This window comes from Pseudophryne corroboree, chromosome 2 (genome assembly GCF_028390025.1).
Source record: "Pseudophryne corroboree isolate aPseCor3 chromosome 2, aPseCor3.hap2, whole genome shotgun sequence".
Taxonomy (NCBI): Eukaryota; Metazoa; Chordata; class Amphibia; order Anura; family Myobatrachidae; genus Pseudophryne; species Pseudophryne corroboree.
In genome coordinates, this window is record NC_086445.1 from 178295303 (window position 1) to 178583660 (window position 288358).

Sequence of the window (288358 nt, forward strand, 5' to 3'; positions counted from 1 at the left end):
CCCCCACAGTGTTTGTTCCCATATTGTGAGTCACAGTGGCGGTTCTTGCCACGGGCAAGCAGGACTTTTGCCCGGGGCGCCGCCTTCCGGAGGGCGCTGGCGCCATCCGGAGGGCGCCGCACTGTGGCAAGATCCGCCACTGCTGCCCGCTGTGTCCCCCGTCATCCTCCGCTGCCCGCTGCCGTCCCCGTCCTCGGCGCCTCCTGTGAAGGGAACTAGACGCTATGCGTCTAGTTTCCCTTCGTGGAGAGTAACTGCTGAGCGGTGCGCGATGACGTCATCGCGCACCGCACAGCAAAGGTCCTCTCCACGAAGGGAACTAGACGCATAGCGTCTAGTTTCTCTTCGTGGAGAGGACCTTTTGCTGTGCGGTGCGCGATGACGTCATCGCGCACCGCTCAGCATTCAAGCGGCGCTTTCAATGTACAGGGGGCGTGACTCACCACGCCCCTTGTATTAGGCCACGCCCCTTTCCTGCCCGGGGCGCTCTGCGCCCTTGAACCGGCCCTGGTGAGTCATATGTGTACCAAGTTTAGTGTAAATTGCACCAGGCATTCCCGAGTTATGCTGTCTGCTGAAATACTCTGTGCTGCTGCCTCACCTGCTAGGGGTGTCTTACCACCACAGTGTTTGTTCCCAGATTGTAAGTCATACGTGTACCAAGTTTGTTGTAAATTGCTGCAGGTATTCCAGAGTTATGCTGAAACATATATATACACATACATACATACATACATACATACATACATACACACACACACACATCCATTTTTGGCGATTTCCGTGGATGGGCAGTGACATTTGTAAAACCAGTTCTTAGCAAGCACCTGGGACCTAAGGATAAGCTACCTGCCAGGTTTCAAGATTGTAGGCCTTGTGGTTTAAGAGATTTCATGATGAGTCAATCAGTGAGTCAATCTCCTTTTTTTATTATTATTTATATAGATAGAGGGCGGGATGTATTAACCTTGCGGTGTACATCCTGCGACACATCACCAGGCATTGCACAGATACTAATCGCATATGTACTTACATATGCAATTAGTATAGCAAAGGACAGCTCTTCCGATATGAGCAGTCCGTGATGCGCCCCCATCCCTGGACTTCCGGGTCTATGTCCCTGGAGTCCATCTGCTCATGCGCAGAAGGACGTGTCATCCGCGGGAAATTAAAGGAATTATTCTTATGCTGATTAAATCCTTTTTGTTAAGGAATTTTAAAAGGAAACCTCAGTACCAGAGGAGAGTTAAAGGTGTGTATTAAAAGTACTTCCTGGGCTATCCTATATACACAATTCCTTATAGTGTAGTGTTTCCGCATTGTGTTAACCACCTACGCTATAACTTCAGTTTTTTTGAGGCTCATAGGAAAAACAAAGAGCGCCACCTATCAAGGAATTTCCTTTGGAGTAATATACTTTAGAGGACGGTGATTTTCTTTTTTCTTTCTTTGGTGTCTCCACTTCGATCTGTTTGTGAGAGCTGTTAATAACTTATTGTATTGTACACCAGTGGTGGATTTAGCGGGGATGGGGGGGGAGGGGCGTTCAGGGCGATTGCCTTCCCTACACCTGCCTGTGGCCCACACAAGTCACCGCTGGCAGCGCCGGGTCCTCTTCCATCGCGATCGCCTCCATTGGTGACACGCAACTTGCGTTCCACCTGGCGGAAGTGCCACGATTGCTCCCTCCCCATCATATTCCACAAGCTGGAAGTAGAAGTGACACTGTGTGTTCGCTTTACCGGTAACACCGCACGCTGGTGGTAAAGCACTGCTTATGGTCGCTGACACAGTGCGACCACCACCAGCAGCACCACAGCGGGACCCCCGCCGCCTGGAACCGGACGCTGGAGAAGATACTAGTCCAGAATGTTGAACAGATTGTGAGAGACCCTGAGAAGGAGAAGGTGGGATTGGTGCAGGGGTACTGTGGTGTGAATGAGCACTGCTGGGGAAGGACAGGAATGTTGGGTTTTGGATTGACACAGTGCTGGGTAGCTGGAGATTTTAATGTTATGTAACCTTTAAAAAAACATCCTTTTTACCAAAACAAAGCCTACGTAGGAAAGTACTAAATGCCAGTCAGGTTAGTCCCCCTTCTCTGTGTAATACAGAAGCAACTACTGTAGGTGTAAGCTCTACGGCTCATAACAGTTTCACTCAAGATGCAGACACATCTCTGCTTATTCTGGTGTTATGCTACACTTGGATTTATCACTGCCAGGGTGCTTGTCTTCATTGACCTACAGTATGGAGCATGCCTTTTAAATAGGTTTACCATACTATCCCATTAAAACAGGATGCTCATGGATTATACAGGTTCTGTGGCTGATCAAAACCAGGTGAAATGCAGGCTTGAAGTTAGCTAGCCATTGAACCTGTGTAATTTAGAAGTGTTTCATTTTATAGAGATAGTATGGCAAGCCTACCGTTAAAGGACAACACAAAACTCTAATGAAGCCTATCGCCAGAGTGTTAGTCCAGGTACACACTAGAGCGATGTGTACCCGGACAAGGGGGCTAATTCAGTAAGGATAGCAAAGTCTGCTAATCAGCAGAATTTTCTATCCTTTTCCTAGCATGCTGGGGGCCACCCATCGCTGGGCAAGCCCGCCCAGCATGCTGACCAGAACCTCACCCCCCCCTTTAACAGGCAGAAATTGTGAGTGATCGCAATTTCTGCTTGTTAGCAGAAATACTGGAAGCCTCCTGCCGGCGCAGCTTAGCTGCTCCCGCAGGAGACCCACCGCCTTCTCCCTGATCACTGCGGCTGCATGTGACGTCATGCAGCCGACGTGATCACGCCCACGACATGCCCCGTTCGTCCGACTCCACCCCCATTCACGCCGCACCGCCCCCGCAGCGCTCCATCTCCTCCCTGGAAATGGAGCGGTGCCCACCCCGCGACCTCCTCTGCATGATTGACAAACTGGCTACACAGGGGCCTGTGATGGTGGATTCCAGTGGGGACGAATTAATACTCTGTTAGGAGGAGGATGTACACAGTGAAAGGGGTGAGGAATCAGAGGATGAGGATGAGGTCGACATCTTGCCTCTGTAAAGCCAGTTTGTGCAAGGAGAGATTGATTGTTCTTTTTTGATAGGGGCCCAAACAAACCAGCAATTTCAGCCACAGTCGTGTGGCAGACCCTGTCGCTGAAATGATTGGTTTGTTAAAGTGTGCATGTTCTGTTTATACAACATAAGGGTGGGTGGGAGGGCCCAAGAACAATTCCATCTTTCACCTCTTTTTCTTTGCATCATGTGCTGTTTGGGGCCTAGTTTTTTTAAGTGCCATCCTGTCTGCCACTGCAGTGCCACTCCTAGATGGGCCAGGTGTTTGTGCCACACACTTGTGTCACTTAGCTTAGTCATACAGCTACCTCATTGCACCACTTTTTCTTCTTTGCATCATGTGCTGTTTGGGGCCTAGTTTTTAAATCTGCCATCCTGTCTGCCATCCTGTCTGCCACTGCAGTGCCGCTCCTAGATGGGCCAGGTGTTTGTGCTGCACACTTGTGTCGCTTAGCTTAGTCATCCAGCCACCTCGGTGCAACCTTTTGGCCTACAAACAATATTGTGAGATGTGAGGTGTTCAGAATAGACTGGAAATGAGCAGAAATGAATGTTATTGAGGTTAATAATACCGTAGGAGCAAAATTATCCCCAAATTCTGTTTTTATGTTTTGTTTTTTTAAATCATCCAGATCCAAAACCAAAACACGAAAAGGGTGGTTTTGGCAAAACCAATCCAAAACCAAAACACGAGCGGGGAATAAGAACCAAAACACAAAACACGAAAAGTGCCCGCTGCACATCTCAAATTTTTTTGACAATAAATATTCTTGTTTGTTTTTTTCCAATATTTATAGAAAACAGGAGGTGCATAACTACGTGGGAGGAGCTATGAGTAGGGTGGAGGAGTCATCTTTTTTAAACAACCCCTTCCCGCCCAAAAAATAAAGTCAAGATTCACCACTGTTGTACACATATTGAAGCCCACATATGCATTCAATGATGCAAATACAGTTTTTGGTGCAGCAGGTAATGAACTCATTTATAGTGAACTCTTGTTTAAGATATACCAATATTTTAAAAGAGTACCCTTGATGGCTTTATATTGGTAATCAAAAGGGGTAATAAAAGGTAATAAAGGTTTCTCCATTTTACGCTTCTTATACTGGACTGGCTGAGCTGGATGGCTTTAGTGTGGCATACCTTTACATTCTAATAACACTTATCACTTACTAATTTCTTTAACACTATTTCTCCATTTTAATTACAGTACATCTCATTTTTGTATCACTTCCTTTATAGCTTTGGCTTCCTAACACTAATTTATTAACGCTATAGTTTTTTCACTGGTATGCTGCACTGGGCTTTCTGGCTTATGCTTATTTGTTGGGGTGCCACACCCTGCACCTAGATATAGCGCTAGGGACCACAAATATACAGAGAGGCCTTGACGCGGCTTTGGGGCATATTCATACATTTGTGCAAATATATGTAACTGAAATCTCTGAATTCCAATATTGTGTGGGATTTAAATCTGGTTACTGTTATCATTCAGGGTGCTGGGGGAAACAAAATGCCTTTTTTTTCTTGCTTAGAAATACCCCTCCCTTTCAAGAACCTGAATGATATCACTAAGCTAATTGAGCATCTGCCACTATATACGCTTCTTATACCCTAAGAAGTCTTCTTGTGGGAAAGTACTAATTTCATGAATAATCAAATGAATATTATCAGCATCATAACTATTGTTTACAATTTTTTGTTAATAATCTTAGCATGATCACAAAAAAAATCTCCCCATTGGTGCAATTGCACCAAATTCTCTGTATTTGTCCCTTAGGGATATTCTCAAGACATTTCGGGGTGATGGTTGCTGCTAGTACCAATATATGAATTGCTGTAAATGGGCTTAGAATAAGTTTATTACCTTCTTTGTGTATAGTAAGGTCTAAAAAGCTCACTTTTTCTTGGCTCTTATTGAAAGTTAAGAACTATATTGTAATCATTATTATTGAGACTCGCACAGAAGCTTTTGAGATCTTTTTCACTACCAATCTAAATGAAGAAAATATCATCTATGAACCGAATCCATATAAGAATACTGACCCAAATTTATCAAGCCTCGTGGAGTGATACATTGCATGGTACCAAGCAGCTCCAAACTGTCATTTTTTAAACATAGTCTGTAACATGGCAGTTAGGAGCTGTTTGGTTGGTTGGTATTTTATCACCTTGTAATTTATCACTCTCCAAGGCTTGATAAATCTGGGCCATAGTCTAAGGAAGGAATGTTATTCCAGATGCACAGATCCTCCCACCAGCCCATGAATAAATTAGCATATGAAGGTGCAAAGTGACTGCCCTTAGGTATACCCCTCTCCTGTCAGACAAACAACACATAAAAGTATAAAGCAACAAAATGGAGGATTAAGTGCCGTTTTGTTCCATGCCATCACAGTATTCAAACACAGAGATAAAACAGCTGTCACCCTGATGTAAAGGAATAAATGTATGTTCTCCTACTTGAATCTTTAATTAAAGAACTTTATTTCCAATAATATATATATATATATATATATATATGTACATGCCTATCAGTTATCAGGTAAAACTCGTGTTATACTATATAGTTACATTATAAAAGAAAAGTGTGGTAATAAATATTTTTATTTCAATTCAATTATAAACCCTAGGATTGATATGTATAACTATTGCTGTAATGGTGGGCGAGATATTGTGAGGTAAAACTGTGTTTATTTGGTACATACGCTGACCAGTAGTGTATAGGCTGGTAAAACCTGTATGTAAATATAAATTTCATGTATGTATATAGGACACTAAGGGAGTAGGGAGCACTATACACATATCCTGGATGCTGTGGCTATAAAACGTTCTGGGAGCTGCACGCTCCCTCAGCTGCTGTCAATCATCTTGACAACATGACTCTTCGGGGTGGGTGAGGGTGTGATGGTACTGATCCCTTCACAGTGAGCAGTATAGGTCATGTGACCTAGGTCTGCGGTGGATAAGAGCGGTCAGAGCTAGCTCACAGCAGACTGGTGTTCCCCATCGATTGCTTACCTCCAGTCTGCACCACGCTGCCCAGAGCTGTAATCAGAGAGCTGTATGCGTGCAGTCGGGCTTCACAGATTGTGGTGCCAGTAATGGCATTTCCGGTGCCACTGTGCTGGGGACAGGAGGTGGGAATTGGAGGTGACACTGGGTCACTGGCAGCTGAAGGGAAGCCAAAAAGAAGCATCGCTGGATGATCATGGGTGAATGAGAGGCAGGTGGAGCCAGAGCTGAGTTAAACGCCCAACTCCCCAACCGACCACTAATACCTGAGCCTGGCTAAGGAGAAATAGCAGCTGGTTGGTGAGACCTGCATAACCCCACCACACCATTTACACATAGTTCATACCCTCCAACTGTACCTTTTTAATAGGTACAGTACCTTTTTTTTATGGTCTGTACCTATTTTTGGCTCTCCAAACTTCCATTGAAAGTATAGGCCACGCCCCCTTTACCCATGACCACGCCCCTTTTTCTAATTTGTACCGATTTTTGTGTGTAAAATGGAGGGTATGATAGTTCACGGACTAGGAAAAGTGCTGGCAGTTGTTAACCCTTTCCCTGCTGTCAGTCTATCTACTTTATTCATGTCAGGCAGCTCATCTAGCATGCAGATAGAAAGACTGGTGAATAAATCTCCACTAGTATTATAAACTTAGTCCCTAGCTGGGCATCTCGCATAATTGCAGCTTCCCAGCTATGGAAGTGACCAAAGCATCCAGTACAAGGGAGGCTAGTCCAAAGTGTGGAGACATTAATACAGCTAACTTCACCGCACTCTTCCACTGGTGATACATGAACCAGAGTATCTATTAACAACGTGGATAGGACATAGGGATTTGGTGGTTCTGCAAGGTGTATTCCTTCAGCCATTATAGCAAAGCTGAGACTGAACTACCTATCTGGAGCTAGTTTATGGTACTACTACATTAAGGGGGTCATTCTGACCTGATCGCTCGTGGCAGTTCTTCACAGCGCAGCGATCAGGTCAGAACTGCACATGCGCTGGTGCCACAGTGCACCAGCGCATGGCTGACAGCCGAAGGCTGTCATTGCCTAGCGATCGCCTCTACCTGATTGACATTAAAGGCAGTCGCTGGATGGGAGGGAGCGGCATGGTGGCATTTGGTCGCCATTTTGTGAGCGCAGTCCAGCCAATGCAACTGCTGCGTGACGTTACAAGCAACCGCTGCGAGCCGGGCAGCGACGAGTAGCTCCCAGCCAGCACGCAAAAGCTGCGCTGGCCAGGAGCTACTCCTGAAGTGCAAAAGCATTGCCGCTGTGCGATGCTTTTGCACTTCTGTGACGGGGCAGGGACTGACATGCGGGGAGGGCTAGCCCTGTGCTGGGCGTCCCCACGCATGTCTGTGTTCCTTATTGTAGCTGTGCTAAATTTAGCACAGCTATGATCAAGTCGAAATCACCCCCTAAATTCTGGACATACAGGACTATTCGGGCTTCTTAATAGAGGAGGAGGCTCATGTCCAACCTCCTCCATCGGGGCCCCCTCCTCTGCAGCCGGCGCCCATCAGCGTAATAGAGTCTGAGCACTAGAGGGTGCACAGAGTCTATTGTGCATGCGCAAATCTCTGGGGAAATGGTGCGGCAGCCATTTTCCCATAGATTTTCTTACTGCACATGCGCAAATCTCAGGAAAAATGACCACAGCGCCATTTAATGGAGATTTGAGGAGAGATGCTACTGCCGCTGGGGTACTACGGAGAGGTGAGTATTTCAAAAATGGGTGCAGGGTGTTCGGTGGGGGCCCCCCTAAACCCCATTATAGATACACCACTGATTGTAAGGTACTACAGCCCAGCTAGTGACTACAAATATAGGTATTTTTTATATGCATATTGGAACTTTTGTAAAGCACCTTAATAGAGCCCCTCGAGTGAGAGCTACTAGTAAAAGAGAGGGAGAGGTAACTAATTCAATCTCTATCCAGGAAACTAGAGCTACATATCACTAGTGACAGAGAGAGAAAAGCATGGACTTAATTAAGGGGATGAAGTCCATGCTGAGGACGAAACGCGTTGGGTCTATTTTGGTGTACCTTGGAATGCCACCTCGACAGATAAGCTTTTAATTATTGATTTCTTGTACGTGTGCTACTTACTAGTGTCTGCTATGATACATTTGTTTATTTTTTAATTTAATTAAATCTATTTTAAAAGAAACTTGCGTTTAGTGCTGAAAAGAAAAGAACTCTATTCCGGGATTTCCTTCCCAGACCACATGCAGTTTTTTTTTTAAATTAATAGATGTTTTTAAACAAATATGCAGCTTTAAAGCAGTGCACACAATGTTTTTCTTCTTTTCCTCTTTTATGTGTACAATGGTAAACTGATGGTCATGTGACCAAAGACACAGAAAAATAAGTTAGGTTTTATCCCAAAATATTTAATAACTTCAGCACTAGTTGCACTTTTTGCAAAACCACTTGATTTACTATTTGCACTAATCAGGCAGTTGAAGCATACACTCCAATCTACACACACACACACACACACACACACACACACACACACACACACACACACATATATCAAGCTTTACAAATAGAAATCACAACTGTTCTTTAGAATTTAGATTGTGCATTGTATTGTTTGGTGTGCTTGTCAGTAATATGTATTGTAACTACTTTGTTGTCATTACAATGGTTAAATGTTAACATCAATAGACTAGGCACTAGAAAGGTTTGTGTCATTGCAAAATAAAACTATATCTTCTCGAGCAGTATTCCAAGTGTAAAGGGCCCTACACTCTTGGTAATAACGATGATAGATATGAACGATGTCGTTCAAAAATGAACAATACATTTTTCATATCGTTTAGTGTACTGTATATGCATCAACGATGCGTGGTCCCCGCAGTCGTTCATCTTTTATCTATCCTCATGTATACATGCAAGTCTAATTGGATGATATACATGTATATACTGTCATATCATCCAAATTGGCCATCCATATCATCCAGTGTGTAGGCAAAAATTGTTGATGAAAAAATCGGTCAATGATAATATCATTGGTCGTCAAAATCACTGTAATCGCAAAGTGTGTAGGGTCCTCAAGTGGTTCTGGTTACAGCAACTGTTTATTCACACTACATTATATTCAGGGTGTTTGTTTCATTTTAAATCATCCTTAAATTAGGACTTTCCCAAGTAGGTGCAAAAGCAGTTAGGGAATTCATTTATACTTGGGTTGAGGCACATTTCTTATATATAAATGAATATCCAACTTATACCTTCTAATTGAGGAGTGGATTACATATAGTAAGTGTCTGAATCACTATACATCACCAATTGTTCTTCTTTGTTATATTTATGATGATATGAGAGTCAATGATGTCACTTGAAAAGCAATTTATTGCAGAAAAAGGGAATGCATCACAATAGCATTTAGCAAAGTGTTTTCTTTAAGTACTGAAACTGCGAGCAAAGACATTGCATAAAGACAGGGTTAAATGTCATGAAGTGTTGGGAAAGTAGACTACACTTCCCATTTAACAATGGTGACCATGGTTATAATGGTGCTTGGAAACGTGGCTTTTTGAACTGAATCCTGCTTTATGGTGATGATGTTCACTTGCAGCATGGGACATTTCTCTTGCATGGTGTTTTCCCCCAGTGCTGGAGTGCAGAACAGCTAAGAAGGAAAGAAACAATTGCATGAATAGTGTGACGTATCTGAATCACCATAAGATAAATATGATTAATTTTCTTAAATTCGAAGGATTATTGTGAAATTGGCCAACTTAAAGGTGATTAACCTTCCAGCTGGGGAATCCGGCAGTGATCAGATGCAAGGAACAGATCTAAACTTTTAGCAGTCCACTTCTAATCACTGTAATAATATAAAATCAGACAGCAGAACTCTGGGGTCACTATAATACAGTCATCAGTCAGGATCCTCTACCTACCTCCTTGGCCTCTAGACATATTCAGGTAGTGTATGGCCACAGACAACCTTCTAGGCCCCATGCTTAACATGCTCCCTTCTGGATCTACCACTGACCCTAGGATGCCTTTATGTTAAGTGCATAGTAAATACAGGAATTTGACTGGGGGTGCACAATCATGTTTAGTGATAAAAAACAACAATGTTCTACCCCCACATTTAGATAGGAGAACATAAATATATAATGGCTAGTGTATTCTTAGTATTGTTAGTAAACAAATATGCTTTAGATTGCTTTCTTTTATTAAACTTCCTATCAGCTGATGCCAGCCTACATTTCTACACTAGATGAACAAAGAAACACATATCCACAATAAGAACAGACATATTGTATTGGCGGGAAAAGCATCATCATTATTTAATTATTTATTAAAATGATGTAAAAAGTATGGTTTTGATAAAAGATCCACCCTACCCACAGTGTTGCCATTTTGCTAACAATACAAAGTGTAATTGGTAGCCAACTGCCAGCCTATTACCAACAACTCAAGGCTTAAGGTAGGTACACACTAGTGATGAGCGGATTCGGTTTTACTCGGTTTTACTCGGTTTTACTCGGTTCTCAAAACGGCATCTTATTGGCTCACGGATGTCACGTGTTTTGGATAGCCAATAAGATGCCGTTTTGAGAACCGAGTAAAACCGAGTAAAACCGAGTAAAACCGAACCTCGCTCATCACTAGTACACACTAGAACAATATTGTTCCGATTCATCATTTCCAGGCAAATCACAATGATAAATCAGGTATATCAGTAAGCGTGTATGCACATGTTATATCTGCCCTGCCGCCCCAGCAGTGCACATGGTTTTGCCCATCTGCTAACAAATTTGCTGCTACGATCAGGTCTGAATTAGGCCCAATAAGTGAGCAAGAGATGTTTCAACCAGGAAAATAGTATTATAAACCAGAAACTCAGAGCCAAAACTCCAACACTTATCTGTAATAGGACTACACAAAATCAGACTTTGGGCGGTATTCAAATGATATATCATGCCCAATCTCTTTTCTAAAGTGATCCCCATTATTGCGTATATCGCGCCCATAGTAATCAGGTTTAGCTGCGTGAAGGGTTAGGGCACCTCGCTACCGCCCTTTATGTTAAAATTTTTAATCTTTGCTCTTAAATGTATTCTGACAATAATATTATGAAATAAAATGCCTTCTATCTTCCTTCTTGATTTATATTAGAATTCTGAAAGGCTATCTATTAAAGTACATATTTTGCAGTACCAGTGAAGAATGATTGGTTTCTATACATTATATTAAAAAGGCAAATGGTAAAACTTATTAAAATTGTAATTTAGCAAGCAATGGATTCTTGTCAGAAAATGCAATGTAACCCCAATTTTTTTAAAGGAAAAAATAAAATAAATATTCTTAAATTGTTTCTAATTTATCTACTGGCTAGATTAGATTTGATTTAATTTAATTTAATTAACACATATCAATTCATTAATTGCTCACGTTGCCCTCTTCATTGTTTTTACAAAAAAGCTTGGCAGGCAGAACGAACTTTGAGTTTTATTGTTCCCTTTAGAATATAAGATCTCATGAGCAGGGCCCTATTCCCTAATGTGCCTTTCGTTCTTTTACTTAAAACCATCTTATACTCCATACTCCCCTTGACGGCACCAAATCCCTTGCTTTTCTGCCACAATAATACTTATTTCAGTGTTGTCTGCGGATGCAACTACTGTATGTTTATATACCCTGTACTTGTCCTATATTGTCTTGAATTATAAATCACTGTTTTCTTGTTTTGCAGAACCATTGTGGTGCCATATAAATAAAGGATAATAATAATAATAATAAGGTATGCGGTCAATTTGCTGGCTGTCGGGATCCCGAAGGTCAGGATACCAATGCCAGTTCCAGACACCCGGTGAAATGTCAGCGGTCGAAATGCTACCAACTGCTAGGAATCCTCACTTGGGTGGTAGTTCACATCACCAACCAAAGGGGAATAGATTAGTATGGCAACCAACGGTCACCACTGGGCCCGATGAGTGGTGAACACAGCGAGCCCATGAGGGGACATGCTGCACTCACCACCGGTATTCCAGCTGTTAGGATTCCGGCGTTGTTCTGCGGACCGTCAGTATCCCGGCTGGGATATCATACTGAACAGAATAATAATAATAATAATAATAACAATAATAACAACATGTATTTTCTAAATATCTTATTACAATGTCATCACCAATTGTTTAGTATTGTGACAAATCAGTAACAGATTTTCAAAATATTTATATATTCAGTTTGTTCCAAACATTCCTTCTTTATAGCAGAATATATATTTACTTACAAATGTTAACAGGGCTTTCTGCAGATAACCTAAAATAAAGAATATATATATGTTATTTATACATAATATTAGACACAATACATGATTAAATAAAGGTTTGCGCGTTAAAATTGAAAACAACTTACAATTTATTTAGAAATTACTGATAATTCTAATCTATGGTATATTTTTATGATACAATTTATGTTAGTTTGTTCTTTGGCAACAGTGATGGCATTTTAAAGTAAGCGCCACTGAAATTTATGGTAGAAAACAGCCCTGGGCTGCTGGATAGGGATTAGAATGGGGCATGAAAGTGCATCAGAAAAGAAGGACAGTTGTATAAACTAAGAAGGTATGGAAGAGGGACATTGTATTGTGGATAAGAAGGCTGGGAATTGCATTGGAGAGAATTAGATTTTATGGATTGTCTTTTTAAATCTACTTGTTGGATGTAGATACAAGTGTCTCTCTCTCTCTCTCTCTCTCTCTCTATCTATATATATATATATATATAGAAACAGTATATAGCAGTTTAAGAAAGGAGGGAGCCCATGTGCAGACTCCTTGCAGACCCTCTCCTCTGGGCAGTACAGTAGACTCTGAGTCTACTGTGCATACCCGGGTCTCCGGGAACATGGCATTCATGCCTTGTTCCTGGAGACTTCTCTACTGCACATGCGCAAATCACCAGAAATATGTCCCCTGCCTCATTTTCCTAATGATATGTGCTGCTGCTGCAGCACTGACTCCGGACTTCGGATAGGTAAGTATTTAAACATGGGTGCAGGGTGTGCCGTGTGGACACAGCACACCCTGCACCCATTATAGATCCACTAATGGTGTATATACTGTTATGTTTTGTGGGTAAATATGTGTTTATGTACACATCTACTTGTAGATGTAAGAAATAAGGTGTCATGAAACAGGTGGGTCTACGATTTTATGGAAGCATAATCGGAGAGTGTCAGAATTAAAAGATTGAAAACACCTGTAATAATACCATATAGAGATTGTATTAGGATGTCTGCTCACCTGCACTCTTCTCCCTCCAGCATCTTCCTGTAGGTGGCGATCTCAATATCCAGAGCTAGTTTTACATTCATCAGTTCCTGGTAATCACGCAGTTGGCGAGCCATGTCCTGCTTGGCCTTCTGTAGAGCAGCCTCCGGATCAGACAGTTTATTCTTTGCATCTCTGACTGCCGCTTCTCCACGTTCCTCTGCCTCATTTATAGCAGCTTCCAATGCAGCCCGCTAGTAACATGATAGAAACATATTTATTTTTATTGTAAACAGTACAGTATATGTGTTGTGCTATTATAACTTCCATACACATATTTTTCTAGGATTACAAATCAGAATGAAATTTATAGAAAGACAACTCCCCCAAAAAACTAACAGTTTGATTAAGTTGTAATTATGTAAATTAAACCATAATTGCAACATTTCACTTATAATATCCACCCAATTCAGTGAGTGCCTTGCTGTTGGAGTAGAGGTCCCTGAAATTGATTAAAAATTGTTCTTAAAATGGTGAAGTTAGTCAATTTGCAATAAATTCTTGAACTTTAGACTAAAAAATATCAAGTTGATTTTGAGCAAGATTGGCAGATTTAATCATGTTTGGCTTGTTCAAGCTTAAATTGCTGCATTGTATAATAGTATATCTTACATTTTTCTATGTACAATGCAAATTTATTTGTGAAACAATATTGTTTTTGTTTGAATTAAAAACATTAAAGATGATGTAAAATGAAGCAATTTATACCTGTAGATGCAGTAAATTCAGCATTTTACTTTTCATTTTAATATCTGTGAGCTGCTGGTGCGAACCCTGAACTCACACTTGAAGTTTGAACTTCAAACTCATGTTAACAGATTTTATGAAATACACTGATCAAAAAAAATATATATTTAAATATTTGCAAGATTGGTGTGATTAAAAGTTAAAGGTCATCAAAATTGTGGTGGTTCTGTTAGAACCTGCTAAAGCAGTATTTTATCAGTCAGGCAGCATGCTATACATGGACAATATTTTAGCAAGATTGGAAACCTAAATTGAAATGGACTCCAGTCACGATGGACAATGTACCTGGGATTTAGCACATTCAATCTCTCCTTTAATTCTTTGAATAGTTTGGTTGAGTTTGGTAATCTCATTTCTGCTATCCTGCAAATTATTTCCATTTCTTCCAGCTGCCATTCGCAAGTCTTCAAACTGCAAGCAAAAGTACAACACTATTAAATTACACATTCATACTCTAGTTTTGGTATACTATGACATGTGTATAATAACAGCTACAGAATCTGCTTGCTTGCCACACTCACCTTTGACTGGTACATAGCCTCAGCCTCAGCTCTGCTCCTGTTAGCAATCTCTTCGTATTGAGCTCTGACCTCAGAGATGATGCCATCCATGTCCAGGTTTCGACTGTTGTCCATAGATACAATGACGGAAGTGTCTGAGATCTGCGCTTGGAGCTGACCAATCTCCTGCAGCATCAGAGAAAATTGTAACAATTCTGCCAACACTTGCTTTTTAAAAATATATCAATATCACAATAACCTAATACAGATATAGGATATCTTATCTGGAAACTTCAAAGTTTATGAACCAGAAAGAAAAAAGTACATTTTGCTGGCGTTTGATGCTATCGGTATACACAAAGTCATGATTTCCAAGTTGCCCTTTGTACAGTCATTGTGTTTGTTGATAGATTGTGGTTTACTTTTTATGTAATTTGATATATTTTACAAAAATTCTAGCAATTAAATTTTTGCCGAAAACCATAAATCATCATTCCTATCAAATTTCTGATCTTTGCAATTGCTCTAATTTGCAATATGAACATCTTAACCTGTAGTCTGTAGTAACACTACTAATAAAAATAATGATGATAATGATAACAATTTTATATATATATATATATATATATATATACAGTATTTAAAATGTAAAAAAAATAGCTTAAGCCTAGACATAACGGTAACATTAAATAAAGCATGCATGCTTCAATGAAACATATGCTCAATAGTTGCATATGTGTGTGTGTGTGTGTGTGTGTGTGTGTGTGTGTGTGTGTGTGTGTGTGTGTCTGTATGTATTCTATAATTTTACTTCGCGTACTGGCTATAATAACCAGTGCACAAATTTCTCACAGAAGCTGGTACTCACTGAGTGATATCTCAATCTATTCCTAATAATGGAAAACTCTAGATTCTCTGAGCTTTGAATAATGGCAACAATTAATACTTAAAAATCTAATTATCTTATAATAATGATGTAGACCTAAAGGATTTTTTGAAAGCAAATGATGCATGTTTGTATCTAAATATTATGAGACTCAATAAAAAAGTAATCATTTGTTAAAAGACAAAGATGGAAAAGAAATGAATTTACCGCATCATACAGCGTCCTCAAGAAGTTGATCTCATCAGTCAGGGAGTCAGCTCTTGTTCGCAGCTCAACTTTGTTCATAAAAACTGCATCGACTTCCTACAGAATATGATTAATTTACAAAGCCTTTTATTTGAAAAGTAAGACTTGTGTTTCATAAATATAATTACTGAAATATAAAATTTCATATAATGTATATGTTTTGTGAGAGATTTTTTTCTTAATGGCCAATTTTTATTTATGGATTAAAATAAAATAATAGATTTACAAATATTTGAAAAGTAAAAGTAACATTTGTGTTGGATTAAAAATAATGTTTTAAATTAAGTCAGTTTACCAATTATGTAGGATATTTATGTAATATGAATGCCAATCATGGAAATAAATGAATATATATCACTTACTCTCTTTAGTCTACCAAATTCATTCTCTGCAGCAATACGTCTGTTTAATTCCTCTTCATACCTAGCAAATTATTTAATATTACATTTCATTCAGAAATATAACATAGAGTAATATAGAGAGCAAACTACAATGGCTAGGGATTTACACAGGGTGATTCAAAAGTTGCAGTACACCCTTTTGTTTAAAAAACTGTGCAGGTCATCAAAAACTGAATACTCCACTAAGGTATGGGTGAGGTAAGCTATCTTTTAGGGTATGTATGGAACATGGGCGCCATCTTGGAATTGGCCATCTTGAATCTAAGTCAGTTTTTTCAAATAGAAAGGGAGTCTTGTAACATGTCAAAGAACATCAGAATTTTCTGAAAAGTTTATTGCTGTAGACAGATTTTAAATATCAGTTATGGATAAATAGTTACAACACTTTTTTTGTTGCAGGTAACTGAAGATGGCTTTGATCATTTTGATGTCTGGAGAATGAAGTTTCCATGTCATAGCTGCAGATTTTAACAACTTGCACCCAGAAAGACCAGTAGCAATTTTTGGATGACCACTCTGTGACTTGTCAGCCACAGTCCCAGTTTCTCTGAATTTTGAAAATAGGCACCTGACAGTGTTATATGAAATTTCTGGGTGCCGGTTGTTAAAATCTGCAGCTATGATATGGAAACTTTGTTCTCCAGACATCAAAATGACCTCAATGCTCTCCTCTTTTGACAAAGCCAGCTTCAGTTACCTGCAACAAAAAAAGTATTGTAACTTTTGAACCATAACTGCTACTTCAAATCTGTTTGAAGCAATAAACTTTTCAGCATATTCTGATGTTGTTTGACATGTTACACAACCCCCTTTCCATTTGAAAAAACTGACTTAGATTCAAGATGGTCAATTTCAAGATGGCGCCCATGTTCGGTACATACCCTAAAAGATAACCCACCTCACCCATACCTTACTGGAGTATTCAGTTTTCCCATTTCCTCCACAGTTTATGAAACAATAGGGTGTACTACGACTTTTGAATCACCCTGTATATGCAGAGTAACCAATTATCTTATTAATCAAATATGAATTCATTTCTCACTGTTCATGCAGTATATAAAATGGTGCAAACTACTTTCTTCACTTTTTCCACCTGTAATAATAATGCAGCGGAATATGCTGCACTATATAAGAAACTGTTGTTAATAATAATAATAATAATAATAATAATAACAACCTTACCAACCTGTCATTTTTACTAAACATTACATTTCATTGGTGTTTTCTTGCTATTTTAATTTTGCATGTAACATTTTGTATGTGGTTTTAGTGTTATGAACAAAGATTGTGTAAAGTAGACATTAATTGTTTAACTAATGTCTAATGTACTGTACAAAAAATACTATAAACAAAAATAATAATCTAATCAATAATGATAGGAAAATCTTAAATGATAAAGCCTAAAAAATAACTGTAGCATATATAGAATTTTGCAAAGTGGCAGAAACAAATTTGAGATTACTAGAAGTTAAAATGTTTTCTTCTTTAGTGGTACAGTTTTGGTTTACTTTTGCACTAATGCTAAAGAAAATGCATGCTACTTAAGATTTAAAGACTATAAAAAATGAATGTGTGTTTTAATTTATTACATGTCTAACTATTTTATTATGGTTACAATAAACTACAGTAAATTTCTGTAAGTGTTATAAGAAACAAGCTAACTTGAACATACTACAGATAAATATGATCAATAAATAATCTAATGATTGGTACTAAACAGTAATTTTTCAAATGTGAATCACAAAGTCATAAATATCATACGACTTGAGTTCATGTCCATGTTAAAGAGGTTGTTAACTTTATGTTCACTTTCATTATTTGTCGATTAATGAATTTGACAACAACTGAGCAAGAAGAAAATAAAAGGAATTTTGAAGACCAGAGTCCAGTTTACGTACAGTCAAGGAATCATTGCATTCTATATGTTGAAATGCACCACTTCCCTTTTATTCATATCCTGGGATTTAAAGATCCACAGTTGAGTGATAACAAGTGGGAAGTATAGCTGATTTATTTTCTTTAATGGAACAATAAATGAAAACAATTGTTTACTCTAAGTTGCACAGTTAAATGGATAATAGCAGCCTCACAAAACCTAGGGAAAAAAACACCAACTTCCCAAAAAAAATACAATATTGATACAAATAGGTACAGTATATCAATTAGGGCTATTTCCCATAAAAAAAGTGTTCTAAAACAACCCACTTCCCTTTAAGAAATTGGGGATGTGAATAATTGATTTCACAATTTGTTTTAAAATAAAGTGCATATGCAACACCTAAAAACATTAACAACATTAAAAACATACATACAGGTAAATGCGTGGACCAAAAGTGCAAGTGCAGGTTTAGATACAGTATGCAATCTATTAACAATATCTCTCACCATTTCTTAAGGCTGCAGTGGGCTTAGCTTAGTTAAAACTTAATTTTAAATAAATTGTGAAATCAATTATTCACGTCACCAGTTTCTTAAAGGGAAAAGGGGCTTTTTTAGAACACATTTTTTATGGGAAATAGCACCAATTCATATACCTATTTGTATCAATATTGTAATTTAAGGGAACAATTTAACCCAGTGGTAAAAAGATCAGGTCAAATATTATAATAGTATTTATTATAAAATGACAAACAGGCCACTTTTCTTTAAATAACAAAACAACCCCCCCCCACCCCCCCCAGATATAGCTTTCAGTAACATGTGAATTCAATACCGTCTTCTTAGTTCTTCTGCAGTTCCCTCCACACTGTTCCTTTCTGCATCCAGACGAGCACTCTCACACTTCAGGTTCTCCAGCTGTCTGCTGAGGTTGTTGATAAAAGCATCAAACAGAGGTTCTATCTGACATCTAGCTGTTTTCTGATCTTGTAAGACTGCCCACTTGGTCTCCAGCATCTTGTTCTGCTGTTCCAAAAATCTTACCTAAACAAAGCAGAATATAAAGGATGATATGAAAAATAAAACATACTCTATATTCATACTGTATATTTACTATGTATGATATAGTATGCTCATGTTCAACACTTTAGGGGGAAATAAATTATGCCTGAAAAAAATTGGTAATTATGCCTTAATGATTTACTATTGTATCTAAAACTAACTTTATCAGTCCTCTCTCATAAGTGTAACATAAGGAACCCTTATTAATTTAGCAGCCTTCTTCTGCACCATGCCTAAAATGAAAAGTGAGGTGTCGGCATTGCTTTCTAAAGAGGCAAAATAATACTTTTATCTCCTTTCCTGCATTATTCTATTCCATTTTTCATTATAACCGTATTTGTTTTCATTTTATTCTTTTGTTATATTTCCTCAAAGGAATACATTGGTAAGTGTGTTTACTTTAAATCATAATGTTCTGTGTCTTTTATCAAAACTTCTTCTCAGTCTATGGGAGGGATGTACTAAAAGGCATCGTCGCCCATTGCTACCATTCGTACCGATACTAATCGCATATGTACTTACATATGCGATTAGCATTGCGAAGGACAGCTCTTCCGATAAGAGCTGTCCTCCACGATCCTTGGCGGCTGCCTGACTTCCTGGTTTCAGCTCCGGGAGGGACGGGGTTGGCTGCGGGGCATGCTGGGAGGGATCTGATCGGATCCCTCACACCAGCACTGCGGAGAGAAGCCTATAGGTATTTGCTCGTGATCCCCATCGCGGCACTGGCCCAGCGGCTGGGGTTAGTACATTTGAAAAATGCAGTAAACGGGGGTTACCGTATTTTCCATTTAGTACATAATGCCCTATGTGTTGAAGTGACTATAATTAGCTCTCCTATTTACTAAATTAAATGTTTTTCATTCTGTCAACATGAGTTACTTTCATGCACCTTAAATGTAATAATCCCAAGTCTTCCTTAAATTGAAGCCTGTAATAAACACTGCATTGTTTGAGAGTATTAGGTACAACCCGTGTTTCTATTATTAAGTGACCCATGCAATTGTTCTGCAGCATTTTTAACAACTTTTGCCACTATGTTGGGTGAACTTTGAAACATTTTCAACTTTTTAACTTCAAACCAAATGATATACCTTAAAATGATAGTTTTTCATACCTGTAGTAAGGATTGCTATTTCTATGAGTGACCTTGTGAAATATTCCTACACAGCATCATAAAATGTCCCATCAAGAACGTCATCCTTTAATAGTACTAATATATCTCCTATCACAGAGACATATATACTATTACCACATTTTCTGTTCAGACTATTATGATGAAATATAGTATTGCCATAAGGATTAACAAGTAAGTCGTGTCATGATAAGATTTAAAACATATGGATTGACTGGATTAATATTTCCAAGATTGCAACTATAGCAGCCATGATTGATGCAAGCAAAATACAGTCTTTGGAAGAGGCCACTGAAAAGGACTGTGGAAAAGGACTTACTGTAGCAAAACAACACAGTTGACTAGAAAGTAAAATAAGACCAGAATGCTATTCTGACAAACATCCCAAAAAAAAAAATATATATATATATATATATTTTTTTTTTTTTTTTATAAGCTGAGCAGTATAATGCCAAGCCCTATACAGGACTACTGTACCTTGTCAATGTAGGAGGCAAACTTGTTGTTAAGACCTTTTATCTGATTCTTCTCCTCTGTCCTCACTCTTTGGATACTTGGGTCAATCTCCAAATTGAGGGGTGCTAGGAGACCTTTGTTCACAGTAACAGGGGTGATTCCTCCAGAACAGGATGATCCCGCTAATCCTTGGACAGTTCCACGAATTCCAAACCCAGACCCATGTCCACTTTTCCCTGAATGAAAACTTCCCATTGAAATCTTATGTCCCTTTGATCCAATATTATGTGCACTTGAACTAGTAAAGCAGTGCTGGGTCTTGTGACCATGTCCACCATGTTTAGTAGTGTGTGAGAAGATGTTGTGTGAGCCGGAATGTTTAGGCAAAGCCACAGAACAGGAACTGAAGTGCTTGTGTCCAGTAGATGCGTGCATGGCGTGATGAGACATGGTGGATCTTCTCACAGACGTGATCTACAGAGGATGAGGAGAACAGTCTGCTCAGAGGATTCTAGTAAGCTGCTGCCTTGGAACTCTTACCTGTTGCTTTTATACCTGAACTGGGTGTTACCACTTTCATTATGCTGTGTTAGTCTTTGAATCGTTGCTTGGTAGCTTAATTTATTTTACATTTATAGAGAATATATGAGAACACACCTGCTTCATCAAAGTTAAAGTTGAATATGTATCATTTGTAATAAAACAATGTCATTTTTGTGGTTTAATCATACTTTCATGGTGATATCATATTCATTGTTTCAACTGTATAAAGTGCATATGTGTATAAAACTATGTTTGTGGTTACATACTTGTATTTATGTGCATTAGCAGCTGTAGAAATTACATAGTGATTTAGGTGGGGTGCTTTTGTGATCACAGTATGTACAGTAAAATGTTTTTTGATACTAAACTCACTCTCTTCTCCTTGTAGAATTTGTATACTGTATGTATGCACAGATATATTTAGCAATTTCAAAATCCAGAGTTACAGTACATATTTGACATTAATCAGTTAATGGTAATCTCTCAGCTGGCCAGCTCGGCGACTGGGACCTTTGCATATTTTTGCACAGCAGCTGCACACTGAATTGCAGCAGCGAAGGCATTTGCATCCATCTCTGTATCTGGGCCTCTGGCAGCAGTTTGCACATTCTCAAACTGCAATGATTAGTAGGTGAGTATGTTATCAGTACATTGGCTTGTGTGTAATATCTGCCTGCTTGCCAAACTCTCTGTTGACTGGTACATAGCCTCAGCTCTGCTCCTATTAGCAATCTTCTAGTATCTGCTCTGACTTCAGAGATGATGCCATCCATGTCCAGATCTCGGGTGTTGTCCATAGACACAATGGGCCTGATTCATAGGTGGATGCCATAGGGATGTCAGCAGCTGATGTTTTCAGTCTACGGCTACACATGCATCCAAGTCAGAGATGCAGAACAGAATCAGATGCATGGTGTGCGGAATTCAGTGGACATTCCTGGGAGGTAAGGGGGGTGGGGTGGCTAACAGACATTGGCATGTCTCAAGTGTATTGCTGACAGCCGCTGCATCTAAAGATGCAGAACTCACATCGGGGGCCAAGTTCAGATGGAGAAACTGCGCCTGCCATAGGCTAGGTGCAATTGCTGATGGTGCCGCTGATGGTGCACCAATGGTGTGACTAAGTACGCACCAAGACAGATTAGCATCACAGGCAGTGGATGACTCAATAGGAAGACCATTGGCCATGGAATTATCATTAAGATACTGAAGTAGTGAGAAATGCAGCAGCTTCTGTGCCCAACTCAGTATCACCTCCAAGAACTGTACAAAGCAAAGGAACAGATAATGAAACAAAACAATTGCAAGTTGTGCATTCATTTCTCTGTTAAAGTGGTGTAGCACATAGCACATTTTTGGTGTGTGTTGGAGCTTCCTTGTTCTATTTAAAAAAGTCACCTACTGCAGACGTTCTGAGGTATGAACAACTCTGAGGGTCATTCAGACCCTGCTGTTAATCCGGCTAGCTGTGCAGTTTGCATGCGAAGCGGCTGCATGGCCACACACATTGTGGATGCATCCCCGATGGATGCGACCGCAATGTGATTGATAGCGGCAGGCGTTTTTGGGGTGGCGGCGCAGTGTTGGGGGGTGGGGCGGATCGTTTTTGGGATGGCTGCATGACATCACATGCAGCTGCTCCGAAAGAAAATGCCCACTGACTACCTGACTACCTGACAGGCCTGGTGTCAACCTTAGAACCGACGTGTTAGCAATTAGATTGCAAACGCATCGGGAGGCAGCCTTACGCATGCTGGGTGGCCTTTCCCTGTGCTGGGTGTCCCACAGCATGTGTATTCAGCCATCTGCGTTCATCTCTGAATAACCCCCTCTATCCGCTGATAAGCTGTAACTCATTTATTTTGCAATAAAATATTAAATGTGTGTATCTGTAAAAGTGCATCTGTACAAAATAACCATGTTTATTCGTCCCTATAAATATGAAAATAATTCCATATGTGAGGCGCCCAGATGAAAAAAAAAATGTGACAACAATAAGTAAGTCACATACATTATTACTGCATCCTATAGAGTCCTCACACTGATCTCATCAGTCAGGGAGTCGGCTCCTGTCTGCAGCTCAACTGTGATCATAAAAGCTGTCAACCTCCTATAGGTTAGAGCGCATTTACAGTGAGAATTAGGAGTTATGTTAAAATAGTTTACTATAATGAATGTAATAAAACACTCCATGTAATGTATATGGATATGGCGCAGCGGATGGCTGCCTCAGTGCTGCTGCACTCCATACAAGGATTCATTGTTTTATGTGTGTTCTTGGTGTGCCCAGTGCCCACCCTGATCCATTATTCTGGAGCGGAGCTGCGGCTGATTTTGATGTCTGCCCCCCGATTGGATGTGGTGGGTCTGCTGGCTGGTGGAGCAGCGGCGCTGTCGTTACTGTGTAGGGACGGGAAGCGTGGAGGAGATGTGGCTGCAGCAGGTCCTGACAGTGGTAGCGGTGCAGCGGCTTCCTGGAGGTGTGGTCTGGACACGGCTCTGCGTCCTTTATGGCCGTGAGGAGATGCAGATGGAGAGAGCCACCAGAAGGACCGTAGCAAGAACACTAACCGGCGTCTCTTCTGGCCGGGTGGCAAGGGCGTAGCTACAATTGGTGCAGGAGGTGCAGCTGCTTCGGGGCCCAGGCAGCCTCAGGGGCCCGGACCTCCTCCTGCACCAGGTTGTTGAGACCCATTGCTTTTATTTCTCAGCAGTCTGCTGCTGCTCTGGCGGCCATCTCCATCTCTCAGTCCTAACTGATGCTGGTAGAAAGCGTGGCTGAGCCTGCAGGGACATCCCGCGTCCACGCCTCCTCCTAGCATCAGTAAGGAGAGACGAGACGGAGTCGGCCGGGGAGGAGAATCGGAGGCAATACTGCGACCCTCCTGGCTGCGAGGAGAGGAGGCTGGGGAGAAGCTCCAAGTGGCCTGCTGTAGAAAGGAGACCGAGTGCAAATTAGGGATGGACATTGGAAACCAACCATCACATGATGGCTAGGCTTCCGCCATTGAAACTTTCGATGCGATGGTTACTAACCATGCATCAAAAGTATTTGATGGTGAAAACTATTTATATGACTTGCGCAGGCGTTAAAATCCTCCAGCGCGGTTTGCAGGAGGCGGGATTGGGGGCAGGATCAGGGGCGGGTTCAGAGGCGGGATTGGGGGTGGGGCCAGTACTCCTCTACACTCATCAATGAGGACGACCTGCTCAGTGATACTAGCCTACAATGCAGGCTGCGTGTGGTCTATATATAATGTTCCAGCACTGGGAGTACTCTCTGTATATACTACTACATCACTGGGCATTGTGTGTGTATAATATAATATACGCACACAATGCCCAGCGATGAAGTAGCATATACAGAGAGTACTCCCAGTGCTTTTGGAGCAGTGTGTATAAATATGGAGTTGCAGTAACACTGGGAGTGCACACATTGTGTGTTATCAGTAGAAATGTGCACCTGACATTTTTCGGGTTTTGTGTTTTGGTTTAGGATTCGGTACCGCGGCCGTGTTTTGGATTCGGACGCGTTTTGGCAAAACCTCCCTGAAATTTTTTTGTCGGATTCGGGTGTGTTTTGGATTCGGGTGTTTTTTTTCTAAAAAACCCCTCAAAAACAGCTTAAATCATAGAATTTGGGGGTAATTTTAATCCCATAGTATTATTAACCTCAATAACCATAATTTCCACTCATTTCCAGTCTATTCTGAACGGGTGTCGTATGGTATGCCGGCGCTTGGGCTCCCGGTGACCAGCATACCGGCGCCGGGAGCCCGACCGCCAGCATACCGACAGCGTGGCGAGCGCAAAGGAGCCCCTTGCGGGCACGGTGGCGCGCTACGCGCGCCACACTATTTTATTCTCCCTCCAGGGGGGTCGTGGACCCCCACGAGGGAGAATAGTTGTTGGTATGCCGGGTGTCGGGATTCCGGCGCCGGTATACTGTGCGCCGGGATCCCGACATTCGGCATACAGAAGACCACCCTTCTGAACACCTCACACCTCACAATATTATTTTTAGTCCTAAAATTTGCACCGAGGTCGCTGGATGACTAAGCTAAGCGACCCAAGTGGCCGGCACTAACACCTGGCCCATCTAGGAGTGGCACTGCAGTGTTAGACAGGATGGCACTTAAAAAAATTAGCCCCAAACATCACATGATACAGAGATAAATATAAATAAAGAGGTGCAAGATGGAATTGTCCTTGGGCCCTCCCACCCAACCTTATGTTGTATAAACAGGACATGCACACTTTAACAAACCCATCATTTCACTGACAGGGTTTGCCACACAACTGTGGCTGAAATGACTGGTTGGTTTGGGCCCCCACCAAAAAAAGAAGCAATCAATCTCTCCTTGCACAAACTGGCTCTACAGAGGCAAGATGTCCACCTCCTCCTCATCGTCCGATTCCTCAACCCTTTCACTGTGTACATCCCTTTCCTCACAGATTATTAATTCGTTCCCACTGGAAACCACCATCTCAAGTCCCTGTGTACTTTCTGGAGGCAATTGCTGGTGAATGTCTCCACCGAGGAATCTCCTACATAATAGCCCAGACTCTGTGCCTGGGCCTCTAACGCTTGGCGGAGTCACAGAGCTGGGCGGAGTCAGCAGCATCTGCGGGGGGAGACACCATGTCCTGTGCCAGCACCAGAGGCAAGTAAAAAATGCCCCCTGGCACAGTATAGAGGGGTGGCCATGGCCACCAGTAGCACCACACACAGCTCCAGCCAGCAGCAGGGAGGGTAACACAGGCTATGCGGAGGGGACTTCCAAGCACCGCTGGACGCAACTTCCTGGCCCCTTTACACCCACACCCCACACTGAGGAATCCCTCCCTTATGCACCCCCAACACTTTCCCTACCGCATCTAGCCAGTGGGGGTTCGCGCAGGACGGCAGCAGGGGACGAGCAGGTACAGCGGGACGGAGCACCACACTCACCAATCCACAGCGCCGCACATACATAGCGCTGCACATGCCGCCTCGCACCGCTCCGGCCACACCACTATGCCGCCCCCCTCACAGCCAGCCCGCAACTCCGGGAACACGCGTGCCACCAGCCCCATTCACATCCCCGGCGCCAGGCATACACTGTGGAGGCCAGACCAAGTGCACCTGCCCGGAGCCAGGACGGGACACTGCTCCAGCTACTGTGCTGCTGAGCGGGATCTCCCTCCCGCAGCAGCCAAACGACTAGGTCACTGCACAGGCAGGGAGTACCCACTACCCACATCTGCTACAGCCATACACCCCAGAGGCACACCTCCACTTTTCCACACACCAACCCACCCTCTTCTCCTTCACACACACGAACACTCCCCCCCCCCACACACACACACCCTTCCCCATCCCTGCACATCCTACACCCCACCCCAACACCTCATGAACCCCTAACCCTCACACCACTACAACAAACACAACCCACGCACACCCACAACTCCTCCAAACAAACCTCTCGCAGCACGTGCAACACCCACAAGCCCATCCCACAACCGAACTAGGCCCATACCTCCCACCCAGCGGACGGCGATCCTATTAGCGAGGAGAAGACATGCAATAAGCCAGATACCGCAGTGGCAGAGGTTAGTACATCCCACCCCCTGAGTCCCCCCTCCCCCCACATCCGCACTATCCCAACCCGCAATGCCACCAGACTCTATGGCACCACCGCACCCAACAGCATCTAAATATCCCCTCCCTCACCCGCAACACCTCTGCAACCCATCCCCATTCGCTCCCCCTCTGCACCCTCCCCTCCCCCACCTGCAGCACCTCTTGACCCCATCCCCATCCGCGCCCCCTCTGCAAGCACCCCTCCCCCACCCACAGCACCCCCACCCACAGCACCCCCGCCCCTCCCCCACCTTCGGTGACTACCAACACCCTCCCCCACCCACGGCAACCCCGCAATCGTCCCTCCGCATCTCCCACGCACCCGCCACTTCCCCAACCACAGCACCTACTAGGTGATTCATCAGGCCTTGCGTGAAATGTTCATGCCGTCACAAGGGGCTACGGTCCCTTAACCATCCCACACCCTTTGTCCCTGCAATATTTAACAACACACAAAATTATGATTGGAGGTAATACTCCATATAATAAAAATATTGCACGCTCCAAGGGCGTGTAACGGTTAAAGGGGTGTAGCCCCTTGCGACGGTGTGAAGAGCGCCCGTAGGGCGCGATGAATCACCTAGTTGATTATAATTCATTTTGATGAACATCATCTTCTCCACATTTTCTGAAAGTAACCTCGTACGCCGATTGCTGACAAGGTGACCGGCTGCACTAAACACTCTTTCGGAGTACACACTAGAGGGGGGGAAACTTAGGTAAAATAAAGGCAGTTTGTGCAAGGGCCTCCAAATTGCCCCTTTTTCCTGCAAGTATACGTACGGACAGTCTGACATGCCTACTTGGATGCGGTCACTCATATAATCCTCCACCATTCTTTCAATGGTGACAGAATCATATGCAGTGACAGTAGACGACATGTCAGTAATCGTTGGCAGGTCCTTCAGTCCGGACCAGATGTCAGCACTCGCTCCATACTGCTCTGCATCACCGCCAGAGGGTGGGCTCGGAATTCTTAGCCTTTTCCTCGCAGCCCCAGTTGCGGGAGAATGTGAAGGAGGAGCTGTTGGCGGGTCACGTTCCACTTGACTTGACAACTTTCTCACCAGCAGGTCTTTCAACATCTGCAGACTTGTGTCTGCCGGAAAGAGAGATACAACGTAGGCTTTAAACCTAGGATCGAGCACGGTGGCCAAAATGTAGTGCTCTGATTTCAACAGATTAACCACCCGTGAATCCTGGTTAAGTGAATTATGGGCTCCATCCACAAGTCCCACATGCCTAGCGGAATCACTCCGTTTTAGCTCCTCCTTCAATTTCTCCAGCTTCTTCTGCAAAAGCCTGATGAGGGGAATGACCTGACTCAGGCTGGCAGTGTCTGAACTGACTTCACGTGTGGCAAGTTCAAAGGGTTGCAGAACCTTGCACAACGTTGAAATCATTCTCCACTGCGCTTGAGTCAGGTGCATTCCCCCTCCTTTGCATATATCGTAGGTAGACGCATAGGCTTGAATGGCCTTTTGCTGCTCCTCCATCCTCTGAAGCATATAGAGGGTTGAATTCCACCTCGTTGCCACCTCTTGCTTCAGCTGATGGCGGGGCAGGTTCAAGAGTGTTTGCTGGTGCTCCTGTCTTCTGCATGCGGTGGCTGAATGCCGAAAGTGGCACGCAATTCTTCGGGCCACCGACAGCATCTCTTGCACGCCCCTGTCATTTTTTTTTAAATTCTGCACCACCAAATTCAATGTATGTGCAAAACATGGGACGTGCTGGAAATTGCCCACATGTAATGCACGCACAATATTGGTGGCGTTGTCCCAGCATCAACAACAGCAGCGCCAGCAGCGGTAGGCGTTACACTCAAGGATGCATCGGAGGAATCCCAGGCAGGAGAGGACTCGTCAGACTTGCCAGTGACAAGGCCTGCAGGACTATTGGCTTTCCTGTCTAAGGAGGAAATTGACACTGAGGGAGTTGGTGGTGTGATTTGCAGGAGCTTGGTTACAAGAGGAAGGGATTTAGTTGTCAGTGGACTGCTTCCGCTGTCACCCAAAGTTTTGAACTTGTCAATGACTTCTGATGAATGCGCTCCAGGTGACATATAAGGGAGGATGTTCCTAGGTGGTTAACATCCTTACCCCTACTTATTAAAGCTTGACAAAGGCAACACACAGCTTGACACCTGTTGTCCGCATTTGTGTTGAAATAATTCCACACCGAAGAGGTGATTTTTTTTGTAATTTGACCAGGCATGTTAATGGCCATATTCGTTCCACGGACAACAGGTGTCTCCCTGGGTGCCTGACTTAAACAAACCACCTCACCATCAGAATCCTCCTTGTCAATTTCCTCCTCAGCGCCAGCAACACCCATATCCTCATCCTGGTGTACTTCAACAGTGACATCTTCAATTTGACTATCAGGAACTTGACTGTGGGTGCTCCTTCCAGCACATGCAGGGGGCGTGCAAATGGTGGAAGGCACCACCTCTTCCTGTCCTGTGTTGGGTAGGTCAGGCATCGCAACCGACACAATTGAACTCTCCTTGGGGATTTGTGATTTAGAAGAACGTACAGTTCTTTGCTGTGTTTTTGCCAGCTTAAGTCTTTTCATTTTTCTAGCGGGAGGATGAGTGCTTCCATCCTTATGTGAATCTGAACCACTAGCCATGAACATAGGCCAGGGCCTCAGCCGTTCCTTGCCACTCCGTGTTGTAAATGGCATATTGCCAAGTTTACACTTCTCATCAGACCCTTTTAATTTTGATTTTTGGGTCATTTTACGGAACTTTTGTTTTTTGGATTTAGCATGCTCTCTACTATGACATTGGGCATCGGCCTTGGCAGATGACGTTGATGCCATGACTAGTGGCAGCAGCTTCAGCATGAGGTGGAAGTGGATCTTGATCTTTCCCTATTTTACCATCCACATTTTTGTTCTCCATATTTTAATGTGTGGAATTATAATCCAGTAATATATCAATAGCAATGGCCTACTGTACTGTACTATATATATATACTGTTGGTCACCAAAATGCTGCAGTGTAATACTAGAAGCTATAGAAAAGTATATATATTATTGTATATATCAGTACAGAGCGGTGTAACTGTGACCCATGTGTCCTGACAAGCAGTATAGAAGCTATAGAAAAGTATATATATTATTGTATATATCAGTACAGAGCAGTGTAACTGTGACACATGTGTCCTGACAAGCAGTATAGAAGCTATAGAAAATAAGAAAAGTATATATATTATTGCATATATCAGTACAGAGCGGTGTAACTGTGACACATGTGTCCTGACAAGCAGTATAGAAGCTATAGAAAAGTATATATATTACTGTATATCAGTACAGAGCGGTGTAACTGTGACCATGTGTCCTGACAAGCAGTATAGAAGCTATAGAAAAGTATATATATTATTGTATATATCATTACAGAGCAGTGTAACTATGACCATGTGTCCTGACAAACAGTATAGAAGCTATAGAAAAGTATATATATTATTGTATATATCAGTACAGAGCGGTGTAACTGTGACCCATGTGTCCTGACAAGCAGTATAGAAGCTATAGAAAAGTATTTAAATTATTGTATATATCAGTACAGAGCGGTGTAACTGTGACCATGTGTCCTGACAAGCAGTATAGAAGCTATAGAAAAGTATATATATTATTGTATATATCAGTACAGAGCGGTGTAACTGTGACACATGTGTCCTGACAAACAGTATAGAAGCTATAGAAAAGTATATATATTATTGTATATATCATTACAGAGCGGTGTAACTGTGACACATGTGTCCTGACAAACAGTATAGAAGCTATAGAAAAGTATATATATTATTGTATATATCATTACAGAGCGGTGTAACTGTGACACATGTGTCCTGACAAACAGTATAGAAGCTATAGAAAAGTATATATATTATTGTATATATCAGTACAGAGCGGTGTAACTGTGACCCATGTGTGTCCTGACAAGCAGTATAGAGGCTATAGAAAAGTATATATAATATTACTGTATATCAGTACAGAGCGGTGTAACTGTGACACATGTGTCCTGACAAGCAGTATAGAAGCTATAGAAAAGTATATATATTATTGTATATATCAGTACAGAGCGGTGTAACTGTGACCCATGTGTGTCCTGACAAGCAGTATAGAGGCTATAGAAAAGTATATATAATATTACTGTATATCAGTACAGAGCGGTGTAACTGTGACACATGTGTCCTGACAAACAGTATAGAAGCTATAGAAAAGTATATATATTATTGTATATATCAGTACAGAGCGGTGTAACTGTGACCCATGTGTGTCCTGACAAGCAGTATAGAGGCTATAGAAAAGTATATATAATATTACTGTATATCAGTACAGAGCGGTGTAACTGTGACACATGTGTTCTGACAAGCAGTATAGAAGCTATAGAAAAGTATTTAAATTATTGTATATATCAGTACAGAGCGGTGTAACTGTGACACATGTGTCCTGACAAGCACTATAGAGCTATAGAAAAGTATATATATTATTGAATATATCAGTACAGAGCGGTGTAACTGTGACCATGTGTCCTGACAAGCAGTATAGAAGCTATAGAAAAGTGTATATTATTATATACTGGTGGTCCCCAGTCCCCACAATGCAGCACACTTATCAGATATTTGCAGCACACTGAGCACATATTTGGAGCGTTTTCAGGCAGAGAACGTAGATATTTTCAGCACACTGAGCACAGATTATTTGCAGCACCTGAGCACAGATATTTTCAGCACACTGAGCACAGATTACGGAGCTTTTCAGGGAGAGAACGCAGCCATGTCCTCTCCATTCAATCTCCAAAGCATGAGTGAAAATGGCAGCGACGCGCGGCTCCTTATATAGAATACGAAGCTTGCGAGAATCCGACAGCGGGATGATGACATTCGGGTGCGTTCTGGTTAACCGAGCAAGGCGGGAGGATCCGAGGCTGCCTCGGAACCGTGTAAAATAGGTGAAGTTCGGGGGGGTTCGGATCCCGAGGAACCGAACCCGCTCATCTCTAGTTATCAGTCACACTCACACTGCATGCCCTGAGCTCGATGTATCAGACTGTGGCAATTGCTGTGTGTGTGAGTGACTGGCTGCTGTAGCAGGGAGAGGACTGTGCTCCGATTGGCTCTCTGAGCCAATCAGAGCTAACAATGTGCACTGCTCCCTAGCAGCAACCAAGAGAGGGGAGGGAGTAAGAGGACTGAGCTGGCTCATGTGTGTGAGGCAGAGAGTCAGCCTCCAATGAGCCCAGGAAGATTCCCTGATGAGGACACAGCAGCCATGGGAAGCATACTATTAGGATTTTTTTTTTTAAATCCACCATCGGAACACCATTGAATGGTCACCATTCAATGGTGGCAAACATTGAAAGGTCACCATCGAAAGAAAAGCATCAATGTTTCTGAAACATCGACCATCAATGTCCATCCTTAGTGCAAATCCACAGCCCCTCTCTCAGTGGAGATGAAGACCGATTAAGGTAGCCCCGGCTGCTGCTGTTACTGTTATGTCCACCCCCGCTGACATTGGGACCGGGTATTCTGTTGTTGTGCCTGGGAGGATTAATATGACTGGTGCTGCTGTATCTGGCAGTCAGAACAACCAGGCTGGGGAAAATCTTCAGGAGGGGATAAGAGGTCCTTGCTGGTTGGGCCGGAGGGGTCTACATCTACTGCTGCTGGGGCCCCCAGGAGAAGGTGCAGGGCCAAGCGGGCTGGTGCCCTGGTGAGGTGGAGGAGAAGGGGGCATCGTTCAGCTGTTCCAGCTATACAGCTGTTTAATGTCCGCTCCCTTGTTAATAAGATGGGCAAACTGACTTTGCTGATAGGTTGTGCCAAGACTGATATTAAAAAGACCTCTGTTCTGTGTTTCACTGACACCTGGTTGTGGGAGCATTTTGTGGATGAACTTGTGTCCTTACCGTATTTTTGTATATTTAGTGCTGATCGTTCTGTGTTGCTGCCTGGGAAGGTCAAGGTGGGGGGGTATTTGCTTTCATGTTAATGAGGATTGGTGTTCGGATATCACAGTTTTAGGCAAATCATGCAGTCCACATTTCATTTTTTTTTTCTATTAATAGTAAGCCCTTTTACTCTCCCTGGGAGTTTGCATCATTTATTTTGGTTGGTGTTTTATATTCCTCCAAAGGCTTGTGTAGAAAAGGCCCTTTCACATTTATCTGCTCATATCTTAGAAATTGAGCTCAAATATCCAGACTCATTGCCCATTGTTCTAAGATATTTCAATAGGGCTAATTTGAGTCACAACTTGCCCAAATATAGGCAACATGTTTAATGTCCAACTAGGGATGCATGTACTTTGGATCATTGCCAGTGCCGTAACTAGGCATTTTAGCGCTGTGTGCAAGAAACGACAGTGGCGCCCCCCCCCCCATGTAAGACAGGGGCAGTGCGCGCCGTAGGCGCACAAAAAATGTAGAGGGGCGTGGCTTCATGGGGAAGGGGCGTGGCCACAAAATAATAGCAATTCATACTACGGTGCACAGTAGTCTACATTATTCAAATTACGCTGCACAGTAGCGCCACTACACCAGGTAGAGCACCTTTTATACATTACAGCAGACAGCGTCCCCCTTTTGACACATTACAGCAGACAGTCCCCCTTTTTACACATTACGGCAGACGGTGTCCCCCTTTATACACATTGCGGCAGCCAGGCCCCCTTTTTACACATTACGGGAGCCAGTCCCCCTTTTTACACATTGCGGCAGCCAGGCCCCCTTTTTACACATTACGGCAGACAGTCCCCCTTTTTACACATTGCGGCAGCCAGTCCCCCTTTTTACACATTGCAGCAGCCAGTCCCCCTTTTTACACATTGCGGCAGACAGTCCCCCTTTTTACACAATGCGGCAGCCAGTCCCCCTTTTTACACATTGCGGCAGCCAGTCCCCCTTTTTACACAATGCGGCAGCCAGTCCCCCTTTTTACACAATGCGGCAGCCAGGACCCCTTTTTACACAATGCGGCAGCCAGGACCCCTTTTTACACATTATGGCAGACGGTGTCCCCCTAAAAGAGAGAGAGAGAGAGAGAGAGAGAGAGAGACTTACCTGACAGGCTCCTCGTGCTGGCAGCTCCCTCGGTGCAGGCAGTGAGATGAGAAGGAAGAGGAGGGAGGGGGAGCAGGGAGCCGCAGCAGCGCTATTTGATTGGTAGTAAGCGCCGCTGCAGCATCCCCCTCTTCTTCTGTATTGGCTGCCTGGCGCTGCTGTGGATGCTGGGATGAAGGAACCGCATCCCAGCATCCATAGCAGCGCCAGGCAGCCAATACAGAAGGAGAGGGGGATGCTGCAGCGGCGCTTACTACCAATCAAATAGCGCTGCTGCGGCTCCCTGCTCCCCCTCCCTCCTCCTCCTTCTCTCCGCTGCTCGTGCTTGGCGCTTCTGTCTTCCCCTCCACAGCGCGGCGGCGGCGCACACAGCAGAGGCGGCATGTAATGAGTCAATTTGACTCATTACATGCCGCTGGCCGTTGCGCCCTCAGGGCAACTGCGTTGTGTGCCAAGCCCCCTTGGCACACACGTAGTTACGGCCCTGATCATTGCTATACGGTCCTGAATGACGCCTATCGGACAATTCCAAGGGCAGCATTAGGTCTTTCTGACCATTGCTTGGTCCAATTTCTCCCTACGTATATCCAAAAATTGCGATCAGTTAAACCAGTGGTTAGGACAGTCCAGAAATGGACAAATAAGGCAAAGGAAGAACTTCAGGCATGTTTTGAGTGCACGGACTGGTCTTTTTTCGAAGCTGTAGTCACGGATTTGAATGATTGGACTGACACTGTGACATCCTATATTAGCTTCTGCGAGAGTTTGTGTGTTCCGACAAAATCTATCCATTTTTTAAACAACAATAAGTCATGGTTCAACTCTAAACTTAGGCAGTTGCGTTGCGCCTAAGAGGAGGCTTATAGAAGTGGGGATAGGGAGCAGTATAGGCAAGCTAAAAATATGTTGATCAGGGATATAAAGTCTGCCAAGAAGTGTTTCACTGACAAGTTAGTGAACAACTTTGAAGCAAATGACCCAATATCGGTATGGGGAGATCTGCAGGTTATTGCTAATTTTAAAATAAACATCTAGCCGAGCGGTCAAGAGCCGAAAATTGGTTGACGAGCTCAATTCTTTTTATTATAGGTTTGAAAGGCCTTAGTGTTTTGACACTCCCCCAATAAATGTATTGTCGGACGCAAGTAGCCAACATGATAGTCTAATGGTGGATGAGGGTGAGGTGGCAAAGCTATTTGGTTGCTTAAAGCCCAGGAAGGCTATGGGACCAGATGGTATATCCCTGCGTGTGTTGAAGACTTGTGCTGAGCAGTTGACATCCATTTTCTCGAGGATTTTTAATAAATCCCTGGAACCATGTTTAGTTCCTTTATGCCTCAAACGTTCAATTGTTGTCCCAGTACCTAAAAAATCTGCCATTTCTGGCTTGAATAACTACAGGCCTATAGCCCTCACCTCTGTGGTGATGAAAACGTTTGAATGTTTAGTGCTGAACCATTTGGAATAGACAGCAGGTCCTTGCCTAGATCCCCTGCAGTTTGTTTACCGCGCAAGTAGGTCTGTGAAAGATGCAATTAACATGGGGCTCCACTTTATCCTTCAAAATACTGACCTCCCTAGGACCTATGCGCAGGTCCTGTTCATTGATTTTAGTTCAGCATTTAATACAATTGTCCCTGGGATACTGTTCCCCAAGTTGTTAAGCTGTGGGGTTCCGTTGTCCACCTGTGAATGGATTATTGACTTTCTGACAGAAAGTGAACAGTGTGTGAAAGCAGGGGAAGTTATGTCTAGCGTACAAAAGATTAGTACTAGCGCCCCTCAAGGACGCGTACTATCCCCTATGCTGTTCTCACTATATACTAATGATTGCTGCGCTGAGGAGGATTCCTTGATGTTTTTGAAATTTGCGGACTACACCACTGTTGTTGGATTAATTAGGGATGGTGATGATTCAGCATACAGGAGGGAGTTGGATCGGTTGGCCTTGTGGTGCCGAAGGAACAACCTGAATTTGAATCCACTTAAAACTGTAGAGATGGTGGTGGAGGAACCAAACCCCTGCAATTCCACTTAATATAGCTGGAAATAGTGTGTCCATGGTTAACTCCCTCAAGTTCCTGGGGTCGTTTATATCACGGGACCTCAAGTGGGGGATCTACATTGACGCAGTAGTTAAAAAGCTCAGCAAAGGCTGTTCTTTTTACGTCATTTGAAATAAATTAATGTACCTCGTGAATTACTGATCCTGTTTTATTCGGCTGTAATTGAGTCTGTGCTGTGCTCCTCAGTGTTGGTTTGGTTTAGTCCAGTGACTGAATGTGACAAAGCAAGGCTTCAAAGAATTGTTAGAACAGCAAAAATAATTATTGGGGAGGGTTTGCCTTCTGTTCAAGAACTGTATATATTTCGGGTAAAGAAATGAGCCAGTAACATTGTAATGGACCAGGTGCATCCTGGATGGTCGTCAGGTAGGCAATATCGAATGCTCCCTGTTAAAGCAGGTGGACATAGAAATAGTTTTTTTCCACAGGCTATTCACTTGCTAAATAATTGCTGACTTAGGTGCCCCTCTTCCTTTTAAATTGGGTAGTCTTTTAGAATGTTCTAAAAATGATATCGCACTTTGTATTTATCTATCTTTATGTGGTATATTTGTTTGTGATTTCTGTATGAAGGAATGCCTCTTTTGTTGTGCTGCAGTTGACCGGAAACAAATTCTGGGTATGCGCAAGTATACCTGGCCAACAAAACTTTATTCTATTCTATTGTACAAGGTGTAAACATTAATATGAATGGATTTTTTTACCAATCCTTCAAATACATTAAAATTTAAAGCACATTTTTCACTCTGTATATATCATTGTGTGCTGTGGTTTTCTCCTTTGTTTGTTTACCTTTGCCCCCTACCCCCCCCCCCCCCCTCCGGCGGTATGCTGGTCGCCGGGAGCCCGACCGCCGGCATACCATACTACACCCGTTCCTGCAACCCTGTACTTTTATGGATTGCATGTACAAACACCAGCTGGTGGTCTGCTACAATCCTGCTCTGTTACAAGCTTTGCTTTTTGTTGCTATGACCAGTATAACACAGTGAGTACATATATATATATATATATATATATATACAGTGTATGTATGTATGTATATATATATATATATACATACATATATACATACAGCAAGAAAGTGCGTGTACTGATGTGTCCTCATAGACCTTTCCTTTTTTTGTGTCAAATGGCACAATATACTCAGTATGACTGAGATGCTCTATCATGGGTAGTGATTGGATGGATTCACATATTTTTTCGTATCATAGGAATTTGTATCAAGTAGCAGATTAAAGTAGCATACTGTATTTTAAGAAAAAGTCACATGGTGTGGCTAAGTCAGAGTCCATGGCACGCCAAATGGGGCACGTGGCTTGATTTTAGGAAAGGTATAAGTGGACACATCTGTATGTCTGTCTGTTTTTCCTATATACTGTATATGGCCAGAGTTTTGTACCTGGCTCCATCAAATTTGGCATGGTGGTGTACAGTAGCTTGACCAGGATTAGATTGTTGCCTAGGTTTGAACTTCCTCAGGGTCATGGAGGTCTACATGGAGGATACCAACTAGAATATGGAGTCTTTGAATTAAAATTTTAATTTAAGCAACTTCGCTCAGGATGTCTTCCAGTGCCGAAAACTGCACTGATCTGAAGACACATAATGATATGTACCAGTGGGGGGGGGCAAGCAGAGCGCCAACAGAGGAGCAGTTAGTCGGAAGATCAACTGTTACACAACACCTGCACTGAGTTACTAGCCATGGGCCCTCATTCCGTGTTGATCGCTCACTAGCTGCTTTTAGCAGCAGTGCAAACGCTAAGCCGCCACCTTCTGGGAGTGTATCAAAGCTTAGCAGAAGTGCGAACAAAAGATTAGCAGAACTGCACAGGAAAAATTTCATGCCGTTTCTGAGTAGCTCCAGACCTACTCCTATCTTGCGATGACTGCAGTCTGTTTAGTTCCTGTTTTGACGTCACAAACACGCCCTGCGTTCGGCCAGCCACTCCCCCGTTTCTCCAGCCACTCCTGCATTTTGGCCTGACACGCCTGCATTTTTTAGCACACTCCCTGAAAACGCTGAGTTTCCGCCCAGAAACACCCACTTCCTGTCAATCATACTACGAACACTCGAGCGACTGAAAAACGTAACTCGAGCTTGGGTAAAACTACAAAGTTTTGTGTGAAAGTACTCAGTCCATGCGCGCTGCGTACCATGCGCATGCGAAGAATTGCCGCTTTTTCACTTGATCACTGCGCAGCGAAAAACGGCAGCGAGCGATCAACTCGGAATGAGGGCCATGGTCTCCAATGTTGGTCTGCAGATATGTCTGCTCGGCAAAGATATCTGTTCTGCAGTGATTTCTGAAACCCCAGTGATTTTGGAAGCTAAACTGATTTCTGTTCTATCAATCAGTCTGCTTCTGATCAACTCCGTTCCAAATAGTCAGAGAATACAACTGCCTGCACTGTTATTTACTCCTGATTTGCACTGTTATCCAAGTGTGTTCCTTCTCAAGGCTTTCGCCCTTTATTATACCACATTCAAACTAAGTTTACTTTTCACATCTCAGCCTTCAAAAGTGTGGTCGTTTTCAGGACCATTCACTGTTAAAGCACAACTACACACTAAGGGGGTAATTCCAAGTTGATCGCAGCAGGAATTTAGTTAGCAATTAGGCAAAACCATGTGCACTGCAGGGGAGGCAGATTTAACATGTGCAGAGAGAGTTAGATTTGGGTGTGGTGTGTTCAATCTGCAATCTAATTTGCAGTGTAAAAATAAAGCAGCCAGTATTTACCCTGCACAGAAATAAAATAACCCACCCAAATCTAAGTCTCTCTGCACATGTTAAATCTGCCTCCCCTGCAGTGCACATGGTTTTGCCCAATTGCTAACTAAATTCCTGCTGCGATCAACTTGGAATTACCCCCTAAGTTTCAGAAAAGCCATGCACCAAACAAATGTCACAGTCTGGGTCACAGCTCCTCAGCTACTAGAAGTAAAAGAGTGGCAAGACATGAGGAGACTTCAGTGGAAGTACAAGCATGCTTGGCAGCTCAACAAGAGAGGCAAGCAGCCACTCAAGAGACAGAGAATCACTGCAAGTTTTGCTCGCCAATTTGCTGATGCTGCTATACATGCAGCATCCAGCACTTGATTGAACTCTCCAAGACTTGAGAGGCAACATTAAGGGCCTTATTCAGACCTGATCGCATCAGCAAAATTGTTCTCTAATGGGCAAAACCATATGCACTGCAGGTGGGGCACATATAGCATGTGCAGAGAGAGTAAAATGTGTGTGAGTTATTTTGTTTCTGTGCAGGGTAAATACTGGCTGCTTTATTTTTACTTTGCAATTTAGATTTCAGTTTGAATACACCCCACCCAAATCTAACTCTCTCTGCACATGTTATATCTGCCCCACCTGCATTGCACATGGTTTTGCCCATTAGAAAATAATTTTGCTGCTGTGATCAGGTCTGAATTAGGCCCTACGTCCGTGGGTGGAACCACATAATTGTTTTCAGGAGACTTTCAGAAAACATGCGAGTTAGGCTGCTTAGTGACATCAGTGCTGCAACATTTTCTAAATGTTACAATTAGGTAAAGGCAGACATCCTGTTGAATCAAGTGGACAGGTTACTCTTCCTGCAGACTTAAGGAACGTTGTGAAAACAGTACACGAATTACAATTAAGTGTTTATCCAAACATAAGATATGTCCTCATCTATTGTTGCTATCCTAGCGCTGCCATATACCACATCCCCTGGCTCTCCATTGTTTAGCTACTAGTAGCACTAATATGTGTATGCATGCTCCAGTATGCGGTTAAAATACCGCCTATCAGGATCCGGCTGTCCCAATTCCAATGCCATCATCCCGACAGGGGTACTATACCGCTGCCAGAATACCGGCAAAGTAGGTGATTCCCCCTCTGTGGGTGTCCACGACACCCATAGAGGGAGAATAGAACCTGTGGCGAGCTAAGCTTGCCACCAAGCCCACAGTATGGCAAGCGCAGTGAGCCCACAATTGGCTTAATTTGCTCGCCCCCTGCCGGCATTCTGGCACACAGGATTCTGATGTCGGTATACTGACATTCGGCATCCCGTGCGCTGGCATCCCATACCAATCCCCACACTCCTGCTACTGCTGCCATGCAGGATCCAATAATAACTGGGTACTGGGAACATTGCTACACACTTTCCCCACTGAATTACTTCTGCTGGCTCCCCTGAGTAGTTGTGAATAGCAGAAGCATCGGCCCCCTACTACCTGCGCCGCCTACAAAGAGGTTGTGTTTTCTGGGAAGCAGGGCCATGCGTACGCACACTACAGCTGATATATATATATATATATATATATATATATATATGCCAGAACTCACAGCCTGTGATGAAATAACTAAATGGATACATCTGTATGTTAACACTACAAAGATCATAATTGGCTATGTGAACATGCTATTCTTTCACCAAAGAATGAAATAGTAAACAAAATCAATGACAATGTTTCAAGAACTAAAGGTGAATTTGTCAGCTATAGATTAGTTGAAACTGTCACTGACCAAGACCAAGTTGTGTATTATCCAACTGATTTTCTGAACTGCCAGGAACCACCAGAGATGCCTTTGCACAAATTATTTTAGAAAGTCGGTGCACCAATCATGCTATTTAGAAACCTGGATGCTCCAAGGCTTTGCAATGGTGCAAAAATGTGCATATAAACTTTCAAAGCCCATGTCATTGAAGCCATTATCATGACAGAATGTGGTAAAGGAGAGGATGTGTTCATTCCTCGCAACCCTATCATACCAACGGATATGCCATTAGAATTCAAGAGATTGCAATTTCCAATCTGGCTTTGTCTTTCAATGACCATCAGTAAGGCCCAAGGACAATCTCCGAAGGTAGCAAAGTCCTTGCTGTTCCCACAGGCAGTTGTATGTGGCATGTTCAAAAGCAGGGGCTTCCAACAGCCTTTTCATTCTGGCTCCTAATGGAAAAACAAACATTGTTTATACATCAGTGTTGTGATAATAGTGTCTAAATACGCTGTAGAAATGGTTAGATAGGTACTTTTCTAGTCTAAAACCATGTTAGCAAACAGTGGGGTCCTTTTCAGGATCAATGGAATGGGGTTATAGGCAAGGACAATGTAAGAAAGCTGAAGGCTGCAGATGCACTTCAAGGTCCATTCTTCAACCCGGGCAATGCCGGGTATCCCAGCTACTCCTCAATAAACCCTGTCACTGGTAAAGCCACTGGACTGTTAACTGTGTTAAGACACATTCCGCTGGTGTGTAAAACCGCTGCCATACCACCACATGTACACACATATTTCCAACAGGTTATGGGTCCAGAACACGAGTATCAAATATAAAACTCCAGACATGGGCCAATATTTACTAAAAAATCGAGTTTGCCCGATTTGTGTTTTTTTTTCTAAGTCCCAATCCGGGAATTCACTAAGCACCAATCTCGGCAGTGTTTGGACTATTCGTAATGGTTTGAATGACAACGTTCACAAATACGAATGAATAGACCATCGGTCAAACGCGGCTGTTATTTCATAGAATACGGGCATTCACTATTCATTCGTATTTGGGTGTTAGTTTCTGAGTGCTCAAGTGCGGGTCTGTTTTTTTTCGATTCGTCAAAAAAAGCAGCAATAAAATAGACCTGCTTTTTCCAGTCGAGTTTGGATAACCATGCACGGATCAGTGAGATCTGTGCATGGTTATCTATGGGAAAGGGTCTGTTTAGTGTAAAAACGGAAAAAAAAATTGCGTGGGGTCCCCCCTCCTAAGCATAACCAGCCTCGGGCTCCTTGAGCCGGTCCTGGTTGAAAAAATATGGGGGGGAAAATGACAGGGGTTCCCCCATATTTAATCAACCAGCACCGGGCTCTGCGCCTGGTCCTGGTTCCAAAAATATGGGGGACAAAAAGCGTAGGGGTCCCCCGTATTTCTGAAACCAGCACCGGGTTCCACTAGCTGGGGAGATAATGCCACAGCCGGGGGACACTTTGATATCGGTCCCTGCGGCCGTGCCATTAAAACCCCAACTAGTCACCCCTGGCCGGGGTACCCTGGAGGAGTGGGGACCCCTTCAATCAAGGGGTCCCCCCCTCCAGCCACCCAAGGGCCAGGGGTGAAGCCTGTAGTGTCTGTCAGGCAGCACACGGCAGTGATACAATGTAGCGCCTATGCGCTCCATTGTAGCCAATGGTGGGAACTTTGCGGTCAGCGGTGAGGTTACTTTCGGTCAACCGCTGACCGCAAAGTTCCCACCATTGGATACAATGGAGCGCATAGGCGCTACATTGTATCACTGCCGTGTGCTGCCTGACAGACACTACAGGAGCACACAGTCAATCAGGAGGGTGCCACGACATGGCGCTCCCTGATTGGCTGAAGGGACCCTCTTTGACAGGAGTCAGGGGTGGGTCCTGGCAGTCGGGGAAAGGGGTCCCATGTGTAAATATGGGACCCCTTTCAGTGCGTGGTCGGGTTTCCGCTTTATTTTTTTGCCAAGTACTTGGATTATTCAAAGGTCGGATTCTTCACTGGATTATGTGAGTATAATTTTTTTCACAGGTACCCCGAGGATTCTACATGGAGAAGAGGACCGAGCCTCGTTGGAACATAGGTAAGTATGTGTGTATGTTGGTGTGCATGTATGTAATAAAGTTGTACTGTCACGGTGTGTGTGTCCTGTTTTTATTGGGGTATGTTTTTAGTAGTAGTACTACAGGTACCAGCGGGCCCGGTTTTCCACCGCATGCTGGTACTTGTGGTTCTCCAAGTACCAGCTTGCGGGGGAGGCTTGCTGGGACTTGTAGTACTGCTACTAAAAACAATATTCACAATTTCACACAAGGCTATCAGTCCCCCATCCGCCGCCCTTGGATGGGGGGGGACAGCCTCGGGCTTCACCCCTGGCCCTTGGGTGGCTGGAGGGGGGGGACCCCTTGATAGAAGGGGTCCCCACTCCTCCAGGGTACCCCGGCCAGGGGTGACTAGTTGGGGTTTTAATGGCACGGCCGCAGGGACCGATATCAAAGTGTCCCCCGGCTGTGGCATTATCTCCCCAGCTAGTGGAGCCCGGTGCTGGTTTCAGAAATACGGGGGACCCCTACGCTTTTTGTCCCCCGTATTTTTGGAACCAGGACCAGGCGCAGAGCCCGGTGCTGGTTGATTAAATATGGGGGAACCGAGGCTGGTTGTGCTTAGAAGGGGGGACCCCACGCAATTTTTTTCAGATTTTTTTTAGACTTTAATCAACTTTTTAAGGTACACAATGAAGCCCTGAATGGATCTCACAGATCCGTCCGGGATTCCTTGTGTTTTGTCAGGCAGTGTTTTACTCATCACTCCCGTAAAACACTGCCTGATATTACGAATCACATCGACATCGGAAAAAACGATTGTGTAAAACTCGGCAGCTTAGTGAATGATTGTATCAGGATTCAAAAAGTAGCAGTAAAATGCACCCGATAACATTCGAGTTCAAACACCCTTCAAAACAGCCAAAACACGAATCTTTGTAAACAGGGCCGGCTCCAGGCCTACTAGCACCCTGAGCGAGAAAATGTAAAAGCGCCCCCGAACCCCTTTCACGGGAAAGTGGGCGTGGCCTCCTGGGGAAAGTGGGTGTGGCCTCGTAACTTCATATTATCAAACTATAAATAAATATATTTTTTCACACTCCCTCTATGCACACAATTAGCAGCCTTACGCTGAACAGCCACAGTAGTGTTCCTTACACACAATGTCTCCAGTGTAGTGCCAGATACACATAATGTGCAGTGCCAGCTACACATGACATGCCCCGCAGCAGTGCCAGCAACACATGACATGCCCCGCAGCAGTGCCAGCTACACATGACATGCCCCGCAGCAGTGCCAGCTACACATGACATGCCCCGCAGCAGTGCCAGCTACACATGACATGCCCCGCAGCAGTGCCAGCTACACATGACATGCCCCGCAGCAGTGTCAGCTACACATGATATGCCCCACAACAGTGCCAGCTACACACAATAGGCCCCCCAGCAGTGCCAGCTACACATGATTGTGTTCACGTTTTAGGGCAGGGTGCTGATCACAAGGAGGGCACATTTTTAAATAAGGAGGGCAAAATGATGTACATACTGTAATGCTTGGTGCTCCTCCACCCCCATGCAGAAGCAGGGAGGGGCGTTGCTTCGTGGGGAAGGTGCATGACCACAGAATAGTGGCAATTCGTATTGCACCACATAGTAGTGCAGCTAATACACATTGCACCAGGTAGAACCTCCTATACACTTTGCGCCAGGCAGAGCACGTTAGGCACTTTGCGCCAGGCAGAGCACGTTAGACACTTTGCGCCAGGCAGAGCACGTTAGACACTTTGCGCCAGGCAGAGCACGTTAGACACTTTGCGCCAGGCAGAGCATGTTAGACACTTTGCACCAGGCAGCGCACGTTAGACACTTTGCGCCAGGCAGCGCACGTTAGACACTTTGCCTAGCCACAGACGCCTAGTAGATACACTACATGATATGCCCCCCAGCAGTGCCAGCTACACGTGACATGCCTCCCAGCAGTGCCAGCTACACGTGACATACCCCCCAGCAGTGCCAGCTACACGTGACATGCCCCCCAGCAGTGCCAGATACATAAATGGCCACACAGTGCAGATATGCCCCCAGTGCCAGATACATAAATGCCCCCACAAAGCCAGATACATAAGTGCCCCCACAGTGCCAGATACATAAGTGCCCCCACAGTGCCAGATACATAAGTGCCCCCACAGTGCCAGATACATAAGTGCCCCCACAGTGCCAGATAAATCAGTGACCCCACAGTGCTAGATACATAAGTGCCAGATACATAAATGCCCCCAGTGCCACAAAATATAAATGCCCCCACAGTGCCAGATATGCCCCCACAGTGCCAGATACATAAATGCCCCCGTGCCACAAAACATAAAAGCCCCCACAGTGCAGATATGCCCCCACAGTGCCAGATACATAAATGCCCCCAGTGCCAGAAACATAAATGCCCCCACAGTGCCAGAAACATAAATGCCCCCAGTGCCAGAAACATAAATGCCTTCCACAGTGCCAGAAACATAAATGCCCCCAGTGCCAGAAACATAAATGCCCCCACAGTGCAGATATGCCCCCACAGTGCCAGATACATAAATGCTCCCAATGCAGATATGCCCCTACAGTGCCAGATACATAAATGCCCCCCGTGCCACAAAACATAAATACCCCCACAATGCAGATATGCCCCCACAGTGCCAGAAACATAAATGCCCCCACAGTGCAGATATGCCCCCACAGTGCCAGAAACATAAATGCCCCCACAGTGCAGATATGCCCCCACAGTGCCAGAAACATAAATGCCCCCACAGTGCAGATATGCCCCCACAGTGCCAGAAACATAAACGCCCTCACAGTGCAGCTATGACCCCACAGTGCCAGATTTTCACTTACATGTCACTGCGGTGCTGGGAGCCGGGAAGGGGAGTACTGCTGTGGGCGCGGGCGGGTGGGCGGACAGATGAACACTTCTGTATGCACGCTATGCGCGCTGCGTGGCGCCGGCGTCTAACGTCAGACGCCGGTGCCGCACAGCGCGCTGCATAGCGCGCACACAAGCAGCCGGGACACTGATTGAAGGCTGGCTCCAGGCAGGAATATGGCGGCCGCAGCTTGCGGCGCCCTATAAGAGTGGCGCCCCGCGCGGCCGCTCTAGTCGAACATGCCTGGAGCCGGCCCTGTTTGTAAATATACCCCATGCAGTGTAAAGTTTTCAAGAAGTCCAAAAAAGCACACAGGTGACTTTAGTATTACAGATAACCTCCAAAGATATTGTTGATATTGTATATTGGGGGTCATTCCGAGTTGTTCGCTCGCAAGCTGCTTTTAGCAGCTTTGCACACGCTAAGCCGCCGCCTACTGGGAGTGAATCTTTGCTTCTTAAAATTGCGAACGAAAGATTCGCAATGTTGCGATAAGACATCTCTGTGCAGTTTCTGAGTAACTCCAAACTTACTCGGCATCTGCGATCAGTTCAGTGCTTGTCGTTCCTGGTTTGACGTCACAAACACACCCAGCGTTCGCCCAGACACTCCTCCGTTTCTCCAGCCACTCCCGCGTTTTTCCCAGAAACGGTAGCGTTTTTTCACACACAGCCATAAAACGTCCAGTTTCCGCCCAGAAACACCCACTTCCTGTCAATCACATTACGATCACCAGAACGAAGAAAAAGCCGTGAGTAAAATTCCTAACTGCATAGCAAATTTACTTGGCGCAGTCGCAGTGCGAACATTGCGCATGCGCACTAAGCGGAAAATCGCTGCGATGCGAAGAAATTTACAGAGCGAACAACTCGGAATGACCCCCATTGATTTGGGCATAACAAGGCATTTCAGCTGCAATGAAGAATGGTTCACCAAGTTAACTGAGTGTGACCCTATCACAATCAAAGTGATTGGCAATCAAGTGCTAACAGCTACAAAAGTTGGAATAATTAAAACTTGCTTAAAGAAGGAATAAGAACAAAAGTCATAGAAATCCAAAATTTGTTTTGTTTACCAGAGATGGGAACAAATCTTATCACCATCAGTGTACTAGAACAAGGGCCGCAGAGTACATTTTGCTAAAGAAAAGTGCACTGTGAGAAACAGAAGTGGGACAGTTTTTGATACGAGCACAAGGTGTGAGCAATTGTATTTCCTTAATATACAGCACTGCTATGCAATGATGACAACTGAATTACAGTTATTGGAAGTCTGGAATAGAAGATTTGGTCACCTGGATATGACCATGTTCAAAAGCTGCAGAGTATGATGATTACAGTAATGTCATACCGCTTTTCCACTAGCTCTAAAAACACGGGTAAATGCGCGGGGGCGCGCATTTACCCGTGTTTGTTCCTAGTGGAAACGGCCCCTCTGCAAATTCCCGGATCAAGTGATCTGGAAATCCTACCCAGGTAGCTTGCCGGGTTGAACACGTGTTCAACCCGGTAAGCTGTGTAGTGTAATCAGAAACCGCGTCGAGGCGACACGGCTCCCATTCACAGTGAATGGAAGGGCGGCGCTGGAAGATCATGTGATCTCCCAGTGCCACCCCTGACGCGTCAGCAGCAGTGTCACAAACCCGTCAATATGCCGGGTTGGTGGAGCTAGTGTAGAAGAGGCTATAGCACGGGTCGCAGCCGTGTCAGGCTCCCGGCTGCGACCTGTGCTATAAGTGGAAAAGGGGTATTAGTGACTAACACAGAGAAACATGTGTGTGAAAGCTTTATATTACGGAAACAGAAGTTGTTAGCTGTTTACAAAGTCAACAAGCAGAGCTACAAAACCACTTGAGATAGCACATTTACAAGTGTGTGGTCCAATGGAAGTAAAGTCTGTCAGTGGATACAGATACTATGATGTTTTATAGATGACATCACAAGAATGACACACGTGTACTTTATCAGAAAAAATCTGAAGTGGCAGAAAAAGGATTGACGATTACTAGAGAATTATAGAAAACTAGCTGTTCTACCCATTCTTCACACGGGAGTTTCTGATTTTCATGGTTGTAAATGAGTGTTAAAAATTTGGTAAATCTATAGAGTTGTAAATTTGAGACGTCTTAATGTCAGCAGCTATAGCAGACAAAGTTAAAACTGACAGGACCGTTTTTGTAGTTTATTAAATTCTACCCACTGGAGGTACAATCCAAATTTTGATATGATTGTCTGTTTGGGCGTTATCGTTCACGCAATGCAAGCCACGCATCCGTAACGGCGTCAATATGTCAACCCCCTGTTAATTCCCTTAGGGGTGGTTTATTAAAATTCTGATTACGTAGTTTTCCTATTTCCCATCTGAAGAATGCCTATGTTAAATTTCAGCTTTCTAACGTATCGGAAAGTAAGAGAATTAGTGATGAGTCAGTCAGTCAGTGAGTGAGTGAGTGAGCGCTTTCGCATTTATATATATAGATCAAAAAGGTTGCAGACTCAAGAACCTGAAGTGTGATAATGGTGATGAATAGCAGTAGAGAAGTGTAATAATTCTAGAGAAAATATGGAATAGAGTATCAACTTACCATTGCCTGAGCCGGCTCAGTTCTCTAAGAAATTCCAGGATCTAAGGGAATACAGGCAGCGGCTCAGATATTCCCACCTCGCTTGTATTCAAAAATTATGCGTCGGTTTTGGATCATCTCTCGGGTTTTGGATTCAATATAAGTGCCTGCAGCAGTGACTAGGCGCCATTTCACAGCAGACGATGGACAGGTGAGGCGGTTACTAGAGATGAGCGGGTTCGGTTTCTTTGAATCCGAACCCGCACGAACTTCACTTTTTTTTTCACGGGTCCGAGCGACTCGGATCTTCCCGCCTTGCTCGGTTAACCCGAGCGCGCCCGAACGTCATCATGACGCTGTCGGATTCTCGCGAGGCTCGGATTCTATCGCGAGACTCGGATTCTATATAAGGAGCCGCGCGTCGCCGCCATTTTCACACGTGCATTGAGATTGATAGGGAGAGGACGTGGCTGGCGTCCTCTCCATTTAGATTAGATTTAGAAGAGAGAGAGAGAGAGAGATTGCTGTGATACTGTAGATTAGAAGAGAGTGCAGAGTGCAGACAGAGTTTAGTGACTGACGACCACAGTGACCAGTGACCACCAGAGACAGTGCAGTTGTTTGTTTTATTTAATATATCCGTTCTCTGCCTGAAAAAAACGATACACAGTCACACAGTGACTCAGTCTGTGTGCACTGCTCAGCCCAGTGTGCTGCACATCAATGTATTGTATATAAAGCTTATAATTGTGGGGGAGACTGGGGAGCACTGCAGGTTGTTATAGCAGGAGCCAGGAGTACATGATAAATAATATTATATTAAAATTAAACAGTGCACACTTTTGCTGCAGGAGTGCCACTGCCAGTGTGACTAGTGGTGACCAGTGCCTGACCACCAGTATATTAGTAGTATTGTATACTATCTCTTTATCAACCAGTCTATATTAGCAGCAGACACAGTACAGTGCGGTAGTTCACGGCTGTGGCTACCTCTGTGTCGGCACTCGGCAGGCAGTCCGTCCATCCATAATTGTATTATATACCACCTAACCGTGTTTTTTTTTTTCTTTCTTTATACCGTCGTCATAGTCATACTAGTTGTTACGAGTATACTACTATCTCTTTATCAACCAGTGTACAGTGCGGTAGTTCACGGCTGTGGCTACCTCTGTGTCGGAACTCGGCAGGCAGTCCGTCCATCCATAATTGTATTATAATATATACCACCTAACCGTGGTTTTTTTTTCGTTCTTTATACCGTCGTCATACTAGTTGTTACGAGTATACTACTATCTCTTTATCAACCAGTGTACAGTGCGGTAGTTCACGGCTGTGGCTACCTCTGTGTCGGAACTCGGCAGGCAGTCCGTCCATCCATAATTGTATTATAATATATACCACCTAACCGTGGTTTTTTTTTCGTTCTTTATACCGTCGTCATACTAGTTGTTACGAGTATACTACTATCTCTTTATCAACCAGTGTACAGTGCGGTAGTTCACGGCTGTGGCTACCTCTGTGTCGGCACTCGGCAGGCAGTCCGTCCAACCATAATTGTATTATATACCACCTAACCGTGGTTTTTTTTTCATTCTTTATACCGTCGTCATACTAGTTGTTACGAGTATACTACTATCTCTTTATCAACCAGTGTACAGTGCGGTAGTTCACGGCTGTGGCTACCTCTGTGTCGGCACTCGGCAGGCAGTCCGTCCAACCATAATTGTATTATATACCACCTAACCGTGGTTTTTTTTTCATTCTTTATACCGTCGTCATACTAGTTGTTACGAGTATACTACTATCTCTTTATCAACCAGTGTACAGTGCGGTAGTTCACGGCTGTGGCTACCTCTGTGTCGGCACTCGGCAGCCCGTCCATAATTGTATATACCAGTGACCTAACCGTGGTTTTTTTTTCTTTCTTTATACATACATACTAGTTACGAGTATACTATCTCTTTATCAACCAGTCTATATATTAGCAGCAGACACAGTACAGTGCGGTAGTTCACGGCTGTGGCTACCTCTGTGTCGGCACTCGGCAGCCCGTCCATAATTGTATATACCACCTAACCGTGGTTTTTTTTTCTTTCTTTATACATACATACTAGTTACGAGTATACTATCTCTTTATCAACCAGTCTATATATTAGCAGCAGACACAGTACAGTGCGGTAGTTCACGGCTGTGGCTACCTCTGTGTCGGCACTCGGCAGCCCGTCCATAATTGTATATACCAGTGACCTAACCGTGGTTTTTTTTTCTTTCTTTATACATACATACTAGTTACGAGTATACTATCTCTTTATCAACCAGTCTATATATTAGCAGCAGACACAGTACAGTGCGGTAGTTCACGGCTGTGGCTACCTCTGTGTCGGCACTCGGCAGCCCGTCCATAATTGTATATACCAGTGACCTAACCGTGGTTTTTTTTTCTTTCTTTATACATACATACTAGTTACGAGTATACTATCTCTTTATCAACCAGTCTATATATTAGCAGCAGACACAGTACAGTGCGGTAGTTCACGGCTGTGGCTACCTCTGTGTCGGCACTCGGCAGCCCGTCCATAATTGTATATACCAGTGACCTAACCGTGGTTTTTTTTTCTTTCTTTATACATACATACTAGTTACGAGTATACTATCTCTTTATCAACCAGTCTATATATTAGCAGCAGACACAGTACAGTGCGGTAGTTCACGGCTGTGGCTACCTCTGTGTCGGCACTCGGCAGCCCGTCCATAATTGTATACTAGTATCCAATCCATCCATCTGCATTGTTTACCTGAGGTGCCTTTTAGTTGTGCCTATTAAAATATGGAGAACAAAAATGTTGAGGTTCCAAAATTAGGGAAAGATCAAGATCCACTTCCACCTCGTGCTGAAGCTGCTGCCACTAGTCATGGCCGAGACGATGAAATGCCAGCAACGTCGTCTGCCAAGGCCGATGCCCAATGGCATAGTACAGAGCATGTCAAAACCAAAACACCAAATATCAGTAAAAAAAGGACTCCAAAACCTAAAATAAAATTGTCGGAGGAGAAGCGTAAACTTGCCAATATGCCATTTACCACACGGAGTGGCAAGGAACGGCTGAGGCCCTGGCCTATGTTCATGGCTAGTGGTTCAGCTTCACATGAGGATGGAAGAACTCAGCCTCTCGCTAGAAAACTGAAAAGACTCAAGCTGGCAAAAGCACCGCAAAGAACTGTGCGTTCTTTGAAATCCCAAATCCACAAGGAGAGTCCAATTGTGTCGGTTGCGATGCCTGACCTTCCCAACACTGGACGTGAAGAGCATGCGCCTTCCACCATTTGCACGCCCCCTGCAAGTGCTGGAAGGAGCACCCGCAGTCCAGTTCCTGATAGTCAGATTGAAGATGTCAGTGTTGAAGTACACCAGGATGAGGAGGATATGGGTGTTGCTGGCGCTGGGGAGGAAATTGACCAGGAGGATTCTGATGGTGAGGTGGTTTGTTTAAGTCAGGCACCCGGGGAGACACCTGTTGTCCGTGGGAGGAATATGGCCGTTGACATGCCAGGTGAAAATACCAAAAAAATCAGCTCTTCGGTGTGGAGGTATTTCACCAGAAATGCGGACAACAGGTGTCAAGCCGTGTGTTCCCTTTGTCAAGCTGTAATAAGTAGGGGTAAGGACGTTAACCACCTCGGAACATCCTCCCTTATACGTCACCTGCAGCGCATTCATAATAAGTCAGTGACAAGTTCAAAAACTTTGGGTGACAGCGGAAGCAGTCCACTGACCAGTAAATCCCTTCCTCTTGTAACCAAGCTCACGCAAACCACCCCACCAACTCCCTCAGTGTCAATTTCCTCCTTCCCCAGGAATGCCAATAGTCCTGCAGGCCATGTCACTGGCAAGTCTGACGAGTCCTCTCCTGCCTGGGATTCCTCCGATGCATCCTTGCGTGTAACGCCTACTGCTGCTGGCGCTGCTGTTGTTGCCGCTGGGAGTCGATGGTCATCCCAGAGGGGAAGTCGTAAGCCCACTTGTACTACTTCCAGTAAGCAATTGACTGTTCAACAGTCCTTTGCGAGGAAGATGAAATATCACAGCAGTCATCCTACTGCAAAGCGGATAACTGAGTCCTTGACAACTATGTTGGTGTTAGACGTGCGTCCGGTATCCGCCGTTAGTTCACAGGGAACTAGACAATTTATTGAGGCAGTGTGCCCCCGTTACCAAATACCATCTAGGTTCCACTTCTCTAGGCAGGCGATACCGAGAATGTACACGGACGTCAGAAAAAGACTCACCAGTCTCCTAAAAAATGCAGTTGTACCCAATGTCCACTTAACCACGGACATGTGGACAAGTGGAGCAGGGCAGGGTCAGGACTATATGACTGTGACAGCCCACTGGGTAGATGTATGGACTCCCGCCGCAAGAACAGCAGCGGCGGCACCAGTAGCAGCATCTCGCAAACGCCAACTCTTTCCTAGGCAGGCTACGCTTTGTATCACCGCTTTCCAGAATACGCACACAGCTGAAAACCTCTTACGACAACTGAGGAAGATCATCGCGGAATGGCTTACCCCAATTGGACTCTCCTGTGGATTTGTGGCATCGGACAACGCCAGCAATATTGTGTGTGCATTAAATATGGGCAAATTCCAGCACGTCCCATGTTTTGCACATACCTTGAATTTGGTGGTGCAGAATTTTTTAAAAAACGACAGGGGCGTGCAAGAGATGCTGTCGGTGGCCAGAAAAATTGCGGGACACTTTCGGCGTACAGGCACCACGTACAGAAGACTGGAGCACCACCAAAAACTACTGAACCTGCCCTGCCATCATCTGAAGCAAGAAGTGGTAACGAGGGGGAATTCAACCCTCTATATGCTTCAGAGGTTGGAGGAGCAGCAAAAGGCCATTCAAGCCTATACAATTGAGCACGATATAGGAGATGGAATGCACCTGTCTCAAGTGCAGTGGAGAATGATTTCAACGTTGTGCAAGGTTCTGATGCCCTTTGAACTTGCCACACGTGAAGTCAGTTCAGACACTGCCAGCCTGAGTCAGGTCATTCCCCTCATCAGGCTTTTGCAGAAGAAGCTGGAGGCATTGAAGAAGGAGCTAAAAGGGAGCGATTCCGCTAGGCATGTGGGACTTGTGGATGCAGCCCTTAATTCGCTTAACAAGGATTCACGGGTGGTCAATCTGTTGAAATCAGAGCACTACATTTTGGCCACCGTGCTCGATCCTAGATTTAAAGCCTACCTTTGATCTCTCTTTCCGGCAGACACAGGTCTGCTGGGGTTGAAAGACCTGCTGGTGACAAAATTGTCAAGTCAAGCGGAACGCGACCTGTCAACATCTCCTCCTTCACATTCTCCCGCAACTGGGGGTGCGAGGAAAAGGCTCAGAATTCCGAACCCACCCGCTGGCGGTGATGCAGGGCAGTCTGGAGCGACTGCTGATGCTGACATCTGGTCCGGACTGAAGGACCTGACAACGATTACGGACATGTCGTCTACTGTCACTGCATATGATTCTCTCAACATTGATAGAATGGTGGAGGATTATATGAGTGACCGCATCCAAGTAGGCACGTCACACAGTCCGTACTTATACTGGCAGGAAAAAGAGGCAATTTGGAGGCCCTTGCACAAACTGGCTTTATTCTACCTAAGTTGCCCTCCCACAAGTGTGTACTCCGAAAGAGTGTTTAGTGCCGCCGCTCACCTTGTCAGCAATCGGCGTACGAGGTTACATCCAGAAAATGTGGAGAAGATGATGTTCATTAAAATGAATTATAATCAATTCCTCCGCGGAGACATTGACCAGCAGCAATTGCCTCCACAAAGTACACAGGGAGCTGAGATGGTGGATTCCAGTGGGGACGAATTGATAATCTGTGAGGAGGGGGATGTACACGGTGATATATCGGAGGGTGAAGATGAGGTGGACATCTTGCCTCTGTAGAGCCAGTTTGTGCAAGGAGAGATTAATTGCTTCTTTTTTGGGGGGGGTCCAAACCAACCCGTCATATCAGTCACAGTCGTGTGGCAGACCCTGTCACTGAAATGATGGGTTGGTTAAAGTGTGCATGTCCTGTTTTGTTTATACAACATAAGGGTGGGTGGGAGGGCCCAAGGATAATTCCATCTTGCACCTCTTTTTTCTTTTCTTTTTCTTTGCATCATGTGCTGATTGGGGAGGGTTTTTTGGAAGGGACATCCTGCGTGACACTGCAGTGCCACTCCTAAATGGGCCCGGTGTTTGTGTCGGCCACTAGGGTCGCTAATCTTACTCACACAGTCAGCTACCTCATTGCGCCTCTTTTTTTCTTTGCGTCATGTGCTGTTTGGGGAGGGTTTTTTGGAAGGGACATCCTGCGTGACACTGCAGTGCCACTCCTAGATGGGCCCGGTGTTTGTGTCGGCCACTAGGGTCGCTAATCTTACTCACACAGCTACCTCATTGCGCCTCTTTTTTTCTTTGCGTCATGTGCTGTTTGGGGAGGGTTTTTTGGAAGGGCCATCCTGCGTGACACTGCAGTGCCACTCCTAGATGGGCCCGGTGTTTGTGTCGGCCACTAGGGTCGCTAATCTTACTCACACAGCTACCTCATTGCGCCTCTTTTTTTCTTTGCGTCATGTGCTGTTTGGGGAGGGTTTTTTGGAAGGGACATCCTGCGTGACACTGCAGTGCCACTCCTAGATGGGCCCGGTGTTTGTGTCGGCCACTAGGGTCGCTTATCTTACTCACACAGCGACCTCGGTGCAAATTTTTGGACTAAAAATAATATTGTGAGGTGTGAGGTATTCAGAATAGACTGAAAATGAGTGTAAATTATGGTTTTTGAGGTTAATAATACTTTGGGATCAAAATGACCCCCAAATTCTATGATTTAAGCTGTTTTTTAGTGTTTTTGGAAAAAAACACCCGAATCCAAAACACACCCGAATCCGACAAAAATAATTCGGTGAGGTTTTGCCAAAACGCGTTCGAACCCAAAACACGGCCGCGGAACCGAACCCAAAACCAAAACACAAAACCCGAAAAATTTCAGGCGCTCATCTCTAGCGGTTACTGTGACGGAGATGCTGCATTGATGGAGACTGGAACCGGAAGTGACGATTAGTGAGCATACGTGCGTGCACACATGGAATGGTGTTGAACGGAGTGGACGAGCTGACTGTAAGGTGCCGTGAGCTGGGAGCAGGGGAGCAAGGTGCCAGACGGAGGGGCAGTGCGGCGTTCCTGAGCGGGAAGCGGGCATCCCGCAGCCTGAGTCGAGGCAACTGCTAGCCGCAAAGTGAGGGAGCTGAGGCAAGATGCAGGGGATGGAGGTGAAAGGGGTCTGAGAACTTAGGGCCGGTCTGAGCAAGTGGAAACGAGGTCTGCCTGCAACGGAAGAGGAGCAGTGAGACTGGCAGAAGTGCTCACCAGCAAGTGGGACGGAGGTGCAGGGAGCAGATGAGTATTAGCTTTCCCTACTTTATTGTATAACTGATTGTTGTCCTTTTGTCCATTACTGTATTTCATTGTAATTAATTTGTCCTTTATTTATTTATTGTCCTTAATATATTGTCCTTTATATATATATTTCTGCTGTGGGGTACACTGGGCTCCACAAGGATTAACATCGGGGTGTAGAGTAGGATCTTGATCCGAGGCACCAACAGGCTCAAAGCTTTGACTGTTCCCAAGATGCACAGCGCCACCTCCTCTATAACCCCGACTCTGTGCACAGGAGCTCAGTTTGTAAGTTGGTGCCATGCAGTAAGCAGGCAATCAACAGGGGGGCTGCCTTTTGCAGCCCATTTATTGCTTTATTTGAAGAAGGAGAACAGAATGACAGACATGGGAATGGAGAGAGTTAAACCTCCTGTGATGGGTGTGGACCAAAATGGCATGACAGGTTACAGCCAATTATAGGTAGGGGAGGGATCAGTATATATAGGGGATGCATAGGGCATTAAGGGTCACTTTTAGTTTGCCTTCCCGCCCTCCCACCCCATTTTTGGATTGATTAGGCACGGAGGTTTTTGTGGCTTTAGGTTGCTAGTATTGGTTTTCTCGTTGGCTATTTGTTTGGCGGAAAAGAACGGCAGGTTCTAGTTTGGCTTTTTAGTCACAGTTTTTACAGTGTTGGTGTGGTTTAGGTGCACTCACCTCCATTGACTTTTAAGGCCGCTAGATCACCCGACAGGGGGCAGTGTCATCACCCATCAGGGTGGGCAGTCAGCGTGGAGGTCTGAGTTGGGTACCTATGTATGGTTTTTGCGGTAGATTAGGATTATTTTGGTTTTAATGTCTTTAAAGTTATCTTCAGTGGGTTTTTAGCCGTTCTTTTTTTTCTGCCACCATATTCGGTTTATATTATATGCTAATTTAATATTTTCTTTTACAGGTTTTGCTAGTGGTTAGGGTTACAATAAATAGCTAACAATTTTTCTGCCAAATTCAAGTCTCCGTGTCTTTATTCTTATTATAAGGGTATAGGATGTTTTACTGTTAGAATGGAGGTACACATCAGCCATTAGGAGGTTTAAAGAAGAAAAGAATACTTTTAAGACTTCAAGGGCTGCAGCGTTTGATGTCAGATAGACATTTTTTGCTGCCGCTCCATCACCCCGGCAGCGCTGTATACTTTCGCGCCCTGGTTGCCGGGTAACTACAGATGAGGCTCTGGTGTATTTCCTGTCAGTCACACACCCGCGGCTGTCCTCCAGGATCGCGTGGCCGCGGATAAAGGGGGAGGTAAGGGGTCTCTTTGTCAGCTGTTTACCGTGATCCAGCGCGGCCGTGGGAGGCGGGCCACGCGCGCGCTGGTGTAGTTACTGTTACTGGGCAGCCGCTCCACTAGCCACCAGGGACACTTGGCACAGGTGGAGGTTTTTACCTCTATAAAACCCCGTTTTTTTATGGCCCGCAAGTGCCCGGTGGGGATGCCAGCAGGGGGAGAAGGCCTCGCCTATAGCTCCTCCCCCAGCCCCAGGGCACCATTTCTGTGAATGTTCCCACCCTGGAGCTGCATATCTCTCCCTTATTCCCTGTCAGTCGCCATCACAAACGGAGCTGAGCTGTTCCTGGGACTGCTGGGGCAAATCCTCCTCTGTAAAGCCACCGGATTGCCAGCACTGTGCATTTTACAGGACACTTAAGTATTCTACCTGTCATTGGGACATTGTTAGTTAAGAAAGAGTGCATACATTCAGGGTTGTGTGGGTACAAACACCCTGTGATTTACATCCAGTGTTATTGTGCTTCGTTATATCTATTGTTGACACATATAGCTATACTGAGTATTACTTTGTATTGCTAGTCCAGTGCAGTTTTATGGTGCATAATTTCTGCATGGTACGCTTGTGACTATATATTTGTGTGCGCATGTAGCTGCTGCGTGGCTGCCTTATTGGGTATTTCACTCAGCGTGCTACTCCTATATTCCATAACCTGTGGGGGCAAAGTGTATCAGGTTTTCTGTATAATATAGGATTTTTTTCACAAGATATACTTGCTGTGTATTTTTACTTGTGATTTATAGTCACTATATATATATATATATATATATATATCTTGGATTCCCGGTAATTGTGCTGCCACAATCACACTTCACGGGGAGTTCCTGCTAGGTATATCGCTGCTACGAACCAGGTTGCCCAATATTGTGCTTAATATTATGTCAGCTACAAGAGGCAAAGGAGCTGGGGCTTCTCCCACATTACACGGGGATGATGCTGCAGACATTTTGGTGGAGAATTTGGCAGCAGAGAGTTCAGGTTCAGGGGGTTCCTTACCCCCCAGTGGGTCCGTAGCACCGGGGGCAACAAATGACCCACCTTGGGCTACCTTTTCCATGCTATTAAACTCCCTTGTAACTAAATTGGCGCCCCCTGTGGGACCACCTGTGCCAATGCAGCAGTTTATGGTCCCTGCTATTAATCCGCCATGGGCAGATCAAATCTCTACTCAGTTACAGCATTTGAACCAGTCACTGACTAAATCTAAGTGTCACTCTCGCCCGCCTAAGACTAAGTCATCTTCTAAATGGGCCATTACCTCCTCCCAATACACTGCTATCCCGGACACGTCCTCTGAGGAGGATGGTGCATATACTGATCCCACAGACACTGACTCTGATGTTTCTGATGGGGAAGAGAAGTCATTGGTGGATGTCCCTGATCTGATTGAGGCAATTAGGCTCATTCTTCAGGTGTCTGATGATCCTGAGCCTGAAGCTGTCTCTAAAAAGCCGGATAGGTTTAAACGTAAGAAGGTGGTTAAACAGGTTTTACCTCATTCTGAACACCTTGCTGACATACGTCAGGAATCCTGGGAAAATCCGGGGACAAAATTCACACCAAATAAGAGACTGTTGGCTCGCTATCCTTTCCCTCCTGAGCTATGTAAGAATTGGGAAACTCCTCCGCCTTTAGATTCTCATGTGGCGTGCATGGTAGTTTCCTCTGCTCTGCCAGTAACTACCGTCACCTCTCTGAAGGAACCGACGGATAGACATGTGGAGGGTTGTTTGAAAGCAATTTACACCCTAACGGGGGCTGTGCATAGGCCAACCATTTCAGCAACATAGGTTGCTGAAGCTGTTGAGGCGTGGACTCAGGAGCTTGAGGCGGAGCTGCCTTCCAACGCATCCGAGCATGCTCGACAATGTCTCTCTTATATTACCACGGCTTCTCTGTACCTTAAGGAGGCGGCCTCCGATGCCAGGGTGCTGGCGGTCAAGGCTGCTACTACATCCATCTTGGCCAGACGTATCCTTTGGTTGAGATCGTGGTCGGTGGATATGGATTCCAAGAAAACCCTGGAGGTGCTTCCTTTGAAGTGAGACATTCTCTTTGGAGAAGACCTCAATAAGATTGTGGCTGTTCTGGTACGGCTAAAACAGCTTGCCTACATAGTACGGCTCCTTCCATGCAGAAGGCTAAAAGTACTTTCCCTCTGCCCTTTCGCCCTCCAGTTAAAGCAAAAGGTCAGCCGTACCCAAAGCAAGCTCGTGCTTCCAGACCTGCAAAGCCCAGACCGAAGCGTGCCTGGGCTGCCCATCAGCCTGCTTCCAAAACTGACAAGCCTGCTGCATGACAGGGCGGGCCTCCCTCTGGGGTATCCCAGGGTGGGGGGCCGACTTCTAGGTTTTTCCCAGGAATGGTTGAAGACCGCTTCAGATACCTGGGTAAGGGAAGTCGTCACTTGAGGTTACGCCGTACCCTTCAAGAATCGTCCCCCTCATCGATTTTGCCTGACAGATGTGCCTCTGGACTCGGCAAAAGCAAACACTTTGCACTCGGTGGTACATTCCCTCCTGACCACAGGAGTGGTAGTGCAGGTGCCTCTAGCTCAGAGAGGCAAGATGTACTATTCACCGCTGTTTCTAGTTCTGAAACCGAATGGGTCCTCACGGCCCACTCTCAATCTGAAGTCCTTGAACAAGCATGTGCGGGTCTCCAAGTTTCGTATGGAAACTCTGCGCTCTTTTGTTCAGGCCTTGGAGCCTGGGGACTTTATGGTCTCCCTGGACATACAGGATGATTACCTGAATATTCCTATTGCAGTGTCTCATCAGCAGTACCTGAGGTTTGCGGTGGGCAACCTTCACTACCAATTTCAGGCGTTACCCTTTGGTTTGACAACAGCTCCCTGAGTTTTCACCAAAGTTCATGACTGTCCGCTGTCAAGTGGTCAGGATCCTACCGTACTTGGACGATTTGTTGATCCTGGCAAATTCCCCAGAACTTCTCCTGTGTCATCTCAATCTAATGGTCCAGTGCATAAAAGCCCACAGGTGGCTGATCAACTTGAAGAAATCCTCCCTGGTTCCTGCTCGGAGCATGTTACATCTGGGGGCGTTATTGAACACTTACAACCAACGGTTGTTCCTGTCTCAGGAGAAAGTCCTGAAGCTTCAGGACAGGATTCGATGCTTCCTATCTCATCCTCAAGTGTCGATACATTCGGCAATGCAAATGCTAGGTCTCATGGTGTCGGCTTTCGACATGGTGGAGTATGCTCAATTCCAATCTCGCCCTCTGCAGAAGTTAATTCTGACCAAGTGGGATGGCCTGCCTCAACGGATCAGATCTCACATGATCTCCCTGTCTCCGGAGGTCCGCCTGTCGCTGAGCTGGTGGCTTCAGGACCAACGATTGAGCAGGGGCCGTCCCTTCTGGATATCCAACTAGATCCTCCTGACGACAAAAGCCAGTCTGAGAGGTTGGGATGCGGTGTTGGAACAACACTCTCTTCAGGGTCGGTGGACCAAGGAGGAGTCTCTACTCCCGATTAATATTCTGGAACTGCAGGCAGTGTTCAATGCGTTGACAATGGCCCAGCATCTACTACAGAACAGACCTGTTCAAGTACAATCGGACAACGTCACCATGGTGGCATACATAAATCATCAAGGTGGCAATCGAAGCCGCATGGCAATGAGGGAAGTATCATGGATTCTTCAGTGGGCAGAACGCCATCTGCCGGCCATATCTGCAGTATTCATTCCTAAACTGGGAAGCGGACTTTCTCAGTCATCAGGACATACACGCTGGAGAATGGAGACTCCATCCAGAGGTTTTTCAACTTCTCGTGGACAAGTGGGGCATTCCAGATGTGGACCTGATGGCGTCTTGACACAATCACAAGGTTCCGGTCTTCGGAGCAAGGACAAGGGATCCTCAAGCAGCGTTCGTGGATACTCTGTCAATTCCTTGGAACTTTCAGCTGCTGTATGTGTTCCCGCCGGTGTCACTCCTGCCCAGAGTGTTACAGAAGTTCAAGCAAGGAGGAAACCTACTTCTGATCGCTCCAGCGTGGCCCAGACGGCACTGGTTCTCCGATCTACAGGACCTCTCTCTAGATCATTCCCTTCTACTTCCACAACGACCAGACCTACTCGTTCAGGGCCCTTGTGTTTACCAGGACTTGGCCCGTCTGGCTTTCACGGCATGGCTCTTGAAGCTTCTGTCCTGAGAGCCAAGGGTTTTTCTGAGGCAGTCGTTCAAACTATGTTGAAGGCCCGTAAGCTGGCTTCTGCTCGGATTTACCATAGGGTCTGGAATGCTTACTTTACTTGGTGTGCGTCTCACAATCATGACGTTTTCAAGTTTAGCACGGCCAAACTGTTGTCCTTCCTACAACAGAGCCTGGACTTAGGCCTGCGTCTGGCCTCCCTCAAGGTTCACATTTCTGCCTTGTCGGTTTGGTTTCAGAGAAAGATTGCTGCCTTTCTGGATGTTCATACATTCACTCAGGGCGTGTTGCGGATTCAGCCTCCTTATGTACTGCCTGTGGCCCCTTGGGATCTGTCGGTGGTGCTGGAGGCCTTGCAAGAGTCTCTGTTTGTGGGATCTGTCGGTGGTGCCGCCCGGTCACGATGAAAAATCAAATGGGGGGACTTACAGGATAAGGCACCAAAATCCGATACCCTTCTAGCTGAAGCAATAGCCAGAAAAAATAGCAGAGGCAAGAGGTTCAAACAGAGACTCTTGCAAGGCCTCCAGCACCACCGACAGATCCCAGAGGCCTTGCAAGAGTCTCTGTTTGAACCTCTTGCCTCTGTTGACCTTAAAGTGCTATTTTTTCTGGCTATTGCTTCAGCTAGAAGGGTATCGGACTTGGGTGCCTTATCCTGTAAGTCCCCCCATTTGATTTTTCATCGTGACCGGGCGGTTCCTAGAACGCGACTGGGTTATTTACCCAAGGTGGTGTCTTCATTCCACCTTAACCAGGAGATTGTGGTTCCTGCCTTTAATTCTCCTGAGTTGTCTTCCAAAGAGCGGTCTTTGGATGTGGTACGGGATCTCCGTATCTATGTAAAGAGAACATCCTCCATTAGAAATCTGATTCTCTGTTTGTACTGTTTGGTTTTCACAAACATGGCTGGCCTGCTTCCAAGCAGACTGTGGCCAGATGGATTAGAATGGTGATTGCACATGCTTATGTACAGGCTGGTCATCCAGCTCCTGCTACCATCAAAGCCCATTCTACTCGGTCGGTTGGACCTTCTTGGGCGGCCCACCGTGGTGCGACCTTTGAACAATTGTGCAAGGTGGCTATGTGGTCCTCAGGGAACACGTTTATAAGGTTCTATGCCTTTGATACTTCCTCCTCCCAGGATGCTTCCTTTGGACGCCGGGTTCTTGTGCCCGCTACAGTGCATCCCCTCCCATAAGGAACTGCTTTAGGACATCCCCGATGTTAATCCTTGTGGAGCCCAGTGTACCCCGCAGCAGAAAATTAGATTTATGGTAAGAACTTACCGTTGTTAAATCTCTTTCTGCGAGGTACACTGGGCTCCACAAGGCGCCCACCCTGACGCACTTAGCTTCTTTGGGTTGGTGTGGCATAACCAATGACACACTCTCCGGCGGTGAGTGTGTGGTGTAATTGGCTACGAGCGATTGTCATCTCTGGTCCCTGCTACTGCATTGGGCTGGTTAACGAAACTGAACCCCTGTGCACGGAGGCGGGGTTATAGAGGAGACGACGCTGTGCATCTTGGAAACAGTGAAAGCTTTGAGCCTGTTGTTGCCTCAGATCAAGATCCTACTCTACACCCGATGTTACTCCTTGTGGAGCCCAGTGTACATCACAGAAAGAAATTTAACAACGGTAAATTCTTACCATAAATCTCGTTATTGTCCTTTATATATTGTCCTTTATATATATATATATATATATATATATACAATAGTCCAAAGACCGGCACTCCCTCCGTTTAAATAGCTGCCCCGGTGCCCCCAGAGTAAATGCTGATACAGAGGACAAAAACTGCGGCACTCAGGGTCTTTTGCTTGGAAAGATTTGTATTTAAGAATTCAGTTACATGACGCACCCGCGCCCAACCAACGTTTCGGGGATTCCAACCCCTTTGTCAAGGTGTAGGTGAAAGAAAAGAAAAGAAATAAGATCATACTCACCCTATTTAAGGACAGAGACCCGCCACACACCGTGCAGAACAGTTCCCGCTTCTCCGTCCACGCTTGTCCGATGGCGCCGGAAGATGACGTGGGGTGGTGCACTCGGGCGCGTCATTGTAATTCCGTCGCCCGGCAACCTGCTGTGTTGCCGGCCTGTTGCCTAGCAACCCTCGCATCGCGACATCGGGACGGAGGCCCGGGAGCTGCAAACGAAAAAAGAGAAAACACAATACCACAAACTGTAATCACCATGAAAAGAGTGCTGCTGCATGCTAAATACAGAAGGATGTTCCAGTGGCCCTGGGTACTTAGTAAGCCCATACTGTAGAGGGAAAATAAGACCCGTCTATGTGTTAAAAAATATGTACAATTAGAGTGAAATAAATGCATGGATCACCCGCAAGGAAAGGGGGCAGATATAGAATACCTGTGACAGGCTGGGATGGAAATCAGGTACCCGAACCACACTGTGCCCCCTGGTGGAAGGAAGAGAAGTATAGGCCACATGCAATGTAAGTATTACATAACCAGGGACAGAGTCCCACATGCCTTACAATACAATATAATATTTAGGCCACAGGCATACAGTACGGACTGTATAGCCCCAAGCTGGCTGGCCTCATCACTAGATGGACCGCCTGCCATGCTGGGCCCGATTCCAATCTTCTCCCACCAAGGTGATAGATCCCTCCATGTGTCGTCTTCCATGCCCCTAAGGACCAGTGTCCCCTTCTCATTCAGCCAAGATGCTCCAGGCAATTCTCTCGTTAAGTCCTGCTGGGGAAATGGAATTGAGTCTAAAGATCCAGGATGCCTCCTTACGTACAAGTTGGCCATCTCGATCACCACCCCGTAGGCTCTTTGGGACATGATCGATGATAATGTGTTTAAGGTCCTTCAGAGTGTGCTTGGCATCATGGAAGTGTCGGGCCACCGGTTGATCAGACGGGGTGCCCGCCAACGCAGCCTTAATAGCAAACATATGCAGCGCCATACGCTCCCGTAGGGTCCTGATCGTCTTTCCCATGTAACACAAGCCACATGGGCATACGATTAGGTAAACGATATACGTGGATGTGCAAGTCAAGACGTGATGGATGGAGACCTTCCTTCCAGTTAGAGGCATTGTAAAGGCTGGCCCCGTGATCATGTGGCTGCACGTGGTACAGCCTAAACACTTGTAACACCCCGGCTTCTTTGTCAAGAAGGATCCGCCCCCTTGGGCACCAGTGGATTTGGACCGGCCCGTAATGTCTGCATGGACCACCCAGTCTCTGATGTTGCGGCCCCGCCTGTAGCACATCATTGGCGAGGTATGTTTAAAGGGGAGACTCGGGTCCGTGGAGACGATTGGCCATAAGGCCCTATTGGCCCTGTTCAAAATGGGGCTGGAGGTGTCAAACGTGGTGGTCCAGATGATTCTATTCTCTGAAGCTCTAACAGAGGGACGTAGCAGTTTCTCCCTGGGTAACAACAGAACCTCTCTCTTAATGCGGTCTAGTGACGTCTTCTCGTAGCCTCTGTCCGCGAATTTAGAGACCATACTGTTCAATTCGCGCTCAAGCATCTCGGGTTGGCTATTAATGCGTGCTACCCTCATCATCTGGGACCTAGGCAGGCCCTGTTTTAATGGACGTGGATGGTGACTATTTGCTCGTAGGAGGGTGTTTTTATCTGTGGGTTTACTGTACACGCTGGTTCGCAAGCTTCCATCTGTGATGGTCACAAGCACATCCAGATAATTGATAGAGGTCAGCGACCACTGGGACGTGATTCTGATAGGGGATGGTCTGCTGTTGATAGAATCCAGAAGCTTTCCAAGTGCCAGCTCCCCCCCGTCCATACAATAAATATATCGTCGATATATCTAGTATAGAGCGCGATGTGCCCAGAGATATCCCGGTCCTTAAAGAACATGGATGCTTCTTCTTTGAGCATATATATATTGGCGTAGGAGGGGGCCACATTGCTCCCCATTGCACAGCCGGTTCTTTGCTGATAGAATTGCCCATCGAAGATAAAGTAGTTCCTGGTCAATGTAAGCTCCAGCAGGGCCATAAACAGATCGATATTTACAACGGACATGTTTTCCTCAATTAGAAACAGTCTCATTGCTGCCAACCCTTCTTTGTGCGGTATGCTGGTATACAAGCTACAAATGTCTATTGTACACAGGATGGCCCCCTCTGGAACCTTTCCAAATGACTCCAACAGGATCAAAAAGGAAGTGGTATCCTTCAAACATCTGGCTTGCTTATGAACCAGGGGTTGAATTATGCAGTCTAGGAACTGCGACACTGGTTGATAAAGTGATTGTCGAGCGGAGATGATGGGGCGTCCTGGTGGCCTGATAGGGTCCTTATGTATTTTGGGCACCGTGAAGAAGATGGGTACTACTGGAAAGTCCTGTGTAAGAGCCTTACAGACCCTGTCAGAAATAAGCCCCCGTAGCTTCGCATTGCCCAGGATGCCATCCAGTTCCTGTTTGTAGGTGGTTGTTGGATCTGCTTCTAGGACCATGTAAGTTTTTAGATCTGATAGCTGTGCCTCTATCTCTGCCCGATAGTATAATAAATCAAGAACAACCACTCCGCCCCCCTTGTCGGCGGGGCGAATAATAATGTCGGTGTAAGATCCTAGATTCTTGAGTGCCCGCCATTCCTGCTTAGACAGGTTATGGTGCACCTGGTTGGTGGCCCTTGTGTATTTGTCCATGGATTCATCAACCAGCCGTAAGAAGGATTTAATGGAGGCATTTGAAGATTGTGGATCAAAAGACGACATACTTCTCTTATTCAGAAAAGGCTGTAAAGTCACGGGAGTATTTGACTGCGGACCAGGGTGCATTGAAAAATATTCTTGCCGTCGCAACTTCCTCGCGAATTGGTATAGATCAATTTTCCAATTCATCTCATTGTGTCGGTTGGTGGGGACGAATGAGAGCCCATTGCTGAGGACACTTAGTTCAAGAGGGGTTAAAACACGGGCCGAGAGGTTAAAGATTAAGTTTTGTTTTTCACTGCCCGATCTATGGAGTCTCGTGTTCTGCCCACCCCGACGGGTGGTCGGCCTCTTCCTCTGGTTGTACTTGTGCCTGTTACCCCTAAAGGGGTTGCTGAGTGATCTTGTGAGCCATCAGATTCAACCATCGCGAAGTCACTGTCACTGTTGGATGAGGCTCCACGCCCTGTACGGTTCTCCCTCCGGCGGCGCCAGCCTTGTTTAGATTTGGGTTGCGACGGATATGTGCCTCCAGTGGGACCTCCCATTAGCCAGCGGTGTACTCTGTTGTTCTCATAGTCTTCCTGCACAATGTCCAGTTTGTTCTTTTTAAACTTCAGGAGATCCCTGCGATAGGTGTCACATTGAGTGCGTAATTTGCGTAGCCAGTCGTGGGATTCATCTAGTTGTAAGGAGGGTAGGTGTGTTGTCTCGAAGGTCGTAATTTTATCCTTGACCAACCTCAGTTCTCTACCTGCCTCCTCGATCACCAGCAGCATGAGGTCCAAGCTGCACTTATTTGTGATCCCAACCCATTTTTTGCAAAAATCGGGGTTGAACCTGCCAATGGTGGGGGCATTCCTGATTCTGAACCCTCGCGGAATCATACACTCTCTGTGATACTCGGAGAGGGAAATCCCATGCAGCAAGAAGTCTATTTCCCTTCGTTTGAGTTTGTACAGTTGTTGGTAAAGGTCCTCCTGGCTATAATGCTGGTCGGACACCGTCAGCCTCTCTTTGAACCTTAGTCTATCCGCATCATCGTCGGTGAACCCGTACAGGTCGCCTCTGTTAATGTTCAAATGCACAAAACCCTTTGAACTCTCAGTAGTTGATGTGGACGTACCTGGATCCATATCTGAAATAGTGCAGCCGTAAACGCCTTAGCAGTGAAAACACACGTGTCCAGCTGCAGTGTCACTGAAAGCCCCTTCAGCTATGGTGTCGCTGGGAGACTTTTCAGTTGTGCACCTGATGCGAAAATGGTGCACTGCTGCAGCGGTGTTCGGCAATTCCTCTGTCACCCGGTGAATTATTAATGTCGATATATGCAAAAGACGTTGAATCCAGGGGTGCCTTGACTCATGCAGGAGGCGTCCGGAGAACGGCTCCTAATGGATATACAATAGTCCAAAGACCGGCACTCCCTCCGTTTAAATAGCTGCCCCGGTGCCCCCAGAGTAAATGCTGATACAGAGGACAAAAACTGCGGCACTCAGGGTCTTTTGCTTGGAAAGATTTGTATTTAAGAATTCAGTTACATGACGCACCCGCGCCCCACCAACGTTTCGGGGATTCCAACCCCTTTGTCAAGGTGTAGGTGAAAGAAAAGAAAAGAAATAAGACCATACTCACCCTATTTAAGGACAGAGACCCGCCACACACCGTGCAGAGCAGTTCCCGCTTCTCCGTCCACGCTTGTCCGATGGCGCCGGAAGATGACGTGGGGTGGCGCACTCGGGCGCGTCATTGTAATTCCGTCGCCCGGCAACCTGCTGTGTTGCCGGCCTGTTGCCTAGCAACCCTCGCATCGCGACATCGGGACGGAGGCCCGGGAGCTGCAATAGAAAAAAGAGAAAACACAATACCACAAACTGTAATCACCATGAAAAGAGTGCTGCTGCATGCTAAATACAGAAAGTTGTTCCAGTGGCCCTGGGTACTTAATAAGCCCATACTGTAGAGGGAAAATAAGACCCGTCTATGTGTTAAAAAATATGTACAATTAGAGTGAAATAAATGCATGGATCACCCGCAAGGAAAGGGGGCAGATATAGAATACCTGTGACAGGCTGGGATGGAAATCAGGTACCCGAACCACACTGTGCCCCCTGGTGGAAGGAAGAGAAGTATAGGCCACATGCAATGTAAGTATTACATAACCAGGGACAGAGTCCCACATGCCTTACAATACAATATAATTGTATAATACAATATAATATTTAGGCCACAGGCATACAGTACGGACTGTATTACAGTTTGTGGTATTGTGTTTTCTCTTTTTTCTATTGCAGCTCCCGGGCCTCCGTCCCGATGTCGCGATGCGAGGGTTGCTAGGCAACAGGCCGGCAACACAGCAGGTTGCCGGGCGACGGAATTACAATGACGCGCCCGAGTGCGCCACCCCACGTCATCTTCCGGCGCCATCGGACAAGCGTGGACGGAGAAGCGGGAACTGCTCTGCACGGTGTGTGGCGGGTCTCTGTCCTTAAATAGGGTGAGTATGGTCTTATTTCTTTTCTTTTCTTTCACCTACACCTTGACAAAGGGGTTGGAATCCCCGAAACGTTGGTGGGGCGCGGGTGCGTCATGTAACTGAATTCTTAAATACAAATCTTTCCAAGCAAAAGACCCTGAGTGCTGCAGTTTTTGTCCTCTGTATCAGCATTTACTCTGGGGGCACTGGGGCAGCTATTTAAACGGAGGGAGTGCCGGTCTTTGGACTATTGTATATCCATTAGGGGCCGTTCTCCGGACGCCTCCTGCATGAGTCAAGGCACCCCTGGATTCAACGTCTTTTGCATATATCGACATTAATAATTCACCGGGTGACAGAGGAATTGCCGAACACCGCTGCAGCAGTGCACCATTTTCGCATCAGGTGCACAACTGAAAAGTCTCCCAGCGACACCATAGCTGAAGGGGCTTTCAGTGACACTGCAGCTGGACACGTGCGTTTTCACTGCTAAGGCGTTTACGGCTGCACTATTTCAGATATGGATCCAGGTACGTCCACATCAACTACTGAGAGTTCAAAGGGTTTTGTGCATTTGAACATTAACAGAGGCGACCTGTACGGGTTCACCGACGATGATGCGGATAGACTAAGGTTCAAAGAGAGGCTGACGGTGTCCGACCAGCATTATAGCCAGGAGGACCTTTACCAACAACTGTACAAACTCAAACGAAGGGAAATAGACTTCTTGCTGCATGGGATTTCCCTCTCCGAGTATCACAGAGAGTGTATGATTCCGCGAGGGTTCAGAATCAGGAATGCCCCCACCATTGGCAGGTTCAACCCCGATTTTTGCAAAAAATGGGTTGGGATCACAAATAAGTGCAGCTTGGACCTCATGCTGCTGGTGATCGAGGAGGCAGGTAGAGAACTGAGGTTGGTCAAGGATAAAATTACGACCTTCGAGACAACACACCTACCCTCCTTACAACTAGATGAATCCCACGACTGGCTACGCAAATTACGCACTCAATGTGACACCTATCGCAGGGATCTCCTGAAGTTTAAAAAGAACAAACTGGACATTGTGCAGGAAGACTATGAGAACAACAGAGTACACCGCTGGCTAATGGGAGGTCCCACTGGAGGCACATATCCGTCGCAACCCAAATCTAAACAAGGCTGGCGCCGCCGGAGGGAGAACCGTACAGGGCGTGGAGCCTCATCCAACAGCGACAGTGACTTTGCGATGGTTGAATCTGATGGCTCACAAGATCACTCAGCAACCCCTTTAGGGGCAACAGGCACAAGTACAACCAGAGGAAGAGGCCGACCACCCGTCGGGGTGGGCAGAACACGAGACTCCATAGATCGGGCAGTGAAAAACAAAACTTAATCTTTAACCTCTCGGCCCGTGTTTTAACCCCTCTTGAACTAAGTGTCCTCAGCAATGGGCTCTCATTCGTCCCCACCAACCGACACAATGAGATGAATTGGAAAATTGATCTATACCAATTCGCGAGGAAGTTGCGACGGCAAGAATATTTTTCAATGCACCCTGGTCCGCAGTCAAATACTCCCGTGACTTTACAGCCTTTTCTGAATAAGAGAAGTATGTCGTCTTTTGATCCACAATCTTCAAATGCCTCCATTAAATCCTTCTTACGGCTGGTTGATGAATCCATGGACAAATACACAAGGGCCACCAACCAGGTGCACCATAACCTGTCTAAGCAGGAATGGCGGGCACTCAAGAATCTAGGATCTTACACCGACATTATTATTCGCCCCGCCGACAAGGGGGGCGGAGTGGTTGTTCTTGATTTATTATACTATCGGGCAGAGATAGAGGCACAGCTATCAGATCCAAAAACTTACATGGTCCTAGAAGCAGATCCAACAACCACCTACAAACAGGAACTGGATGGCATCCTGGGCAATGCGAAGCTACGGGGGCTTATTTCTGACAGGGTCTGTAAGGCTCTTACACAGGACTTTCCAGTAGTACCCATCTTCTTCACGGTGCCCAAAATACATAAGGACCCTATCAGGCCACCAGGACGCCCCATCATCTCCGCTCGACAATCACTTTATCAACCAGTGTCGCAGTTCCTAGACTGCATAATTCAACCCCTGGTTCATAAGCAAGCCAGATGTTTGAAGGATACCACTTCCTTTTTGATCCTGTTGGAGTCATTTGGAAAGGTTCCAGAGGGGGCCATCCTGTGTACAATAGACATTTGTAGCTTGTATACCAGCATACCGCACAAAGAAGGGTTGGCAGCAATGAGACTGTTTCTAATTGAGGAAAACATGTCCGTTGTAAATATCGATCTGTTTATGGCCCTGCTGGAGCATACATTGACCAGGAACTACGTTATCTTCGATGGGCAATTCTATCAGCAAAGAACCGGCGGTGCAATGGGGAGCAATGTGGCCCCCTCCTACGCCAATATATATATGCTCAAAGAAGAAGCATCCATGTTCTTTAAGGACCGGGATATCTCTGGGCACATCGCGCTCTATACTAGATATATCGACGATATATTTATTGTATGGACAGGGGGGGAGCTGGCACTTGGAAAGCTTCTGGATTCTATCAACAGCAGACCATCCCCTATCAGAATCACGTCCCAGTGGTCGCTGACCTCTATCAATTATCTGGATGTGCTTGTGACCATCACAGATGGAAGCTTGCGAACCAGCGTGTGCAGTAAACCCACAGATAAAAACACCCTCCTACGAGCAAATAGTCACCATCCACGTCCATTAAAACAGGGCCTGCCTAGGTCCCAGATGATGAGGGTAGCACGCATTAATAGCCAACCCGAGATGCTTGAGCGCGAATTGAACAGTATGGTCTCTAAATTCGCGGACAGAGGCTACGAGAAGACGTCACTAGACCGCATTAAGAGAGAGGTTCTGTTGTTACCCAGGGAGAAACTGCTACGTCCCTCTGTTAGAGCTTCAGAGAATAGAATCATCTGGACCACCACGTTTGACACCTCCAGCCCCATTTTGAACAGGGCCAATAGGGCCTTATGGCCAATCGTCTCCACGGACCCGAGTCTCCCCTTTAAACATACCTCGCCAATGATGTGCTACAGGCGGGGCCGCAACATCAGAGACTGGGTGGTCCATGCAGACATTACGGGCCGGTCCAAATCCACTGGTGCCCAAGGGGGCGGATCCTTCTTGACAAAGAAGCCGGGGTGTTACAAGTGTTTAGGCTGTACCACGTGCAGCCACATGATCACGGGGCCAGCCTTTACAATGCCTCTAACTGGAAGGAAGGTCTCCATCCATCACGTCTTGACTTGCACATCCACGTATATCGTTTACCTAATCGTATGCCCATGTGGCTTGTGTTACGTGGGAAAGACGATCAGGACCCTACGGGAGCGTATGGCGCTGCATCGGTCTGCTATTAAGGCTGCGTTGGCGGGCACCCCGTCTGATCAACCGGTGGCCCGACACTTCCACGATGCCAAGCACACTCTGAAGGACCTTAAACACATTATCATCGATCATGTCCCAAAGAGCCTACGGGGTGGTGATCGAGATGGCCAACTTGTACGTAAGGAGGCATCCTGGATCTTTAGACTCAATTCCATTTCCCCAGCAGGACTTAACAAGAGAATTGCCTGGAGCATCTTTGGCTGAATGAGAAGGGGACACTGGTCCTTAGGGGCATGGAAGACGACACATGGAGGGATCTATCACCTTGGTGGGAGAAGATTGGAATCGGGCCCAGCATGGCAGGCAGTCCATCTAGTGATGAGGCCAGCCAGCTTGGGGCTATACAGTCCGTACTGTATGCCTGTGGCCTAAATATTATATTGTATTGTAAGGCATGTGGGACTCTGTCCCTGGTTATGTAATACTTACATTGCATGTGGCCTATACTTCTCTTCCTTCCACCAGGGGGCACAGTGTGGTTCGGGTACCTGATTTCCATCCCAGCCTGTCACAGGTATTCTATATCTGCCCCCTTTCCTTGCGGGTGATCCATGCATTTATTTCACTCTAATTGTACATATTTTTTAACACATAGACGGGTCTTATTTTCCCTCTACAGTATAGGCTTATTAAGTACCACTGGAACATCTTTCTGTATTTAGCATGCAGCAGCACTCTTTTCATGGTGATTACAGTTTGTGGTATTGTGTTTTCTCTTTTTTCTATTGCAGCTCCCGGGCCTCCGTCCCGATGTCGCGATGCGAGGGTTGCTAGGCAACAGGCCGGCAACACAGCAGGTTGCCGGGCGACGGAATTACAATGACGCGCCCGAGTGCGCCACCCCACGTCATCTTCCGGCGCCATCGGACAAACGTGGACGGAGAAGCGGGAACTGCTCTGCACGGTGTGTGGCGGGTCTCTGTCCTTAAATAGGGTGAGTATGGTCTTATTTCTTTTCTTTTCTTTCACCTACACCTTGACAAAGGGGTTGGAATCCCCGAAACGTTGGTGGGGCGCGGGTGCGTCATGTAACTGAATTCTTAAATACAAATCTTTCCAAGCAAAAGACCCTGAGTGCCGCAGTTTTTGTCCTCTATATATATATATATATATATATATATATATATATATATATTTAAAAAAAAAATATATATATATATATACATTGTTCTTTTTGATTTTCTGAAGGTAACAGGGAGTTAGCACTTATTAAAAATGGGTGGGGCAGCGTTTGAGAATCTCACTTAGTGTGTGTAGTGCATGATGTATGCGCACCTGGAACAACAGTCTGAGTGTGGGTACTTCTGTGTGAGATGTAAGCGAACGGCTGCCCTTGAAGCACAGGTAACTGATCTAGAGCGGACCGTTATGCGACTGAGGAGTATTCACAATCTCGAGCAAGGTTTAGAAAGATCGGTGGAGGAGTTGCAGGGGGAACACTGGTAGACGAGGCTGATCAGGTAGACAGCTGAGTCATGGTTAGAAGGAAGAGGGGAAGGGCGAGATAGGACATCTCCAATCTGCCAAACCCCAACAAATTTGCCCGACTGGTTGAGGATTCTGAGGATGGCAGTAAGGAAATGATGGAGCTGGAGGAGACTGTTCCCTCTAGCAACGGGAGGAGCAGTCCCTCCGGTACAGATGGGAAAAGAGATAATGAGGTACGTAGACAGATTGTGGTGGTAGGGGATTCAATTATCATACAGACAGGTAAATCTGCTCTCGGGACTATGATCGCCGTACAGTCTGTTGTCTCCTGGGTGCTCGGGTACGGCACATTGCGGACCGGGTAGATGGAGGTCTTGGTACATGTTGGCACCAACAACAAAGTTAGTGGTAGGTGGGATGTCCTTAAGAAAGACTATAGGGATTTAGGCAAGAAACTTAAGGCATCTAGGGTAATATTCTCCGAAATATTACCAGTGCTATGCACTAGCCCAGGGAGACAGAGGGAGATTAGGGAGGTAAATGTGTTGCTTAGAGACTGGTGTAGGATGGAGGGGGTTGTGTTCTTGGAACACTGGGTGGACTTCTCAGTCAGGCACCATCTTTTTTTGTCACGATGGATTGCACCTGAATGAGGAGGGGGCTGCTGTGCTGGGGGACAGGATGGTTAGAAGGTTGGAGGAGCTTTTAAACTAGGAGCCTGGAGGTAGTGTTTAGCTCATAGGTCTGCAAACTCGGTCCTCATTACCCCACACAGTGCATGTTTTGCAGGTCTCCTCACAGAATCACAAGTGAAATAATTAACTCCACCTGCGGAACTTTTAAAATGTGTCTGTGAGTAATTAATACACCTGTGCACCTGCTGGGTTACCTGCAAAACATGCACTGTGTGGGGTAATGAGGACCGAGTTTGCAGACCTATGGTTTAGCTAGAAGCTAAGGGTCAAACAGTGAGAACAGTAAGGATGGGGGTAGTGAACAAAATGGGGGGGTGAAGGGGGGAGGTAAAGATCAACCTGCAAGGATATTTGCATGGGTATTGACACAGGAATTACTGACATAGGTATTGCCCATGGTATTCCCAAATTATTTATTTGGTGAATTTAGCGCTTATGTGTGTGTTGCATATGTGGTGGATACAATGAATCAAGGTAAGAATGAAACAATGTTATTGAGTTTTTTATTTTAAGTTTTCTTTTCATTTGTATTTTGATTTTCACCTTATTTCACCTTATTTTTATTTTATTTTTTCATACATTATTTATTGTTTATTATTTATTATTATTATATCTTTTTTCGTTCTCTTCTACTTATTTTTTTCTTCTCAATTTTTGCTTCTTATTCTTTCTTTATTTAATTTAATCCAACCCCATCTCTTATTCCTCACAGCTTGCCTCTTTGTATCTTCCTGTTGCTACTCAGTAACATTGGGGGTAATTCCAAGTTGATCGCTGCAGGATTTTTTTTAGCAATTAGGCAAAACCATGTGCACTGCAGGGGAGGCAAGTATAACATGTGCAGAAAGAGTTAGATTTGGGTGGGTTATTTTGTTTCTGTGCATGGTAAATACTGGCTGCTTTATTTTTACACTGCAAATTAGATTGCAGATTGAACACACCCCACCCAAATCTAACTCTCTCTGCGCATGTTATATCTGCCTCCCCTGCAGTGCACATGGTTTTGCCCAATTGCTAACAAAACTCCTGCTGTGATCAACTTGGAATTACCCCCATTGTTTCATTTTTACCTTGATTCATTGTATCCACCACATATGCAACACACACACATAAGCGCTAAAATCACCTAATACAGTGCAGCATATTGTTTACATTTACCATTCCCAAATTATTAATTTGTGACGATTATGGTTCAACAGTACGGTATATAGAAAATGATGTCCATAGCATAAGGGAAGATACCTACATCAGGGGGGAGTTAGAAAGACTTAATAGGTCAAATAGTGATAGTAGTAAGGAAGGCTGTACTAAGTATGATCAGTGTCAGACTGGAGCATGAAGGGCCCACCGGGGGTATGCAGTGGTAGGGGCCCATGATTAGAGGTGTGGCCATCCTCCAAAGGGGGTGTGGCCAGCCACCACAGAGGTTTGGCTAACCATTATAGAGTACCTGGTCTGGACTCCTTGATAATTTATATAGTAATTAATGCTAGAGCATGCATGATAATGTGCCAGATTAATGACAGCAATGTACTGTAGAGAATACATCATAATCCTGTGCAGTATAAGGTAACATATGTATAATATATAATTCAAGTGCACAGTCTAGAGCCGTATCTCTAGAGGAGGAGGGGCCCCCAGGCAGTGGGGCCTACCGGTGGTTTCCCCTGTACCCCTATGGGCCAGTCCAAGCCTGAGTATGATGGGGGTGGAAAGGGAGGGAGGAGAATAACAGTCGGTAAGTGTAATTCTAGAAAGGCACTTGTAAATAATGATAAGATACCATAAAAACAAACAGGCAAGGGAAATATTAAGGTAAAATGTATGCTTACAAACGCAAGAAGCCTATCAGGTAAAATGGGGGAATTGTAATGGCTTGTATCAAAGACTCAGTATGATATTATAGGTATTACGGAAACATGGTGGGATGACTCTCACGAATGGATTGCAAATTTGGAGGGATATTCACTTTTCAGGAGGGATAGGGCTACCAAAAGGGGAGGTGGGGTATGTCTCAAAGTAAAACCATCTCTAAAACCAAACTTAATAGATGTTATTTACGAGGGGATTGGAGATAACATGGCGTCGCAATGGGTTGAGATCACAAGTGGGGGCATTGAAGCAAAAAACTAGTCATAGGCACGTGCTACAAATAACCAGATATTAGCATACTGTACATGAGGAGGAACAACTCTTGAAGCAAATTGAAAAGCTGCGGGAATGGGGGACATCCTAGTGATAGGGGTTTTCAACTATCCTGATATAAATTGGAGTAAATATTCATGTGTAAAAGCTAGGAGCAACAGGTTCCTAAACACATTAAAGGATCAATACTTGTCTCAATTAGTTGAGGACCCAACTGGAGGTAAAAATATTCTGGACCTAGTTATTACCAATAATGTGGACATTATATCAAACATTACAGTTGGGGAGACCTTGGGAAACAGTGATCACTATATGATCATATTTGACATCAGTTTCAAGAAAAATAGCTGTAAGGGATCAACTAAAACATTAAACTTTAGTAAAGCTAACTTCAATATGCTGAGACAGGCACTAAACGACATTGACTGGGAAGTTTTGTTTCATGGTAAAGACAGATCGAAAATGTAGGATGCTTTAAAAGGGTTGCTTCAACTTGCTTGATAGCAATATTCGCAAATTCATTCCCATGGGCAGTAAACGCAAGAGTACTAAACACAAACCAATGTGGCTTAATAAGGAGGTCAAAAAAGAAATGGCTAAAAAGAGGCGTGCTTTCAAAGCATTTAAATCTATTGGAGCGGAGGAGTCATTCCAGTATTACAAGGAATGAAATAAAAGATGTAAAAAAGTAATAAAAGCAGCTAAAATTGTAAACGAAAAGCAAAACGCTATAGAGAGTAAATCCAATCTTAAAAAAGTTGTATAAATACGTAAACAGTAAAAGGTTAAAAAAGGAGAACATAGGCCCATTAAAAGATGAACTGGGAGCCTTGATAAATGATGACAAAATAAAAGCGGAAATACTGAACATTTTTTTTCCATCAGTATTCACCAGGGAGCATCAGACAGTGATAGTAGTGCATAACAACAGGGAAGGTAATGATTCTTTGCTAGATGCTTGTTTAAGTGAGGAAGTAGTTCTGGAGAGACTAAGCATAATAAAGATTAATAAATCACCAGGCCCAGATGGTTTTCACCCGAGGGTTATTATGGAGCTTAGGTCACAGATAGCAAGACCCTTATACTTGATTTTCTATAGTTCAATTAGATCAGGCATGGTACTGAAGGATTGGCATATAGCTGAGGTAGTGCCATTATTTAAAAAGGGTTCTGAAAGTCATCCTGGGAACAATAGACCAGTTAGTTTAACCTCTAGTGGGTAAAATATTGGAAGCAATTTTGAGGGATAGCATAGAGGAGTATCTGCGGAATAGTAAGTTTATTAGCAAGAGTCAACATGGATTTGTGAGGGACAGATCATGTCAAACTAACTTAATTAGCTTCTACGAGGAAGTGAGCAATAATCTTGACAAGGAAAAAGCAGTGGATGTGGTCTATTTAGATTTTGCATAAGCCTTCGATACAGTGCCTCACAGGAAACTGATCATCAAATTAAAGGAACTTGGCCTAGGAAATACTATTTGTACATGGATAGGTAATTGGCTGGATAACAGGGTACAACGAGTAGTGGTCAATGGGATGTTCTCCAGCTGGGCACCAGTAGTCAACGGAATACCACAAGGGTCCGTACTTGGCCCGCTACTGTTCAATATGTTTATTAATGATCTAGGAATAGGCCTGGGAACACAGTGTCACTTTTTGCAGCTGATACTAAAGTGTGTAAGGTAATTAATTCAGAAAACGATGTGGAGTCTCTACAGAATGACTTATTTAAACTTGAAACCTGAGCGTCTAAATGGAGAATGAGGTTCAATATAGATAAATGCAAAGTTATGCATTTTGGGATAAAAAAACAAACTTGCATCCTACACACTTAGTGGGAAAAAAATATGGGTAACAGTAGTGGAAAAAGATTTGGGGGTACTCATAGATAATAGGCTTAATAACAGTACACAATGTCAAAATGCAGCAAAGAAGGCAAGTAAAGTCCTTCCGTGCATAAAACGGGGTATGAAGACAAGGGCCGAGGATGTAATCCTGCCGCTGTACAAATCATTGGTACTTCTGCACCTGGAATATTGTGTTCAATTTTGGGCATCATATTATAAAAAAGATATCGGGGAGCTCGAAAGAGTTCAAAGGCGAGCTACTAAACTGATTAAAGGGTTAGAGACACTGGAGTACAAGGAAAGGCTTACTAGGTTAAATATGTATACATTAGAAAAGAGGCAACAAAGAGGATACATTATTAACATCTTCAAATATGTAAAGGATCATTACAATAGCAGGGGATTTGTTTATTAATAGAACTCTGTATAGGACACGTGGGCACTCACTGAGGCAAGAGGAGAGAAAATTACGTACAAATCGTAGGAAAGGGTTCCTCACCGTAAGGGCAATAAAGATTTAGAACACCCTGCTGGAGAAGGTAATAATGGCGGACTCTGTAAATGCATTTAAAAACGGATTGGACAATTTTCTAGCTGAAAAAAGTATCTAAGGCTATAGTAATTGATATATTGACATTAAATATCTGGGAGAGGTACGAAATATAGTTGTCAATTGGTACTAAACCATTACTTCAGCTGGTGCATTATAATGTGCACAGCTTAATACAGAATACAGGTTGAACACGATGGGCATTTTGCCCCTTTTCAACCTCATTAACTATGTTACTATGACTGAGAGCACATCCAGTAGACTTCCAGGGCATTATGTACAGTTAGTAGATCCACTAGACTGCCAGGGAATTGCATTAATCCTTTACTGGTGCACTACGCAGCACAGAGTTCCTCCTAAATAATAAAAGGCAGCATTAGTTATTTTTAATGCCATTAAACATTACATTAACCCTATATTGGTGAGCAGTCACATTGGTGATGTAGCTGCCTGCAGTGCAGCCCAGAGCTCTTAATACATGGGCAGCATTAACCCTTGATGCACACTGGTGTTCTTTTTTTTAACACAGCAGTGCAGCATTAACTCTTTATTGGTACACACTGGTGAGTGCCACCATTACTATAATAAGCACAATGTGTTAAAAATAAATAAATATAGCCCCCCAATTGTTTTTTTTTTTTTACAACTTGTGTGTAGTGTAGGTGCTGTACCCCATTTCATTTGTTCACATAAATATAAGTGTTGTGGCTCAGCAGGCTATACCCTACTGCAATTGTTCACATAAATATAAATACTGTGACTTCGCAGGCCATACCCTACTCTGTTTGTTCACAACTTCATATAAATATAAGTGCTGAGTTCACATGAGTTGTCAGTCATTTGCCCCCCCCCAAAAAAAAATGTTCTTTCATTGCACAACTGGTGTGTGCTGTACCCCACTTTGACTTTATTCACATAAATATAAGCAGCATGACTCCTCACATCATGAGTTGTCATTTGCAAATTTAAAAAAAAAAAATTGTTGTTTTCTTTGTACAACTCGAGTGTGCTATACAGTACCCCATTAGGTCTGCTCACTACTTCACATAATATACGTGCTGTAACTACAGATGGAGCCTCCGTTATCTTGGCTGGCTGAGGCGTTAGTCACGATCTGGCATATGCAGCATACCTGGGCGCAAGGAGGAGAGCCTAGTCATAGGGAGGCACACAGAGCATTTGGCGTTACCTTTGAGATTAATACCTGCGATCATCCACCAGAAGTCGCTTTTTAAAATCACTATTGTGCATGCTTTTGGTCACCATTAAAATACAATACTGAACTACAGCGTAAGAACAACTTTAATGGTGCATCTCATTATACTACAATATGCTACAGTATGTTATACAGTATAAACAGTACAGACGCAAATAGTACAGCATATACAGATGCAAACAAACATGTTACAGGTACAGTATGGTATATTGATGTTAGGGATAGCGTCCAAATCCTGTAGAATTAAGTATAATGGGTAGAGATAAAAGCTCCTCCATAAGTTCCTGGATGCCAAATCACTGTACTCAGCATCTCTGTACAGTATTTTGTATTTGAGTACTAAATAGCATGAACAGCTTGTAATATACTCTGCTGTAAAGGCTACAGTGGCAAGTGTTATCTTTATAAGTATAATAGGGAAAGATAAAAGCTCCTCCATAAGTTCCTGGATGCCAAGTCACCGTCCTTAGTATCTCTGTACAGTATTTTGCATTTGAGTACTAAATAGCACGAACAGCTTGTAACATACAGCGGCAAGTGTTATCTTTCTAAGTATAATGGGGAGAGATAAAAGCTTATCCCTAAGTTCCTGGATGCCAAATCACCATGCTTAGCATCTCTGTACAGTATTTTGCATTTGAGTACTAAATAGCACAAACAGCTTGTAACATAGTCTGCTCTAAAGGCTACAGTGGCAAGTGTTATCTTTGTAAGTATAATGGGGAGAGGTAAAAGCTCCTCCCTAAGTTCCTAGATGCCAAATCACTGTCCTTAGTATTTCTGTACAGTATTTTGCATATGAGTACTAAATAGCACGAACAGCTTGTAACATACTCTGCTCTAAAGGCTACAGCAGCAAGTGTTATCTTTATAAGTATAATGGGGAGAGATAGAAGCTCCTCCCTAAGTTCCTGGATGCCAAATCACCATGCTTAGCATCTTGTACAGTATTTTGCATTTGAGTACTAAATAGCACGAACAGCTTGTAACGTACAGCGGCAAGTGTTATCTTTCCAAGTATAATGGGTAGAGATAAAAGCTCCTCCCTAAGTTCCTGGATGCCAAATCACTGTACTCAGCATCTCTGTACAGTATTTTGTATTTGAGTACTAAATAGCATGAACAGCTTGTAATATACTCTGCTGTAAAGGCAACAGTGGCAAGTGTTATCTTTATAAGTATAATAGGAAAAGATAAAAGCTCCTCCATAAGTTCCTGGATGCCAAGTCACCATCCTTAGTATCTCTGTACAGTATTTTGCATTTGAGTACTAAATAGCACGAACAGCTTGTAACATACAGTGGCAAGTGTTATCTTTCTAAGTATAATGGGGAGAGATAAAAGCTCCTACCTAAGTTTCTGAAATGCCAAATCACCATGCTTAGCATCTCTGTACAGTCTTTTGCATTTGAGTACTAAATAGCACAAACAGCTTGTAACGTACTCTGCTCAAAAGGCTACAGCAGCAAATGTTATCTTTACAGGTATAAAGCAAAGAGATAAAAGCTCCTCCCTAAGTTCCTAGATGTGAAATCACTGTGCTTAGCATCTCTGTACAGTATTTTGCATTTTAGTACTAAATAGCACAAACAGCTTGTACCGTACTCTGCTCTAAAGGCTACAGCAGCAAGTGTTATCTTTATAAGTATGATGGGGAGAGATAAAATATCCTCCCTAAGTTCCTGGATGCCAAATCACTGTGCTTAGCATCTCTGTACAGTATTTTGCATTTGAGTACTAAATAGCACAAACAGCTTGTAACATACTCTGCTCTAAAGGCTACAGCGGCAAGTGTTATCTTTATCAGTGGTTCAAGTAGAAATATTTTCTTAGTGGTACTGAGTGCTTAAAAAGGGGGGTAGTCATGTGATGTGAGGGGCATGGCTACATGCTGCTAGTGGGAGTGGCTACATGACACTAGCGGCATGGCCACACGACAGCACCCTTTTTTTTAATATGGAGGCAAGGCTAAAAATATATAGTAATGCCTCCAGTATAATAGAAATATATAGTGATACCTCCAGTATAATAGAAATATATAGTGATGCCCCCAATTTAATAATAATATATAGTAATACCTCCATTATAACAGAAAAATATAGCCACTGTTGCACTTCCAGTAACCCTGATAAAGTGGAAGGAGCCGTCATGCTACCAAGCACCATGGTCTTGTTGCTTTGTGGCACATTATAGATGTGGTAATGGCAAAGTGTGTGGCAGGTGGTACTGCATACCCACTGCCAAATTCTAAAGGGTACTCCATACCCGAGCATACCCGCATACTTGCACCGCTGATCTTTATAAGTATAATGGGGAGAGGTAAAAGCTCCTCCCTAAGTTCCTGTATGCCAAATCACTGTGCTTAGCATCTCTGTACAGTATTTAGCATTTGAGTACTAAATAGCACGAACAGCTTGTAACGTACAGCGGCAAGTGTTATCTTTCTAAGTATAATGGGGAGAGATAAATGCTCCTCCCTAAGTTCCTGGATGCCAAATCATCGTGCTTAGCATCTCTGTACTGTATTTTGCATTTGAGTACTAAATAGCACAAACAGCTTGTAACGTACTCTGCTCTAAAGGCTACAGAGGCAAGTGTCATCTTTCTAAGTATAAGGGGAGAGATAAAAGCTCCACCCTAAGTTACTGGATGCCAAATCACCATCCTTAGTATCTCTGTACAGTATTTTGCATTTGAGTACTAAATAGAACGAACAGCTTGTAACATACAGCGGCAAGTGTTATCTTTCTAAGTATAATGGGGAGAGGTAAAAGCTCCTCCTTAAGTTCCTGTATGCCAAATCACTGTGCTTAGCATCTCTGTACAGTATTTTGCATTTGAGTACTAAATAGCACGAAGAGCTTGTAACATACAGCGGCAAGTGTTATCTTTCTAAGTATAATGGGGAGAGATAAATGCTCCTCCCTAAGTTCCTGGATGCCAAATCACCATGCTTAACACCTCTACACAGTATTTTGTATTTGATTACTAAATAGCATGAAAAGATTGTAATTTACTCTGCTCTTAAGGCTATAGCAGCAAGTGTTATCTTTATAAGTTTATTGGGGAGAGATAAAATATCCTCCCTAAGTTCCTGGATGCCAAATCACTGTGCTTAGCATCTCTGTACAGTATATTGCATTTGAGTACTAAATAGCACAAACAGCTTGTAATGTACTCTGCTCTAAAGACTACAGTGGCAAGTGTTATCTTTATAAGTATAATGGGGAAAGATAAAAGCTCCTCCCTAAGTTCCTGGATGCCAAATCACCATGCATAGCATCTCTGTACAGTATTTTGCACTGGAGTACTAAATAGCACGAACAGCTTGTAATGTACAATGACAAGTGTTATCTTTCTAAGTATAATGGGGAGAGATAAAAGCTCCTCCCTAAGTTCCTGGATGCCAAATCACCATGCTTAGCATCACTGTACAGTATTTTGCATTTGAGTACTAAATAGCACAAACAGCTTCTAACATACTCTGCTCTAAAGGCTACAGTGGCAAGTGTTATCTTTATAAGTTTATTCAGGAGAGATAAAAGGTCCTCCCTAAGTTCCTGGATGCCAAATCACTGTCCCTTGTACCTCTGTACAGTATTTTGCATATGAGTACTTAATAGCACGAACAGCTTGTAATGTACAGTGTCAAGTGTTATCTTTATAAGTATAATGGGGAGAGATAAAAGCTCCTCCCTAAGTACCTGGATGCCAAATCACTGTGCTTAGCATTTCTGTACAGTATTTTGCATTTCAGTACTAAATAGCACAAACAGTTTGTAATGTACTCTGCTCTAAAGGCTACAGCGGCAAGTGTTATCTTTATAAGTATAATGGGAGAGATGAAAGCTCCTCCCTAATTTCCTGGATGCCAAATCACCGTCTCTGTACAGTATTTTGCATTTGAGTACTAAATAGCATGAACAGCTTGTAACTTACAGCAGCAAGTGTTATCTTTCTATGTATAATGGGGAGAGATAAAGGGGTATATGCAATTCCGGACGAATTGCGCCTTTTTTCGACCGTTTTAGGATTCGACACTACTCGACAGCCGAAACCCTCCACCCGGGACCATAAATTCGACATATTCAATTCATAATGGATTCAACACTCCCCTTGTCGAATAATGGACCAATCGTCGAGCAGTGGGCGTCCTGGATTCGACTTCCCGCCGTTTGGAGCCTTATATAGGGCTTGTTTGCTGTGTGCTCAGCAGCCAGTTTGTGAACCTGCAGAGAGGTGTGTGGAGGTGCAGAGCTAGCAAATTGGTTGTTTTTTGCTGTGATATCGTTTGTACACCCAGCAGGCTTTAATCCAGGATGGACAGGATACCTGTTACCCCGGAGGAGAGTCGTTTTTGGAGCGATTTCTACATTTGTAGGTAAGTACCACATGTGGTATGGCGTTGCATGTATGTGTTTGTGTAGTGGGGGGGTGCCATGAGGTGTACATGTGGCGTTGCTTTGGGGTGTTTGGGGTATGTATATGTGTGCAGGTATGTGTATATAGCTCCTATTTTGATTGCTGCATGGTTTTTTTTGAGTTTTGTGTTTGGGGGTAGTTTTTCACGGTTTTTTTCATAAAATGTTTTTTTGGGTCATACTTTTGCATTGGTGTACCTCCAGCATGTGCAGGAGTGCTTTTTGGCTTGTTTGGGGTGATTTTAGAGCGTGTTGGCATCATCCATGTGGTCGACATGTGCTGTCGTTTGTTTCCAAAACATGTTTTTTTGCTCCTATTTTAGCACTGGTGCATCCCTGCACATGCTGGAGGTACTTTTTGGCTTGTTTGGGGTGACTTTGAGCGTGTTGGTTTCATCCATGTGGTCGACATGTGCTGTCGCTTGTTTGCCAAACACATTTTTTGCTCCTACTTTAGCACTGGTTGACCTCCAGCATGTGCATGGATGCTTTTTGGCTTGTTTGGGGTGATTTTTGAGCGTGTCGGTATCATCCATGTGGTCGACATGTGCTGTCGTTTGTTTCCAAAACATGTTTTTTTGCTCCTATTTTAGCACTGGTGCATCCCTGCACATGCTGGAGGTACTTTTTGGCTTGTTTGGGGTGACTTTGAGCGTGTTGGTATTAGAGATGAGCGGGTTCGGTTTCTCTGAATCCGAACCCGCCAGAACTTCATGTTTTTTTTCACGGGTCCGAGCGACTCGGATCTTCCCGCCTTGCTCGGTTAACCCGAGCGCGCCCGAACGTCATCATGACGCTGTCGGATTCTCGCGAGGCTCGGATTCTATCGCGAGACTCGGATTCTATATAAGGAGCCGCGCGTCGCCGCCATTTTCACACGTGCATTGAGATTGATAGGGAGAGGACGTGGCTGGCGTCCTCTCCATTTAGATTATAAGAGACTGAGAGAGATTTACTGGAGCTGACTAGGAGGAGTACTGTTACTGTAGAAGTGTAGAGACTGAGTGGAGAGAGTTTACTAGTGAGGACAGTGCAGTTTACTTTATAATCCGTTCTCTGCCTGAAAAAAGCGATACACAGCACACAGTGACTCAGTCACATACCATATCTGTGTGCACTGCTCAGGCTCAGGCCAGTGTGCTGCATCATCTATTATCTATATATAATATTATATATATCTGTCTGACTGCTCAGCTCACACAGCTTATAATTGTGGGGGAGACTGGGGAGCACTACTGCAGTGCCAGTTATAGGTTATAGCAGGAGCCAGGAGTACATAATATATTATATAGTGAGTGACCACCAGACACACAGTGCAGTTTATTTAATATATCCGTTCTCTGCCTGAAAAAAGCGATACACACAGTGACTCAGTCAGTCACATACCATATCTGTGTGCACTGCTCAGGCTCAGGCCAGTGTGCTGCATCATCTATATATATTATATATCTGTCTGACTGCTCAGCTCACACAGCTTATAATTGTGGGGGAGACTGGGGAGCACTACTGCAGTGCCAGTTATAGGTTATAGCAGGAGCCAGGAGTACATAATATTATATTAAAATTAAACAGTGCACACTTTTGCTGCAGGAGTGCCACTGCCAGTGTGACTAGTGACCAGTGACCTGACCACCAGTATATATAATATTAGTAGTATACTATCTCTTTATCAACCAGTCTATATTAGCAGCAGACACAGTACAGTGCGGTAGTTCACGGCTGTGGCTACCTCTGTGTCGGCACTCGGCAGCCCGTCCATAATTGTATATACCACCTAACCGTGGTTTTTTTTTCTTTCTTTATACATACATACTAGTTACGAGTATACTATCTCTTTATCAACCAGTCTATATATTAGCAGCAGACACAGTACAGTGCGGTAGTTCACGGCTGTGGCTACCTCTGTGTCGGCACTCGGCAGCCCGTCCATAATTGTATATACCACCTAACCGTGGTTTTTTTTTTCTTTCTTTATACATACATACTAGTTACGAGTATACTATCTCTTTATCAACCAGTCTATATATTAGCAGCAGACACAGTACAGTGCGGTAGTTCACGGCTGTGGCTACCTCTGTGTCGGCACTCGGCAGCCCGTCCATAATTGTATATACCACCTAACCGTGGTTTTTTTTTCTTTCTTTATACATACATACTAGTTACGAGTATACTATCTCTTTATCAACCAGTCTATATATTAGCAGCAGACACAGTACAGTGCGGTAGTTCACGGCTGTGGCTACCTCTGTGTCGGCACTCGGCAGCCCGTCCATAATTGTATATACCACCTAACCGTGTTTTTTTTTTCTTTCTTTATACATACATACTAGTTACGAGTATACTATCTCTTTATCAACCAGTCTATATATTAGCAGCAGACACAGTACAGTGCGGTAGTTCACGGCTGTGGCTACCTCTGTGTCGGCACTCGGCAGCCCGTCCATAATTGTATATACCACCTAACCGTGGTTTTTTTTCTTTCTTTATACATACATACTAGTTACGAGTATACTATCTCTTTATCAACCAGTCTATATATTAGCAGCAGACACAGTACAGTGCGGTAGTTCACGGCTGTGGCTACCTCTGTGTCGGCACTCGGCAGCCCGTCCATAATTGTATATACCACCTAACCGTGGTTTTTTTTTCTTTCTTTATACATACATACTAGTTACGAGTATACTATCTCTTTATCAACCAGTCTATATATTAGCAGCAGACACAGTCCAGTGCGGTAGTTCACGGCTGTGGCTACCTCTGTGTCGGCACTCGGCAGCCCGTCCATAATTGTATACTAGTATCCAATCCATCCATCTCCATTGTTTACCTGAGGTGCCTTTTAGTTGTGCCTATTAAAATATGGAGAACAAAAATGTTGAGGTTCCAAAATTAGGGAAAGATCAAGATCCACTTCCACCTCGTGCTGAAGCTGCTGCCACTAGTCATGGCCGAGACGATGAAATGCCAGCAACGTCGTCTGCCAAGGCCGATGCCCAATGTCATAGTACAGAGCATGTCAAATCCAAAACACCAAATATCAGTAAAAAGCCTCTTTTTTTCTTTGCGTCATGTGCTGTTTGGGGAGGGTTTTTTGGAAGGGACATCCTGCGTGACACTGCAGTGCCACTCCTAGATGGGCCCGGTGTTTGTGTCGGCCACTAGGGTCGCTAATCTTACTCACACAGCTACCTCATTGCGCCTCTTTTTTTCTTTGCGTCATGTGCTGTTTGGGGAGGGTTTTTTGGAAGGGCCATCCTGCGTGACACTGCAGTGCCACTCCTAGATGGGCCCGGTGTTTGTGTCGGCCACTAGGGTCGCTAATCTTACTCACACAGCTACCTCATTGCGCCTCTTTTTTTCTTTGCGTCATGTGCTGTTTGGGGAGGGTTTTTTGGAAGGGCCATCCTGCGTGACACTGCAGTGCCACTCCTAGATGGGCCCGGTGTTTGTGTCGGCCACTAGGGTCGCTAATCTTACTCACACAGCTACCTCATTGCGCCTCTTTTTTTCTTTGCGTCATGTGCTGTTTGGGGAGGGTTTTTTGGAAGGGCCATCCTGCGTGACACTGCAGTGCCACTCCTAGATGGGCCCGGTGTTTGTGTCGGCCACTAGGGTCGCTAATCTTACTCACACAGCTACCTCATTGCGCCTCTTTTTTTCTTTGCGTCATGTGCTGTTTGGGGAGGGTTTTTTGGAAGGGACATCCTGCGTGACACTGCAGTGCCACTCCTAGATGGGCCCGGTGTTTGTGTCGGCCACTAGGGTCGCTTATCTTACTCACACAGCGACCTCGGTGCAAATTTTAGGACTAAAAATAATATTGTGAGGTGTGAGGTATTCAGAATAGACTGAAAATGAGTGTAAATTATGGTTTTTGAGGTTAATAATACTTTGGGATCAAAATGACCACCAAATTCTATGATTTAAGCTGTTTTTTAGTGTTTTTTGAAAAAAACACCCGAATCCAAAACACACCCGAATCCGACAAAAAAAATTCGGTGAGGTTTTGCCAAAACGCGTTCGAACCCAAAACACGGCCGCGGAACCGAACCCAAAACCAAAACACAAAACCCGAAAAATTTCAGGCGCTCATCTCTAGTTGGTATCATCCATGTGGTCGACATGTGCTGTCGGTTGTTTGCCAAACACGTTTTTTTGCTCCTACTTTAGCACTGGTTGACCTCCAGCATGTGCAGGGATGCTTTTTGGCTTGTTTGGGTTGATTTTTGAGCGTGTCGGTATCATCCATGTGGACGACAAGTGCTGTTGTTTGTTTCCAAAACATGTTTTTTGCTCCTATTTTAGCACTGGTTGACCTCCAGCATGTGCAGGGATGCTTGTACGGGGTTTTGGCTTGTTTGGCTGAGGTTTTTTCAATGTTTCAAAAAAAAAAAATTGTGTGTTTGGTCCTGCTTGAGCACTGGGGTCCCAGCAGCATGACGTGTGGTTGCATGTAATTATGTAATGTGTGTTAAATTTGTAAAAATAATTTTTCTTTTTACAACAGAGATGTCCAGGGACAAGCGGCCCCGATCCCCCCCCCCCAACCCCTCAGAAGAATTTTCCCTGCACAGCAATGAGGAGTGGGAGCCGACCCAGGAGGAGGATACGACCGACCAAGCATGCAGTGACCAGCCGCGGTCGTCAAGGGACCAAAGGGAGAAGCAAAAGAAAAAGAAAAGGCCTAGAAAGGTAAATACTGACAACACCTGCAGACACAATAGCATCCAACTTGACACACCCTAGTTTGTGCACTGCCATGCACACCTACAGGTATCTTTGCGCACTGCCAGGGATACTAACACACTCACAGGTACATACCGATCATAATAATTGCATGTTTTTTTTTATCCCTAAAGACAAGAAGCCAGCCAGAGGATCAGTCATAGGAGGTAGCCTCTGGTGAAGATGCAGGACAGAAGAAGCAGCGTGGACCCAGATAAACTGAGGCGGAAAACTGTGCCCTAGTGGATGGCGTCGACAGGTCCTACGACGTTCTGTATGGACCAAGGGCACAGACCACAGCAGCTAAGACCAAGCGAAACATCTGGGATGCCATCGCGAGACAAGTCACTGCAATATCTGGAAACCGCCGCAGCACCAGAAACTGCATGAAGCGGTACAGTGATTGCCGCAGACAGACCAAGAAGAAGATGGGGATTCAGTGCCGACATGAAACAGCTACGGGAGGTGGTCGGGCTCTCAATCTGAAGTGGCTACCCTGGGAGAACGTTATTAAAAGGCGCATGAACCCTGTCATGGTCCAAGGAGTTCGCGGAGGTGTGGACTCCAGCCGTCCTGCTGGCTTTCCCGAGGAGGAAGAACCGCCCAGAAGACGGAAGACGGCGGGAGACAAGCAGTCCAAAAGGAGGCCTGATGGTAAGAATACATTCAGATGAGCTGTACTAAATCTATTTTTTTTGCTAATGTGTTTGTTCTTCTTCCCCAGACACGCCTGCCCAGAGGACATCACCTGCGCGCAGGACATCGCCAGCGCGCAGACCATCACCTGCGCAGCAGGCAGCAGCGCGGACCATCACCTGCGCAGCAAGCATCAGCAGCGTGCAGATCATCACCTGCGCTCCACACATCGTCAGCGCGCAGAAAGTCACCTGCGCGCCAGACATCGGTCAGCGTGCAGACCCTCACCTGCGCGCCAGACATCAGCACGCAGAACGTCACCTGCGCACCAGACACCGTCGGCGACCACACCACCAGCTGGGCGCCAAACTACATCTCCTGCGCGAAGGCCATCATCAGCTCGTCATCTCTCCAGGAGCTCTGGGACTGTGACCGAAGAGCCTCAACAAGACACTACCCTTGTGGACCCATCACCCGAACTGTTTGAGTCAACAGGGTTAACGGACGAGACTTTTCTTGGGTTCGAAGACAGCCGTGCAGACGTATCCAGCCATATCCTTGAAAAGTCTCCAGAATTGAGGACAAGTGAAGCACCTGGAGCAGCGGCACCACCGGATGGAGAAGGTTTTTATTTTTGGTTTTGTTTTTTTTGTTTTTTTTTGGGGTGGCGCCATTTTTGTATAGTTTATTAACTTTTTTTTCTTTTCTTTTGCAAACAGGTGCCACGGACCAGCAGCAGACTTGCGTCGGGGATTGGTTCCTACTTCAGTCCAGATCTCTTACAGGATTCGTCGGACGACGAGGTGGAAGTGCAGCAGCCCGCTGTTTCTACATCCCTGTGTGAGTAATTATCAAATTGTGAACCTTCAAACAAATGTATGAATGTGTATACTAATTTCTAATTTTTCTTTTCAGCTTCACAAATGCAATTTGTGGCAGACGTACAGGAAGGGCAGGATCCCTCAAATGTTCAGAGGGTACACACCCTGGCAGCAGAGATGACTGCCCGCCAGGATAATTACACGAATGTTGTTGAAACCAGACTGGACGCCATTGAGAAGACAATGGAGAAGATGGCAAACGGTCTGGTTGAAATGCAAAAGGCTCTTGCCGACAACACGGCAGAAACGCAAAAGACCAGATGAGAAGATCACAGGGAGACTATGGACATCCTTCAAGTTCTGGCCACATCCATCAACTGGCTGTTGGATAACACATCATGCCTGGCACACAACGTTGACAACATGTCAGAGAGCCAACAACATTTGGCAGCCAGCCACCAGATCATCGCAACCACGCTGCAGATGATGTACAATAAGGTCCCAGAGTCAGCTCATCAACACGCTGGTGAACCACCACATCCGCCATCACAAGCCACACGGACGCCTTCTGCCCTTCCTCCACCACCATCCTGGTATGGACGGTCACAGCTGTACCAAGGATATACAGGGATGTACCCCACCTACCAGATGCCTCCACCACCAACACCGGCCGCATCATCTACACCAGCACGGCCACCGAGGCCAATTCAACGTACTCCTCAGCCGCCCAGGGCATCGACGCCCCATCAGGAGGAAGAAGAGGATCCGGACGGACAACCACCATAAGCCTGGTCATATTGTTTTATTATTTACTCTTTACGTTTTTCATGTTTCCCTTTCTCCCCCTCCCATTAGTTTTTTTTCCCTTACTATTGTTTAATATTTGTGTTGGGCTCCCCCACCCCCGACCGGATACTACCAAGGAGCTTTATATCTAGGCATACATGCGCGGGTATGTATGCGGGCGCGTGTGGTAACTGATGAAAGCTCCTTGTGGTTACATATATGATGGGCCAAAGAGCTATTCTGATACCACTTTTTTTTTTTAAAAACAAACTCCTTTTTGTATTGGTGTAAATTAGGCTTTCACTGTTGTGTGAATTTACTATTCACTAGTGTTTATTTTTGGCTTCTTCATAGGATTGGGTGGAAAATTGAAGTGGACGGCGTAGTTCGTGTTGTGCGTACCAAGTTGAGTAAAGCCATGTTTCAATGTATATATTCAAGAAACTTTGGACCGCCTGCCCTTGGGGAACAACACAGTCCAGCAATAGGTCATGCTGGACTGCGTGGTTCCACAAGTGCAGGCGTGTCAAAGTGCTGACCACTGTCTTGACTCTAGCACTTTGGACCGTCTGACCCTGGGGAACAACACAGTCCAGCAATGGGTCATGCTGGACTGTGTGGTTCCACAAGTGCAGGCGTGTCAAAGTGCTGAACACTGACACCACTCTGCCACTTTGGACCACCTGACCTTGGGGAACAACACAGTCCAGCAATGGGTCATGCTGGACTGTGTGGTTCCACAAGTGCAGCCGTTTCAAAGTGCTGACCACTGTCTTGACTCTGGCACTTTGGACCGTCTGACCCTGGGGAACAACACAGTCCAGCAATGGGTCATGCTGGACTGTGTGGTTCCACAAGTGCAGGCGTGTCAAAGTGCTGAACACTGACACCACTCTGCCACTTTGGACCGCCTGACCTTGGGGAACAACACAGTCCAGCAATGGGTCAAGCTGGACTGTGTGGTTCCACAAGTGCAGCCGTTTCAAAGTGCTGACCACTGTCTTGACTCTGGCACTTTGGACCGTCTGACCCTGGGGAGCAACACAGTCCAGCAATGGGTCATGCTTGACTGTGTGGTTCCACAAGTGCAGCCGTGTCAAAGTGCTGACCACTGTCTTGACTCTGGCACTTTGGACCGCCTGACCTTGGGGAACAACACAGTCCAGCAATGGGTCATGCTGGACTGTGTGGTTCCACAAGTGCAGCCATTTCAAAGTGCTGACCACTGTCTTGACTCTGGCACTTTGGACTGTCTGACCCTGGGGAACAACACAGTCCAGCAATGGGTCATGCTGGACTGTGTGGTTCCACAAATGTTCTTGGGAAAGGAATGAATATGACATAATTAATGTCTTTACTTAATATGGAATTTCTTTTTTTTTCCACAGATCTCTACACAAGAAAAGAATGTAAAGAAGAACAAACACTACTTTTTTTGTTTTTATTACATTTTATGTTTTAATCCAAAATAAAATACAATTTTAATTCTTCAATAAATTTTTAAATTGAGAAGTTTTGTGTGTATATTTTTTCGATTATTAGTTAATAAAATGTAAAATATGGCATTTCAGAGATGCAGTGGTATTGTGGTAGGTCGCCCATGGTACAGCAGGGGAACTGTCGTGTCCCTTGACATCCACTCTGGTTCCTGCACCTTGGGAAGGATACTCCGCAAGACCTGTGGAAGAGAATAGTATGGTGTCATCCAAAGACAAGGTACAAGCAACACTTGGAAACAAGCAGGTTACATCGTCCTTTGTCCCAAATGCAACCCTCCGGTACTTGAGAAACTACACATCCAAGCATGCCCTGACACAGCGTAAGCATTGCTGTGTCAGGGCATGATTGGATATGCAGTTTTGCAAATGCCGGAGGGCCGCAGTTGGGACATGCCTGGCTTACTTAGACAAGAGGGAGTTTTGGGCAATACATCTCACCTGAGGGGGGGTGTCTGCTACATGGCGGAGGTTCAGGTCCACATCACAAGTAGGTCGCCCATGGTACAGCAGGGGAACTGTCCGGTCCCTTCATCCACGCTGGTTCCTGCACCTTGGGAAGGATACTCCGCAAGACCTGTGGAAGAGAATAGTATGGTGTCATCCAAAGACAAGGTACAAGCAACACTTGGAAACAAGCAGGTTACATCGGCCTTTGTCCCAAATGCAACCCTCCGGCACTTGAGAAACTACACATCCAAGCATGCCCTGACACAGCGTAAGTATTGCTGTGTCAGGGCATGATTGGAAATGCAGTTTTGCAAATGCCGGAGGGCCGCAGTTGGGACATGCCTGGCTTCAGAGGCGTAATTAGTGCAGGGTGAGTGGGGCATGTGCCCTGGGCACTGTGGAGACTCGGCAGAGGGGGGGCGCAGCCGTCCAGGTAGTGTATGCGCAGTACTACCCGGCGGCGGTGGTACGCCATCCCTGCTTCAGGGGACTGGGACAGGAACGCAGACTCTCTGAAGGAGGTGGTAATTAAAGCCGCCCAGCCAATAGCAGCAGGAATGGGCGGCGTTTCGTCCAAGGCAGCGTCATTGGGTGGGCGGGGTGTGGGAGGCCATCACAGGTGCGTCTCAGGCTCTGGCTCAAAAGCCCACCTCCCCGGTGTCAAGCTCCGGCTCTCCCCCCCGGCCTCAAGCTCCGGCTCTCCCCCTAGTCTCAGGCTCAGGTTCTCCCCCGGGTCTCAGGCTCCGGCTCTACCCTCCAGTCTCAAGCTCTGGCTCTTCCCCCCGGTCTCAGGCTCCCCTCGCCCCTCAGCAGTCAGGCTCACGGGGTTGCCTAGGCCATGGTGACGGTGTTGCTATGACAACCCGCTGCTGACGGAGAACGTTTCGCCTCCGGAACCAAAGCATCCTTTCCCCGCCGCCATGTTGAGTGTCCCGGCTTCACCTCACAGGTGTGGTATGTGCCGGGAACTACATACAGGATGGCGCTATGTAGTATAACTGTATGTTACCACCCAGGGGTCGTTCAGTGTGAGGTAGGTGCAGGAGGGTATGTAGCCGCCGAGTTGTCAGTCAGTGTGAGGTAGGTGGAGGAAGGTGTGTAGCTGCACAGTGGTCAGTCAGTGTGGGGGGTCGCGGTGCTGCTGCTGTGGTGACCAGTGGAACTGGTAAGAGGACTTTGTTTATTAGACTGTTCCAGCCTGCTGTATCCCCTGCCCCAACATCTCCATCCTCCCCACACATTACACCCTCCTGCCTCCCTCCCCGCACATTACAACCCCTGCCTCCCTCCCCACACATTACACCCCCCTGCCTCCCTCCCCGCACATTACACCCCCCTGTCTCCCTCCCCGCACATTACACCCCCCTGCCTCCCTCCCCACACATTACACCCCCCTGCCTCCCTCCCCACACATTACACCCCCCTGCCTCCCTCCCCACACATTACACCCCCCTGCCTCCCTCCCCACACTTTACACCCCCCTGCCTCCCTCCCCACACATTACACCCCCCTGCCTCCCTCCCCACACATTACACCCTCTGCCTCCCTCCCCTCTCATTACACCCCCCTGCCTCTCTCCCCACACATGTGATTCATAATGTGAATTTTGGCTCATTCAGTGTGCTACAATGTGAATTTCGGCTCATTCAGTGTGCTATAATGTGAATTTCGGCTCATTCAGTGTGCTACAATGTGAATTTCGGCTCATTCAGTGTGCTACAATGTGAATTTCGGCTCATTCTGTGTGCTATAATGTGAATTTCGGCTCATTCTGTGTGCTATAATGTACATTTCGGATCATTCTGTGCTATAATGTGAATTTCGGCTCATTCTGTGTCCTATAATGTGAAATTATAGCACTGAAGAACACACACCCTTTGAGTGGCCACGCCCCCTTTTCCAGGGCGCGCGCGCGCATAATTCCACCCTTCACTTTTCGATGCCCCCACTGCAAAAATTCCACTTCAACCACTGCACCTACATCTATACATACACACCCCGACAACTTCATACACAGTGACACCTATTTGTGCAGGAGAAGATGATGCTAAGGTGCATGTGGAATTGAAAAGAATGTTCCCAGTATGACATGAAACAGCTGGCGTGATATGTTGGCACATCCCATTTTCAGTGTCCACGGCCCCTTCTGATATGTGGCCATGGCCATTTTTTTCAGTGTGCACATACTTTCCTTTGTAGTTTTTTTTTTTTTTGGGGGGGCGCCATTATTAATCTTGCCCTGGGCTCCAAAAACCCTAGTTACGCCTCTGCCTGGCTTACTTAGACAAGAGGGAGTTTTGGGCAATACATCTCACCTGAGGGGGGTGTCTGCTACATGGCAGAGGTTCAGATCCACATCACAAGTAGGTCGCCCATGGTACAGCAGGGGAACTGTCTGGTCCCTTTAAATCCAGGCTGGTTCCTGCAAATCGGGAAGGATACATCACAAGACCTGCGGAAGAGAATTAGGAGGTAATTTGAGAGTGTTTCCTCCACCCTGGGAAAGAACAAAAGGTCCCAGCAACACTGCGCATATACACAGGTTACTCAGACAAGATGAAGTTTTGGCCAATACATCTCACCTGAAAGAGTGACTCTAACATGGCGGTGGTTCAGGTCCACATCACAAGTAGGACATCCATGGTAGAGTGGGGTAAACAGGTCCAATACTGGAGTGGCTTTGCAGAAGTATATCCTGGGTAAAACTGTTGAATTATGGGTACATTCCCCTCAGCAGAGTGAAGAAAAGAATATTCTTTTTAAAAATGTATTAAAAAATATTTGTGGGTCAAAAATTGACAAACCAAGTAGATAATCCCTTCAAATATAAATAGATATGCTATTATCAATCCAAAAAGCTAAAATAAAATATGTTTTAAAATTTTTTAATCAGTTCTCGCCAGCAAAGTGAAGCGGAATAAATTGACGAAATTACTGTCGAAAAGCACTGTTGTCGAATCGACATTCTTCAATTAAATACACTTTTGTCGAAAAGCCGCATTTTGACCATTGCAGACATATCGAATTTTGAAAATGTCGATTTGAAAAAAGTCGAATCTGAAATGGCAGGTATTTTGACGAAAAGTACTGTATTGCATTGTCGAATCCAATTCGACAGGTTTTTTTTTGTCGATAATGCCCCGTTTTTCGACATTTGCGTGCAATTCGACCGCAATTGCATATACCCCAAAAGCTCCTCCCTAAGTTCATGGATGCCAAATCACCATGCTTAGCATCTCTGTACAGTATTTTGCATTTAAATACTAAATAGCACGAACAGCTTGTAACGTACAGCGGCAATTGTTTTCTTTCTAAGTATAATGGGGAGAGATAAAAGCTCCTGCCTAAGTACATGGATGCCAAATCACTGTGCTTAGCATCTCTGTACAGTCTTTTGTATTTGAGTACTAAATAGCATGAACAGCTTGTAACGTACTCTGCTCTAAAGGCTATAGCGGCAAGTGTTATCTTTCTAAGTATAATGGGGACAGATAAAAGCTCCTCCCTAAGTTCCTGGATGCCAATTCACGGTGCTTAGCATCTCTGTACAGTATTTTGTATTTGAGTACTAAATAGCACAAACAGCTTGTAACGTACTCTGCTGTAATGGCTAGAAGTGTGCACAGCACACTTCTATTGAATGTGAAGGTATATTACAATAGATTAAAAAATAATAATAAAGTGAGTGTCAGAAAAAAAATACACTCACACTTTGGGAATCGAACCCAGTACTCTTAGCATGGGAGACAGAAGACTTCACCGATTGCCCACGCCGCTTCATGGAAGATACACGATCTCATGTGTAAAAGTACTGTAAGCAGCGATTCCTTACCATTGGTTATTATTTATGCTGTTAAGGGACTTGAATACTCATATGCTGAACTCGGTATTTAACCACCACCTCCCCCTACCCCCATCCCACTTCCCCCCTGGGAGCCTGCACAGTTCATACAGTAGACGAGAAGGGAGGTCAGGTTATAATAAATGTACAACACAATACTGTACTGTATATGAAAATCAGATAGAGAACTGCAGTTGCTTTGATACAGTAGGTGTGTAAATGGTACAGTAGTAGTAATCCCTTCTCATAAAGTACAACACAGATTCTCTAATGCTAACTATCTACAGTACTGTGTTGCTTGAACAGTTAGTTGTGTCAGAATACACTAATTTATATTAATTGGTATGTCTACAGGTCCTCATTGCTGCTGTGTATTTACCCTGATTTATGTAAAACCTGTGTGCACACTTCTATTGAATGTGAAGGTATATTACAATAGATGAAAAAAAAAATAATAACGTGAGTGTCGGAAAAAAAATATACTTGCACTTTGGGAATCGAACCCGGGACACTCAGCACGGAAGGCAGAAGACTTCACCGCTTGCCCACACTGCTTCATGGAAGACACACAAGCTCATGTGTAAATGTACTGTAAGCAGCGATTCCTTCCCATTGGTGTTTGTTTATGCCGTTAAGGGACTTGGACACACAAATTGCAAAACACAGTATTTAGCCACCACTTCCCCCTTCCCCCTGGGAGCCTGCACAGTTCATACAGTAGACAGGGAGGAAGGTCAGGTTACAATAAATGTACAACACAATACTGTACTGTATATGAAAATCAGATAGAGAACTGCAGTCGCTTTGATAGATGTGTAAATGGTACAGTAGCAGTGATCCTTTCTCATAAAGTACAACACAGATTCTCTAACGCCAATGATCTACAGTACTGTGTTGCTCGAATAGTTAGTTGCATCAGAATAGACTAATTTATATTAATTGTTATGTCTACAGGTACTCATTGCTGCTGTGTATTTTAGATAGCGGAATTAGTTGCTCCTGCAGATTTACCCTGATTTATGTAAAACTTGTGTGCACACTTCTATTGAATGTGGAGGTATATTACAATAGACTTTAAAAAAAAATTATAAAGTGAGTGTCAGAAAAAAATACACTTGCACTTTGGGAATCGAACCTGGGACTCTCAGCATGGGAGGCTGTAGACTTCAACGCTTGCTCATGCCTCTTCATGAAAGATACACAAGCGCATGTGTAAAAGTACTGTAAGCAGAGATTCCTTCCCATTGGTGTTTGTTTATGCAGTTAAGGGACTTGGACGCTCATATTGTACAAAACATACAGTATACTGTACATACTTTAACGTCAGTGAACTACATTATTGCTTCACACATTAGTTGCGTCTGCATACACTATATTAATTTTTACTCTATTGTTTTGTCTACGGGACTTGGATGCTCACATTCAGTAACACGGCAATTGACAAGTGTTTTAATATGTTCGTTTGCATCTGTATAAACTATATATTTATTTAATTTTCATTGACCTTCTCCGTATGACCATTGGTCTGTGTGTACATTAACATTACAGTCGTCACTGACCATTTGCCAAAGCTTGTACTGTAGATCATTCCACCACTATTTGCTCTAAAGTACTGGATTAATGGAGCATTAGCCACCAAGTGGTGGAGATGTGTATTGCATGCTGAGTATGTAGTCGTGCCTCAATGCACCTATCCATGATTAAATGCAGCAACCTAAGCTATCGCATAGGTGCGACTAAACCTCCATTTAGGCAGAGAAACAGCCAAGATAACGGAGGCTCCATCTGTATGTAGTGAGTTGTCATTTGTAAAAAAGTTTGAAAACATAAAATGAATAATTATTTTCTTGTAGAACTGGTGTGTGTTCATCGATATGAAAAATTATCACTTGAGAGAAGAGCAGGAGTAACAACCAAATACTAGCGCTGCAAATGCTACCAATCATGATACAATATCTACTAAAGGTGGCCCAGGGGGCAGAAAGTTTAGGAAAGGGCACCTGAAATCAAAATCTTTCACAATGTTCAAAAAAGGGATAGCGGTGTCACCTTAAAAATTTACAAATAAGCGCCCCCCAAAAAAGAATTCTATTGTAGGTGGGAAATTTAAAAAAATCTGCGGTGTGTGATTGGGTGCAGTGATATCTTTAGAAATTACTGCGTCTTTTTTTTTGCATCTTCAGAGCAAGTCTGATTTTTCCTAAAATCGTTATTTTTAGGAATAGTCACTTGAGACTTGCTCTGGGACCCCAGTGCTCCCTTCCCGGTGGACTAATTAAGCAATTTGAAGTTTCCAATTAGCTTAATTAGTCATTACTCACATTCTGAAGAGGGGTCTTCTTCCAGTGTCGGGAGCCAGTCCTCTGTAGCAACGGTAGAGTATGCAGTGTGTGTGGGTTATGTGTTATTGCTTGCAAATGTGTGTTTGTGTATGTGTGTTGAGAACTACACCTCCCAGCAGCCCTTGCAACTCACAGCACCCCCGGAGCCTCCAAGCAGCCCCCTCCTCAGTGACAAGATGGAGGGGAGACCACCGGGAGCCCAGGAGAGGACATGTACAGGTGAGGTTTTTAAAAAAAAAATGCACAGCAGGGTTTTCAGTACTGAAAACCCTGTGACTATTTTTTTATTGAACACCATGGGTATCGAGAGTGCGCATACCCATGGTAATCCAAAATTGCGTGCAAGGTAAGCAACAGTAGGCTTTTTTCCTCGCTAGACATTGCTCCCATTAGAATTCCCCCCTAAGGCTCAAACTATGTGTTCACAAACCCTGAGGAGAGTCTAGGGGTGTCCATGTTAGTTATGTGTGAGTCTGGCATTTATCACACTGTCCTCATACAGAAGTTTCTTTTGCCTCCTTTCACCATTTCTGCACTATCTGCACATGTGGGGAGTAGTACAAGTAAATATGGCAATGAGGACATAATAGAAATTAAGGATGCTAGTGGGGAAGTAGAACTTGATGAGGGGGTAATTGTGAACTACTACCTGACACTAATGAGGAGGATGAAGATGTTGATGATGTTGTTTGTGTAAGTCAGCCATCAGTGGGAGCAGTTCTTGATCATCATAAAAAGAAAGCCATTGTGATGCCTGGGCATGAACCAAAAAAGCCACCTCTTGGATGTGGGATTATTTTTACCTAAATCCTGACATTTGTGAAGGCATCTGCTCATATAAGATAATCAATCTTCCACCCCAAAATATCCAGTTTCTGCCCCTATCTCCTATCATTATTCCGTCTTGAACATTGCAACCCCTACTAATTAGTCCTTCATTAATCAAACAGATGACTTAATTCCATCTTAAATGTGGCTGCCATGTTGATTTTTATTAAAAACTATTAGTTACTATTACTTACTATCTTGCTAATACTATCCTTCTGTGCCAGTCATTGCACTGTCTATGCTCCTTTCAGGATACAGTACAATCTAAAATCCAATTTATCATTGACAAAGTATTCCACAATGCTGAATCCTCCTGCATCTCTCAATTGCACCATTCCAAGGCCCTCTATTTTGCCACGGACATACTATATGCCTATCTCCCTCCTTTATCACCACCTTTCTGTACTGTCTCCAAGACTTCTCCAAGGCTGCATCAATACTATGGAATGAAGTTTTCTGCCAAACCGTTAACTTTCAAAATTAGAAGCAAGCGTTGAAAACTGATCTATTTCATGCCACTTATCAAATTGCCTTTATACCCTAATCCTTGTCCCCTAGTTTGGTAGATGACCCCATTTTTTTCTCACCTACATCTGTGCTCCACAGCTTACTGTACTTAGAAAACACAAATGGCTGGCCGCTAGTTCAATACAAGCACTTCTTATGTTCATTGTCCTCGTCTACTTTACATAGTAAGCTTTCTGGTACAGGGCCATCTCACCTCTATCACACTATTTGCATTGCATGTGTGAATCATGGAATGTTCATTTGATTCTCCTAATTATACAAGGCTACACACTATGTCAGATCTATATTACTAAAGGTTAATAATGTAAAGAACTGTCAAATCTTGCCAAGATATCTAAGTATTATTATTAATAAAGGGATCACATGCAATTAACACCTGCTATATTCAAAGGTATGCTCTGTTCAGTGCCATAGCAGAGTGCCTCTGTACCAGCACCTTCTGGCTCATGTTATGTCATGGTGTCAAAGAACAAGCATAGGTAGAGAACTTGTAACAAGGGTGCCAGGTGCATTCTAATAACCTGCCCTAAGACCTTCTATGGAGCGGTGTGCCTCTCCAGGGGGCAGTTGAGGCACAAATGTGTCATTGCAGCCTTGTGCAGTGGGAGGCACCACCGGTCACACACACTCATTACAGCTTTGGCTCTATCTTAATCTCAGTCCAATGTATTGTATATGTAGCGAATGTGGTATAATAGATATGCAATGTCTAGATAGAAAGTCATTAGGTTGATGTACATTAGGGCATCAGGTACAAAAGGTTGACAGGTACAAAAGGTCCAAACATAAACGGTCAACAGTTGTTAAGGTCGATAAGTACCAAAGGTTGACATGGGGAGAAGGTTGAAATGACAATGGTTAACACAAAAATGGTCAACACAAGGTTTTTTTAAGGACACATCTTGTATATTCCATGTTATGTGACCACTATCAGTACAAACATGTACCCTTGTGGGCTCACATTATTCACCACACTTCGGGTAAGGTGGCTCCCTCTGCTTCACTCACCATAGGTTACCATTCCCAATAGATGTACACGTGGATAGTAAATCAAGCAAATGTTTGTAAAACGTGAAAAAAAAAAAAAATGTGTTGACCATTTGTGTGTTGAGCATTGTCATGTTGACATTTTGAACCCATTGACTTTATGTACCTGTTGACCTTAAGCATTGTCGACCTTTCATGTGTCAACCTTTTTGTACCTGTAGATCTAATGTATGTCGACCATATGGTGTTGACCTATTGATTGTCTACTTAGACAATTTATCATCCGTATACCAGATTTCTGAGAAGGGAACCCTGACTTCCCTGTATTCACATGTTAACAATTTTTCAGTTTACAGGTTTTCCACCATTGTATGCGATCTTTAGATGCATTGGCAATTTGATATAGTTTGTAGTTATTTTTCTGTACAATTACTCATCTTCACTTTTCGTGCCTGTGCTACTACTCTAAATGTTCATACATTTCTCTGATAATATTTTCTAAAATTTGTTTGAATTTTAAAACTATTTATTTGACATGAATACTGAATTCCACAGACACAGATGTTAGCAAGCAAGAAACATTTATTGACGTGCAAGCATATAAACAGTGATTATTACATGTACAAAGCATATGGCAAGATAGCACTGCACTAAAGCAGTGACAATTCATTACAAAGTGCACAGATTGGACTTTCATCAAGATAACGAGGTCTTGCAAATTGGGATGAGATGGTAGTATTGGGATGGGGGGTTCATTGCCCCCCGCTTCTCCCATTGATCATTTTTAATGTGCAGTCTGAAAAATGCTAATTGCTATTCTGAGACACCCATAAGCTATTGAGCCAGGTGTTGTGGGTCCTTGTACTGTGCAGGTTATCAGCAACTATAGCGGAAACTGGGGCAGATGTATTAAGCCTGGAGAAGTGATAAAGCAGTGATAAGTGGTAGGTGATAATGCACCAGCCAATCAGCTTCTAAATGTCAATTTACATATTGGAGCTGATTGGCTGGTGCGTTATCACCTTGTACTTATCACTGCTTTATCACTTCTCCAGGCTTAATACATCTGCCCCTTTGTTTGAAATCTCTTTTCTGTTCTTTGTCATATTTTAGTCCTTTATGGATCCATCATTCATTCATCATCACAATAATATCATACATATCCCTTGCCACTAGATCATGCCCCTAAGCTCTTATAGTTATACACTTTACTGTAATTCATTCAATGCCAGCATACTGTAGGTTGCTTTGGAGAACAACTGCACATGATACAGTCACTGAAAGCTTATTGTTAGCTAGATAGAATGGAGAATATTAACCTAATCTGAAAGTTAACTTTGATATACAGAAGCAATAATATTTCACTATTGTAGTACGGTATTTTCAAATATTTGTTAAGGTACAAGTAATCCCAACAATAGACTTTGACCAACTCTACAAGAACAATGTTCTATCTATATTTGCATATGCTTCACTTTATACAGATGTATATTATGTTGCATAATTGAGAAATATTTATCTATCACATTACAAATCCAATATTCTCAGAACCCTTCCACCTCCTCCACCTGAACATCAAACCTATCACACAAGACTGCATCAAACCCGGTGCCATTCAATCATGCACATTTCCTATTTTGTGTCCTAAGATTGCTCTAAATATCACGGAGTTTAGATAAATGAACGTAAAGAGTGTATTTGTATTAATCCAAGTGGTGTATGGCTAAGCACACTCCGAGAGACTTCACATCAAGTGCAGGAAAAGGACATATAGCTGATACATCAAGCTGTTCCTGCAGCCTTCAGGCCCCATAAGTTGTCCTAGAGTGTCCTGGGTGCACTGATTGTCCCATTGTACCTACGGTATACATGTACAGTAAGACTGGTAGACTTTGCTAGGCAGGAACTTTGATCCTAAGATGATAAAACACTTTAACTTGTTTTTGTTTAACTTGTGTATAATAATTAGGAAGAATAAGGGCAAGCAATACTATAACTGGCAGTTTTAAGATTAACTGTGGCATACAGTAACTTTGTAGCCAAATAATAGCAATAACAATATTGAATATAAATTGTCACTCTTACTGGGAGGCCAATTCTACTGACATTGCAGGGTCCTTGGACATATAGGCCCCTTCATCTAGGCCATGTTTGTCATTGGGTACAAACCTCTAAATTCACACATTTGGAATGTGCTATCTTGTTAGCCAGCACTATAGATGTTGAGTACATTACTGGAACATTTGTTAGCCGTAAACAAGACAAATGGTAACTCATTTTGCTGATGTTGCAAACTCTTCTTCAGCCAAGGCACTACGGAGCCTATTTATCAAGCCCTACAGCCCTTTAAAAAAAAGCGGAAAAAGCAGTGTCTGCATTATTTTTTAAAGTGGTTATTTACCAAAGTCCAATTCAGGAGATACTGGGGACACCAAATGCATTGGACATACAAATCTCAGCATACAATACTGTACCAAGATCCTCATGCAAAGTATTGGGATACATTAGAAGTGTTTACTATATTTTGTGGACTTACAATATCAGCAAATTTGTTTTATTTTTAATAATAACATGGAATGTTTGCATTCATTTGTTGTGTTTAAAGTGGAAGTGAAGTGAATAACTTTATCTAAGCAGACCTCCAGAACTCAACTGTATTGAATACAAATTAGCATTTTTTGCACAGAATTTTTTAAAGGTTTACATTTGTTTGCGCACAAAATCATCACTGCTAGCAATAAAGCAACACATACATTAAGCTTTCAATATATATGCCTTGTTATCATTTGCTATGGCTTAGCTATTGCTGGCGCTGTAATGACAGCCTTCAGCAGTGATGACCGTGGCCAGAGGGGTGCTTAGCTTTGGAAATGTAGCTGCTTGAACTGAATCCTCCCTTATGGTGGTGAGGAGTTCCATGGCTGGATCCTCCTGATTGGTGATTATGGCCTCCATAGCTGGACCCTCCTGAATTGTGGTGATGACCTCCATGGCTGGATCCTCCTGAATGGTGGTGATGCCCTCCATGGCTGGATCCTCCTGAATGGTGGTGATGCCCTCCATAGCTGGATCCTCCTGAATGGGGTTTACCTCCAGTGCTTGAATGCAGGACAGCTAGGGTAGATAAAGGAAAAATTCTCTTTAAGGAAATATAGAAAGTACAAAGTAGCTTCATATTACAATTTTTCTAATGAGATAGCCTTTATATATTAATCTTTTGCAAGTAAGTATGTAAGCGCCTATAGAAATCATAGTGTATACATCCTGCTTCTATTGCTTGCTGCTAGAGATGTGTGCAGAGCTCCATGCTTTGGTTTTGGTTCTAATGCATCACTATGTTTTGGTTTTGGCAAAATCCCCCTCAAGTGTTTTGGTTTGAATTCAGATTTTGCATTGGTTTTGGATTCCTTTAAAATCACAAAAAAATGGTCAATGGTTTAAAAAACAACAACAATAAAAATCTCTAAAAACAGCTAAAATCATGTAATTTGGACCTGTTTACATTTAATCCAAAACCCGAGTTTAGTTTTGATATCCGAGTTCCAAACTGACAACAGACCTGAGCCAGGATTCGGTTCCACTTGGAATCCCAAAGTGATTCCGAACTGGGATTTGGTAGACTAAGAACCCCCAAGTTCAGGTGTGTTTGTATGTCAGGAAAACCAAACCACACATCTCTACAGTTCCTAATTTAGTAAGATAATTACATTCAGCATTTTCTATGCAACGGGCAGTTAATGAGTTAAACCAACGTCAATGATCTAAATGACAATTGGATGAGTTTACTTACAGACATTGACAGGTCCGTCTGAAGCCAGTCTGGGAAAGAGAAAAGTACAGTCTGTAAGTGTTTTATTCCTGTGTATGAACATTCTTACATTGTAGCATTTACTGTATATTCAGTGTTTACGACATTGTAAAATATAATATACTGTAGTTATGTATTTTGAGTTTTAAACAGTCCAAAATAACCATTTTATCATTATTGATACAGTATGCCTAAAATGTAGCAAATAAAAGAGAAGAAGCCAGATGCATACATACTGTAGATTAAAATAATTGATTACATCATGACAGGTGAAGAATTGCCACTCACTTTATATAGACAGACAGCATCTACTCTAACCATATAAAGTCATGTCAGACAGATACTATACTATATACTCCTCCTATTTATTACAGGCCTAAACACCAGCTTTTCATCCACAAGCCTTCATGTACAGTACAGAAATGGTGTTGCCTGAAACACTAAATACCCCCTTGTCCCGGTGCCCCCCTGCCCTCCTGTCCCATTCCCACCAGCTACACTCTGAGATGCAGTTGTGCTTTATGAGAGGAGGCCCACGTGCTGCTGCCTCCTCCATTCATGCCCCCTCCTCTTTGCCGGCAGTGCTGGAGAGTCTGAGCACTAGAGGGCTTAGACTCAACTGTGCATGCGCAGATCACCGGGGAAATGGCGTGGCGGACATTTTCCCAGTGATTTCTCTACTGCACATGCACAGAACATTGTGAAAATGGGAGCTGCATCATTTTCACGGTGATTCAAGAGCTCTGCTGACTTTGGCGCGGGACTCCGAAGCTGTAAGTATTTAAAAAATGGGTGCAGCATGTGCAGTGGGGGGCCCTTCCAGACTCAGGGGCCCATGTGCACTGCACACACTGCACCCATTATAGATACGCCAGTGCTGAGATGTAACATTCTTATTTCATGTATGCAGCATAACTCCCAACTTCAATAACACAGCTAGTACCCAAAAGGATCAAAAAAGATTCTGAAACAATAATAAAGCAAGTATATGTTTATATATAGCACATGGTCACATACTATAATTGTAAATATACAATATATATATATATATATATATATATATATACTGCATGTTTCATGTTTCTCTCATTTTGTAATATTAATTGGACCAAACTGCAGTTATGATTACAGAAGGCTCAGAATCATCCTCACACATATTTCACTCACCTGGACTCTTCTCCTTCCAGCATTTTCTTATATGTGGCAATCTCTATATCCAGAGCCAGTTTGACATTCATCAGTTCCTGGTAATCCCTCATTTGGCGAGCCATGTCCTGCTTGGCTTTCTGTAGAGCAGCCTCCAGCTCGGCCAGTTTGTTCTTGGCATCTCGGACAGCCGCTTCTCCACGTTCTTCAGCCTCACTTATAGCAGCTTCCAGCGCAGCCCGCTGTGACGGTATACAATACATAAATATAAAACCATGCTAGAGACAATCCTCTCCATTCATACCTGTAACAGCGCTGAGCAAGTAAGAAATACTGAGCCCCTCAAGCATTGTGAGTCCATCTACACTTACAATTGGAGAGACAATGAAGTTCAATAAAGTTGTATTAATGGAGCTATGGGCTAAGGGGCTAATTCAGACCTGATCGGTACTGTGCGTTTTTGCACAGCGGCGATCAGGTCTGAACTGTGCATGCGCTAGCGCCACAGTGTGCCGGCGCATGCCAGACAGCTTACGGCTGTCTTAGCCCTGCGATCATCTCTGCTTGATTAACAGGCAGAGGCGGTCGCTGGGGAGGGCCGGCGGCGTTGGGCCGCCGTTTAGTGGGTGCGGTCCGGGCAATGCGGGTGTGCCCGGACCATGGGGGGGTTGGCCAACGGCAGCGCCTGCTTTATGTCACACGCAACCGCTGCGACCTGGGCAGTGACGAATAGCTCCTGCCAGCGTGCAGGAGCTGCGCTGGCTGGGAGCTACTCTTCCAGTACAGAGGCATCGCCGCCGCGCAATGCTTTTGTACTTGTGCGGAGGGGGGTCGGGTCTAACATGCGGGGCGGACTAGCTCTGTGCACATCTACGATCAGGTCTGAATTAGGCCCTAAACACAGTTAGACATAAGCATAAATAAGTCTGTTTCCAGCCATATTATTTGCATATAGTAAAGAGTGGCTGCAAATGTTCACTGATGATGATGATGATGATGATGATGATGATGATGATGATGACGACGACGACGACTAGAAGTGGAAGTATATACGGTACAATGATTTGTTTGCATCATCCCCTCAGAGTGCTCAGAATGTAACACTTACAGCACCTCCAATACTAAAATTAAGCACAAGGTCTCTGAACTAATTACCTGTGCATGCCTATAGCTAACTGTGTATTACCTGGGATTTAGCGCACTCAATCTCTCCTTTAAGTCTCTGGATTGCTCGGTTGAGCTCAGCAATCTCGTTTTTGCTGTTCTGCAGATCATTACCATTTCTCCCGGCAGCCATGCGCAAGTCCTCAAACTGCATACAGAAACAGAGAACAAAGTAGGTGAATGTAACTGTGTAATTTGTAGTAGTAGCATTCACTAGTCAAAACTAAAGTGCGTGCGAGAGAATATCTTGTTACAAAAACGTGCTGCTCAAAAGAGTATCTAATCAAGGCTTTAGTATTGCTCAGTAAATTGTGGCCAAGTAATCCAGTATTAATTCTATAACTGCATTTAGGATCTTGTGTGACATAAGCCTGTGCATTAACCTAACATTACAAATTACTCAGATGTTACTGATAAGCAGCATCTGTACCTATAGTAGCATTGTCAAAATTGTGCATTTGGTTAGGCTTGCTTCTGTGGAAAGGATCTACATTGGGGTACTAGAGGGGTGTCCGTCTGAGTCTTGTTTCAGTATGTTACCACATTGTACTCTTATGTATTCCCACCAGCTTGAAAGATCAATGACCATATTACATTACTTGCAGCATAGACGTATTTCTTACACTATTTATTTTCATTTAACTTATATACTGAAGATGATTCTGCATTGTTGGGGCCATGAATCTCAATGAGGGATAGAAGGGATGAAATAAAACAGATTTAGGTGGCATACAGATTAAAATTGGGACAAGATTATGATTGTGTATGTTTTATGTTTCTATATGTACAGATTCCATAGCTGAATAGACTAGCATTAGACAAACAGTATGTTATATCATCACAGTTAAGTGGTAATCATCCAGTTATAAAGCACAGACACAAAATAATCCTCTTTATATTAATTGTGTCACTCGTTGAGTGTTGTTTATGTAACAAATGATTTTTTATTCACCTTAATAAAAAAAAAACTATCCAGCAGTAATTCTACTTTCAAGTCTTAACATACTACCCAAAGGTTGCAGCTGCCAGCTATATCTGTGTTCCTGACAATAAGCAGATAAATCGACAGTATGTTCTATCATTTCTCTCTGCATGGTAGACTTACTCTTGACTGGTACATAGCCTCAGCCTCAGCTCTGCTCCTGCTAGCAATGTCCTCATATTGAGCTCTGACCTCAGAGATGATGCCGTCCATGTCTAGATCTCGGCTGTTATCCATGGACACAACCACCGAGGTGTCAGAGATCTGGGCTTGGAGTTGACCAATTTCCTGCAATAGTTAATAAAAAAATATGTGATTTTAAAGTATAATAAAACCTGAAAACACACCAGTTCATTATAGCATACTGTACCTTCCCTAATCACTTTTTTTTTTTAACACACAACCTTTGTCATCCTTTCTATTTTTTTAACATACAACCTTTGTCCTCCTTTCTCATATCGTCTCAGTTCACCTCCCAGTATTACTCCACCAAGCTCTTAGACTGTAAGTTCTCTTCAGCAGGACCCTCAACCTTCTTGGTTCTTCTCACCCTGTACTATCTTTGTCTCCATTGAGCTCCCACTCACAGTCAATAACTCTGATCCTTTCTGTACCACTTCTCTGGGGCACTAAGTCACTGAGTGATACTGTTAGTAACTGTAACAAATTTAGTAGTACCAGGGCCATAACAAGGGGCGTGCAACTTGTGTGACCCTCCAGGGTACAAGGCTAATGCAGCGGCATGGTCACTTCCCCAATGACTTCCATTTAAAGTTTACCTTGAAAGGAACCCTTCTACATACTGTAGCTCTAATGGCGCTACATAGTGCCGTCTGATCCCTGCTAGGGCACTGAGTTATATCAATATCTTTCTTTTGGCACCATGCTACAGACCCATGGTGGCACCATAGAAATAAAAGATAATTATAGAAGGATTATAATAACTAGGAAAAGCTATGCCAAACATAAGCAGATAGACATTCAGGTTATTTTACCGCATCATACAGCGTCCTTAGGAAGTTGATTTCATCCGTCAGGGAGTCAGCCTTAGCCTGCAGCTCAGCTTTGTTGATGAAAGCAGCATCAACATCCTATAATACAATTGGCAGGCAATAATTTGCATATAATCATTGTGGTTGTTTATATTTCATATATGTATGTTTTTTCAGTTCAACTAGAGCACATGGTTCATATGAAAAACTTACTCTCTTCAGAGATACAAATTCATTTTCTGCAGCTGTTCTTCTGTTGACCTCTTCTTCATATCTGTCAAATTAAATTAGCTGTATTTATATTTCATTATTTTATGTAGCTAATTATTCTGAAATGCCATAGAATGTTTTAGGAAAGTAAAAGAGGACGTCTGTGCACGTATAGCAACTTACAGTCATCTGCAAGTGCATATGAGGTGGAATTAAGTTAATTTCTCTAAAGCTTTTGACTATGGTAATTCCTACTGTATATTAAAGATAAGTTTGTCATTTCAAAAGATCAACTGACTTCTGGCAAGGGCAGTTGGAAAATTCTAAGGTTTTCTAAGCAACCACACAATCATAAGTGCTGTATACATACATTGAAGGTTCACTGGTGTACCGCTTGCATCCCCAAGTGAAACCAATCTATAAATACAATACTGCTATGGAGGTTGTTAGGTCCTCTTTAGAGTCCTTCCCTACTCTTGGTCCATAGTGAGCTATGTAATATTTTGTCTACAAGCTCATGTTATGCTCCAAGTTATAATAAGACTAATGCCAGCATTTTGTAAGACATAGGATATCACATATATCAGTGTACACAGAAAATATAACCACACCTTCTCTTCATTTCTTCTACAGTCCCCTCCATGCTGTTCCGTTCTGCATCCAGACGAGCCCTCTCACACTCCAGGTTCTCCAGCTGTCTCCTGAGGTTGCTGATAAAAGCCTCAAACAGAGGTTCTATCTGACACCTGGCTATTTTCTGGTCTTGTAGAAGAGCCCACTTGGTCTCCAACATTTTGTTTTGCTGTTCTAGGAACCTCACCTAATTCAAAATGAAGGCAAAGGTTTAAAGGCAAATTCCAATTACAAATTATGGCCCTCATTCCGAGTTGATCGGTCGCAAGGCGAATTTAGCAGAGTTACACACGCTAAGCCGCCGCCTACTGGGAGTGTATCTTAGCATCTTAAAATTGCGACCGATGTATTCGCAATATTGCGATCACAAACTACTTAGCAGTTTTAGAGTAGCTCCAGACTTACTCTGCCTGTGCGATCAGTTCAGTGCTTGTCGTTCCTGGTTTGACGTCACAAACACACCCAGCGTTCGCCCAACCACTCCCCCGTTTCTCCGGCCACTCCTGCGTTTTTTCCGGAAACTGTAGCGTTTTCAGCCACACGCCCATAAAACGGCCTGTTTCCGCCCAGTAACACCCATTTCCTGTCAATCACATTACGATCGCCGGAGCGATGAAAAAGCCGTGAGTAAAAATACTATCTTCATAGCAAAGATACTTGGCGCAGTCGCAGTGCGAATATTGCGCATGCGCACTAAGCGGAATTTCACTGCGATGCGATGAAAAATACCGAGCGAACGACTCGGAATGAGGGCCTATGTTTTTCATGAAGTGTAGAGAAATATAAAATTATACTTAAAATATGTGCACTGTATACCTGTTTTAGCAATTCCCCCAAAAGTTTAAAAGTTTGAAAGGTGTTCTCTTACTGATTATTTATATATACATGGGAAGCCTGTTTGAGTCAGGTCCACCTTAGTATGAGAAAGGGGTGCAGTACTAGACTGTTGGAGCCTCTATAGGAAATGCCAAATAGAACACAACACAGAAAATAAATCTTAATTCAATGATTTTTTTTGTATATATATATATATATATATATATATATATATATAAAATGACAAATTTTTCCTGATACCAGTTTCCAAATTTCCCTCAAATATTACTGATTCATTAAGTTATTTTTTTTTGCTAGATTTCAAACTGCAAAAGGGATAAAAAACAAAACACTTAAATGAACTAACTATGAGTATCAGGCGTTGGCGAAGATGGAGACATTGACCTTCACATCTACATTTTCCTAAATTCCATCCAACCCATTAATACTTGTACCTAATTTATCAGACCATCAGATCGAGACTTCGAACATAAACTGGAGGATCTTTTATATTATAAATCACTTTTTAATCATTTGTTTACAGATATAGATTGTTTGACACCATGTTAGTAATTTATTATAAACCACAATATTTTACCTTGTCAATGAAGGAGGCAAACTTGTTGTTGAGACCTTTGATCTGATCCTTCTCTTCTGTCCTCATTCTCTGGATGTTTGGGTCACTGTCCAAGTTGAGAGGAGTCAGGAGACCCTGGTTGACAGTAACATTGGTGATTCCTCCAGAACCAGATTGTCCTCCAAAACCATGACTGGAGCCGCCAATACCAAATCCAGATCCATGTCCACTTTTTCCATGAAAACTTCCCACTGATATCTTATGTCCTTTTGATCCAATATTGTGGGCACTCTTACTGCTAAAGCAGTGCTGGGCCTTGTGACCATGACCTGTATGTTTAGTAGAGTGTGAGAAGATGTGGTTTGAGCTGGAGTGCTTAGGTAAAGCCACAGAACAGGAGCTGAAGTGCTTGTGTCCAGTAGATGCGTGGATGGAATGATGAGACATGATGGATCTTCTCACACAGCTGATCTACAGAGTATTTTTTCTCAGTAATGTTCAATCACCTATTCCTGTAGCACTGACAATGGCCTTTTATACTTGTAAGGGGTGTAGTCACAGTAATATAACTGTCATGACTTCATATGATTCCAGCTATGCAGCTTTAGATCCTCCTTGTTTCATAGAAAATAAAACAGCTACCTGCTTATATTATAGCATGTTTTATTAGTGATATCTAAATGTTACTAACAACAATATAATATTCCTACACAAAATAAAAGCCAATTTAAAAAGAAGCTTTTTAGATACGAGAGTCAAGGAATTTGGGTGGAGGAAGTAAGATATACATTGTTTAATATGTAATGAAGTAGATGATAGAAGCAATAAATAGAATAAAAACAACAGATCAAACAAAATAATATATATATAAAAGAAATTCAGAACAAGGACACAAATGATAAATATACTATAGATGCGATAGAAATGAGTGGCAGATAGTAACATCTGTTAGGCAGATAATATTCTGTAGATGTTCTCCTATATCTTCTTCATTTAAACAGGGCTTTTCACTTCTTTATTATATTCAAGAAAGAAGTTACTGTGCAGAAGGCTAAGATTTCTCCAGCAGTTCCCCTGATTAGGGTATAATCGCTTCTCGCATAGGGGTCTATTCATAAAGGAGTGAAAACAGTGGAGAAGTGACTCTGTGGAAATGTTGCCCATAGCAACCAATCAGCTTTTAAGTAACATTTGTCAAGTGCATTCTATAAAATTATACGTAGCATCTTCTCCACTGGGTCATTTCTCCACTCTTCACTGCTTCATGGATAGAACCCACAGAACATACCTCCCATAGGTGAGACCATATATGCTATTATAGCCACCTCTGTGTTACTTCTGAATATCTGTTACCTGTGTACCTGATACCAATAAACCAGCAACCTGGTTATGTATTTTCTGTGTGGCCCAGGCCCAGCGACAGGGGTAGACAAATGGGGACACCTGTACCAGGCCCCAAAGTTCAGGGGGCCCCCAAGGATCAGGAGCACACAAAACTGAGCCACATTACCTAACATTATGTTTTAAACCGTGTGTTCCAGAGTCTGGCCACCTGTAAATGAAGTGAAAAAAACCACTACCTCATCACTTGGTCCGGTCCATATGGTCAGTGTTGTGCTACCCTGTCATGCCGCTGGAGTCGCCGCCAGAGCCAGACATGGACGGCATCCCCTGCATTTGCCCTGGACAGTTACCGCAGGAGAATGCCTTGTATAATGGTCGGGAGGTATTGTATCCCGGGCGGGACACCAGGGGAAGCGGCTGCACACTGGGGCTCCTCTCTGGTTGTTTTCCAGCCACCGCCCGCTGGAAGGTAAACCACCGGCATCACCATGTTTATTCACATACTCCTCTGCAGCCCTATCCCTCCCAAATAATAGCCTCATAACCCAGCTGCCAGCGCTCCCTCCTTCTCGCCTCCACACCGTCCCTGTCAACACACCTGGCCTCACTCCCATGTTGTCCTAACCATGCATATGCACACATGTTCACCACGCAACCCCCCCCCCCCCCCCACCGGCACCCGCGACAACCAAGCAGCATGCCCGTAGCGCAGATGCGGATCCTTTCAGTCCAGGATCCTCACAATGGAGGCAGAGCAGGAGGAGGATCAGGAGGACCGATGCTGCGGATCAGCCCTGCTACTAATGCCAGTAAGAGAGTCTTTCTCTCCAGTGCTGATACTCTGTTCAGCCCAGCAGTGCTGTAGTATTACATTAAATGCCCCCCCCCCAGCGTGATCGCATATAAAGGACCCCTGTATACAGAGGTGTAGCTAGGCACAATGGTGCCCGAAGCAAGGGTATGATTTAGCACCCCTCCCCTGTACTGAATTGGTGCCTAGCCAAAATGTGTGGCATGTTACATTTTAAAAGAAACAATATTTAAAAATCCTAAACTGGTGACAGGGCCGGTTCTAGACCTTGTGGAGCTCAGGGCGAAAGTTTACTTTGGGTGCCCCCCATGTTTAAAATAGGGTCAGTATGTTCCAAAGGCTTGCAACAACAATATAGGGGCATGGCAGTACGGACGGTGCAATGGTTAGCATTACTGCCTCACAGCACTGAGGTCATGGGTTTGATTCCTACCATGGGCCTAACTGTGTGGAGTTTGTATATTCTCCCCGTACTTGTGTGGGTTTCCTCCAGGTACTCCACAATTCAAAAATATACTAGTAGGTTAATTGGCTCCTATCAAAAATGAACCCGTGCGTGTGCGTGTGTGTGTGTGTGTGCGCGTGTGGTAAGGAATATAGATTGTAAGCTCCCATGGGGCAGGGACCGATGTGAATAGCAAAATATTCTCTGTAAGGTGCTGCAGAAATTGTGTACACTATATAAATAACTGGTAATAATAAATAAATAATGGCTTCATTGGGAAGGTGCGTGGCCACAGAATATTACCAATTCACATTATATCGCACAGTAGTGTCCATTATTCACATTACACCATACAGTAGTACCCCTTTACACTTTATGTCACATAGTAGAGCCACTTATACACATTATGCCACACAGTAGAGCCCCTTATACACGTTACACTATGGTTGAGCCTCTTATACACATTACACCATGGTAGAGCCACTATGGAAGTAGCTGTATTTAACTATTTACTTGTTTATTTCAAATAATTTAAAAACACCAAATACTGTATGCCCTGACTGACATGACCTCACAACCCCCCAATTCCTCAATGAAAATAAAGCCCCAAATGTGACCCGTACAGACCTGATAACCCACCCAATATCTGAATGAAAATAATAATAATAATAATAATAATAATAATAATTTTATTTATATAGCGCTCTTTCTCCAACAGGACTCAAGGCGCTTTACAGACATCAAAAACAATGCACATAATACAGAAGATTTAAGTAATACAGCCATAGATAAACCACACGGACATAAAAGAAAATCTTGAGCACACAGAAAGAATAATGCATGATTGGTGTAGGCATTTTGGGTAATAGCTTCCAAGAGTTGTGTATTCCTCCCTCACAAGGTACCAGGTGCGGCATCCATCTTGGGCGCACTGCGTAGGAATACCCAGGGTGGAATAGTCTATCCCTAGAATAGATAACAAAAAATGGGGAGATTGCAGAGCCCTAAAGTTCAGAGTAGGGTTCCCACAAAACCATCAGGTCCATGTATTTTTCCTCCCATCCACAAGTGCACCAGATAAGGCAGCCATGTTGGGTGCACTACGAAGGTTGCACTGTGGGAGATGAGCCATACAAGGGCCAAATGCATGTATGGGAAAACTGACACATGTGTAGGCGTATGCTATACCCTGCATGGAAAGATCCAAATGAAGCACACCCTGCCCACGGAGGAACCATCCGAGGCAGCCATCTGGGGCACACTGTGTAGGTTGCTGCTGGCAGGGTGTGCATAATGCCCCAAAACTGCCCCCACAAATCTGATAATATCTCAATGCCTCAATCAAAATAATGCCCCAAATGTGACCCCCCCCCCCCCCACAGGCCTGAAAACCCCACTATTAATAATAATAATTCACCAAAATTGCCTCCCCCCTGATTTGATAATCCCCCAATGCCTCAGTGAAAATAATACCCTAGATCTGCCATTCAAGACCTGTTTATCCCACTATGCTTCAATGAAAATAATGTCCCAGAATTGCCTAAGGGGCAGAGAGAGAGCAGTGCCACAGCAGAATGAAGGGCAGAGAGAGGTGCTGCAGCAGCCCGAGAGACAGAGTGAGGTGCTGCAGCTTCTAATGCAGAGATAAGTGCTGCAGCAGCAGCTGGTGCAAAGAGAGGTGCTGCATCAATGTAAGGAGAAGGCCTGGGGCAGGGAGAGGTGATGCAGCATCAATGTAAAGAGAAGGGCTGTAGCAGCAGCTGGGGCAGAGAGAGGTGCTGCAGCAGCTTTGGCAGAGAGATGTTCTGCCGAAGCCCATAGGCGTGCGCAGCTAATTTTATTAGGGGGTGCACAGCTGGAGGGGCGTGTCTAGCACCTCTTTTTGGGCGTGTCTCGCACCGCCTTTTGGGCGTGTCTAGCACCACCCAGGGACATGTCGACCACTATTTTACATTCTCTCAGTAAAATCACATGGTGTAATCTAATTTAGTTCCTAATAATACAAGTAGAAATATTACACCACAGAGAAATAAAATGAAACATAATGGTGCGACCAGTAGCCACTACTGACTGTCAGCTACAGCATAATCCTGAGTGCTAGCTGCCGCTGCATCCTATCACTACTTACACTTCCCCAACCTATCTCTGACCTAGTGGTGGAACTAGAAAGTGGTGGGCCTTGGTGCAAAATTCACATTATGCCACTTGGTATGAGCCGAAATTCACATTACGCCACACGGTATTAGCCAAAATTCACATTAAGCCACACAGAATAAGATGAAATTTACATTACGCCACACAGTATGAGCCAAAATTCACATTACGCCACATGGTATAAGCCAAAAGTCACAGTACGCCATACAGTATGAGCCGAAATTCACATTATGTCACACAGTATGATAGAAAATTCATATTACGCCACATGGTATAAGCCAAAAGTCACAGTACGCCATACAGTATGAGCCGAAATTCACATTATGTCACACAGTATGATAGAAAATTCACATTACGCCACACAGTATGAGCTGAAATTCACATTATGCCACTCAGTATGATATAAAATTCACATTAACGCCACACAGTATGAGCCAAAATTTAGATTACGCCGCATGGTATGTGCCAAAATTACGCCACACAGTATGAGCCAAAATTTACATTACGCCACACAGTATGAGATAAAATTCACATTACGCCACACGGTATGAGGCAAAATTCACATTACCCCGCATGTGAATGCGCGGCTGCACCCCGGCCTGATTAGACCCCATAGTACCCCACAAACACATTATATAATACACAGTGCCCCCTAAACACATATGCCACAAAGTGTCCCCACACACACATTATGTGACACATAGTGCCCCTCCAAATACATTATATAATATACATTATACATTACTTGTTGTGGGTGCGCTCGCAGCTGAGCGCTCCTCGTCGCCTGCCACTCCATGCATAGACAACTACTGATGGCCCTTCTCTCTCCTTCACTCCCTCCTTCCCTGCAGTCCTGTTCACATGTGGGTTCCAGTAGCGGGTGCAACTGACAAATGCACCCTCTACTGCCCCTGCAGCGGCGTGTCTCTTCCCCTATCGCCAAGCCTGCTGACCGGGTATAGTGGGCAGGTGTTGAGAGGGGAGTGGGGGTGAGCGGGTGTTGAGAGCGGGGGCGGGCGTGGCGAGCGGGCGGGCGGCCGTAGAGAGCGGGCGGTCTGTGCTGGCTGGTGGGCGGTCTGTGCTAGCAGGCATAGAGTGCGGGCGGGCGTACACAGTCAGGAATAGAACTGCAAGCTCAGCAATGACTCAGCTACAGGCGTGTGTGAGGGGGGTGCCGGACATTAGGGGGTGCCTGTGTGCACCAGGCACCCCCCCTGCGCACACCTATGCCGAAGCCTAGGTAGAAAGAGGTGCTGCAGTAGCTAGTGCATAGAGAGCTGCTGCAACATCTGAAGTAGAGACATGTGCTGCAGCTTCCAGGAAAGAGAGAAGTGCTGCAACAGCGGGGGCAGAGAGTGGTGCTGCAGAACAGAAGTAACCCTGCTGCACAGCTACAAGCAGACAGTGAGCCATATAAAGAGGGCAGCAGAGCTCCGACATGTCGCCTCTGGCCTACTCTGTGCCCTTCCTAGTCACAGAGTCCAAGTCGGTGTGCGCCCCCTCTGCTTCTCCTGCTCTGCGGCTGCCTGTACAGTGGCCTGTGGGAAGGGGGGTGGCGGGCGGCAGTGCATCCTCTAACTTTTTCGGCGCCCAGAGGTCGTGTTCCACTGGAGCCACCCTCGCTAGACCCCTGCCTGTACAGTGTCAGTGTGTGTGTGTGTGTGTGTGTGTGTGTGTGTGTGTGTGTGTGTGTGTGTATGGACCCCTGTATATTGTCAGTGTATATATGTGTGTGTGTGTGTATGGACCCCTGTATAGTGTAAGTGTATGTGTGTGTGTATGGACCCCTGTATAGTGTGCGTGTGTTTGTACTATAGACCCCTGTCTAGTGTGTGTGTGTGTGTGTGTGTGTGTGTGTGGATACCTGTATAGTGTAAGTGTATGTGTGTGTGTATGGACCCCTGTATAGTGTGCGTGTGTGTGTATAGACCCCTGTCTAGTGTGTGTGTATGGACCCCTGTATAGTGTAAGTGTATGTGTGTGTGTATGGACCCCTGTATAGTGTGCATGTGTGTTTATACTATAGACCCCTGTCTAGTGTGTGTATGGACCCCTGTATAGTGTCAGTGAATGTGTACGGACCCTTGTATAGTGTATATGTGTGTGTATGGATCCTTGTATAGTGTCAGTGTATGTGTGTGTATGGACCCCTGTATAGTGTCAATGTGTGTGTGTGTACCCCTGTATAGTGTCAGTGCATGTGTGTGTGTATGGATCCCTGTATAGTGTAAGTGTGTGTGTGTGTGTGTGTGTGTGTGTGTGTGTATGGACCCCTGTATAGTGTCAGTGTATCAGTGATGTGTGGTGAGGTCAGTGGCTAGGGAGTGTATAGTCCCCATGCATCACTAAAACCAGCACCAGGCTGAACCAGCCATGGGGGATAATGCCATGGCAGGGGAGACACTCAGTGTGGGGTCCCCCTGCCATAACATTAAACAGCCCCCCAAGACAGTCAGCCCAGGGCTTGAATTCCTCAGAAAGTGGGGCCCCAAAATGGGGTACCCCCTCCTGAGCAACAACCAGCACTGGACTGATAGCCCAGTGCTATGCTCCGCACCTCTGGTGACGGTGGACGCGGGTTTTATTGTATGCTAATATTGTTCTTACAGGTGGCCTACAGGTCCCAGCAAGCCTGCCTAAGCATGCCGGAACTTACAGGATCACAAGTGCCAGCATGCTCGGACACAGGGGCGGATTGGGATCTACATACAGCACAGTACAGGGAGGGAGCACACACTACATAAAGCACAGTACAGGGAGGGAGCAGGGCCGGATTAACAATGGGGCGGATGGAGCTGCAGCTCCAGGCCCCCCCATCAAAATAGGCCCACTGCATCTACTGTGCTGCAGCTGTAGATAGGAAACATTTTTCCTGCTACAGCAGCCTGCAATTGCCACCCTCCGACCTCCTGCCCTCCGACAGTGGGCTGTAACCTCCCCTCCTCCTGTGGCACCCACGCACAAAGGCCACCGCAGGCACAAACTTCATACACAGGGCAGCGGAGTGGATGGGGTCACTAACCCTCCCTGCGCCGCACAGGCAATGACGTGACACCAGTCAGTGTTTCCACCTCTCTTCCGGAGTCCCGGGTAGCTCCGCCTCCAGCCAGGTGCTGTAACGCTGCATGGTAAGGTTTTCTTCATAAAAATGGGCGTGGCCACGGGGGGTCCGATGTTAGGCCACGCCCCCGGATTTGCTTGGCTCCTGGCGGTAGTCTGTGTGTGGCCTGCCCCTTACTGCTTCCTCTGTGGGGACTTGGAGGTGACAGGTACAGAATACATGTGTGTTTGTGTGTGGGGGGAGGGGACAGGCTGAGTGTATGTGTGGTGACTGGGGGTAACAGGCTGTGTGTGGGGGGGGAGTGACTGGGGGTAACAGGGTGTGTGTGTGTGTGTGTGTGTGTGTGTGTGTGTGTGTGTGTGTGTGTGTGTGTGTGTGTGTGTGTGAGGGGGTGACTGGGGGGTAACTGGTTGTGTGTGTGGGGGGAGTGACTGGGGGTAACAGGCTGTGTGGGGGTGTGTGACTGGGGGGGTAACAGTGTGTGTGTGTGTGGGGGGGGGGAGGGGATGACTGCTGGTAACAGGCTGTGCGTGTGTGTGGGGGGTGACTGGGGTAACAGGCTGTGTGTGTGTGTGTTGGGGGGGTGACTGTGTGTGTGGGGGGTGACTGGGCGTAACAGGCTGCGTGTGTGGGGGTTGACTGGGGGTAACAGGCTGTGTGTGTGTAGGGGTGACTGGGGGTAACAGGCCGTGTGAGTTTGAGGGGAGGGGGGATGACTTTCCAGGGGGGTGGCTGTGTGTGTGTATGTGAGTGTGTGTGTGTGACTAGGGGGAACAGGCTGTGTATGTGCGGGGAGGGGTGTGTGGCTGGGGGGAACAGGCTGTGGGCTGTGTGTGTGGGGAGGGGGGTGACTGGGGTAACAGGCTGTGTGGGGTGACTGGAGGCACTGTCGGAGCCACCCCATGTTGTTTCTGACACTTTTTTTTTTTTTTAAGCAGGGACCTGCGGCAGTGTGGTGCCATGAAGGGGCATGCAGCAGTACTAGCAGGAGGAGGTGGTCCAGCCAATCCAGCCACACTCAGCTTTTCTTCCACTCTCTGACGCTGTTGCCCGACGTCATGATCCAACAAAAAACAGAAGAAGGGACCCACTGCTGCCGGAGAAGAAAGGGGACCCGCTTTTACTGTCACTGATGAGAAGGGGGACCCACTACTGCCTGAGGTACACAGTGCCGTTTCACTGAAGGGAGGGATGCACAGTGTCACTTGTACTGGGGGCAGGGGGACAGAGCTAAGTACACAGGGCCATCTGTACCCCCTCTCTCTCAACCCTCCATCCGTCTCACCTCTCTCTTTTTCTTTCTTTTCCCTCTCTCAACCCTGGTCTCTCTCACCCCCACTGTTTCCCTCTTTCTTTCATTCTGCATCCCCCCCCCTCTTTGTCACCCCCTTCTCTCTCTCTCTCTCTAACTCTCTCTCTCGTTCTCTTTTCTTTCTCTCATTTCTCTGTCTTGCTCTTTCTTTCTCTCTTTCTCTGTCCCCCCTCTCTCTCTATACCCTGCTCCCTCTTCTCCGACCTTCTCCCTCGTTCACACACCCCTGTCTCACTCAACTTTGTCTTGCATCCTCCCCGTCTCTCTCTCTCTCTCCCCTGCTCTCCACCCCATCCCATTCTCTCTCAACCCTCTCTCTTACACTACCTCTCTGTCTCACCTTTTTCTCCCTCATACTTCTCTCTAACCCTCTCTCCCTCGCTTTCTTTTGCTCTCTTTCCCTCTCTCTTACACCCTGCTCCCCCACTCTAACAACCGTCTGTCTCTCTTTCTTTCTCTGTCTTTTTTTCTTTCTCCTCCTCTCAACTCTCTCTTGCGCTGCTTTCTCTACCCTGCTGTCTGTCTCACCTCTCTTTCTCTCCCCTTTCTTTCTCCTCTCTCTCTCTCACCTCTTTCCTCTCCCCCTTCCGTTCTCTCACCCCCTCCTTTGTCTCACCTCTCTCTCTCTCTCTCTCTCTCTCTCTCTACCCCTCTCTCTTTCTTTCTTTCTTTCTTTCTTTCTTTCTTTCTTTCTTTCTTTCTTTTCTCTCCCTCTCATTCTCTCTTCCCTGCCTCCTCTCCCCCGCCCCCCTCTCCCTCCTTCAAACCTCTCACCCACCTATCTCAACCTTCTTTCTTTCTTTCTTTCTTTCCCTTATATCTCATCCTTCCTCTCTGTCTCCACTCTCTTTCATTCTCTTTATTTCTCTCTCTCTCTCTCTCTCTCTCTCTCTCTCCTGCTCTCTCCTTTCACCCCTCCCTCTGTCTCACCTCGCTCTCTTTTTCTCTCTCTCCCTATTTTTCTTTCTCTCTAACCTTCTTTCTACCTATCTCTCTCTTTCTTTTGTTCTCTTCTCCCTCCCCTCTCTTACACCCTGCTCCCCCTCTCTCTCTCAACCCTCTCCCACTCCCCCTCTCACCTCTCTCTCTCTCTTCTCTCTCACCCTGCTTTCTCTACCCTGCTGTCTGTGTCCCTTTCTCTCTACTCCTTTTCTCTCTCCTCCCTTTCTCTCTCCTCTCTCTCACCCCGTTGTCTCTCTATCCCTCTCTTCCCCTTTATGAGGGGTGATGGGTGTTGCTGGCTGCTGCTGTGATCTGTATTGTTGGGTGATGGGTGCGATGCTGGGAGAAGGGTGCTGGTCAGAGGCGGAACTAGCGGGCGATGCTAGGGGCCACCAGCTAGAATCTTGACTTGGGCATCAAACTGGTTAGGGCCGGCTCTGAGTGTGCCGCCTTGTCACCACTGCACCAGGAAGCACTGGCAGCATTGACAGCAGGATTCTCCATGAAGGTGGCCTGGGCCTGGCAGGCTGACTGATCCTCCTGAGGTGAGGTGTGGCGTTTTTTTTCGGTATGGCACTCCCAGTAACAGGTTAAGCTTCACAGATGCCCTCACAGCATAGTATATATGTGTGTATATAAAATATATATATATATATATATATATATATATATATAAAACACACATACATATACACACACACATACATACATACATACATATCTATTTTGATTAGACATACTGGGGGAGATTCAAATGTTTGAAAAGTCGGTTGGGTGTCTGTCTCTTAGATAGGAAAAAACAAACACCCAACTGACTTTTCAAACATTTGAATCTCCCCCACTGTGTCCTTTGACATAGGGGATCATTCCGAGTTGATCGCTCGCTAGCTACTTTTTGCAGCGCTGCGATCAGATAGTCGCCGCCCAAGGGGGAGTGTATTTTCGCTTTGCAAGTGTGTGATCGCATGTGCAGCCGAGCTGCACAAAAAAGTTTTTTGCAGTTTCTGAGTAGCCCAGGACTTACTCAGCCGCTGCGATCACTTCAGCCTGTCTGGTCCCTAAATTGACATCAGACACCCGCCCTGCAAACGATTGGGACACGCCTGCGTTTTTCCTACCACTCCCAGAAAATGGTCAGTTGCCACCCACAAACGCCTTCTTCCTGTCAATCTCCTTGTGATCGGCTGTGCGAATGGATTATTTATACAATCCATCACTCAGCAACAATCCGCTTTGTAACCGTATGACGCACCTGCGCATTGCGGTGAATACGCATGCGCAGTTCTGACCTGAATGCAGCAAAAAATCCTAGCGTGCGATCAGGTCTGAATGACCCCCTTAGTGAGTTGAATCCAATTGTTTCTTGCATGCCCATAATTAATGGCAGCTCGACAGAGCTATTAAATTGTAATGCAAATTAAAGTGAAGTCCGTGGGCACCTATTGCTTATCACTTAGAAGCACTTGGTAAAACTGCGTAAAGTGGCTAAACCAGTCTAAACTATTGGTCATGCTGCCAAAACAGCAGTTTGGGCGCTCCAACAGCCACTTTTTCACAGATTTCTGCTCACCACCTCAAGAGACTGTGAGCAGCAATCATGCAGTCATGGCAATACAATTGAATAGTTCCATTGGGCGCCCATTACTTATGGGCACCCAAAAAATAAATTCCCCCCAGTGACTCTCTCCTCTCTCTAGATAGATAGATAGATAGATAGATAGATAGATAGATAGATAGAGAGAGAGAGAGAGATAAAGATATATAGATAGATTTATTATTTTATTTTCAAACACGCATACACACACGCATATATACATATATTTAAATACAGCACTGGTCACGCACCCATATCCGTAGCCCCCATCACAGCCCTGAGGAAGCACACAACAGGCCCTTCAAAAATTTCAGCTCCAAGCCCATTAAGACCTTAATCTGACACTGGGAGGGAGCACACAATACATAAAGCACAGTACAGGGAGGGAGCACACACTACATACAGCACAGTACAGGGAGGGAGCACACACTACATACAGCACAGTACAGGAAGGGAGCACACACTACATACAGAAAAGTACAAGGAGGGGGAGCACAGAATACATACAGCACAGTACAGGGAGGAAGCACACACTATATACAGCACAGTACAGGGAGGGAGCACACACTACATAAAGCACAGTACAGGGAGGGAGCACACACTACATACAGCACAGTACAGGGAGGGGGGAGCACACACTACATACAGCACAGTACAGGGAGGGGGAGCACACACTACATACAGCACAGTACAGGGAGGAAGCACACACTACATACAGCACAGTACAGGGAGGGAGCACACACTACATACAGCACAGTACAGGGAGGAAGCACACACTACATACAGCACAGTACAGGGAAGGAGCAAACACTACATACAGAACAGTACAAGGAGGGGGAGCACACACTACATACAGCACAGCACAGGGAGGGGGAGCACACACTACATACAGCATAGTACAGGGAGGGAACACACACTACGTACAGCACAGGTAAGGGAGGGATAGCACACACTACATATAGCACAGTGCAGGTAGGGAGCACACACAAGTAGTGAAACACAGACACAGCGGATCAGCACAGCGGAATCTGTCCCAGTGGCCAATCCGCCCCTAATTACATACATAGCCACCACATTTATTACATGAATAGCACCAAATTACATGAGTTGCACCACATTACATGTATAGCACCGCACTACACGTATAGCACTGCATTATACGAATAGCACCACATTACACGTATAGCACCTCATTGCACAAATAGCACCACATTACGGCCCTCATTCCGAGTTGTTCGCTCGGTATTTTTCATCGCATCGCAGTGAAAATCCGCTTAGTACGCATGCGCAATGTTCGCACTGCGACTGCGCCAAGTAACTTTACTATGAAGAAAGTAATTTTACTCACGGCTTTTTCTTCGCTCCGGCGATCGTAATGTGATTGACAGGAAATGGGTGTTACTGGGCGGAAACACAGCGTTTCAGGGGCGTGTGGCTGAAAACGCTACCGTTTCCGGAAAAAACGCAGGAGTGGCCGGGGAAACGGTGGGAGTGCCTGGGCGAACGCTGGGTGTGTTTGTGACGTCAACCAGGAACGACAAGCACTGAAATGATCGCACAGGCAGAGTAAGTATGGAGCTACTCAGAAACTGCTAAGTAGTTAGTAATCGCAATATTGCGAATACATCGGTCGCAATTTTAAGAAGCTAAGATTCACTCCCAGTAGGCGGCGGCTTAGCGTGTGTAACTCTGCTAAATTCGCCTTGCGACCGATCAACTCGGAATGAGGGCCTACATACGTAGCCACCACATTACATACGTAGCCATCGCTTACATAAATAGGCCCATCATCATGGACAGACATTGAGCAGCTATAGGGCTGAAGGACTTTGCATTAGAGATTGTCCCAGGGCTGGCTGTGAGTGCAGCCTGATCAGCTGGCATCCTGAGAACAAGGTACATCCTGCTCCTATCCAGTCACCAAACCATACACTGTGACTGGGGACGCCCTAACCCTTACACCAACATGACAATGCAAATAATGTAATTAAAAATAACCTCTCTGCTGGGTCCCTTTCAGTGCTCAGTTGCCACTCTGGCCAGTTCAGTGAGAGTGCGGGAGCTAAGGTTGCGGCGGGTGTAGTGAACCCGGCTCCGAACATCGCTATGCTGCTGCTCCCAGTCCAGGCTCATTGAAGAGACCTTTGGCCAGAGAGACAATGCTGCTGGGCTGGGAAACTTTCTCCAGGTCCCCTGTTGGAGAACCAGCTTCACCACTTTTCACGGCTAGCGGCACCTGGAACTGCCCGCTGGCCTAACTTCCAGAATGTGTTCCACTGAACTGCAAGTGCTGGAAGCAGTGTGAGCCAGCCTAGCCTGAGTGTGAATCAGCCTGGCTCTAGGGGTACATGGGACCGGCCCATCAGAATCTGTCATGGTGTCCTGGTGGGCCAATCCGCCCCTGCCCGGACATAAAGGGCCCACTGGCACCTATAGTCTGCCTGTAAAGAAAATATTAAAATAAAAACACCACACGTTTTTAAAAAGGAGATTTATGATAAGAACTTACCTTTTTAAATCTCTTTCTGCATGGTACACTGGGTTACCACAGGGATAACATCGGGGTGTAGAGTAGGATCTTGATCCGCGGCACCAACAGGCTAAAAACTTTGACTGTTCCCAAGAGCGCCGCCTCCTCTATAACCCCGCCTCCATGCACAGGAGCTCAGTTTTGTTAACCAGTCCAATGCAGTAGCAGATAAAAGATACGACAACCGTTAGTAGCCACATACACCACATTCTCACGACAGGAGAAGGTATCAGCGGCTAATGCCATACAAACCCAAAGAAGCTAAGTGCGTCAGGGTGGGCGCTCTGTGGAACCCAGTGTACTTCGCAGAAAGAGATTTAACAAAGGTAAATTCTTACCATAAATCTCCTTTTCTGCATCGGGGTACATTGGGTTCCACAGTGATAACATCAGGGATGTCCTAAAGTAGTTCCTCATGGGATGGGAAGCACTGTAGCGGGCACAAGAACCTGGCGTCCAAAGGAAGCATCCTGGGTGGCGGAAGTATCGAAGGCACAGAACCTTATGAACGTGTTCACTGAGGATCACGTAGCTGCCTTGCACAATTGCTCAAGGGTCGCACCACGGCGGGTCGCCAAAGAAGGTCCAACAGACCGAGTAGAATGGGCTTTGATGGTATCAGCAGCTGGAAGACCAGTCTGTACATAAGCTTGTGCAATCACCATTCTAGTCCATCTGGCCAGGGTCTGCTTATTCGCAGGCCAGCCACGTTTGTGAAAAACAAAAAGTACAAATAGAGAATCAGACTTCCTAATGGAGGCTGTACTCTTCACATAGATACAGAGAGTCTGTACCACATCCAAAGACCACCTTAGGTAGATAACCAGGGCGCGTCCTAAGAACCGCCTGGTCACGGTGAAAAATTAGAAAAGGTGACCGACAGGATAAGGCACCCAAGTCTGAAAACCGTCTAGCAGAGGCAACAGCCAGCAGAAACAAGACCTTAAGAGTAAGCCACTTAAGGTCCACAGATTCAAGAGGTTCAAACGGAGACTCTTGCAAGGCCTCCAGAACCACCGACAAATCCAAAGGAGCCACAGGTGGGACATAGGGAGGTTGAATCCATAAAACACCCTGAGTAAATGTATGAACATCAGGCAGAGTCGCAATTTTTCTCTGAAACCATACCGACAAGGCTAAAATATGAACCTTGAGGGAGGCCAGACGAAGGCCTAAGTCCAGACCCTGTTGCAGGAAAGCCAACAGCTTGGCCGTACTAAACTTGTAAGTGTCATGATTGTTAGATGCGCACCAAGTAAAGTAAGAATTCCAGACCCTATGATAAATTCGAGCATAAGCCAGTTTACGGGCCTTCAACATAGTTTGAATGACCAACTCAGAAAATTATTTGGCCCTCAGAACTGAAGCTTCAAAAGCCACGCCGTCAAAGACAGCCGGGCCAAATCCTGGTATATAGAAGGGCCCTGAACGAGGAGGTCGGGATGTTGCGGAAGTAGAAGAGGACATTCTAACGAGAGACCCTGTAGGTCTGAGAACCAATGCCGTCTGGGCCACGCTGGAGCGATCAGAAGCATGATTTCTCCTTCTTGCTTGAACTTCCTTATTACTCTGGGCAGGAGTGACACCGGAGGGAACATGTACGGCAGCCGAAAGATCCATGGAATTGCCAATGCGCCCACGAACGCTGCTTTAGGATCCCTTGTCCTTGCTCCAAAGACCAAAACCTTGTGATTGTGTCGAGACGCCATCAGGTCTACGTCTTGTAGGCCCCACTTGTCCTCTAGGAGTTGAAATACTTCTGGATAGAGGCTCCACTCTCCGGCGTGAACGTCCTGACGACTGAGGAAATCCGCTTCCCAGTTGAGGACCCCCGGAATGAACACTGCCGATATGGCTGGCATATTGCGTTCCACCTACTGAAGAATCCTGGACACTTCCATCATTGAATGCGGCTTCGAGTGCCACCTTGATGATTTATGTATGCCACCGTGGTGGTGTTGTCCGACTGTACTTGTACAGGCCTGTTCTGTATCAGATGCTTGGCCAGGTTCAGAGCATTGAACACCACCCGCAATTCCAGAATGTATATCGGGAGGAGAGACTCCTCCCTGGTCCACCGACCCTGAAGAGAGTGTTGCCCCAACATCGCGCCCCAACCCTTCAGACTGGCATCCGCTGTCGGGAGGACCCAGTTGGAGATCCAGAAGGGACAACCCCTGCTCAATCGTTGGTCCTGTAGCCACCAGCTCAGTGACAGACAAACCTCCGGAGACAAGGAGAACATTTGAGACCTGATCTGGTGAGGCAGGCCATCCCACTTGGCAAGAATCATCTTCTGCAGAGGGCGGGAATGAAATTGAGCGTACTCTACCATGTCGAAAGTCGACACCATGAGGTCTAGTACTTGCATCGCCGAGTGTATCGACACTCGCGGGTGAGAGAGGAAGCATCGAATCCTGTCCTGAAGGTTCAGGGCCTTCTCCTGTGACAAGAACAACCGCTGGTTGTGAGTGTCCAACAATGCTTTGAACAGGGACCAGGGAAGATTTCTTCCAGATGATGAGCCACCCGTGGGCTTACAGAAACTGGACAGTCAGATCCAGATGACGGAGGAGAACGTCTGGGGAATTCGCCAGGATCAACAAGTTGTCCAGATATGGTAGGATCCTGACACCCTGACGGCGGAGCAGGGCCGTCAACACCACCATGAACTTGGTGAAGACTCGCGGAGCCGTGGTCAATCCAAAAGTTAAGGCCCAGAATTGATAATGGAGGTTGCCAATAGCAAACCGCAGGTATTGCTGATGCGACATGGCAATAAGAATATGGAGGTAAGCATCCTGTATATCCAGGGATACCATATAGTCCCCTGACTCCAAAGCCAGAACAATAGAGCGAAGAGTTTCCATACGAAACTTGGAGACCCTCACAAATTTGTTCAAAGACTTGAGGTTGAGAATGGGTAGAGAGGAACCATTCAGTTTCAGGACTAGGAACAGCGGTGAATAGTTCCCCCTGCCTCTCTGATCCAGAGTAGCCGGCACTACCACTCCTGTGTCCAGGAGGGACTGTACCACCAAATGAAGAGTTTTGCCTTTACCTGATCCAAAGGGATGTTTGTCAGGCAAAATTGATGAGGGGGACGTTTCTTGAAGGATATGGCGTATCCGTGGGTGATGACTTCCCTTACCCAGGCGTCTGAAGTGGTCTTCAACCATACTTGGGTAAACCGTAGAAGTCGGCCTTCCACCCTGGGATTCCCCAGGGGGAGACCTGCCCCATCATGCAGCAGGCTTGTCTGATTTGGAAGCAGGCCGACGGGCAGCCCAGGCACATTTAGGTTTGGGCTTATTGGTTTTGGAAGTGCAAGCCTGTTTCGGGTACGCCTGGCCCTTTGCTTTACCTGGAGGTCGAAAGGAATGAAAGGAAGTACTCTTAACCATGGGAGCCGAAGGAGCAGTACTAGGTAGAAGGGCCGTCTTAGTGGAAGCTAAATCAGCAACACTCTTGTTGAGATCTTCAACAAAAAGGATGTTCCCCTTAAAGGGGAGCACCTCCAAGGTTTCAGACCAGGACCGTAACCAGAGAATCCGGCGAGCCAGAACAGACGTAGTAGAAGCCTTGACCGCCAGAACACCGACATCAGAAGCCACCTCTTTAATGTAATGAGAGGCTGTGACAATATACGAAAGACATTGTCTAGCATTATCAGAAAAATTGGACGGCAGCTCTGCTTCCACCTCCTGAGCCCACACTTCAATAGCTTATGCAGCCCAAGTAGTTGCAATAGTGGGCCGATGCACAGCTCCCACAAGGGTATATATAGACTTTAAGCAACCCTCCACACGCTTATCCGTCAGTTCCTTCAGAGAAGTAACGATAGTGACAGGCAGAGCAGAGGACACCACAAGCCGAGCGACTTGCGAATCCACCGGCAGTGGCGTTTCCCAATTTTTACTTAACTCCGCAGCGAGGGGGTAGCGAGCTAGCATCTTCTTGTGAGGTGTGAATTTCTTTCCTGGATTCTCCCAGGATTCCTGACGTATATCAACCAAATGGTCAGAATGAGGCAAAATTAATTTGGTAACCTTTTGACGTTTGAATCTGTCAGGTTTCTTGGAGACAACAACAGGTTCTGGGTCATCATCAATTTGAAGAATCAACCTGATAGCCTCTAATCGGTCAGGTACATCCAACTGTGAAACAGACCTCCATCAGAAGCATCTGGATCAGTGTCTGAGGGGTCAGTATAAACGCCATCCTCATCGGACGAGGTATCTGAAACATGAGTGGATTGTGAGGAAGTAATGGCCCATTTAGAGGACCCCTTGGTCTTAGGCGGGTAAGGGTTAGATTTTTGTTTAGTCAATGAGTGATTCAATTGCTGTAACTGAGTGTACAGGAGATCTGTCCATGGCGGATTAACCGCAGGGACGATATGTGGCTGTAAAGGCACGCGAGGTCCCATAGGTGGCGTAAGTCTAGTTACCAGCATAGTCAGTAAATTATTGAAAGTAGCCCAAGGCGGGTCGTGATGTGCCCCCGTTGCTACAGACTGAGTGGTGGGTAAGGAACCCCCAGAACCTGAACCCTCTGCTGCTATATTTTCCACCTCCTATCTTATGTATACAGTATAGAAATGGTTGCACTCACGGACTCTTCGTCACCCAGAAATGAAGACTCACAGGCGCCCGCAGGCTCCTCCAACATTTTACTGTATAATAACATTTGTCAGGTATATCCTGACAAAGGTTATAATAAAACGAAACATCGGAGTAGCCTGCAGGTGCCTGTGAGTCTTCATTTCTGGGTGACAAAGAGTCCGTGAGTGCCATAATTTCTATACTGTACATTGCATTACTGTTGGAAGGCACCGCCACAGATTACTGAGTGCATACTACCTCAGTCTCTGCCCCCTTGTGCTTGGCTCCACCTCCTCTTTGGAAACCCCTGTTCACAAATCCTGCGTTTGCCCCTGCTGCACTGAAGAGACCAACTTACAAACTGAGCTCCTGTGCATAGAGGCGGGGCTATAGAGGTGGCGGCGATGAGCATCTTGGGAACATTCAAAGCTTTTAGTCTGTTGGTGCCTCGGATCAAGATACTACTATACACCCCGATGTTATCCATGTGGAACCCAGTGTACCCCGCTGCAGAAAAAAAGTTTTATTATTCAGAATCTTCACCTGCTGGCGGCGGCCTTTAAGCTCTTTTTCAAGGCCGCCGCCTCCCCAGGGCTTCCAGCGTCTTCATCTGGTGAGCAGCAGCCTTTAAGCTCTTTTTAATGGCCGCTGCCCATCCAGGACTTCCTTGGCATCTTCTTTCTTCATGATCTCTTCACTGCTCCTCCTCCGCCGTCGGACTGAGGGGGCGGCGAGCCGTGTTTGGCTCATGGCTTTATCTGACCTGGTCGCACAGGATGTGACTAGCTAGATAAACTGTGTTAGCAGCGGCAGGGAAGGAAAACTTCCCTTCCGCTGCTGCTGTCAGAGGAACCGGAAGGTCCCTCTGCCTTCCAGCCCCCAGTGTTGCTGTGCTGCGGATCATTGCTGATCGGTCAGCACGTCAGGATCCCCCAGCGGATGCAGACAATAGCTGGTAAGTGTAAATCATCACCCCCAAGCCACCCCCAGACCCCTTTCCCCCCTGTGTATCTGGCAGCTGTCCGGGCTCTAAAAACTAAAGTCACGATGGTCGTGATGTTACCGATGTTCGATGGTCGTGATGTTTCAATGTAAAAAATATATTATTATTTTTTTTTTTAAATATTTTATTTTTTTAACTAAAATCATTTTGGATAGGGTTAAATTCATGTTCTTCACCTTATTCACTCTTAAAAAACCCCAACAATTTCTGAGCGGTTTTTGGGGAACAAAATCGTCAGTTAAGTGGTTAGCCCTAGTTACCCCTCTGCCCTCTTCCTGTAACCCAATGTCTCTTTGTCACCCACTATCTCCCTGTCACCCTCTATCACCCTATCCCAGTCACCCACTATCTCCTTATCTCCTCTGCCTCCCCAGTCAACCACAAACTATCTCTGTACTCTATCTCCCTGTCACCCTCTCACCATGGCACTCACTATCTCCCTGTCACCCCTGCATCCCCTGTCACCCTCTCCCATACACCTACTATCTCCACTGAGGGGGGGAGGTGGGCACCAGACAGAGTATTGCCTAGGGCATCAAAATAGTTAGGGCCATCTCTGCGAGGTGCACCCGTAGCAGATATGGTAAAAAGTGACAGGACCATTGTTGTAGTTTATTAAATTCTACACACTGGAGGTGCAATCCAAATTTTGATCCGATTGTCCGTTTGGGCTTTATCGTTCACGCAACGCAAGACACGCATTGGTAATGATGTCATTATGTCAACCCCATGTTCATCCCCTTAGGGGAGTTTATTAAAATTCTAATTACAGTGTTTTCCTATTTCCCACCTGAAGAATACTTAGGTTCCTAACATATCGAGAAGTAAGAGAATTAGTGATGAGTCAGTCAGTGAGAGAGTGAGGACTTTCCTTTCGTGCATATACATGTTTCTATATATATATATATATATATATATATACAGTATGTATATATTTCATGTGTGCATAGTGAATATATATATATATATATATATATATATAGAATATAAATATATATAAATATATATATAAACACAATATATATTCCAATATAGGCAAATCAGCGGCACTCAGAGACTTCGAAAAACACAAGTGTATTTCACATCAGAACGGAATCCAACGTTTCGAGGCTTACCAGCCCCTTTGTCAAGGTATATATTAGAGATGAGCGGGTTCGGTTCCTCGGAATCCGAACCCGCCGAACTTCACCCATTTTACACGGGTCCGAGGCAGACTCGGATCCTCCCACCTTGCTCGGTTAACCCGAGCGCGCCCGAACGTCATCATCCCGCTGTCGGATTCTCGCGAGATTCTTATTCTATATAAGGAGCTGCGCGTCGCCGCCATTTTCACTCGTGCATTGGAGATGATAGGGAGAGGACGTGTGCAGCGTTCTCTCAGTTGTGTTCAGTGTGCTGCAAATATCTGTGCTCAGTGTGCTGCAAATATCTGTGCTCAGTGTGCTTGCAAATATCTGTGCTCAGTGTGCTTTATTGTGGGGACTGGGGACCACCAGTATTATATAGTAGGAGGATAGTGCAGAGTTTTGCTGACCAGTGACCGCCAGTATTATACGTTCTCTGCCTGAAAAACGCTCCATATCTGTGCTGCATTGTAGTATATAGTAGGAGGACAGTGCAGAATTTTGCTGACCAGTGACCACCAGTATTATATCAGTACGGTACAGTAGTCCACTGCTCTACCTACCACTGTGTGGTCAAGTATACTATCCATCCATACCTGTGGTGCATTTTAGTTGTTATGCGCAGTAGTAGTAGGACAGTGCATAATTTTGCTGACCACCAGTATATAATATATAGCAGTACGGTACAGTAGTCCACTACTCTACCTACTTCTGTGTCGTCAAGTATACTATCCATCCATACCTGTGGTGCATTTTAGTTGTTGTGCGCAGTAGTAGGATGACAGAGCATAATTTTGCTGACCACCAATATATAATATATAGCAGTACGGTACAGTAGTCCACTGCTCTACCTACCTCTGTGTGGTCAAGTATACTATCCATCCATACCTGTGGTGCATTTTAGTTGTTGTGCGCAGTAGTAGGAGGACAGTGCATAATTTTGCTGACCACCAGTATATAATATATAGCAGTACGGTACAGTAGTCCACTGCTCTACCTACCTCTGTTTCGTCAAGTATACTATCCATCCATACCTGTGGTGCATTTTAGTTGTTGTGCGCAGTAGTAGGAGGACAGTGCATAATTTTGCTGACCACCAGTATATAATATATAGCAGTACGGTACAGTAGTCCACTGCTCTACCTACCTCTGTGTCGTCAAGTATACTATCCATCCATACCTGTGGTGCATTTTAGTTGTTGTGCGCAGTAGTAGGAGGACAGTGCATAATTTTGCTGACCACCAGTATATAATATATAGCAGTACGGTACAGTAGTCCACTGCTCTACCTACCTCTGTGTCGTCAAGTATGATATCCATCCATGGAAGACAGGAAAACACCAAAGAAGCCAATTGCGCAAACACCACAAGTGCAGCCCAGGTCAACTCAAAATGGCTCACCACACCATAACCAATGCATACAATAGAAAAAGAGAGAGACCCTGTGGCGCAGATATGGTAGAAAATACAATACAGTCCCTTTAAATTTCCCTTGCTGGGGATAGAAGATTTCTTCCAAGAATGTCGTCCTTCTCTCCAGGGGTTCACTCCAAGTATTGGCCTCAAAATAGGAGGAAAATATTCTTAGTGTAACACTGTGGGGTCTGGGTGGAATACACTTTAAGATATATGATGTTGCACTCACATTTTATAATAATTAAATATGCCCATCATCCTCCATATGTCTGTTTCTCCTTCTCCGCCAAATGTGTGGCTCAAATAAAGAGAAATATTTAGTGCAACACTGTTGGTTAAAAACTAAAACTGAATTTATTACAGAATTGCACTCACATTAAATAAAACATAACAAAGCATATAGAACCTCCTCAATAGGGTAAGATGATTCTCACGACAGATAGATTCGGAACCAGCCGGTCCAACCGTCAAAGGAAGATATCACCGTTCCCAAGATGTTTCCAGAGGTAAGTCCAAAAGTCCAGAGTCCAAAGAAATCCACCTGCTTTACGCGTTTCGGACTTAGAAGTCCTTCATCAGAAGCATCTTATAAAATGTGAGTGCAACATCATATATCTTAAAGTGTATTCCACCCAGACCCCACAGTGTTACACTAAGAATATTTTCTCTCTCTTTTTCTATTGTATGATATCCATCCATACCTGTGGTGCATTTTAGTTGTTGTGCGCAGTAGTAGGAGGACAGTGCATAATTTTGCTGACCACCAGTAAATAATATATAGCAGTACGGTACAGTAGGCCATTGCTATTGATATATTACTGGCATATAATTCCACACATTAAAAAATGGAGAACAAAAATGTGGAGGGTAAAATAGGGAAAGATCAAGATCCACTTCCACCTCATGCTGAAGCTGCTGCCACTAGTCGCCATCAACGTCGTCTGCCAAGGCCGATGCCCAATGTCATAGTAGAGAGCATGTAAAATCCAAAAAACAAAAGTTCAGTAAAATGACCCAAAAATCTAAATTTAAAGCATCTGAGGAGAAGCGTAAACTTGCCAATATGCCATTTACGACACGGAGTGGCAAGGAACGGCTGAGGCCCTCTCCTATGTTCCTCAAGACTCATCCTCCCACTAGAAAAATGAAAAGACTTAAGCTGGCAAAAGCACAGCAAAGAACTGTGCGTTCTTCTAAATCACAAATCCCCAAGGAGAGTCCAATTGTGTCGGTTGCGATGCCTGACCTTCCCAACACTGGACGGGAAGAGGTGGTGCCTTCCACCATTTGCATACCCCCTGCAAGTGCTGGAAGGAGCACCCGCAGTCCAGTTCCTGATAGTCAAATTGAAGATGCCACTGTTGAAGTACATCAGGATGAGGATATGGGTGTTGCTAGCGCTGAGGAGGAAATTGAAAAGGAGGATTCTGATGGTGAGGTGGTTTGTTTAAGTCAGGCACCCGGGGAGACACCTGTTGTCCGTGGGACGAATATGGCCATTGACATGCCTGGTCAAATTACAAAAGAAAAATCACCTCGTCGGTGTGGAATTATTTTAACAGAAATGCGGACAACATTTGTCAAGCCATGTGTTGCCTTTGTCAGGCTGTAATAAGTAGGGGTAAGGACGTTAACCACCTAGGAACATCCTCCCTTATACGTCACCTGGAGCGCATTCATCAGAAGTCATTGACAAGTTCAAAAACTTTGGGTGACAGCGGAAGCAGTACACTGACAACTAAATCCCTTCCTCTTGTAACCAAGCTCATGCAAACTACACCACCAACTCCCTCAGTGTCAATTTCCTCCTTAGACAGGAACGCCAATAGTCCTGCAGGCCATGTCACTGTCAAGTCTGATGAGTCCTCTCCTGCCTTGGATTCCTCCGATGCATCCTTGAGTGTAACGCCTACTGCTGCTGGCGCTGCTGTTGTTGCTGCTGGGAGTCGATCGTCATCCCAGAGGGGAAGTCGGAAGACCACTTGTACTACTTCCAGTAAGCAATTGACTGTCCAACAGTCCTTTGCGAGGAAGATGAAATATCACAGCAGTCATCCTGCTGCAAAGCGGATAACTCAGGCCTTGGCAGCCTTGGCGTTGTTAAACGTGTTTCCGGTATCCACCATTAATTCACAGGAAACTAGAGATTTGCTTGAGGTACTGTGTCCCCGGTACCAAATACCATCTAGGTTCCATTTCTCTAGGCAGGCGATACCGAGAATGTACACAGACCTCAGAAAAAGAGACACCAGTGTCCTAAAAAATGCAGTTGTACCCAATGTCCACTTAACCACGGACATGTGGACAAGTGGAGCATGGCAGACTAAGGACTATATGACTGTGACAGCCCACTGGGTAGATCTATTGCCTCCCGCAGCAAGAACAGCAGCGGCGGCACCAGTAGCAGCATCTCGCAAATGCCAACTCATTCCTAGGCAGGCTACGCTTTGTATCACCGCTTTCCATAAGAGGCACACAGCTGACAACCTCTTACGGAAACTGAGGAACATCATCGCAGAATGGCTTATCCCAATTGGACTCTCCTGGGGATTTGTGACATCGGACAACGCCACCAATATTGTGCGTGCATTACATCTGGGCAAATTCCAGCACGTCCCATGTTTTGCACATACATTGAATTTGGTGGTGCATAATTATTTAAAAAAACGACAGGGGCGTGCAAGAGATGCTGTCGGTGGCCCGAAGAATTGCGGGCCACTTTCGGCATTCAGCCACCGCGTGCCGAAGACTGGAGCACCAGCAAACACTCCTGAACCTGCCCCGCCATCATCTGAAGCAAGAGGTGGTAACGAGGTGGAATTCAACCCTCTATATGCTTCAGAGGATGGAGGAGCAGCAAAAGGCCATTCAAGCCAATACAGCTACCTATGATATAGGCAAAGGAGGGGGAATGCACCTGACTCAAGCGCAGTGGAGAATGATTTCAACGTTGTGCAAGGTTCTGCAACCCTTTGAACTTGCCACACGTGAAGTCAGTTCAGACACTGCCAGCCTGAGTCAGGTCATTCCCCTCATCAGGCTTTTGCAGAAGAAGCTGGAGACATTGAAGTAGGAGCTAAAACAGAGCGATTCCGCTAGATATGTGGGACTTGTGGATGGAGCCCTTAATTCGCTTAACCAGGATTCACTGGTGGTCAACATGTTGAAATCCAAGCACTACATTTTGGCCACTGTGCTCGATCCTAGATTTTAAAACCTACGTTGGATCTCTCTTTCCGGCAGACACAAGTCTGCAGAGGTTCAAAGACCTGCTGGTGAGAAAGTTGTCAAGTCAAGCGGAACGTGACCCGTCAACAGCGACCCAAGTGGCCGACACAAACACCTGGCCCATCTAGGAGTGGCACTGCAGTGTCAGACAGGATGGCAGATTTAAAAAAATAGTCCCCAAACAGCACATGATGCAAAGAAAAAAAGAGGTGCAATGAGGTAGCTGTGTGGCTTAGCTAAGCGACCCAAGTGGCCGACACAAACACCTGGCCCATCTAGGAGTGGCACTGCAGTGTCAGACAGGATGGCAGATTTAAAAAATAGTCCCCAAACAGCACATGATGCAAAGAAAAAAAGAGGTGCAATGAGGTAGCTGTGTGGCTAAGCTAAACGACCCAAATGGCCGACACAAACTCCTGGCCCATCTAGGAGTGGCACTGCAGTGTCAGACAGGATGGCAGATTTAAAAAATAGTCCCCAAACAGCACATGATGCAAAGAAAAAAAGAGGTGCAATGAGGTAGCTGTGTGACTAAGCTAAGCGACCCAAGTGGCCGACACAAACACCTGGCCCATCTAGGAGTGGCACTGCAGTGTCAGACAGGCTGGCACTTAAAAAAATAGTCCCCAAACAGCACATGATGCAAAGAAAAAAAGAGGTGCAATGAGGTAGCTATGTGGCTAAGCTAAACAACCCAAGTGGCCGACACAAACACCTGGCCCATCTAGGAGTGGCACTGCAGTGTCAGACAGGATGGCAGATTTAAAAAATAGTCCCCAAACAGCACATGATGCAAAGAAAAAAAGAGGTGCAATGAGGTAGCTGTGTGACTAAGCTAAGCGACCCAAGTGGCCGACACAAACACCTGGCCCATCTAGGAGTGGCACTGCAGTGTCAGACACGCTGGCACTTAAAAAAATAGTCCCCAAACAGCACATGATGCAAAGAAAAAAAGAGGTGCACCAAGGTCGTTGGATGGCTAAGCTAAGCGACCCAAGTGGCCGACACAAACACCTGGCCCATCTAGGAGTGGCACTGCAGTTTTCTAGTGAGAGGATGAGTGCTTCCATCCTCATGTGAATCTGAACCACTAGCCATGAACATAGGCCAGGGCCTCAGCCGTTCCTTGCCACTCCGTGTCATAAATGGCATATTTGTAAGTTTACGCTTCTCATCAGATGCTTTTAATTTTGATTTTTGGGTCATTTTACTGAACTTTTGTAGTATACTTGATGACACAGAGGTAGAGCAGTGGACTACTGTACCATACTGCTATATATATATATATACTGGTGGTCACAGCAACATTCTGCACTGTCCCCTCCTACTATATACTGCGCACAACTAAAATGCAGCACAGGTATGGATGCATAGTATACTTGACGACACAGAGGTATGTAGAGCAGTGGACTACTGTCCCGTACTGCTATATATATATAGTGGTGGTCACAGCAACATTCTGCACTGTCCCCTCCTACTATATACTGTGCTCAATTAAAATGCAGCACAGGTATGGATGCATAGTATACTTGACGACACAGAGGTGGGTAGAGCAGTGGACTACTGTACCGTACCGCTATATATATACTGGTGGTCACAGCAACATTCTGCACTGTCCCCTCCTACTACATACTGCGCACAACTAAAATGAAGGCACAGGTATGGATGCATAGTATACTTGATGACACAGAGGTAGGTAGAGCAGTGGACTACTGTATCGTACTGCTATATATATACCGGTGGTCACAGCAACATTCTGCACTGTCCCCTCCTACTATATACTGCGCACAACTAAAATGAAGGCACAGGTATGGATGCATAGTATACTTGACGACACAGAGGTAGGTAGAGCAGTGGACTACTGTACCGTACTGCTATATATATACTGGTGGTCACAGCAACATTCTGCACTGTCCCCTCCTAATCTATACTGCGCACAACTAAAATGCAGCACAGGTATGGATGCATGGTATACTTGACGACACAGAGGTATGGAGAGCAGTGGACTACTGTACCGTACTGCTATATATATACTGGTGGTCACAGCAACATTCTGCACTGTCCCCTCCTACTATATACTGCGTACAACTAAAATGCAGCACAGGTATGGATGCATAGTATACTTGAAAGACACAGAGGTAGGTAGAGCAGTGGACTACTGTACCGTACTGCTATATATATACTGGTGGTCACAGCAACATTCTGCACTGTCCCCTCCTACTCTATACTGCGCACAATTAAAATGCAGCACAGGTATGGATGCATAGTATACTTGATGACACAGAGGTAGGTAGAGCAGTGGACTACTGTACCGTACTGCTATATAATACTGGTGGTCAGCAACATTCTGCACTGTCCTCCTACTATATACTACAATGCAGCACAGATATGGAGCGTTGTTCAGGCAGAGAACGTAGATATTTTCAGCACAGTGAGCACAGATATTTGCAAGCACACTGAGCACAGATATTTGCAGCACACTGAGCAGATATTTGCAGCACACTGAACACAGAAACTGAGAGAACACTGCACGTCCTCTCGCTATCATCTCCAATGCACGAGTGAAAATGGCGGCGACGCGCGGCTCCTTATATAGAATACGAATCTCGCGAGAATCCGACAGCGGGATGATGACGTTCGGGCGCGCTCGGGTTAAATCATAATGAACTTGATGATTTGGCCAGGTACTTAAACCCTAAAGTTCTGGTGAAATGTCAAGGCACAGAACCGTATACTGTATAAGTAGCACTGCACACAGAAGAAGTCCGCATGTTCACTTCCCTCACAGCTCATTATGGAGCTCAACAGATGCCACTGGAGAGCCATGATCTCTTTCATGATTATATTACAGTTCTGACCAACTGCAGTGCAAACTGCTTTTGGGGAGGAAAGACAGTCCTGAATGACTGTGATTGAGTGGTTTACAGAATTTTGGTGTGGGAGATGGATTCCTGGAAGACAAGGAGCTCTGTGGCTGACTTGTGTCTGCCATCACCATGGACAATGTTGCTGCCACGCAGGCCATAGTTGAGATGGATGCCAGGGTGATCGTGGCCTAGTTAGATAAGGAGATAGGCATCTAATTGGGATCCACCTGCTTGATACTCCATGAAAAGCTTGCTCTGAGCAAGGTTTCTGCACGCTGGATGCCCAATCAGCTGACTTGAGAGCAGAATGAGGCCCAGATGACTTGGTGCTGCAACATGCTGGCCAGGGTTAATGGTCATCACTCAAACTCTGTATTGGAAATCATCAGTGTCTATAAATTCTAGATCTACAGTTTCGACCCTGAACCCAAACAACAGTCGACCCAGGGGAACCCAGTTGGAAGTGCCTTGCCACAAGTTCTGATGTGAGTGCAGCAAGGTCAAGCAGATGGTGGCAGTTTTTGTGGCCAAGACTGGTCATGTAGCTACTGTACCACTCATGCAGCAGTGCACCATCACTGGGGACTCGTACGCCAACCGTTGACTGACTCAAGTGCTGGAAGCCATTTCCAGGTGCCATCCAAGAACTCGCACTTGTGGTTTATAAACTGCAGATTCAGTTCCCCGTCAGTTCTGGTCCCGGCCGTTGACAGGCAAGCAGGATGCCGCATCAGACCTACTGCGTTGATTAATGGTACCATGGTTGATAGCAAACTGGGATTCAGAGTAGCAGCAGTATCTTCTGGTCCAGGCTGTTACTAAGCAGCTGGGATGCTGTGCTCGTACGTGCAGCTGCTCAGCTGTGGCTGCATTAAGTAATCATGGGCTGGTCTCTGTGCAGCAGGGTGTCCTGTGCTTCATTTCTGGTGAAAGTTTCTTTCTGGAGCCTTGTTATTTGAGGCCCTGTTCCTGACTGCTGATTTTATGGAATCTCGTTGTTGATGCCCTGACCATGCTGCCAGCCCTATTTCTTTCAGCTAAGTGTCTGTATCTTTGTATATTACTACCAGTGGCTTATATGAAGCAAGATACCTTATCACTGCTGCTTCATTAGTAGTTGCTGTTTGGAACTGTGATCATCTCCCTTGAATGAACTATTGAATACAACTATTGCTGCTTCATTAGTAGTTGCTGTGCTCTCCAAACATACCTCCCTTGCTGTGAATACCTTCTGAGATTGCATTGTGTAGCTTATGCTATGACTTATGTTATCAACATTACTACCTGCATATTACTCCCCAGAAGGATTCTTATTACCATTTGCTCATAGTCTTTGGAGGGGAAGCATTCGATATCCCGGCTGTCGGGATCCCGGCGCTCAGCATACCAGGGCCAGGATACCGACAACTATTCACCATCTTGGGGTGTCCATGACACCCCTGGAGGGAGAATAAATAGCATGGCACACATAGCACACCACCGTGCCCGCAAGGGGCTCTTTTGCACTCGCCCCACTTCCGGCATTCCAGCGGGATCCCAGCTCCGGTATGCGGGGCGCCAGGATCCCGACAGCCGGGATAACATATTAGGCCCCTTTGGAGAATCCTGATATTACTTAAAGTGTGTTAGTATTATCTCTCTGCCATATTGGAGTTATCCTGCATTAATTCTCCAGCTATATCCTGCAATCTCCTGACAGTTATATAAGCCCCTACTGCCTGGAGGTTTTAAGACTTATGAGTAATGGCCTCAACAAATATGTTCTTTATTTTATTGAATAACAGTACTATATGTTGGTTTACTATTATATGTTTGTAACACCACTAATTGTCCCTGCAGAGCCGGCCATAGGCATAGGCAAACTAGGCAATTGCCTATGACATTTGATATGCCTAGGGCATCAGCAGCTTCTGCTGATTAAAATGATATGCAGCATGCCTATATTCTGTGTGTAGCATTTCATATGCAGATACAGCCACAGTCTCACACAGTATATAGGCATGCTGCATATCATTTTAATCAGCAGAAGCTGCTTGTGCATCCTAGCGACATAGCAATGCAAATAAGATGCGTTTTTATAAAAAAAAAAGGTGTGCCCGACTTTAGCATTGAGGCAAGATTTATGAGGACACATCTGTATCCAAGCAGAGGCAGAGATCACAGTGTTAGTGGTAGTGTGAGTGCTGTGTGCATGTGAGTGGGTTGGTTGTGCAGTAGTGTTCAGAATATGTGTAAGGAGCATTATATGTGTCATGTAAAAATGCATTAATAATGTGCAACATATGTGTAAGGGGCACTATGTGTGTCATTATGTGTATAAGGGCATTAATAATGTGCAGCATATCTGTAACAGGGTACTACTGTATGTGTTTCATTATGTTATAGGGGCACTAATAATGTGCAGCAAATGTGTAGGAGCACTATGTGTCATTATGTGTATAAAGGCATTAATGTGTGGCATATGTGTACTGTAAAGGACATTATGTGTAAAAGGGCATTAATAAAGGTTGTCATAATGTGTAAGGCGCATTATGTTTATAAGGACAGTAATAAGGTGTCTCTTATGTGTAAGAGGCATTGCAGTGTGGAATGTTTATAAATGCATTACTAATGTGTGGCATTATGTGTATAATGCCACACAAGGTGCTCAGGTGCTCTACTATGTGGCGTTGCGTATAGAAAGGGCATTACTGTGTCGTCTAATGTGAATAAAGAGCAATAGGGTGTGGTGTAATGTGAATAAGGAGCAATTCAGTGTGATGTAATGTGAATAAGGGTCTCTAATGTGAGGAGTAACGTTTATAAGGTTAAGTGATACTACTGTGGGATGTAATATGAATTATGGACACTATCGCATGATCAAATGTGAATAAAGTTGCAGTACTGTGTGGCGTAATTGGTATTGGGGTTATTGTATGTCCATGCCCCTTGCCAGCAAACACACCCCTTTTTGGGCTGTGCGCCAAATGTGCGAACTGTTCCTATTTACAATATAGGGGGTACAAACACCAAAATAAGGACTGCTATGGGTGAGGGGTGATGGTGCTGGGAAAGAGGTGCAAGGTCAGAGGCGGAATCAGCAGTGGTGCTAGGGGGCACCAGCCAAAATCTTGCCTAGGGCATCATATTGGTTAGGGCCGGCTCTGTGTCCCTGTGTAACTAGCCAATGGCAGTCTGGGGACAGGCTTACACAAGAAGGAGAAATGAAGCTGAGTGCTGTGTCCCGGGTGAAGTGCAGCTGTGGCTGTGAAACACACAGTGCTGCTGATTCACAGTAACAGGTAGCCATGACACACATTACATGTACATTAAATAGGATGACATACCTCCCAACTTTGCAGATGTGGGATTCAGGACCCCTCGGGTGCCCACACTTCTGAAAGGGGGCAGGGCCTTGAGAAAAGAGGCAGGGTTTTGGAGAAAGGGCGGAGCCTCATGGATCCCCCTATCAAGTCACTCTGGGGGCGTGCCCAGTATTCTCACAGTCTCAGCAATGTGTGTGCTCCCCCACAGTGGGACACTGCTGGCCGTGGGTGGGACAGCGGGATAGTCCCAGGAAAATGGGACTATCCCACTGAATCAGGACAATTGGGAGGTATGGGATTATAGTAATTGCCCATTCTCATTATCCCTCTGATAAATTAGAGTGTCATCTTGCTCACCATCAAACTGCTGCAAATCACTGACACAAAATGACAAGGTCAGAATGAAGTGCCTGGTGCAGAAGTGCACGCAGTGACTTGCGCTGCTGTGATCACGTTTGTAGTGTAAGTGTAAAAATATGCTAATGACTCAACCACTGCGAGGTGTACATACTGTAGACACTCACTGCTGGTGTCTCACATCCACAACATCGGTGTACATTGGACCTCTCAGCAAACCAATGCTGTCTCAGACTGAGCCTCTCACCTAATACGCCTGGCCCTCTCCTGCTGTGAACGAAATCACAGTGCACCAGAAAATGGCCATGACACACCTATTTTTTTCTGGTTAACTCCTCCAAATGCTGGCTATCACTCTCTTTGCAAATAAATCCACTGTGTGTCCGCTTTCTCAAGCCCATTGCGCAGTGCAATTCAGTGGCAAAAAATTGCTCTACTGTGTGCAAAATCAACATTGAGTCAGACCCTACATTTTCACCTCTGGCAGTACCATGGGTATTATAGCAAAGGAGGTTTCCCGCGTACAATCTTTGTGGAGCCTCTATAGCAGATATCACACTAACGTATGCACTGAAGACTCTGGCACTGTGCCAGATTGTATTGTAGATTCACAGTGACTTTTCAATAATCCATCATCTTGTTATAAAGTAACTGACATTCAATATAATAAACTAGTTATTGAGTCTTCACAATACACAGGGGCGTAGGGAGGGTAGAACAAGTGGAGCTAGAGCTCCAGGCGCCGCTGGGGACAGAAGGCGCCGGCTCACTGCACAGCTGAGAACCTGGATCTCAGGCAGGGGTAGGAGGAAATGACTAGAAGAGAGGGAAGGGGTGTCCACCACACTGCCTGCATGTTGCAGATCACTGATTGCACAGTGCAGAGAGTCCAGTGCAGTGCGGTGCAGTGTGGTGTGTTGTTAGGGAAGAGGGGAGGTTTGAAGGCTTGTCAGAAGAACTTTCCCGGCTGTCAGGGATCTGCCTTCAGTGATCTGGAACATGCAGGCAATGTGGTGGCCACCCCTTCCCTTTCCTCAGTCCTTTCCTTCTACCCACGGAGTTTCAGCCTGTCAATCACATAGAAGCTCCGCCCCTCCAGGCTGGAACGAGGAGCTGCTCAGCTGCTGGCCTCTTGGTGAGAATTACTGTGTGTATACTGTGTGTTTATGTGTATATGTCTGTGTTTGTGTGTAAATGTGTTTGTGTGTAAATGTATGTGTATATGTCTGGTGCTAATGTGTATACATGTATGTATGTGTGTTTGTGTATAAATATCTTTGTATACAGTATGTGTGAGTATATGTGTGTGTTTATGTATGTCTGTGTGTTTATGTATGTCTGGGTGTATATGTGTATGTCTGTGTGTGTATATTTGTGTGTATACTGTATTTGTGTGTTTATGTATGTCTGTGCCTAAATGTGTGTGACTCTATGTATGTACATATGTATATATGTGTGTGTGGTGGTGGGTGGGGGCGCCGTGACATGACCCTGCTCCGGGTGTCATGTCTCCACGCTACGCCTCTGACAATATAATGAGTGTTTTAATAAGAAGAGGGTTCATAGCCATGCACATGGGGTGTGTCGGATATGCACCCGCACACCTCTTAGGCAGCCTTAACTGCTACCTAAAGTGTTTCCTCCCCATTGTTACCAGCTTCCAGGGAAGTCTCAGCCTCTCTTTCAATCCAAGATGGCCGAAGTGATACTGCTGCATCCGAATAGAGCAGTTTCACATTGGACATCTTGGATTGAAAACAAGACTGCCTCTTCCCTGAGAGTCAGCAGCAGCAGAGAGGACACAACAGCAGTGATTAATGCCCATGCCAGGTGTGTAGTCATTGGTTAACACAGGAACCCCCTAGAGTGAACGCAATCATAGCACATAGCCATAATGCCGGGTGTATGGGAAGGGCTGGGCCAATATGACGTAAGTTGTTGACGTCATCCCCTCCCATACAGCCATAAATCACAACATTATGCCATAAGGGGCTAATGATGCAATATACCCATCCCCACCCCCGTCCAGAGCTGCTGCATCTTTTTTTGGTAAATGTATATATAAATCCAATGTTCTGGGGGAGGGTTGGTGGGGTGGGTAATATATGTGCTGGGGAGGGGGGCAGAGTGGGGGGGGTAGACTGCACACACTGATAACATTTAAAGGCTGACTAATAATACCCGCTTTCCACCTAGAAGCACGGGTCGCAGCTGGGAGCCTGACACGTGTGCTACCCGGCTGCGGCCCGTGCTCAGCCCCCTTTCCCACTGCGCTCACCAACCCGGCATATTGTCGAGTTGGTGACGCTACTGGCGACGCATCAGGGGCGGCGCTGGGAGAGCACATGATCTCCCAGCGCCGCCCTTCCATACAGTGTGAACGGGAGCCGTGTCGCATCGACATGGCTTCCGTTTACACTGCACAGCTTACCGGGTTGAACTCATGTTCAACCCGGTAAGCTACCCGGGTAGGATTCCCGGATCACTTGATCCGTGTTTTTGCAGAGGGACCCTTTTCCACTAACAAAAAACACGGGTAAATGCGCGCCCCCGTGCATTTACCCGTGTTTTTTGAGCAACAGTGTAAGACTGGGGCATGAAGGGCCCACCGGGGGAATGCAGTTATAGGGGCCCATGCTTAGGGGTGTGGCCTGCCTACAAAGGGTGTGTGGCCAGCCTCCACAGAGGCTTGAAATACACAATAGTTTAGTGCAGTGTAATGCAACATATCTAACATGTATAATACAAGTGCACAGTCTGGAACCTGATCCCTAGAGGAAGGAGTGGGCACTCAGGCAGTGGGGCCTACCGGTGGTTTCCCTGGTACCCCTGTGGGCCAGTCCGAGCCTGGATGGCAATAGGTTACCACAAGCAGCTATTAGGAACTACTAATTAGCACTAATAAGTAACTTGAATTTGAAAGCATACATGGGTAATGCCATGAACAGCAAATATGGGCTTTGGATTTATAGAATACAGAATTTGGGTTTGTGAAGAAATAGGCAATGCAGGGCCGCAGAAGAATATGGAGGCCACTTAATTCTTTTGCATTCAGGTTACATTTGAATAATACAAATTATTATTCGTAGTAAATTAATAAAAAAGTAGTTCAATACGCTTAAATTAAACCAAAATTCATGAGAACGTAACCAATTTATTAGGAACTAGCGCTATTGCTGATTTCTTGCAGTATTGGTTGTCAGTGTAATTGCTCTGAGTGCGGTAAGTAACCAATGTTGTAGCTTTAGAATGACACTTTTGAATAAATACTGGAATCCCAACAAAGGTCAGTTCTTGCATTGCAGTTTATTAGAGTGGCCTATGGTACAGTTAGAATATGCTAGACAGGGAAGCTTGTAATAATAAAGGAAATACAGACTTTACACAGTAATGTAGCTTATTACAGCTTTCTCAGATGGTAGACATAGTGTGTGTGCTGTAGTAGCTCATCGTCTCCTTACAGTATATGCTTCCACCTTAGCAGTGATGTCCATGGCTGGAGTGATGCTTGCCTACTGACATGTGGCTGCTGGAGCTGAACCCTCCCTTGTGATGATGGTGGCCACCTGCACTGTGGGACATTCCTCCTGAATGATGCTTTCCCCCGGTGCTGGAGTGCAGGACAGCTGAGAAAGATGGTTAGAAGTTGAACATTGTAATTAAGCAAACATAATAAATAAAGTTAATTAAATAGTTTATTTGCAAAAGATAATATTTTTAATAATAAAGAAACAACTTAACCTGTGCAAATAAATTGAATTCAGCATTTATTTTTTACAGTTTGAGCAAGGGCTGAATCTTTACAACCTTACACTTTGCAAAGAATACAGGGTAGAAACAGAATGGGCACATAAAATATCATAGTTATTAATATACTTACAAATATTAACGGGCCCCTCTGAAGACAGCCTGTAAAGTACAAAATTACAGTTAGAATTTTCTGAATGTTTGATTTATCTATAGATGTGTCCATTTTTATTGCATTTATGTATAGTTTTTGCATTCTTTTCACTTGTTTAAATAGTAAATAATATGCTGTACATGTGTGTATGCTGAACATGTTAGAATACACAATAAAATTCCTATAAAGTGGTTGTGATAGCTTCTCCTTGTGTGTTCCTGCAATGTACACAAGTGGGTCTGGACTGGAATCTGGGACATGTGGGAGCCGCGTCAGTTATTACTCTCTCCTTCCTCTAAGGTTAGGTGTGTAATGGCAAATACCTACATTTCTATTATAGTAGAGTGACATAAACATGATCTGCAGGGGTTTGAAATGATTTACCGCCGCACGGGATGCCGAATGTCAGTATACTGACACTGGCATCCCGAGCGGTAGAATGCCGGCAGCTATGCTTGCCACAGGTTCTATTCTCCCTCTATGGCTGTCGTGGAAACCCATAGAGAATGAATCACCTACCTCGCTGGTATACCAGTGGCAGTACAGTGCCCCCGTTTGGATCCCGGCATCTGTATTGTGACTGCCGGGATCCTGACGAGCGCTATGCTAACCGCATACCGATCTGCGGCAGGATGTAATGGAGTCCGAGATCACTGGTGGTGCTAGCTGATCTCGGATGTTCTTTTAAAGGGACAATCGCTAACAAGACATTGTTTTGCTTTGTAAGTGTTTGTCCCTTTAAAAAAATGTCAGAGATCGGCCGGCATCCCACACCTCAGGCGATCTCTTACTCCATTACATCATGCAGCATATCTTTATTTTGTCATCAAGCTTATGCACTTTCTATTTTGCAAAAATGTACTTTCAACTCATTAAAGCATCATCCCATTGGTATTTTGCCTATTAATAAGTCTTAAGATTAAGTGTAATTATTATCCTTCATTTATATGGTGCCACATGGGGTCCACAGTGCAAAATAAAGCATACAAACGGAAACAGTGCAAACATAACAAGAAAAAGTAGAGAACCCAATCCGGTACTTCCGAGGAGATCCGATACGAACTGAGTCTCGGTTGAAAACTTCTCACTAGTTCAGAATTCGGATTTTAAATCCAATTATCAGATTTTGGATTGCAAAAATTACATGATTTCAGATGTTTTTAGCAATTTTTTTTATCAATGATTATTAATCTTTTATCATTTTTTAACCAAACCAAAACACTTGAGAGTGGTTTTGCAAAAAAAAAAACTAAAAACGATGATGAATTAAAAACAAAATAAAATCATGGGGAAAAAGAAAAAGTGATCTGAGTATCATCAGCATACAGATGACATTTGAGGTCAGAAGAGCTGATGAGTCCTACAATAAGAAGGACATATAAAAGGAGAATAAACTGGAACCAGGAAGGAGACACCTTGGGGGGGATGTAATACGGTGTGAGAATCAGAAAGTGAGAGATTTTGTGAGAGTTCCTTTAAAGTGGCAATTATTTGCATGGCAAAATCAACCTGGTTTTGCCATGTAAATGATCGCCACTTTAAAAGAACAGGAGAACTCTCACAAAATCTCTCACTTTCTGATTCTCACATCCTATTACATTCCTCCACATCTAGTAGTGGGAGAGATGGAGTCATGAGAAGAGAGGACAGCCTACAGATGTTCACATCTATTTGTTACTATGTAGTTATTAATGGCATAAACTATCATTAAGATGTAAGCATGTTTACATGCTACATTAAATCACATGTGGTTTCTCACACCTTTTGCCTATCGTGGTTGTGATACAGTATCTACAACTGAAACTAAATGTTTAGTTTGTGCAGATCTAAATTCACAGAACACTCACCTGCTCTCTTCTCCCTCCAGCATCTTCTTATATGTGGCGATCTCTATATCCAGAGCCAGTTTGACATTCATCAGTTCCTGGTAATCCCTCATTTGGCGAGCCATGTCCTGCTTGGCCTTCTGTAGAGCAGCCTCCAGCTCGGCCAGTTTGTTCTTGGCATCTCGGACAGCCGCTTCTCCACGTTCTTCAGCCTCACTTATAGCTGCTTCCAGTGCAGCACGCTTCAGTCAAAAACACATGGTATATATTACCAGTTTATTATTACCAGTTATTTATATAACGCACACATATTCCGTAGCGCTTTACAGAGAATATTTTGCCCATTCACATCAGTCCCTGCCCCAGTGGATCATACAATCTATATTCCCTATCGCATGTACACATTCACACTAGGGTTAATTTAGTTGGGAGCTAATTAACCTACGAGTATATTTTTGGATTGTGGGAGGAAACCGGAGTACCTGGAGGAAACCCACGCAAGTACGGGAGAATATACAAACTCCGCACAGTTAGGGCCATGATGGGAAATGAACCCATGACCTCATTGCTGTGAGGCAGTAATGCTAACCACTACACCATCCGTACTGCCCGTACTATCCAGATTGAGTAAAAAAAATGCCCTTTCTCACGAAAACACACAGGTTCAGTGAAACCTGTGTGTTTTTGGTAGAAACAGCCCTGTTTTTGCATGGAAACGGGGCTGTTTCTGGGGATTTGGTATCGCCTGCCTGAGGCAGGCGAAACAAAATCCCTGATGAGCGGGACAACCTGCAGGGTCCCATGCCTGCTGCAGCAGCAGCAGGCTGGGACTGCAGGCATCCGGGAGCTGTCCTCGGCGTGGTGACCCCTGGCAGAGAAGCTGGGGCAGCACCGTGACCGCATACCCCATCTCCTCCTCCCCCGGCAGCCGTCACATGACAGGGGAGCAGCCATGTGACCGGGGGAGCCAGAGGAGCAGCGCTGCACTGAGCGCTGTCAGGAGCTGGCACCCCCGATAAGCCACCGCTCGTGCTGGCTTATCGGGGGTAATAGAATAGCCCACAGCGGGACAATTAGCCCCAGTAAATTACCGGGGCTAATTGGATATCCCTCACAGTATGTATACAAATGATCAGTAAATACTAGTTATACTGTACCTGGGATTTGGCACACTCTATCTCTCCTTTAAGTTTTTGAATTGTTCGGGTGAGTTCAGCAATTTCATTTTTGCTGCTCTGCAGATTGTTTCCATTTCTTCCAGCTTCCATGCGCAGGTCCTCAAACTGCAGATGGCAACACAAGAGATTTTGATACTATGAGATAGTTATACAGAGTCTGATTTTCAAACGCATGAGTACATGGTATTAACAATAACAACAGCAGATACTCATTTCTGTATGTATTATTTTTGCTTTTTAAAATGTATTTTCCCATGGAATAGGACTTTGCATTTGTTTTTTTATCATTAAAGACTAATTTCACCTTTTTACTGGAAAGTTTGAAAAGTTATCACCTTTAAACCCCACGCCCCCTATCCCACTCCCAGGAACCCTTTCTCTGCGCTGTTCATGGTTTCAGCAGGTCCCTATAACACATGATCTGCTGCATGATTAGATCACAATCCTCCTGTTCGTGTCTTCATGTCAATTCAGCTGATGTTCTCTCAAGTCTCAGCACCAGCATTGTCAAATGAGATTTTCCTAAAGCTCCTCACGACAAAATTTGGAGGTATAGCCAGCAGAGGAGAGAACTTTTCCCACTATCTACTATAATGCTGGAAAAAGTCTTTAGGTACACGCCCTTCTTCTAACACTCCAATCATAGAGTGAGGTTACAGGTTATCACATATCTCCATGTGTGACTGACTCACCCTTGACTGGTACATGGCCTCAGCCTCAGCTCTGCTCCTGCTAGCAATGTCCTCATATTGAGCTCTGACCTCAGAGATGATGCCGTCCATGTCTAGGTCTCGGCTGTTATCCATGGACACAACCACCGAGGTGTCTGAGATCTGGGCTTGGAGCTGACCAATTTCCTGCATATTAAGAAAAAGTAGTACAGTAAGTGACTACAGTTTAATGCATATAAATATTAAATAAAATAGTGAAGAAAATGTTTTGTATGTTTATTTCCTATGTAAAGCATCAGATATTTACCGCATCATACAGAGTCCTCAAGAAGTTAATCTCATCAGCCAGGGAGTCAGCCTTCGTCTGAAGTTCAGCTTTGTTCAAGAAAGCTGCATCAACATCCTACAGAACAGGTGTGAACAAATTGGACATCAATGTTTAATGTATTTTAAGTTAACATGACATGTTTAAAACACACTTTTTGGGCTTTTAATCATTTACCCTCTTCAGAGTAACAAATTCATTCTCAGCAGCTGTACGTCTGTTGACTTCATCTTCATACCTTTGGAGACACATGTTTACATATGTTGGACAAGTATATGGAAAGCAGATGCATTTTACATATATATATATATATATATATATACATATACAGTATATATATATATATATATATATATATATATATATATATATATTTGTGTCACAATATGGAGATGGGTTTTATACCTTTCATACCTTTTATTATAATATATCATAAAAGTATTAAGTATTAATCTTTAATTTGAACTTCTTATTAAATGGTTGTTATCAGAGACAGTAGTTTGCTACAATAGATACAGGTTTATATTTAATGTTGTAAGGACTCAGAGATTGCACAAAGCAATGGGTGTAGACAAGAGCCGTCACTGTACGTTCCCTTACTGCAATCACTGACAGGTGTACTTAGTTGGTCCTCAAATAGAAAACTATTGATCACTGAGGACTAGACTCTCAGTACTCACAGCAATTATGCCAATTGTTTTATCAACTATTGATGGAGCAAAGTGCATTATTTAGAAATTTATCTTTTCAGTACTGATGTAGGTCACCACTTACTGTACTAACACACCATTGATGTATACAGATGTGTCCACATACACCTATCCTCAAATAGCACCAGCTTTTGCACCTAAGCCACGCCATGTGTCTTGCCACAGTCTTTTTTTATCAAAATAGGCATCTTAGTCACATTGCTAATGCAACACAGTTACAATGATGGTGCATCACACCACACATCATTGTGCTTAATCTGTGAGTTATACCAATTCCTTAATGGCCAAAATGCTAATCCTAAATACTTTGTATACTATAAGCGGCTTGGTATGTTGCTGTCATGCAAATAAGATGCTACAGTTAGCAAAAACTCTGGGAATCACTACCCACAGTGGTCTCATCATGTGTCCAACATCATATGGCACAAAAACAATGGGTATATGAAGACACATTTATATTTAATATAGATTTTTCATATTAATTACTTTATATTTGAGGCCTACAGGTGTTTAAATATAGGTCACATTTTCATAAACTCTGTTAAATAAGCCAAACTAATTGTTACATATCCTTGGTGCGTACAATTAAATATTTTGTGGCAACACTAAAATGTGAGATAAAAGCAGTATTTATAATTGGTTCTGTCATCAGAACTAAGAAAAAAATCTAGTAACAGATGCTAGAAAATATATACTGGACTAGGACGAGATTACAGCTGATGTTGGACATATCACCAATAAAACAATACATCGAGTCTGAAGTCAGTTTTTTTGCCAGAAACACAATCGAGCATATATCAGTGTACATGAGAAAAACAACAGTACCTTCTCTTTAGTTCTTCTACATTTCCCTCCATGCTGTTCCGTTCTGCATCCAGGCGAGATCTCTCACACTCCAAGTTCTCCAGCTGTCTCCTGAGGTTGCTGATAAAAGCCTCAAACAGAGGTTCTATCTGACACCTTGCTAGTTTCTGATCCTGTAGAAGAGACCACTTGGTCTCCAGCATTTTGTTCTGTTGTTCCAGAAATCTCACCTGTTAAAAGAGCAGGAATAAGGGTATGATGGTAGTATGTCTTTACATTTTTTTCCTGTCTGTTACCTATAAATACATATAATGTTTGTGCACTAGGTTAAGTGGCACTTTATTACTATGTGTGCGTGTTGATCTGACCCTTCAGACTTTAACCATATAGCATAATTGCAATGCAGAACCTAAAAACATCATATTTTTGATATCTTGATTTTACAAACTTTGTTACAATGTACCCCATATAGTTTCAATACACCATGTCAAACCAAAGAGGAATATTTGACATTCTGTGGTTACTCTGATTTACTTATTTTTTTCTGTCTGCTGGAATGACAATTTTAAAATGGCTGCCTTAAGGCCTTTTAAAATAATGATCTAAAAAAAGTAATGTCTGTCTACCACTGTGTTTGCGCTATATAGTCTTTAGTATAGGGAATATTCAGTTTGTTTATTAAAATATGATATCATAGTTATTGTGGGGTGTACAGTATATTTTGTTTTTATCTACATCATTGGCAAGTTTGCTTGGAATCTTTCTTACCTTGTCGATAAAAGAGGCAAACTTGTTGTTAAGCCCTTTGATCTGATTCTTCTCATCTGTCCTCATTCTCTGGATGTTTGGGTCCACCTCCAAGTTGAGAGGTGCCAGAAGACCCTGGTTGACAGTAACATGGGTGATTCCTCCAGAACCAGATAGTCCTCCAAAACCATGACTGGAGCCTCCAATACCAAATCCATATCCGTGTCCACTTTTTCCATGAAAACTCCCTACTGATATCTTATGTCCCTTTGATCCAATATTGTGGGCACTCTTACTGCTAAAGCAGTGTTGGGCCTTGTGACCATGTTCTGCATGTTTTGTAGAGTGTGAGAAGATGCTGTGTGAGCTGGAGTGCTTAGGTAAAGCCACAGAACAGGAGCTGAAGTGCTTGTGTCCAGTAGATGCGTGGATGGAATGATGAGACATGATGGATCTTCTCACAAAAGGTGTACGGTGGAGTCTTCTTATTACTGTTCAAGATGATATTCCTGTAGCACTGAAAACGGTTTGGACCTTTTTATACTTGTGTAATGGGTGTAATTGCTACTATAGACACTGTTATTACTGCCTATGATGCTAGCTTGGTGACATCGGTTCCTCCTTCTTTGATTGAACATAAAACAATCACCTACCTGTATTTTCAAAGCTGCAACACTTTTATTAGTAGCTGACTTTTTGCAATAAAACAACAATGATGATAATTAGTAGAAGCAAAATGAGTGGATGTTTTATGTACGTTCTGAAAATAAACTGCACCCCTGTTTTGCTTAAAATTTTTTTATACAAAATGTATCCGAGTGAAGAGGGAAATTAATTGAATTCTTCTTCTTTTGTAATGCAACCATATTGAGAACTGCTGTATGGTGGCAGGCATTTGGGTTTACATAAGGAACATATCTACAAAAAAATAATGTCTTATCTGCTTATAAAACTTTATTATTAAAAAAAGGACAAATTAATAATAATAATAATAATAATAATAATAATGCGCATCCATTATTAAAATAGTAATTATATGTGTCCCCTTTAATACAATAGTAAGAATCTGTGCCCCGTTTATTAGAAAACTAATAATCTGAGCCACCTTTATTAGCATATCAATACGACGTACCATATAAACTAGAAATAGTAAAATCACCGTTTTTACAATATACTATGTACTCCCTTCAGCATAAAAATAATGTAATCTTTGGTATATTTATAAATAAAATCTGTGACACCTTTATTTTATTTTATCACTTTTATTACAGTATAATAATAATAATAATAATAATATCACCCTAATTTTTTGGGATTGTAGTAATCCTATATAATACAGAAAGCATCAGTGGCCACCACATAACACTGATTATTTTTCATGACTTTACAATATCAATCCTTATATTGTAAATGAAAAAAAAAAAGAACAAATTTGCACCTTTGAAAAATCATGTTGCACTGCAGGTATGAAATGGTCGATTTGAAATTATCAGAGAGTTAAAAATTTTGGAGAGGCATGTGCAAGCTGGACACTAATAACCCTTTTAGACCACTAGCTTTGAACACAGGTTATTGCATATGAGCAAACATAACCCGTGTTGCTGTGCGGTCTGAAAGTTCCCAATATTCCACCTCAGGTAGCGAGCAGGGTTGAACACGTGTTCAACCTGGTTAGCTGTGCTGTATGAACGGGGTCGATGCAACCCATTTCCCGTTCACTCTGTGTGGATGGGCGGCACTTGAAGATCAAATGATCTCTAAGCTCCGCCCCCGCCGCATCACTGCTGACATCACCAACTCAGCAATATGCCGGGTTGGGGACAGCGGCGGCGAGGGGCCTGAGATGAGTCGCATGCGGGATGCACTTGCATTGTAAGAGTAAGCAGTCATATAGAGTTAGTTATTGATTCCCCAACTCTGAATCAGCCCTTATATGTACATATTTATATGTATGCATGTTAGTGATGAGCGGGTTCGGTTTCTCGGAAACCGAACCCCCCCGAACTTCAGCCTTTTTACACGGGTCCGAGCCGTGCTCGGATTTTCCCGTGTGGCTCGGGTAAACCGAGCGCGCCCGAACGTCATCATCCCGCTGTCGGATTCTCGCGAGACTCGGATTCTATATAAGCAGCCGCGCGTCGCCGCCATTTTCACACGTGCATTGAGATTGATAGGGAGAGGACGTGGCTGGCGTCCTCTCCGTTATAGTAGAAAAGAGTGACTTATTTATAATTGTGGGGAGGATTGGGGACGGGGAGCAGCTGTTAGGGAGTACAGTGCAGGGTTTTGATTATAATACCACCAGTGAGTTTAATCCGTTGTTTCTCTGCCTGAAAAAAACGCTCCACCATATCTGTGCTCAGTGTGCTGCACTGCTGCATGATATATCTGTGCTGAGTGCACTGCTCACACTGCCTAATTGTGGGGACTGGGGAGCAGTTATAGCAGGAGTACAGTGCACAGTTTTGCTGACAGTGACCACCAGTCCAGTATACGTTTGTCTGCCTGAAAAACACTCCTGTGGTGGCTTTTTTTTTCTTCATACTAGTTTAGCAGTCTGCTGACAGTGTCCACCAGGTCCGTTATTATTATACAGTATATTATATATATATATATAGCAGTACGGTAGGCCACGGCTGTACCTACCTCTGTGTCATCACTCGTCCTCCATAAGTAATATAATACTATACTATCCATCCATCTACATTGTATACCTGTGGTGGCTTTTTTTTCTTCATACTAGTTTAGCAGTCTGCTGACAGTGTCCACCAGGTCCGTTATTATATTATACAGTATATTATATATATATAGCAGTACGGTAGGCCACGGCTGTACCTACCTCTGTGTCGTCAGTCATCGTCCATAAGTAATATAATACTATACTATCCATCCATCTACATTGTATACCTGTGGTGGCTTTTTTTTTCTTCATACTAGTTTAGCAGTCTGCTGACAGTGTCCACCAGGTCCGTTATTATATTATACAGTATATTATATATATATAGCAGTACGGTAGGCCACAGCTGTACCTACCTCTGTGTCGTCACTCGTCCTCCATAAGTAATATAATACTATACTATCCATCCATCTACATTGTATACCTGTGGTGGCTTTTTTTTTTCTTCATACTAGTTTAGCAGTCTGCTGACAGTGTCCACCAGGTCCGTTATTATATTATACAGTATATTATATATATATAGCAGTACGGTAGGCCACGGCTGTACCTACCTCTGTGTCGTCAGTCGTCGTCCATAAGTAATATAATACTATACTATCCATCCATCTACATTGTATACCTGTGGTGGCTTTTTTTTTCTTCATACTATTTTAGCAGTCTGCTGACAGTGTCCACCAGGTCCGTTATTATATTATACAGTATATTATATATATATTTAGCAGTACGGTAGGCCACGGCTGTACCTACCTCTGTGTCGTCAGTCGTCGTCCATAAGTAATATAATACTATACTATCCATCCATCTACATTGTATACCTGTGGTGGCTTTTTTTTTCTTCATACTAGATAAGCAGTCTGCTGACAGTGTCCACCAGGTCCGTTATTATTATACAGTATATTATATATATATATATAGCAGTACGGTAGGCCATGGCTGTACCTACCTCTGTGTCGTCACTCGTCCTCCATAAGTAATATAATACTATACTATCCATCCATCTACATTGTATACCTGTGGTGGCTTTTTTTTTCTTCATACTAGTTTAGCAGTCTGCTGACAGTGTCCACCAGGTCCGTTATTATTATACAGTATATTATATATATATATATATAGCAGTACGGTAGGCCACGGCTGTACCTACCTCTGTGTCGTCAGTCGTCCTCCATAAGTAATATAATACTATACTATCCATCCATCTACATTGTATACCTGTGGTGGCTTTTTTTTTCTTCATACTAGTTTAGCAGTCTGCTGACAGTGTCCACCAGGTCCGTTATTATATTATACAGTATATTATATATATATAGCAGTACGGTAGGCCACGGCTGTACCTACCTCTGTGTCGTCAGTCGTCGTCCATAAGTAATATAATACTATACTATCCATCCATCTACATTGTATACCTGTGGTGGCTTTTAGTTGTGCGCATTAAAATATGGAGAACAAAAATGTGGAGGTTAAAAAAATAGGGAAAGATCAAGATCCACGTCCACCTCGTGCTGAAGCTGCTGCCACTAGTCATGGCCGAGACGATGAAATGCCATCAACGTCGTCTGCCAAGGCCAATGCTCAATGTCATAGTACAGAGCATGTAAAATCCAAAACACAAAAGATCAGTAAAAAAATGACCCAAAAATCAAAATTAAAAGCGTCTGAGGAGAAGCATAAACTTGCCAATATGCCACTTACGACACGGAATGGCAAGGAACGGCTGAGGCCCTGGCCTATGTTCATGGCTAGTGGTTCAGCTTCACATGAGGATGGAAGCACTCATCCTCTCGCTAGAAAAAAGAAAAGACTTAAGGTGGCAAAAGCACAGCAAAGAACTGTGCGTTCTTCGAAATCACAAATCCCCAAGGAGAGTCCAATTGTGTCGGTTGTGATGCCTGACCTTCCCAACACTGGACGGGAAGAGCTTGCGCCTTCCACCATTTGCACGACCCCTACAAGTGCTGGAAGGAGCACTCGCAGTCCAGTTCCTGATAGTCAAATTGAAGATGTCAGTGTTGAAGTACACCAGGATGAGGATATGGGTGTTGCTGGCGCTGGGGAGGAAATTGACAAGGAGGATTCTGATGGTGAGGTGGTTTGTTTGAGTCAGGCACCCGGGGAGACACCTGTTGTCCGTGGGACGAATATGGCCATTGACATGCCTGGTCAAAATACAAAAAAAATCAGCTCTTCGGTGTGGAATTATTTCAACACAAATGCGGACAACAGGTGTCAAGCCGTGTGTTGCCTTTGTCAAGCTGTAATAAGTAGGGGTAAGGACGTTAACCACCTCGGATCATCCTCCCTTATACGTCACCTGCAGCGCATTCATCATAAGTCAGTGACAAGTTCAAAAACTTTGGGCGACAGCGGAAGCAGTCCACTGACCAGTAAATCCCTTCCTCTTGTAACCAAGCTCCCGCAAACCACACCACCAACTCCCTCAGGGTCAATTTCCTCCTTACCCAGGAAAGCCAATAGTCCTGCAGGCCATGTCACTGGCAAGTCTGACGAGTCCTCTACTGCCTGGGATTCCTCCGATGCATCCTTGAGTGTAACGCCTACTGCTGCTGGCGCTGCTGTTGTTGCTGCTGGGAGTCGATCGGCATCCCAGAGGGGAAGTCGGAAGACCACTTGTACTACTTCCAGTAAGCAATTGACTGTCCAACAGTCCTTTGCGAGGAAGATGAAATATCACAGCAGTCATCCTGCTGCAAAGTGGATAACTGATGCCTTGGCAGCCTGGGCGGTGAGAAACGTGGTTCCAGGTATCCATCGTTACTTCAGAGCCAACTATAGACTTGATTGAGGTACTGTGTCCCCGGTACCAAATACAATCTAGGTTCCATTTCTCTAGGCAGGCGATACCGAGAATGTACACAGACCTCAGAAAAAGAGTCACCAGTGTCCTAAAAAATGCAGTTGTACCCAATGTCCACTTAACCACGGACATGTGGACAAGTGGAGCAGGGCAGACTCAGGACTACATGACTGTGACAGCCCACTGGGTAGATGTATTGCCTCCCGCTGCAAGAACAGCAGCGGCGGCACCAGTAGCAGCATCTCGCAAATGCCAACTCGTTCCTAGGCAGGCTACGCTTTGTATCACCGCTTTCCAGAATACGCACATAGCTGGAAACCTCTTACGGCAACTGAGGAAGATCATCGCAGAATGGCTTACCCCAATTGGACTCTCCGGGGGATTTGTGGCATCGGACAACGCCAGCAATAGTGTGCGTGCATTACATCTGGGCAAATTCCAGCACGTCCCATGTTTTGCACATACCTTGAATTTGGTGGTGCAGAATTATTTAAAAAACGACAGGGGCGTGCAAGAGATGCTGTCGGTGGCCAGAAGAATTGCGGGCCACTTTCGGCGTACAGGCACCGCGTACAGAAGACTGGAGCACCACCAAAAACGCCTGAACCTGCCCCGCCATCATCTGAAGCAAGAGGTGGTAACGAGGTGGAATTCAACCCTCTATATGCTTCAGAGGATGGAGGAGCAGCAAAAGGCCATTCAAGCCTATACATCTGCCCACGATATAGGCAAAGGAGGTGGAATGCACCTGTCTCAAGCGCAGTGGAGAATGATTTCAACGTTGTGCAAGGTTCTGCATCCTTTTGAACTTGCCACACGTGAAGTCAGTTCAGACACTGCCAGCCTGAGTCAGGTCATTCCCCTCATCAGGCTTTTGCAGAAGGAGCTGGAGACATTGAAGGAGGAGCTAAAACAGAGCGATTCCGCTAGGCATGTGGGACTTGTGGATGGAGCCCTTCATTCGCTTAACCAGGATTCACGGTTGGTCAATCTGTTGAAATCAGAGCACTACATTTTGGCCACCGTGCTCGATCCTAGATTTAAAACCTACCTTGTATCTCTCTTTCCAGCAGACACAAGTCTGCAGGGGTTCAAAGACCTGCTGGTGAGAAAATTGTCAAGTCAAGCGGAACGTGACCCGTCAACAGCTCCTCCTTCACATTCTTCCGCAACTGGGGGTGCGAGTAAAAGGCTACGAATTCCGAGCCCACCCGCTGGCGGTGATGCAGGGCAGTCTGGAGCGAGTGCTGACATCTGGTCCGGACTGAAGGACCTGCCAACGATTACTGACATGTCGTCTACTGTCACTGCATATGATTCTCTCACCTTTGAAAGAATGGTGGAGGATTATATGAGTGACCGCATCCAAGTAGGCACGTCAGACAGTCCGTACGTATACTGGCAGGAAAAAAAGGCAATTTGGAGGCCCTTGCACAAACTGGCTTTATTCTACCTAAGTTGCCCTCCCTCCAGTGTGTACTCCGAAAGAGTGTTTAGTGCCGCCGCTCACCTTGTCAGCAATCGGCGTACGAGGTTACTTCCAGAAAATGTGGAGAAGATGATGTTCCTTAAAATGAATTATAATCAATTCCTCCGTGGAGACATTCACCAGCAGCAATTGCCTCCAGAAAGTACACGGGGACCTGAGATGGTGGATTCCAGTGGGGACGAATTAATAATCTGTGAGGAGGGGGCTGTACACAGTGAAAGGGGTGATGAATCGGACGATGATGATGAGGTGGACATCTTGCCTCTGTAGAGCCAGTTTGTGCAAGGAGAGATTGATTGCTTCTTTTTTGGTGGGGGCCCAAACCAACCAGTCATTTCAGTCACAGTCGTGTGGCAGGCCCTGTCGCTGAAATGATGGGTTCGTTAAAGTGTGCATGTCCTGTTTATACAACATAAGGGTGGGTGGGAGGGCCCAAGGACAATTCCATCTTGCACCTCTTTTTTCTTTCATTTTTCTTTGCGTCATGTGCTGTTTGGGGAGTATTTTTCTGAAGGGTCATGTGCTGTTTGTGGAGTATTTTTTTGAAGGGCCATCCTGCGTGACACTGCAGTGCCACTCCTAGATGGGCCAGGTGTTTGTGTCGGCCACTAGGGTCGCTTAGCTTAGTCACACAGCTACCTCATTGCGCCTCTTTTTTTCTTAGCGTCATGTGCTGTTTGGGGAGTATTTTTTTGAAGGGCCATCCTGCGTGACACTGCAGTGCCACTCCTAGATGGGCCAGATGTTTGTGTCAGCCACTAGGGTCGCTTAGCTTAGTCACACAGCTACCTCATTGCGCCTCTTTTTTTCTTTGCGTCATGTGCTGTCTGGGGAGTATTTTTTTGAAGGGCCATCCTGTCTGACACTGCAGTGCCACTCCTAGATGGGCCAGGTGTTTGTGTCGGCCACTTGTGTCGCTTAGCTTAGCCATCCAGCGACCTCGGTGCAAATTTTAGGACTAAAAATAATATTGTGAGGTGTTCAGAATAGACTGAAAATGAGTGGAAATTATGGTTATTGAGGTTAATAATACTATGGGCTCAAAATGACCCCCAAATTCTATGATTTAAGCTGTTTTTTAGGGTTTTATGAAAAAAACACCCGAATCCAAAACACACCCGAATCCGACAAAAAAAATTCGGTGAGGTTTTGCCAAAACGCGTTCGAACCCAAAACACGGCCGCGGAACCGAACCCAAAACCAAAACACAAAACCCGAAAAATTGCCGGTGCACATCACTAAATGTATGTATGTATGTATGTATGTATGTATGTATGTATGTATGTACAGATGAAACAAGGCTCAGCTTAGTAACGCGGCAAAGCAATAGTGAAAAAGGGTGCCTGCAAATGCAAATTCGCCTGAACGTGTCCATGGTGAATGATATAAAATTGTCTGGGGGTGTTCCTGCAGTAATGGAAAGAAGGTGGAGCCAGAAGGCTCACTGTTTCACACCTGTCTGGGAGTGTAGCTACCGGGGAACAACTGCTGAGGAACTAGATAGCAGGGTAGTACCTCCTTGTGGTGGCTGGAGACCAGGTTGTAGCAGAGAGCTTTGGATGTGCAGAGAGCAGAGTGGAGCTAATGCTGAACCCTTGGGAGAGCCTCAAAACATAAGCAGATGTAGACTTACTGGACCTGAATGTCCAGAACCGATGGCCAACTACCTTATGCAGGCTGACCGCTGCCTAAAACCATCACAAATCGTAACTGATGGTCATGACGGTCGTTATGGTGATCTGAGGATCCTCACTAATGCTAATAGGAGGCGTCTATCTCCTACAAACACCTCCAGCTGCAGTATAATTTTAATTAGACGGAATTGCACAGCAGCTTCCTTGCAGCTGTGCAATTCCGTGCACTCATGGATAAGGCCCAGTGTTCCTATATGTGTTTGGCATACAGCTAGGTCCTCCTTAAGATAGAATGTAGATTATATGTGTCAGTTTTATGGATGCATCCTCATTTTTCACTAGATGACTGTCAGGGTCATACTATACTAAAGTATACAGTATCACACATTTCCTCTGCTTATCTGACTCATTATGAAAAAAGCTTTTAATACTGTATATGCAAAATAATAGAGATTTTGAATAAAACAAATGAGTAAAAATCATTACAAAAAACAATAACACCATACAATGTAATTATAAAAAAAATTATGACTCTTAAACTTTTTTGCATATGATCAGTTTTACAGTGGCACAGTAGTTAGCACTGCTGTCTCAAGTGATAAGGGTAATGGATTACATAACATACCAACCAGTTCTCTAAATGTGGTTTTCCACTAGGTGCAATGGTGTCCTCCCACAGACCAAAACCACACTGATATATTAATTGTCTGCTGACAAAAAAATTCTTAGTGTGTGTGCATAGTAGATAAATTAGACTGTAAGGGCTGTATTTACTAAAATGGAAAAAATAGAAATGGTCACCAAGGGGGCCATAAAACAATTAACAATGTCAAAATAAATTACAAGTGGAGAAGTTGCCCATATCAACCAAACAGTTTGAATTACAGTACTTTAACATTTATCAAGCACATTCTATAAAATGATAGGTAGAAACAACTTGGTTGCTGTGGGCAACTTCTCCACCGGTTCACTTCTCAGCTCTTTTCATTGATTAATAAATCAACCCCTGTATGTATCAGACATGTGACAGCACGACAAGAGAACATGTCAATTTCTCTAACAGAATGATCCTTGTTTGAAATTGAATATGACAGTAAAATGTCAGATATTTCCTGGGCTGCGATGCTACCCTGATTATGGGGTCTATTTACTAAGCCTTGGTTGGAGATAAAGTGGATGGAGTAAAGTACCAGTCAATCAGCTGGTACTTTATCTCCGTCCACTTTATTTACAGCCAATACTTAGTAAATATACCCCTATGGTTTCACCTGAAGATTCCAGCAGTAGAGTCATGCCAGAGTCCTGCCTTTCGTCTATTTCAAACATGCAGCAGAGTTATGGGATCTACTCATCCTTATTTACTTGAAATTATTCCTGCAAACGTATTGTACTTTATGTGTAAACATCAGTGTTTTACATTTTTTGCTTGGTATATTAATTATTAAACATATGTATTTTAATATATGCTTTAAAAATAATAATAATAATAATAATAATAATAATAATAATACTGTCAGAGGCATCACCAGGTGTGGTGACACATGGTGCACCCGAACAGGGGGATGTGGCCTAATAAAATTGGCGTGGTCTCACTGAGGTATCCTTTTCTTCACTCCAGGGGTGTGTACAGCATCCTCGGAGATGCTGGCTGCCACCGGAGACTGGGCTGAGAGCAGTGCAGTTCTTTGATCTTAGTAAACGTAGGCTGGAATTTGGTATTATTGTCTTAGTTATTTATACATACATTGTGCCACCTTCAAACAGCAGGTCCAACAGTGGCACACACAGGGGGGGTTCTCTGGGCCGGCTCAAGGCTGTTGGGGGCCCTGCGCAATGGAGAGTGTGGAAGCCCCCACTAGTAATATTGCTTGCAAAGACCCCCCCTCCTATTGTGATATACTGTGATTGGTAACTCCATAGAGATATATATATATATATATATATATATATATATCTCTATGGAGTTACCAATCACAGTATAAAGAAGTATATAAAGAAGCGAAGGAGGCGGCACTTAGGTACTGTTTGCGGTACTAAACTTATATAATGACGTATAAACACCTAGAGCTGAAACATAACACTCCTCAAGTTTTATTTGAGTGGCAGCTTGTGAAGCAGAAAATTGTGTTTGTTAGACACATGCAGTGGATATAGGAAATAGAGAACACAAGCGCCAAAGTGTGTTTTAAATTGTATACAAAGGTGAAAGCAAGTATATAGGGTGGTAAGTTTTAGCTTGATCACTTATCTGGTTTAGATATGCAATGATCTTTCAACCTTCATTTGGATTCAGTACATGGAAACATAGTGTGTACCATTCATAAACAAATCGCATAACACTGTCTGGATCAAAGCGGCATCATTAGGGAATTAGCAAGTTCCCACTAGTAAATATTTCTTAGCCACATCAGTGAAAAATTAAAAACATAGATTTAATACAATGACATAAGAATGGCTGAATAACACACGTACAAGAATTAAAAACATATAGAGCTTATCTGTCCATAAATTGGATATCTGCAAAGCGTCCCAATGCGTTTTGTCCGTCAGTGTCTGGACTTCATTAAGGGTTCCCTTGATGAAGCCCAGACACTGACAGACGAAATGTGTTGGGACGCTTTGCAGATATCCAATTTATGGACAGATAAGCTCTATATGTTTTTAATTCTTGCACATGTGTTATTCAGCCATTCTTATGTCATTGTATTAATTCTATGTTTTTACATTTTTCACTGATGTGGCTAAGAAGTATTTACTAGTGGGAACTTGCTAATTCCCTAATGATGCCGCTTTGATCCAGACAGTGTTATGCGATTTTTTTATGAATGGTACACACTATGTTCTGCTTTTTTTATTTCCGTGTACTGAATCCAAATGAAGGTTGAAAGATCATTGCATATCTAAACCAGATAAGTGATCAAGCCAAAACTTACCACCCTATATACTTGCTTTCACCTTTGTATACAATTTAAAACACACTTTGGCGCTTGTGTTCTCTATTTCCTATATATATATATATATATATATATATAAAAAATATATATATATATATATATATATATATATATATAAGTTACCAATCATAGCATATCTCATCACTTTAAACAATATTATACTGTAATAGTGACCCTAATATGTTAAAATTTAGACATATTTAACAAGTGCCTCCTGATTTCAGGGGTGGAAATAGAGAAAGTCTTTTAACATATGGGAGACCTATTGGATAATAACTTTGGATACGCTAATCCCCAATGGACGAAATGAGAAAACGAGAATTATGAAATTACACCATTTATCAGAGATTTTTTATATTAAACTCTCAGTACGTCATGTGTGTTCCAAATTGCTGCATACTGTATGTAGATGCTACAATGAATCCTTTCTGTTATGATTTTTACTGTCACTGCAGAATGCTGACTTTTTGTGAAATGTATCCACACTTACAATTAAAAATCCGTGTATGGGAAGTCTAACCTTTTTGTTCTACTTTTAAATATCCCTTTGGTCCACTCTTTTTTATTATTATTATTATTATTATTATTATTATTATTATTATTATAATTATCCTTTATTTATATGGCGCCACAAGGGATCCACAGCGCCCATTATACAGTACATAATCAAATGAGCAAACAAGAAAACAGCACTTACAGTTCAAGACAATAGGACAGGCATGGAAAACCAGGGATTAGGTGCCATCAAAGGGAGTATGGAGTATAAGATTGTGTAAGAAAAGGAAAGGCACATGAGGAAAGAAGGCCCTGCTCTTGTGTGCTTACAATCTAAAAGGTGAAGGGCGGAGTGACACAGAAGGGGTAGACAGTGAGCATAGACATGAGAGTTAGGAGGAGATTTGGATGGGTTTGGTGAAGAAGTGGGTCTTGAGAGCCCGTTTGAAGTTTTGTAGAGAGGTGGAAAGTCAGAGGGAGAGAGGTAGAGGATTCCAGAGATAGGGAGCAGCACGTGCAAAATCTTGTAGGTAAGAATGGGAGGAGGTAATCAGTTGGCAGGAGAGACGGTGTGCATTAGCAGAGCGAAGAGGACGGGTGGCAATGTAAAGAGAGATAAAGTCAGACATGTAAGAGGGAAAAGTGTGAGTCAGGGCTTTGTAGGTGAGTGTGAGAAGCTTGAATTGGATTCTGAATGGGAAGGGTAGCCAGCTAAGGTCCTGCAAGAGAGGGGATGTGGATGTAATACGTTTGATAAGGAAGATGAGACAGGCAGTAGCATGGAGGATAGATTGGAGTGGAGAGAGGCATTTTTCAGGGAGGCCAGATAGGAGGAGATTACAGTAGTCCAATCTGGAGATGACCAGTGAGTGGGTGAGGGTCTTAGTAGCATCCTGGGTGAGTTAGGGTGTGATCCTTGAAATGTTTTTTGAGATGGAAGTGGCAGGTTTGTGAGAGGTACTGAACATGTGGTTTGAAGAAGAGGGAGGAGTCAAGGATTACTCCAAGACAGCGCACTTGGGGGCTAGAAGAGAAAGTAGTGCCATCAATGGATAATGAAATTGTGGGAGGTGAGGTTATGCGGGAGGAAGGGAAGATGATCAGCTCAGTCTTAGACATGTTAAGTTTAAGAAAGTGCGGGGACATCCAGGAAGAGATAGCAGAGAGACAGTTGGAGATACGAGTGAGGAGAGCAGGGGAGAGGTCAGGGGAGAACAAGTAGATTTGAGTATCATCAGCGTAGAGATGAAATTGTAAGTCAAAAGAGCTAATGAGCTCACCTAATGAGGATGTGTAGAGAGAGAAAAGGAGAGGCCCAAAAACAGAATGTTGGGGGACACCTACTGGTAGAGGAAATTAAGGTGGGGGAGGTGGAGTCATGAGAGGAGACAGAGAAGGAACAGTCAGAAAGGTAGGAGGGCAGCCAGGAGTGAGCAGTATCACGCAGACCAAGGGAGTAAAGGATTTGCAGGAGGAGAGGGTGGTCCACATTGTCAAAAGCAGCAGAGAGGTCAAGGAGAATAAGCAGAGAATAGTGAACCTTGGATTTAGCAGCAAGGAGGTCATTGCAGACTTTCATGAGGGCAGTTTCAGTGGAGCACAGAGGACAGAAACCAGACTGGAAAGGGTCAAGCAGTGAGTGGGAGGAAAGAAAGACAGTGAGGCGGTTGTAGACAATACGCTCAAGGAGTTTGGAGGCAAAATGGAGGAGAGAGATTGGTCGGTAGTTGGAGAGAGTGGTAGGACCTAGGGTAGGTTTTCTAAGAATAGGGGAGACAAGTGCATGCTTGAAGGCAGAGGAGACAGTGCCTGATTAGAGTGAGTAGATGGCAAGATGGAAACAGGCAGAAGAAGAGAGGAAGTGGAGAAAGCGGGAGGGAATAGGGTCAAGTGGGGAGGTGGAGGTAGGGGATGACCAGATGAGAACCATGAGTTTCTCTCCAGATACAGATAAGAAAGTTGGTAGTAGGGTAGGAGAGGGGGGACATTGAATGGAGGAGGGGGGTTGTTCAGGTTTTGGTGGGATGTTATGTCCTGACGAATGGAGTCAATTTTGGATGTGAAGTAGGTGGCAAAGTCAAGAGCAGAAAGTGAAGAAGGGAGTTGAGGCGGTGGTGGGAAGAGGAGCCAGTTGACAATGGCAAAGAGGCATCGGGGGTTTGAGGATTGGGAGGGAATGAGGTTTTGACGAAGCCCCTGAGACCGTAGGGAAGGCGGAGAAACGCGTAAAGTTCTATCCAAGACGCTCACCACCTAAACGAGACTGCATCTGCATGTTTGCACTGGGAAACCATTCCACGTTTGGATCTTTGTACCTCAGTCTCCCAGAAAAGACTGTCACGTAAGGATCAAGCACCTAGCAGTCAGGGAGGAAGGGGGATTTGAAACTTAACGTGTGGAAATTAGATATCTCAGTCCCCCTGAAAAGACTGCCACAAAAAAGGTACGGCACCAGCAGCCGGGGAGGACATGAGCATTGTTTATAGCTCATTACTGCATCAGTGATATTTAAAGTAGCTGGCCAGCTGATTACATACAATTGTACAATTGTGGACACTGGACTTACGAATATAGGAATCGAATGTCCGTAACTCTCTGGTTGTCAAGAATTACATAAGGGGAGTCCATTAACTAATTTATGTCCATCTGAATGTAGTTTAATTGACTTGGGTGATACACTGGCAGCAGCTCCATAAAAGTAATACTGCTGATACAGTGTTGAAGATTAGCTACAAGGTAGCGCTGGATATGTAAACAGAGCTTTTCCTGCATATATGTTTGGCTTTAAACTATAGGTTAAAATTGCTGGATTATTTAATGCAGATAATTTTATTAGATGGTGATGTGTTTTAAAGTTTATACACTTGTCCCAAGGTTCTAATAAATAGTTTTAATTAAATAAAAAATTAATTAAATAAAAAACCTTTTTATTCATTGGTTGAGGCTTTTTCTGTGCGCTGCAATTCTGTTGCTTTTTAGATTTTCTATATACAGGGTTGAGTAACCTCTGTTTTTCTGCTAGCTGCACAGAAAACTGCAATTGATTAGCGCTGGTCAACCATTTTTTTGTCCATTCAGTTTTTGAAGTATGATTGTTTAGAGAGGGAAAGGGCAGCAAAGTAGGATGAGAGCATAAATTTGTAGTGGAGGAAGTTGGCCTTAGAGCGTGATTTCCTCCACTGTTGCTCAGCGGTACATGAGCATTTTTGCAGATATCTGGTGTGTTTGGTGTGCCAGGGTTGAGGTGTCGATCTGCGAGGGCGAATAGTGGTCGGTGGAGTGACAGAGTCAAGAACAGGAGTAAGAGATGCGCATTGTATAGGGAAGTAGCTTGCTCAGGGCAGGAGAGAGAGAAAATAGGAATGAGTCAAACAGAGAGAATAGGGAAATGGTATCAATAGCCTCAATGTTATGCTTAGTGATGGTAGTCTTAGGATTTACAGATGGAGAAGCAAAGAGAGATAGGCTAAAAGTGAGCAGGTGATGGTCAGAGAGGGGAAACGGAGCTGGAGAACTCAGAAAGATCACAGCGGTGAGTGAAAACAAGATCAAGTGAGCTCCCATTCACATGGGAGGGGGAGGAGGTCCACTGGGAGAGACCAAATGAAGAGGTGAGGTTAAGGAGTTTAGAGGCAGGTGATTTTGTGAGGTTATCAATAGGGATGTTGAAATCACCTAGGATAATGGAGGGAATGTCAGAAGAGTGAGGAAGCCAGGAAGCAAAGTTTTCAAGGAATTTGGAGGGCATGCCAGGGGTGCGGTAAATGACAGCTACTTGAAGATGAACAAGTTGAAAGAGGCGTATAGCATGGACCTCAAATGTACAAAATGCAAGGGATGGTTCTGGGGGTATGAGTTGGTGTGAGTAGCTAGAGGGTAGTAAGAGCCCAACACCACCACCATGGCGACCCCAGGTCGGACAGTGTGTGAGAACATGAGACCCCCAGCAGTGAGAGCAGTGGGAGAAACTGTGTCAGAGGGTGTAATCCAGCTTACAGTGATAGCTAGGAGATACAGAGAATTGGAGATGAAACGGTCACGGGTGGGAACCAGTTTATTACAGACAGATTTGGCATTTCAGAGGGCACAGGAGAGAGGGAGTGATGTGAATGAGATTATCAGGGTTGCTGTAGCAATGAGGTGAGATGGATTTAGAAGGCAGTGATACAGAAGGTGTAATGAGGGTGCTGGCTCCTGAGCTAGGAAGGGACACTGTAGCATTTGAGCATGGAGGGAGTAATGTGTGGAGGGAGGGAACAGGGCTGAGTAGTGGAGGATTGGGCCCAATGTAGGGTAGAGGTGAGTGACAGTGGGGTGACAGGGGAGGAGAGGAAGGGAAGCAGTGGGGTGGATGGAAGACAGAGGAGGGAGAGAGGAGGGGATGCAGGAGACTAGGGGAGAAGGATATAGGTGGGAGCAAGGAACAGACAAAAGGATAGGGTAGACAAGGAGTGTTGGGGGGTCCAGCGACAGGCTAGACATGCTGTAGTATGGATGAGGTAAATAGGATTATAAGTGTGGAAATAGGAGTGGTGGTTGTATAATGATCAGAACAGTAGGATTGCAGAAATGCAGGTGAAAGGACAGTGTTGGAAGTGTTCAGTGTCAATAATTTGGTTAAAGCAGAAAGTTTATGTAGTTGCAGAAATTGAAGTTGAAGGAGGTGTTAGAAGTGAGAGGACATGTGAGGGTTGGCAAAAAAAAAAGCAAGATGTTTGTGAATACTGCAAATAAACATACAAGTAACTGAAGGGGAAATGGAAAGTTGTAGATGCGTCAATAACGGATATACAGTGCTCAATGTACAGGTTACACAGACAGGAGTTGTTTGGTGTGGTGAGGTGAACTCACAATTGGGTCAACAAAGATCTATGTGATGCTGATTATGAATAGAAACTTGGGAGCTAATTCAGACCTGTTCGCTCGCTAGAATTTTTTTTCCAGTCTTGCGTTCGCATAATCGCCGCCCATAGGGGGAGTGTATTTTCACTTTGCAAGTGTGCAAACGCATGTGTAGCAGAGATATTGTGCAGATATTGTGCAGTCTCTGAGTAGCCCAGGATTTACTCAGCTGCTGCGAACACTTCAGCCTGTCTGGGACCGGAATTGATGTCAGACACCCGCCCTGCAAACGCTTGGACACGCCTGCGTTTTTCCAAACACTACCAGAAAACGGTCAGTTGCCACCTACAAACGCCTTCTTCCTGTCAATCTCCTTGCGAACACACGTGCGAATGTATCCTTCGCACAAACCCATCACTGAGTGGCAATCCGCTTTAAACACGTGCAACGCGCCTGCGCATTGTGGTGCATACGCATGAGCAGTTTAGACCTGATCGCCCACTGTATGAAAACGCAGCCTAGCGAGCAGGTCTGATTTAGCCCCTTGATCTAACAAATGTTTGTTTCTACAAATGGGTTGCATAGTGTCCACAGAGTAAAGGTTGGAGGGAGATAAATATGTACATACAATTGATATTGGTAAGTAAGTGATCTGTTGTTGTATGTGTTGTCAGATGTTTTCTTTCAGTTTTCGTCCAGGCTAAGACAAGCTTTGATAGTAAAGTGATTTTTCTTCACCCTTTGAGCTTACACCCTTCGAGTCCTGCCCCCTGGGTCAATCAGCCAGGCCAATCAATTAGCCTACTATAATATACTTACATTATACTCATGTGTTATCAACATTTACTTTCCTGCAGGGTCTTAAACAGGAGTATAATGTGCAATATACATTTTTGTTTGTAACAGCATAAGCTGCAGCTTTCCACCACTCAAAGGTGGTATTGTGTATCACATGTTGGGTGTTTGTTATTTTGTTGCTCCGGTTTGTTGCCATGACGCCACTGCCGGCGCCCATGGATGATGTCACTGGCATGGACAAGTGGGACACTGGAGGCGGCTGGTGCCATGGTTGAACGACTGAGGGTATATAGGTAATATTTTGTGTATGCCTGTCTGTCCTGATGAAAATGTGAAAACATTGAAACGTTGACGCTGCAGATGAGACTGTTGTCTTTATTTCTCATACCGTGAGTGCCACCTATTGCCTGGTATACGTCAATCATCACACCTGGAGGGCACCGGTAAACTGTTACTTACATATTGATGTGAAGTGCCGCTGATTGTCTGACTATATGTATGACCACTGACATGCTGTCACTGGCCACTTTCGGGCACCCACTGATTAATTCCTTTTATTGATTTACCTCATACTGACTGGACTTAAGAGCACTGTTGTATACACCAGTTTAAGTGCATTGATTGGTGTTTGGCAGCACTGAGTGAAGGATTGCTGCTTGCTGTATGTCTGACGTTATAAACCAGCTACAATGTGGCCACTCAGGTGGATACAGATGTGGATTCATTACTTGCTGTTATTGATCTCACCCAAGGGGAGACATTCAGTTATACAGATACCGATGCAGCAAATATTTTATGTAAGGATAATTTAAATTCCACTGACGGGAATTTTGATAATTTACATCTGTTCCGTGAACTCCTGAAATTGAAAAGGCGGGAGCAAGACTATTATTATCACGGGGTGACGCTATCTGACTATCACCGCAAAGGGAAAATCCATCACGGATTTTGCGTCGAAAATGTGCCCAGAATTGGGAGGTTTAATGTCACATTCTGTAAAAAGTGGATAGCTATCCTTAATAAGTGTTCTTACGACCTGATATTGCTGGTTATCGTGGAAGTTACGAAGGAATTGGCCAGCATTAGAACATAAATTGATATGTTTGAATCCTCTCAACCAATTGGTGGTCAGATCCGCACTGAAGACCTAATTCAGAGTTGATTGCAGCAGCAAATTTGTTAGCAGTTGGGAAAAACCTTGGGGGTCATTCCGAGTTGTTCGCTCGTTATTTTTTTGTCGCAATGGAGCGAATAGTCGCTAATGCGCATGCGCAATGTCCGCAGTGCGACTGCGCCAAGTAAATTTGCTATGCAGTTAGGAATTTTACTCACGGCATTACAAGGTTTTTTCTTCGTTCTGGTGATCGTAATGTGATTGACAGGAAGTGGGTGTTTCTGGGTGGAAACAGGCCGTTTTATGGGAGTGTGTGAAAAAACTAGAGATGAGCGCCGGAAATTTTTCGGGTTTTGTGTTTTGGTTTTGGGTTCGGTTCCGCGGCCGTGTTTTGGGTTCGACCGCGTTTTGGCAAAACCTCACCGAATTTTTTTTGTCGGATTCGGGTGTGTTTTGGATTCGGGTGTTTTTTTCAAAAAACCCTAAAAAACAGCTTAAATCATAGAATTTGGGGGTCATTTTGATCCCAAAGTATTATTAACCTCAAAAACCATAATTTACACTCATTTTCAGTCTATTCTGAATACCTCACACCTCACAATATTATTTTTAGTCCTAAAATTTGCACCGAGGTCGCTGTGTGAGTATGATAAGCGACCCTAGTGGCCGACACAAACACCGGGCCCATCTAGGAGTGGCACTGCAGTGTCACGCAGGATGTCCCTTCCAAAAAACCCTCCCCAAACAGCACATGACGCAAAGAAAAAAAGAGGCGCAATGAGGTAGCTGTGTGAGTAAGATAAGCGACCCTAGTGGCCGACACAAACACCGGGCCCATCTAGGAGTGGCACTGCAGTGTCACGCAGGATGTCCCTTCCAAAAAACCCTCCCCAAACAGCACATGACGCAAAGAAAAAAAGAGGCGCAATGAGGTAGCTGACTGTGTGAGTAAGATAAGCGACCCTAGTGGCCGACACAAACACCGGGCCCATCTAGGAGTGGCACTGCAGTGTCACGCAGGATGTCCCTTCCAAAAAACCCTCCCCAAACAGCACATGACGCAAAGAAAAAAAGAGGCGCAATGAGGTAGCTGACTGTGTGAGTAAGATAAGCGACCCTAGTGGCCGACACAAACACCGGGCCCATCTAGGAGTGGCACTGCAGTGTCACGCAGGATGGCCCTTCCAAAAAACCCTCCCCAAACAGCACATGACGCAAAGAAAAAAAGAGGCGCAATGAGGTAGCTGACTGTGTGAGTAAGATAAGCGACCCTAGTGGCCGACACAAACACCGGGCCCATCTAGGAGTGGCACTGCAGTGTCACGCAGGATGGCCCTTCCAAAAAACCCTCCCCAAACAGCACATGACGCAAAGAAAAAAAGAGGCGCAATGAGGTAGCTGACTGTGTGAGTAAGATAAGCGACCCTAGTGGCCGACACAAACACCGGGCCCATCTAGGAGTGGCACTGCAGTGTCACGCAGGATGGCCCTTCCAAAAAACCCTCCCCAAACAGCACATGACGCAAAGAAAAATAAAAGAAAAAAGAGGTGCAAGATGGAATTGTCCTTGGGCCCTCCCACCCACCCTTATGTTGTATAAACAGGACATGCACACTTTAACCAACCCATCATTTCAGTGACAGGGTCTGCCACACGACTGTGACTGATATGACGGGTTGGTTTGGACCCCCCCCCAAAAAAGAAGCAATTAATCTCTCCTTGCACAAACTGGCTCTACAGAGGCAAGATGTCCACCTCATCATCATCCTCCGATATATCACCGTGTACATCCCCCTCCTCACAGATTATCAATTCGTCCCCACTGGAATCCACCATCTCAGCTCCCTGTGTACTTTGTGGAGGCAATTGCTGCTGGTCAATGTCTCCGCGGAGGGATTGATTATAATTCATTTTAATGAACATCATCTTCTCCACATTTTCTGGATGTAACCTCGTACGCCGATTGCTGACAAGGTGAGCGGTGGCACTAAACACTCTTTCGGAGTACACACTTGTGGGAGGGCAACTTAGGTAGAATAAAGCCAGTTTGTGCAAGGGCCTCCAAATTGCCTCTTTTTCCTGCCAGTATAAGTACGGACTGTGTGACGTGCCTACTTGGATGCGGTCACTCATATAATCCTCCACCATTCTTTCAATGTTGAGAGAATCATATGCAGTGACAGTAGACGACATGTCCGTAATCGTTGTCAGGTCCTTCAGTCCGGACCAGATGTCAGCATCAGCAGTCGCTCCAGACTGCCCTGCATCACCGCCAGCGGGTGGGCTCGGAATTCTGAGCCTTTTCCTCGCACCCCCAGTTGCGGGAGAATGTGAAGGAGGAGATGTTGACAGGTCGCGTTCCGCTTGACTTGACAATTTTCTCACCAGCAGGTCTTTCAACCCCAGCAGACTTGTGTCTGCCGGAAAGAGAGATCCAAGGTAGGTTTTAAATCTAGGATCGAGCACGGTGGCCAAAATGTAGTGCTCTGATTTCAACAGATTGACCACCCGTGAATCCTTGTTAAGCGAATTAAGGGCTCCATCCACAAGTCCCACATGCCTAGCGGAATCGCTCCGTGTTAGCTCCTCCTTCAATGTCTCCAGCTTCTTCTGCAAAAGCCTGATGAGGGGAATGACCTGACTCAGGCTGGCAGTGTCTGAACTGACTTCACGTGTGGCAAGTTCAAAGGGCATCAGAACCTTGCACAACGTTGAAATCATTCTCCACTGCACTTGAGACAGGTGCATTCCACCTCCTATATCGTGCTCAATTGTATAGGCTTGAATGGCCTTTTGCTGCTCCTCCAACCTCTGAAGCATATAGAGGGTTGAATTCCACCTCGTTACCACTTCTTGCTTCAGATGATGGCAGGGCAGGTTCAGTAGTTTTTGGTGGTGCTCCAGTCTTCTGTACGTGGTGCCTGTACGCCGAAAGTGTCCCGCAATTCTTCTGGCCACCGACAGCATCTCTTGCACGCCCCTGTCGTTTTTTAAAAAATTCTGCACCACCAAATTCAAGGTATGTGCAAAACATGGGACGTGCTGGAATTTGCCCATATTTAATGCACACACAATATTGCTGGCGTTGTCCGATGCCACAAATCCACAGGAGAGTCCAATTGGGGTAAGCCATTCTGCGATGATCTTCCTCAGTTGCCGTTAGAGGTTTTTAGCTGTGTGCGTATTCTGGAAAGCGGTGATACAAAGCATAGCCTGCCTAGGAAAGAGTTGGCGTTTGCGAGATGCTGCTACTGGTGCCGCCGCTGCTGTTCTTGCGGCGGGAGTCCATACATCTACCCAGTGGGCTGTCACAGTCATATAGTCCTGACCCTGCCCTGCTCCACTTGTCCACATGTCCGTGGTTAAGTGGACATTGGGTACAACTGCATTTTTTAGGACACTGGTGAGTCTTTTTCTGACGTCCGTGTACATTCTCGGTATCGCCTGCCTACAGAAGTGGAACCTAGATGGTATTTGGTAACGGGGGCACACTGCCTCAATAAATTGTCTAGTTCCCTGTGAACTAACGGCGGATACCGGACGCACGTCTAACACCAACATAGTTGTCAAGGCCTCAGTTATCCGCTTTGCAGCAGGATGACTGCTGTGATATTTCATCTTCCTCGCAAAGGACTGTTGGACAGTCAATTGCTTACTGGAAGTAGTACAAGTGGGCTTACGACTTCCCCTCTGGGATGACCATCGACTCCCAGCAGCAACAACAGCAGCGCCAGCAGCAGTAGGCGTTACACGCAAGGATGCATCGGAGTAATCCCAGGCAGGAGAGGACTCGTCAGAATTGCCAGTGACATGGCCTGCAGGACTATTGGCATTCCTGGGGAAGGAGGAAATTGACACTGAGGGAGTTGGTGGGGTGGTTTGCGTGAGCTTGGTTACAAGAGGAAGGGATTTACTGGTCTGTGGACTGCTTCCGCTGTCGCCCAAAGTTTTTGAACTTGTCACTGACTTATTATGAATGCGCTGCAGGTGACGTATAAGGGAGGATGTTCCGAGGTGGTTAACGTCCTTACCCCTACTTATTACAGCTTGACAAAGGGAACACACAGCTTGACAAATGTTGTCCGCATTTCTGGTGAAATACTTCCACACCGAAGAGCTGATTTTTTTGGTATTTTCACCAGGCATGTCAACGGCCATATTCCTCCCACGGACAACAGGTGTCTCCCCGGGTGCCTGACTTAAACAAACCACCTCACCATCAGAATCCTCCTGGTCAATTTCCTCCCCAGCGCCAGCAACACCCATATCCTCCTCATCCTGGTGTACTTCAACACTGACATCTTCAATCTGACTATCAGGAACTGGACTGCGGGTGCTCCTTCCAGCACTTGCAGGGGGCGTGCAAATGGTGGAAGGCGCATGCTCTTCACGTCCAGTGTTGGGAAGGTCAGGCATCGCAACCGACACAATTGGACTCTCCTTGTGGATTTGGGATTTCGAAGAACGCACAGTTCTTTGCGGTGCTTTTGCCAGCTTGAGTCTTTTCAGTTTTCTAGCGAGAGGCTGAGTGCTTCCATCCTCATGTGAAGCTGAACCACTAGCCATGAACATAGGCCAGGGCCTCAGCCGTTCCTTGCCACTCCGTGTGGTAAATGGCATATTGGCAAGTTTACGCTTCTCCTCCGACAATTTTATTTTAGGTTTTGGAGTCCTTTTTTTACTGATATTTGGTGTTTTGGATTTGACATGCTCTGTACTATGACATTGGGCATCGGCCTTGGCAGACGACGTTGCTGGCATTTCATCGTCTCGGCCATGACTAGTGGCAGCAGCTTCAGCACGAGGTGGAAGTGGATCTTGATCTTTCCCTAATTTTGGAACCTCAACATTTTTGTTCTCCATATTTTAATAGGCACAACTAAACGGCACCTCAGGTAAACAATGGAGATGGATGGATACTAGTATACAATTATGGATGGACTGCCGAGTGCCGACACAGAGGTAGCTACAGCCGTGGACTATTGTACTGTACTGTGTCTGCTGCTAATATAGACTGGATGATAATGAGATGTAGTATGTATGTATAAAGAAGAAAGAAAAAAAAACCACGGGTAGGTGGTATACAATTATGGATGGACTGCTGAGTGCCGACACAGAGGTAGCTACAGCCGTGGACTACCGTACTGTGTCTGCTGCTAATATAGACTGGTTGATAATGAGATGTAGTATGTATAAAGAAGAAAGAAAAAAAAACCCACGGGTAGGTGGTATACAATTATGGACGGACTGCCGAGTGCCGACACAGAGGTAGCTACAGCCGTGGACTACCGTACTGTGTCTGCTGCTAATATAGACTGGTTGATAATGAGATGTAGTATGTATAAAGAAGAAAGAAAAAAAAAACCACGGGTAGGTGGTATACAATTATGGACGGACTGCCGAGTGCCGACACAGAGGTAGCTACAGCCGTGGACTACCGTACTGTACTGTGTCTGCTGCTAATATAGACTGGATGATAATGAGATGTAGTATGTATAAAGAAGAAAGAAAAAAAAACCACGGGTAGGTGGTATACAATTATGGACGGACTGCCGAGTGCCGACACAGAGGTAGCTACAGCCATGGACTACCGTACTGTACTGTGTCTGCTGCTAATATAGACTGGTTGATAAAGAGATGTAGTATGTATGTATAAAGAAGAAAGAAAAAAAAACCACGGGTAGGTGGTATACAGTTATGGATGGACTGCCGAGTGCCGACACAGAGGTAGCTACAGCCGTGGACTACTGTACTGTGTCTGCTGCTAATATAGACTGGTTGATAAAGAGATGTAGTATGTATGTATAAAGAAGAAAGAAAAAAAAACCACGGGTAGGTGGTATACAATTATGGACGGACTGCCGAGTGCCGACACAGAGGTAGCTACAGCCGTGGACTACCGTACTGTACTGTGTCTGCTGCTAATATAGACTGGTTGATAAAGAGATGTAGTATGTATGTATAAAGAAGAAAGAAAAAAAAACCACGGGTAGGTGGTATACAATTATGGACGGACTGCCGAGTGCCGACACAGAGGTAGCTACAGCCATGGACTACCGTACTGTACTGTGTCTGCTGCTAATATAGACTGGTTGATAAAGAGATGTAGTATGTATGTATAAAGAAGAAAGAAAAAAAAACCACGGGTAGGTGGTATACAATTATGGATGGACTGCTGAGTGCCGACACAGAGGTAGCTACAGCCGTGGACTACCGTACTGTGTCTGCTGCTAATATAGACTGGTTGATAATGAGATGTAGTATGTATAAAGAAGAAAGAAAAAAAAAACCACGGGTAGGTGGTATACAATTATGGACGGACTGCCGAGTGCCGACACAGAGGTAGCTACAGCCGTGGACTACCGTACTGTGTCTGCTGCTAATATAGACTGGTTGATAATGAGATGTAGTATGTATAAAGAAGAAAGAAAAAAAAAACCACGGGTAGGTGGTATACAATTATGGACGGACTGCCGAGTGCCGACACAGAGGTAGCTACAGCCGTGGACTACCGTACTGTACTGTGTCTGCTGCTAATATAGACTGGATGATAATGAGATGTAGTATGTATAAAGAAGAAAGAAAAAAAAACCACGGGTAGGTGGTATACAATTATGGACGGACTGCCGAGTGCCGACACAGAGGTAGCTACAGCCATGGACTACCGTACTGTACTGTGTCTGCTGCTAATATAGACTGGTTGATAAAGAGATGTAGTATGTATGTATAAAGAAGAAAGAAAAAAAAACCACGGGTAGGTGGTATACAGTTATGGATGGACTGCCGAGTGCCGACACAGAGGTAGCTACAGCCGTGGACTACTGTACTGTGTCTGCTGCTAATATAGACTGGTTGATAAAGAGATGTAGTATGTATGTATAAAGAAGAAAGAAAAAAAAACCACGGGTAGGTGGTATACAATTATGGACGGACTGCCGAGTGCCGACACAGAGGTAGCTACAGCCGTGGACTACCGTACTGTACTGTGTCTGCTGCTAATATAGACTGGTTGATAAAGAGATGTAGTATGTATGTATAAAGAAGAAAGAAAAAAAAACCACGGGTAGGTGGTATACAATTATGGATGGACTGCCGAGTGCCGACACAGAGGTAGCTACAGCCGTGGACTACTGTACTGTGTCTGCTGCTAATATAGACTGGTTGATAAAGAGATGTAGTATGTATGTATAAAGAAGAAAGAAAAAAAAACCACGGGTAGGTGGTATACAATTATGGATGGACTGCCGAGTGCCGACACAGAGGTAGCTACAGCCGTGAACTACCGTACTGTGTCTGCTGCGACTGGATGATAAATAATGATATAAAAAATATATATATATCACTACTGCAGCCGGACAGGTATATATTATATAATGACGGACCTGCTGGACACTGTCTGTCAGCAGAATGAGTTTTTTATAGAATAAAAAAAAAAACACCACACAAGTCACACGACGAGTGTTTAACTTTTTCAGGCAATCACAATATAGTATACTACTAACTATACTGGTGGTCAGTGTGGTCAGGTCACTGGTCAGTCACACTGGCAGTGGCACTCCTGCAGCAAAAGTGTGCACTGTTTAATTTTAATAATATGTACTCCTGGCTCCTGCTATAACCTATAACTGGCACTGCTCCCCAGTCTCCCCCACAATTATAAGCTGTGTGAGCACAGTCAGATATATACATAGATGATGCAGCACACTGGGCTGAGCAGTGCACACAGATATGGTATGTGACTGAGTCACTGTGTATCGTTTTTTTCAGGCAGAGAACGGATTATATTAAATAAAACTGCACTGTCTGGTGGTCACTGTGGTCAGTCACTTCTAAACTCTGCACTCTCTCTACAGTACTCCTAAGCTCCAGTAAATCAAGTGTCTCTGTCTCAAATCAATCTCACTCTCTCTCTTCTAATCTAAATGGAGAGGACGCCAGCCACGTCCTCTCCCTATCAATCTCAATGCACGTGTGAAAATGGCGGCGACGCGCGGCTCCTTATATAGAATCCGAGTCTCGCGAGAATCCGACAGCGTCATGATGACGTTCGGGCGCGCTCGGGTTAACCGAGCAAGGCGGGAAGATCCGAGTCGCTCGGACCCGTGAAAAAAAACATGAAGTTCGGGCGGGTTCGGATTCCGAGGAACCGAACCCGCTCATCTCTAGAAAAAACGCTACCGTTTCTGGGAAAAACGCGGGAGTGGCTGGAGAAACGGGGGAGTGTCTGGGCGAACGCTGGGTGTGTTTGTGACGTCAAACCAGGAACGACAAGCACTGAACTGATCGCAGATGCCGAGTAAGTCTGGAGCTACTCAGAAACTGCTAAGAAGTGTCTATTCGCAATTCTGCTAATCTTTCGTTCGCAATTTTAATATGCTAAGATTCACTCCCAGTAGGCGGCGGCTTAGCGTGTGCAAAGCTGCTAAAAGCAGCTTGCGAGCGAACAACTCGGAATGACCACCCTTGTGCACTGCAAGTGTAGCAGATATAACATTTGCAGAGAGAGTTAGATTTGGATGTGTAATCCTGTTTCTGTGCAGAGTAAATACTGCCTGCTTTATTTCTACACTGCAATTTAGATTTTAGATTTCAGTTTGAACCATACTTGCCTACCTGACCCTCTCCATGAGGGAGAAAATGCTCTGTTCCTGGACTTTCCTGGTAATGTATGATTGCCATCACCTGTGGTGAAACACCTTTCTTATCAATTAACTAGCTCACTACAGGTGATGACAATCATACATTACCAGGAAAGTCCAGGAACAGAGCATTTTCTCCCTCGTGGAGAGGGTCAGGTAGGCAAGTATGGTTTGAACACACCCTACCCAAATCTAACTCTCTCTGCACAGGTTATATCTCCCCCCCCCCCCCCCCTGCAGTGTACATGGTTTTGCCGAACTGCTAACAAATTTGCTGCTGCGATCAACTCTGAATTAGGCCTTCAGTGCGGATCTGACCACCAATTGGTTGAAAAAATTGACCGTACAAATGGATAAGTATTGTAAAGACCTGGTCCCAGGGGTGTATCTAGGGGTCCAAGCGCCCCTGGCAAAGTAAGGGGCTGGCATCCCGCCCCCCCTACACACATTTGAAATAAGGTGTGAGTATTGAAAATGGGGCATGGTCTTGTGGGGGAAGGGCGTGGACACAATAGTACTTCCAAATCAAATTATGCCATACAGTAGTGTCCCTTTTTCACATTACACCGCACTGTAGTGCCTCATATTCATGTTACACCATCCCTCCCCACTAACTCTAACCCACCTTTCCCACAGCCTGACCCTAACCTGCCCCCCCCCCAGCATTTTCAGTGGTGCCTAACCCTAACCCACCCTTCCTAATCTCACTGCAGACTAACCCTCCCACTCTCGCAGCCTAACCCTAACCCTCCCACGCAGCTTACCAGTGGAGACTTTGGCACCAACTCGATCCGGATTTTGGCATTCTGCATCGCTATCTATGTTGAGATGCCAGCATCAGCATTCCAAGCAGTTTCGGGATGCTGGTGTCAGCTTTCCGACCGCCGGGATGCCAAACGCCAGCATCTTGACTGCATCCCGAATGAAATGCTAATGAGCTGCTGTGAGATGAGCCTCAAATGGACCCAGCCATTAACCAAACACCATTAGTTGGATGGTAAAAGTGCTTCCTGTTAGAAGAAACATCAGGGTGCCATCACTTCCAAGATAAAATGACAATTAACTGATATACATTTCCTTGAACCTGGGCTTGAAATAGGTAAGATATGTATTTTCTTTAATGCACTCATCAAGTTATTTTCGCTTACTTACTACTTACTTACATCTAACATGCATGAAAATCGTGTAGTTTTCCAGGTACTACAGTCCCTTCTCCCAAACACTGACACTTTTTTATTATCTTCAACAACAAATAGAAATATAGCACTGTGCTATATAACAATTGCTGTGTACCTGGTGAGAGTCTGTTACTGCCGGTGTGTCCATCAGCACCGCACTGCACTAGTGATCAGACTAGTGTCCAGCAGTGCCGCACTTGTAATCAGACTCAAAATAAACTACAGTTCCCAGTAGCCCTTGCTGCCGGGAGCTCCCAGCAACAAGGGCTGCTGGGAGCTGTAGATTATATTCAGTATGATTACAAGTGCTTTGCTGCTGGACACCGGTGCCGCTCCAGCAGTAACAGACTCTCACTAGGTACAATCTGATAGTACTACTTTTCTACCCTTTGGCCGCGGGTGGCCCTGCCAGGCGGCGCCCCCTCCTTGCCTGGCGCCCCTGGCGAGTGCCATCCTGGCCAATGGGTAGATACACCCCTGCCTGGTCCAAATACAAGCAGAACAAGCTAGAAAAAAGTAAATATGGACCACGCCAAACTACAAGCATACCCCTCAATAACGGGCACTTCTAATACAACGAGGTATCCGAGGAGGAAATTTCCCAATCGGTATAACCATGTGCCTTTAGACACAGATACATCAACTGAAGGGACAGCATCAGCCAGTGAGACTGAGACATTCGATACCTCTTCTGGTCGTCCCCCTTTAGGAGTTCATACCAGGGCACAGTTGGCACATCCCAGAGGCGGTACACGCGACGGGGTGGCCAAAACCAGAGGTCGCGGGGCAAGACGTCCTCAGTACCAGAGGAAGAGGTGATATTTAACCTCTCAACAAGGATTTATATGAGCGGAAAAGGCCTCAACTTAGTTCCGACCAATCGTTTGGATCCATTCGAGTGGAAAATTGAACAATACAAGCTTGCTCATCAGTTACGTTTGAAAGAACATTTTAAATCTACTTCTGCATCTACTATTTCCCTAAATCTAAATTTGACTCGGTGTCCCAGAATTCACCTATTAAAGTTTTTTGTCATACAGTGGACAATCAGGTTCAACAATTGGTTAGTGAAACTACTAAATGTCATTCTAATTTGTCTAAGGATGAATGGTACACCCTTATGTCACTGAGCAAGTATGATGATGTGGTCATACGGCCAGTGGATAAGGGCGGTGCCATAGTTGTCCAAAATACATCTGATTATATTAAAGAACTTGATCCCCAATTGAGTGATTGTGCTGTTTACTGCAAATTATCTTCTGATCCTACATTCCAGTATAAAAGTGAATTGGATGATATTTTGGGTAAAGCAGTATTGAAGAAACAGATTATGCAGTCTACATGTGATGTGCTAACTACTACTTTTCCAGTGAAGCCCTTATTATAATCATTGCTGAAAATACATAAGGATAGTCGGGTTCCTCTGGCACATCCTATTATATCGGCAAGGAGCTCATTATGTCAGAATATTTCTATGTACTTAGATTTCTTCCTGCAACCATGTGTAAGCAAAGAGTAGTCATCTAAAATACACAACCATGTTGCTAAATAGGCTTGCGGAGATTGATTTTGTTCCTCTGCATTGCCTATTAGCAACTATTGATGTTAAAAATTTATACACATGCATCCCGCACATTGAGGGGCTTATTGCGGTTAGGTCAGTTATAGAGGGGAATCCCCTGTATAAGGGACCAAGCATTGACTTATTCATTCAGCTACTGCAACTTACCCTACAGCGAAATTACTTAATTTTTAATAATGCGCATTACCTGCAACTGCAGGGTTGTGCGATGGGTAGCAATGTGGCACCATCATTCGCCAATTGCTACATGTTTGGAATTGAGGATGAATTGTTCTTTAAGAGTATGAGGTCAGCTCAAATGTATTGCTATATTTGCGTTACACTGGCGACCTACTTCTCTTTTGGACTGGGTCCAGATATTTGCTGGAATGTTTGCGTCAATGCCACAATGAGTCTAATTCCCTTGTAAAATTTACCTATCACATAGACCACAGGTTCTCAAACTCGGTCCTCAGGACCCCACACAGTGCATGTTTTGCAGTTCTCCACACAGAATCACAATTGAAATAATGAGCTCCACTTGTGGACCTTTCAAAATGTGTTACTGAGTAATTAATTCACCTGTGCACCTGCTGGGTTACCTGCAAAACATGCACTGTGTGGGGTCCTGAGGACCGGGTTTGAGAACCTGTGACATAGACAATACAGGTGTAAATTTCTCGTGATGTGTGCATTGAAATTGTTGACAGTAAGATTGTAACGAATTTGTTTATGTTATGAGCCACGGCTGTGGCTCATTCCTGTTTTGCATTTTGGTTATGTATTTTATGTTTTACTTCTGTTTCTGTTCCTCGTGGGTGTCATGGGGTGTTCGGAGCCCACCTTTAAGGAGAGGGTACTGTTATGAACCACAGGTAGTGGTTCATTCCTATTTTATGTTTATAGTTGTCTTGCAGGCCAGGATTTCCCGTTGCTCTGGTTTAAGAAGACTCTTGTTTTCTGCCGGTGGTGAGTCTGTGTAATTGCAGCTTGTTCCCATGTGTTCAGACTCACCTGTCTGTTAATTGCACCTCTCAGTTGTGCAGCAGGGCAGCTGCACGACATAATTAATTAGGACTCTCTGTTATATTCTGGCTGAGTGCAATACACAGACGCTGGTGATAGTTCCAGAGGCCTTGAGTTCTGAGCTAGTCCCTGCCAGTTCCTGAGCTCCTGTCTAGCAGTGTCTGTCTAGCTGCTTCCAGTGTCGCTTCCAGTGTCGGTTCCTGTGTCGGTTCCTGTTTCGGGTCCAGTGTCTGATCCCGTGTCCTGCCGTGAAGCATTCCTGTCCAGAAGTCCTGTGGCTTTGTCTGTGCCTGGTCGAGTGTCTGGCTTCTTGGTGTCCACCAGTCTGTCGTTTGGGATTCTGCGTGTCCTCCGGTTCTGAGAGTCTGTGTCGGCTGCATTGGGGGTTCCTGTCCGTTTGCCAGTATTTGTACCGGTTCCGTGAGTAGCGGCTTTGCCGCGTCCGTCGGCCTAGGCCGCAGTATTCTTTGGTTATATTTTGTTACTGGTGTTTTGCAGAGGGTTCTGCTTATGCTGTCACCTCCGGTACACAACAGTATTGTGTCGGCGTATGGACAGCATTTCCTTTGTTGTTCTTTTCCTTTGGCGGCGTGCCGCACATATATTTAGTTTTTAGGGTTGTTAGTAGCCCCTAACCTTCTGTTTGCTTTAGTTAGAGGTCCCCTTGTTATTATCCTGTCTCGGATCACGCCTTGTCTCACTCTAAGACCTGGGGGCATCGGAGTTGGGCAGACCTAATCCGCCCTTCAAACGTGGCTGCCGTGGGCCCAAGAAACCATAGTCACTCAGGCGTGAACTGACCACACGGGTGAAACAATGGAGGTAGGGTGCTAGGGGCTATTTCCACACCACACCTTATTTCAGCGTCACGTTCTGGTGCTCTGGACTCACTACGCAACATCTCCCTTGTTCTGAGCACCAGGAACCTAACAGTTTATGAAACCCATGGTCAGGAATAACATACTTTTGGTATCCAGCCATCACCCGCTCCCTATGAGGAAGGGGATTCCCTATTCCCAAATGCTGTGGGCTAGGCAGATTATTAGTGATGAAAGGAAACTTATACCTGCTCTGGAGGCGATGGTAACAAAATTCCATTGGTGAGGTTACTAGTTGTATGACCTCACTAAAATTAAGAACAAAGGTATTTAGTGTTCCACGGTTTAAAACATTACAACCTGCTGTGAAGAAACATGAGGACAGAATGATTTGGGTGAATAAATCTAATTGTTATAGCCCTAAAATCAACCAGATCAGTAAAACCTTCTGGCCCATAGTGCAATCAGACAAACAGTTGAAGAATTTATCAAAATCTAGGATTATGCCAGCCTATAAATGTGGAAAGAATATACGGGACTATGTAGTCAGAACTGATATCCATTTTCCCATAGAAAATGTAAAGACGAATTCTTCATTTTTGAACCCACAGAAACCTGGATTTGTGAAATGTTTGGCTTGCACTACGGGCAGCCTCATGATTGCTGGGGACAGTTTCTACCATCTGTATTTGGGCAAGAAGTTCAGTATACGCCATCGAGTGACTTGCTCGACTAAATTTCTTGTACATTTGTTAAACTGCACTTGCGGGTACACTATGTAGGGAAAACGGAGTGTGCTTTTAAAGAACGCAGGGCGGGACACAGATCCTCCAACAGAGCCGCTCTAAATTCGGGCAAGAGTGATCAGCCTGTGGCCCGCCATTTTGTAGAAGCACACCACTCTCTTGCTACTTTACATCATCGTATCATTGACCATATTCCACCTCTTACGAGGGAGGGATCGGGGTCCTATGCTATTGAAAGTATAGTCCAAATGGATATTCCTTTTGGATACATTGGCACCGCGAGGACTCAATGAACAATTGGGTCTCGCTTGCTATTTGTAGTGAGTTTAGCTTGGTAGGGCTGTATTTTATTTTTGTTATTGATGTGAGCATGATATGAACTGCTATGTATTGGTGCTATTACAATTGTTGCCATTTGATTGAATTTATGTGCTTTTAAGCAATATTTATTTGTGCCTTTACACTGCTTTTGATGTATGTGTTTATATAATTATTGTGATGGGCTCTGCAGTGAAATAGATAATGTTTTGAGTTTTACATTTACACTCATTGCTACTAGTTTTTTTTAATATCGGGAAATAGTGTGAGTTAGCCTATAAGCCTGTTAATCCATGTTATCAACATTTACTTTCCTGCAGGGTCTTACACATGAGTATAATGAATCTCCTACACAAATCTCATTCCTGCAACTATCATGCTTGTTTGAATTGGGATAGACTTTGGATAAATTACATGTCCCTATGTGGGCACTGCTATTATGTAGGTTAGGAGTGCTGTATCAAAGAAGCCGTGAAGTGGGCAGCAGCTAAACATGTGTTTGCAAACATTTGTGACTAATTCTCTGAATTTTATTACCAGATAGGTTCAGGGATGGTTACAGATAATTTTCAGTGTGCAGAAGGGAATTTAGGGGTGGGGATTTGCAACCCCCCCCCCTTCTTTGTCTGTTTGTCTGTGACCCCTCTCCCTTCCAGCACCTGATATATAAATATCTCCAGGTATGATTGAGCAGCTGCCAAATTGTTTGTCTGCTTGTGTGCAAGAGGCATTGAATGGGAGCAGCATTTGGAAGGCATGCTGTTCCTTGTAGTGCCAATGGGAGATCCTGGGGGTGGCTCCCGGGTAAGTTAGCTCTCTGTCTGGAAGTGTTTTAGTAATAGCCTTTATCATGAGGCCTGCTGTGACAAATTACATGGCCCTATGTGGGCACTGCTATTATGTAGGTTAGGACTGCTGTATCAGAGAAGCCGTGAAGTGGCCAGCAGCTAAACATGTGTTTGCAAACATTTGTGACTAATTCTCTGAATTTTATTACCAGATAAGTTCAGGGATGGTTACAGGTAATGTTCAATGTGCGGAAGGGAATTTAGGGGTGGGGATTTGCCCCCCCCCCCCTTTGTCTGTTTGAATTGGGATAGGTAAACTGCTACTTTGTTTATAGTTAGTTATTCCTAGCCACTACTATAGTAGGAATTCACTGTGTACTAGTGGGGGATGTACTGCTCTGTTGTTGTTCACACCTATAGCTTGCCTTTTGTTGTGGGTGGGGTCTCAGAGGGTGGGTGCTGTTAGCAATCAGGTCTTTATCAATGTGTGCATTTATTTTTAATCAGTACTTATTTGGCTGCAATCCTCTGGCTGCATAGCATCTTAGCTGTAAAGCATGTTAGTGTTAAGTATGAAGATGTGACCTTTGGAGATAATCAGAGATAAACAGGAGAGGAACAGAAGGACAGTAGACTACCTTTCACACCTGCAATCAACAGCCTACAGAGAGTAACCTAATCCAGTACCACAAACGCCTGCAGTCCACACAGCCGGGACACTGACCTCCCCTGTCTGATTAAGTAACAGCCATACTGCTCTCACACATTGCTTTCTGCACCTCATTTATACTCTCTACAACCACTGTGTAACAATCTCAGCCTTTCCGTTTCTTCCATTATTTACCAACAAACTGGTTTTCACTGTCTCTGCTTTTACTACACCCCCTTCTCATTGTTCTTTCTATATTACACCCACTCCATTCTATATTATTCCTCTGTACTGAAATTATGGCTCCTCGATCCTGTCCCATACCAATCCTCTCTGCTAGGTCACCCCCCATCCAAATTTCCAGACTACCCACACACATTCAGAACCCAGCCAACCTGATCCCCATCTCCCCTGTCCCTTCCCTTCTCCTGTGCACTCTGGAATGCTAGGTCAATCTGCAACAAGTTGCCAACTATCCATGACCTCTTCATCTCCCATTCTTTTAACCTTCTCGCCATCACTGAAACTTGGCTCTCCTCCTCTGACACCACCTCCCGTGCTGCCCTCTCCTACGGAGGCCTCTCCTTCACCCACACGGTCAGACCTGATGGCCACCAGGGTGGAGGCGTGGGCATCCTTCTCTCCCCAAACTGCACCTTTCGTGTCATCCCACCTGAGCCCTCCCTCACCTTCTCCACCTTTGAGGTCCACACTATCCACCTCTTCTACCCCATTCACTTCCATGTGGCAGTGATCTACCACCCCCTGGCCACTGTTCACCTTTCCTTGACAACTTTGCTGCCTGGCTACCCCACTTTCTCTCTTCTGACCTTCCCTCTGTCATCCTCGGTGACTTTAACATCCCTATCGACATCACTAATGCAGCTTCCTCTAACTTTCTTGCCCTTTCCACCTCCTTTGGACTTTCTCAATGGTCCTCCACCCCTACTCACAATCTCGGGCACTCCCTCGACCTTGTCTTCACCCACCAATGTGATCTCTCTGATTTCTCTAACTCTTCCTTCCCTCTCTCTGACCACCATCTGCTTTCTTTCAGCCTCTCATCTTCCCCTCTCTTCTCCACACCCAGACCCACCATCACCAGACGCAATCTCGGGTCTCTCAACCCTGCTATCCTGTCCTCCCTCGAGACCTTCCTCTCTCCTCTTTCCACTATGACTTGTCCCAACCAGGCCGCCTCCTTCTATAACTCTTTCCTTACCGCTGCCTTCGACTCTGTGGCTCCCCTCTCCTCTGTCCCCCTCCGCCGCTCCAAACCCCAACCCTGGCACACCAAACTTACACGATTCCTACAAAAATGTTCACGCTCTGCAGAACGCTCCTGGAGGAGATCCCACTCTCTGGGGGACTTCCTCCATTTCAAGTTCATCCTCTCCTCCTATAGCTCTGCTCTTTCTCTCGCCAAGCAATCCTTTTTCCAAGCACTCATCTCTTCTCAGTCCTCCAGTCCATGCTGACTCTTTGAAACTTTCAACACTCTCCTTCGCCCCCCTCCTCCTTCCCTCCCCTCCTCCCTCACTGCCACTGACTTTGCCTCCTTCTTCATCTCCAAAATTGAGGATATTCAAAATTACATCTCCTCCCGTCACCCCTCTGCTGCTCCCCTGCCCCCACCATCCCTCCCCTCCATCTATCCCACCCTGTCCTGCATCCGTCCCACCTCAGACAAGGAAATCCACTCCCTCATCTTATCCTCCCCCCCTCAACCTGCCCCTTGGACTCCCTCCCCTCCCGTCTTCTCTGCTCCCTCTCCCCAACTGCCTGCTCCCACCTTGCTCACCTCTTTAACCTATCGCTCTCTACTGGCATCTTTCCCTCACCATTCAAACATGCTCTGGTGTCCCCTATTCTCAAAAATAACCAACCTCGACCCTTCATCACTCACTAGCTACCGCCCCATCTCTCTTCTCCCTTTCACCTGCAAACTACTTGAACGACTGGTCTACAGCCATCTCACAAGCTACCTCTCTGACCACTCCATCCTTGATCCACTACAATCTAGCTTTCTCCCACTCCACTCCACCAAGACTGCCCTGGTGAAAGTCACCAATGACCTGCTTTCAGCCAAATCCAAGGGCCACTTCTCCTTGCTCATCCTTCTGGACCTATCTGCTGCCTTTGACACTGTGGATCACCCTCTCCTCCTCTGCACACTCCAAAACGTTGGCTTCTCTAGCAACGTCCTTGACTGGTTTACCACATACCTCACTAACTACTCATTCTCTGTGTCTGCCTCCGGAACCACCTCACACCACCCTTCCATCCTTCCTGCTGGTGTCCCTCAGGGTTCTGTCCTAGGCCCCCTTCTGTTCTCCCTGTATACCTCTTCCCTGGGTGTTCTCATTACCTCCTTTGGCCTTCAATATCACCTCTATGCTGCTGACACACAACTCTACCTCTCCTCTCCTGATCTGTCCTCTCTCAGGTCTCCAGCTGCCTCTCTGCCATCTCCTCCTGGATGTCTGAGCGCTCTCTGAAGCTCAAAATGGACAAAACTGAACTCATTATCTTTCCTCCAGCCAGAGCAACACCCCCCTACAAATATCTCACTGTTGACAACTCTGCTGCCTGGGTGTCACTCTTGACTCTTCCCTTCCTTTGCACCCTACATACAAGCTCTGGCGCAATCTTGTCGGTTCCAGCTACGCAACATTGCTAGCATCAGGCCATTTCTCTCCCAGAGTGCAACTAAACTTATCATCCACTCACTGGTCATCTCACGACTCAACTACTGCAACGTTCTCCTCACTGGCCTCACTTGCTCCCACCAATCTGTCCTCAACTCCGCAGCTAGGCTCATCTTCCTCTCCCGCCGCTCCACTTCTGCCAATCCCCTTCGACATTATCTACGCTGGCTCCCATTCCCCTACAGACTCCTCTTCAAACTCCTCACCCTCACATACAAGGCCATCTCTAATTCCACTGCTCCCTACATCTCCTATCTCCTCTCCCTTCATACTCCCTCCAGCCCACTACGGTCGGCTGATGACCGTCGCCTCTCCTCTGCCTTGGTCACTGCTTCCCATGCACGAGTTCAGGATTTTGCCCGTGCTGCACCCCTTCAGTGGAACGCGCTCCCCAGCTCCATTAGACTTTCCCCAACCTTGCAAAGCTTCAAACAGGCACTGAAAACCCACCTATTTATCAAAGTGTACCCCTCCAATGCATAACCTAGTCCTTAGGCTGCTCCTCCATCCTCCTGCACCATGCGTTGAACATCTCTGCTTTGCTTGCATACCGCCATCAGGCCTCCTCCTGCTGCTTGCACCTCATGTCATCTGTCTGTTGCCTCTCCCCACTAGATTGTTAGCTCTTCAGAGCAAGGCCCTCTTTCCTCTTGTTGTCTAAGCCCTCTTCTCGACACATTTCACTCAGCAACCATCTTTACCTGCTTTTTCTCCTACTGGTAAAGGCTCTCTATGGCCGCCAGCCCCAAGTAGTACAATGATTACTTCCTCGCTACTTACATCTAAGCAGTATTATGTTTTGAGAATTGTGGTGCTCTTTGTTACCGGCACTCTATTTTTGTTATTTATTTACTGTTATGCTAAGTTTTGTCTCCCTGTACTGTCCTTTGTACGGCACTGCAAAACACTTGTGGTACTCTATAAATAAAATGTAATAATAATAATAATAATAATAAAGGGCCTAATTCAGAGTTGATCGCAGCAGCAAATTTGTTAGCAGTTGGGCAAAACCATGTGCACTGCAGGGGGAGCAGATATGTGCAGAAAGAGTTAGATTTGGGTGGGGTGTGTTCAAACTGAAATCTAAATTGCAGTGTAAAAATAAAGCAGCCAGTATTTACCCTGCACAGAAACAAAATAACCCACCCAAATCTAACTCTCTCTGCAAATGTTATATCTGCCACACCTGCAGTGCACATGAGCCCTTATTCCGAGTTGTTCGCTCGCTAGCTGCTTTTAGCAGCATTGCAAACGCTAGGCCGTCGCCCTCTGGGAGTGTATCTTAACTTACCAGAATAGCGAACGAAAGATTAGCAGAACTGCTACTAAATAATTCCCTGCAGTTTCTGAGTAGCTCCAGACCTACTCCTAGACTGCGATCACCTCAGTCCGTTTAGTTCCTGGTTTGACGTCACAAACACGCCCTGCGTTCGGCCAGCCACTCCCCCGTTTCTCCAGCCACTCCTGCGTTTTTACCTGGCACGTCTGCGTTTTTTAGCACACTCCCTGAAAACGGCCAGTTTCCGCCCAGAAACACCCACTTCCTGTCAATCACACTACGATCACTCGAGCGATGATAAAATGTCGCTCGAGCTTGTTTAAATCTACAAAGTTTTGTGTGAAAGTACTTAGCGCATGTGCGCTGCGTACCATGCGCATGCGCATTTTTGCCGATTTTTCACTTGATCGCTGCATTGCGAAAATCGGCAGCGAGCGAACAACTCGGAATGACCACCATGGTTTTGCCAAACTGCTAACAAATTTGCTGCTGCGATCAACAATGAATTACTCCCTAATGTGCAATATACATTTTTATTTGTAACAGCATATGCTGCAGTTTTCCACCGCTCAAAAGTGGTATTGTGTAACACATGTTGGGTGTTTGTTATTTTGTTGCTCTGTTTTGTTGCCATGACGCCGCTTCCGGCGCCCATGGATAATGTCACAGGCGTGGTCGGGCGGGACACTGCGGGCAGCTGGCACCATGGTCGGATGACTGAGGGTACACTCGTAGGTAACATTTTGTGTATGTCTGTTTGTCCTGATGAAAATGTGAAAACATTGAAATGTTGACACTGCAGACGAGACAGCTGTCTTTATTTCTCATACTGTGAGTGCCGCCTATTGCCTGGTGTATATATATATATATATATATCACATTGTGTCTGTAGGTCCAGCAGGGGCAAATGCAGGATTTTTTGAGGGGGGTTTCCGTAATGTATACACACACTGCTCAAAAAAATAAAGGGAACACTTAAACAACACATCCTAGATCTGAATGAATGAAATATTCTTATTAAATACTTTGTTCTTTACATATTTGAATGTGCTGACAACAAAATCACACAAAAATTATCAATGGAAATCAAATTTATTAACCCATGGAGGTCTGGATTTGGAGTCACACGCAAAATTAAAGTGGAAAAACACACTACAGGCTGATCCAAATTTGATGTAAAACAAGTCAAAAAGAGGCTCAGTAGTGTGTGTGGCATCCACGTGCCTGTATGACCTCCCTACAATGCCTGGGCATGCTCCTGATGAGGTGACGGATGGTCTCCTGAGGGATCTCTTCCCAGACCTGGACTAAAGCATCTGCCAACTCCTGGACAGTCTGTGGTGCAACGTGGCGTTGGTGGATGGAGCGAGACATGATGTCCCAGATGTGCTCAATTGGATTCAGGTCTGGGGAACGGGCGGGCCAGTCCATAGTATCAATGCCTTCGTCTTGCAGGAACTGCTGACACACTCCAGCCACATGAGGTCTAGCATTGTCTTGCATTAGGAGGAACCCAGGGCCAACGCACCAGCATATGGTCTCACAAGGGGTCTGAGGATCTCATCTCGGTACCTAATGGCAGTCAGGCTACCTCTGGCGAGCACATTGAGGGCTGTGCGGCCCCCCCAAAGAAATGCCACCCACACCATTACTGACCCACTGCTAAACCGGTGATGCTGGAGGATGTTGCAGGCAGCAGAACATTCTCCTTGGCGTCTCCAGACTCTGTCACGTCTGTCACATGTGCTCACTGAGAACCTGCTTTCATCTGTGAAGAGCACACGGCGCCAGTGGCGAATTTGCCAATCTTGGTGTTCTCTGGCAAATGCCAAACATCCTGCACGGTGTTGGGCTGTAAGCACAACCCCCACCTGTGGATGTCGGGCCCTCATACCACCCTCATGGAGTCTGTTTCTGATCATTTGAGTAGACACGTGCACATTTGTGGCTTGCTGGAGGTCATTTTGCAGGGCTCTGGCAGTGCTCCTCCTGTTCCTCATTGCACAAAGGCGGAGGTAGCGGCCATGCTGCTGGGTTGTTGCCCTCCTACGGCCTCCTCCACATCTCCTGATGTACTGGCCTGTCTCCTGGTAGCACCTCCATGCTCTGGACACTACGCTGACAGACACCGCAAACCTTCTTGCCACAGCTCGCATTGATGTGCCATCCTGGATGAGCTACACTACCTGAGCCACTTGTGTGGGTTGTAGACTCCGTCTCATGCTACCACTAGAGTGAAAGCACCGCCAGCTTTCAAAAGTGACCAAAACATCAGCCAGAAAGCATAGGAGCTGAGAAGTGGTCTGTGGTCACCACCTGCAGAACAACTCCTTTATTGGGAGTGTATTGCTAATTGCCTATAAATTCCACCTGTTGTCTATTCTATTTGCACAACAGCATGTGAAATTGATTGTCAATCAGTGTTGCCTCCTAAGTGGACAGTTTGATTTCACAGAAGTGTGATTGACTTGGAGTTACATTGTGTTGTTTAAGTGTTCCCTTTATTTTTTTGAGCAGTGTGTGTATATATATATATATATATATATATATATTAGAGATGAGCGGGTTCGGTTCGTCGAGATCCAAACCCCCCCGAACTTCACGTGTTTTACACGGGTCCGAGGCAGCCTCGGATCTTCCCGCCTTGCTCGGTTAACCTGAACGAGGCCGAACGTCATCATCCCGCTGCCGGTTTCTGGCAAGATTCGTATTCCATATAAAGAGCCGTGCGTCGCCGCCATTTTCACTCGTGCATTGTAGATTGAGCGGAGAGGACATGGCTACGTTCTCTGCCTGAAAAGCTCAATATCTGTGCTCAGTGTGCTGCATTGTGGTGACCACCAGTATATTATAGTAGTACAGTACAGTAGGCCATTGCTGTTTCTTGCAGCTTTGTGTCAGACTCAGTTCTAGTTTCCTGATCAGTGCTCAATATCTGCTGCATTGTTGTGTGACCAGTATATACTATATAGTAGTACAGTGCAGCATTTTGGTGACCACCAGTATGTACAGTACAGTAGGCCATTGCTGTATCTTGCAGCTCTGTGTCACTTCTAGTATCCATATCTGTGCTGCACTGTTGTGACCAGTATATAGTAGTACAGTGCAGAATTTTGGTGACCACCAGTATACACAGGGCTGGTTCTAGCCCTTTTGGCGCCCCGGGTGGGAAATAGGGGCGTGGCTTCAAACAGGGGGCATGGTTAGTTACGCCCCCTGTACAGTAGAGTAGCCCCGCTGAAAGAGAAAAAAAAAAAGAATACTTACTATCCCCGCTCCTGATTCCCGACCGCTGCTGACCTCCGCCGGCGCCGCTCCTCTCCTCAGATCTAGCATAGACAGACACTAGAGGTCAATTATGACCCCTAGCGTCTGTGTCAGTCCCACAATACTGTGCGGTGCATGATGACATCATCACGCACCGCATAGCAAAGGTCCTCTCCATGAAGGGAAACTAGATGCATAGCGTCTAGTTCCCTTCACAGTGGGGAACCAGCGGGACCAGCGGGGGGCACAGCAGTAGCGGATCTTGCCATGGTGCGGCGCCCTCCGGAAGGCGGCGCCCCGGGCAAAAGTCCTGCTTGCCCGTGGCAAGATCCGCTACTGAGTATATATAGTAGTACAGTAGGCCATTGCTGTATTTTGCAGCTCTGTGTCACTTCTAGTATCCATATCTGTGCTGTATTGTTGTGAGCAGTATATAGTAGTACAGTGCAGCATTTTGGTGACCACCAGTATATATAGTAGTACAGTACAGTAGGCCATTGCTATATCTTGCAGCTCTGTGTCACTTCTAGTATCCATATCTGTGCTGCATTGTTGTGAGCAGTATATAGTAGTACAGTGCAGCATTTTGGTGACCACCAGTATATAGTAGTACAGTACAGTAGGCCATTGCTATTGATATAATAATATTACTGGCGTATAATTCCACAAATTAAAAAATGGAGGACAAAAATGTGGAGGGTAAAATAGGGAAAGATCAAGATCCACTTCCACCTAGCGCTGAAGCTGCTGCCTAGTCATGGCAGAGACGATTTAATGCCATCAACGTCGTCTGCCAAGGCCGATGCCCAATGTCATAGTAGAGAGCATGTAAAATCCAAAAAACAAAAGTTCAGTAAAATGACCGAAAAATCTAAATTAAAAGCGTCTGAAGAGAAGCGTAAACTTGCCAATATGCCATTTACGACACGGAGTGGCTGAGGCCCTGGCCTATGTTCATGGCTAGTGGTTCAGCTTCACATGAGGATGAAAGCACTCATCCTCCCGCTAGAAAAATGAAAAGAGTTAAGCTGGCAAATGCACAGCAAAGAACTGTGCGTTCTTCGAAATCACAAATCCCCAAGTAGAGTCCATTTGTGTCGGTTGTGATGCCTGACCTTCCCAACACTGGACGGGAAGAGGTGGCTCCTTCCACCATTTGCACGCCCCCTGCAAGTGCTGGAAAGAGCACCCACAGTCCAGTTCCTGATAGTCAAATTGAAGATGTCACTGTTGAAGTACACCAGGATGAGGATATGGGTGTTGCTGGCGCTGAAGAGGAAATTGACATGGAGGATTCTGATGGTGAGGTGGTTTGTTTAAGTCAGGCACCCGGGTAGACACCTGTTGTCCGTGGGATGAATATGGGCATTGACAAAATACAAAAAAAATCACCTCTTCGGTGTGGAATTATTTTAACAGAAATGCGGACAACAGGTGTCAAGCCGTGTGTTGCCTTTGTCAAGCTGTAATAAGTAGGGGTAAGGACGTTGACCACCTAGGAACATCCTCCCTTATACGTCACCTGGAGCGCATTCATCAGAAGTCATTGACAAGTTCAAAAACTTTGGGTGATAGCGGAAGCAGTCCACTGACAATAGTCCTGCAGGCCATGTCACTGGCAAGTCTGACGAGTCCTCTCCTAACTGGGATTCCTCCGATGGATCCTTGAGTGTAACGCCTACTGCTGCTGGCGCTGCTGTTGTTGCTCCTGGGAGTCGATCGTCATCCCAGAGGGGAAGTCGGAAGACCACTTGCACTACTTCCAGTAAGCAATTGACTGTCCAACAGTCCTTTGTGAGGAAGATGAAATATCAAAGCAGTCATCCTGTTGCAAAGCGGATAACTCATGCCTTGGCAGCTGTGTTGGTGTTAGACGTGCGTCCGGTATCCACCGATAGTTCACAGGGACTAAGAGAATTTCTTGAGGTAGTGTGTCCCCAGCACCAAATGCCATCTAGGTTTCACTTCTCTAGGCAGGCGATACCGAGAATGTACACAGACATCAGAAAAAGAGTCACCAGTGTCCTAAAAAATGCAGTTGTACCCAATGTCCACTTAACCACGGACATGTGGACAAGTGGAGCAGGGCAGACTCAGGACTATATGACTGTGACAGCCCACTGGGTAGATGTATTGCCTCCCGCAGCAAGAACAGCAGCGGCGGCACCAGTAGCCCTAGGCAGGCTATGTTTTGTATCACTGCTTTCCATAAGAGGCACACAGCTGACAACCTCTTACGGAAACTGAGGAACATCATCGCAGATTGGCTTACCCCAATTGGACTCTCCTGGGGATTTGTGATATCAGACAACGCCACCAATATTGTGCGTGCATTACATGTGGGCAAATTCCAGCACGTCCCATGTTTTGCACATACAATGAATTTGGTTGTGCAGAATTTTTTTAAAAATTACAGGGGCGTGCAAGAGATGCTGTCGGTGGCCCGAAGAATTGCGGGCCACTTTCTGCATTCAGCCACCGCATGCTGAAAACTGGAGCACCAGCAAACACTCCTGAACCTGCCCCGCCAGAGGCTGAAGCAAGAGGTGGTAATGATGTGGAATTCAACCCTCTATATGCTTCAGAGGATGGAGGAGCAGCAAAAGGCTATTCAAGCCTATACATCTGCCTACGATATAGGCAAAGGAGGGGGAATGCACCTGACTCAAGCGCAGTGGAGAATGATTTCAACGTTGTGCAAGGTTCTGCAACCCTTTGAACTTGCCACACGTGAAGTCAGTTCAGACACTGCCAGCCTGAGTCAGGCCATTCCCCTCATCAGGCTTTTGCAGAAGCAGCTGGAGAGTTTGAAGGAGGAGCGAAGCAGCTGGAGAGTTTGAAGGAGGAGCTAAAATGGAGCGATTCCACTAGGCATGTGGGACTTGTGGATGGAGCACTTAATTCACTTAACCAGGATTCACGGGTGGTCAATCTGTTGAAATCAGAGCACTACATTTTGGCCACCGTGCTCGATCCTAGATTTAAAACCTACCTTGTATCTCTCTTTCCGGCAGACACAAGTCTGCAGATGTTCAAAGACCTGCTGGTGAGACACTTGTTAAGTCAAGCGGAACGTGACCCACCAACAGCTCCTCTTTCATTTTCTACCGCCACTGGAGCTGCCAGGAAAAGGATCCGATTTCCAAAACCACCCGCTGGCGGTGATGCAGGGCAGTCAGGAGTGAAAACTGACATCTGGTCTGGACTGAAGGACCTGTCAACGATTACTGACATGTCGTCTACTGTCACTGCATATGATTCTGTCACCATTGAAAGAATGGTGGAGGATTATATGAGTGACAGCATCCAAGTAGGCATGTCAGACAGTCCATATGTATACTGGCAGGAAAAAGAGGCAATTTGGAGGCCCTTGCACAAACTGGCTTTATTTTACCTAAGTTGCCCCCCCTCCAGTGTGTACTCCGAAAGAGTGTTTAGTGCAGCCGGTCACCTTGTCAGCGATCGGCGTACGAGGTTACTTCCACAAAATGTGGAGTAGATGATGTTCATCGAAATGAATTATAATCAATTCCTCCATGGAGACATTTACCAGCAATTGCCTCCAGAAAGTACACAGGGACCTGTGATGGTGGATTCCAGTGGGGACAAATTAATACTCTGTGAGGAGGGTGATGTACACAGTGAAAGGGGTGAGGAATCGATGATGATGAGGTCGACATCTTGCCTCTGTAGAGCCAGTTTGAGCAAGGAGAGATTGAATGCTTCTTTTTTTGGTGGGGGCTCAAACCAACCAGACATTTCAGCCACAGTTGTGTGGCAGACCCTGTCGCTGAAATGATGGGTTTGTTAAAGTGTGCATGTCCTGTTTATACAACATAAGGGTGGGTGGGAGGGCCCCAGGACAATTCCATCTTGCACCTCTTTTTTTATTTATCTTTGCATCATGTGCTGTTTGGGGACTATTTTTTTAAGTGCCATCCTGTCTGAAACTGCGGTGCCATTCCTAGATGGGCCAGGTGTTTGTGCCTCCTCCTTGGGCCGCTTAGCTTAGTCATCCAGTGACCTCGGTGCAAAGTTTAGGACTAAATATAATATTGTGAGGTGTGAGGTGTTCAGAATAGACTGGAAATTAGTGGAAATTATGGTTATTGAGGTTAATAATTTATAGGATCAAAATGACCCCCACATTCTATGATTTATGCTGTTTTTGAGGGGTTTTTGAAATAAAACACTGGAATCCAAAACACACCCGAATCCGACAAAAAATGTTAAGGGAGGTTTTGCCAAAATGCGTCCGAATCCAAAACCAAAACACGAAACCCGAAATATTTCCGGTGCACATCTCTAATATATATATATATATATATATAGCTGATTGAGTATTTCACAGTGAGAGTGCACCTTCCACAGCGTGGAACTTTTTTGTGATATATGAGTGGACCTGTCACGGCCCATTGGGAGCACCCGCCATCTTCTGCCTTGAAAACAAGATGAGAGTACAGGATCACAAACGGATGTATAGTGAGAACCACCTAAGGTAGTTCTTATTTCCTGACACCCATAAACCAGTTTTGGACTTCTTTACTGTTTTCAATCACACACATTACATTGGAATCTAGAGAATCTAATCAGTGTTGTGTTATGCACCTGTTTCTTTATATGTTTAAGTAGTATGTCATGTATGTAAATTCATAATAGGATTTATTCTGTAGTTTCTGACAATTGTTGATATTGAGCAATTAATACTAGGTGACAGTTATGTCACAAGGTGGAGTATACCTAATGGATGATGGGCTTTTAGTCCAGGCGGAAATAGGAACAGTCTCCTTTACCGATGATGAGATAGAAAAATTGTTTTTTGATAAATTAGATTTTGAGTCACTCCCGGCCGAAACACTGGCAGATATCTTCTACAAAGTACTCAAACATCGACAAAGGGAAATTGATCTCACTTTACACGGTCAATTTTTGTCAGAGTATTTAAGAAAGAAACAAATACCACGGGAATTTCGTATAATCAATATACCTACTTTGGGTAGGAACAACCCCATTTTCTGTATGGTGGTTTGGAGTGCTAAATAAGTGTTCTTTAGACCTTATAGCCTTGGTAGTGGAAGAAGTGGGGCAGGAATTAAAGAAAATCCAGATTGAATCTGAGACCATTATTACTGTCAACACAGCTACATTAAGGGAAGATAACTCCCAGAATTGGACAGAGAGGTTACAGACGCAAATTGATAATTATCGAAAGGACCTTATTTCATTCAAAAGGAAGAAATTAGCTACTGTTGCTAATGACTACCAGAATCATTCAGTATATAGGTGGCTTCTAGGAAACAACACGAATGAGAGGTCTGGTCGGTCAATTAGAAAGCAGCGAGTAACACCATTTTCTAGAGAATATGGCTCTTCGGCATCCACCTCTGATACCGATTATAATGAAGGACACTCCGAGTCGAGTAATTTTTTAGATCCAAATACAGACCATCCTACTATCCACAGCCGTCAATTAAGAAGTGGCATTGACCGCACTCGAGGCGAGGGGGGTACCAGCCGAAGAAGGGGACGCCAGAGGTGCAATTAAACATGGTGTTCAATTTATCTAACACCTCTTTAGACGAGGCACAGCTGAAACTTTTTTCTAAAGTACTCTCATTTGTCCCTACTTGTGAGACTAACTCCTTCCGGCAGACTATTGACCAATATAAATTTGGTAGGGCTTTACGCCTGTGTGAATTTTTTTTGATGTACCATCCGATAATCAGAGGGTCAGATTCAAAACTAAGTCCACTTTTGACCCGCCCTTGGCTAAGCCCAGTATAAAGACATTCCTACGTCTAGTACATCAAGACACAAAGAGTAAATCACCCAAAAGACTGTATGACAACCTCTCCCCTCCTGAACGACTCGCCCTGAAACATCTAAGAGAAGCTACGCATTTGGTTATCCGGCCAGCGGATAAAGGAGGCACTGTTGTGGTACAAGATTGGTGTGCTTATGACCAAGAGGTCAATAGACAACTTTCTGACACATCAATCTATGCACGACTCAATTCCAATCCTGTTCTATCGATTAAGGCAAAGATTGATTTGGCTATTAAGAGAGGGTATGAACAGAGGTGGATAACAGATGATTTACAGCAAATTCTTACAGTAGACCACCCTATATGCCCTATTATATATCTGTTGCCTAAAATTCATAAGACGCTTGTACACCATCCTGGATGACCCATCATAACTGCAAAGGGGTCCCTTCTTCAGCCACTAGCACAATTTTTGTATAGTATATTACAACCAATGGTCCATAAGATACCAAGCTATCTAAGGGATACAGGAGATTTTTTACAACACGTGACTGACATCCAGGTGGCCAGTGGGACACTACTGGCCACGATGGATGTCTGTTCACTTTACACTGTTATACCTCATCGTGAAGGCCTTGACGTTCTGAGAAGGGCATTTGAGATTACACCTTGTACTAATTTTCCGACCGAGTTCCTATTGGAGCTGACGGAATTAGTACTGACATATAATCACTTTCTTTGTAAAAAAAAAGATTTTTAAATGCAACTTTATGGCACAGCGATGGGGACTAATTTGGCCCCATCCTGTGCAAACCTCTTTATGTCATGTTATGAGAACACCCATATTCTACCTCAATACGGGCATAAGATAATTTTTTTTCCGTAGATTCATAGACGATATTTTTGTTGTTGTGGCAAGGGACGTCATTTCCGGTCCCATGGACCGCATCTCGTGTAATTCGTGTAATTCTACACGGGTCAGCGCGGCTGTTATACTTAACACGTTCACTGTATCTCTTATACTGGTACAGCCCGAGTGAGCATTGTTTGATGGGCATGACCCGTTTAATCTGCGCTGGAGATCCTAACGATCCCTCTCCATGTTACTTCCGGTCACAGAGGTCACTTCCGGCCGGTTCATGTTAAATAGCTTGGCATTTGTTAGTTGAGCTATACAGTTAGGAGTGCGATGAGACCTGACCTGTGTAAGTACCCTTTGAACTATAATCTATGATGGATTGTTAGATATCATTGACCCTCTGAATTGGAGACTGTTATTTGAGTGGTACTTGATTTTATTATAGGGGGCATCGCTTGCTTCCTTTGATGTGAATAACTGTATCCGTATATTGGAGAACCTATCATCAGGTAACGGGTGGTGGAGACCTTACTGGTGTGCTGCCGGCTTGTGAATTAGTCTCTCCATGACTCACGTGTCCCGCGGGTACCAGGGGCGTCAGAACGTTTTTAGGTTGGGGGGGCAAGATATAATCTCATTTTGGCGCCCCTAAATTGCTGAATCGCTAAAGGCCAGATCCACCTGAAATACACTGAGAAGGCCAGATCCACACTAAGGGGATCATTCAGATCTGATCGCTGCTGTATGTTTTCGCACAGTGGGCAATCAGGTATTAACTGCGCACGCGCATTGGACAGCAACAAAGGGCATCTCTGGTCAGCGAGGGGATGATTAAAAAAATCCGTTTGCACAGGTGTTCGCAAGGTGATTGACAGGAAGAGGCCGTTTGTAGGTGGTAACTGACCGTTTACTGGGAGTGTCCAGAAAATCGCAGGTGTCCCCAAGCGTTTTTAGGGAGGGTGTCTGATGTCAGCTCCGGCCCTTATCAGCCTGATGTGATCGCACTGTAGGAGTAAGTCCTGAGCTGCGCAGAGACTGCACAAAGTTGATTTTAGTGTATTTTAGCAGCTCGGCTACACATGCAATCGCACACTTGCACGGCAAATATACACTACCCCTGGAGGTGGCGACTATTTGAACACAGAACAGCAAAATTAGCAGCTCAGCTCTCCCATGCCACTCTAGTTTCCCACCATGTGCCCCATGTAGCAGGGAGAGAGTAGGTCAAGCACTAGCAGTGACCAGTGCAGTGCTGGGGCGTCGAGGTGACTTTTAGCAGTGGCCTTGGTAGTTACAGGGAGTGTGAGGGCAGGGATGCTGAAAGGGAGTTACAGGGAGGGCAGGGATATTGAGGGGGGAGTTACAGGGAGGCTGAGGGCTGGGACGCTGAGGGGGGAGCTACAGGGGGGGTGAGAGTAGGGATGCTGAGAGGAAGTTACAGGGAGGGCAGGGATGCTGAGGGGGGAGTTAAAGGGAGGATGAGGGCAGGGATGATGAGGGGGAGTTACAGGGAGACTGAGGGTATGAATGCTGACAGGGAGTTAGAAGGAGTGTGAGGAGCACTGAGGGGGGAGTTACAGGGTGGGTGAGGGCAGGGGCACTGAGGGTGCAGTTAGAGGGAGGATGAGGGCTGGGACGCTGAGGGGGAGTTACAGGGAAGGTGAGGGCTGGGATGCTGAGGGGGGAGTTAGAGGGAGAGTGAGTGCACACTGAGGGGGGAGCTACATGAAGGGTGAGGGCAGGGACGCTGACGGGGAGTTTCATGGCGGGTGAGGGCAGGGACACTGAAGGGGAGGGTGACAGGTGGATAGTGGGTGACATGGTGAGAAAGACAGGGAGATAGTGGGTGACATGGTGAGGGTGACAGGGGGATAGTGGGTGACATGGTGAGGGTGACGGGTGGATAGTGGGTGACATGGTGAGAGTGACAGGGAGATAGTGGGTGACATGGTGAGGGTGTCCGGGGGATAGTGGGCGAAATGGTGAGGGTGACAGGGGGATAGTGGGCGACATGGTGAGGGTGACAGGGGGATAGTGGGTGACATGGTGAGGGTGACATGGTGAGGGTGACAGGGGGGATAGCAAGTGACATGGTGAAGGTGACAGGGGGATAGCAGGTGACATGGTGAGGGTGACAGGGGGATAGCGGGTGACATGGTGAGGGTGACATGGTGAGGGTGATAGCGGGTGACATGGTGAGGGTGACAGCGGGATAAGGGGTAACATGGTGAGGGTGACAGGGGGATAGAGGGTGACGTGGTGAGGGTGACAGGGAGTTAGGGGGTGACATGGTGAGGGTGACAGGGGGGATAGCGGGCGACATGGTGAGGTTGACGGGGGATAGTGGGTGAGGGTGACGGAGGGGATAGCAGGTGACATGGTGAGGGTGACAGGGGGATAGCGGGTGACATGGTGTGGGTGACAGGGGGATAGCGGGTGACATGGTGATGGTGACAGGGAGATAGCGGGTGACATGGTGAGGGTGACAGGGGGATAGCGGGTGACATGGTGAGGGTGACAGGGGGTGTAGCAGGTGACATGGTGAGAGTGACAGGGGGATAGTGGGTGACATGGTGAGGGTGATGGGTGGATAGCGGGTGACATGGTGAGGGTGCCGGGGGGATAGCGGGTGACATGGTGATGGTGACAGGTGGGATAGCGGGTGACAGGTGGATAGCGGGTGACATGGTGAGGGTGACGGGGGGGATAGCGGGTGACATGGTGATGGTGACAGGTGGGATAGCGGGTGACAGGTGGATAGCGGGTGACATGGTGAGGGTGACGGGTGGATAGCGGGTGACATGGTGAGGATGACGGGTGGATAGCGGGTGACATGATGAGGGTGACGGGTGGATAGCGGTTGACATGGTGAGGGTGACAGGTGGATAGCGGGTGACATGGTGAGGGTGACAGGTGGGATAGCGGGTGACAGGTGGATAGCGGGTGACATGGTGAGGGTGACAAGTGGATAGTGGGTGACATGGTGATGGTGACAGGTGGATAGTGGATGATAGGGCACAGCCAACCTCCTAACCCCCCCCACCCACCCACCCACTGCACGATGACAGGGGCAGGGGATGCCTCCCAGCAGCACAGACAGCCTCCTCCCCCCCCTTTCACAGAGCAAAGGGGATGCTTCCAGCGTCACAGGCAGCTTCCTCCCCCTCCCCCGCTGTCATGATGCCTCCAGCCGCCTCTTCCCTCTCTCCCCTACGCTGTCCCCGGGGATGCTCCTGCCGCACAGTCCACAGCCAGCCTCCTCACCCTCTCCGTTCCCGCTCACCTGTCCGCCTCTAGGCTCAGTAGGTCCGCCGCCTGCATCCATAGCGATCCTCCTCCCTCATGCTGACGGCCGGGAACCTCGCAGAGCTCAAGGAGGCGGAGCTCGTCAGACTGCAGGTATGCTGCTGCTGCTGTATGACTAGCAGCGCAGCGGCAGCAATAATAATTTAATAAAAAAGGCTGAAAATGATGGGGGAGGGGCCGCACCGGGCCTGGGATGTTCACTCACGGAGGGGAGGATGTAATGTGCAGTCTTTCACCTGACCGCACATCGCTCCTCCGCTCCTCCTGTACCCTGATCGGCGCCTCTCTATGTTTGGGGGGGGGGGCGAGCTGCCCCATTGCCCCCCCAGTTCCGACGCCTCTGGCGGGTACTTAAGTCTAGGGTTTGAGGGATTGGTGATCACATGATCATACCTCCCAACTGTCCCGATTTTCGCGGGACAGTCCCGTTTTTTGGGGTCTGTCCCGCTGTCCCACCCGCGGGCCGCAGTGTCCCGCGGTTTGGGGGGGCAGTTGGGAGGCTCAGTCTCTCGCTGCCCTGCTTAGCAGAGCAGCGGTGAATAGACGCTGTGCGCGTCTATTCATTGTAGACAGAGGGAGAGGGGGCATGCCAGCGGCTCACAGAGCGCTGGGCATAACCCCTCAGTGACGAAATCGGGGGCGTGGCTCGCGATCGCTGTCTTCCGCGAAGTCACGCCCCCTTTTCTGGAGCGCGCGTCGCCGCGCGTGTGTTCCTCTTTCTAAGCAGCCAAAGTTGGGAGGTATGCATGATATTCATTAGATGTACCGCTCTTATTTATAGTAAGGTGGTGGGTCTGTGTAATTGTGGTTCGGTATTCACGTAGGGGCCGGCGAGGCATGTGATTGTAATTGTAAATATTGTCCTTTGCAGAAGAATTTATATATTTAAAGTTAGTGGAAAAATTGATCGGATGTATCACCTGTCTTGAGAAAGGTCTGTGAACAGACCGAAATGTCGACAATAACGTAATCGGTGATAAAGAAGAAGTGATTATGGCTGATTGAGTATTTTGCAGCGAGAGTGCACCTTCCACAGCGTGGAACTTTTTTGCAATATATATATATATATATATATACATGCAGGATGGCGGCACTCAGAAACTTTCAATGCTTGGAAAAATGTGCTTTTATTTTCAACGTTTCAGGCCCATGCCCATCGTCAGGATAGCATGGGCCCGAAACGTTGAAAATAAAAACACATTTTTCACAGCATTGAAAGACTGAGTGCCGCCATCTTGCATGCATATTATGGGACAGCAATCCCCTGGAGGGCACCGGAGTGAGTTATTTGTTTGAAACACTTATTACCAGCATATTATATATATATATATATATATATATATACAATTATATATTTATATATATATATAAATATATAAAATACATGTGTATATAATATGTATATATATATATATATATATATATATACATATATACATATATAATACATACATAGTATATAGCAGAAAGTGCTGTATTTATTTACTGCTGTGAGCGGGTCAGGGAGTTGCACCTTATTGTATGTAGTGGAGTGTCGGGCCATTATCGTGTGTGTGTGTGTGTGTGTGAGTGTGTGTGTGTGTGTGTGTGTATACACACACACATAGTATACACACACATAGCATATATACACACACATATAGCAAACACACACACATATAGCAAACACACATGGCATACTTGCAAACCAAATATACAGTGAGCATCCCTTCCCCCCCACATATATACATATAACGTGGCTTGCCTTTTGACGTAAAATCCTCTGTGCTGGGATGCTGGCCAGTGCAGAATCTCCCTCTCTACTATTCCTTCTGGGAGAGCTGCCTACGATTGCGGAGCACTGCCGGGTAAACTGCTTGTACAGCAGTGAGCGCTTCTGTGGACTGATGCAGAAGCGCTGACAGCTAAACAGGCAGGAAGTGGCCGGGAGCGCTGATCGCGGGTGTTTGCTGAAAAAAAAAAATTGTCCGTCAGGGGGGTTTCTGGGTGCTCAGAAACCCCTCCTGCGTGCACCACTGCTCCATAAGGGCTAACAGAGCCCAGCACACCAATGTATTTGCAAAAAAAAAAAAATCTCAGTCCATCTATTTAAACAAAGCACAGAGCCATAGTTGTGAACAAGCTACTCATCAGAAGCAGCATGAACAGGTTTAAAGTACTAAAAGGCATAGTAATGAGCCCCAGCCCGATGGCCATTTTGGTGTGTGTATCACCCCTTTCTCAGGGGTCTGGATCAAGCAGACCTTTGAAGACAGTGTGATATGTCTGTGTACAGCAGCACAAATAACATAACTGCTGAATAAATAACCCCACTGGTTAAGTACTGGGTTGTTCACTCTGCCATACCATCAGTTGTACTATTCCAAAAGTAACATCTCAAGGATAAGACGCTTTTTCATTCTAGAGGCAACAAAGACACTCATCCACTCACTGTTCATCTCTTGACTGTACTACTGTAACCTCCTGTTATCTGGTCGCTCTGATTTCCATATCTCTTCTTTCCTATCAGTCCCTAACGCTGCTGTGTGGCTCATCTTACGCTCCAAACGCTTTGCATTTTCCTCTAGTCTCTGCCAGTTAAAAAACTGGCTCCCTTTCCTCCTTAAGAGTCACTCTCATCTATAATGCCCTCACTAAATCCTCCCTCATACATCTCTGACATCATCTCCCTCCACACTCCTGCCCAATCACTTTGTTCTTCTAATGACCTGCATCTCTCTTCCCAACTGATGACCCCTTCCCACTTCCACCTATAGGTCCCTCACCATTGGAACCCCCACCCGATCAGACTTTGAACCTCTTTGCAAGCTTCAAACATTCTCTCAAAACCAATTTTACCCTGCCAACCTTTTGACCCTGTCGACCTTTTTATTGTCGACCGTATGGTGTTGATCTAATGACTGTCTATCTTTTAACTGTCTATCTATACAATGGAACCCCACTCTACAGTTAGTACTGGAGTGGCAAAGTGGCTTCAGTTTCCCTCCCTTACTGCATGTTATTCTGGCTGTTAGGGTTAATTATAGTGTGTTGCGGCAAAGTTCCTATACCGAGCTGTTTCATTTATCAAATTTATTTCTCACCCCACTGTAGATATGTCATGGGCCTTTTCTCCTCCTAAACATTCCTGAAATGTTATATTAAAAATGCAGATTTGGTCCAATTGTTTGTAGGATTGCCAAGGGCCGTAACTAGGGTAGTGCAGAAGGTGTTTCGCCCACAGCGCATTGTCCTCAACCACCACGATTGGCCACCTAAGTGCAAACTGCTGTAGCGCTGGCCGCTGTATACATTACAGCAAGCAGTGCTGGGCAGTAAGTCTCCCTTGTGCTCTGTGAGGTGTAATCTGAATAATGAGCACTACCGTGTGGTGTAATGTTTATAACAGACACTACTGCATGGTGTAATGTGACTAACAGACACTACTGTGTGGTGTACTGTGCATTAGTACTATTCTGTGGCCGCACCCCTATATTAAATATGTCAAAAATATGTGGAAGAGGGCACCAATTCTATTTCTGGCACAGGGCACCAAAATGTCTAGTTACGGTCCATACTTTTTGGCTCCAGGTTAAGAGGCATACAGAAACCCATTTGGTGACTTATATCCCATTCACCCCTGAGTGGGCAGTGTTGGGAATCCTCCTTGATGGCAATGTACTGTATGTCTAGAGGTTGTAGGACGTTACTGCTGGCTATTAGTACTGTGGCCAAGAACACCATCCTCCAAACCAGGATACATGGCCGGATAAAGGAAAGGGAAACAGGGGCGATCATCCCGGGGCCCTCCCACACAGCAGTTTTTAACTGTAGTTTTACTCCTCCGGCAGCTGAGTTGTGCCACTTCCGACGAGGTCATCAGAGGTCGTTCAGTGAGTCTCATGGGTTGGTGAGGGGAATTCCCACAAGACAATGGTGTTCTGGCACTGGTCTTACCTTGGCTGGTGCTCCGTGGACAGCATGTGTGCTGCTCCTGCTCCGTGGACGGTCTGTGTGTGGCTACTACTCCAGGGGGGGTGTCCAAGGGGTGGTAGTGGAGTGTTTATAAGCAATTTTACTGGGGGGACCAGGGCCGGTTCTAGCCCTTGTGGCACCTGGGCAAAAATAGGGGCATGGCTTCATACAGGGGCGTGGTCAGTTATGCTCCCTGTAGAGTTGTGCCCCCATTTGTGCAACTCTACAGGGGGTAGAGTTGTGCCCCCATTAGAGTAGCGCCGCTTACAAAAAAATAAAAATAATTAATACTTACTATCCCCGCTACTGATTCCAGACCGCTGCTGACCTCCGCCGGCATCGCTCCTCGGATCTATGGGAGAGATGCCATGACGTCTCTCCCATAGCACAGCATAGACACTAGAGATCAATTATGACCCCTAGCGTCTATGTGCCAGTCCCACAATGCTGTGCGGTGCGCGATGACGTCATAGCGCACTGCACAGCAAAGGTCCTCTCCACGAAGGGAAACTAGACGGGTAGCATCTAGTTTCCTTCACAGCACCAGGGGGCACTGACCAATAGTAGCGGATCTTGCCATGCGGCGGCGCCCTCCGGATGGTGGCACCCCGGGCAAAAATCTTGTGTGCCCATAGCAAGATCTGCTACTGTTGGGGACCCCCACAACTTTGTTGCCCCTGGGCCCCCACCAGCCTTAATCTGGCCCTGCCTGGAAACACTCTTCTCCCCCTGCAATTCATTTTTATAGAAACATTTTTTTTGTATGGAGTGGATTGATACTTTATTTAACAGAAACAAGAACCAAAGTATTCTTTTAAGTCTGGGAAAATTTTACAGACACTCTTCCCCTATGTCTTTGTTCCCCTCTTCACCGCTCATTTAAAATTACTACTGGATATGCTCTTCAGTTCCTGGAAGGGGGCTCTCCCAATACTATCTAAATTTTAATAGGATGGTATTCTTGGCTGGATACAGACTTCTTACTATTTATTTAATTTTACTTTGTCCTGCTGTGTAAATTTCTGTATACTGTTTATTCTATATCAAGCACAGCGGTTTGTACAGTCTTGTAACTCATATTGCATATGTGCTTAACGCAATTGTTTTGTCTGCTCTGCTTTGTGGTGTAATATATAGAAAGGGCACTACTGTGTGGTCTAATGTGAATAAAGAGTAATATGGTGTGGTGTAATGTGAATAAGGGGCACTACTGTGAGGAGTAACATGGTACTACTGCATACTTGCCTACCTGACCCTCTCCATGAGGGAGAAAATGCTCTGTTCCTGGACTTTCCTGGTAATGTATGATTGCCATCACCTGTGGTGAGCTAGTTAATTGATAAGAAAGGTGTTTCACCACAGGTGATGGCAATCATACATTACCAGGAAAGTCCAGGAACAGAGCATTTTCTCCCTCATGGAGAGGGTCAGGTAGGCAAGTATGTACTACTGTGTGATGTAACGTGAATAAGAGACACTATTGCATGATATAATGTGAATAAAGTTGCAGTACTGTGTGGCATAATTTCAACTGGAGGTATTATTGTGCGGCCATGCCCCTTTCCAGCAAGAACACGCCCCATTTTGGGTTGCGCACCGAATGTGCACACTGTTCCTATTTAAAATATAGGGGGTAGGAGCACCAAAATGAGGACTGCTATGGGTGAGGGGTGATGGTGCTGGAAAAGGAGTACAGGGTTAGAGGTGGAACTAGCATCTGTGCTAGGCAAAATCTTGCCTAGGGCATCGTATTGGTTAGGGCCGGCTCTACCGGTGTGTGTACTTTATCATGGAGCAGGAAACCTGGATATAAACAGTAGGCATTTAAGTAAATGGTTGGGTTTATAAAGAAGAGTCACAGAGAGCAAAGTTGGCTACTATTATACTTGCACTACGTGCACAGAACTAACGGGTCTATTTACTAAGCCTTAGATGGAGATAAAGTGAACGGAGATAAAGTACCAGCCAACCAGCTCCTAACTGTCATTTTTCAAACCTAGCCTGTAACATGGTAGTTAGGAGCTCATTGGCTGATACTTTATCTCCGTCCACTTTATCTCCTTTCAAGGCTTAGTAAATAAACCCCTTAAGGCCTTTGCCTGCATTTTAAAAAAATGCATTTGAAGGATGTCATTTCAAGAATGCAGTTATAACTGGAGTTGAAATCCTATCTCTCCTTTCTTCACAGATAATAACCAATTTCACGTTTATATATCTGCATTTCTCATCTCTATCTGGCTACACTTTTCACACCCAAAGAAAGTTTGTCTGCTACTGTGATCCTGTCTGCAATGCAACAACCCCTCTGCTAATTAGATTGCTGAACATATTGAGGATCACACCTAACCCTGTGCCAACTGATACAGTATAATATGTAATACTTAATACCATAATTGACAGGGGCTGCAGTCAGAACCTTGGCCTGCATTTGTTAAGAATACATTTGAAGTATGTCATTTCAAGGGTACAATTCATTATCGGAGTTTGAACTGGATTTGGATATTGGACTACTCTAGATTCTAAAATGAAACAATTTTACAAAGACTGCAGCTCAGGATCATTATGTGGCCTCTCTACAACCATGAGAACTCCAGGATCAGGCCTACCACCCCTCCGGCTGAGAACATCAGGTGCTGCCCCCGTGCCTACCACTCAAGGTGAGCAAGGAACTGTGGGGGGAGAGCACCAGGTCCAAGCTCTGCAGAGACATTTCCATTGAACTTTAGCGTGCCCCCCACATTCTCATACCCACCTGTACTGCTCCCATGAGCCAGGACATTTATAATTTTATCAAAATAATGTTAACCCAATTTTCCTTCTTCCATTGGCTATTTACATTTTTGTTTATACCATGCGTTTTTTTTTTTACAGTCTTTTTCCGTCCGACTGTGTGCTATTCCTGTAATGTGTACCTCCACTGATTGCACACCCTGCCAACGGCAACCTACGCAGTGCGCCCCAGATGGATGCCTTGGATGGGTCCTTCGCGGACAGGATGTACTTCATGTGGATCTTTCTGTACAGGTTATATCATACTACACACAAGTGTCAGTTTTCCCATATATGCATTGGACCCTTGTATGGCTCACCTCCCACAGTGTAACCGTTGTAGTGCTCCCAACATGGCTGCCTCATCTGCTACGCTTGTGAATGGGATGAAAAAAACATGGACCTGACTGTTTTGTCGGACCCTATTCTGAGCATTGGGATGCTGCAATCACCCCATTTTGTGTCATCTCTTCTAGGGGTAGACTATTACACCTAGCGTAATCCTACACAGTGCGCCCAAGATGGCTGCCTCACTTGGTACCTGTGAGGGTGGTACACACAACCCATGGAAGTTATTACACAAAATACCTACACCAATCCTGCATTGTGCTTACTGTGTGGTGTTGTTGTTGTTGTTGTTGTTGTTGTTGTTATTATTATAAAGGGTTGATGTATTGTTAGTTGTAATGGGAGAGAAGTGGTATCAGCGCACGTTATGTGCGCTGATATCGCTTCTTCCTCATGTATTAATACAGTGGTGTGTGCTACATGACAGGGGCGCTATGTCCAGCAAATTAGATGTTAATACATCTCGTCGGTGTAGCTTTCTGCTTCGCCTCGGTAAAGAGCAGAAGCAAGAAGTGCTATAGCAGCATGACATGTGTCACCATAATACATCTCCCCCTAAATCACCCGTATACCAAGTTGTACGCATATGAACTTTCTACAAGCCCTCAACACATCCTAACTTAACTTAGCCAACATGCAAACGCCCGGATACTACCTGGTTACAAGTGTATTCAGCCACAAGTAGAGCTGCAACTGGGATGCATACAACTTGTAATTGCCATCAGCTAAGGAGCATGCTCCGTACTAAGAATCACAGGATTCGTCCACAAAACAGACTTACACTCAACTCTGCATCGGCCTCATAGTGTTTGCTGCTTGTATATAACATGGTGCAGGAATATTGCAGTGTGCCACCTAACTAGCCCCCTCCATACAGGGATTGTTTCCTATCGGGCGCAAAGGAAATGGAGACAAACAAAGTAGCAAATACATTTTATTCCGTTTCATGTACTATAAAGTATATGGTATATTTATTGATACTCAGTATGTCAACATTCAGCATAATATCGACATGTTCAGAATGTTGACATTTAAAAAGTTGGCATTCACAATGTCGCCGTTGTCTTAATGTGGACAGTTACAATGTTGACAGTAGGATTTTCAATGTAAACCTAACCCTATGCCAACTACAGTCTAGTCCTAATCAGTCCTGAATTACAGCCAACCCCTTACCCTAAAATCGGATGACAACATCCACACCATGTCGGTATTATGCTGTCAACATTTTGGTTAACAAAGTGACTACATACTGTACTCTCACAGAGTGGTATGCCATTAGGACAGTCCACGCCATGGTTTCTATTGGAATAACATCTGAAAAGCTCACATGCATGTTTCTTTTACCATCACCTTACAGATATATGTTAACAATAGCATTACTGTCACCATGTGATGACCCATTACACATTGTACAGGTTATATACACAGCTACTTTGTCCTTTATGCAAATGAGCCTGCTTATTAATGTTTCTGCATGGTTTAATGTTATGTATTCATGAGGATGGTAAACACATTATTATTTTATGTCTTCATTAGGAACCATTTGCAAATACGTTGCGCTTTGTATTAATATTACTATTTATATAATATCAAAAATAACGGTAGAATCACGTATTGTTTGCAAATGAACATAAGTAGTTTATTACTGGCAGAGAAGATACAGATGTAGAAGGCAGATGCTGTTGATAAAGGTTGGGCTCTAGGTAAATATTCCTATGTCACAGACAGCGAAAAATATTCTTAATTGTAAAGAAATTAAACTACTGTTTATAACTGAGGGGTCTATTTACCAATAGGTGGCTGAAGTAATTAATTTCTATTGCGGCCTATCACAATGATAGAAAATCTGCTGCCGTAATTTACCAGTAAAGCTGTGCCAGGCAGAGGTGTAGTTAGGTGCCATGGTGCCCAGAGCAAGGGTAAGTTTCACCATCCCCTCCCCTGTAGTAAATTAGGGGCATATTTCATTTGAAAAGAAAAAATATTGAAAAATCCTGGTGACAAGCCGGTTCTAGACCTTGTGGAGCTCAGGGCGAAAATTTCCTTTGGGTGCTTCCCATGTTTAAAACAGGATCAGTGTGCGCCGAAGGCACACAACAAAAATATAAGGGAGTGGCTTAATGGGGAAGGGGCATGTAAACAAAATAGTACCAATTCAGATTACACAACACAGTATTGTCCGTTTTTCACATTACACCACACAGTAGTACGCCTAATACACTTTATGCCACACAGAAGAGCCCCTTATACACGTTACATAACACAGTAGAGCCGCCTTTAAATGTTATGACACAGTAGAGCCGTTTATACACGTTACTCCACAGTAGAGCCGCTTACATACGTTACACCATAGTATAGCTGCTTATACTCGTTACACCACAGTAAAGCTGCTTATAACTATTACACATTAGAGCCGCTTATACACATTACGTAACACCACAGTAGAGCCAATTACTCACATTATGCCACAGTAGACCCTCTTATACATCTTACTCTGCAGCTTCTAATGCAGAGAGAGGTGCTGCAGCAGCAGCTGGGGCAGAGGGAGGTGCTGCAGCATCAACGAAAGAGAGGTGCTGTAGCAGCTGGGGCAGAGAGGGGTGCTGCAACAGCCGGGGCAGAGAGAGGTGCTACAGCTGCCAAGGCAGAAAGAGGTGCTGCAGCAGCTGGGGCAGAGAGTGGTCTAGCAGGACAGAAGTAGCCCTGCTGCACAGCTATAAGCAGACAGTGAGACATATAAAGAGGGCAGCATAGCTCCAGCATGTGCCGACTATCAATGCCTCCTGCTGTCGCCTCTGGCCTGCCTTGTTCCCTACCTCGTCTCTGAATCAGTGTGCTCCTTCTCCTGCTCTGCGGCTGCCTGTACAGTGTGCCCTCTATCTTTTCTGGCGCCCGGAGCTTGCGCTCCACCGGAGCCACCCTAGCTACACCCCTGGTGCCAGGGTAGCTGAGTGATGTTCTGCTGAGTGAAATTATGGCCTGAGAAGGCCAGTGCGGAGCCAAGGCTGATGCATGCGCAGACTTGGTCATCCAATGCCACTTTTGTGGAAACTTGAGAAGAAAATGAAAATAATGTTAAAAAATATATATCAAAATGTCTAAAATGCTTCATTTAAGTAATAAAGCATTTTGTTCTAGTAATAATACCCTGCTATCACCATCCTGAGATGGGTGGTGATACATGTAGTGCGAAAAACCTTTGTAAATATGTTTTGTCATGCTTTGCTTCTCCGGAGGAAGCCAGAAGACTATCACTAGAAGAAAGATTATCTGTGACTTAATGCTGTTTATTTATTATTTATTAACAGTTTCTTATATAGCGCAGCATATTCTGTTACGCTTTACAATTGAATGTTTAATATATATTCTCATAATGATGTTAAAGTTTACCTGTCGCCTCTGCACAGCGGAGCAGCCATTTTCTAAAGTGAATGTAGCCTTTACCCCTTGCCCAGTGATGTCATTTATCACCAGTGTGCTGATAGGCTGAGTATTGGTCAGCACATACTGCAAAATGGCAGCACTGAAAGAATGCAACTAATAGAACAACTTCAAGCTATAGCTATGGGCCTACTTCAGGAAAGCAGACAGATCTCCTGCACCCTGCCCGCACCCTAGTAAAGCGGACAGGATGAAGAGATAATCGCCGGCCTTCCCATGTCCGTGGGGAGGAGCTAAAATGATGCAAATCATGTTATTTTAGCCCCATCCCCTTCCCACTGACCTGCGAATTGCAACGTTTTCCCAAGATAGAGAAGGGCTTTGATGATGTCAGAACCCAGCCCACCTCCCCCCCAAAGAAGTTCCCTGCAGCGTCTCCTCTCCGGCTTTCTCCCGGAGAGGAGAAATGTAAAGCAGGTAAGTGTGGTTTTATGTTCTTATTTCCAGTGTCTCAAATGGGTGTGGAGAAACCAGAAGGAATTAGTGTCTCTAGAAGTAGCAAGATTCGGGTGGTCTGTGGGTGGTTTGGGACAATTTTCACATTCAATAAATGAAAGTGGCATAAACTATTACTTTTAGTATAATCTGGAAAGTACCCAATTATTCCTGATTACTCCTTTCTTTATATAGGTTTCATAAGCTGTGATTGGCATCTGCAAAACTAAAGAACAGCCACATCTGCCTTAATAGCCATGGCCATATCCGGAGCTGTATTTTCCTGAGGATAAACTGCCGCTGCTAAATCCGCTTTTGTGGTGATGTCCGTTTCCTCCGTGTGCTCCTCCGCTGCTGGAGTGTAGGACAGCTTAATAAGGAAGCAGAAGGTATAACATTAACAATCATAGATACACTCTAGATCAAGTATTTTTGGGAATGTTTAACTGCTCATGTTTACAATACTCATTTCCAAAACATTATACATGTGATATATAGTCCACTATAATATTTATGCTGTAAACATAAATGTTTTGCTTGTTTCTCTCTATATGAGAACACTGGAGCATGAGTAATAACAATAGTGCTTCTTTATTCAGCGATTACACACTACCCACACTCTACACATTGGTCTACACCCACTTCCCAGCATTCCCCATGGTCATAAGGACCGTCACTGAAGGCTTTCATAAGGTAAGGTAAGGGAGTGTCTGCAAATATCTAATGCAATAACATCACAATAAATGTACTTACAGATGCTGACAGAGTCATTACCGCCTCCAGTGATCCTGAAATATAAAGAATGTACTTGTAAAACAAAAATAAAAAACATAAACATAAACTACTTACACGCATACATTAATAATTCCAATAAAAAAATATTGCACTACAAGTATTGCTTAGTAACCATTAATACTGTTTAATTTGATCGTCTGCATGGTGTCTACATAAGATATTTTTACAAATGTGACACAAATCAATGGGGGTAATTCCAAGTTGATCGCAGCATCAAATTTTTTAGCAGTTGGGAAAAACCATGTGCACTGCAGGGGAGGCAGATATAACATGTGCAGAGAGAGTTAGATTTGGGTGGGGTGTGTTCAATCTGCAATCTAATTTGCAGTGTAAAAATAAAGCAGCCAGTATTTACCCTGCACAGAAATAAAATAACCCACCCAAATCTAACTCTCTCTGCAAATGTTATATCTGCCACACCTGCAGTGCACATGGTTTTGCCCAATTGCTAACTTTCTTACTGCTGCGATCAACTCAGAATTACCCCCAATGTTCAATCCAAATATTCAGTCCATGCAAAACTGTGCGCAAAAAGTACAACAAGAATAGATGAACACTGCATTTTAGTTTTAGCTCCAATATACTGTATGTCTAGTTGCTAGGGTCATATGGCAAATCTTTCAGGTGTGTTCCTAGCTTTGGCCTTTGGGTCTAATTCAGAGCTGATCGCTGCAACGGCAGTAATCGCAGCCTGAAGCCCACTGTCTTGTGAGCATGCTCAGCAGCCACCTGTGGTGATCTGGTGTGATTACCTCTGTCTGTCTGACATCACATGCAGCTGCTGCAACCCAAAACATGGCGGGCAGCAGCCTGCCACCACAACTATGCAGCTTTCGCACCTCTGCGCAGGGGGAGAAATAGGGGGTAGGGCTTGACATGCGGGGTGACCTAGCCCTGTGCTGGGCGTCCCCCCGCATGTCAGAGATTTTGATCGCAGATGTGCTATTTTTAGCACATCTACGATCAGCTCTGAATCACCCCCTTTGTATGCTGAGTAGATTCGTACCTGCATTCCTCTCCTTCTAGCAGTTTCCTGTAGGTGGCGATCTCTATGTCCAAGGCAAGTTTGACATTCATTAACTCCTGGTATTCTCTCATTTGGCGAGCCATGTCCTGCTTGGCCTTCTGCAGTGCTTCCTCCAGCTCAGTCAGCTTGTTCTTGGCGTCTCTGACAGCCGCCTCTCCACGCTCTTCAGCTTCTGATATGGCAGCTTCCAATTTAGCCCGCTGGAAAACAACAACATAGAAATGAATAAATAAATAATAGGTGAATGAATGAGAAAATATAAATTTATAGTCATACCTATTAAAACTAATACTACACAGTATTAACTTGCTTGCTATCCTAGAGCACTGCAATTACCTGGTCTTTCACGTTATCAATTTCTGCTTTAAGCCTCTGAATGGCACGATTAAGTTCAGCAATTTCCTGCTTGGTGTTACGGAGATCATCGCCATGTCTGCCAGCAGTCATACGCAGCTCCTCGTACTGCACAGAAGGAACATAGCATCATTATATCATGTACTGAGCCTACTATTAGTAATACAAAGGTGCTGATGAAGACCAGTTATCAAAGTGAAGTGCACACAAAAACAGTGTCGTTTTGCCAATGGGGGTCATTCCGAGTTGATCCCTCACTAGCAGTTTTTAGCAGCCGTGCAAACGCTATGCTACCGCTCACTGGGAGTGTATTTTAGCTTAGCAGAAGTGCAAAAGGTTGGATCGCAGAGCGCCTGCAAATAAATTTTGTGTAGTTTCAGAGTAGCTCAAAACCTACTCAGCGCTTGTGATCACTTCAGACTATTCAGTTCCGGATTTGACGTTACACACCCGGCCAGCGTTCGCCCAGCCACACCTGCGTTTTCCCTGGCACACCTGCATTTTTCTGAACACTCCCTGAAAATGGTCAGTTGCCACCCAGAAACGCCCACTACATGTCAATCACTCTGCGGCAACCAGTGCGACTGAAATGCATCACTAGACCCTGTGCAAAACTGCATCGTTCGTTGTGCCTGTACATCATGTGTGCGCATTGCGCCGCATACGCATGAGCAGAACTGCTGATTTTTAGCCTGATCGCTGTGCTGCGAACAAATGCAGCTAGCGATCAACTCGGAATGACCACCCATATGCGGAGTTCAAACTACAATATAATCAAGATGCATTACAATAAGCAACAACAGCATTTGTGTCAGTTGTATGCTGAGTACACATCACAGACGCTTACTACACACTTGCTACCATGTTATAAAGTATTTCATTTATGTTATTAGTGGGCACTATTTGAGTTGCTAAAACCTTAGTGTCCTAGAGTGGAGTAAGGGGAGCATTCACAAACAGCAAATCACATGCAGAGCCTAAGTGCCGGCCACTGTCATCATCCTCACATGAAAAAAAAAGTGCTTACTCAGGCGTATTTCCATCTCTTTCCAGGTGGTGGCCGCTAAGACAAGTGTAATGGCAGAAATCTGCATGAGCATATATCTTTGCACACTGAGCCTGATTCAGATGTGGTTGGAGTAGCTAGATCTGCTGCTTACATGGAAGCTACAGTGGTATCACTAATATGGTAATGCAGCAGGAGGCGTCATACCACCTGCTGCATTACTCATCCGAGCTGCATCCTAGGACGCAGCATCTGATCATCTGTAACACCATCGGTCACTGCGTGACCCATTTCTACCGCATATACAACAAAGAGTCCAGGAAATTGACGTCATTCTACAGAGATAGTGGCCTCATCCCTCCCCCACAATGGTGGTGACATATTTGGGAAATGGAGACTGTTGCCGCCCCTCCCCGCCCCCAAACGTCAGCAGACTGTCAATTATTGACATTCTGCAGCAGATTTGTGTCTGACGTCACAGACCCATACTGCACATGCACAGAACGGGTCTTGTGCATGTTCAAAGCATTGAATATCGGCAATTTGCGCTATGCGCCGCACATCTATAAGGACCTCAATCAGGCCTGAGAAATTTCATGGAAAGTCACAACATGAAAAATTATGTAATACTCTCTCTGCATGTGCCCCAAAGTGTTTAGTAAATTATCATTGCCAAATATTGGGGGTCATTCCGAGTTGTTCGCTCGTTGCCGATTTTCGCTATATTGCGATTAGTCGCTTACTGCGCATGCGCAAGGTTCACGGAGCGCATGCGCTTAGTTATTTTACACAAAAGTTAGGTATTTTACTCACGGCATAACGAGGATTTTTCATCGTTCTGGTGATCGTACTGTGATTGACAGGAAGTGGGTGTTTCTGGGCGGAAACTGGCCGTTTTCTGGGCGTGTGTGAAAAAACGCTGGCGTTTCTGGGAAAAACGCGGGAGTGTCTGAAGAAACGGGGGAGTGTCTGGGAGAACGCTGGGTGTGTTTGTGACGTCAAACCAGGAACGAAACTGACTGAACTGATCGCAATGGCTGAGTAAGTCTGGAGCTACTCAGAAACTGCTAAGAAATTTCTATTCGCAATTCTGCGAATCTTTCGTTCGCACTTCTGCTAAGCTAAGATACACTCCCAGAGGGCGGCGGCTTAGCGTGTGCAATGCTGCTAAAAGCAGCTAGCGAGCGAACAACTCGGAATGAGGGCCATTAAGTCTATATTTATACATGAGCTAAGGGTCCCACCGGCACTGCTGGGCAGACCAGCTGCTTGTTTACCCTGGCACTTGTTTACCTGACCATGGGATTCAACCGACCAGTGAGAAGCTGCCAGTATGACCTTTGACATCACATGCAGCAGGAAGGATGGCTGGAGACGAGGAGAGTAGTACTACAGCAGAATATAATGGCAGCCATGCTGTGCAGCTTTTGGGAGGAGGCTGTGGGACTATGGGAGAGATGCGGGCAGCACACAGTGGCTCCATGCCAGGGCTGCCTCAGTGGGTGCAGGAGACACATTCAGCAGCACCATGGTAGGGGCCAGACTGTGTGTCTCTCCCCCTGCCACCTCCTGCACTCCCCTGTTACCCTCTGCTACACTTTGGGGGACATGTACTAAGCAGTGATAAAAGTGGAGAAGTGAGCCAGTGGAGAAGTTGCCCGTGGCAACCAATCAGCATTGATATAACATTTATAATTTGCATATTATAAAATTATACAGAGCAGCTCACTTCTCCACTTTTATCACTGCTTAGTACATATCCCCCTTTGTCACAAACTGCCTTTCCCAGCCACCCACTCCATTACTCTGTCTCCCTCTGCCTCTTCCTGTCACTCTCGGCCTCCCCCTGTTATTCATTGCCTTCTCCTGTCACTAATTGCCTCCCTTGTCATCTTCTGCCTTCCCTGTCATCCACTGCCTCCTCCTGTCATGAACTGCATCCTCCTTTCATCCACAACTAATTGTAAGCTTCTTCCCGTCACCCACTGCCTCCCTTATTACCCTTTGCCTTCCTCTGTTATCCTCTGCCACTTCCTGACACCCTCTGCTCTCCCTCTGCCTACTCCTATTGCCCTCTATCTCTCCATACTGATGCCCTCTGCACCCTGTCACCCTCTGCCTCTCCGTCCCCCACTCCATCTCTCTGTCTCCCTCTGCCTCCTACTATCAACCTCTGCTTCTTCTTGTTACCCTTTGCACCCCCTGTTACCCCCTGCCTCTTCTTGTCACCAACTGCCTCCCCCTGTCATTCAGTTCCTTCTTCTGTCACTAATTGCCTCCCTTGTCATCCTTTGCCTCCCCGTCATCCAGTGCCTCCTCCTGTATTGAAATACATTCTCCTTTCATCTATGACTAATTGTAAGCTTCTTCCCGTCACCTTCCTACTCCAGTGTTACCCACTACCTCCCTTATTACTCTCTGCCTCCCTGTTACCCACTGCCTTCCACTGTCACATATTGCCTCCCCTTGACCACCTGCTTCTCCCTGTCACCCTATGACTCTCCCTGTCACCTTCTAGCTCTCCCTGGCATCCTATGTCTCTTCCTCGTCACCCTCTGTCTTCCCTGTCACCCTCTGCCTCTACCTATCACTTCTGCCTCTCCCTGTCACTCTCATCCTCTCCCTGCCACCCTCTACCTACTCCTGTCATCCACTGCCTCCCCTGTCACCCTCTGACTCCCCTTGTAACCCACTGCCTCCCCATTCACCTGAAAAACTGTGAATCTCCCAGGCATTCCTGGAGAGTAAGCAAGTAAGGCCAAGGGGTATTGACTGATCTGCCCCCTAGGCTAGTATTTTCCAACTCCAGTCCTCTGGGACCCCAACAGTGCATGTTTTTCATACTCCATGCTTCAGCACATGTACATATATTCATTACTGAGACATTTTAACAGTTTCACAGGTGGTATTACTTACTACTCTTGTGATTCTGTGAGGAAACCTGACAAACATGCACTGTTAGGGTTCCCTGAGGACTGGAGTTGGGAAACACTCTCCTAGATCCGGCACACTGAGCAGTGACTCAGCTCTCACACCCCTAGTTACATCCCTGCACAGGAAAATCATCAAACTGACCAGACATAAATTACTACATAGAGCATAACCTTGCAGTAGGCTCACCCTGGTTTGGTATGATGACTCAGCCTCTACTCTGCTCTTATTAGCAATCTCTTCATAATGACCTTTAACTTCTGTGATGATGCTGTTTAAGTCCAGGTCTCGGCTGTTGTCCATAGACACAACCACTGAGGTATCTGAGATCTGATCCTGGAGCTGAGCAATTTCCTGTAAAGTAAGAGTGCTACAATCATCTACACCCAGTTATTGTGATAAATTTACTTTTGTTTAATTAAATTACGTTCAAAACATATATTTGAAACAATATGGATAATCTAAAGTTTTAAAGGTTAATTTGCAAAAACAAAGTGAAGATGAAATAAACGTCATGATATGTTGTGTAATAAATGCAGCACAGTGTGGTCTACTGTAAAACTACAAGAGAAGAGAGAAAAAGAATGTCTCTTTGTTTGCGCACAAGAGAAATAATTAAAAATTAACTTTTATTATATTCATTAAGAGTGTCCAAACATGAAATTAAGACAGTAAAATATGACAAAAATACACTTATTGTGAATAAAGTGCTCAATAAAGTGGAATTTAAAACCAAGGCTCGCTACCTGTGTTTGTATCTTTATTTATCAAATAATTTAAATATATTGCTGCAGATCAGAGTCCAAATAACAGTATCTGTTTGAACCGTTAATTATGGAAGAAGAGAGTATTATCAGCCATCAGCTATACATTCCATAATCACCCCAAGATTGGTTATTCAATATTCCACATACAGTGTATCAGTAAATATTGTAATCTACCTGGTGATTAGAATAGAAGCTATTTGGGTAATTATCTTATTAGTTCTCAGAGATGGCTTCTGATACTGCAGTACTATATGCTCTATACTTCTTATTAATAAATACTGAATAGTTATCTCAAAATAGTATTATACCGAGCTTGTTCATGTATATAAAACATCACATCAACATAGTCACTGAATGGGTGTGGTTTGGACGTTCCACAGTAACTAGGTCGACAATGTCTAGGTCGACCACTATTTGTCGACAGTAACTAGGTCGACAGGGTGTCTAGGTCAACAGGGTCTTTAGGTCGACATGTTCTAGGTCGACAGGTCAAAAGGTTGACATGATTTTTAATGTTATTTTGGTGCCGTTTTCTTCGTAGAGTGACCGGGAACCCCAATTAGTGCACCGCGTTCCCTCGCATGGCGAGCTTCGCTCGCCATGCTTCGGGCATGGTGCCTTCGCTCCGCTACCGCTTCGCTCGGCATAGATTACCGTGCCAATCGTAGTCCATGTGGATCATTAAGTATAAAAAGGTTTAAAAAAAGAAAAAAAATTGAAAAACTCATGTCGACCTTTTGACCTGTCGACCTACAGCATGTCGACCTAAAGACCCTGTCGACCTAGACACCCTGTCGACCTAGTTACTGTCGACCAATAGTGGTCGACCTAGTTACTGTTGACTTAGAGACCAGATCCCCACTGAATAGTTACCTCAAAATAGTATTATACCAAGCTCGTTCATGTATATAAAACATCACATGAACATAGTCACTGAATGAACACACTTATTGTGCTATCTGTAATGATTGATCCTTTATAGGTTCTTTAATATGTTGTTAGTTCAGCAGTGGCTATAGTGATTGCAAATTGATAAAGTTGTAGTTATTAGAGTCACTGAATATATTTATTGCAATTCAATTCTCATGAACTCACTGAGCTACTATAAATTGAATTTATTGCTCTTGGCTACAACTATTATATGGAGTAAGTGAAAATGTGTGCTATCTGCTATCTGTAGCAATGAATCATTTGCAGCTCTTTAATGCATCATCTTCTCAGCAATCACCATACATATTGCAGATAGAGCAGCAGCCTTGTACGTTCTCTAGCTGCTATTGGCAGTATATCTGCCAAATAGTATTATACTGAATTCATTCATATAAGTAGATTATTAATATTAAGAGTTTGTACTTTCTGTAATGATTGAGCCTTCATATGCTCCTTAATATGTCTTCTGTTCTGTGATAGATATATTTTCTACAAGTAAATAAAATTGTAGCTGTTTGGATGGATTCCCAGAGTGCACAAACTGCAGCTGCTACAAATAGATACAAATGTAGCTGTTAGATATATTCACTGAGCACACACACTACAACTGCTACGAGTGGAGACAAATGTAGCTACTACTGTAGGTGAATTCACTGAGTACAAACACTGCAGCTGGGTTTACAAGTACTCATTAGGCTGCTTAAAAATTAGATTTCTTCCTTCCAGCCTACAGCTATTGTATAACGCAAAAGAGTGTTTGATGTTTTTATCCACTTAGAAAAATCAAGGTTCGGTATCAGTTACTGTAGATATTGAATATGGGGCCTATATATTTTTGCACTACTTGCATTTCAGTCCTTCAAAAATTGCCGTTTTCAGAGCATTTTTCTTTTTTTTTTTATATTGAGGAAATTTAACATAAAATGATCCTTCTACCTTCATTTGCATAGACTGTCCTCATAACTTTCAAAGAGTGTTGTGAAAAACGCCCTATTTAGAATTCTCTGAAAAACTTAAGGGGTCATTCAGATCTGATCGCTGGGCTGCGTTTTTTGTTTCCCTGTGATCAGATAGTCGCTGCCCACAGGGGAGGGAGAAATCGCTGTGCAAGGGTGCGATCGCTTTGTTAGCAGAGCAGCAATCAGATCTGAATGACCCCCTTAGTCTGGTAATCTATGGATGGCTTTAGCCATTGTAGCCTATGGGTTGCTCTTACCTTTTTGGCCACCTTTCAGCTGGAGAGGGATTGTCAGATCCCTCCCCAACAGCCTATATAGGCCATGCATTTGCAGTAAGTAAGACGGGTCCAAACCTGGTAGTAAATTTATAGTGTAGGCTATCACTTTACTGTCCACTATTCACTGGGACAGGTTTTTATCGGAGCCACTCTATGGCAAGAGGATTTTTGGCAATAAAGATAACTTCTTATCCCTGTAAAATGCATCAGTAAGACATTATGGTTCATGGGCTCCACTGCCACCAATGATAAATAAGTCCTATAAGCGTGTTTACCTTTCTGCGCAGATACAAAATAAACATATGATCTGAATATAAAAGGTGTACAACATAAGCACATACCACATCAAACAGGGTGCGCAGGAAGTTGATTTCATCTGATATTGAGTCGACCTTAGCTTGTAGTTCAGCCTTATTCATAAATGCTTCATCAACGTCCTAAATACAGAAAAACTTATGTGGAAGCTTTATATGGTTGTGCAAATGTGAAAGTAAATTATGCAATGGGATGGAAGCAAAAGGCTAAATAAAGGTTTAGGAAATACGGAATATGTGAAATGTGAAAGAAAAGAAAACTGATGACGTAGATATTTGCAATCTAATCCCATAAATCACTTACAGTAGGAACAAGATAAAGCAGTGTACAATTGTGAAAACCAAGTTGAAACTGTTACATTTGAATAAGCAGAAATCCCTTGATATAGAATATTATTTCAGCTTTGAGTGATCTGAGCTACCCCATAATATGAGGATGCAGTGACAGCAGCTTAATAAGCATTGAGGCTGGGTCTCTTGGTCAATCTGAAACTCAGGCCCCAATTTATCAAACCTTGGAGAGTGATAAATTGCACGGTGATAAATTACTAACCAATCAGCTCCCAACTGTCCATTTTCAAACACAGCCTGTAACATGGCAGTTAGGAGCTGATTGGCTGATACGTTTTCACAGTGCAATTTATTACTCTCCAAAGCTTGCTAAATCTGGGTCTCAGAGTCTATGGGTTAAATGTATTAATTATCATACAGTACTGCAGGAATTTATTAATACAGTTATGACTGATATGTTATACTACTGTACCTCTGGCATGTTACTGCGCATTCACGGTCATCGGGCGCGTATGGACATTACTGGGGAAGGATATTGGATATCTGCTGCGGTATGCCTACAAATATCCAAGGGATGCTTACATCTGTGGGCGTCCCCCAAAATGGATTTCCCACAAAATGTGTTTAATAAATATGCCCTTAGATATGTGTGCATGTTTATATATCACTTACCTTCTTCAGGTTGACAAATTCATTTTCTGCAGCTGTGCGCCTGTTCACTTCCTCTTCATATCTGTTAGATTCAAATGTTGAAGTTAATTCATAAGAATTCAAATCACTAGGCGCAACATCTGCACTAACTTTTGCCACTACGGTACTTGTAGGTCTGTTTAAATAGTCTAACTTGCACTAGATAGATTCATGCTTCTTAATGATTGAAAAACTGAAGGCAGGTTATTCCTGATGTGGATTCAATTACAAGGTTGTGTGGTGGCTTTTGCCTGTTAAAGTTAGGGGTTTACTGGATTTCAGAGTCTATTAAGTTCAATGGGGCAGATGTAATAAGCCTGGAGAAGAGATAGAGAGAAGTGATAAAGCAGTGATAAGTGCAAGGTGATAACGCACCAGCCAATCAGCTCCTAACTTTCATTTTTCAAAAGTGTAATGATTGGCTGGTGCGTTATCACCTTGCACTTATCAATGCTTTATCACTTCTTTATCTCTTCTCCAGGCTTAATACATTTGCCCCATTGAGTGTTTGATAAGCTCAGGCCTTTTGCCTGGTGGAGCTTTCCCACTCTACCTCATTTGTGTGTTTGTTTGTTTGTTTGTTTGTTTGTTTGTTTGTTTGTTTTCATCAATTCTGTTGGCTATATTTGGCAGGGAAAAATGTCAGAAAAGCAGACCGGGTGCAATTTTATATATATATATATATATATATATATATATATATATTCACTGTTTGGGGTGAACTCACCTTCATGACTATATTGTGAGCAGCACCACCCTTATGGGGTCTGCAGCGCCAACTTGCTGGGATGGGTAGTCAAGTTTAGAAGGGAGAGATGGATTGCACTGCCTACAATGAATGTTTGAATGTGTCTGTTATTAGTTGTGCATTGCGTGGCTTTGCTTAGTTCTGCCCATCCTTTCTTTGCCACCATACAGACTTATGTATGTTAATGTCATGTAATATATAAAATATCTGGCCATTTTTGGCCAAACATATGTCTCCACATTTTCATTTTAGACATTAGTGTTAAGTCACAGTATGTGTTATTTTTTTATGTGACTGATACAGGAGACATCCTTCAACCGACAGGAGGATTAGATTGCTGTGACAAAATGTGTATCTAAGGTAATGTTAGAATATCAGTTTATACATTGTGACCGGACTAGCAATAGAAAGTGTTATCAAAGAGAATGTATTTTTTCTATATACTGACTTTTCCTTGAATTCTTCCACTGTTTCCTCCATAGCTCTTCTCTCTGCCTCTAGACGCGCTCTCTCACATGTGAGACTCTCCAGCTGTCTCCTGAGGTTGCTGATAAAAGCCTCAAAGAGAGGTTCACTCTGAGAACTGCCCATTTTCTGATCTTGTAAAAGAGACCATTTGGTTTCTAACATCTTATTTTGTTGTTCAAGGAATCGTACCTATATTAAAAATAAATAAATACAACTTTGAATACCTATATTTTTTTTATACGTTACTTTCTTTTACATATATAAAGAAATTAGGCTCCACTTATTGGGTATCTGCAGAATGGTAAATCTAGGGAAAGTCATACTGTATGTGTTAGATGATGATGACAGCAATCACACCTACAAAAATAATTGTGATGCCATACTACATTTACACCATATGTCTCTCTCTCCATATAAACATTATCTCATTCTACTTTTATTTATCAGTTGAGGAATCCATGTCTGCCAGTTATTCCAGAACTGTCTCTTTTATAAAAAAAACTTCCAGCCACATAGAGTATTTATGGGACCCCTACAGGCTTGGACTGGCTCACAGGGGTACAGGGGAAACCACCGGTGGGTCCTACTGTCTGGGGGCCCACCTCCTGCACTAAAGATCAGGTTCCAGACTGTGCACTTGAATTATACATTATACATATGTTACCTTATACTGTACTTTGGTGTATTTTCTACTGTGCATTGCTGTTATTAATCTGGCATATTATCATGCATGCTGCAGCTGAATTTACTGTATATATTTATGAAGTGGCCCAGATGCTGCACTCTCTAATGGTTAGTCAAACCAATGAGGTGGCAGGCCACACCCCTAACATTGGCCCCTAAAACTGCATTCCCCCAGTGGACCCTAAGTGCCCCAGTCTGACACTGAACCCCTATACATACAGATGTGTCCTTATACACGTACAGTATCCTCAAATCACATGAAATAGCCCAGCTTGATGCCAAGGGCTGTATGACTTAGCCGTGCCTGGCATCTCACCAGAGATTTTTTCAGAAACAAAGTGTCTTATTCCATCATTAATGTGACATTAGAATGGGTACCATAAATACTGGCAATGGCCTTATATAGGTCCAAGCTGACCATGGAGAGCAGATACAGTATTCTAGGGATACTTTTAGGGTAAGGCCATGTGTTTATTGCCCCTTTATCTCTACTGTAGGTCACGTGGGTTCCCTAGACCGTTTCTCACAGTTCCCATGGTAACATACATTTCTGATTATTTTAAGATTTATAATATTTGAACGTAAACAAGGGTAGGAACTGCAAAAGTGCAGAACTGCTGTGCAAATGCTTTTTATGTAGCAACACATCTTTTTCACAGTAATATCTACATAGTTATACAAATAAACAAGTAGACCGCCAATATATTCCTTCTTAAATGTGTTATTGTACACTAGTTATATATACAAAGTGTCAAATTTTACAAACTTCTTGTCGGGTTTGCGCTCAAAGTTTAAAGTGGTACAGTACTAATAATAAATGATAAACGCGAAGGGCGTTGAAATTAATCTGTTAGTGCTGCTTTAAGTTTAAACCTTGGGACTGAAACCTCCAAATATCACAGAAAATAAGATTTAATCTTGCTGGAAATAGATTATGTAAATAAGATAAAGGGAAGGAGAGGATGCATGTACAGGGGTATTATTTCGTGCCACCTCTTAGGACCCTACAATCAATAAGATATTTTGTACACTTCTTCCCTTTGCACTTCTATAGGAAAGTGCATTTGTAACAGAATGCTTCAAATAAATAAAAGCGGCACATGTAACAGTCTTGATATTCCCCTATTCATTGATTTATTGCATAAATAGAACTAAATGGAGCAATATTTTTTAGTGAACATTGTTAAAGTGTAGAGTCCCAAGTGGTAGTAGTTTGGAATGTGAGTGACATTTTACTGTTCCCTCTATGCATTTGAAAAGTTTCTTTAAACTGTTACACATACTCTACTGTACCACCAAACCATCCTGCTTTCAGTGGGTCAGGCCATATTTTGGAGTCCTGCCCCACCATCCTGTGACCTGGAAATATGTCCTACTCTGCTAGGGGTTGGGAGGTACTGCATGCTGCAAAAGAAAACATCTGCTGGAGGTGTGAACATTTCCCCACTCATACTAGGGGCTTAATACTTCCTCACTCCTGCTAGGGGCTTGGCCATGCTTACTATGATGTGGTTCCCCCCCCATCCCAATTTGCAAAGTGCCCAAGTCTTGGTATCTCCAGAAGACATTTCTAGAAAGTTGGCACCTCGGGCAGAAGGTGTAGAGGCAGGGTCCGTTGCATGGCATGTCTGTTCCATGACTGCGGGTGCACAGTGCAGAATCACCCTTATCTCAAGGTCCCATGTTCACCATACAGCCTTCACCCATTATACATATGTCATTGCACTGCAGAAGTGTAAGCAACACATGCATAAATTATGTAATGGTCAAAGTAATACTTAGAACAGAGACATTTGTGGTGTACTGTAAAGGGTAAATTTAGCCACATTTCCTTTGAAATACAAAGAGGCTTGGGTAGAAAACAAGATGGTGTAACACATTTTTCTTGATAAAAAGTACAATAAATGAAATCCTGCCCTTAAAAAATAATAATATAAAACCATATTCAAAGCTGTAAAACATGCAAATAACATTGCATAATCAAAGCTGCCACAGCTATATATTGAAACCCTCTACTAGCAATCAATACAACACTAAAGAGACTACAATCTGGTTGGTTGCTATGAGTTATAGAACTTTTTTCCTGCGCAACAGGTTTCATAATTGTTCCGATGGAGGCTGAGAATGGCATAGTTTATATCCAGTTTTCTTCACTTACCTTGTCAATAAAAGAGGCAAACTTGTTATTAAGACCTTTGATTTGATCTTTCTCATCAGTTCTCACTCTCTGGATGTTTGGGTCGATGGCCAGGTTGAGTGGTGCCAAGAGACTTTGGTTTACAGTAACAGAGGTGATTCCTGGAGAGGAAGCTGCTCCACCATATCCGTGGCTAGATCCTCCAAAACTGTGACCATATCCATGTCCAATTCTTGCTGGATGGAAACTCCCAGATGACATCTTGTGTCCACCTGAGACAACACTATACACACTTTTGCTACCAAAACTTGGGAACATCTTATGGCCAATGGATACTTTCTTTGTGTTGAAGGAGCTAGCACCATGTTTGTTCATAGTTGGTATGCAGGCTGAGGAGGAGCTGAAATTCCTGTGTCCAGAGCCAGCGCTGCTGTAGGTAGAATGGTGAGACTGATGGGACATGTTGCTTATGATCAGAGGAAAGATGGTCTGTACAGTAATTCTAGAGCTAAATGTGTAGTTAGTTCTTAGTAAAGTCCCTCTAAATAAACAGTAAAGGCATTATCCATTTATACTCTCATAGAACTGGGTTTGGTCCCTTTGATGTTTGACTAAGACCCCGTAATTGTCTCTTATGAGCTTGGATTTCTGACATTATACAGTGCAGTCCTCCTAGTTAAACAGATGCAAAGCATCAACACACCTACAGTTTTATTTAAGATGAAAAGCATTAAAAAGAAATCACTATAAAAATCTCTTTGAGCTTCCTTACCTCAATGCAATGTCACATAATAATAAAGTGGATAATTTAAAAAAGGGATTGAAGGCATTTAATCAGTTAGTAAAAAGTCTATATTTCATCTTATTAGGGGTCAGTTATGTACTGTACACAAAATATATTCAAAGACACATTTAAAGCATGCAGAAGAGTATGACCTGCTGGAAAACCTGCATTGCATATGTGTAGTCAGGGGCAGAACTACCAGTGGTGCAACAGGTGCACTGCACCTAGGCCCCTGGGGACAAAGGAGCCACTGCAGCCAAACAAGCAGTGAGTGTTCCTCTGTCCTGCCACCCAACCATTTTGACCAATGTCGGACGATTAGACCAGCGCTGGAAGCAGGGTTGGCCCCACCACCTGTGGGACCTGCCCCTAACCTTAGGGATGCGACCTGACCTTGTGTGTGCAATCGTATCAGTTTGCCATCTAAGTCAGACTGATAAGGAAGTCCTGTCGCCGATCAGTGCCAACGATCACTGCCGTGTACTGCCTTTAATTCACAGACAGCTCTAATTAACAGACAATTGTTTGTGAATTAGAGGCAGCTCACAGTCGGTGGCTGACCAAATGGCAAACCGAGGAAAGCACAGTGAGCTGGACCCTCTCTTACATAAAGTAGATGCTGTTGCGTTCCTGCCCCTACCGAGGTACAACCCCCCCAGTTCTCTGTACTACACAGAGTGTGTTTGTACCCCTGTCACCCACTGTCTCTCCATGTCATCCACTGCCTCTCCCTGTCACCCACTGCCTTTCCATCACCCTCTACCTCCCCCTGTCACCCATTGCTTCTCTGTCAACCTCTACCCCTCCCTGTCCCCACTGCCTCTCCTCAGGGCCGGTGCAAGATCTCCCTGCACTGCACCCTAGGTAAAGCTTCAGCTTAGCTTCCCCTAACCTGCAACCCCCCAAACACACACACACACACACACACACACACACACACACACACACACACACACACACACCTCCCAGAGGGGAGATGCAAGTGGCTACTAGGTGGGCTGGGATGAATTGCATCATTGCACATACAGAGAAAAGGGACAACACCCAAGGACTTTTACAGTGATAATCTATTTTATAAACAAAGTCACAAAATGTTGTGACTTTGCTTGCTCACAATACCCTTTCACTTTAAAAGTTCTTGAGTGCCATCTTTTCTATATGTATACATGCTAGCCAGCATGTTAGGAATCATATAGGACACCGAGGCCAATGTAATTTTTCTATATATACTGTATTGCACATGGGGTCTGGTGGGAATATTTAAGTGGGTTAGGTATGGGATGCAGCATTACAGTGACACTGCAGCTGCAGACTTATAGACAGGTGCTGCTTGCTGCTGGAAAGTTGGGATCCAGAGGTCTAGAGGAGGTGCATCAGGGCTATGAGAAGTGGCCATGGGGGCGTCCCTAGTTACATTCACCTCCTATGTGGCTTCATATGACTTGATGTCACACATGTCGGCATGGAGGAAGCGCTGAGGCACTATGTGGCACAGCCTGATAGTTTTGGCTGCACCTGATTAAACCCACAGCAGCGGTCAGCGCAGTGTAAAAGGAGGTGGTGGCATACAGAGACATCCTTCAGTTTTTCGCTAGATGAATTCAGAGGCGCCCTCCAAGGGCCGGTGCCCCTAGGCAGCCGCCTAAAGCTGCCTAATGGTAGTGCCGGCCCTGACTCTCCTTCACCCTCTACCTCTCCTTTTCTCCGTGCGTGTGTGTGTTGTGAAGGGGGGGGGGGGGGGGGCTCAAAGGAGGGTAACCTCTGTACATAGGCTCTGGTATCAGTGAGGTATAGTAGTGTCTAAATCGCAGTGTTATTATTCCTCTTATATTTGTTTGCAAATGTGCTACATTTTTGTGACGTGCATCCCAATAAGACCTACTATTTGCTTAGGTGATTTATTTACACCACACTGAGGGATTGGGTAGGGTACAGGCGATGCACAAAGCTGACCACTTGGGAAATAAGTCTGCACACATAGGCCCTCATTCACATCCCGAAGGATCTGTGGTACATGATGCAAAGTACCGATGTTCGCATGTTTGCACATGTGCAAAATGGGTCTATTATGGCGTGTGCAGGACAGCATCAAACTGTCAGTGATAGTCTGATGCTATTTGGGGCCAGGGAGAGGGCGACGACACACTCCATTTTTAAAATGGAGTCGTGTCGTCAGCATTGCAGAGGAGGGAAGAGGCCTCTGTGTAGCAAATGTGGTGGCCGGCTTTCGTGACCCCATGGGTCACGCAGCTGGCTGATGGTGATGCCTTGTAGGAGTTCAAAGCAGTAACGCAGCAGGTGGCGTGACACCCCCTGCTGCATTACCATATTAGAGCTATCACAGCAGCAACAGCAACTCCAAGCCTCCAACCCCATCTAAATGAGGGCAATACTGCAGTCCTGTGTCAGTTGTGTGTCTCTGTAAACATGGTAAGTTGTACAACATTCTTGTTTAGCCTCCTATTGTTACAAATGACAGCTCCAGCACAGCTTTCATCTAAAGTAAGCTTCAAAGTTGTCGCAGAGCCCTTTATTTTCACGCATACCGTACTGTACCTGAAAAAAATGAGTAATTAGTCTAAATCCATGGTTTATAAGTGCACATAAAATACAAGTAAATGGATTCACATGTAATAAATCTATATGCAATTTTTAAAATGTAGAATTACAAAATAAAAAAATAAAAAAAAAACAAATAAAAATTTCTATTACTTTTTAGTAGAGATGAGCGGGTCCGGTTCCCACCCAAATTTAGCAATCCGAGCCGGAATCCTGGCTCGGGTTTTCCCGGCTGACTGGGATCCCAAAACAAAGCAAAAATTCATCCTCCCGCTGTTGGATTCTACCGGGTTTTGGAGTCTATATAGGTCCCCGGTGATTATCGTAATTTCACTGCAGCTTTGGAGGTTGTAGTGAATTAACGTGTCACTGCGGTGTCCGTTCAGGGGTGTTCTGTTTGGGTTGGGGCTGCTAAAGGGGTACTTGTGTCCTCCAGGGGTGCTATGTTCCATCAAGGGGCTGCTGTGTTTAGGGGTACTCTCTCCGGGGCTGCTGTATAATCATCAGTGTACAGTGTACTATAAATTATAATAATTATTGTGAGTGACCCTGTAGGTGGTCCCTGCTTTGTTGTACATAAAGGGATCATCTGCTAATCTAGGGGTGCTCTGCACCCTTTAAATAATATCCGATAAAAAAAAATATATGTATATATCTTTTGGTGCTAAACCCCATTGTACTTTACTGCTATTTTTCCGTGAGACTTCCTGTCAGACCGCATTGTAGTCAGTCATACACGTATTGTGACACTGTAGGTGGCCCGTGCTTTGTTGTACATAAAGGGGTCCTCCGTGAATCTAGGGGTACTCTGCACCAGTTAAATAATATATATACTCTATATATTTTTTGGTGCTAAACCCCAGTGTACTGTATTATTTTTCTGTGACACTGCCAATCAGACCACAGTGTGTAATCTCATACACTTATTGTGCGACACTGTTGGTGAAATTAAACCACAGTGTTGGACTACTATTTCTGACTCATACACATTTTGTGTGACAATGTGGAAAAAGGTGGTACCACAGTAATATATTTTATTTTGTATTCATACACTTATTGTGTGACAATTTTGGTGAAGGTGGTACCACAGTAATATATTTTATTTTGTACTCATACAAATATTGGTGGTCATTCCGAGTTGTTCGCTCGCTAGCTGCTTTTAGCAGCATTGCAAACGCTAGGCCGCCGCCCTCTGGGAGTGTATCTTAGTTTAGCAGAATAGCGAACGAAAGATTAGCAGAACTGCTAATAAATAATTCCTTGCAGTTTCAGAGTAGCTCCAGACTTACTCCTAGATTGCGATCACCTCAGTCCGTTTAGTTCCTGGTTTGACGTCACAAACACGCCCTGCGTTCGGCCAGCCACTCCCCCATTTCTCCAGCCACTCCTGCGTTTTTACCTGGCACGTCTACGTTTTTTAGCACACTCCCGGAAAACGCTCAGTTACCTCCCAGAAACACCCACTTCCTGTCAATCACACTACGATCACTCGAGCGATGAAAAAACATTGCTCGAGTTTCTGCAAATCTACAAAGTATTGTGCTAAATTACTAAACGCATGCGCACTGCGTACCATGTGCATGCGCATTTTTCACCTAATCGCTCCGTTGCGAAAAACGTCAATGAGCGAACAACTCGGAATGACCACCATTGTGCGACACTGTATGTGCAGATAGTACCACAGTAATATATTATATTTTCTACTCATACATGTATTGTGCAACACTGTTGGTGAAATTTAACCACAGTGTTAGATTATTATTTCTGACTCATACACATATGGTGTGACACTGAGGGTGAAGGTGGTACCTAACCACAGTAATATATTTTATTTCGTACTCATACACGTATTGTGTGACACTGCTGGTGAAATTAAACCGCAGTGTTAGATTATTATCTCTGACTCATACACGTATTGTGACACTGTGCACATTTTTTAAAAAATTGTGGTGTGTGCTGTACTTCACTTGGTTCATGTTTGTTGATATATATGGAGGACGAACAATCGAGAGAAGAGCAGGAAGCACATACTGCTTGCCACCAGTCATGATGATACAAGTCCGTCAACATCATCTACTAAGGCTTATGCCCAAGGACATGTAAAATAGAGATGAGCGCCGGAAATTTTTCGGGTTTTGTGTTTTGGTTTTGGGTTCGGTTCCGCGGCCGTGTTTTGGGTTCGACCGCGTTTTGGCAAAACCTCACCGAATTTTTTTTGTCGGATTCGGGTGTGTTTTGGATTCGGGTGTTTTTTTAAAAAAACCCTAAAAAACAGCTTAAATCATAGAATTTGGGGGTAATTTTGATCCCAAAGTATTATTAACCTCAAAAAACATAATTTACACTCATTTTCAGCCTATTCTGAACACATCACACCTCACAATATTATTTTTAGTCCTAAAATTTGCACCGAGGTCGCTGTGTGAGTAAGATAAGCGACCCTAGTGGCCGACACAAACACCGGGCCCATCTAGGAGTGGCACTGCAGTGTCACGCAGGATGGCCCTTCCAAAAAACCCTCCCCAAACAGCACATGACGCAAAGAAAAAAAGAGGCGCAATGAGGTAGCTGACTGTGTGAGTAAGATTAGCGACCCTAGTGGCCGACACAAACACCGGGCACATCTAGGAGTGGCACTGCAGTGTCACGCAGGATGTCCCTTCCAAAAAACCCTCCCCAAACAGCACATGACGCAAAGAAAAAAAGAGGCGCAATGAGGTAGCTGTGTGAGTAAGATTAGCGACCCTAGTGGCCGACACAAACACCGGGCCCATCTAGGAGTGGCACTGCAGTGTCACGCAGGATGTCCCTTCCAAAAAAACCTCCCCAATCAGCACATGATGCAAAGAAAAAGAAAAGAAAAAAGAGGTGCAAGATGGAATTATCCTTGGGCCCTCCCACCCACCCTTATGTTGTATAAACAAAACAGGACATGCACACTTTAACCAACCCATCATTTCAGTGACAGGGTCTGCCACACGACTGTGACTGATATGACGGGTTGGTTTGGACCCCCCCCAAAAAAGAAGCAATTAATCTCTCCTTGCACAAACTGGCTCTACAGAGGCAAGATGTCCACCTCATCTTCACCCTCCGATATATCACCGTGTACATCCCCCTCCTCACAGATTATCAATTCGTCCCCACTGGAATCCACCATCTCAGCTCCCTGTGTACTTTGTGGAGGCAATTGCTGCTGGTCAATGTCTCCGCGGAGGAATTGATTATAATTCATTTTAATGAACATCATCTTCTCCACATTTTCTGGATGTAACCTCGTACGCCGATTGCTGACAAGGTGAGCGGCGGCACTAAACACTCTTTCGGAGTACACACTTGTGGGAGGGCAACTTAGGTAGAATAAAGCCAGTTTGTGCAAGGGCCTCCAAATTGCCTCTTTTTCCTGCCAGTATAAGTACGGACTGTGTGACGTGCCTACTTGGATGCGGTCACTCATATAATCCTCCACCATTCTATCAATGTTGAGAGAATCATATGCAGTGACAGTAGACGACATGTCCGTAATCGTTGTCAGGTCCTTCAGTCCGGACCAGATGTCAGCATCAGCAGTCGCTCCAGACTGCCCTGCATCACCGCCAGCGGGTGGGCTCGGAATTCTGAGCCTTTTCCTCGCACCCCCAGTTGCGGGAGAATGTGAAGGAGGAGATGTTGACAGGTCGCGTTCCGCTTGACTTGACAATTTTGTCACCAGCAGGTCTTTCAACCCCAGCAGACCTGTGTCTGCCGGAAAGAGAGATCCAAGGTAGGCTTTAAATCTAGGATCGAGCACGGTGGCCAAAATGTAGTGCTCTGATTTCAACAGATTGACCACCCGTGAATCCTTGTTAAGCGAATTAAGGGCTGCATCCACAAGTCCCACATGCCTAGCGGAATCGCTCCGTGTTAGCTCCTTCTTCAATGCCTCCAGCTTCTTCTGCAAAAGCCTGATGAGGGGAATGACCTGACTCAGGCTGGCAGTGTCTGAACTGACTTCACGTGTGGCAAGTTCAAAGGGCATCAGAACCTTGCACAACGTTGAAATCATTCTCCACTGCACTTGAGACAGGTGCATTCCATCTCCTATATCGTGCTCAATTGTATAGGCTTGAATGGCCTTTTGCTGCTCCTCCAACCTCTGAAGCATATAGAGGGTTGAATTCCACCTCGTTACCACTTCTTGCTTCAGATGATGGCAGGGCAGGTTCAGTAGTTTTTGGTGGTGCTCCAGTCTTCTGTACGTGGTGCCTGTACGCCGAAAGTGTCCCGCAATTTTTCTGGCCACCGACAGCATCTCTTGCACGCCCCTGTCGTTTTTTAAAAAATTCTGCACCACCAAATTCAAGGTATGTGCAAAACATGGGACGTGCTGGAATTTGCCCATATTTAATGCACACACAATATTGCTGGCGTTGTCCGATGCCACAAATCCACAGGAGAGTCCAATTGGGGTAAGCCATTCCGCGATGATCTTCCTCAGTTGCCGTAAGAGGTTTTCAGCTGTGTGCGTATTCTGGAAAGCGGTGATACAAAGCGTAGCCTGCCTAGGAAAGAGTTGGCGTTTGCGAGATGCTGCTACTGGTGCCGCCGCTGCTGTTCTTGCGGCGGGAGTCCATACATCTACCCAGTGGGCTGTCACAGTCATATAGTCCTGACCCTGCCCTGCTCCACTTGTCCACATGTCCGTGGTTAAGTGGACATTGGGTACAACTGCATTTTTTAGGAGACTGGTGAGTCTTTTTCTGACGTCCGTGTACATTCTCGGTATCGCCTGCCTAGAGAAGTGGAACCTAGATGGTATTTGGTAACGGGGGCACACTGCCTCAATAAATTGTCTAGTTCCCTGTGAACTAACGGCGGATACCGGACGCACGTCTAACACCAACATAGTTGTCAAGGACTCAGTTATCCGCTTTGCAGTAGGATGACTGCTGTGATATTTCATCTTCCTCGCAAAGGACTGTTGAACAGTCAATTGCTTACTGGAAGTAGTACAAGTGGGCTTACGACTTCCCCTCTGGGATGACCATCGACTCCCAGCGGCAACAACAGCAGCGCCAGCAGCAGTAGGCGTTACACGCAAGGATGCATCGGAGGAATCCCAGGCAGGAGAGGACTCGTCAGACTTGCCAGTGACATGGCCTGCAGGACTATTGGCATTCCTGGGGAAGGAGGAAATTGACACTGAGGGAGTTGGTGGGGTGGTTTGCGTGAGCTTGGTTACAAGAGGAAGGGATTTACTGGTCAGTGGACTGCTTCCGCTGTCACCCAAAGTTTTTGAACTTGTCACTGACTTATTATGAATGCGCTGCAGGTGACGTATAAGGGAGGATGTTCCGAGGTGGTTAACGTCCTTACCCCTACTTATTACAGCTTGACAAAGGGAACACACGGCTTGACACCTGTTGTCCGCATTTCTGGTGAAATACCTCCACACCGAAGAGCTGATTTTTTTGGTATTTTCACCTGGCATGTCAACGGCCATATTCCTCCCACGGACAACAGGTGTCTCCCCGGGTGCCTGACTTAAACAAACCACCTCACCATCAGAATCCTCCTGGTCAATTTCCTCCCCAGCGCCAGCAACACCCATATCCTCCTCATCCTGGTGTACTTCAACACTGACATCTTCAATCTGACTATCAGGAACTGGACTGCGGGTGCTCCTTCCAGCACTTGCAGGGGGCATGCAAATAGTGGAAGGCGCATGCTCTTCACGTCCAGTGTTGGGAAGGTCAGGCATCGCAAACGACACAATTGGACTCTCCTTGTGGATTTGGGATTTCAAAGAACGCACAGTTCTTTGCGGTGCTTTTGCCAGCTTGAGTCTTTTCAGTTTTCTAGCGAGAGGCTGAGTGCTTCCATCCTCATGTGAAGCTGAACCACTAGCCATGAACATAGGCCAGGGCCTCAGCCGTTCCTTGCCACTCCGTGTGGTAAATGGCATATTGGCAAGTTTACGCTTCTCCTCCGACAATTTTATTTTAGGTTTTGGAGTCCTTTTTTTTCTGATATTTGGTGTTTTGGATTTGACATGCTCTGTACTATGACATTGGGCATCGGCCTTGGCAGACGACGTTGCTGGCATTTCATCGTCTCGGCCATGACTAGTGGCAGCAGCTTCAGCACGAGGTGGAAGTGGATCTTGATCTTTCCCTAATTTTGGAACCTCAACTTTTTTGTTCTCCATATTTTATAGGCAGAACTAAAAGGCACCTCAGGTAAACAATGGAGATGGATGGATTGGATACTAGTATACAATTATGGACGGACTGCCACGGTTAGGTGGTATAAAAAAACCACGGTTAGGTGGTATATATTATAATAATAATACAATTATGGATGGACGGACTGCCTGCCGACTGCCGACACAGAGGTAGCCACAGCCGTGAACTACCGCACTGTACACTGGTTGATAAAGAGATAGTAGTATACTCGTAACAACTAGTATGACACTATGACGACGGTATAAAGAATGAAAAAAAAACCACGGTTAGGTGGTATATATTATAATAATAATACAATTATGGATGGACGGACTGCCTGCCGACTGCCGACACAGAGGTAGCCACAGCCGTGAACTACCGCACTGTACACTGGTTGATAAAGAGATAGTAGTATACTCGTAACAACTAGTATGACACTATGACGACGGTATAAAGAATGAAAAAAAAACCACGGTTAGGTGGTATATATTATAATAATAATACAATTATGGATGGACGGACTGCCTGCCGACTGCCGACACAGAGGTAGCCACAGCCGTGAACTACCGCACTGTACACTGGTTGATAAAGAGATAGTAGTATACTCGTAACAACTAGTATGACACTATGACGACGGTATAAAGAATGAAAAAAAAACCACGGTTAGGTGGTATATATTATAATAATAATACAATTATGGATGGACGGACTGCCTGCCGACTGCCGACACAGAGGTAGCCACAGCCGTGAACTACCGCACTGTACACTGGTTGATAAAGAGATAGTAGTATACTCGTAACAACTAGTATGACACTATGACGACGGTATAAAGAATGAAAAAAAAACCACAGTTAGGTGGTATATATTATAATAATAATACAATTATGGATGGACGGACTGCCTGCCGACTGCCGACACAGAGGTAGCCACAGCCGTGAACTACCGCACTGTACACTGGTTGATAAAGAGATAGTAGTATACTCGTAACAACTAGTATGACACTATGACGGTATAAAGAATGAAAAAAAAACCACGGTTAGGTGGTATATATTATAATAATAATACAATTATGGATGGACGGACTGCCTGCCGACTGCCGACACAGAGGTAGCCACAGCCGTGAACTACCGCACTGTACACTGGTTGATAAAGAGATAGTAGTATACTCGTAACAATTAGGATGACACTATGACGGTATAAAGAATGAAAAAAAAACCACGGTTAGGTGGTAGGTATATAATAATAAATAATACAATTCTGGTCGGACGGACTGCCTGCCGTGTGCCGACACAGAGGTAGCCACAGCCGTGAACTACCGCACTGTACACTGGTTGATAAAGAGATAGTAGTATACTCGTAACAATTAGGATGACACTATGACGGTATAAAGAATGAAAAAAAAAACACGGTTAGGTGGTAGGTATATAATAATAAATAATACAATTCTGGTCGGACGGACTGCCTGCCGTGTGCCGACACAGAGGTAGCCACAGCCGTGAACTACCGCACTGTACACTGGTTGATAAAGAGATAGTAGTATACTCGTAACAATTAGGATGACACTATGACGGTATAAAGAATGAAAAAAAAACCACGGTTAGGTGGTAGGTATATAATAATAAATAATACAATTCTGGTCGGACGGACTGCCTGCCGTGTGCCGACACAGAGGTAGCCACAGCCGTGAACTACCGCACTGTACACTGGTTGATAAAGAGATAGTAGTATACTCGTAACAATTAGGATGACACTATGACGGTATAAAGAATGAAAAAAAAACCACGGTTAGGTGGTAGGTATGTAATAATAAATAATACAATTCTGGTCGGACGGACTGCCTGCCGTGTGCCGACACAGAGGTAGCCACAGCCGTGAACTACCGCACTGTACACTGGTTGATAAAGAGATAGTAGTATACTCGTAACAATTAGGATGACACTATGACGGTATAAAGAATGAAAAAAAAACCACGGTTAGGTGGTAGGTATATAATAATAAATAATACAATTCTGGTCGGACGGACTGCCTGCCGTGTGCCGACACAGAGGTAGCCACAGCCGTGAACTACCGCACTGTACTGTGTCTGCTGCTAATATAGACTGGTTGATATTTAAAGAGATATTAGTAGTATACAACAATACTATACTGGTGGTCAGGCACTGGTCACCACTCCTGCAGCAAAAGTGTGCACTGTTAATTAATATAATTGTACTCCTGGCTCCTGCTAACAACCTGCAGTGCTCCCCAGTCTCCCCCACAATTAATTATAAGCTTTTAATTTATACATTGATGACTGTGCAGCACACTGGGCTGAGCTGAGTGCACACAGACTGAGTCACACTGTGTGACTGACTGTGCTGTGTATCGTTTTTTTTTTCAGGCAGAGAACGGATATAGCAGAGAGAAGTGAACGGATATATTATATTAAATAAAAGTTAACTAGCAACTGCACTGGTCACTGACTGTGGTAAACTAACTCTGTCTGCGACTCTGCACAATCTCTCTCTATCTAATCTATCTATCTCTATTCTAATGGAGAGGACGCCAGACACGTCCTCTCCCTATCAATCGCAATGCACGAGTGAAAATGGCGGCGACGCGCGGCTCCTTATATAGAATCCGAGTCTCGCGATAGAATCCGAGCCTCGCGAGAATCCGACAGCGTCATGATGACGTTCGGGCGCGCTCGGGTTAACCGAGCAAGGCGGGAAGATCCGAGTCGCTCGGACCCGTGGAAAAAAAAAGTGAAGTTCGTGCGGGTTCGGATTCAAAGAAACCGAACCCGCTCATCTCTAATGTAAAATCAGAAAAAGAAAAAGTCGGATTAGTGCACTAACCAGTAAAAATTGTTGTCCATGCAATAAAAAAAATCACCAATGCCCTCAATGATGAATTTACATTTTTAGACTCAAACAAATTAAATTAAATTACTAATCAATCCTTCCTTTCACTACATACATATTCTACCTCCCTTGGGCCTCTAATCTAGTTTTTTTATAAAGATCTGTGTCAGGCCATTTTTGCTGATTTTGGTTTAAAAAAAAAATACAAAAAAAGCTAAAATCACATGATTTGGCCTTTTTTGTTCCTAGACTATTACTAACCCCAGTAACATTAATTTCTAGGCATTAACAGTACAAACAATGAAAAATATATACAGTATTTGTTAATGCTGTAATTATCTGTACAGATTATTTTCAGCTTCAATGTAGGATCAGTTCATGAAAGGCATCTTTGACCTGGAAAAGGAACCTGTGGCTCTCCTGCATGGAGTACTTTGGCAACAATGGGTAAAGTGTCTCAGGTTGCCTCAGACAGCTTTACGCAAGGTACGGGTATGTACCATGTAAATAAATATGTTTGTTTTTGACCAATATAAACAATTACTTTTTCTATTAATTAAACATATTTCCACTTTATTGCACACATCCAGGCAGAAAGGGAGTGGAATTGTGCCAAGTTTCGGCTGTGGCTCCTTTATATGGAATCCAAAAACTTCAGGATCCGACACTGGATTAAAAAAAATATTTGGTCAAAATTGGAAATAGTTGTTATTGAGGTTAATAATACTGTAGGAACAAAAACAGGCCACAATTCTATAATTTTGGCTGTTTTTATGATTTTTTTTAAAAATACAGATCCAAAAACAAAACCTGCAAGGGCGGTTTTGGCAAAACCAATACAGATCCAAAACATGAATGAGATACAGATCCAAAAACAAAACGCAAAACCCAAGATTTGGGTTGGCGCACATCCCTACTTTTTACTGCAAATGCACATGATTTATGACAGGCATGTTTAGAGAGAAAGACTGTTCTTATTTTCATTGTTTTACATCAGCACTGAAGAGAGAGCTTTCTACCAGGAAAGATGTGAAGTAAACATCCAGTAAGGGATGATTATCCTGTGGAGAATCTATTTTACAATGGATTAGCCACGTAGTTTGTTAATCCCTCGGTCAGGCTGTGGTAGTGGACACTCCAGGTACCTTTCCGGTAGTCCCTGACCCAGTGTCAGTGGCGCACCCACGGGGGGTTCCGAGCACCCAGAAACCCCCCTCCACCAAAAAATAAATAAATATATATATATATATTTTTGGCTGCATGAGTATTATTAATGGCTGTCTAGCGTCCTCTGCAGCCTGCTTTCTTCCTGGTGGCACTTGTAAGTGTTTAATAAAAGTTTACTTTATTTTAATTAATAGTACATATATATCCATGTGCAATTTGTGCATACATATATACACATATACATACATACATATAAACACACACACACACACACACACACACACACACACACACACACACACACACACACACATATGATATAAATACTAGAGATGAGCGCCTGAAATTTTTCGGGTTTTGTGTTTTGGTTTTGGGTTCGGTTCCGCGGCCGTGTTTTGGGTTCGAACGCGTTTTGGCAAAACCTCACCGAATTTTTTTTGTCGGATTCGGGTGTGTTTTGGATTCGGGTGTTTTTTTCAAAAAACACTAAAAAACAGCTTAAATCATAGAATTTGGGGGTCATTTTGATCCCAAAGTATTATTAACCTCAAAAACCATAATTTACACTCATTTTCAGTCTATTCTGAATACCTCACACCTCACAATATTATTTTTAGTCCTAAAATTTGCACCGAGGTCGCTGTGTGAGTAAGATAAGCGAACCTAGTGGCCGACACAAACACCGGGCCCATCTAGGAGTGGCACTGCAGTGTCACGCAGGATGTCCCTTCCAAAAAACCCTCCCCAAACAGCACATGACGCAAAGAAAAAAAGAGGCGCAATGAGGTAGCTGTGTGAGTAAGATTAGCGACCCTAGTGGCCGACACAAACACCGGGCCCATCTAGGAGTGGCACTGCAGTGTCACGCAGGATGTCCCTTCCAAAAAACCCTCCCCAATCAGCACATGATGCAAAGAAAAAGAAAAGAAAAAAGAGGTGCAAGATGGAATTGTCCTTGGGCCCTCCCACCCACCCTTATGTTGTATAAACAAAACAGGACATGCACACTTTAACCAACCCATCATTTCAGTGACAGGGTCTGCCACACGACTGTGACTGATATGACGGGTTGGTTTGGACCCCCCCAAAAAAAGAAGCAATTAATCTCTCCTTGCACAAACTGGCTCTACAGAGGCAAGATGTCCACGTCATCTTCACCCTCCGATATATCACCGTGTACATCCCCCTCCTCACAGATTATCAATTCGTCCCCACTGGAATCCACCATCTCAGCTCCCTGTGTACTTTGTGGAGGCAATTGCTGCTGGTCAATGTCTCCGCGGAGGAATTGATTATAATTCATTTTAATGAACATCATCTTCTCCACATTTTCTGGATGTAACCTCGTACGCCGATTGCTGACAAGGTGAGCGGCGGCACTAAACACTCTTTCGGAGTACACACTTGTGGGAGGGCAACTTAGGTAGAATAAAGCCAGTTTGTGCAAGGGCCTCCAAATTGCCTCTTTTTCCTGCCAGTATAAGTACGGACTGTGTGACGTGCCTACTTGGATGCGGTCACTCATATAATCCTCCACCATTCTATCAATGTTGAGAGAATCATATGCAGTGACAGTAGACGACATGTCCGTAATCGTTGTCAGGTCCTTCAGTCCGGACCAGATGTCAGCATCAGCAGTCGCTCCAGACTGCCCTGCATCACCGCCAGCGGGTGGGCTCGGAATTCTGAGCCTTTTCCTCGCACCCCCAGTTGCGGGAGAATGTGAAGGAGGAGATGTTGACAGGTCGCGTTCCGCTTGACTTGACAATTTTGTCACCAGCAGGTCTTTCAACCCCAGCAGACCTGTGTCTGCCGGAAAGAGAGATCCAAGGTAGGCTTTAAATCTAGGATCGAGCACGGTGGCCAAAATGTAGTGCTCTGATTTCAACAGATTGACCACCCGTGAATCCTTGTTAAGCGAATTAAGGGCTGCATCCACAAGTCCCACATGCCTAGCGGAATCGCTCCCTTTTAGCTCCTTCTTCAATGCCTCCAGCTTCTTCTGCAAAAGCCTGATGAGGGGAATGACCTGACTCAGGCTGGCAGTGTCTGAACTGACTTCACGTGTGGCAAGTTCAAAGGGCATCAGAACCTTGCACAACGTTGAAATCATTCTCCACTGCACTTGAGACAGGTGCATTCCACCTACTATATCGTGCTCAATTGTATAGGCTTGAATGGCCTTTTGCTGCTCCTCCAACCTCTGAAGTATATAGAGGGTTGAATTCCACCTCGTTACCACTTCTTGCTTCAGATGATGGCAGGGCAGGTTCAGTAGTTTTTGGTGGTGCTCCAGTCTTCTGTACGTGGTGCCTGTACGCCGAAAGTGTCCCGCAATTTTTCTGGCCACCGACAGCATCTCTTGCACGCCCCTGTCGTTTTTAAAAAAATTCTGCACCACCAAATTCAAGGTATGTGCAAAACATGGGACGTGCTGGAATTTGCCCATATTTAATGCACACACAATATTGCTGGCGTTGTCCGATGCCACAAATCCACAGGAGAGTCCAATTGGGGTAAGCCATTCCGCGATGATCTTCCTCAGTTGCCGTAAGAGGTTTTCAGCTGTGTGCGTATTCTGGAAAGCGGTGATACAAAGCGTAGCCTGCCTAGGAAAGAGTTGGCGTTTGCGAGATGCTGCTACTGGTGCCGCCGCTGCTGTTCTTGCGGCGGGAGTCCATACATCTACCCAGTGGGCTGTCACAGTCATATAGTCCTGACCCTGCCCTGCTCCACTTGTCCACATGTCCGTGGTTAAGTGGACATTGGGTACAACTGCATTTTTTAGGACACTGGTGAGTCTTTTTCTGACGTCCGTGTACATTCTCGGTATCGCCTGCCTAGAGAAGTGGAACCTAGATGGTATTTGGTAACGGGGGCACACTGCCTCAATAAATTGTCTAGTTCCCTGTGAACTAACGGCGGATACCGGACGCACGTCTAACACCAACATAGTTGTCAAGGACTCAGTTATCCGCTTTGCAGTAGGATGACTGCTGTGATATTTCATCTTCCTCGCAAAGGACTGTTGAACAGTCAATTGCTTACTGGAAGTAGTACAAGTGGGCTTACGACTTCCCCTCTGGGATGACCATCGACTCCCAGCGGCAACAACAGCAGCGCCAGCAGCAGTAGGCGTTACACGCAAGGATGCATCGGAGGAATCCCAGGCAGGAGAGGACTCGTCAGAATTGCCAGTGACATGGCCTGCAGGACTATTGGCATTCCTGGGGAAGGAGGAAATTGACACTGAGGGAGTTGGTGGGGTGGTTTGCGTGAGCTTGGTTACAAGAGGAAGGGATTTACTGGTCAGTGGACTGCTTCCGCTGTCACCCAAAGTTTTTGAACTTGTCACTGACTTATTATGAATGCGCTGCAGGTGACGTATAAGGGAGGATGTTCCGAGGTGGTTAACGTCCTTACCCCTACTTATTACAGCTTGACAAAGGGAACACACGGCTTGACACCTGTTGTCCGCATTTCTGGTGAAATACCTCCACACCGAAGAGCTGATTTTTTTGGTATTTTCACCTGGCATGTCAACGGCCATATTCCTCCCACGGACAACAGGTGTCTCCCCGGGTGCCTGACTTAAACAAACCACCTCACCATCAGAATCCTCCTGGTCAATTTCCTCCCCAGCGCCAGCAACACCCATATCCTCCTCATCCTGGTGTACTTCAACACTGACATCTTCAATCTGACTATCAGGAACTGGACTGCGGGTGCTCCTTCCAGCACTTGCAGGGGGCGTGCAAATGGTGGAAGGCGCATGCTCTTCATGTCCAGTGTTGGGAAGGTCAGGCATCGCAACCGACACAACTGGACTCTCCTTGTGGATTTGGGATTTCGAAGAATGCACAGTTCTTTGCTGTGCTGCTTTTGCCAGCTTGAGTCTTTTCATTTTTCTAGCGAGAGGCTGAGTGCTTCCATCCTCATGTGAAGCTGAACCACTAGCCATGAACATAGGCCAGGGCCTCAGCCGTTCCTTGCCACTCCGTGTGGTAAATGGCATATTGGCAAGTTTACGCTTCTCCTCCGACAATTTTATTTTAGGTTTTGGAGTCCTTTTTTTACTGATATTTGGTGTTTTGGATTTGACATGCTCTGTACTATGACATTGGGCATCGGCCTTGGCAGACGACGTTGCTGGCATTTCATCGTCTCGGCCATGACTAGTGGCAGCAGCTTCAGCACGAGGTGGAAGTGGATCTTGATCTTTCCCTAATTTTGGAACCTCAACATTTTTGTTCTCCATATTTTAATAGGCACAACTAAAAGGCACCTCAGGTAAACAATGGAGATGGATGGATTGGATACTAGTATACAATTATGGACGGGCTGCCGAGTGCCGACACAGAGGTAGCCACAGCCGTGAACTACCGCACTGTACTGTGTCTGCTGCTAATATATAGACTGGTTGATAAAGAGATAGTATACTCGTAACTAGTATGTATGTATAAAGAAAGAAAAAAAAACCACGGTTAGGTGGTATATACAATTATGGACGGGCTGCCGAGTGCCGACACAGAGGTAGCCACAGCCGTGAACTACCGCACTGTACTGTGTCTGCTGCTAATATATAGACTGGTTGATAAAGAGATAGTATACTCGTAACTAGTATGTATGTATAAAGAAAGAAAAAAAAACCACGGTTAGGTGGTATATACAATTATGGACGGGCTGCCGAGTGCCGACACAGAGGTAGCCACAGCCGTGAACTACCGCACTGTACTGTGTCTGCTGCTAATATATAGACTGGTTGATAAAGAGATAGTATACTCGTAACTAGTATGTATGTATAAAGAAAGAAAAAAAAACCACGGTTAGGTGGTATATACAATTATGGACGGGCTGCCGAGTGCCGACACAGAGGTAGCCACAGCCGTGAACTACCGCACTGTACTGTGTCTGCTGCTAATATATAGACTGGTTGATAAAGAGATAGTATACTCGTAACTAGTATGTATGTATAAAGAAAGAAAAAAAAACCACGGTTAGGTGGTATATACAATTATGGACGGGCTGCCGAGTGCCGACACAGAGGTAGCCACAGCCATGAACTACCGCACTGTACTGTGTCTGCTGCTAATATATAGACTGGTTGATAAAGAGATAGTATACTCGTAACTAGTATGTATGTATAAAGAAAGAAAAAAAAACCACGGTTAGGTGGTATATACAATTATGGACGGGCTGCCGAGTGCCGACACAGAGGTAGCCACAGCCGTGAACTACCGCACTGTACTGTGTCTGCTGCTAATATAGACTGGTTGATAAAGAGATAGTATACTCGTAACTAGTATGTATGTATACAGAAAGAAAAAAAAACCACGGTTAGGTGGTATATACAATTATGGACGGGCTGCCGAGTGCCGACACAGAGGTAGCCACAGCCGTGAACTACCGCACTGTACTGTGTCTGCTGCTAATATAGACTGGTTGATAAAGAGATAGTATACTACTAATATTATATATACTGGTGGTCAGGTCACTGGTCACTAGTCACACTGGCAGTGGCACTCCTGCAGCAAAAGTGTGCACTGTTTAATTTTAATATAATATTATGTACTCCTGGCTCCTGCTATAACCTATAACTGGCACTGCAGTAGTGCTCCCCAGTCTCCCCCACAATTATAAGCTGTGTGAGCTGAGCAGTCAGACAGATATATAATATATATAGATGATGCAGCACACTGGCCTGAGCCTGAGCAGTGCACACAGATATGGTATGTGACTGACTGAGTCACTGTGTGTATCGCTTTTTTCAGGCAGAGAACGGATATATTAAATAAACTGCACTGTGTGTCTGGTGGTCACTCACTATATAATATATTATGTACTCCTGGCTCCTGCTATAACCTATAACTGGCACTGCAGTAGTGCTCCCCAGTCTCCCCCACAATTATAAGCTGTGTGAGCTGAGCAGTCAGACAGATATATATAATATTATATATAGATAATAGATGATGCAGCACACTGGCCTGAGCCTGAGCAGTGCACACAGATATGGTATGTGACTGAGTCACTGTGTGCTGTGTATCGCTTTTTTCAGGCAGAGAACGGATTATAAATAAAACTGGTGGTCACTATCAGCAAAACTCTGCACTGTACTGAGTACTCCTAATGCTCCCCAAAATTAGTAAATCAAGTGTCTCTCTAATCTATTCTAAACGGAGAGGACGCCAGCCACGTCCTCTCCCTATCAATCTCAATGCACGTGTGAAAATGGTGGCGACGCGCGGCTCCTTATATAGAATCCGAGTCTCGCGATAGAATCCGAGCCTCGCGAGAATCCGACAGCGTCATGATGACGTTCGGGCGCGCTCGGGTTAACCGAGCAAGGCGGGAAGATCCGAGTCGCTCGGACCCGTGAAAAAAAACATGAAGTTCTGGCGGGTTCGGATTCAGAGAAACCGAACCCGCTCATTTCTAATAAATACATGCATATATATACATGTACTGTATGTATATATATATATATATATATGTATGTATGCATGTTTAATATGCTATGTGTATATGTATATCTGTATATGTGTATATATATATATATATATATATATATAGGTGTATATACAGTGTATATATATGTGTAGATATGTAGGTAGATATATATATATATATATATATACACACACACAGACACACTAGTTTTACGGTCCCCGCATATACTGGGTCACCGCAGTCCCCACCCCCGTGCTTGGCTCCACCCAGTTCTGGAAACCCCCCCCCCCCCATGCAAATCCTGCGTTTGCCACTGAGTGTCCTTAGGCGAGAGCAGTGGCGTCATGACGGGGGTGCGGGGGGTGCGTCCCGCACCCGGGTGTCACCCTTCAATGGGGTGACACCAAAATGAGCCGCATACAAGGTCCGCGCACCGTGACTGCGAGCACACCCCCTCCTCATTTTCACAAAGTGCCGCACACCCGCCGACCCCATGTCAGTCCCACCCGCCTGTACAAGCAGCAGAACACCGCTGCTGGAGGGTCCGGACTCTGTAGAACAGCCGGGCTGTTTCACAATAAACTCTCCGGATCCTGGGCGCTGTGACGTCACCATGAACTTCAGTGCCGCTTGCAATGCTGGGAGGGAGAAGTGGAGGACACTGCAATCTGTAGCGCTGCCGCTGTTTTAACGGGGAGGATCTGTTCTGCAGTGGCGATTGTCTCCTGCTGCTGTCACACCCTGGCGGCTGCCAGTCGTTTCACCTGCCAGTGTGGTAAATTTGATCAAGTCATTTAAATATATATTTTTGTATATAAGCGGCTCCAATAAAAAAAAGCAATAATAACATTTTCAATAGGAGCGCTGAATAGATATGAAAGTGCTAAAACCTGTGAAAAAAAACTGTGGTTAGTAAAGCAATGTTTAACAGCCCTTTTAGATGCAGGTGTTTGAGTCCGTCATTGATCCGTATTTGTGTGTTTAAGGGTTCCGTATATTGCCGGGGGTCAGGACCGCATGTAGGTAATAGGGACAGAAAGTTAGGATCCCTTTGCTAACCTCTGCATACTACCTACATGCGGTCCTGACCCCAGCAATATACGGAACCCTTAAACACACAAAAACGGATCAATGACGGACTCAAAACACCTGCATTTAAAAGGGCTGTTAAACATTGCTTTACTAACCACCGTTTTTTTTCACAGGTTTTAGCACTTTCATATCTATTCAGGGCTCCTATTCATATTTTAATATATTTTTAACCCCCTCAGTGCTCGAAGTGGGCCAGTATATAACGGTATGGCATACCGGCACTTCGAGCACCGACCCCCGCTGCCGCCTTTCAAATTCTGCGCTGTCAAGCATTGGAACCGATCTGCGGGAGATTTCAAATGGTGGCGCCACGGTCATAGGGACCGAAGGCATCTCCACATCATTGCTGTTCCCCCGGGCTTTCTGCCCTTCGCCGCTGATGCCCACATCCTCCGCTGCTGCAGCCCACGTCCTCCGCTGATGCCTGCCGCCGACGTCATCCTCCACACCGCTGCCCAGGGCCTTCTCCTGGTCACCGGCGCTGCCCAGGGCCTTCTCGCCGCCGCTGACTTCAGCCTCTGCACCACCGCCAACTACAGCCTCGTCCGCTGCTCATTAGGTACTGTCCCTCTCTCACTGCTGTCACTCTCCCTCTCCCTGCTGTCACTGTCTCTGTCACTCTCCCTGCTATCACTTTCTCTGTCACTCTCCCTGCTATCACTTTCTCTGTCACTCTCCCTGCTGTCACTCTGTCACTCTCCCTGCTGTCACTGTCTCTGTCACTCTCCCTGCTATCACTTTCTCTGTCACTCTCCCTGCTGTCACTCTCCCTGTTGTCACTCTGTCACTCTCCCTGCTGTCACTTTCTCTGTCACTCTCCCTGCTGTCACTCTCCCTGTTGTCACTCTGTCACTCTCCCTGCTGTCACTGTCTCTGTCACTCTCCCTGCTATCACTTTCTCTGTCACTCTCCCTGCTGTCACTCTCCCTGTTGTCACTCTGTCACTCTCCCTGCTGTCACTTTCTCTGTCACTCTCCCTGCTGTCACTCTCCCTGTTGTCACTCTGTCACTCTCCCTGCTGTCACTTTCTCTGTCACTCTCCCTGCTGTCACTCTCCCTGTTGTCACTCTGTCACTCTCCCTGCTGTCACTTTCTCTGTCACTCTCCCTGCTGTCACTCTCCCTGTTGTCACTCTGTCACTCTCCCTGCTGTCACTCTGTCACTGTTACTGCTGTTACTCTCCCTGTCACTCTGTTCCTTCTGTCACTACTCTGTTCCTTCTGTCACTTTCCCTGTCCCTATGTCCGTGCTGTCACTCTCCCTGTCCCTACATTTTGGATCATACTGTGTGGGGTAATGTGGATTTTGGATCATACTGTGTGGAGTAATGTGAATTTTGGATCATACTGTGTGGGATAATGTGAATTTTGGATCATACTGTGTGGGGTAATGTGAATTTTGGATCATTCTGTGTGGTGTAAAGTGAATTTTGGCTCATTCAGTGTGGCATAATTTATAAGGGGCACCAGTACTAGATAGTATAAGGGGTCCTACTATTGTGGTGCATAATGTGTATAAGGGGTATATGGAAGAGGACATAATACAAATTGAGGATTCGTGTGTGGAAGTGGGACAGGATGAGGGTGATATGTGTGTACTATCGGACAGTGATGATGATGTTGATGATGATATTGTTTGTGTAAGTGAACCACCAGTGGCTGCAGTTATTGACCGTGATAAAAAGAAAGACATTGGATGCCTGGGCATGAGACCAAAAAAGCCACCTCTTGGGCGTGGGATTATTTTTACTCCAATCCTGACAATGTTTATGAAAGCATCTGCTCCATTTGTGAGGCCAAATTTAGTAGAGGTAGGAACGTCAGCCATCTAGGCACCACCTCCATGTTACATAATTTGCGGCGAAGACATTACATATATTGTACAATATTATAATGCAATTAACACCTCATCATTAACATCCTCAGAGTAATTACTTAAAGGAGGAAGTCCTTCTAAAAAATTGTTTTGTGGGGGCCCAAACAAACCAATCATTTGAGCCACAAGTGACGGTCCCTGTCGCTGAAATGATTGGTTTGTTAAACTGTGCATGTCCTGTTTAATATATACAACAGGGCAATTCCATCTTGCACCTTATTTCTTTGCATTAAGTGCTCTTTGGAGCATTTTTTGGGCATAGTTTCTAAAACTGCCATCCTGTCTGCCACTGCAGTGCCACTCCTTGATGTGCCAGGTGTTTGTGCCGCCCACTTCCGTCCCTTAGCTTAGTCATCCAGCTACCTCGGTGCAACCTTTTGGCCTAAACTGGTTAAAAACAATATTGTGAGCTGCGAGGTGTTCAAAATAGTCTGGAAATGAGTGGAAATTAATGTTATTGAGGTTAATAATACTGTAGGAACAAAAACACCCCCAAATTCTTTGATTTTAGCTGTTTTTATGATTTAAAAAAAAAAGTAGAACCAAAAGCAAAACACACAAGGGTGGTTTTGGCAAAACCAATCCAATACCAAAACATGAAAAAAAAAAAATCAGAAAAATGGCCAGGCGCACATATCTACTAAGTATTCCGTGGGGTGTGAAGCGGAAGGAGGTCCATAGGGGGGGAGGGGGGAGGGGGGGGGGGGTGACACCATGAGTTACCACACCAGGTGACACCAACCCTAGTGACTCCCCTGGGCGAGAGAGAACTCTGACTCCTCTCTCTCTCATCTTGGTGAGAGTACAGTAGGTGCTGCCTCCAAGTGGTAGCACACTGCTGGAGGAAGAATGGGCTGTTGAGGCTAGTCACAGCGCTAGAGCTCTCTCTCTCTCACCTGTTCTATCAGTGCTACTTGATGCTGTTGCTGGAGTCTTAAACTGAGTTGCTGCTTGGTCCAATCCATTAATCTTCTTGTTTGGAAAAAGAGATAGCCATTTACCACATGGAAAGCAGAGAAATACGTTTTTAAGCTTATTGCAGAAATAAAAAATATATTAAATGGGTGATACTCAGCTGCCCAATAATACTAGTAAGAGGAACCTTAGGGCCTAATTCAGACTGGATCGCTGCAGTGGCAGCAATCACAGTCTGAAACCCTTTGCGAAGTGTCCACGCGGGAAGTCCAGTGAGATGCTAAAAGCATTTCAGGACTGCGACTGCCTCTGCTTGATTGACAGGCAGAGGCGGTCACGGGGAGGGAGGGGCGTGCCAATGGCATTAGAACACCATGTAGGCGTGTCTAGACCATTGCGGGGATAGGCCGCGGCGGCTGCGTGACGTTAGACGCAGTCGCTGCAACCCGGGACGCAGCGGGCAGCTCCCTGCCAGCGTGCAGGAGCTGTGCTGTCAGGGTGCTACTCGCCGGGTGCAAAAGCATCGCCGTCGTGCGATGCTTCTGCACCCGTGTGGGGGGTGGGGGGGCAGAGCCAGACATGGGGGCAGACTAGCCCTGTGATGGGCGTCCCCCTGCATGTCTGAGAAATGGATCGTAGATGTGCTAAAGTTAGCACATCTATGATCAGATCTGAATTACCCCCTTAGTGCTTAGATGTCCATAGTTGATGGAACTGTGCATATGTGATGCAGGTTTGCACAGAGGAGCAGCCATAAGCTTCTGGTTTTATTGGGAAAAGAGACAAAAAATTATGTAAAAAATAGGATTTTGATACCTACCGGTAAATCCTTTTCTATTAGTCCGTAGAGGATGCTGGGGTCACATCAAGAACCATGGGGTATAGACGGGATCCGCAGGAGACATGGGCACTTTAAGACTTTGAATGGGTGTGAACTGGCTCCTCCCTCTATGCCCCTCCTCCAGACTCCAGTTATAGGAACTGTGCCCAGGGAGATGGACATTTCGAGGAAAGGATTTATTGTTAAACCATGGTGAGCATCTTACCAGCTCACACCTCAAGCACGCTGAACGTGGCATTCCACAGAATACAAGCCAACGGCATGAACAATTGCAGCACCTGGCTGACAAGAAACGTAACCCAAGATGTGTGTAACCACAAATAATCACTGCAGATATAGTACGCACTGGGACAGGCGCCCAGCATCCTCTACGGACTAAGAGAAAAGGATTTACCAGTAGGTATTAAAATCCTATTTTCACATACGTCCTAGAGGATGCTGAGGTCACATCAAGAACCATGGGGTTATACCAAAGCTCTAGAATGGGCGGGAGAGTGCGGACGACTCTGCAGTACCGAATGACCAAACGTGAGGTCAACCTCGGCCAAGGTATTAAACTGTATTAATTAACCAAATTGTTTGCTAAAGCTGCTCGGCAAAGTTGCAATGCTGAGACTCCCCGGTCAACCGCCCCAGACGAGCCCACCTTTCTAGTAGAATGGGCCTTCACCTATTTTGGTAACGGCAATCCTGCCGTGAGATGAGCATGCTGAATCGTACCACAGATCCAGCGCGCAACGGTCTGCTTGGAAGCAGGATACCCAATCTCGTTGGGAGCAAACAGGACAAACAGAGCCTGTGTTCCTAAACAGAGCCGTCCTGGCGACATAAATTTTCAAAACTCTGACCACATGCAGTGACTTCGACTCAGCGAAGGCGTCGGTAGTCACAGGCACCACAAAAGGTTGGTACATGTGGAAAGAAGAAACCACCTTCTGTAGAAATTGTAGACGAGTTTCCAACTCTTCTCTATCTACATGGAAGATCAAATAAGGTCTCTTGTGAGACCAGGCCGCTAACTCAGACACTCGCCTTGCGTATGCCAAGGCCAACCTGACAACCACTTTCCAAGTGAGGCAATTCACTCCTCCTTACTTAAAGGTTCAAACCAAAGTGATTGAAGGAACTGCAACCCCCCATTAAGATCTCATGGTGTCACTGGGGCACAAATGGAGGTTGGATGTGCAACACGCCCTTCACGACAGTCTGAACTTCTGGAAGGGAGTCCAATTTTTCTGAAAGAAACCCGCTAAGGCCGGTTTTAATTGAGCCCAAGTTTAGGCCCGCATCCACACCTGCTTGTAGAAAATGGAGAAAACGTCCTAGCTGAAAACTCTGCCATAGCAGTCGTCTTGGATTCACACCAATAAACTTATTTTGTCCAAATACGGCAGTAATGTTTATATGTTACCCCTTTTCTAGCCAGAATAAGTGTGGAGAACTAATTCCGTGGGAATACACTTACGGACTAGGATTTGGCGGTCAACCGCCATGTCGTCAAACGTAGGGAATACATATATCGACTGAAAACAACCACGGTGTCACCAGTGTATTCACTGTTCCTGTTTTAGGGTCCCTTGACCTGTAACTCTGAATCTCTTCTTGTTGAGACGAGATGCCCTCATTCCTACTTGAGGAATTCCCAATGACATATCACCTCTTCGAAGACTACTTGGAGGAGGTCTCGCCTCTCCTGGATGGAGATCGTACCTGCTGAGAAAGTCTGCTTCTCAGCTGTCCACTCTTGGAACGAACATCGCCGACAGATCGTATGTATGTTTTTCCGCCCAGCGGAAAATCCTTGTGGTTTTTGCCATTGCTGTTCTGCTCTTCGTTTGTAGAAAACCATTGTAAACGGCCCATAACTCTAGACCATTTATGTGGTGACAAGTTTCCTAACTTGACCATCTTCCTTGGAAGTTTTACCTCCTGTGTGACTGCCCCCCAGCCTCGGAGGCTTGCATCCGTGGTCGCTAGGATCCAGTCCGGGATCTCGAACCTGCGCCCCTCTAGGAGGTGAGAACTGCGCAGCCACCACAGGAGTGAGATTCTGGTCTTGGAAGACAGGATTATTCTCCGGTGTATGTGTAGGTGGGAACCGGACCACTTGTCCAACAGGTCCCACTGGAACACCCTGGCATGGAATCTGCCAAAATGAGTGGCCTCGTAGGCCGTAACCATCTTTACCAGCAATCGAATGCATTGATGAATTGACACTCTTGCTGGTCTCGGAATTTGTTTGACCAGACTCTGGATCTCCAGAGCCTTTTCCCCTGGAAGAAAAAACTCTCTGTAGTTCTGTGTCTAGTGTTATTCCCAAAACCGACAACTGCGTCGTTGGGACCAACAGTGATTTTGGCACGTTCAGGAGCCAACCATGTTGTTGAAGAACTGTCAGGGAGAGTGCAATGTTTTGCACCAACTGGTTCCTTGACCTCGCCGTTATCAGGAGACCATCCCAGTATGGGATAATTGTGACCCCTTACTAGCGACGGAGAACCATCATTAACGCCATCACCCTGGTTAAAATCCTTAGAGCCGTGTCCAGACCAAACGGCAACATCTGAAATTGGTAATGACAACCCTGAATTGCAAACCTCAGGTAAGCCTAATGAGTAGGAAAATGAAATTAGGCCTCCGTTATGTCTACTGAGACCATGAAAAAAACTCCTTTTTCCAAAGTGGAAATCACTGCCCTGAGAGATTCCATCTTGGATTTGAATTTCTTTAAGTAGACATTGAGGGATTTCAGATTTAGGATTGGTCTGACCGAGCCGCCTGGCTTCGGTACCACGAAGAGGCTTGAATAAAAGCCTTCTCCCTGTTGTGACAGGGGAAACCAGGCCAATGACCTGATCCTGATACAACCCTTGTATTGCGTCACATACTACCTCCCAGTCCGGAGGAGAATCGGTAATTTGAAAAATTGGTGAGGAGAAACGTCTGGAAACTCCAGTATGAACCCTTGGGACACTATTCGTAAAAGCCCCCGGGTCCAGGTCCGTTCCAGGACTGACTGAAGAATTTTAGACGTGGTGCCACCAGTGTGGGCTCCTGCAAGAGAGTCCCAGCGTCATGCGGTGAATGTGGCAGAAAACAGAGGATGAACTCCGCTCCTATGATCTTGAAGAGGTTGCGGACCTCTTCCCTTTTCTCCTTCCTCTACCTGCAAAGAAAGAGGAATCTGTATCTATTGGGCCGAAATGACTGCATCCGACAATGGTGTGTCATCATCCCTAGTGAGGGAACATAGGGCAAGAAGGCGGACTTACCAGCGGCAGCTGTCGAGATCAAATTAAGTAGGCCATCACCCAACCAGGCTTCACCTTCATAGTGAAGAGACTCTCCTTCTCGGAGTCAGCATCAGCATTGCATTGGTGAATCCACAATGCCCTTCTAACCGAGACCGCCATGGAATTGGCCCGTGAACCCAAGATTCCTATATCCCTTGCAGTCGCACAAATGTATGCTGCCGTGTCCTTGATATGACCCAACATAAGGAGTATTCCCCGGGGTATCTACATCGGATGACAAGGTACCCGACCATTTTTGAATACTACTACTCCTCCATACGCATGTAATGGCAGGACTAACTAACGTAGTCGTGGACACATAACTAGAATATAACGTAGCTTCCTGCATACGATCTGCTGGATTTGTGACAGGGCCCCGTGCAGAACAGGGGCCGACTCCCACTTTATTCTGTCCGCGGCGGGAAAAGAAATAAACAATCAGAATCCTCATGAGGATTTGAAACCATCTTGTCAGGGCTGACCCAGACTTTCTCACACAGAGCTCTCAGCACATGAGAAGGAGGAGCGATACCTCAGCTTTCATTTTAACTTTATATATATATATATATATATATATATACACATACACAATTATATATATATATATATATATATATATATATATACACACATACACATATCCACACATAGACCCCTCTGTCAGGAACAGCCAGAGTCAGGAAACATTATGGTCGACATAGGAAACAGTATCCGTGTCGATATCAGGGAGTAGTAACTGGGCAAAATAACATTTTTGCAACCTTGATGGGTCTGAGGGACATATAGCTATGAACATGACATCCTCCATAGATATTTCTACGTCTGTGTTTGGGACACAGAGTTATGCAACCTGACTATATATATATATATATATATATATATATATATACTGCTCAAAAAAATAAAGGGAACACTAAAATAACACATCCTAGATCTGAATGAATTAAATATTCTTATTAAATACTTTGTTCTTTACATAGTTGAATGTGCTGACAACAAAGTCACACAAAAATTATCAATGGAAATAAAATTTATTAAACCCATGGAGGTCTGGATTTGGAGTCACCCTCAAAATTAAAGTGGAAAAACACACTACATGCTGATCCAACTTTGATGTAATGTCCTTAAAACAAGTCAAAATGAGGCTCAGTAGTGTGTGGCCTCCACGTGCCTGTATGACCTCCCTACAACCCACACAAGTGGCTCAGGTAGTACAGCTCATCCAGGATGGCACATCAATGCGAGCTGTGGCAAGAAGGTTTGCTGTGTCTGTCAGCGTAGTGTCCAGAGCATGGAGGCGCTACCAGGAGACAGGCCAGTACATCAGGAGACGTGAAGGAGTCCGTAGGAGGGCAACAACCCAGCAGCAGGACCGCTACATCCGCCTTTGTGCAAGGAGAAACAGGAGGAGCACTGCCAGAGCCCTGCAAAATGACCTCCAGCAAGCCACAAATGTGCATGTGTCTACTCAAACGATCAGAAACAGACTCCATGAGGGTGGTATGAGGGCCCGACGTCCACAGGTGGGGGTTGTGCTTACAGCCCAACACCGTGCAGGACTTTTGGCATTTGACAGAGAACACCAAGATTGGCTAATTTGCCACTGGCGCCCTGTGCTCTTCACAGATGAAAGCAGGTTCTCACTGAGCACATGTGACAGAAATGACAGAGTCTGGAGACGCCAAGGAGAATGTTCTGCTGCCTGCAACATCCTCCAGCATGACCGGTTTGGCTGTGGGTCAGTAATGGTGTGGGGTGGCATTTCTTTGGGGGGGCCGCACAGCCCTCCATGTGCTCGCCAGAGGTAGCCTGGCTGCCATTAGGTACCGAGATGAGATCCTCAGACCCCTTGTGAGACCATATGCTGGTGCGGTTGGCCCTGGGTTCCTCCTAATGCAAGACAATGCTAGACCTCATGTTGCTGGAGTGTGTCAGCAGTTCCTGCAAGACGAAGGCATTGATGCTATGGACTGGCCCGCCCGTTCCCCAGACCTGAATCCAATTGAGCACATCTGGGACATCATGTCTCACTCCATCCACCAATGCCACGTTGCACCACAGACTGTCCAGGAGTTGGCGGATGCTTTAATACAGGTCTGGGAGGAGATCCCTCAGGAGACCATCCGCCACCTCATCAGGAGCATGCCCAGACGTTGTAGGGAGGTCATACAGGCACGTGGAGGCCACACACACTACTGAGCCTCATTTTGACTTGTTTTAAGGACATTACATCAAAGTTGGATCAGCCTGTAGTGTGTTTTTCCACTTTAATTTTGAGGGTGACTCCAAATCCAGACCTCCATGGGTTAATAAATTTTATTTCTATTGATAATTTTTGTGTGATTTTGTTGTCGGCACATTCAACTATGTAAAGAACAAAGTAATTAATAAGAATATTTCATTAATTCAGATCTAGGATGTGTTATTTTAGTGTTCCCTTTATTTTTTTGAGCAGTGTATATATATATATATATATGTATATATATATATATACACACACACACATATATATACCCTTTCTGATATGCAAATTTTTTACCCAGTCAGATATTGGTGGTGCCTACATCACACGTCTGTGTCCCTAATATCGTTTTCTCTTGGGAAAACATTCAGCCACTGGCGTGTCGACACACATGTACCAAGTACCATCAGGAGCCGGCGGTGCCGACAGGGTCACTCCCACTGCCATTTGTGGGAGGAGCACTCAGCCTCAGACATGCCGACATACGTGTACCAAAACCCACCGACACACACCGGGCATATAGGAGACAGACCCACAGTAAAGTCTGTCAGAGAGACACAGAGGAAGATTGCCAGCCCACAACACAGTGCCTAATCACCGGTTCTGAAACAGTAAGGAATGCCCCAGACCTGCAGCGCTTTTATATTAAATATATATATATATATATATATATATATATTGCACCAATATTTCTGTGCCCCCCCCCCCCCCCCGTTTTGCACCCTGATATTTATTCAGAAGTGTGAGGAAGGACCAGCATGTCTGCATAGAAAATGGCGATGAGCTGTGTGAGCTGAGAGGACTAAGCCCCGCCCCCTCAATGGCGCGCTTCAGTCCCGCTTTTTTTCAACTAAATCTTTATACTGGCGGGGGTTAGGACAGTGTCTAGGCACCTATGTCCCCTCTTGCCAGTCTTATTTTTGAGGTTTATATGCTGCCCATGGCGCCCCCCCCCCCCGCACCCTCTAGTGCCGTTGTGTGTGGGAGTATGGCGCGCAGCGTGCGATCGCTGTGCAGTACCTCATAAGCCGTCACTGAAGTCTTCTTTTCTTCTTCTACTCACTGTCTTCTGACTTCTGGCTCTGCAAGGGGGGTGACGGCCGGCTCTTGGAATGAGCCCCTAGGCGTACCTAGTGATCAAACCCTCAGGAGCTAATGGTGTCCTGTAGCCAAAGAAGCAGAGCCTTGAAACTCACAGAAGTAGGTCTGACTTCTCTCCCCTAAGTCCCACAAAGCAGGGAGACTGTTGCCAGCAGTTCTCCCTGAAAATAAAAAACCTAACATAAGTCTTTTCAGATAAACTCAGTAGAGCTCCTCAGAGTGCATCCAGTCTCCCTGGGCACAATTCTAAACTGGAGTCTGGAGGAGGGGCATAGAGGGAGGAGCCAGTTCACACCCATTCAAAGTCTTAAAGTGGGGGGGCGTGGCCTGGCTGCTGAAGGAGGCAGCTGTGAACTAAAAGAGCTCCTGTGACCCACGGCTTTTTATTATATATATCTCCCCCTCCTGAGCTCTCCCAATCTCCCCAATACCTCACCTGTCCCTCTTGTTCCCCCTGCTGTGTTCCCCAAGGCGCCGCGGAATCGGGGAGAAGTTTTAACTGCTCCTGCGGGTTGCGGCCTGCGGGGCTCACGGAAGCCGGGGTCTCAAGTTCCTCTTCACGCCGGAGGCAGCTCCGGGACCCCCAGCTCAGGAAGCGGACCTCCTCCGGAGCTCCGTTCTGCTTACCGCTGCTGGCCGCTGGCCGCGGCCAGGAGAGACTCCCTGCTGCTGGCTGCCTGTTGGATGCATCTGCCCAGCGGGGACCCTGAGACTCGCCGCTCGTGACGGCGCCGGCGGGCGCCCGGCGGCCATCTTCACACTAAGTCAGGTACTGGCTGCATCTCTCCCGCAGGGCCTATAGAAGTGGAAACGGTCCCCGTACCTGTGATCTGCAATACCCCGGCAAGGGGAGGGGGAGGGGTGCATACAAGGCTGGGCAATACAGACCCTTTTGGCATTTTCCATCCGCAAAAGTGCCCCACCCCATCCATCCATCCCTCCATTCATTCCGGTGTCTGCCTCAGCTGGTTCCCTGCTCAGTGGACTCCACACGGCCCGTCACCCGCTGCCACCATTTGTTGATTACACTGTGGAGCGGTGTTGTGGCCACATATCCCCTGCCGTATAGTGTCCCGTAATTGCACCTCAATTGGATCGAGTCGGATGCCCTGCCACTGTGAGCTGCCATGTGGCTCCCTAGCTATGCGCCTGCCTGCCTGATGTTACCCTAAGGCCACGGGGGGGCTTTTGTACGGCGACGGCCCACATGCTTTATGTTGCCGAGGATATGTGACAGCGTAATACTATACTGCTTTATTTGAAGACCGATCTCATGGTGAGAGGGATAAAGAAAAAAAAGGCCAAGACCAAGCCGGACGCGATCCCATCCCCTGCGAACCGACATTAGTCGGACCTACGTCAATTCTTAACTACTCCAACCTCAATCTCCGCTACTTCCTCTACTGTCCCGGCCTCCCCGAATCTACACGGTCCAGTAGACGACATGACATCCTCTGGGACTCCGCTGCCTCCACATGCCCCCTCTCTGTCTGCGGAGATAAGCGAGATATTGTCTCATGTAAAGTCACTCCCCACGAAACAGGATTTCTCGGCCTTGGAGACTCGCTTGCTTTCCACCATCACTAAGGAAGTGACAGCGCTTCGACAAGACATGTCCCAAATTGCGACCCGGGTTGATGTCTTGGAACGCCACGAATCGTCTAGCTTGGATTCTCTGACTAAATTTAGGGAGGTGCTATCTCATCAAAGGGACGATATCTCTTTTCTAAAATCACGTATTGAGGATATGGATAATCGCGGCCGGCGAAATAATATCAGAGTCAGGGGCCTACCTGAAAGCGTTCAACAGGCTGACCTGACCGCCGCCTTAACTACGATATTTGGAGATCTTATTGACCTGGATCCGAACAAGGACATTATATTTGATAGAGCTCACCGAGCCCTCCGTCCTCGCAGCTTGCCCTCTGACAGACCACGTGACGTGATTTGCAGGCTCCATTATTATGTCCAAAAAGAGGAAATAATGAGGTCGGCCCGTCAGCTAGACAGCATTGACTTTCAAGGGGACAAAATTCAGATATTTCCTGATCTTGCCTGGTCGACTTTACAACAGCGTCGAGCCTTGAAGCCTCTTACAGACTCTCTCAGGAAACTCGAACTGAAATATAGATGGGGCTTCCCTTTCTCTCTCCAGGTTTCTCATGGTGGCAAAGTTGCGAGTCTTTCTAGACCTTCGGACTTACAGGCCTTCTACACGACCTTGGGAATACCTCCGATACCGTTGCCAGATTGGGATGCTTTTCACCACCTACCGGACTTACCTGTGGTGCTCCCTCCAGACGACGCGTGGCAACAAGTGCGTTCCCCACGGACGCGGGGTACTACTCCTAGTTCACGTTCTTTAGAGCCTCCCTGAATGAGACGTCTCGTCCCATGCGGACGTGTATTTTCCTGTTACCCTTGTCATACACTAAGCTCTTTCTCTTAAATAGTGTTATGTGTTGCTCACACGTGAGATCGGTTTCTGTAACATTGTACAGTTGTAAAGGTTTCATAGATAAGTAAAGGGGTATCGTCGATATGTTATTTTGGTTTATTTTCAAGCTGCATTCATTATCTCAGTGACAATACTCCTACACACAATTGCTCAGCCTTTATGAAACCTGGTTTGATAGTTTAGGGATTATATGTACATCTTTATATAAGCTTTCATATTTTTAGTTTTGTTTCACTTGTGCCTATGTGCACTCCTCGGTATTACTATATACTTGTTTAGCTTCTATCTTGTGGATGGTCGCTGTCCTGGGCCCCCCGTAGGACCCCACTATGCTGCATCCCCTGTTTCTTTGGACTGGGAGTCGGCAGGATTCCGCTCCTGTCCTTTTTGCAGCAGTCCTTTTTGTAGTTCTGTCATCTTTGTTTAATATTAAAGCACTTTACGGCGTGGTTTTCCACGCTGTATCTTCTTTTTCTCTTTTCTCTGCTTTCCCTCTTTTTCTATTTCTTTCCCTTGCTGCTCTTCCGTTCCCTCCCCCAGTGTCTGACGTAGGGAAGACTATTGTGAAGCCCTTAGGTCTGCCCTGACAATGGGGGTGAATGATCTACATGTAACTACACTTAATGTCAAAGGGCTGAATGTTCCTGAGAAAAGGTCTAAACTTCTTAAATGGCTTAGAGATGAGAAAGTTGACGTTGTTTTTATTCAGGAAACGCATTTTAAGATGGGACACGTGCCATCCCTGAAAAGTCACTATTATCCTCATGTTTTTCTGTCTAATAATTCTGCCGGTAAGACATTGGGAGTGGCTATATTACTGGCTCGTCACTTGCCTGTCCTTAATGTTGCCTCCCATAGAATAGCTGAAGGTAGAGGGTTGCTGGTGAAATGCGACATACACGGTCAACGTTTTTCTTTTTTGAATATATATGCTCCCAATGCTAAACAACCTTCCTTTTTGTCCTCAGTTCTGGATAGTGCGGAACCTCTCTTGGAGGGGGCGGTGGTGATGGGAGGTGACCTAAATTGGACCTTAGATCCCCACCAGGACAATTCTAAAAAGATTTCCTGCAGGCCGGAGAGGGAGCATAGGGGAGTGAGGCGCGCCCTGCTCGACCACCAGCTGATAGACACATGGAGACCGACACATCCTACCGAGATAGATTATTCCTTTTTCTCCCACCCACATCAGACATATTCCAGAATCGACTACTTGTTTCTGAGCCACCGGCACCTACACCTCCTTTCTGATGCCTCTATAGGACAAATTCTATGGTCAGATCATGCCCCAGTTAACCTCACTTTACGCCTGCCTCCCAGCACACATCGCCAATGGTCCTGGCGTTTTAACGACACTTTTTTGCAGGACGCAGACTGTCGGTCTCGAATCGACAACGCTTTAGATTCTTATGTTTGTACCAACGACCTAGATGACATTTCTAAAGTCTCAGTCTGGGAAGCACACAAATGTGTTATTAGGGGGGTTTGTGTCCAGATGGGATCTTTCCGTAAAAAGCAGAGGGAGAAACTTCGGGGTGATTTATTGTCTAAAATACAATCTCTCGAGCTTTTACACAAAAAATTCCAAACCCCACAATATTATGCTGATTTTGAAGCTGCTAGGGCAGATCTGAATAAGCTACTCTCTGACAGAGTCAAATTTTCTTATCGGAAGTGCCGTAGCAGATATTATCAATGGGGCAACAAACCTGGGAAATTACTAGCCAAAGCCCTTAGAGAGCAACGTGCTCTTACTTTTATTCACACAATTAAAAATAGCCACGGTCAGTCCCAACATGAGACACCTCACATCGCTAGGGCCTTTAGGGCATACTATTCCACTCTGTATAACCTATCTGGTCCGACCGGAAGGACTGACAAGTTGTTCCATCAAACAGCCATAGCTGACTATCTACGGGCCTCAGACTTCCCCACGCTATCCACAAAAGAAGTGGAAGATCTAGATGCCCCTTTTTCTACTGAGGAGGTTAGGAAAGTTATTGAATCCTCTCCCAACGGCAAGAGTCCCGGCCCTGATGGATATACCATTGCTTATTATAAAACTTTTAAAGAGAAATTAGTCCCTCTACTCACAAGAGCCTTTAATACTATATCAAAACAATCACATTTCTCCCCACAATCTCTCGAAGCCCATATTGCAGTTTTACCCAAAGAGGGTAAAGACCCCAGTCTTTGCTCCAGTTATCGGCCAATTTCACTATTAAATATAGATGTAAAACTTTTTGCCAAACTGATTGCAAACCGCCTTAAACTATTATTACCTGGTCTGATACATGGAGATCAAGCTGGATTTGTTTTAGGCCGAGAAGCTAGAGATAACACCTCTAAAGTGCTCAACATGATTCACTATGCCGGCCAGCTTTCGTCCCCATCGATCATACTATCGACTGATGCTGAAAAAGCATTTGACAGAGTGGACTGGGACTTTTTGTCTGGCATACTGAAACATCTAGGGCTCGGTAACACCTGTCTTCACAGAATCCTATCTCTTTATACTTCCCCGTCCGCCAAAATTTAGATTAATGGCTCCCTTTCTGATTCTTTTCCTATCTCCAATGGCACGCGACAGGGCTGCCCGCTATCTCCATTGCTCTTCGTCCTTTGCATGGAAACATTAGCCCGAAGCATTAGAGCTAACCCGAATATCTCGGGTTTGCTGGTAAAAGAGACGGAATACAAATTGGCTTTATATGCCGACGATCTACTCGCTATAATCTCAAAACCGGTCACTTCTTTACCAAACCTGATGGTAGAATTTGAGAAGTTTGGAGCCCTCTCTAACTTCAAAATAAATTATTCCAAATCTATTGCCATGAATTTAACTACTCCTTCTGATATAATAGAGGGTCTGAAACATGCCTTCCCCTTTACTTGGCACGATCACAAATTAAAATATTTGGGGGTGTTACTGACCAACGATTTATCCAAACTATTTTCCCTAAATTTTAGCCCCTTGTTGGCAAGGCTTCGCCTAGACTTCCAGAAATGGAAGAAACTAAGACTGTCATGGTTCGGCAGGATTAACGTTGTCAAAATGAACGCCCTCCCTAGGATATTATTCTTTCTCCAGACCCTTCCAATACACATCCCCCTACTTTGGCTACGAGACGTCCAGAATCTTATTCGCGCATTTGTTTGGGGATGTAAGACACCCAGGTTTAAACACAACATCTTATTTAGGAGAAAACACCAAGGGGGGCAACAACTCCCACATATTTCTAACTACTATCATGCAGTACATTTGAATAGGATTCTGGAATGGACGCGTGCCAAAGACCGCAAACAATGGGTCCTACTAGAGGAGGGCTGTCTTCCACATTATATCGAAATTGCACCTTGGCTTCCTACCCTTCCGAAGGTTACCCATCCCACGGTCTCCCCCACGCTTAAATTATGGGCCACGTTGAGATCCCAGAGCCATATATCCTCCAAATGGTCCCCCCTAACTTCCTTTCTCCATAACTCAGAATTTGCTCCCGGTCTCCACGGGACAGCTTTTGCCCCATGGGCAGAAGCCGGGATTTTCAGGGCCGGTCAGCTGGTGAGATCGGGTAGGGTGCGCTCCTTTTCAGATGTTCAGTCTTCTTGGAACCTACATAGTGCTGAGTTTTGGAGGTTCCTGCAGGTTCATCATTTCATATCATCTTCTAAGAATCTCTCTGACATAACTAGGGATCTCACCGGGTTTGAAAGACTATGTGCTTCTCCTAGTTCTCCCACACATACAATCTCACAAATTTATGCGCTTATCATGGAAGACTTTTTCCCGCAACCTCCCACCTTCATGGCTTCCTGGGAGAAGGAACTGTCAGGGCTACCTACGCAGATTAACTGGGATTCTGTATTTAGTAACGCCCAGGCGAGCTCTTTATGCCTATCGACATTAGAGACCCTCTATAAACTTATATATAGGTGGTATAGGACTCCTCTTGTTCTCAATAAAATGTTCCCCTCTCTCTCGAATCTGTGCTGGAGGTGCAAAAAGGCCCCAGGGAGTTTTATACATATTTGGTGGGATTGCCCTCTTGTAACTCCATTTTGGGCAGAGGTATTTAAGTGTTCCGAACAGATAGTGGGAGATGAGATCCCGAAAGACCCAGGTTTTTGGCTCCTCAATCACACCCCCGCAGGAACACACTCCTACAAACATTCCCTGTTGAGACATCTTAGCAACGCAGCAAAAGCGGTTGTTCCAATTCTTTGGAGATCCATCTCACCACCCTCGATTAAATTATGGTTCACAAAGATCGATTACTTTTTAGATATGGAAGACCTTGTCTCCTTCTCATCCGGGAAAACCGTTAACTTTAGAGCTATTTGGTTTCCCTGGTACGACTTTAAGGACACACCTTTGTATCGGTCCTACATGGCGACATAGCCCCCCTCATATTCATATTCCGATTACGATGTCATTCTAATATGTCTCAGAACCTTACTTGGTAGGGATCCCCCCTTTGTCCCCCAAACACCCCGCCCTTTCTGCGCAGACACTCACACCCGACTCTACCTGTCTTAATTTTCCCCTTCTTTTCCTTTTTCTTTTTTCTCTTCTCTCTCTTTGTCCTCTTTCCTATTTTCCTATGCTGTTTTGTTAAAATGTTCCCCCTTTATAAGTTCTGATGTTGTAGGCTAGGCAGAAAATGTATTTTTATACTTTGGGCGCTTTAAACGTATTGTACTGACATATATGTTATGTGATGATGTTGTCCCCCTTTTTTGAAAAGTATTGCTGTAATGTTTTTTGCCTGCTGCTTTAATTAATAAAAACAGTTTACATAAAAAAAAAGTCTTAAAGTGCCCATGTCTCCTGCGGATCCCGTCTATACCCCATGGCTCTTGATGTGACCCCAGCATCCTCTAGGACATATGAGAAGTAAACAGGAGCTGTCTGCCATTAAATTTTGAAGAAAAAAATGCTTTATTTCAATGAATAAAGCACTTTTGCAACCAATGTCTTGTAGTATGGTCATTGCCTTTATTAATAAACAGATTCACTAGTGCTAATAGAAAATAATTCATTGTTTGGTTGTAAAGTAGTCAATGCACACATTTGTAAATGCCACAATATAGTATTCTCAGCAATGATAGTGGAAAATAACTTGAATGCCAATTTAGCATAAATAGAAGTACTAGGCAAGGGCGTAGCTACAGTACCATAGGTGCAGGCAGTGCAGCTGCTATGGGGCCCTGAGCTGAGAGGGGCCCACCTTCTCTGTCAAAGTTACATGTGTTATATACATTTTTCACCATTGAGTGGTAGTATGTAGGGGTCCTTTCAAACGTTTTCCTTGGGACCTGCAATATATCAAGTTAAATATCCCTGGTCCTGCTCATTGTAGTATGGTATAAAATGAACTGGAGGGCATTTTAATGTTATATAATATGAACCGGGGCACTGTAATGAGCACTATATATCATAATGTGAATTGGGGATACTATACTGTGCGGCATAGTGTGTACTGGCAGCTCTGAAATTTGACATACCTGTAGGGTGAACTTAAGCACTACTGCGATTCATAAAGAAACTAGGGCACTACTATGGGGCATAACATTAAATAAGGCTCTACTATGGTTCAGAAAATGAACTAAGGCACTATAATAGGACATAAAATGAACAACTGCTGCAAAGAAGTGTCTCTCTAGAAGCATTGGGATGGAGGCCCCTTCAAAATGTTGCTATGGGGCCCACAAAGTTCTGGCTACGCCCCTGGTACTAGGTAAACTGAAAATAAAAAAAACTTTCTTTTGTCGGTGATATTTTTTCCGTTTTACTCACATTTGACTTGTGCCCAAAAATTAGATCTACTTCTGTTAAAAATTGTAAAGTAAATTGAAACAATTGATAAACCCAGTGGGCCTGATTCAGTTTCAGGAGCAAATCATGCTACAATGCAAAGGGTATAAGTGCACAGTTATTGGCAGGGATGTAATGAAGTCCGAGTTTGGTGGCTGTGCAGGAAGCTTAGAATAAAGCTAGAATACGCCCCTTACCAACTCTAAGTGGGGCATCTCGTATTGTACAAATATCTGATGGGTACAGTAAGCACCTACAGATGCAGCCACACTCATCGTGGCTAGACCTTGGTGAAGTCGCAACTTATTAGGTGCAACCATGTGCACATCTAAGGTGCACGTACGCAATGAATGGGGCGGCTAAATACATGGCACAGCTAGGCATGGGCACGCCTAACCGTGCCAAGGGTGCCCGTCCGCCACAGATGTAGCCATGATGTGCAGCGAGTTAATGTGTGGGACAGGTCTTGGCGGCTTCTGCCCCTTAAGCTCTCTGCCGATTTTATATCTGTGACTATAAGCCCTGACGAAGCTTAGCAAAGTGAAATGCGCATCGGCATCGCTGTGCGCTGTCTGTATTAACATTAATTATGTATTAAAATCCTGTGTATATTTAAGTTCATTAGAAAGGGTTACTATTTGAAACAATTGACACATGCTGGCATAGTATATATATTAGATAGGAGGGTTTCCTCCAAGTGCTAGTCACCTGTTAGATATCATGTATATGAGAGACATATGGAATATTATGGCTCTCTTGTCAGTAAGGAGAGCAATTTGAGGTTGTGAATAAATTAAACTTGTTTGTAATAAGCTTTACAATATATACCAAAGTGTTAACTGTCAATGTGTGCCTGTGCTGCTTAGGGCAATACCAGCCAGATATTTAGGTAGCAACAGGTGCTGGAATTGTTACATCCATATATGAGAGATCCAAATAAGCCATTTATACCTCTGAAAAATTCAGCATGCTCGATTTATTGTGACCACACATCACTGGGATGATAATAAACAGTGGTTGTGTAAGGATGGGATTACTAACCCGTGAATCATATGTGTCTGTATTAGCTGTATAATCAAGACAGCATTATCTGCAGTAGTATCATTATGCATATATAAATCCTATGTCTCCTTCTTATATAATCCAATAAAAAAGTGCTAAAGCGGGCTCATTTTTAAGCTAGTACTGTGCGAATTTGCAGTTTCATCAAGGATATTGCTGTAATAGCAGGATATCAATTAAGGGGTATTGGTCAGTGAGCATACATTCCAACAGGGGGAACCCATAATACCCAATGTCTAAGAACAATTTGTCAGCATGTGATCGTATACCGGCACTATTCAAGGCAATAAGAGCCTTATATTTATAAATAATTAGACAGATAAACTGTCATCCGGATATCTGCAGTGTTGTTCTTAACATTCTTATCACATTACTACATAGCAACAAATGTTGCATTGTGATTTACAGAATTAAGAATTCACTAGGAATATTACAACACCGATACACTTTGTAACCCTTTATAAACATCACTGGCAAAAGGAGTCAGTGGTTGTTCCAAAAAATAAAAAAAAATATTTCATAACTCTTTGAATCACAGGTATTCATTGATTCACAAATTAAGACAGTAGTGGGGTATATTTACTAAGCTCCCGATTTTGACCGAGATGCCGTTTTTTCTTCAAAGTGTCATCTCGGTTAATCTCGGTCATTTACTAAACACTAATCACGGCAGTGATGAGGGCATTCGTAATTTTTTGCAAGTTCAGGTAAAAAATTACGAATGAATACACCATCGGTCAAAACGCGGCTGTTTAAGTATGAATCTCGGTCATTTACTAAGAAGTGCAAAGCCAAAAAAGAACAAACACTGCCGTGAAAAATTACAACTCGTAAAAAAGTGCTAAAAAAAAACAGACCTTTTTTTTTTATTCGTGATTGGATAGGCATGCACGGATCCATGAGATCCGTGCATGTATATCAGTGGGAAGGGGTGGGAAAGTGCTTATTTTTTCAAAAAAAATTGCGTGGGGTCCCCCCTCCTAAGCATAACCAGCCTCGGGCTCTTTGAGCCGATCCTGGTTGCAGAAATATGGTGAAAAAAATGACAGGGGTTCCCCCATATTTAAGCAACCAGCATCGGGCTCTGCGCCTGGTCCTGGTCCCAAAAATACGGGGGGAAAAAAGAGTAGGGGTCCCCCGTATTTTTAAAACCAGCACCGGGCTCCACTAGCTGGACAGATAATGCCACAGCCGGGGGTCACTTTTATACAGCGCCCTGCGGCCGTGGCATCAAAAATCCAACTAGTCACCCCTGGCCGGGGTACCCTGGGGGAGTGGGAACCCCTTCAATCAAGGGGTCCCCCCCCCCAGCCACCCAAGGGCCAGGGGTGAAGCCCGAGGCTGTCCCCCCCCATCCAATGGGCTGCGGATGGGAGGGCTGATAGCCTTTGTTGTAAAATAAAAGATATTGTTTTTAGTAGCAGTACTACAAGTCCCAGCAAGCCTCCCCCGCATGCTGGTACTTGGAGAACCACAAGTACCAGCATGCGGCGGAAAAACGGGCCCGCTGGTACCTGTAGTACTACCACTAAAAAAATACCCAAAAAAACACAAGACACACACACACCGTGAAAGTATAATTTTATTACATACATACACACATACATACATACTTACCTTATGTTCCCACGCAGGTCGGTCCTCTTCTCCAGTAGAATCCAAGGGGTACCTGTTGAATAAATTCTACTCACGAGATCCAGGGGTCCAGGCTCCTCGGCAAATCCAGGGATAATCCACGTACTTGAATAAAACAAAAAAAACGGTTGCCCGACCACGAACTGAAAGGTGACCCATGTTTGCACATGGGTCACCTTCCCACGAATGCCAGAAACCCACTTTGCCTTCTGGCTAAGTGGGTTTCTTCAGCCAATCAGGGAGTGCCACGTTGTAGCACCCTCCTGATCGGCTGTGTGCTCTTGTCCTCACTGACAGGCAGCACACGGCAGTGTTACAATGTAGCGCCTATGCGCTACATTGTAACCAATGGTGGGAACTTTCTGCCCTGCGGTTGACCTAAAGTGACGTCACCGCTGAGCAGAAAGTTCCCAGCATTGGTTACAATGTAGCGCATAGGCGCAACATTGTAACACTGCCGCGTGCTGCCTGTCAGTGAGGACAGCAGCACACAGCTGATCAGGAGAGTGCTACAACGTGGCACTCCCTGATTGGCTGAAGAAACCCACTTAGCCAGAAGGCAAAGTGGGTTTCTGGCATTCGTGGGAAGGTGACCCATGTGCAAACATGGGTCACCTTTCAGTTCGTGGTCGGGCAACCGTTTTTTTTGTTTTATTCAAGTACGTGGATTATCCCTGGATTTGCCGAGGAGCCTGGACCCCTGGATCTCGTGAGTAGAATTTATTCAACAGGTACCCCTTGGATTCTACTGGAGAAGAGGACCGACCTGCGTGGGAACATAAGGTAAGTATGTATGTATGTATGTGTGTATGTATGTAATAAAATTATACTTTCACGGTGTGTGTGTCTTGTGTTTTTTTGGGTATTTTTTTAGTGGTAGTACTACAGGTACCAGCGGGCCCGTTTTTCCGCCGCATGCTGGTACTTGTGGTTCTCCAAGTACCAGCATGCGGGGGAGGCTTGCTGGGACTTGTAGTACTGCTACTAAAAACAATATCTTTTATTTTACAACAAAGGCTATCAGCCCCCCCATCCGCAGCCCATTGGATGGGGGGGGACAGCCTCGGGCTTCACCCCTGGCCCTTGGGTGGCTGGGGGGGGGGGACCCCTTGATTGAAGGGGTCCCCACTCCCCCATGGTACCCCGGCCAGGGGTGACTAGTTGGATTTTTGATGCCACGGCCGCAGGGCACTATATAAAAGTGACCCCCGGCTGTGGCATTATCTGTCCAGCTAGTGGAGCCCGGTGCTGGTTTTAAAAATACGGGGGACCCCTACTCTTTTTGTCCCCCGTATTTTTGGGACCAGGACCAGGCGCAGAGCCCGATGCTGGTTGCTTAAATATGGGGGAACCCCTGTCATTTTTTTCCCATATTTCTGCAACCAGGATCGGCTCAAAGAGCCCGAGGCTGGTTATGCTTAGGAGGGGGGACCCCACGCATTTTTTGGGGGGATTTTACATTGTTTAATTAAAAATAAAAAATAAAAAGAACCCCAGCACGGATCACACAGATCCGGCCGAGATTGATTGTAAAAAAAAACGGCAGTGTTTTGCTAATCACTGCCGTAAAATTAGGAAAAAAAAAACGAATGACATCGACATCGGAAGAAAAGAAAAACACGAATACGACAGCTTAGTAAATCCATCGTAATAAATTCAAAAAGTTGCAGTTTTACACTCTCGATGTCATTCGTGATTGAACTTTGACCTATTTTCGGAAATTACGAATGTTAGTAAATATACCCCAGTGTACCAGCATTTTCTTTTAAAATACATCTTTATTCACATAAATTTAATTTATTTTTCTTTCACGTTATTCTGTCTCTATTGTTTTAATATTTCACTCTACATGGCCCCTTTGTAATAAGGGGACATATAATACATCATATGTGGTAATAATAAAGGCATTTATATCACATGTGGGTATTGAGAATCTTTTTCATATTTTATGTTATTACTAATAAAATATCAGAATTTGCTATATTTCCAATCAAAAAAGAATCAAGGGAATGAGTGCTGCTACTAAAAGTTGATTTGCTTTTTCTTCTTTAAACCTATATATCTGTGCAACCAGCATTGCCATACAGTCTTGCCAAGGTGCAAATTGCTACATTTTGTGATTTGCTGTATATCAGGCTCAGTATGTACAGTATATGCAGACTTTTAGAATAGCATTTCTATGTTACTGTAGCTAGATGTTAGCTCTCTCTATTAAGTTTCTGTATGAACAGAGAAATAACAAAGTTAGAGCTTTAGTCATCATAAATATGTTATTTTAAAATAATTAGAGGCATTAAATGTCATTAATATATTATTAGTATATACAGTGAGGGAGGATCTGTTACTTGATATGGGATTATAAATGGTGATGATTATATAATGACCTTATTGTTAGGCCTGATTCATGATTGTACGGAATTGCACAGCTGCAAGGAAGCAGCTACGCAATTCTGTGTCATTAAAATTCTAATGCAGCATTAGGCATCTGAAGGAAAGAGACCCCTCCTGTTTGCATTAGCGAGGATCCAAGTGCTATATCTGAGGATGCAGCCTTGGATCACCATCGCGACTATCGGTCACCATCGCGACCATTCGCGATGGTTCTAGGCACCAGCCAGTCTGCGTAAGATGAAGCTTACTCAGGCTGGGCATCAGGTCCAGACACCTGTGTCTAAGAAATCTGCGTCTGACGACGCAGGCCCTGGACCCATCATGCCTTCAAAATTAGGGACACATGTCTCTGTTTTGATTAATGGTTCCAGGTGCACCCAATAACCACCATGCTGTGGCTAACAGGGGGCTGAGAGCAACATCTCAAGACCTGTTCTGCACATGCTCTGCACCTGCGCAGACCCCAAAACGTGGTATTATGTATGGGAATCATTTAGAGTTGAATATCCATATACTGTATTATTTTGTGAGGGGGAGAGGAGGCATAAGGATTGCTTTTCTGTATTGCTCAAGTGCACCAAAATCATCCGTGTATAGTAAATAACATGTATATAGTATACATATATATACTGTATGTATATTATTTTTTACATATTGTTGACCTGGATCTCGTTACAACTGTAGAGGTACAGGGGCTGATTTTAAGTCTCACGCAAAGTGGCTATAGTTGTGGACAGCCATGGAAGCCTGATTTATCACCTTATACTAATGTGAGAGTCTATAGGGCTAAATCAATTATTTATACATCTGCAAGCAGAAACCCATGCCACCCAGAGGCTGGTTGTCAAGGGAGGCAGGGTGCCATCTGCCCCCTGGGCCAGTAAAACTTAAGTGATCCAGGGCCGCCTGGCTGCGGGAGGCAATAGAGGTCTGACTGCTTCCGAGACCGACTGCTCTGAGTTATAACGTTTACCTCAGGGGGGCTGCCTGGATGCTGAACAGTGGTGGTGGTGGTGGTGGGGGGGGGGGGGGGGGGGGAATCAGAGCCAGTGCAGTTAGGAGCAGTCTAGAATGAACTTCCAGGGTCAGATTCAACTGTGGAGAGATTGTATTGGGAGTCAGCAGCTATCTGCAAACTATGGCAGGTATAAAGTAGTACACTGGTATATTTTTTGTGTAGCTCCACCATTTCCCCCACCTTGTAGACACTGCCACTGTAAAGCTACCCCCATTTACACTAACACTGTGCTGTCCCACCTGTGCCCCCACTGTGTATACTCTGTCACTTTGTTGTCCCCTCTATCCTCACCCTCTATACACTGGTACTATGCAGCCCCACCTGTGCCCACTGACACTGTACTCTTTCACTGTGTAGCCCCTCTCTGTCCTCAACCTGTGTACATGATACTATGCCCCCCCAACCCTGTGCCTCCACTCTGTGTACACGATACTATGCAGCTCCACCTGTGCCCACTGACACCGTGTATCCGACCTGTGCCCCCACCCTGGTACCAGCGGTGGCTCCTACTTGCATTTACTAGGGGTGCTGCCACTACCACCATGACTGGAGAGGAGACAGCCAGCCCTGGATCCCAGTACCTGTGCAATGGGTCTGGCAGGTGGCGGGACCAGTGCATGTGCAGAAGCCGAAGGTGCAACTCCCCATGTGCAAACCCCTGGATTCTATGGACTGCACCTACTGCAGCTCATAGAAGTCAGATAGGGCTGCACAAAATGCAGAGAGTAGCTTCCTACAGGAAGCCAGCTCTTAGCTTATTGCAGCATGGTCTGGCAGTCCCAGAGGAGGAGACACCACTCAATGGGACTGACTAATGTGTCTGTGACTGACAGGTAGGACTGCCAAAAGGAAGTCCCTGCCAGTCAGAGTGAAGCCAGTGCTGTCACAGACACTGAGAGAGGTGGCAGACTTTACTAGGGGGCTGCAGTCCATAGGTAAAATCCACCACTGACCGGTACTATGCAGTCCACCTGTGCCCACTGACACCGTGCATCCCCTCTGTGCCCCCACCTTTTGTACACTGGTACTATGCAGCCCACCCTGTGCCCACTGACATTATGCATCCCCCCTGTGCCCCCACCCTGTGAATGCTGCTAATTTGCAGCCCCAACTGCGCCTACAGACACCGTGCATCCTCCCTGTGCCCCTGCCCTGTGTACACTGGTACTATGCAGCCCACCTGTGCCCACTTTTGTGTACATGCATTACCTCCATAAACTATAGACTGATGCTGACTCTGCGTACATGTAGTTGCTGAAATGAGTTACAGGACTGTGTCATCTCTATGCTCCTGGGACAGTAATGTAAATGGTTTATTGTGATTTATTAATTGCTTATTCAAACGCCTCAGTGTTATGAATGTGTATGTTTTATCCTGCATCTTCTTTTTTTGTCTTCAAAAACAGTATATTTTATGCAATTTGGACACTGAAGGAGCTGAGTGGTGTGATGTGAGGTGGTTATTGTACAGTATATTGGTCCTCATTCTGGTCCAATTGTTGTAGCTATATGCCACAAAGTATTGATTAGCTGTACTTTGCTCATGCGCAGGACCCGTTAAGTGCAAATAGGTCCTGCAATGTAGGATTGCACCAGATTGTCAGTGATAGACAGTCTGCTGCCATCTTGGGGCAGGGAGGGGTGGCAACGATCTCAGTTTCCCATAAGGAAGTCATGTTGTTGCTGTTTAGGAGTGGGGGGGCGGGGGAGGCCAGGGATCCCAGTTGTTGTCTGGAGATTTACTGGCCTTTGCAATGGGTGGCAAGTTGCCCAATGGGGAGTCGGTGATCCGATACGTGCATCCTAGGATACAGGTCAGATCACTACTGCAGCAGGAAGTGTCTACTTGTAATAGACGGGTGTAGTATGGTATGCCGGCGGTCGGGCTCCCCGTGACCAGCATACCGGCGCCGGAATCCCGACCGACGGCATACCGTCAGCTGGGCGAGCGCAAATGAGCCCAATGCGGGCTCGCTGCGCTCGCCACGCTGCGGGCACAGTGACGCGCTACGCGCGCCACTCTATCTATTTTCCCTCCACTGGGGTCGTGGACCCCCAAGAGAGAGAAAAGATGTCGGTATGCCGGTGGTCAGGATTCCGGCGCCGGTATGGTGGTCGCCGGGAGCCCAGTCGCCGGCAACCTGAAGACCACCCGTAATAGATGCCACCTGCTGCATCACCATTCAGCGATATAGCTGCTGCTTCCAAGGAAGTGACAGCCACTCCATCCACATCTGAATTAGGCCCATTGTTTCCTATGTTTTATATCAGTCACTAGAACAGTTTCTGTTTATCAGACAGGGCTGGTAGGCAATGTATTTGATTGTTGTTCTTAGACATAGTGATTTTTCAGATATTTCACTACACATTTACACATTTAAACTGCATATCCATTAGATAAACCACACCTGCAGTTTTTCTGCCACCTCCATTTTGCCTTTGCCATGCGCTGGTAGAGAAGCCAGGGCCACTTGATTGCATTTCCCCCCCCCCCTTCCTGCCCGGCAGCACCTCCTGCCTCCCGTGTCCTCACCGCCTACTGTATCATAGATGCGGCACAGAGCCCTGGCAGCGGCTGTGCGTGCACCGTCACCTGTTGCCCCTCTGACATCCGGCACCCGCACCAAGCCGCAAACGCTGGCCTTACTGCATGGAGGCTAAGGAACAGACTCCACTCTCAACTGACTACTCCAGTGGTGAGTGGAGGTGTTATTTATATATTTTTAGTTATTTATTTCATATATCTCCTATATATTTGCCTACATCTGTGCCTGCCCGTAACGCTGGGCGGAGTCACAGATCTGGGCGGAGTCACAGATCGAGGAGAGGATGCAGGGCAGAATCAGGAGATAGCTGCGCTGGATGCAGGGCAGGTAATAATTATTACACGTCCTGCCTGCGATTCCCCGTCCCGGCAACTCGCTCCCCCCAAATCATGAGAGAGGCGCCATTCACCTGGACCCACAACCTGTGCCGAAGCTTCAGCGCTGCCTGCGCTGTATTAGCACTGCAGCGGTGAAGCTGCCTTCCCCGTGTGCTCTGGCCGGCACGACGCGTACGCGGGCTTTGCAAGCCGTGTAGAGCGCTGGTCAGTGGAGGGAACCGCTGCTCAGTGAGTGAGTCACCTTCACTCACTGTACAGCGCGCCGGCGCCCGCCCGCCAGATCCCGGCGGCTCAACCGTGATGTGCCTCCTCTGCCCAGCCCTCCTCTCCTGCCTGCCTGCTGTATGTCTGGCCACACGCCGCGGCTCCCAGCAGCTCCATGATGACAGTCCCCCTCTGCCCGGCCCTCCACTCCCGTGGCTCACACTGACTAGACACAGGTTAGAGGGGTCTGGGGGAAGGGAACATGAGATGACCTGCTGTGGGACACAAATTCAAAGAGCTGCAGGAGGGACAGGGAGCTGGGACCATGCCAGAGAAGATCTCTCTCCCCTCTCTCTCTCTCACCCACCCCCCTTCACTCTCTCACCCCTCTCTCTCTCTCTCCCCCCTCTCTCACTCCCCCCCTTCACTCTCTCACCCTCCTCTCTCTCTCTCTCTCTCTCTCCCCCACCCCCTTCTCTTTTTCTCTCTCCCCTCCTGTGTAATGTAAGGGACGCTACTGTGCTGTGTAACGTGACGGACGCTACTGTGCTGTGTAACGTGACGGACGCTACTGTGCTGTGTAATGTGACGGACACTACTGTGCGGTGTAATGTGACGGACGCTACTGTGCGGTGTAACGTGACGGACGCTACTGTGCGGTGTAACGTGACGGACGCTACTGTGCGGTGTAACGTGACGGACGCTACTGTGCGGTGTAATGTGACGGACGTTACTGTGCGGTGTAATGTGACGGACGCTACTGTGCGGTGTAATGTGACGGACGCTACTGTGCAGTGTAATGTGACTGACGGACGCTACTGTGCGGAGTAATGTGACGGACGCTACTGTGCGGTGTAACGTGACGGACGCTACTGTGCGGTGTAACGTGACGGACGCTACTGTGCGGTGTAACGTGACGGACGCTACTGTGCGGTGTAACGTGACGGACGCTACTGTGCGGTGTAACGTGACGGATGCTACTGTGCGGTGTAATGTGACGGACGCTACTGTGCTGTGTAATGTAACGGACGCTACTGTGCGGTGTAACGTGACGGACGCTACTGTGCGGTGTAACGTGACGGATGCTACTGTGCGGTGTAACGTGACGGACGCTACTGAGCTGTGTAACGTGACGGACGCTACTGTGCGGTGTAATGTGACGGACGCTACTGTGCGGTGTAATGTGACGGACGCTACTGTGCGGTGTAATGTGACGGACGCTACTGTGCGGTGTAATGTGACGGACGCTACTGTGCGGTGTAATGTGACGGACGCTACTGTGCGGTGTAATGTGACAGATGCTACTGTGCGGTGTAATGTGATGGACGCTACTGTGCGGTGTAATGTGACTGACGGACGCTACTGTGCGGAGTAATGTGACGTGCGCTACTGTGCGGTGTAATGTGACGGACGCTACTGTGCGGTGTAACGTGACGGACGCTACTGTGCGGTGTAATGTGACGGACGCTACTGTGACACCCTCCAACATCCACAGCCCACCTCTCCACCACACGCAGCACCTTGGACACCATCCGCAGCCGCTACCAGTGAGTCCCTGAATCAGGGGTGATCAGCTGCACGGAGAGGCACCTCCACCTCACTGCACCCACCCTCTTTTCAAGCCCCTCCATTCCCACACTGAACTTACACCTACATTCTGTACATCGTGCCCTGCAGCCACTGTTCACGCCGTCGCAAGGGGCTACGCCCTCTTCACCATCGCATGCCCTTTTGTTGTGCAATATTTAATCACTAACAAAACTAGGAATGCTGGTAATTCTCCATATAATACAAATATTGAACACCAGAAAGGCGTGCAGGGGTTAAGGGGGCGCGATGAATCACCTAGTATATATATATAGTAGATATATATATATATATATCTATATAAAATCTAGATAGATAGATAAATAGATAGATAGATAGATAGATAGATAGATAGATAGATAGATAGATAGATAAAACATTCAGTCCAGCTGAAATCTACAGAGAGTCGACTGCGCACGGCACTCCAGGATGAGATTGTATAAGTCAATGCAGCATTTCGGAGCCACGCAGGACTCCTTCCTCAGGACATTAGTGTATATGTAGAGACACACACACTATATATATATATATATATATATATATATATATATATATATCCATAGCAAATGGGAGCACTCACCAGACTTCTTTAAAAGTAGATCCTTTATTTCAATGCATAAGATGCAAAAGGATCTACTTTTAAAGAAGTCTGGTGAGTGCTCCCATTTGCTATGGATGTATTGGAATTACAACCTATGGCTTGTATTTCATTGGTATGCACCCCAGCATGAATTTTGAATAACGTGAGTGCGGATCACATGGACTGTTTATACATATATATATATATATATATATATATATATATATACACATACTATAGCCCTGTGTGGGTCCGAAATGCCACATTGACTGATAGTGTGGTGTCCTTTTTTCACTGTGATGTGTTTTTTCATATACAGTAAACTGCTTTATGCAAAATCCTGGAGTGCTGTGCACAGTTGACTCTCTGTAGATTTCAACTGGACTTGATGTTTTAAGATTGTACCAAGGGCACACAGCATACTTGCCTATTTTTGAAAACTAGTTTCAGGGAGATTCCAGGTGGCAGCAGAACACGCAGCGCTTTCCGTTGGGGGGGGTGGTCATGCTCCGCACAAAGGGTGTGTCTAGGTCCACCTATAAGGGGATGTATTGCCACTCAGGGGTGTGTCCTGATGAAAACTATAGTACTAAAACCAGCCAAAAACAAAAAGAGTAATAATATAGGTACACTATATATATAGCACCATAATGCATTACATTATATACACAGCCAGAGCCGTAAGTAGACATTTTGGTGCCCTGTGCCAGAAATAGAAATGGTGCCACCCACCCAAACGTAAAATAGGGCATGGTTTCATGGAAAGTGGTGTGACCACATAATTCACATTACATACCCTGTACAGTAGTGTACATTTGTCACATTACATCACACAGCAGTACCCTTATACACACTATGCGTGACAGCCCCTTATATACACCATACGCCAGGTAGCCTCTTACGCACATCACGCCAGGTAGCCTCTTACACACATTACCCCAGGTAGAGTCCCTTATACACACTACGCCAGGTGGAGCCACTATACCTGAGAGAGAGAGAGAGACTGTGTGTGTGGTGTGTGTGTGTGTGTGTGTGTGTGTATGTGTGTGTCACACCATGATAGACAGCAGCGCTTCAGCAAGACCCACAGCTCTATGTCTCACCCGCCTCTGCGAGCAGCTCTTGGACCCGCTGCTCCATGTCCCCCCATATTACCACAGTAACACATTACATTACATTTTACACAGCCCCCCCCGCCCCCCATATTACACACACATTACATTACACACACACCCATATTACACTCAGTGGCACATTACATTACCCCCCCCCCCCATAATACACACAGTAGCACATTACATTACACCCCCCCATATTACACGCAGTAGCACATTACATTACACCCCCCCATATTACATACAGTAGCACATTACATTACACCCTCCTATATTACACGCAGTAGCACATTACATTACACACCCCCATGTTACACGCAGTAGCACATTACGTTACATTACACCCCCCCATATTACACACAGTAACACATTACACTATACCCACCCATATTACACACAGTAGCACATTACACTATACCCACCCATATTACACACAATAGCACATTACACTATACCCACCCATATTATACACAGTAGCACATTACACTACACCCCCCCCATATTACACACAGTAGCACATTACACTATACCCACCCATATTACACACAGTAGCACATTACATTACACCCCCCCCATATTACACACAGCAGCACATTACACTACACCCCCCCCATATTACACACAGCAGCACATTACATTACACTGCCCCCATATTACACACAGCAGCACATTACATTACTACCCCCCCCCCCCTCCAATAACCCCCAGCAGACAGTACAAACCTGGTTTGTGTCTCCCTGAGTCCCTCCTGTGAAGAGCAGGGAGTGTGTGGTGGGGGAGGTATCACAGGGAAGACACATCCAGGAGCAGGGAGGCTGGGCTCTGTCACGCTGCCTACTGTACTGTTAGTGTGGTGGGCGGGGCCAGCCACCGCTATGCAGAGCCCTGGCTGCCGGGTCATGTGCTCCCCTGTACACTACAGGTGGCTGCTGTGGTCATTCTTCTTACCCTGGGGCAGACTCTAACAGTCTGCAGTGCACAGAGCTCTCGCAGGACAGTCTGCCTCTTCCCTGCTGGCCCCGCCCCCCGCATTTCCGGACTTGCGCATGCGCAGTCCGAATTTACGGGGCTGGAGTCTTTGAAAATAGGGAGGGCTGACAAGGTGTGCGGGGCAGCGGGAGGCTCATGCAAAAATCGGGAGCCTCCCGCTGAATGCGGGAGGGTAGGCAAGCCTGGCACACAGGTACTTTATATATGATACAGAGTGCCAGCTTGACTTAGATAGAAAACATGCACTGCACCGCAGACTTGTTTAGAAATTAATATTTCACTTTATGCTAATTACGTTTCTGGGATTGTACACCCCGTCTTCAGGAAGCATACAAAAAATGTATGCTTCCTGAAGATGGTGTGTGCGATCCCCAAACATCATAATTATCATGAAGTAAAATATGCAGTGCATGTTTTCTATCACTGAGAACCTCCGGAAGTGTGTGTATCAAGTAAAGTTCATGTAGTCCATCAAACGAGTTGCGGGACTCACAGGTCCTAATGCAAGCAATATGCAGCAGGTTTTCCTGGCTTGTCAAGATTTCATTTATTCATAAAAATTTAATCAGGACACAACAAAATTTATATGAATAAATAAAACGTTGACAAACCAGGAAAACCTGCTGCAAACTGCTTGCTATAGGACCCATGAGTGCCGCATCTCGTTTGATGGAATATATATATATATTGTGACAAGAACACTGGGATAGTGTTTGAGGGCAGGTATGTTTGTCCCAGGTTCTTGTCTTACATGTTTTAAAAAGTGTTAACTTCTAGGAAAAATGCTTTTGGTTTTGTCAGAACCTTTTCAGTTTGCTGTAAAAGCTGGGTATAGGCTCTAAGAGAGAGATAAGGAGAGTTCTAGACATTGGGCCCAGTTCGGGTCTTTGGCCTCACAGAGGGCTAATCAGGGTTTCAGCTGTGTAAGTGTGTTATAGGGCTGCTAGCCTGATTAGTAGGAGCAGACTGCCTGGGAAGGCTGCAGGATCTGTGTGTGAGAGACACGCTTTCTGATGCAAGTAAGCTATACAGTATGTACTAAAGAACTCTGTGTTTTGTTTAGTGACAGTTAGGAATATCTTATGTTTAGTTAGTGCCGGACAGGCAAGGTATTTTTATTTTGGGGTTTGTTTTATTTTCTGTTTCAATAAAACTGGCCGGGGTCAGTTGTACCAGAAACTGGACTTGTGTTGTTCCTCAGCTGCTGCGTGCTGCCATATTCCCCAGGAAAAGGCGCCTTGCACCCCTACAGTGTTACAACTTGGTGGAGAATGCGAGCACACCGTTCTGCGCATAAGTGAAAGCAGCAGCTTTGTGAGGCCTGCAGAAAACGGTGGTTTATGCAGATACAGCCCAGTGTGAAGTTACTGAGACTCACCCCTGAGGGTTTGATATATGTCCTGGGTGAAAGCAGCTACAAAGCCGCCTGAAAAATCTGTCGACATGGAGGATCTGCTTAAAGCCTTGCTGCAAGCTACAGCGGCTCAGCAGGAGGCCAACCGACAGCAGCAGGTGGCAATGGAGGAAAATAGGAGACAACAGCAGGTGGCAATGGAGGAAAATTGGAGACTACAGCAGGAGGCCAACAGACAGCAGCAGGTGGCAATGGAGGAAAATAAGAGACAACAGCAGGCAGTTGTTGATGAACTTTACAGGCAACAGCGTCAGGATAGAGAGGCCTTAGCAGAAGTGGTGCAGAGACTTGCAGCTCGGGTTGGAGATGTGGCCGTCAGTGCTCCAACCAGCTCTAGTTCTATACGGGCCAGTCACTTCCTGCAGAAAATGACAGAGGCTGATGATGTGGAGGCCTATCTGACCACGTTTGAAAGGACTGCCGAGCGTGAGAACTGGCCGAAAGCACAGTGGGCCAGTCTGCTGGCACCTTTCCTGTCAGGTGAGCCCCAAAAAGCTTACTTTGATTTAAGCCCTGCTGAGGCTCGGGACTATGATAAACTAAAGACTGAGATCCTGACCCGCCTGGGAGTCACGCTGTCAGTACGAGCACAACGGGTGCACCGTTGGCTGTACGCCATGGAGAAGCCTCCGCGCTCCCAGATGCACGACCTTATTCAGCTAACAAAAAAATGGCTACAGCCAGAGACATTAACTGGTCCCCAGATGGTGGAAAGAGTCGTCATGGACCGCTACTTGAGATCTTTGCCCATGGTCCTGCGCAAGTGGGTGAGCCATGGAAACCCGGGTACTGCTGACCAATTAGTGGACATGGTAGAGAGGTATTTGGCAGCAGAGGAACTACTGATGACCACCCCGCAACCCATAGATCCTCGACAGCGCCCTTCAGTAAAGACTGGTAAGACTGTTCCGTGGGAAAACGTTGCTGGGCGGTTAAGAGAACGCAAGGCTGGAGAGACTGTAAACACTGGCCCTGGAAACAGGCCAATGGGGCTAGAACGGTCTATGCTGCCCAAACGGGTTGATAATCGTGTGATTAAATGTTTTAGGTGTGGTATGCCAGGTCATGTTATTGCCAATTGCCCAGTCACGCAAGAACCCATGCAATGTGATGCTGCCTTTGAATGTCGCAGAATGTCTTTCTTTGCTAGGTTAGCCTGTACTGTGGTACCTTCACCTGAGCTAGAAAAACAAATGTGTGATGTGTTCTTAGAGGGTAACCGGGTAGAGGCCTTGCTAGATTCAGGAAGTTTAGTTACCCTCGTGAAAGCTGGGTTAGTGAACCCCTTAAAGGTCCAGCAAATACCTATTGGGGTAACTTGCATACATGGGGATACCCAACATTATGCCACTGCTGAGGTGAATATAGAAACTTGTTGTGGGTCAGCAATAGTTAAAGTGGGACTGGTCCCTACCTTGGTGCATGAGGCCATAATAGGGAGGGATTTTCCTCATTTTTGGAAACTGTGGGAATCACGGTTATCTACAGATGTGAGAAGTAAAAAGCCAGTTGATAATACCGGTGATTTTATGGATGTACGTGGGTCTTCGGAACTTTCTGGCCCTTTGCCTTTTGCTAGTTTGGCTGGGGAAGTGACAGAAGGGGAGTCCAGTGAGGACCCTCTTGCTGGGAACAGAGACATAGTAGTTAGAACTGAAAGCGTGCCTGACCTGGAGGTAAAGAAGGATCTGTTTGCGTCTGAACAGTTAAAGGATCCTACCTTAATAAAGGCTAGAGAGAATGTTAAGATTGTTAATGGGGAACCTGTGGTACCAGGTGACAGGGTTACGTATCCCCACATGGCCATCTGTAATGAGCTCTTGTACCACATTGTCAAAAAGGGTGAGGATGTGGTGGAACAGTTGGTAGTTCCCCAGCCTTATCGGAGAACGGTACTAGATTTAGCTCATAGTCACGTTACCGCAGGACATTTAGGGGCAGAAAAAACCACTGAAAGAGTTTTACAAAGGTTCTTTTGGCCAGGGGTTTATAAAGAAGTGTCTGAATATTGTTCTTCCTGTCCTGAATGCCAGTATCATGCCCCTAGACCCCATTTCAGGAGCCCACTAGTTCCCATGCCTATTATAGAGGTCCCGTTTGACAGAATAGCCATGGATCTCGTGGGGCCCTTGTTAAAGTCTGCTCGGGGCCATCAGTATATCCTGGTAATTATGGACTATGCCACTCGATATCCTGAGGCTGTCCCTTTACGCACTATCACAACCAAGGCGATAGCTAGGGAGCTGGTGCAGGTATTTAGTAGAGTGGGAATACCAAAAGAAATTTTGACTGACCAAGGTACTCCATTTATGTCAAGGATCATGAAAGAATTGTGCAAGTTATTTAAGGTCACTCACCTCAGGACGTCCATCTACCATCCCCAAACTGACGGGTTGGTGGAAAGGTTTAATAAAACATTAAAAAGTATGTTAAAAAAGGTTGTTGAGAGAGATGGGAAAAACTGGGATTGTTTGTTGCCCTACTTGTTAATGGCCATCAGAGAAGTTCCTCAGTCCTCTACGGGGTTTTCTCCATTTGATTTGTTGTATGGTAGACACCCCAGAGGGCTGTTGGATATTGCCAAAGAGACGTGGGAAGGACAGCCCACTCCTTATAGAAGCGTTATTGAGCATGTAACACAAATGCAGGATAGGATTGCAGCCGTGGTACCTGTTGTCAGAGAGCACATGGAACAGGCCCAAAGTGCTCAACAGAGGGTCTATAACCGGAGTGCCAAGATACGGGAATTTGCTCCTGGAGATAGAGTTCTTGTTTTGGTACCCACTGTGGAAAGCAAATTCCTAGCTAAATGGCAGGGTCCATTTGAGATTAGGGAAAAAGTGAATGAGGTTAATTAACCAGCCGGGAAAGAGAAAACCC

General features: G+C 45.2%; 4 protein-coding genes and 1 long non-coding RNA gene across 7 annotated transcripts; 1 reads left to right on the forward strand and 4 right to left on the reverse strand.

The window, feature by feature from the left end:
* Positions 1–9553: 9553 nt before the first annotated feature.
* LOC135050617 (keratin, type II cytoskeletal cochleal-like) lies at positions 9554–21158 on the reverse strand. The gene is made up of 9 exons (XM_063957058.1): positions 20730–21158; positions 18891–19099; positions 16139–16199; positions 15738–15833; positions 14666–14830; positions 14430–14555; positions 13371–13591; positions 12357–12385; positions 9554–9737 (listed from the first exon to the last, which is right to left on the reverse strand). The coding sequence occupies exons 1-9, from the start codon at positions 21156–21158 to the stop codon at positions 9595–9597; spliced, it is 1479 nt and encodes a 492-aa protein (XP_063813128.1). The 3' UTR covers positions 9554–9594.
* An 81220-nt stretch (positions 21159–102378) lies between these two features.
* Positions 102379–143501, reverse strand: LOC135006728 (keratin, type II cytoskeletal cochleal-like). Of its 2 annotated transcripts, none has more exons than XM_063952054.1 (9): positions 143419–143501; positions 110243–110451; positions 109635–109695; positions 109425–109520; positions 108553–108717; positions 107470–107595; positions 106305–106525; positions 105120–105148; positions 102379–104443 (listed from the first exon to the last, which is right to left on the reverse strand). In XM_063952054.1, exons 2-9 carry the CDS (start codon positions 110422–110424, stop codon positions 104157–104159), a joined length of 1167 nt encoding a protein of 388 aa, XP_063808124.1. In that variant the 5' UTR covers positions 110425–110451; positions 143419–143501; the 3' UTR covers positions 102379–104156. The 2 variants fall into 2 exon arrangements, with proteins under 2 accessions (XP_063808124.1, XP_063808123.1); XM_063952053.1 differs by lacking the exon at positions 143419–143501 and adding an exon at positions 111679–112280.
* A 1342-nt stretch (positions 143502–144843) lies between these two features.
* On the forward strand, positions 144844–217317 carry LOC135006786 (uncharacterized). Of its 2 annotated transcripts, XR_010206911.1 has the most exons (6): positions 144844–144889; positions 149523–149742; positions 151624–151744; positions 211780–212248; positions 212463–212615; positions 216780–217317. It is a non-coding gene; the product is annotated as an uncharacterized LOC135006786 (long non-coding RNA). The 2 variants fall into 2 exon arrangements; XR_010206912.1 differs by lacking the exons at positions 211780–212248; positions 212463–212615; positions 216780–217317 and adding an exon at positions 154261–154621.
* LOC135006754 (keratin, type II cytoskeletal cochleal-like) lies at positions 147174–154401 on the reverse strand. The gene is made up of 9 exons (XM_063952056.1): positions 153938–154401; positions 153191–153399; positions 151833–151893; positions 151638–151733; positions 151352–151516; positions 150639–150764; positions 149503–149723; positions 147635–147663; positions 147174–147380 (listed from the first exon to the last, which is right to left on the reverse strand). The coding sequence occupies exons 1-9, from the start codon at positions 154361–154363 to the stop codon at positions 147232–147234; spliced, it is 1482 nt and encodes a 493-aa protein (XP_063808126.1). The 5' UTR covers positions 154364–154401; the 3' UTR covers positions 147174–147231.
* On the reverse strand, positions 213630–231387 carry LOC135006770 (keratin, type II cytoskeletal cochleal-like). Its single transcript, XM_063952057.1, has 9 exons — positions 230985–231387; positions 228123–228331; positions 226909–226969; positions 225973–226068; positions 222887–223051; positions 218743–218868; positions 218386–218606; positions 217338–217372; positions 213630–216954 (listed from the first exon to the last, which is right to left on the reverse strand). Exons 1-9 carry the CDS (start codon positions 231336–231338, stop codon positions 216833–216835), a joined length of 1389 nt encoding a protein of 462 aa, XP_063808127.1. The 5' UTR covers positions 231339–231387; the 3' UTR covers positions 213630–216832.
* Between the last annotated feature and the right edge of the window lie 56971 nt (positions 231388–288358).

Coding starts and splice junctions, on each gene's coding strand:
- LOC135050617 (XM_063957058.1), bottom strand. CDS start 21,158: ATGTCTCATCACGCCATGCACGCATCTACTGGACACAAGCACTTCAGT. Junction 15,834..16,138: donor AATTTGGTAGACTAAAGAGA/GTAAGTGATATA, acceptor CATATTCTGTAG/GAAGTCGATGCAGTTTTTAT. Junction 12,386..13,370: donor CTGGAGGGAGAAGAGTGCAG/GTGAGCAGACAT, acceptor TCTTTATTTTAG/GTTATCTGCAGAAAGCCCTG.
- LOC135006728 (XM_063952053.1), bottom strand. CDS start 112,104: ATGTCTCATCATTCCATCCACGCATCTACTGGACACAAGCACTTCAGC. Junction 109,521..109,634: donor AATTTGTATCTCTGAAGAGA/GTAAGTTTTTCA, acceptor ATTGTATTATAG/GATGTTGATGCTGCTTTCAT. Junction 108,718..109,424: donor TAAGGACGCTGTATGATGCG/GTAAAATAACCT, acceptor TAACTATTGCAG/GAAATTGGTCAACTCCAAGC.
- LOC135006754 (XM_063952056.1), bottom strand. CDS start 154,363: ATGTCTCATCATTCCATCCACGCATCTACTGGACACAAGCACTTCAGC. Junction 153,400..153,937: donor TTGCCTCTTTTATCGACAAG/GTAAGAAAGATT, acceptor CTCTTTTAACAG/GTGAGATTTCTGGAACAACA. Junction 150,765..151,351: donor AGGCCATGTACCAGTCAAGG/GTGAGTCAGTCA, acceptor TGCCATCTGCAG/TTTGAGGACCTGCGCATGGA.
- LOC135006770 (XM_063952057.1), bottom strand. CDS start 231,338: ATGAACAAACATGGTGCTAGCTCCTTCAACACAAAGAAAGTATCCATT. Junction 226,970..228,122: donor GTGGAAGAATTCAAGGAAAA/GTCAGTATATAG, acceptor TGAATCTAACAG/ATATGAAGAGGAAGTGAACA. Junction 223,052..225,972: donor TGCGCACCCTGTTTGATGTG/GTATGTGCTTAT, acceptor CTTACTTTACAG/GAAATTGCTCAGCTCCAGGA.